At 41.1% G+C, this 202454-nt stretch overlaps 12 protein-coding genes across 13 annotated transcripts in view; 3 read left to right on the plus strand and 9 right to left on the minus strand.

Annotated features, from left to right (window-relative positions):
- Positions 1 to 943: 943 nt before the first annotated feature.
- nfil3-5 (nuclear factor, interleukin 3 regulated, member 5) lies at positions 944 to 9977 on the plus strand. Its single transcript, XM_080029135.1, has 2 exons — positions 944 to 1267; positions 6119 to 9977. Exon 2 carries the CDS (start codon positions 6658 to 6660, stop codon positions 8437 to 8439), a length of 1782 nt encoding a protein of 593 aa, XP_079885261.1. The 5' UTR covers positions 944 to 1267; positions 6119 to 6657; the 3' UTR covers positions 8440 to 9977.
- Positions 9978 to 25812: 15835 nt separating this feature from the next.
- Positions 25813 to 45266, minus strand: rgl3a (ral guanine nucleotide dissociation stimulator-like 3a). Its single transcript, XM_080030153.1, has 18 exons — positions 45138 to 45266; positions 44078 to 44333; positions 38825 to 39114; positions 36308 to 36340; positions 35941 to 36110; positions 35254 to 35429; positions 34526 to 34837; positions 34323 to 34426; positions 34146 to 34230; positions 33122 to 33196; positions 32152 to 32238; positions 31986 to 32018; positions 31739 to 31860; positions 31530 to 31625; positions 31137 to 31272; positions 28725 to 28982; positions 27957 to 28071; positions 25813 to 27786 (listed from the first exon to the last, which is right to left on the minus strand). Exons 2-18 carry the CDS (start codon positions 44255 to 44257, stop codon positions 27632 to 27634), a joined length of 2427 nt encoding a protein of 808 aa, XP_079886279.1. The 5' UTR covers positions 44258 to 44333; positions 45138 to 45266; the 3' UTR covers positions 25813 to 27631.
- A 6235-nt stretch (positions 45267 to 51501) lies between these two features.
- On the minus strand, positions 51502 to 57694 carry odad3 (outer dynein arm docking complex subunit 3; the record flags this gene model as incomplete). The annotated part of the gene is made up of 13 exons (XM_080028856.1): positions 51502 to 51626; positions 51712 to 51799; positions 53879 to 54031; positions 54180 to 54336; positions 54439 to 54599; positions 54730 to 54879; positions 55108 to 55230; positions 55666 to 55791; positions 55985 to 56086; positions 56238 to 56429; positions 57060 to 57137; positions 57282 to 57403; positions 57616 to 57694. The coding sequence occupies 13 exons, from the start codon at positions 57692 to 57694 to the stop codon at positions 51502 to 51504; spliced, it is 1656 nt and encodes a 551-aa protein (XP_079884982.1).
- A 1172-nt stretch (positions 57695 to 58866) lies between these two features.
- On the minus strand, positions 58867 to 75845 carry slc44a2 (solute carrier family 44 member 2 (CTL2 blood group)). Its single transcript, XM_080030147.1, has 22 exons — positions 75682 to 75845; positions 69837 to 69885; positions 69670 to 69743; positions 69046 to 69130; positions 68781 to 68865; positions 68547 to 68666; positions 68381 to 68441; positions 68156 to 68282; positions 67285 to 67368; positions 66845 to 66957; positions 66633 to 66764; positions 66446 to 66545; positions 65574 to 65666; positions 65224 to 65308; positions 64807 to 65069; positions 64557 to 64651; positions 63880 to 63983; positions 63722 to 63795; positions 63518 to 63588; positions 63323 to 63411; positions 63131 to 63215; positions 58867 to 59949 (listed from the first exon to the last, which is right to left on the minus strand). The coding sequence occupies exons 1-22, from the start codon at positions 75716 to 75718 to the stop codon at positions 59840 to 59842; spliced, it is 2136 nt and encodes a 711-aa protein (XP_079886273.1). The 5' UTR covers positions 75719 to 75845; the 3' UTR covers positions 58867 to 59839.
- Positions 75846 to 81336: 5491 nt separating this feature from the next.
- LOC307251389 (glutaryl-CoA dehydrogenase, mitochondrial-like) lies at positions 81337 to 85529 on the plus strand. Its single transcript, XM_080028754.1, has 12 exons — positions 81337 to 81387; positions 81884 to 81993; positions 82196 to 82228; positions 82334 to 82474; positions 82724 to 82786; positions 83026 to 83196; positions 83299 to 83428; positions 84097 to 84313; positions 84413 to 84516; positions 84717 to 84842; positions 84956 to 85116; positions 85412 to 85529. Exons 2-12 carry the CDS (start codon positions 81891 to 81893, stop codon positions 85483 to 85485), a joined length of 1323 nt encoding a protein of 440 aa, XP_079884880.1. The 5' UTR covers positions 81337 to 81387; positions 81884 to 81890; the 3' UTR covers positions 85486 to 85529.
- Positions 85530 to 95528: 9999 nt separating this feature from the next.
- acp5a (acid phosphatase 5a, tartrate resistant) lies at positions 95529 to 98387 on the minus strand. Its single transcript, XM_080028702.1, has 5 exons — positions 98230 to 98387; positions 97924 to 98123; positions 97685 to 97809; positions 97016 to 97361; positions 95529 to 96925 (listed from the first exon to the last, which is right to left on the minus strand). Exons 1-5 carry the CDS (start codon positions 98318 to 98320, stop codon positions 96686 to 96688), a joined length of 1002 nt encoding a protein of 333 aa, XP_079884828.1. The 5' UTR covers positions 98321 to 98387; the 3' UTR covers positions 95529 to 96685.
- Positions 98388 to 100791: 2404 nt separating this feature from the next.
- Positions 100792 to 112254, minus strand: LOC307252052 (interleukin enhancer-binding factor 3-like). The gene is made up of 20 exons (XM_080029601.1): positions 112162 to 112254; positions 111574 to 111717; positions 110516 to 110636; positions 109859 to 110052; positions 109602 to 109776; positions 109340 to 109493; positions 107134 to 107228; positions 106621 to 106716; positions 106401 to 106512; positions 106214 to 106311; positions 106021 to 106129; positions 105787 to 105927; positions 105045 to 105236; positions 104641 to 104759; positions 104321 to 104452; positions 103928 to 104089; positions 102480 to 102606; positions 102301 to 102339; positions 101451 to 101786; positions 100792 to 101326 (listed from the first exon to the last, which is right to left on the minus strand). Exons 2-20 carry the CDS (start codon positions 111684 to 111686, stop codon positions 101220 to 101222), a joined length of 2622 nt encoding a protein of 873 aa, XP_079885727.1. The 5' UTR covers positions 111687 to 111717; positions 112162 to 112254; the 3' UTR covers positions 100792 to 101219.
- A 1649-nt stretch (positions 112255 to 113903) lies between these two features.
- ptger1a (prostaglandin E receptor 1a (subtype EP1)) lies at positions 113904 to 117614 on the minus strand (the record flags this gene model as incomplete). The annotated part of the gene is made up of 3 exons (XM_080028857.1): positions 117363 to 117614; positions 115052 to 115968; positions 113904 to 114173 (listed from the first exon to the last, which is right to left on the minus strand). Exons 2-3 carry the CDS (start codon positions 115925 to 115927, stop codon positions 113904 to 113906), a joined length of 1146 nt encoding a protein of 381 aa, XP_079884983.1. The 5' UTR covers positions 115928 to 115968; positions 117363 to 117614.
- A 33276-nt stretch (positions 117615 to 150890) lies between these two features.
- Positions 150891 to 157782, minus strand: LOC307252427 (protein Wiz-like). The gene is made up of 9 exons (XM_080030092.1): positions 157737 to 157782; positions 157158 to 157204; positions 156418 to 156849; positions 155454 to 156251; positions 154538 to 154900; positions 153654 to 153868; positions 153340 to 153535; positions 152657 to 152816; positions 150891 to 151942 (listed from the first exon to the last, which is right to left on the minus strand). The coding sequence occupies exons 2-9, from the start codon at positions 157168 to 157170 to the stop codon at positions 151777 to 151779; spliced, it is 2343 nt and encodes a 780-aa protein (XP_079886218.1). The 5' UTR covers positions 157171 to 157204; positions 157737 to 157782; the 3' UTR covers positions 150891 to 151776.
- Positions 157783 to 162698: 4916 nt separating this feature from the next.
- On the plus strand, positions 162699 to 167027 carry prdx2 (peroxiredoxin 2). The gene is made up of 6 exons (XM_080029097.1): positions 162699 to 162793; positions 164203 to 164316; positions 164512 to 164665; positions 165531 to 165653; positions 165870 to 166000; positions 166640 to 167027. The coding sequence occupies exons 2-6, from the start codon at positions 164214 to 164216 to the stop codon at positions 166720 to 166722; spliced, it is 594 nt and encodes a 197-aa protein (XP_079885223.1). The 5' UTR covers positions 162699 to 162793; positions 164203 to 164213; the 3' UTR covers positions 166723 to 167027.
- Positions 167028 to 168739: 1712 nt separating this feature from the next.
- LOC307251712 (transcription factor JunB-like) lies at positions 168740 to 170400 on the minus strand. 2 transcript variants are annotated; one of them, XM_080029115.1, is made up of 2 exons: positions 170270 to 170400; positions 168740 to 169999 (listed from the first exon to the last, which is right to left on the minus strand). In XM_080029115.1, exon 2 carries the CDS (start codon positions 169959 to 169961, stop codon positions 169086 to 169088), a length of 876 nt encoding a protein of 291 aa, XP_079885241.1. In that variant the 5' UTR covers positions 169962 to 169999; positions 170270 to 170400; the 3' UTR covers positions 168740 to 169085. The 2 variants fall into 2 exon arrangements, with proteins under 2 accessions (XP_079885241.1, XP_079885240.1); XM_080029114.1 differs by having other exon boundaries at positions 168740 to 170399.
- Positions 170401 to 202136: 31736 nt separating this feature from the next.
- LOC307251491 (bestrophin-2a-like) overlaps positions 202137 to 202454 on the minus strand; it is a gene marked incomplete at both ends in the record, with an annotated part of 5349 nt that continues 5031 nt past the window's right edge. Inside the window, one exon of the mRNA XM_080028858.1 lies at positions 202137 to 202454. This exon is cut by the window's right edge and continues 466 nt beyond it. Within this exon, the coding sequence (XP_079884984.1) occupies positions 202137 to 202454 (318 nt within the window).

Consider the following 202454-nt stretch of genomic DNA (forward strand, 5'->3'; position numbering starts at 1 on the left):
TGTATAACCAATGCAAAGATGATTTATAATCCCAAATACCCAAATGATGTTAGTATCCAATATCCATCGTAATGCTTGTTTTCAAGGCTGTCTCCAAACTCCCAAGAAGATTGCCAACATGCAGTTACCATACTATCAGGTATACATACATTTTAACATGTAATAGAAGCATTCTGATGCATTCTGGTGAAGGGAATACAGGAAAAAGTCAACATTTATTTCAGTTCATGTAAAATTAGCAAAACAACATAACTTGTTAGCAGCCAGATAATTATCAACTGGACTGAGGGATGGATTACCACTAGCTTTTGCTAATGTTTTTGGAGCTACAAACCAAATATCTTGCTTTAAAAAATAAACCTTTATTTATGAAATTCTGTGATTACAAAGAACATGTTACACTTAAAATTTAGATAATTGAAATGAGCCTATACACACACAAAAAAAAAAATAATTTAAATTCAGATTTCGAAAATCTGGTGGGACACGTGCCCATGCACCTGCATGGGTGGCACGCTCGCACCCACACTTGTGCCATTTTCAAGACCTTTGCTAACCAGAGACCAGTTCTAGTGGCCACAGTCAATTACAATCAGTCCTATATATGTGGATTAGCAGTCATCATTGATTGATCAGTGTTTTCCGGGATGAACATGGCCAACCTATCGAAAAAAAAGTAAGAAAGAAAAAAAAATCTGATCTGGGGCCAGTAAGATTTAGGGGGGGCATGGCCCCCGTGGCCCCCCACTTTATTCACCAGTGATTGTTGGACCTCACAGTGTCTGTGCAAACGTATTTGTGCAGTTGTTATTAACCTAAACACTTGTTATTAAACGAACCAATCGTGGGGGAGAGGGAGAAAAAGGAGAGGGAGGGAGGGAGAGAGAGAGAGATAGATAAACTCTCGCGCGGAGGGATAGAGGACAAGAACGTGACTAGGCAGCCGAAGAGCTGTTATGCAACCGCTGACCTACTAACACATATTTCTAGATAGGGAGTCGGAGAAACTGGAGTAAAGTCGCACCGGCATCGCACAGCAAACAGACAGCCCGAGTCAAAGGACAAGAAGCAGCATCCAGTCTACCCACTGACTCCAAGGCAACCGACCCGACCACCGAAAGACAGGAAAAAGGGGAAAAAAAACTTTTCGTTATTTTGGGGAGGTTTCTTCTATAGACACAAGGAAAGGAGGAAACGGGAGCGAGACAGCTTTTGTGTCGGGGAAGCCGGAATCTCTTTTTCCCCTCCTCCTCCAGGACATGAAAAGGTATGTTGTGACTGAGATTTTCGGATTTTGTCTTTGTCTATGTGTATGTCTAAATGTTCTTTATTCAGTGTTGTGTAACAAATATGTGTTTCAACTGCGAGTGTTGAGAGCAGACCGTGATGCTTATGGCCGGTTATTGTTCACATGGCGACTCGCTGCGCATCCGCGCGCCCGTGACTTTGAGACGTTTGTGCTATTTTTGTCTCATTAAACACGGTACACAAGAGCCGAATATGATACATTGTTGCCGGTATTGTTAAGCTTTTTAGTTTGATCTGAATATGAATCATGTAGTGGGACTGGGAAGACGTGGTTGGTCGTATTCCGCACAATGTGCTCAATGTCAAGGCGAGGTTATCTCCCTCATGGTTGTGTTTTCCATGGAATGGGGGCAGCTGTGATGTCTGGATTACGCAGTCAGACACACGGTGTAGGCTACTATAATAGCTCCTGCACGTGGCGTCCTGAGGTCTTTATGATGCATTTATGTTGGTCAGTAGATCACTAAGGTTGCTTACCTACATGATTAGTTACTCTTTTTGGCTTTCCAGCTGATGAAATCATTAGACTGGAATAAAGCGTAATTTATTTTGGGTGACTGATTCATAAAGGGCATTGTTTATGCCACATCTTCATTAAAATCGAAATTGACGTCAGAGTAAAGGTTATGGTAAAATTAAAATAAGATAAAACATTTTCAGGATATTTATCCTGTGTTAATATAGGCCTAGTTTTTAAAAAAGTGTGGAAGTATTAGAAATACAAATATCTTAGCTACTGCAGGTTATTAAAAAAAAAAAAAAAAAAAAAAAAATCAACAATAATCTGCCATAAAAAATAATATCTTTCTATAAAACTGCCCTTTCTCCAGATGTGCAGAGTATTTGCTTCTGTTTCGAGATTACATCACTAACACATGTATAGATGTTCAGGGTTCAAGGGATGTAACAAAATGTCTGATCTGCATTCAAAGTGAGTCACCGGGTGAATTTTCTGTACAAGGTGCGTTAAGTATAGCACAGAGCTGTGGGCTCTGAGGGAGATGGAGGGTATGACATAACCAGAACACAGCAGGGAGAAGCAATAAACAGCAGCTCTCTCCCGGGACGGAAAAGCCTGTAATTGATTCCTATTCACATCCTTTGCTTTCGTCCCATCATTCATTAGTAGGATTAACACCAAATCCTTATTTCTAAAGCTGATAGTTAATTTGACAGTCTGAATGGATGGAAATTTTAGGATTTTAGAAATGCTTTCATCCATGATGTAAGGCAGCTGCTCAATGTCTGTGAGCTATATTTAACTTGCTCAGTCTTTCTGGACTAATAAAGAGCATGGCATAGAAAGGATAGGAGTGAGTGAAGTCGAATCAGATGTTACAAACTTTTCCGAGGTCCCGAGGAGGCCTTGGTGTGACATTGTTGTGAAATTAGAATAACAAGTGAACAACCAGGATGTGATGCAATGTGTGGAAAGCCCTGTCTGGCGAAGGCAGGCAGAGTTCTGGTGAGCTCTTAGTCCGCCTGCTGCCAGCTGGTCTGCTTTCAGAGGCCACTGCATTGCTCAGTCTCAGCCAATTCCCTGAATATAGGTCAGACCTGTATCTGGGTGAGGACTCGCATGAGGTATAAAGGGCAAGCCGTGGACTACTTTGACCACTCTGTCTTTACTCTGAGGAATACGAGGCCACACATTCATGTCGGGCTATGAACTACGACTAGATTTTTTCTCTCTTAGGGATTCTAATTTTGGAATCTGTTGACTGTAAGTACAGAAGCTAAAACTCTTGACTTGTTACAGGAAATCGGATTGAATTTAAGAATATTACGCAAATCTCATACTCAGTATTTAAATACTTCTACAAATATTAGTATAACTAACAAATAACTTTGATTGTATAGTACTGTTTAAGACAAAGTAATAAAGTGCCAAGGCCATGGTTATTATAATTTGGACACTTGTGTTTAATTCACCCTTTGGCAAATTTGTTACCTTTTCATAAAAAAAATTGCATTTATCTGCAAGATTATTCTGGGGTTTCCCTAATCACTGGTACAGGTAGAAGTGATTTCAGTCATGTGTTAATGAGAGGAAGTGTTCTAATTGACCCTCAGCCACGGGTCTCGCAAACTGACCTGGAATGTCTGGATTCCTGCCTCCTAGTGCTGTTGTTTTGACACAAAGCCTTAGGGCAATATGGAGGCTCCTAGCTATAGCCGGCGCCCCTCCGCGTGTGTGGTGCTAAGAATCCTTGAAAGATGGAGGAGGGGAAAAGGATGTCATGGGGTTTACTCACACTTGCCTCAGAAGTAGGTCAGAGTTGAAGAATTCCTCCCCGAGCGGCAAGTGCCTAGGAACTACTTCAGGGCTGAAAAATACTGAAAACAAAGTGCCCACGGTGGCTGCGGTGAATCGTTATGTTTTGTTTTATGGGAAATGAACGTCCCTTCACAAAGAGGCTATTGCACTACGTAACATGATCATTGATCAGTATCGCTTTATTATTAGATTTTATTCAAAGCACACGCCGTTCACAGAGAGAGAGAGACAGAGAGAGAAAGAGGGGACAGTGAAAGGGGAGATTGCAGGTCATTCGCAGCCATTAACCTGTGGCTTGTCCTGCTATGTTATATGCATGGGTTACACAAGCTTTGCTCCGCAAGAAGAGAAATTCAGAGCACGTAGGTTGTGAGCAACAACAGCAGCCCCTCCCCATGCAGCCCTTAGAGAGAGAGAGGGAGTGAGAGAGCCTGTTATTTTGCGAATATGGCTGCAGAGAAGGGTGTGCGCTCTGACGTCAATGCCCATCAACCCAATCTCTCACCATCGTCCTTCGTCTGCCATCGATGCATATGTTTATGTGCGGCATTTGGTGTTTTTTTTGTAGAGCGAACAGGAATTAATGTTGCGTGAAAATCACCGGAGCTTTTTATAATCCGATGACGTATTGAAGTTGGTCTCTTTTATTCCCACCGCTGTGAAGCCTTTAAAAATCCTCTAATTTCCCCCAAACTGGATTCCTCCTGTTACCCCATCCCTCTCCCTCCCTCCCTCCCACCCTCCCTCGTCTCTCTCTGTCGCTCTATTTTTAGAGTGCACTCAAATACTCTCTCTCTCTCCCGCTCACTCCCTCCCTCGCCGTCCCACTGACCTATTTTATGGCGCACCGTCAAAGGCAGGAGGAGTGTTTACTGCTTAGCTTCATTTCTAGGTCAGTGGGACAGCGCAGACGTATTTGTGCTTCCTTCCCGCCAGCCTCCTTTGTTCAGTGCACACCCCTCCTCCTCCTCATGGAAGTCTTTATGAAGATTATTCAAGGTTTGGAGGGTTTGGGGGGGGGGCAGACCCTAAATTTTTCCACATCTGTTAGTAGTTGTGTTGAAATCCCTTTCCTGTTCAGCATAGCTTTGCTCTAGTTTCGGCAAAAGAGACAAACAAGAGAGGGTATAATCCTTGTTTTTGAAGCCTAAAGCCTATCTACAGTAGACCTAAGCCCTGAGTTACACCAGAGCAGACATGGGTGAATATGTTTAATTGTTCAGAGCAGTGGTCAGGCTATATCAAGGTCCAAATGTGTTTTTTCAACTGAATTCGAGATTGTGTAAGAGCGAGGGTCATTGACTTTGGGGGTAGCACAGAAATATTCTACAGGTTTTCATCCTTTGCTTACGAATAGCATAACTTTTAACTTTTATCATTAATCCAGTACCAAGTGCTTCACTAAACTTAAGTTTCCAATATTTACCATGAAATAATAGTGGGAACAGAGAACAGATGAGGCTTATAAAAGCAAGCAAGTGATGAGTTCATTGCTATGTTAAATTCCAGTGTAGCGAGACAAAGAAAAAAAAACACACCAGAGGAGTCTTTGTAACCCAGAGGCACGGTGACCTAGATTATAACATTCCTTTTGCGTGTGTCATAAATAGACATTTTCATGTTTTTACTGGACCTCAGGGCTCAGTTTAATGATGTGTTAATCATTTCTATACGTAACTGTGATGCGGTGCAGTGATATAACTAAACAAATCAGGCATTAAAAAAGAGCAGATGTAGTTATTACGTAACACTGTGGATTACCGTCAACATCCGTTCGTGCTGCATTCAGCATTGTTGTTAAGTTTATGATGCAAGACATGTTGGGTGGGCATGGCTTCCTGTTAAGCGTAGGGAAGTTAAGTAGTTTTTGTGTGACAGCAAACAGAGGTATTATTCATAACCCTCATTTGATTACCTCATGATAACGTCTAATATATATTAATAAAAAGCAGAAATTATAATTACACTTACTTAATTTGTTCAAGCAATTTACATTGAGTGTGATGATGCATCAAATGTCTCTCCGTCTATTCCCTCAGCCCTTTATGTGTCAGTCTCTGCAGAGCTGGCACTAGGTCAGCCTGATCGGTCCTTGTTATGTGACTATGGCAGGGGCCCGTCTTACGCAAGAGCTTTGCAGTAGCAGCAGCGGCACATACAGTTCTTTTTAGTGGCAGCCACAGCCCTGTGTGCTCATGTCATGTAAGTGCTGCTATTTATTCAGACTCTGCATTCAGACTCTGCAGTCACTCTCCTTTTCTTAAGGGAACAAAGACACGAAAGACAAACATTGTTTAACATTGGTTATGAGTTATGTCATAGATGTTTTGGCATTGGTTCAATTGCCAGAATGTGTATTGACCTCAAGCTTTAGAGATAGCGCTCAAGGGAACCACATGAAAGCTTTTTTACTCCAGGTCATTAATCCACTTTGACCTGACTGAATTTTAATGTCACCATAACCATCACTTGTTTTAAAGATAGTCTAACCCCGTCTCTCTCCCCTTCCCTCTCTCTCTCTCCATAATCCAGATAGTGATCAGCAAACAGCAGCACTGAATCTGGATCCTCAGGGAGCCCAGAAGTAGACAGACTGACCTACATCCTCCGCAAAACACTGACAAAGCAGTGCAGTCACCTGGCATCACAGCTCTGCTAAAGATTGAGGACGAAGCATATAAACTCCAAATCAACTCCAGTGGACTGCAGAGACTGCTTTGAACTTTTGGCCAAGAGACCTGAGAAGAGTCATTGCACCAATACAAATTTGCTTCTTTTCATCGGTTCCCTGTTCGGAACTCCGGTTCAATGTCTGAGGTTTTCGTGGAGTTCCACCTCTTTTTAATCTTCTTGGCTTATATGGACACTTGAACGTACATAAAATCAAGTATCCGAAATCAATGAGGCGATACCTTCGAGGAGCACAAATACCTCATCAGGAAGTTTTCGCTGATCCTGCAACATAGGTCAAAATCCTCAACCAAGCAGAAGGCTCATATCGCTTTACATCTTCTCCCTTTCCCCCCTTTGCCCTTTGCTAGAGTTACACTCTGGCCCCCAGCTTGGAAAAAATGGAAAGCCTAAGTCTACACCTCCCTTCCAACAGCAACAAAAATGCCATGGAGATTGACAATTTATCTTACGATGGGAGCCTCCCATCCCCTAATCCTGAAGGCGAATCACGGAACAGCCGCCAGGGTAAAGGTTCCAAGTCAAGTTTGAGCTGCCGTCGCAAGCGAGAGTTTATTTCTGATGAGAAGAAAGATGCTTGTTATTGGGAAAAACGGAGGAAGAACAACGAAGCAGCCAAGCGCTCAAGGGAAAAGCGTCGCCTCAATGATATGGTGCTGGAGAACCGGGTCATGGCACTGAACGATGAGAATGTTCGTCTGAAGACGGAGCTCCTTCAGCTCAAGTTGCGCTTTGGCCTCATCAGCACGGCATCCTACATGGAGAAAAGTCAGCAGATCACCAACTGCGCTGCTGCTACTGCCAACGCTTGCCTCCAAGGGATCAGCTCCAACGGCACCCCGAATAGCAACTCTTACCTCTCAAGCAGTGGCTACTCCAGTGCATCCCAGGTGATGCAGAATTCTGACTCATCTGAAACAGAGCAGTCGAGCCGTGGCAACCAGCACGCCATGCTCCACAGTTACTCTCCACGGGGCTCCATCTCTGACATGTCAGACGACTCCAGGGATAGCCCCGAGCCCATGGGCTACAACATCAAGAAGGAGCCCACAAGTATGGAGATGGCTAGACTGGAAATCAACGAGATGTCCAATGCTATGCCAAGTGGGGCTTACCATGGCAACCATACCGCTCTGGTCTCTACACACCAGAACACCCAATTGGCTGAAAGTACCATGGACTACCACCAGCAGCAGCAGCCGAGCCAAATGGAGGCCTCCAGCCCAGCGCCCCAGTCTGCACAAAGGAGTGTCATCTTGTACCGCTCCAGCAGTGGGTGTTACCCCATCGAGAGCCAGAGGCCAGAAGACCAGCAGTCCCAGCCCAGCAGAGTGCTGCAGAAGTTCTCTCAAGACTGCTCAGTGACCATCACAGAGGTCGCCGAGAAGCTAGAGAGGACAAAGACCATTGACTCTCCTCAGTATGAATACACTGACGATGATGCTGAGTCCATAGAGGAGCTGCAACAAAGGTACAACGCCCAACAACAGCGTGAGAGCCATAATGGACACTACAGCTACCCGGGTCAAGAGAGCAATCTTCATCACGCAGGAAGCCACCAGAACCCCTTCGCCCCAGACCTGATCCACAACACTGAAGAGGGCAAGACCTCCTTCCCACAGCATAACGGCTACCTCAACACACTTGACGAAGAGCCCCCGGTGCTCACCTACGAGGGAGGCCCCCAAGTGGATGGTTTCTTCCAGGAGAACTCCTCTGCTAAAGACACCTCGTCCAGCGATGGGGACCCACGGAGCTCAGACAAGGAAGGCTCCACAGACGACGAGTCCCCCTCCTCGTCCTCTTCAGATATCAGCAGCTACCACCAGACGGCAGCCCAAGCTTCCAGTTCGCACGGCGAGTGCCAAGCCGAGGTCAAAGGCACCGCCCTGCCCCACAAGCTCCGCCTAAAGAACAGAGCCATGTCCAATAATGGGGCGGTGGGATTGCAGGTGGAGGGAGCGGTCCACAACTCTGTGTCCCCCTCCCCAACTTGGCCTCAGCACCCATACCTAGCTCTGCCTAATAACCCTCACAGCACCCAGGCCAACGGGGAGAGCAAAGAGGTGGACAATGACGAGTATGCAGTAGAGGTGGCTAAAAAGGATGGAGGGAAGAAGGGTTCCAGCAGAAGGGGTGGGTTCGGGAAGAGGCGAGATTAAGGACAAATAGAACGGACACTTGTTTTTGTTGTCTGCACAGCAGACAGACAAGCAGAACTATGACTCACATCGCCACCTTACAAGACAGAGAAGAAGCCAGGGATCTTTGCAAGGTGTATTTACAGTAGGATGTGATTTCAGCATCAAGTTTCACTGTGTCACCTGTTCCCCCTTCCTTTACTCCGGCCTACCTCCCACCTGTCCCTCCAATTCAAACGAGATCACTTAACAAGGGAGGGGACAGAATAAAACTGCAGAGCTGAAGTCTGGGATATTTCCCTTGGGGGACATTCTAACATTACTCAATTATTCATTGTTGTAAACTGCCCTGGTGGCTGGTCAGCATTTATTGTGGCATTATGGGAACATTCCTTTGACCAAAGAATACATATCCTTCCTTTACCGTCTCCCTTCTTGGCAAAGAGTTAGATTCTTCCTCCCTCTGAACAATCTGCACCAATTGATCCTCAACCCTCACTAACCATCTGCACATAAGTCCTCTTCACTTCTGAAACACTTAGATTGTATATTACTGTGACATATACATTTGCATAAATGGAATATATATTTTAAGAAGAAAAATGTGGCAAAAACAGCAAAAATAAAACAGTGGGATGCAATGGTCGTAGACTTAAAAGTGATCAATTGTTCCTGTTGAGACACCTTGTACAGCACCTCTTTGTCTAGAAAATGCCTCAAAGATTTTTTTTTTACAAAAAAATAAAAAATAATGGTACACTTTTTTATATTTATGGATCAGATCAGGGGCCTAAATCAAGTGATCTGAGCTCTATGACACAAAGCTGTCAAACACTTAAGGCCAGTTATTTGCATATCAGTGAAATGCTTTGCAGTCACACATTGCTGTCGGCAAGACCTGACAAGCACAAAGCAAGCATTGTTTGCCAGACCTTAAACACAAATCAGCACATCCTCATTTCCAGACAAAAAATGGTCTGGCTAATAAATATAATGTCTCTCTAGTTGCAAACCAGCAAAGCTGCTCTCTCTTCATAAGGTGCCTCTTTTATTGTGTTGTCCCTTGTCCCCACTTTGGCCAATGTCTTAATGATCCCACTCACTTCCGCACTGAGTTATTTTAGCTACAGTAGATCACACAGTCTGTACAAGTTTTTACTGTTTCACTTCCTGGTGCCTGCCTCTGGCCACTATGTATAAATGTAAAGTCTCTCTATCTCTTGTATACTGCTGTCATTATTTTATTGTTATTTTATTAATATTGTTATTTTTTATTATATTTCGTTATTATTATGTGTATTTTTATGTCATACCGTTGTGTCATTTTGCTCTATGCTCTTCCTGGTTGTGCTGTGTATTTACCCATGTTGCCCTTTTACCCAATTACCATTTGTACTCTGTGTTAACGTATAACCTTTGTTGTTTGTCGAAAGGCTTTCCAAAAAAAAAGAAAGAAAAAAAAAAGATTTTGAATACAACATGTTGGAGGTTATTATGTATTGTTATATACTTCTTGTGGATATAAGAAAATGGTTGAAATAAAAGGATGTTGAATTAAAGTATGTCTCTTTTGAACTATTTTGAGTGAAATCTGAAATGCTCAAGGAAAGTGATACAAGCAAGCACGCACACACATACACACGCATACACACACATACACACGCATACACACACACACACACACGCACACACATCCAGAGCAGCTCACACAGACGGCAACTTCACAGTCTGCCAGTACAGCTCATACAGAACAACTTCACTGGTTCAACACGTCATCACTAAATGCTGCCTACTGGCAAAGATTCACACTGAACCGAAAACATAGACATAGATACATCAGTATAGGGGGGAATCTGAGTCACAAAATAAGGGCTCCCCTCATAAAGACAGCTCACTTAGTCTATTCATTTAATACAATAACATTTCCTGAAAACTCAAGGTTAAAGATAACTTAATTCCTGTTTTATGTGAGGCAACTTTAGATTTCATTTGTATTTAAAAGTGTGCTATATAAATAAAATCCATTATTGAGGCAGACAAAGTTAGTTAGACTACGTTAGACTATCTTGAATCTATTTAGTATTTAGGAACTTAAAAGCTTGTCTATTCTTTGCTGGTCGGCACCAAAACACAGCAAAAAGGAGAATGAATGTTTGACTTTAATTTGACAAGTGGCCAAAAACATGTAGACAACCAATGTAGATAAGCGACTGTTTGCTTACACCTGGGAAACGGCTTTACTAGGTCAGTGTTATTTACGCCTTGCTTAACTGTTCCGAAATGGAAAAACCCCCATTAGATTCACAGAGGCAAAAGAAATCAGGACATTATTTCATTCATGCTAAAGTTTGGGTGTATTTAAGATCATCAGGGACATGATTGAACCATTCTCACATAAAAGCAGGAGCAAACTGGCTCATTGAACTCAGTTGAAAGGAATCCTTTTGCACTTGTTGGTGTTACATCAAGTAGCAGATAAGCCAAGTGATACATTTGGCTTTTCGGTTCCGATACAGTCCAGTGTTGCACAATGCCATACACTTAACAGATGTGCTTTAGCCTGACCAAAAGAGGAGGAGAGAACCCCCAAGAGAATGAGTGCAAAAAGCAAAAACAAGTTACGCAATGAGCTTGAGAGTAAACTGCGTCAGACTGTGAACATAAGAGTGTGGCAGCCTCCTACTGACCCTGCCGTTAATGGAGCAATAGCTGAAGGGAACACCAAGTTGGCATAGGCAGAGCATACCACTGTCAAAGGGGGTTGTTGCATAACAGCCATTACAGAAACCAGAGCCTATCAGATACAGAGAGGTGTTGCAACTTCAAGGAAACGGCCAAGTTTCTTAGAATCCCAGGATGACAGATCTGGTTTGGTAGTGTCAACAGAGACGGGAATACCAAAAAATGAAATAAACATATGTGAATAGTGCTTCACATTTGTATCCACAGCGCTTCTGGTGTACAGTAACAGTAGCCTGTTACTGCATCTCAGTTTCATGTTGACGATGAGGAAGGACAAACAGTACAGTACATGTGTGGAAGCGGCTGACCACAAATAGACCCCGCTGAGTTTCCCCAGAAATATGAAACTAACTTATGGGTTTTTCAGTTCCGCCCTCCGCGCAACCCTCCAGCCAGCCATAACAAGGTGACATTCCAAGAAAAAACCGCAGTGCTTTGTAGTGCACTATCCTTTCCTCATGCTCTCTCCTTCCTACCCCCTTCGCCTCTCCCACAACCCCTTTCACAGTATCCCATGTTCTCTCTCTCTCTCTCTCTCTCTCTCTCTCTCTCTCTCTCTCTCTCTCTCTCTCTCTCTCTCACACACACTCATCCCCCCTTTTTTCCCAACCCATTTTTGAGCTGTAAAAGCTGCTTTGTGTTGTGTGCAGGCTTGTGAAAACAGGCCAGCAGGAGAGTAAAAGTAGGTCAGCGAGGAGGGATAGGAAAGGGCGAAGGAGGGGGTGAGGAAGGAGAGAGAGAGAGAGAGAGAGAGAAGGTTACGTAACATGCCTCTACAGTGTAAACTTGAGCAAACTACTCAGAAAGAAGCTCTCTCTTGTTGGTGCCTGAGGGAACAGGTCGGTAGCACACAGCCAAACACGCACTTGGGCTACAGTATTGTATGTATCAATTGCATCAAGCTGACATTAAAAAACAACAACTTATAGATAAACTTATTGATACATCAGATCTAACAGGAATCATGTATTGGAAATCCCCATGACATTTTCACATGATAGTAATATACCCTTATTGTTAGCATAATCTTTAGTTGTTTATCAATTTAAATAAAGGTTTAGTGATGTATTATCCATTAATTTCCTGGAAGTTGTTTTCATGTGGATTTTTTTTACAATGACTTATGACCTAACCTGCTGCCAGCTTTACTTTAGATGCAAATCTGCAGACATTTCAGTTTGACCTCATTTGAATGTTTGGTCTCAGAGTTTGCCCTGCCCTCCCACACCATTTAAATTCATCTTTCACTGTGTGCACAGCATGTGGAGATATCAAACCAAATCAAACTTTATTCATAGCTATAGCCTTTCATACACAGCATATGTAACACAAAGTGCTTCATAGAATAACAAGAAAAGAAAAAGAGCAATCCCACCACCCGCCTCCTTTCCCCCCAATCCACGGACAGAGGGGAGAACGGGGTAATGTGAGGCATTTCTTAAATTTGCTCCCCTAAGGAAGCTAAAATGATTTATCAAATTTGTCAAATTTACACATCTCCCATTCATTCAGGATGTTTCCTAGAAAAGGGCATTAGCAGAATTTATTCATGACAAAGGGCAGTGAAAATATGATTGTTTTAAAAAAAGTTGTCTTGTGTCTCAGTTTACCCCTGCTGTGGGGTAAACTGAGACAGACCAGAGAGTTCAAGGGGGTAAACTGATCCACTTACTTTTTCTACTCTGAAACTACTATAACAACACATGTTGCAACAGCTAGAATCCTGACAGCTAGATTGAAGACCAAATATTCCAAAACTAATGTCGGACTAGTAACAGAATCATGGGGTTTGGTCAATTAAGGAAAACATTTTCTAAACACTTGAAAGTAACTCTGATGAAATGATAAACATATAATTCATATTCAATAATTAACATTCAAATGACAGATAGAACCAGTTAGATTAAAACACAGTCTGGGGGTCAGAACACAGGACCTTAGAGCCAGCTAGTGTCTGGGGGTCAGAGCAAAGAACAATCAGAACCAGCTAGAACAGCCTGGGACTAAGAACACAGGACTAGACCCAGCTGTCATTTTCCATCTTTTGAGTCTTTGATTAATATTTTTCTGCATTTGTTTTATTGGGATCATTCATTAAATAAAGACATATTACTTAGAGTCTATTGATGTTAAAGGTCACTCTCCTGTCCCCCACATACATGCGTGCCAAACCATGCCCTTGCTGACACCCCTATAACCATTCAACCCCCACCTCCAGCCCACGTTGTCTTTTGTCTTATTCAAACTAGTCACCTTGCTACCTCAAATATAATGGATTCTTTAAAAGAGGGCACAACCACTGTCTCACTTTACCCCACAGCATTTGTCTCACTTTACCCCACTGCCACAATTTGAGAAAAAACTAACTCTCTCAGCAAATCAGGCTAATCTTCAGTTATCATCATCATCACATGGTTTCATATGTTGGCAGTGCATCAACATGTGTGATAGAAGTGTTTCTACCTGAATCAATTTGCTTTGGCACAACAGTCGATTAAGTTGACAGCAAGAAAATGTACTTTTACATGCAAAAAAGTGAGGTGAAAAATGAGGTCCTCTCTTTCATGGCCAAGGGGAAATAAGAAGGGCTTGAAAACATATATCTCACATGACCAAAAATGTGTTCCATTGCCTAGATACAGGGGGTGTCTCACATTACCTGATGGCTCACATTCCTCCGTTCTCCCCTACTACTTTCAGAAGTTGAAAACACTTCAGAGAACAGAACTCAATAAACATGGACTGAATAAAATAAGACAAAGCAAAAGCATGAATCAGTAGAACAATAAAACATGACCCTGTATTACTCCGCAATTTAACTTCATACATTGTGTGTGTGTGTGTGTGTGTGTGTGTGTGTGTGTGTGTGTGTGTGTGTGTGTGTGTGTGTGTGTGTGTGTGTGTGTGTGTGTGTGTGTGTGTGTGTGTGTGCATCAGCTTTGGCTGGTTATGTAACTGGAATGCTGCAGTATGTAGGTCAGCAGCACAGGGAGAGGCAGCGATGGGGTAATGAGGATAAGGCTATAAGGAGGGTGTTACACTGTACGAATTAGTGTGTTTGTGTGTGTGTGTGTGTGTGTGTGTGTGTGTGTGTGTGTGTGTGTGTGTGTGTGTGTGTGTGTGTGTGTGTGTGTGTGTGTGTGTGTGTGTGGTGAGTGTGTGTGTCTGTGTGTTGTATTCACACTCCTGTATTTCAGGTTTGAGTAATAATAATAAGGTAAAATTGAGGATTGTATAATGCCATCACAGGCTGCAAAATCTCTGCAGAGGGAGACTACAGTTCACACAGGCTAAGAGGAAGAAATCTTTAGAGGCTCGAAGCCGTGGCAACTCATTGTGCAATGGAGCTTAAACTGACCAAGCTCTAAACAATAACTTAATGGATGTTTTTTTCTCACAATCCAACCCACATAAAGTTTAAATGTCAAGGTTTTGCATCTTCTAATGGGTAACTAAATACATTTTCAAGCGTCATTATATCAAATAAAATAACATTATGAGCTTGTTAGCACCTTGTTGTGCTGTGGTTGCTGAACACATCCAATAAAACCATCAAAACAATGCCAATCGTGGTGAGAAAAAAGTCTGATATGATCCTAATGATATGCACAGGTTTTAGATAGATGACTAACGGACGCTGAGAGGTTCTCCAGTTAAAGGATAAATACCTCTGGAATGCAGTTAATCAATTATTAAAGACTTTGCAGTATGACCGGACACGCTGCTCTTGGAGAGGCTCCAGTTCCCTCAGTGAGGTTTATCTGAGCTATTTATACTACGCCATGGTATCTTTTGACTTTCATCCCCTGTTTTCTGCAATGATTAATGGAATAAGTTGGACAGGGGATCCTTTCTAATTTGAGGGCTGCAAGTTCTGCTATTTTGTTTTACATTTTTCACTTACAACATCTTTATATATTTTTCCAGCACACGTTAAGGGCACATTTCCATATGTCTAGCCAGTGCCCCACTTTCCTGTGATAAAAGGAAAGTAGATGCAAAGCCACTGGCCAGGGTGATTTCAGGACAAACAATAAAAGCTTTGTATTTTATTCCCTCCACCAGAAATGGGGCTTTGATTGAGTGCAGCCAGATTGAGTGCGGCCACAGGAAAACTGAAAGGGGAAAACAGGGCGAGGGAGAAAAACGACTCCTCAGTTGAACATGCTTCCTTGGCAGCGGTTCAGGAGAGTGTTATGTTGCTGCCACGACCAAGTCAGTCCCTGCTGCTGCCTCTGTCCTACGCAGCAAAGTAAAATAGGTCAGTGAATGCCCATGTGTGTGTGTGTGTGTGTGTGTGTGTATGTATGTGTGTGAGCACTGCCGTAAGTTACATGTGTGTGCTGCAATGAGTTAAGGACTGCTAACTTCAGTGACACACACTCATATACAATGATTCTTTTACATCACAACACAAAAATAGGTCGTATTAAAGTCGTGCACTAATGAAATGAAAGTAGGCCACCAGGAACAGCTATGTGTGTGCGCTCGCCTGAGCGTGCGAGAGAGATGAATCAGCTCATGTTATGCAATGGCTAACCACCCTTGTGCCCTTTCGCTACAGGAAGTAGCCTGATGGCTTATGTTTGTGTGCGTGTAAAGCCTGCTGAACCTTCATTTGTTTACTAACTGTTTCTGAAAAGATTAGAAAGTTTTTCATATTCCCTATCAAGTTTTTTTAGTTGTGATTTATTTATTTTAAAGGTTTCAAGATTTAGGTTTTCAAGGATTTAAAATGAACTAAAACAAAAAAAAAATGTAGTCAAATTTCGGTAAGGGAGTCGATCATTTTTATAGCAATTCAATGTTTTCTAACACAATTCGGCACTTTTCCCATCCAAGTCGCTATAAAAAGAGTGGTAAAAGAAGTGGCCTCAACCTTAAGGCATGGGTAGGCCTACGCATGAACTGTTCAGGATAGGCCTATGTCTAAATATAAGTAGTAACTTATCATATTGAACACAGCACCTTTTTTTCACAATCTAGACCTCAGGTCTCTGAAATTGTTTTAAAAGGATTGTTAAATATTTTGGAAAATGCACTTATATACCTTTTAGCTGAGATTCAGATAAGAAGTTATTATCATACTGTATCATACTGTATGAAGCTAAAGCCCGGCTCTGTTGTTGGAGTCTCCACTGGTTGCCTGACAACATGATGGTGACAACTGGACTCAAACCAGCTAATAAGTTAAAATGAATTTAAAAATATTGAAGAATCAGTATTCACAAAATCAAATAGAATGTATTTCGAGGCAATCACATCTGTGTATGTTTGGACTGAAGTCTCTTTCCCCAAATTCAATCCCATTCTCCGACACTAAATGGATCTATAGCCTGCGATGTGCCATTACTAAGCCTTTTCTGTTAAAAATTAAATAAAAATTATTTCAAGTCAACTGTCTGCACTATATTTTTGAGTTTTGAGGCTTTGACTAAAAACTTGTACGTATAAAGGAAAACTGCCAATATTCGAACCAAATAATAATGTTTTGATTCCGTTAAATTAGAAGGATTTTGTGGATTTGGGTTTAAAGCTGCTTTAAATGTCAGAATTAAAGTGGGTCAGTGCCTGTAATACGCAGCATGTGCTGTTAAATGTTGATTTGTTTCACCAAACAAACTTTAGTCAGGTCCGCTCGGCTTCTTCCAAATGTAAAAAGGATTAAAAAAAACAATGCAATATTTGTTTTGTTTTTGTTTTTAATAATTAAGTTATTATTATTTTGTTTTTTTAGATTATTTTTAGACATGTTTATGCTTTATTAGACAGGTTGGAGAGACAGAGAGGAAATGGGGCAGAGAGGGGAATGACATGCAGAAAACGACCACGGGCCGGATTCGAACCCGTGGTCTGCTGCTTCTGCTGCTGTCTGTGTAGAAGCACAGAGAAGAACAAGTAAAAAAATAGAATCCAGAAATGAACAAATATGATACATTTCTAATTTCATTATGAAATGTATACAGATGAATTTGCAGGTAAATGTGTAAAAACCTCTCATTGTAACTTTTATTAGAACTTTTTTTAGCCAATACGGGTTATTTACTTCCTAATTGAATTGAATTCAATTATACTTTATTGTCCCCTTCGGGAAACTTTTATTGGACACGGGCGCTTAATAATTTGCACTTACACTAATGATCAATTAATAAAAACAATAAGCATACAATAATGCTCATAGAGAAGACATTTGATTATGTAGTGGCCATTGCTCGGTAATATATCTCAATTTAAGTCCCAAAATAAATTACATTTTTTAATCATTCAAAACAATAATTATTCAAAACAAGTGGAGGAGGAGCTCAGATTAATTTTGAACAGCTTTGCCCTGGAAATAAATTCAAGTATATGTAAGTCCACAGTGACCTCAGTCAATGGTGTGTGTGTGTGTGTGTGTGTGTTTCCCTCCTGATTTCATTTAAAAATGTCATATATCACTGATTCTTGAGAAGTGGGACAAAACAGGGTACAATGTGGAACAAATTCAAACCTTATGTTTCGGCAAATTAAATTACATGTATGTATCCAACATATTGACTTAACTTGACTTCATTTGCCTAGCAGAAACCTGGCACCAGCCAGAGGTTTCCTCTGCCCTAAACGATGCCTGTCCCCCAGGATACAGGTACTTGGAGGCAGCCCCCAGAACTGGTCGCGGTGGTGGCCTAGCTGTCATCCACAAACAGGACCTGGAGTTGTCCCCCATGTCGCTGCCTACAACTTCCTCCTGCGAGTGTCTTGCATTCACATGTAAGCCCCCCCATCCCATGACTGTTCTCTTCATATACAGGCCCCCAAAACCCAACTCTGCTTTCATCCCGGAAATGTCTGATCTCCTCACAACACTCCGTACTACCTCTGCCAATACCATCATTCTGGGTGATTTAAATATTCATGTTGACACCCCCTCATGCCAGCCCGCTGCTGATTTTCTTCTGCTGCTAGACTCCCTCAACCTACAACAACATGTTAATGCCCCCACACACTCCAGAGGACACACACTTGACCTGGTTATAACTAACTCCGCCCCCATCAGCAACCTACAGGTTTATGATCTCGGCGTCTCGGATCACAGAGTTGTGTCAATGGAGCTCCATTTTCCTTCCCCCTCACCAAACCAAAGCGGCAGATCCACTTCAGGAATGTGAAAAATATCAACATGGACGCACTGGCCCTGGACCTTCAACATCTCTCCTCTGGCTCAACTGACTCCCTCTCTGTTGCTGACTCGTAGTGGACTTAAACAACCAGTCCCTGAGCAGTCTCCTGGATCTCCACGCCCCCTTAACATCGAGGTCAGTCTCCTTCTCGCGCTCCGCACCCTGGTACACCAGTGAGCTACGTACAATGAAGGCGGCTGGGCGTGTCCTTGAGCAGCGACTCAAGACCTCTGGTCTGACTGTCTACAAACAGGCATACAGGGAACACAGGAGGGCATATGCTGAAGCCCTGAAGAATGCACGGTCCAGGTTCTATTCCACAATCATCAACAATAGCCCGGGTAACTCCAAACAACTCTTTTCAACAATCAATCACCTTCTCAAACCCCCTTTACCATCCCAATCTGAGGCCACCGCGGAGAGGTGCAACATGCACATCAACTTTTTTAAACAAAAAGTGAATAACATCCGCTCAAACCTCTCCACCACTGCTGTCCTGCCCCTTCCAACTGCTGACCCACCGATTGACTCTGTCCAGACCCTCTGCTCCTTCTCCAGCATCACACAGGAAGAGGTGGAGGACGTCATCAGGAAAATGAAGCCATCCACCTGTGCACTAGACCCCTTCCCTACAGCTCTGCTGAAGGCCAACATCTCTGCCGTCTCTCCGCTCATCACCATCATAAACCACTCCCTCCTGGCCAGCCATATACCATCTGCGTTAAAAACTGCTGTCATCAGACCAACATTGAAAAAACCTACCCTTGATCCAGAAGTCCTCTCCAACTACAGGCCCATCTCAAAACAGTTGCAGCACAACTCCAGGATCACCTCATACAACATCACCTGTTTGAAAAATTCCAGTCTGGTTTCCGCCATGGCCACAGTACAGAAACAGCCTTGGTCAGGGTCACAAACGACCTCCTGATGGCAGCAGACACCGGCTCCCCATCTCTCCTCATCCTCCTGGACAGCTGCTTTTGATACGGTTGACTACAATATTCACACAAAATCACACACCAACAACGTCACCTGCGGTGTCCCCCAGGGCTCTGTGTTGGGCCCCACCCTTTTCTCACTTTACATGCTCCCCCTGGGCAGTGTCATTAGCAGGCATGGGTTATCATACCACTGCTATGCCGATGACACACAGCTCTACATCAGGACAACCCCCACTTCTTCTGCCCCTCTGCCAACATCCACACTGACCACCTGCCTGGAGGAGATAGAGACGTGGATGAAGCTCAACTTCCTACAACTAAACGGCTCCAAAACAGAAGCCATCCTTGTTGGCACGCCACATCAGCTCCGCTCCCCCACCATCACCAATATCACCTTCTCTGGCCAAAACATCCCCCTTTCCGCATCCGTCACCAACCTTGGTGTTACAATGGACCCTCAACTAAATTTTGACACCCACATCAAACACCTCTGTAAGACAGCATTCTACCACCTCAGGAACATCGCCAAACTCCGTCAAACACTCACCCTGGCAGATGCAGAGAAGCTCGTCCATGCCTTTGTCTCCTCCAGGTTGGACTACTGCAATGCACTCCTCATCGGGATCCCTGGCAAGGACATCCAGAGGCTCCAGTACATTCAAAACAGTACTGCCAGGATCCTGATGAGGGTGCACAAGCACGACCACATCACCCCCATCCTGAAATCACTGCTCTGGCTCCCCGTCTCACTCAGAATTGAGTACAAGTCTCCCTCCTCACCCACCAGTGCCTTCACGGACATGCCCCCCTTTACCTTCAGGAACTCCTCACCCCCCTGACAACCTCACGTACACTCCGTTCAGGATCCACTCACACCCTCTAAACCCGACATACGAAGCTGTGCACCATGGGTGATCGGGCCTTTTCTGCTGCTGCCCCTAGACTATGGAACGCCCTCCCTGACCACCTGAGGGCCCCACAGACTACAGCTCTTTTTAAACGGAACCTCAAAACGCATCTCTTTAAAAGAGCATTTAGCTAAACCTTTTAATATTTTTTTTCTCTGAAGCAGTTTGAGATTCTTGAATATAAAGTGCATTATAAATAAAATGTATTATTATTATTATTATTATTATTATTATTATTATTATTATTATTATTATTATTATTATTATTATTATTATTATTATTATTATATACTAAGCTAAGCTTTGACCACAACCTCCCAGCTTTTGTTTTTGTTACCGTCATTGGCCTATCACCACCGTCAGATGTCAACTCTGTCAGATTTCATGTCTGACGGTGTTGACATATTTAACGTTTCTTAAACATAAAAAATTTAATTTATCTAGTAGCCATTTGGTTTTTCTGTTGATGTTAGGTGCTAGTATGAACTACTCCAGGAAAATAAAATGATCAAAACATTTCAAATAACTTCTTCAGAAATTGTAAATCGGTGTTGACATATCATGGTTGTGACACAGTTACATATGCAAGATAGCCTTTTGTCCCGGTTCTCAAGAATCACTGATATGTACAGGTAGTAATGTCAGCCAATGTTTACATCATCTTTATATGAGAAAAAACAACAAAAAGTAATATTAAGTACTTTTTTATTAGCAAATTTAGTTGAGTTGCGGGAATACATATTGGCCTATACCTCACTTGTTTGTTTAGTTAATGCAAATGCATAAAATATAAAAAAAAAATGCAAACGATTTGTCTCTTGTAGCTACACTTAGCTTTTTACTAAGAATTAACAAACAAGTTATAATGTGTTAACTATACTTTAAAGGTTCCCGTGAGAGGATTTAGTTTTTCGGATAGTCAGGCTAGCTGTTTCCAGGCAAGCTAAGCTAAACGGCTGCTTATTCAATCAAGCAACTTATTCACCTCAGAGATACTAAGTTAGCATTGATATTTTCATCCCTTGCAAACAAAGCAGATAATTATTTCCAAACATGTCTGTTTGTGTTGAAGCCATCTGATTGATCCTTTTTGTTAAAAATCTAAATGTATGCAAAGAATCTTAATATCAACAGTAATCAGACGGGGAGTTTTTGCACATGGTCTTTTGCACATTTTAAATGGAGCAGTACAGAAACAAAGAACACTGCATGATGCAATCATGAACACTGATTCAGTCCAGAGTCAGACCCACACGTTTCCCATGAAGCTTCAGGACAACTCTGACTCAGGAGTTAGCGTCTCTCCCTTACGCCCACGAAAAAAAAAATCAAATGTTTAACCTGTAAGTGCACGCTACAAATAATTTAATGACATCAGAGGAACACTAATGGCCCTTAAACACACAACCCCAAGTGCACAGTTAACTGGAATATCACAGGAGTTAATTGAACACAGAGGTAGACTACCTAAGTTTATAGGACACCCTGGGAATACTTTACGGGAAGGCAGTAAGGGTTTATCTTTCTATTAAAACCTTGTTCATAATTAATAAAGAATTTGTTGAACTTTAACGATGAGCATTAAGACTATTGATGTTGTAAACCATCACGTATTTCAAGAATGTTTTCCCTGAATGTGACGCTGAACTGTGACCAGCCAGTGCTCTGAAATGTGTCAGATTGCTGAAACATATAAAGCTTGTTAATCTGGGGCTGTGAGCTGCTGAACAAAACAATCCTCACAATGGTTACATTTAAAGATGAATTGCTCATTAAAGCTGGGGTATGTGATTTCTGATTGGTCAAAATTAACATGAGCTGTACACTTTGACCAATCAGAGCGAGGCTCCGATTCTCTGTTCTTATTGGCTATTGGGACTGTCCATTCACTTTGGCACAACTTTGTTGGTGTAGAGCGTGTCAGGGAGGGACTATGGGAGGGACCAAAGAGAACAAGTGGAGCGGTTGAGGTATTTGGATTCGAATCTCTATCCCAACTGCCATTTTCTCCCCAAATCCTCCACCCCAGCTTTAACTATACCTCCTTTTGTCACTGTCTCCATAGATATCCCTCTCTTGCCAACTCCATTGTAAAAGATCAGGAACAACTTCCACATTCCACCTTCTAGCTAAGCTATTATGAGGCTTTAGTAGTCGGGTTTGGCAAGTCAAGTGGACATCTACAAAAAGTCAGGCTCTTTCTGAGAAATACATTTTTCTTTTCTGTTTCGATCCCTCCACCTTGCTGATGTTCACAGCATAACAATAAAGGAAACACTATGGCAGGATTTTGTAAATTTGGAAGATACACACTTGTTTTGGCTAGATTTGGCATGAGAACTCTGGAAAAGTTGGGCGTAGTTCTTCATAAGGTCAGTCAAGGGTCTGTGGAAAGGAGGTGCCATGTTGCTGTAGAGATTGTAAAGCCCACTGGGGAAAATTGTTATTTGTTACATTGGTATGAATATGAATGGATTTATAAATGTATAAATGTAATTGTTTTGATTTTATATGAATTTGTCGCCCATAATTTTGATTGAAATCTTGTCAGAAAGGGATCTTTGAGGGCCAATGTGGAGAGGAAAACTTATTACAGTGCTGTACAAGTGGTCATGTGAGTATTCTATTCTATGACAGAAATGTTTTACTTGATCTGAATTCACCCTTCAACATGCAAATCTATCTCAAATTGATGATGGTGTCCTGCTCATACGGTACACACATCTGATGCTTTAAAGTTTCATCAGGAATAACTCACTGTCTGCATTTTACACTTAACAAGCCAACATTAATTGAGCCCCTGCAGCCTGACAAACAACATTTCGGAGCTGTGGTGATTGAGGTAACCTGCAGTCCTCTGTGGTGTTTATTAAGTGGATTAACCTCCTTAGATTAGTCTCAGCCATTCCTCCCATCTGTCTACTGTTACAACACACTGTACAATCACCACAGGACACACACGCACACACTAACACAACAAAAGAAGGCCTTTAAAAGATGTATACATGTGCATGTGAGCTAATGTTCTCCCTCTGACCTACTGCACTGAATATCTTTGCTTGACTTGATCAGGCACACAGCAGAGACACACTGACTTAACCAGGGCTTGCACACATGGCATGCTATTATTTGACTGCACACACGCACACGCACACTCACACTAAATTGTGATTAGTCGTTGGTTATTATTCTCAGTTGGGTGAACAGGAGACATGCAGACCTTACTGTACTGCCTCGAGTTGGAGTCAAAAGCAGGTGTCTTTGGACAAAGCTATCTGTATGGAAGGATTTAAACTAAATGTGTGTGTGTGTCACTGAACACTTGTTGGACTTGGGAACTTGATCACACTTAAAAAAAAAGGAGTGGCACAGTTGTAAAATGTGCAAAAATGTGTTTAGACATACATACCGGGCCCTGGATATGGAATGAATACATGCGAAATAAACAACTTTAAATATTTCAATATGAACCTGTATCTGTAACTGCAAATCTGTTTTGTATTCAGGATTTGGATCTCTTCGTGGTCTCTATCTATGTGGACATTTTGCATCTCACTCTTCATGTTTGCGTCTATTTTGTCATTGACTGCTTTACTTTTCAACTTTTCTTTTATCATGTGCAGTTTCTCTTTTCCCCTTTTTATTTATCTAGGTCAATTTCTTTTATCATGGGCAATTTCCTTCAATTTATTTTAACATGAGCATTCCTCTATCAAGTGCAATTCCTTTTATTATGTGTCATTTATTTTATAACAGGGCACAATATTCTCCTATCATATCAATATTCACCTGTCCTCTCAACCAGGGCCGGACGGTTTATGTTTTTTTATTTTGCCTGTACTAAAGTTGTTATGTACCTCATATGTTGTTATGCACCGTATTGATAATTAATGTTTTGTTTGTATGCAGCTGTTGTTGTCAGCACATTTGTCCTTCGGGACAATACATTTTGTCTTATCTTATCAAAAAATTTAAACAGTCACTTCATATACCAGACGAACAAGCTGTGTGACTTAGAGCATCACATTCACCAAACATTTCTGATTATACGGGATGTTTCTTAAGTTTGGATCCCAAACAAACCTTTTTTTTTTTAAATCACAGTCTGAGCTACTCCTAACAAACTACTGACGATTTTGTTTTTACTGCAAGCCTAATTTCTTCCATTAATTCAAAGAATTCTTTGACACCCCAAATCATGTAAAACTTATTTTTTGGAGGCTCAGAGTAAATTCCCTGTGAGACGACCTGTAGTGAGCTGAGATTATCGGGCCGGTGTGTCCTGGTCTTAATTAGTCTTGGTCTGTCATATGATACCAGTAGACTGAATGTTACCCAGCCTGGCCAAGGACAGAACAGTGTGTAGCTTTAAGGAAAGGATGATGGACTGATCTTCTGGCCACAAATACACTGGATGTCATTCAGTCTAAATTAGCAACGCCCAGGGCAGAGCGCGACAACAAGAAAACCACAACCACAAGTAAAGAAAATGAGGAACGCTCTATACTCACAACCTGTTAGTTTCTTAATTTAGCTTTAAGCTCACACACACACACACACACACACACACACACACACACCTTAATGTAATATAAGCGGTCAGTTGAAAGGAGCATGTGACTATAGTTTCACTGCAACATCTTGCTGCAGGTAGTCACAGTGTATCAGTCAAAATCATGAAAAACTAATCAGCGCAAACCATTACTCAACACCACATACAGCACACATTGTTAAACAGAGGCAAGATAAGAGCTACTCGACTTAGGACTTCTATAAAGGGGAGTGAGCAGTTGAAAAAAAAATCAAATACATGCTTAAAAATGAAAAGCAAAAATAAAAGAGGAAGTATATTTTTGTGTTTCTCAATCGAGACACACACACACACACACACACACACACACACATACACACACACACACACACACACAGATCTGAGCTCAAAAGAGTCAAAGTTCAAAGAGTGGAAATAAGTGTGTTGAAAAGATGGAAATGAGAGCCCAGACAAAATGCAACAGACATGTCCAGACAGGTCACAACCTCTGACTACCCCCCACACACCCATCTGTCACTGTGAACTCTGACCTCCCACATTGTTGAGCGCTGAGTGAGAGAGCAGGGGCTGGAGGACGACCCCGTTGACCCAACTCCTCTCTCCTCATTGGCTTTCAGCGGCTTCCTGTGCTCTTTAGCTCATGGTGATTTGTTTCTAACCGCGTTTCATTCTCGTCTCAATCTAATCGTTTGTCTTGAGAGGTTTTACGGCCAGAATGTAGGTCACACCTGAAAATGTCGTTTGTTTTGATTGACTGGATAAACCAGTTGTTTGTCTTTGAATGGAACCAGAATGAGCAAAAAAACAACCGACCAAGTATTTGTGTTTAGCCCCACCTAGTGGTGGCTTACAACCATAGCTAGTGGTGGCCTACAACCATTATGTTTATCCAGAGTTTCAGATGTGTGCTTTCAGTGATAGTCAGTCCCTATATAGTCGACCTTCAAAGCCAGAGTTCATATACATTGAACAAATAATTCATATGAACGATAGTCTAAATTTAATATCAGACAAAACATTGTTTTTATGTTGACAACAGCCCCCAAATTCCCCTTTTTTATGGACTAAAGAAATACACAATAAACCTGGTGTCACGTTTGGCACTATAATAAATAGTAAATAGGCTTTATTAGTGGACATTTATCACTAATTATGAACTGAAAGTGCTTAGCTTAAACTTTAAAAAATAAAGAATCTATTGAAATAAAACATTAGAACAAAAACACATAGGCTTAAATTACAACTTGCATACAGACAACTTCACTTACATTTTTGAACACACAATTGAAGGAGAGAATTGGAACAAAGTCCCGCTGAAGTCTTTCATATCATACATTGTGGCTGTCGGACATTTGTTAACAACCTCTCGCCTCACTCTTAACAAACCACAAACCAGTGATGCAAAACCCTGCACAAAACTGAGGAGAAACTTCACCAGTGTGTAAGTGTTTTTTCCCATTTAAAATAGGTATTTAAACCTCTCAATGTGATCACAAGAAATCTAATTTGACTTTTACCTTTTAACCAATATTCCTTTAAATCCTTGCAGAAAGCTGCCTTGGGGTTTTGTGGGGGATTTCACATCACTGACATCTTGTCAAAACAAATGCACATACTTGGACTCATTTTCACATTCACATACACCTACTGCATAGCCTGAACCGCAGCCTTTCTCATCAGCGAGGAAAAGACAACAGAGATCAATCCGTGTCAGCTACTCAACTCCTCTTTAAACCGTTGGGTATGAATGCCACTGTCCGGGCAGGGACCTACACTCCGTGTACATTTTGAACACGTGCACATTTCACTCGCATCCATTATGCTCCTTCATTTAATAACAGCAGACAGTCTGAAGTCAGCCGTCTTCTTTGAAAATAATGCAAACTCGACCTACTGAGCTTATGAGACACAAAAGCAATTTAGGTAGTGTACATTTATGTCTGAGAACAGTTCAGTATTAAAGACTGAAGAGAGGATCCAAAAAGGACCAAAGAAAAACAAAAACATATTTGCATCATGCCACTTTTGCCCTAAAAGCTGAATACTGAAACGCATTAAATAATTTAAGTTGATAGAAATTACATTAACTTGCATTAAAACATTTAAATCCTCAACTAGAAGATGAGTGAATACTTATTATTATCGACTCTCCGGATAAATAAAAATCATCAGACTTGGAAGCAAACAGTGTTTCAAACACTATTGGTGTGAGGGGGGAGTCTCGTCATTCTTCAGTGCGCTCGGCACAGCTGAAGTCACAACCACTTCACATGTTTACCCAAACCTGTGTGGGCATGCTTGCTCACACACTGACAGAGAGCATCCCTACTTTGTCCCTTCGCTGTGCTCTGATTTTCATGGTTAAAAAACAGTCACTTATAAGGAAAAGGCCCGAGGCTGAAACCACTGCCTGACTCTGGACCACCATGACCACCATGATACACAGACGTTTTCCCACACCAGCTGCTCCTAATGTTTGTGTTTGGATGCATTCAAACATGAAGTGCTTCTCAGTGTATGATGCACTATAATCCACGTTAATGTGCATTTGTCCACAAAGTGTTTATATCTGAGGGAAAAAAGGTCCAGGGGTGAATTGTGGATAATTTCTCCAAAGATGTTGATGTTTCAAATGATGGTGAAACAATAATTTAGTAATCTCCTATTGGTCTCTGTTACTACTAAGTGCTTCTCTCTTCTGTGTACTTGGACATTTCTCTCTTTTTGTGTTGTTCTTTAAGCACACTATTTCTTGGTGTACCACATTAAAGTGTTGAGTCTCCATATCAGCCTCACAGTGTCTCGTGGTGCCGAGTAGAAACGACTGTCCACAGATGTGCTGTTGTTGCAGATGAGCAGCTCCTCTGTATTTTAGATGTACTCCAAACATTCAGCCAGGACAGATGTTTTTCACTTGGCCTTGCGGCTCTTGGGTTGAGCTCCAGGACTGGAAGAACAGCCCAGGTGTCTCCCGTGAGTCCGCCAGCGCTGATGCAGCACAAAGTCATAGTTGGCGCTGGTGCTCATTGCATAAAACACGTTGGCTTTGTCAGGAATCTGGAGCTCTGAGGCAGAACGAGGAACAAAGTGCAACAATTTACTTTCCATTAGCTCATGTACTCGCTTCGGTTTCAATTGGGAATGTTGACATTTTGACTCTATTTTTTACTTTCAGTTATACCAATTAGTAAAATATCGGCATCAATCCTGTTCTGAGTGTGGAGAGGGTATTTACCTTTTCCATTGTTGAGCATCTGGCAGAGGCTGTAATTTCGGCAGCTGACTGCCTCCATGTTGTGTTTCTCAAGAGCTCTTTGAATCACCTGAGGTGTGTGGTCCTGACTGGTCAGCTGGGGAACAAAAAAGACAGCCAGATGTCAAAATACAACAATACCATACAAGTCAATTCTCCAAGTCACATTTTGACTTGGTGTTGCACAAATGATGAAACGATCTGTCTATTAGTAGAAGATTTAAGACACATGATACACCCCACACACAGATATAAACGAGTCCTGTAACTTTAAGGTGAGGTGCCACGCGGCTCTCAGCCCGCTGCTATCATGCTCAATGAAATCCTCTATGTCTGATGGAAATCTCTGAAATAAACCTGAAACTGATGAACTGTCCAGTCTACAGTCCTTTGTCTTGGTCAAGTCACGGGGAAATGATTCGGCTACTACAATAGTGAATAAACTTTGTCTCAAAACATCAATAATTTTTGTAGATTTTCATGACATAGCCTATAAAAATAAATACGCTTATGAAAACGATGTAAGTTGATAGCAGTTTATTTGCGAATGCTACTGAATAATTCACAAGCTTTTCCATGTCTTATTGCGCTCAAGTGTTTAAGTTATTTTTAAATACTCTTGAGTCAGTTTTCTTTAAAATAATGAAAATGAGACAGATGATTAAGCAAAAGCAACTCCTTACTCGTCTGCTTTCTCTACCAACCAATAACAGGCTGACATCAGTCAGATTACAAAACCCTTGTCCTCACCAGTATGCTCTTGTAGACGTTTCCATTGCTGACACAGTCCACACTGACCCTGATGATACAGGAGTCAGCGATCTGTTTGTTGTAGATGGGCTGTGTGGGCTGAGGAGAGCTGCTGGGGGAAGACTCCGCGTTGAGAAGCAGAGAAGAAGAGCTGAGGTCTGGGTGAGAGGAGCTGCAGGAGGAGCTGGACAGGCTGGGAGAGGAGCAGGAGCGCGAGCAGAAGTCCTCGGTCACGTTGTGAAGAGAGCCCGAGAGAGACTGACGGGGCAAAATATCAAGATCATCTTCCAATTTGAAACCAGTTTCACTAGTTTTTAGCCAAACTAAAGCCTTGTTTCCACTGAGTGGTGCTGTTCAGTACAGTCCCTTTGGGTACCCAAAATAAGCGAGCCTTGCAGCACATATTTTTGTCACAGTTTGGGTTGGGGTACCAAGCTATCCCAGTGGGTCCCAAAAGGGAGGAGTGACATATAGCAGTCCGTTGATTGGTCATCAGAATCATGGAATAAACCGCCATGTGTAGTCGCCTGCGTGATACCATAGTATACGCCATACAATAAATAATATTGTATGGCATATACCATAGTATACACACCATACAATAAATAATAGTTAAGTAGCTTCTGTGGCCAGCGCCGTTCAACAGCTCTGTACAGTGCCTTGAAAAAGTATTCATACTCCTTGAACTTTTCCACATTTTGTCACATAACAATATATAATAATAAATAAACATAATTATGGCGCATAATTGTGAATTGGAATGAAAATTAAACATGGTTTTCAATTTTTTTTACAAATAAAAAACAGAAAAATGTGGCGTGCAAAAGTATTCAGCCCCCCTGAGTCAATACGTTGTAGAACCACCTCTCGCTGCAATTACAGCTCCAAGTCTATTGGGGTTTGTCTCTACCAGCTTTGTACATCTACAGACTAACATTTATGCCCATTATTCTATGCAAAATAGCTTGAGCTTCAGATTCAGCGTCAGATTGGATCTAAAGTGTCTGTGAACAGCAATTTTCAAGTCTTTCCAGATATTCTCAATTGTATTTAGTTCTGGACTTTGACTGGGCCATTCTAACACATGACTATGCTTTGATCTAAACCATTCCATTGTAGATATGGCTGTATGTTTAGGGTAGTTGTCCTGCTGTAAGGTGAACTTTCACCCCACTCTCAAGTCAGTTGCAGACTCTAACAGGTTTTATGCCCTGTATTCGGCTCCATCCACCCTGCTGAAGAACAGGACCCCCACAGATTGTTTCACGGTGGGAATGGTGTGTGTAGGGTGATGTGCAGTGTGAGTTTTCCACCACACGTTGCATTTTGCATTATGGCCAAAAACTTCAATTTTTTTCTCATCTGACTATAGCACCTTCCTCCAACCCTTGCCACAAACCATTCGGGGGACGAAGCATATGCAGATAAGACCAAACTTGAAGTCTCTGGCCTAAATACAAAATGCAATGTGTGGCGTGAAACTCACACTGCACATCACCCTGAAAACACCATCCCTACCGTGAAACATGGCGGTGGCAGCATCATGCTGTGGGGGTCCTGTTCTTCAGCAGGGACAGGGAAGCTGGTTAGAGTTGATGGTAAGATGGATTGAGCCAAATACAGGGCAGAAAAACCTGTTAGAGTCTGCAAAAGACTAGAGACTGGGTGGAGGTTCACCTTCAAGGAGGACTACTACCCTAAACATACTGTACAGCCATATCTACAATGGAATGGTTTAGATCAAAGCATAGCCATGTGTTAGAATGGCCCAGTCAAAGTCCAGACCTAAATCCAATTGAGAATATCTGGAAAGACTTGAAAATTGCTGTTCACAGACACTCTGCATCCAATCTGACGCCGAATCTGAAGCTTGAGCTATTTTGCAAAGATGAACGGGCAAAAACGTCAGTCTGTAGATGTACAAAGCTGGTAGAGGCATACCCAAATAGACTTGGAGCTGTAATTGCAGCGATAGGTGGTTCCACAACATATTCACTCAGGGGGGCTGAATACTTTTTTTTGTACGCCACACTTTTCAGTTTTTTATTTATAAAAAAAAATTGTTAATCATATTTGACAATTATGCGCCACTTTGTGTTGGTCTATCACATGAAATCCCAATAAAATAAATGTACGTGTGTGGTTGTTACGTGACAAAATGTGGAAAAGTTCAAGGGGTATGAATACTTTTTCAAGCCACTGTATATACTCTGACCGTGGCTATCGCTGTCTGGCATAAACCCTTTATTCCAAGTAAGGGTACTGTCGGCTGTGACGACGCAAGCAAGATCTAGGGTTACCGTGCCCTGCCGATCTGAACTGTGCTGCTCAGTGGAAACGAGGCAGTACAGAGTTCCTGTGAAATTGTCTAAGACCCCTGACTGAACTACAGATAACTGTTGGTGCTCATACCTTGAGTTTGAGTCTGAGGGGAGAGGGCTGAGGGACGCACATGTCCTCCATGTCTGAACTGCTGGAGCCAGAAGACGTCACACTGATCTGGTCAGCGTGGGTCTTCCTAAGGGAGCTGTCACTGGTTGACCTCAACCTGCAAACCCACAAAAAAACACACAGTTTATTTGCAGAGCCTTGTGCGAAGGAGCATCTTAAATCCATTTTAAATGCCCAAGTGTCTCATGACTGTCACTGTCTACTTCCACACAGATTCCCAAAAATGTCTGCCATTGCAGTACAAAAGTGTGGGTCTGACATGTCTTGCATATAATTAACATCTCGGCAGTCAGAATATTAACAGGTGAGCATTGGCTATACGTTATAGGGTAGAGCTAGTTTTTCCAGACTTACGTTGCCAGTTTCTTAGTGAGCAGACCCCTGCTCCATGCGTTGGGAGAGCTGGGGCAGGGGTCCACTGGAGGCTCCAGGTCACGGGACAGCTCATAGCTTCAGGAGACAAGAAATTACTATTAAGAAACGATGCAAGGCCTTTGGTAAAAGTCTGGAATCCACCCGAGTGTCATGGTATTGTACTGTAGGGGCTTCATCGTGTGTCTCACCTCTCCTGGTCTGTGAGCAGTGTGTGTGCCTGCAGCCAGGTGGTGATGCCATAGTTTACTGGGAGGCTGTAGTGGGAACAGGAAGCCTGTAGCAGTCGAATCTGGTAGAGAATCTCAAACTCCTACACCAGAGCAAAATCAAAGCACGGATTAATTTGCAGAGCATAAAATATAGACTATATATAGGCTATTCAAAACTGAGAACTGGTGTCTTTTATGAAAGACGCCACTAGGAGGCGACACGTACCCGCCTGCGCTTCTCAAAGTTGATGAGTCCCCCCTGCAGAAGGAAAAAACACAACCCAGTGTTATAATTGTGGCAGCATAAATCCTCTCAAAAGGTTTTCCTTTGAAAACGAGCAAAACTAAAACAAGAGGTAGGTTTGTGGGTTCGTTCGATGTGTTCTTCTTACCTCCACAGTGTCAGTCAGTGCCGTGTCCAGCATGGTGAGTACGGTCAGGTAAGTGCCCAGGTATGGCACAACACCACTGCTGAAGCTCTGAGGACAAAAATCAAACAATATTTGCACACTTTGATTCTCGGTTTTTGACATTTTTACAAACCTGCAAGAATCTGAAAATGTTTACTATAGTGGGGAATTAGCCTAGCCTCATTAAAGCTGGGGTATATGATTTCTGATTGGTCAAAGTTAACATGAGCTGACACTTTGACCAATCAGAGCGAGGCTCCGATTCTCTGTTCTTATTGGCTGTTGGGACTGTCCATTCACTTTGGCACAACTTTGTTGGTGTAGAGCATGTCAGGGAGGGACCAAAGAGAACAAGTGGAGCGGTTGAGGTATTTGGATTCAAATCTCTATCCCAACTGCCATTTTCTCCCCAAATCCTCCACCCCAGCTTTAACTAGGAGCAAAAACAATCACACTCAAGTGTATTGCCTAGTATGTTTTCTAGCACGTTTCCTAGTACGGGTAAAGTCAGTGTCAACAAAATAATATTATGTCACTGAAGTAGAAATATATACACGGAAAACCAACAGCATTGCTATTCAAACATAGTGAATATGGGGGTATAAAACCTTTTACACACAGCCCAACCCGGGCTAAGTAAACTGCCATGCTGTGGGAAACACTGCATGCACGTCAGCTTTTATATCCTTCCCCATGCCAGGGCCAAAACTTAGTCATGTGAGTTTTTAAGTGTGTAAACTTGTTTCCATCGAATAAACAGAACAAAAAATAGAAAAGAAGAGGGAACTGGAACTTGTTTATATTTTATTCTGCTTGGCAACAAGACATTTAGGGAAGCAGAATTGATGATCCAGGCAAAGAACGGACATCTGCCTTTCAGTTTTTACACAGCTGACATATTCCTGATAACAAGGTTATTTCCAGACAAAACTGCTGCTATTTTCTTTTTTACCGTGTGTCTGGACGCTGGGCAGAGCTGAGGTGATTTGGAGGCCTGGTTGGCACTGCCATCTGAGTGACCACCATCCTGCAGAAAAATAGAAACTCAGTTACAGCCTATTGGGCTCTCTGTGTGTTTACGTGGAGAATAAGAGACTGTATGTACTCAATAAGAGTAATAATCGCTGATTATTACTTGGGCCCAACTGCACATAAAAGCAATATCACTAAATAAACATTCATATCAACTGTTTTTCACAGGGAACAAATGACACAGGTGAACTGGAGACTGAACCTTTAGTCAGTCAAAAGATTTGAAAAAGGGGTCTAGGATTTGACCATTAATATGAGAACTAATTAACCAACAATTAGAGACCATGTTTACACAATACATTCAGTAAGTAGATTGATCTTATTGGATACATAAGAGAATAACCTTTGAGCAGTCAGGTTGACACGTGTGTTTAACGATTTTCTTAAACTACTATTGCCTCGTTTTCCTCTGAGCAGTGTAGCACGGTTTGGTACAGTATTGTTTGGTATGGAAAGGTAACCCTAGATCTGGCTGACGGTACCCTTTTTGGTAGGGTGGGGTATATTTTGGCTGGCAATAGCACTGACTGCTACAGCTACACAACTATGGTGAAATCATAGAAGCGAGACACAGTGTAGCCCGCCAATTTATTCAGTGAAGAAGAAGAACGCGTCACAGTAAACAAAGAAAAACTGATTTCTCAAAACTTAAAGATGTTTCACTCTTACCGAGGTGATTACACAATACTAGACTTGTGTACCCATCTCAACTATTTACAGTGCAAACAGAAGTAAATGCATGCCATACCGAACTGTACCGCTCAGTGGAAATGGGGCTTAAGGCTTTAAAAAACTATTTTCCAACAAGTTTAATTTTTACTCCGGCTTTAGATTCTCTCTTTTATGAATGGTTAACAAGCCAGTGCAGTTGAACCCAAATCACTCAAATGTGTGTGTGTGTGTGTGTGTGTGTGTGTGCACACAGTATATCACAATGTAGTTACCTCCACCAGGATCTCCCTGCATGCTAGCACACAGTTCTCATCGGGGAAAGTTTCGCACAAGTTGTCAAAGGCAGCCATGCTCTCCCTGAAAGCAGACAAATTCAAATCAATGATCAATGAAGATGAATGACGAAGGGCAGGTAAAGTAGGTCTAGTGTCTTATCATTGTTGGCTGACCTGCTTACAGCTGCCCAGGTCTTCTTGAGGCGATACACAGCGTTGGACTGCAGGGCTGAAAGGATGGCCTTTAGAGACGAGAAATTCTTCAGCTGTCTGCACTCCTGCAGAGAGGAAATACAAGAACATGCTGTTTTAGTTATGCCTTTTGTGGGAAAAAAAAATCATGTTTATTTATGCCAATTGACTTGTTGGATCCTGACCTGAGCAATAGAGATCCACCACTCGATGATGCGTGCTCTATGTGCAGGGCTGGTGTAGGTGCAGCGGGGGGAGCTTGGGGCAGTGGAGGGGTACAGGAAGTTGGAGGAGAGTCCGGGTGATGACATAGGAGAGGAAGTGTTAGGGCTGGGTGAGGCCGGGCAGAGCAGAGAGGTGATGACTCGGTTGGTGACGGCGTTGAACTGGCAGATGGTGGCCCGGACCGTGGGTGCCAGGTTTCGGTTTTCCTTCTTGTCTCGCTGGGACCAGACGCAGCCCAGGCAGTGGAAAGGCACCGCTCTGACAAAGAGAGCCTAACAAAGGAAGAGATGCAATGAGAACAAGTGAGTCACAGATACCCACGAGGCAGTGTGTGTCCCGGTTCGGAGCAAGTGCCCAATCGGAAAACAGTTTTTTGGTTTTCCACGTGAGAGAAAAACTGTTGCCAGAGCGGCACCAACTCTTTGCTGGTTATGGAACTTGGAACTGCTTATGTCTGCCGCCAGGGGCAGGATTATCATGACCAACCAGACCAACGGAAACTTTGAGACCGCCATATTTAAAAACACAGCTAATACAAAAAGCGAAAATCTGCTGGATAAGTTGTGTTGGTAACAAAGCAAAACCAGAGGCAAAACTTCAAAGTCAGAGTCAAAAAACAATATATCCGCTGCGTTGGTGGAAAGAGACACAGAAATGAGCTTTGAGGCTTTTTGTCAGTGAAACTTACAGCGTCCAGTCTGGTCAGCTGCTCCGCAACTTCTCTCACAGTGAAGTTCATGAAGTGTTTTTTGTCTTCCTCTTTAGTATACGTCTCTCCTCCATCCTCCTCCTCCTCCTCCTCCTCTCTGTGCTCCTGCTGCAACCCATTACTGTTGTGCTCCTCTGACACAGTCTGGCCACAATCTGTCAGACACAACAAATCATAAATGAAAAGTCAACAGTCTGCTCAAAGGATTTAGTACAACAATACAACAGTTTAGCCAGTTCATGATGCTACAGAAGTCTATGGCCGCTTATAAAGCTAAATGATGTTTCTATATAGTTATTAGCTCACTGTCCATCTGCTGCCATTCATTATTTTTTTTTATGGATAACCATCCAATTCTAAATCTGCGATTACTGTAGCATTGTTTTATCTTTGACTAAAGGTTGTAGATAATCTGGAGCAGTGGATCTGTTGTGACTAAAATGATTGATAGCCGATTATATAAGATGTTGAGTACAACAGATGGATTAGTCTGCAAACATTACAAATGATTCATTCTTATTATATAATCTACTTAATACACTGTGTATTTACAGTACACATGCACACTAATGGCACCGTGGCAGCAGCGTGGCCCGCGTACATGCTTTTTGGTGGAATGACACAAACAAGTCTGACATAATCGTTTCCCCCTGTCCTCCTGTGTACCTTGTTCCTGGAGCCTTTTGAGGAGGGTCTCAGCGGTCTGGCCCAGGCGTCTGTAGCAGAGGTGACGGCGCAGGTGGAGACACAGCAGGCGGAGGGACTGGTAATGCTGAGGCTCACGCAGGTCTTCACTGTACTCCTCCAACCACAGCCGCACCACGGGGGCTAAAGCACTGACGGGATGAACAGACACAAAATATGACTTCATGATTTGCCCATGTTAACAATGGTTAAGATGAAGGGAGGGTTGGATAACATTGGCAGAATTTGTGATGAAAACGGATACAAATATAACATTTGTTCCTTTGTGGGATAATGTTACACTTTGGCAAATTTGAACTGATTTTAAAAGAGGAGTGGGCACACTCACCCTCTTGGGCACACAGTGTTATCCAGGTCATCTCTGTAGAAAAGTAAACAACAATTATTTATCATCCATTAACTGAAGTATAACGATAACAACCAGCACGTGAAGGGAAAACGTGCAGGGTGGACAAAATGTCCCTGGGTTTATCCTGGGGAAATGTCCTGCAACGCTCTTGAACCCCTGCAGAGACACTTGGGTGGAGTGTAAACAGACAAATGACTTCATCAGGAATCACTAATGGCATCATAAAATGATATATGCACTATAACTGAAGTGTATAGCCGTATAGTCAAAATCAAAACCTGACACAAGAGAGTCAAAAATATAAAAGAAGACATCACTATTAGAGAACAATAATATGTCACATTTAGGAAGGGGAAGGTTGTGTTTAATCAGATTTGTTTTAAATGTATACAGCACCAATCTATTAACAGTGCAGGTGGTTTACAAGTTAATGGAGTCAATAAAAGTTACATCCTGTACCAAATCGTTGAGGCCAAGGTTGTCCAATGGCTGACCCTTACGTAATGATCACAGGAAACCTGTTGCCACCAGCATCACGGATATGAGGGCGAGTGTTTGACAAATATTATGTGGAGTGAACAGCACTAATGTCCGCAGTTTTAAACAAGCAGCCATGTGCAGTGCATTCAGCAAAGGTGAGCTGTACTGATCCGAGGAAGACAAAAGACCAGCAGGCCACTGAGGAAAGTTTTGAGGAAATTGCTCCCTATGGTTCAGAGAGCGCCTTGCATGGCAGCTACTGCCATCGGTGTATGAGTGTGTGTATGAATGGGTGAATGTGGTAAGATATGTAAAGCGCTTTGGGGCTGAGAAAATCGGCTAGAAGGCGCTAAGTCAAGTCCATTTACCATTTACCATTTGTGGACTGGATCTGAGCCTGTTTTAGCTTCAATGATGTCACGTGTATTAAACCTGTTTATTGGTGAACAAAAACTAATGGTTTCTTTGGGAGCATCAAAATTCAAATCAAAAAATCAAAATTAAATGTACGTTGTCTACGCAGTCAAATTAAATCTCAGCACACTGTTGATTGAGCTACAGGTAGTTGGAGTAGCAGCTCCTCAGGGTGTGGAGGGCGTAGCCATGACCTAAATGGAATGGCACAATGCTCCCTACTGCCTTGTTTTGTTCATGACAACGATACCAGTCATATAAACTTGCCCAGCGTCAATAGAGATTTGCTTCATGAATGGCAAAGGTGACATGCAGAGAGTGCTCAATAGCAGTCTACTTTAGGTTTGGATTGCATCTAACACGTAGCAAAACCAGGTTACGTATATATGCTCCATTTACATTTGCACAAAGCGATGAACTATTTAAAAGTAGCACACACTGAAAAGCACAAATCAGTGTTGATTAAGTTAGGAAAATATAAAGGTTCTCAAATCTGAGACCAATATAGGTTGCAGTAAGGTCACCCGTCTAAAATAGAGTTCTACATGTGGGGTGTTTTCTTGCCAAGAGTATTGATAACACCGAAAGGTATCTCCATTAAATATGAAACTACAGCTCGCAGCGTGTGGAACACTGTCCAAGTCTTTAAGCTTAGCTTAGCATAAGGAAAGGTGAAAACACCTACAGTGGTTTCGTCCAAAGAAACAATATCCACATACAAGCACTTCTAAAGATCACTGACACTCTTATGTTATATTCTGGCATTTACCCTCAAGTAACACTTCAACTTGTAGTTTTGACACTCTTGAGCTTTGGAGGTACTGGTAGGAAAATGTGTATTTTGGGATCATCTAGTGGTAAAAGTTCGAGACTACAACGCTCTGTGTCTACCTCTCTCATTCGGAGAATATACAGATGGTACGGTGGACTAGACAATTAGCTAGTAACTAAAGATGGCATTATCCACCCATGCCTCAAGTCCTTCCACAATATCAAGTGATGAGGTGAAAATGCATTTAGTTATTTATTCATTTTATTGTACTTATTCCTCGTCTTCCAACAGGTGCATTTCTGGTGGACACCCACTATTAAAAAAAACCCAGTTAGGGGTTTAGTTTGTCTGATCTGTGCTGCTGTAGAAACTAGCGTAGACATTGAGGGCGCGCCCCACTCCTACTCGCTCAATCTAAGGTAATAAAATAAACTACTATCATTTTCTAGTGATTATACACTAATTAAAACAAACTTGTGAATTTCATTTTTACCAAGTCTTTTCTAAAAAAAAAACGCTATTCCCTTTACAAACTGCAACGTTAAAGACTTTTAAGAAATGTTTTTCCCTATTTACAGTCTTTAAGCTAAAAGCTGGATTTTCATAGTAAACGGACAGATAAGACAATGTATCAATCTTCTCATCACTCAAAATGTCCTTTCCATCAGGATAAATCTTTAGTGATGAACCGAGTTGAACCCTCTATCCTCCAAACAGCAACAATGATCTCCTATGTGGGCTGGCGAACCAGCTGACTGAGCCCTAAGGAATTGTTTTTGTTAACACTTCTCAGTATGGAAAAGGTCTGCATAGCTTGTGTGTTTTCTTACTTTTGAAAGAGCAGCTGGATGAGGGTGCTGGTGGAGGTGAAGGCCCTGTATGTGGAGAGGAAGATGGGGATGAAGTCTGGCTCCTGGCCCTTGGGCTCCAGCAGGTGTGTGACCAGGCGCTCCAGGGTGCCAGCCTTCAGCCTGCGGACCTTCACTGTGCGGTACTGAGCACAGCCCAGGGCTGTGGAGAGCTCTGCTGCCTCTGAGCCAGGCAGCACAGGCTCCCTGCGCAGTGTGATGCCAAACACCGCCCCGTCCTCCTCCTCCTCCCCCCACTCCTGAACCGGGTCCTGCATGGGACAACGCAAGGTCATCAAGATACACCAGATGCACGTTTATGGATAAGACAGACTTCAATGTGATTGAAAACAGACACGTATACAATAGTTTACTGTACTGTTCTGCCCTACAAAGCCAAAGTGCAGTATCTGCAAAAATGCCAAAACTGAGAAAACTATTGCGTTTTTCTTTCGTCAATTGTAAGCATTAAATTATATTTGACCACCAAGTGTATGCGGGTTTAGATGAGAGTTCAGGGAATTTCAAGCGATTTGTATATTAACTCTCAGGTGGACTTACAGCTAAAACTGCAGTTGTTTGCAGTATATTTATGTAGGCAAACAGTGCTACACTGCAGTCACTGCACTAATATCTTAGTTTTTAACGTATAAGTGGACAATAAAGATGTCTTTTCTATAATATGCTATTATAATGAAGTGCCATCTTTAAGATTCTTCATTCAAAGATTTCCTATTTTTGACAATCAACTTGTTCAGGATGTCAACTAGTAACTAGCAGCAAGGTTGTGCAGTATCTGACATTCTCTGTAGTGAAACAAAGGCAAACTGCACAGTATCTGACATTCTAAATGCCAGTTAGTGAAGTTACTGCAAAACCAAAAACTTCAATATCTCCATGAAACTGAATAATAGAACAACGAAACACTGACGGATTGTAGAGCAGATAATGCACTTTGGATTGATGCAAAAAACGTAGCTACTGCACTTTGCAATTGCAGGGCAATGTGTACACCTGTTGTTTTTTCCTCATGCCCAACAGTCACGGACCGGCTGCTAAACTTCATTTGAAAGGGTTAAAAATGAGCGTGAATCAACCCCATTCTTGAGATTCTGTCTGTGACCCAGCCTTGAACTCTGACGCAGACAAACACCTGGTGACTGGACGGACCATTAGACGCAGGACAATTCACTGGCAGGTTGGTGTACGTGCACAAACACGGGAGACAATGACTTGAACCATGACAGTTTTCTCTTAAATTTAATGCTAACTTTGTAGCCGATTAGAACAGCGACAGCAGTGCGTTTCCCCTCACGCTACTAGTAGCACCTACAATGTGTGTCACACAACTGTAGAAAAATAATAGAATGTGGCCAGGAGAGATCAGGCTCTTTCTCTGACCTAGACAGGTTTGTTATGGAACAAGTGAAGACATGATTCACTGTCATGTTTCACTGAAACTGACAAGAATATCACAAAATAATTAGCAGGGCATAAGCTCTACATCAAAGTCTATTATTTTATTGAATCCTTCTGTATTTTATTGAACAAAACTGTATAACTTTGAAATTAATAACCTAAATAAACAAATTAATATATTCCCTGGTGAAAATACATTCACACATGCACTGAGAAAACACCTTCAGATGAGAAAAGTTATATTGAATGCAGTTGGCTTTCACATTATGCTGTTGCAAGTGTTTTAGTAGCACAAACACCACTTAAAATGCTACAGGCAGAATTTTTCATTATAAAAATGAAAACACGTTATTGCATTGAAATATTATGTCAGTCACCGTTTATGAGCAAGATTTAAATTGCCCCAATTTTGACTCTAATGTAATGTATAGGCCTATATAGCCTACCACAACCCAGACTGAGGAAAAACAAGGACTGCTGGCAAAATGAAGCATGGTTCTGACCACAACACAACCTTCATCAACTAGTCAGTGCTCAGTGAATGTACTGGTGTGAACCAGGCTATAGTATAGGTGATCATAATGTTATTTGGCACATACGATATGACTAAACAGAAGTAGCCTACAGCACGCTTGAAAACACCCGATAGCCTACCACATGACAGAAACTCAGACAAACACTATTGTGCTCGCTGACAGAAACAATGAGACACTGGTGGATGTGTTTTACACACCATGACCTGAATGCAACCATTATATCAAGTGTTTTTCCTGAGGGTCAACGAGGGAAAAAAGTCCACACGAAGCTGACAACATATGTAGCATACACTAGCGAAAATGTAAGCAAGCAAGTAAAAAAAAATTAAATTTAAATAGGACTTAATAAAATAGACAAAATTACATCGTAGCCTACCTAATACTTCAAAACTTACTTTTCTTTTAACCTACCATCGATAAGTGCCATTTTCCCATGTTCGTCCTCCTCTTGGAGAGAAGAAATTCCCAAAACCTTTATAATACGAACAAAAACCCTCCTTCTTGTACAGGTGATTAAACCGCAGCGAAGGCAGGGAGTTGAGGATTTAACTCCGTCCTCCGACAACTAACTTCAGCCTGATTAATATAAGAAACCGTCATTTTTGACCATTAATGTAGCAGGATAAGTTAAGAAGTGGTGTAAAGTTCTACTGTATGCAGACTTCACTGCCCAAGTGCCCCTGACTACAGCTCGCAGTCGGACAGAAGGGAGCGGTATCTCACTGGGCGGGGCTAAGGACTCCGTAACTGCAGGTATGGGCGCGACCAATGAGCGAATATAGGCATATATTATTAAGCAGATTCTAAATTGGAGAGAATGCTGTTGATAATGTAATATTGTTACTGCGTTATCATTTAAAAAAAAGAAAAGAGTATGAAACATGTTATTTGAATTAGAAATAACTAAGTAAAATAACTATAGGCTATATTTCCTTTTGTATATGGCCCTAAGATTGAATTCAGTGTCTTTTGAATGAGTAAATACAGGTTGTTCTTTAAGATGCTGCAAAATAAAAATGTTCAACCACTAGATACGGGTTGATTGTGAATAATATCATTTATATGAATTTTGTAGGCTACCTGTGAGTAATATTTCATGGTTACATTTAACAGAAGAAATATAGCCTATACTTTATCTGTACACATTTATTTTTAATGCATATAATTTATTTAGGCTACTATTACTATTTCCACTCTAGGTAGTGGTAGTAGTAAATTATATTGGGGTCAACCTATGTGCTCAAACACTAGATATTATATTTATGTTTTAGGCCATCCATGTGATGTTAGGTCTGACTTCAGTTGGTGGTTTAAAGTACAATTTATTGTTTGTTTGTTTTGTATGTCCCGAGGGGATCTAACTGACAGTAACTGATAAAAGGTGCTGTAAATCATCAGGAACTGTTTATTTATTTTTATTTAAGATATTTTTTTGGCATTTTTATTTTATGCTTTATTGATAGTGTAGAGAGAGTTGAAATGGGCCAGAGAGGGGAGTGACACGCAGAGAACGCGGGTCCGCTGCTGGCCGAGGCCCATGGTGGGGACGCCCTACCAACTGAGCTAAGGGCGCCCACAGGAACTGTTTATTTTAAATAGTAGTTTTTACGGGAAGAGATTAAATTCGATATGTGACTCATGCTGGGATCAGTGTGTTGCAGTGCAGTGCCATTGAAGAATCCAGTCCGGACAGTTTTTCATGACAGCCTCAGGCTCAAGTCCCTGCCTATGGTGTGAGGGGCGTGGTGGGGGAAAATACAGCAAGACAACAGGTGTATTGCTAACTTCAGCCATGTGACTTCAAGAAAGCACAAAATCAGGCATGGGTACAAATGAAGAGCCTTCTGCACTAGTAAAAACACACTGCATTTATACAATCGATTCAGGAGGAAAACTGATGCACGAGGTGACATGCACAGGTCAGCACATGGGAAGTCTTTAATCAGGCCCTCCGCTGCTCTACCAACTCAAAGACAAGAATGAGCTTTTTGTTTCTCTAATGAGTCTTCTCTGAACTCAAAATCTACCATCATTCTTTCATGTTTGCCCATTCAACCCAGTTTTTCTGCCGAGGCTGAACAAAAGAGCGTGGAAATAGTGCCACAAGGGACCTCAATTAGTACCCATCACACACATGAGTGGGTGATGAGGTGCCAGGGAAGCAACAAGCGGAAGGAAGTGGTCATTCAAGGTGCTGGCTGAATTTTTTTCCGTTTTTCTTCCTGTTTTGTCATAACCTCACGATAAAAGAAAGGCTTCTTTTACCTGGAAATACACACACTCACACTTCCTGGAGTGTCAGCTGTAGTTCCTTCTCAGTGTCACTAAATGTCTGCCAGCGTGGCTGACGTCCCCAGTGCAAAAATGTTGAACTGCATGGGAACAACAGCGGAAGTTCCCGGGGAGAAAAATGACGTTAACAATGACTGAATATATGACGGCTATTCTGTCAAAGATGGTGCGTAGGATTACACCAGTCATCCCTAATAATTCACTAAATAATGATTTATATATCAGAGGACACTGAATAGAAAGGGAAACCTGATCCCGGAAAGAGAACACTCCAAGATAGCCTATTTAAAAGACACCATGGCTATATTCAAAAGGTTCATGGGAGATTGAACACTGCAAAGAGGTCCAAACACACCCAGCCTCGTTATACAACCATGAGTGTTGGGGCAATTTGTTATTCAAGTTATTACTGAGCCGGCCAGGAAATTTATCAAAGACCATTAAGCCTGGTATGATGTAGAGCAGAAACAATAAGGTGATTAAATGATCAGAAGAAATGAAGTTTCAAGCTATTTTGATGATGCAGTGATCATATTTCTTGATTAATTTAATCAAAAATGGCAAAAAAAAATACTGATTCCTGCTTCTCAAATGTAAACACTTTCTGGTTTTCTCAGTCTGTCATAGTCCCCTGCGATAGTAAAATATATATTCTTTGAATTTGGACCCTTTATCAACTTCAACATGAACATGGGAACTTTTGTTTTACATTTTTCTAATAATAATAGACAGATGAAATAACAACAAAATAATAATTATTCGCAACCCAGATAGGTGTGATTTAGGCTGACCTAGATTTCAAAAATGATAAAGATCTCACAACCCCTGAAATTGGTTCAGATATGGAGACAGGTGTCAGGTGAGAGTCAGTGAGTCAAAGTGTGACTTCAGGACACCAAGGCACAGGAGCCGTTACAGCAAACTGTACCACAACAGGCAAACCCCTTATTCCCCTATGATACAACTTATGTGTAGGGTACCAGCTCACCTCATACTGTCCATCAGTGTCTAAAGACTGGAAGCTGGTCAGCCACACGCCGGGCTCAGTGTCCATATGGACGTCCACGCTCTGACTGGACCTGAGCCACTGCAGCCTCTTCATCCTACTGCAGAGGCCGCGGGACTCCCCTCCACCACCGCCTCCACGCATGGGAAGAATAGTCCTCATCTCTCTCTCCGCGCGCTGTGTGTCACGCTAAGGGCCCACACACCTCGTCAAATCTCCCCCACAACTGCTGATTCATCTGTGTCAAGGAGGAGAGCGTGAAAATGTGAAAACGTGAAAAAGGCTTAATATGAAGTCGTATTATTTTCCAGATATTCTATACCCTCGAAGACAAAGATTAATGTCCAGGTGAGCACCAAGATGCAACAAGTTACACATTTAACCTCATGCTTCCAGATCCTTCGAATTTCATCAAACAAAGATCCGTGCTTAAACTGGGTCAGAAGTTGCTGAGTTTAAGCATACAGTACAACTGCTGATTAGATTGACAGTGTCAGGACTGGATTAGGTTAATGTCTCAGCATAATTCAATTCATCAAGAGCAGCACAGCACCATGATGTGAATATGTAAGGAAAAGAACAACTAAACTGACACATATATTCAGTTGGTTTGTCTATAGAGATATAGGAATCTAAAAAAAAATCCATATCTGGCAAAAATCTGTGTGTAGTAGACAGGACTGTCATTGTTGGTTTGACCAAAATCACAATACTGGTAAAGTGTATAGGCTAATGTACACTGTACATTATATTAAGTTTAGTAGTATGATGGTTAATACAGACAAAATGGCCACATTATGAAAACAGTCAAATTAAATATGAAGACTATTATATGATACACAGTATGTGACTTTATGGTCAATGCTCTATAAAATCATCAAATATTTCACATAAGAAAAAAGAAAAATCGACCACACACAATTTTACAAACAGCCACAGCCAATGAGAACAATATTACTTCTACAACATTCCCTGGGAAAATCAGGACAAATGTTATAAAAAAAACACAGAATACAATCAAAAACCTTAATGGTTACTTAACTGTTCTCTTGCTTCTCCTGAATCCTGATGGAAACCATGTTCAGCGCTGAATTTGTCCAGGCAGTATTGTCGAAGAGACAGTGTGAAACCTGGATGGAAGAGCTATGGTATCATGAGGACTGGGTGTTCTTTGTGTTTGTGGGTGGATGATGCTCTGCGCGCATTTTTAAGCAAGTGAGTGTGTGTGTTGGAATGGCATCCTCCCTGTTTCGGCTGTGAACTAATAAATAGGCTAATGGGTGGCCTCATTAGAATAAAGCTCAACCTCTCTGAGCCTCATTTGAACCTGGACCATAGATTAATACACTGCAGCAATCATGTGGATAATGGTCAGATTATGCTTAAAGAAGAAATGCATAGGGCCTACATTCATTAATTTGGTGTTAAAATGAACTCATTTGAGGGCGAGTGGCTGGTGATGTCAAGAGAGTTTGATAATAAGCTGTCAAGGGCTGACATGTTCTTACCTGTGAGTGGGTTACAGTTCAATTTTGTGAGAGGGCAACATCGTGACAAACGTACAATGTAAACCCTCTCCAGACTGCTGATAGTGATAGTACATGTTTGATTGCCAAAAGATGTCGAGTAAAGTCGCTATCGCTGCTGGCAGCGATTCAAAACCTGCAGCAGGAAGCGCGGGCCCGCCCCCTTTTTCGAGAGGCACCTATTTGCAGACACATCGGGAAACCTTTATAGAGTTTTTTCTTTTTCTGATTGGTTGATCAGCTGAAAAGAAAACGCCAATAAAATGAATGGTGAACACTTACTGCGGGGAAGCACAGATGTAATGATTGATTGGTGTTTTTTTTCTCTTTGCCCTGTAGGCTGAATGAGGTTCATGTTTCATGATATTTAAATAAGTGCTTTAATTTGTAATACATATTTCTGTCCTTTTTCCGATGGTGGATTGGGGCAGTGTTTTGTTTGTTCGTTTTTTGTGTGTGTTTGTTTAAGTAGCCTACGTCATAGCCTATGTTGTTTATGAATTTTTTTTAATTTATCCTTGTCTTTCTTTAGGTGATCACATTAATGGAGGCTTGCTGTATATGTGTTCTTCAATACAAGGCCTAGGTTGACAGGCATATCTGAGAGAAGTTCCTAATTTTTAATTGAATAAAGGGTCTGATAATGGTTAAAATAAGTAACTATCTATCTATCTATCTATCTATCTATCTATCTATCTATCTATCTATCTATCTATCTATCTATCTATCTATCTATCTATCTATCTATCCATCCATCCATCCATCCATCCATCCATCCATCCATCCATCCATCCATCCATCCATCCATCCATCCATCCATCCATCCATCCATCCATCCATCCATCCATCCATCCATCCATCCATCCATCCATCCATCCATCCATCCATCCATCCATCTATCCATCCATCTATCTATCTATCTATCTATCTATCTATCTATCTATCTATCTATCTATCTATCTATCTATCTATCTATCTATCTATCTATCTATCTATCTATCTATCTATCTATCTATCTATCTATCTATCTATCTATCTATCTATCTATCCATCCGAATATCTATCTAACTGCTATTTACCTTTAACTCACATGCACACTAATGCAATAACGAGTGATGTGAGCTTGGAAGTTGAGAAACAACTTCATAAGAGCTGGTCACAAGCCACATAATTGTTGGGAACCAGTGATCTAAGTATTGTTTCAGTGGCTTTAATTTATCCACACATAGGCCTAATAAGTCAACTTAATTAATATCGCCAAAACATCTGCTTCATAATATTATACGTAAAAGTAAAATCCTAGGGGCTTCTATTAACTTATTAAAGGTACTGAAGCTAAAAAAATTAAAGGTTTTAGACAGCAATGGATACATCAGACACGAACCATGAGTCAATAACAACTATGAAAAAGATAATTGTGACATTGATCCTGTTCACACCCCATCTACTTATTTGAAACTTCCCTGGAACTTACTGCTCACACACACACACACACACACACACACACCCACAAACTCAGACACACACGCACACAAAATAACCCTTGACGCTTGTGATTGGATCTTTTGACAGCCAGAAGTTGTCAGGTAACATTTTGTACGTCAACACATGGGTGAATTGTCAGGTACACTATTAGAGACAGAACATCTCAGAGCTTGCAATCCGACATGTTCTTCCAATTACTCAGGCATTTAACAACATAGTTCACCTAAAATCTGTAGACCGGCTCCATCAACCACAAAACGTGCGAACAAAGACGCAGTTAGGACAGCTTTTTGACACGCTGAACATGTCAGAGATAGCTCACGTGTTAGCGCTGACATGCACAAGTGGGGAACTCTATCACGTTCTGCTGGGACAAAACATGTGCATGTTTAATGTTGATGTTATTCAGCAATTAAATGCAGTGCATTATTAGGTAAGATAAAAAGAAAAAACTACATGCACAATGAAAAGGCCTCGATCAGCAGCGCAATGAAGGAAAAAACCTTTGAAAAAAAGTTACCCATTTTGCACAAATACAGCCTTCCATGGCCATAATACAAATACACATGATAAAAAGTGAAAGCAATGTTTTGATTGCTTTTATTGGCTTCCAGTGAAGTGTTGGTGCAACAGTAACACCTGACAGAGAACATGACTGTTGTCAAAACAAACACATCTATACAACAAATGATCAGTTGCAAAGACACAATTACGTATATATGTATATATGCATATATCTAAGAACTATTTAAATCTTTGAACATCTTTAAAAATATTTTAATTTGTATTTATAGTCAAAAATGTACCGGTACTTAAAATCAAAGATTCTTTGTAGCAATTGCTAGGACACATAATAACTGTAGAGGTGAAACATTCAATGGCTATGACAGAAATTGGAGATCTTGGACGTTCCTGACAGGTGTTTGGTGTTTTATGCCCCCAACAGAGCCTTCAAGGCAGTGCTGGTTAAGGTTAGGGTTAGGGCTAAGGTGAGGGGATAGGGCCTTCCAGGCAGCGCTGCCTTTAGGGCTCCGTTGACGGCAAAAAACACCATCGAGCTTCTGACAAGTTGTTCGTCCTTCAGAGCATGTCTTTTTCTTCAGTCGTGGGCAGTGGCGTGCACAGACATTTTGGGGGGCAGGTGCTCAGTGCAAAAAAAGGGCACAATGTATATTCTATCGATGAATGACCAAATCATTTTAAGGGTACTTGTACAAAATCCCCCCCAGGCCTAATGACTTTTAATACCCGGCCACACATAGAGTGTTTCTCAAAGGAATTTGGGAGACTGTGTGTGGGACACTGGACCTTCCCCCGAAAGAAAAATTTTAACCTTTTAAAGTAAAATTCATCAATCTGGTAGCCTGGCATTCCCAGACCTGCCACTTTAAATTAAATTTGCTGCGCCTGTTGGTCTGGCCACGCTCCGTTGAAGCTTTCTCAAGAAGACCAGAAATCTGGGTCTCACGTTTCAATTGGTTCTATCTAATGCCTCGTTTCCACCGAGTAGAGCGGGTCGGATCGGAGCGGTTTGGTCCGGGTAGTTTGGCTTTTCATTTGCCAAAAGTTGGGTAGGGTACGGTTTAAGCGCACCTAACCGCTCTGAGCCGCTCCAAATCTCAGTACTCCTCCGTAGGGGTACTAGCCGCCTGAATGGGTGCCGAAAATGCGGAGCTACACACTGCCGTCATTTGATTGGCTGAAAGAATCATTTCCGCCATGTGTAGTCACCTCGGCAAGAGTCTTGTGTTTTGGCGAAAATGTGAGCACAGCACTGTTTATTGTGTGGTGTTTTTCCTCGTCAATAAATTAATCAGTTGGTTACACTGTGTCCCACTGCGTAGCTGCCGCAGCCAGCACTGTTCGCTCACTGTCTCTATGAGTTGCACCGAGCCGTCTCTGTGTGTTTACGCCATAGCCTAGATAGTAGTAAATACACGCTCACAACAACACTGGGGGAATAAATAAAAAAGCGGCTGGTTTGACCGAGCAAAAACGAGAGACCGCTGGCTTGACCACAGTTGGTCGAAAGAATCATTTCCGCCTTGTGTAGTCACCTCGGCTAGAGTGAAGAGAGTCAGTGTGTTTTGGCGAAAATGTGAGCGCGGCACTGTTTATTGTGTGGTGTTTTTCCTCGTCATTAAATGAATCAGTTGGCTACACTGTGTCCCACTGCTACGATGTCACGAAGCTGCCGCAGCCAGCGCTGTTCGCACACTGTCTCTATCAGTTGCACCGAGCCGTCTCTGTGCTCTCAACAACACGGGGGGAATAAATAAAGAAGCGGCTGGTTTGACCATGCAAAAACAAGAGACCACTGGCTTGACCACAGTTGTTCCACAGCCCGATAGTTTGACCCACATTCTGGCGGCGGCTATCGCAGTCCAGCCTAAACCCCGCCCCACCAGTAAGGGTAGGGTCATAAACCCCGCCCTACCAGTAAGGGTAGGGTCGGCGGTGGAAACTACACGAGATTCTTAAAAGTGAGCTGTCCCGCTCTGAGCCGCTCCGACCCGCTCTACTCGGTGGAAACGAGGCATAATATAGGCGCGCCAGAGCCCTTTATATGGTACTCTGGGGAGGACGTAACCGGATGACGACAGTGACGTGCATGCGACGTCGAAGCCGTGATAGTAAACATCAAAGATGGCTGCGGATATGTTGTGTGAGTTTGAGACTGCTTTGGCCTCGACCCTTAACGATTTGGAAGACGGAACTCAAATCTTTCATTAGCAAGTAAGTGGAATGTTCTGTTTTGCCGACCGACAACGGCAAACGTTTAATTTAACAGTTTAACAGCTGTTCGCTAAACGAACGGGGCTTACGTCACCTTGTGCATCGCTCTGATTGGTTGTAGTGCTATCCAACTGCGTGCAGTGGCATTTGAAATGTACGAGTAGGAGCCGCCCCTTGAGTTGGAAATTACTATTGATCATGGCCAGACCCTCTATCGTTCAAGATATCAGGGTCTGGATTTCCAGGCTATCAATCTGGTGCACTTTGAGAAGAAAGCTATGGCTAAATCACCTGTGTCAATGTGGGCTATTTAGTACTATTTTCTGGAATAATTTGGAGACACAGAATTACCAAAAAGCAGAAAGAAAAAATGTGCATGTTTGAAAAGAAAAACAGTCAGTTCAGATTTTTTTAAATAATCCCTTATCCCGAATTCTCTCTCTGAAGTCTTCGTTAGGCTCCTGATCTCCGTACTAACAATATCCTATTAAGGTAAATACAAGATTACTGCAAGTCTTGTAACATAGAAATAACTTATGGTTGGGACAAAATAATATAATTAGCTTATATAGCTTCATGACTGATTTAGTACCACCAACCCACTTTGCGTAGTTAAAATAAAATGTGTGGACAGCTTTTAAGATATTTCAATAACATTTGAGGAACAGTTCAACATTAAAATCTGAGCTTTGAACAGTTAACATGACTCTGGTCTTGACTCTGACCCTTCATCTTCATCTTCCTCCTTGCTGCTGGTGGATGCTTTCATCCAGGAGAGCAGAGAGCTGCTCCCCTGGGCTGCCTGCGGTAGCTTCCTTTCTTTTTCATTTTAACCTCTCCTTTCTAGGCATTATACTGCGATTTGTAAATAAAAAGAGACCAACCATATAAAATAAGACTGCTTGGTTACATACAACAAGGCACAAGGCTACTGCAATTGGGAATTGCCTGTTTGTCATTTAGCAAATAAATTACTGCATGTGTTAATTATATAGCCTAAAGTAAACCTAAACAACACTAAATATTCAGCATACTGATAGATTCACATGCTGCACCAATGACAAACTCCGCCGACATTAGTTGTGTTCATCACGTCATGTCTATTATTTTTTTTGGGGCTAGCTTGTTAAGCAGGACAGTCGGCTAATTTATGCTCAGCTGTGTGGCGCTGCATGATAGAGGCTACTTTATAACAGAGACAAATAAATGCAAGTTATAGCTTGGCAACTGAGGCTTAGGGGGCAAACAATACACCCTCGACTCCATTCATGTATGTGTTACCTCGCTGGTGGGGCAGGGCAGGGCAGGGCAGGCCGGGGAGTAGGTGTGTGTGTGCAGCAGCTGTGAACTGCTGCGGCAACGCACCTCCGTTTGTGTCCACTCTGCGCATTCACGTTGACAAAGGAAGTGTGTGCGGAGGAGGAGGAGGGGGGCATATTTATTGGGGCATTATTGTCAAACGTTTTTAATCGTTGAGCATTTATAGATGATAATGTCGGAATGGGCCACATACACTGCAAAAAAAAAACGAACTTTCAGATTTTATTTTTATTTTTTTTCAAAAGGGCACTTGATTGGGCCAGGGGAAAAGGGCAGGTGCTTCAGCACCACTTCAGGTCTACCTGTGCACGCCACTGGTCGTGGGACTAAGCTGTTGGATCAGAACTTGCCCTTCTTCTTCTTCCACGGCTTCTTCTTGGACTTGGAGTCAATGATGAGCTGAGACTGACGCTTCAGCGCCTCCCGTGAGATGAGGTCAGCCTCGTCCTCTTCACTCTCGTCCTCTGAGGCACAAACAGGGACAAAGACAGATTTATACACCGCGCTTGTATTTGTGTGTGTGTGGGGGGGGGGGGGCTCCCAACTCACCGTCATTAAAGTGGTCTAGTCTTTGGTCCTCAGGCAGTTTAACTCGAGTGTTGTAAGCTGGTAGCTTCCCCTCAATCCTTACGTAGAACTGCTCAGAGCAAAGAAAAAGACAAAAAGTCAATGACACCCATCAGTAAAACATTTAATTTACATATTTATTCAGGCATTTTATATTAACCCTCAAAATAGTCCATTCCATTTAAATCTTTATGTATCCGTATCTGGTAATTCTTACAACTGAATAAAATGTGATTCTGAAGTCTGACAACTGTTAAACTGTCTTTGTCAGTGTTTAAAGCTATTATTAAGCTAGTTTATTTTCCATGTATGGGCTATTGATCCTATTTTTGAGCCTTTTATAATATAAACTGAATTTTAAATGTATGTTAAATGATTCTATTCATGAGGAAATTGAATTATGGTTAGGCCACTTAAGAAAAAAAAGCTTTTGTTGTATAAGCCATAACCATTGTTTTATTATTTTTAGATTCCTGTTAATGTTGATTTACATAGGCCTCTTGGTGTTCACCTGTGTATAATAAGTTTTAACACTAGCGTGATGTCTGTGTGGCTATGTGTTCCTATCATGGCACAGGTAAGATGACCAGTTAGTCAGCCTTTCCCAGACCTGATGGAAGCAGTTTTCTCACAGCACAAGTCGAACAAACAAGACTGGACTGATTTTGAAATAATCAGCTCAGAGTTACGTCAATTACAAAGATTATGCCTTTTCCAAATAGACCAGAGTGAAAAAGCCAATGTCATTAGCAAATGGCCAACAGACTGTTACGTGCTACCAATGGTTCACGCTGATATCCTATGTTCTCAAACAGAGAAGGTGCTGCAGAGCGTTAATAATCAAGGACAAACACTTCATGTGGGCTCTAATGGTTGCATTTCAGTTCAGATAAGCTATGCAAGCACAGCAGCATGCATGCATACATGCTCAGCCATGCTGTGTTCATTTTTCACACTGTACAATGTAGGTTTGAATAAGAGGCCTAATATCACCTTTGCCAAAACTAAATGTATCAATTATAACAGTCCTAACAGAAGGGAGTAAGTCAATACCAAAAATCATAGCTTTTTTCGTGTTTTCTTGATGTTCACAAACTTTTTTCCTTTTTACTATTAACAGACAATGTTGTTCACATGACCTTCATCAGGGACACCTGAGGACAGTATGTACAATGTGGTTCATAGTACAATTATCTTTGTGCTTTCCCCACACCACTGTCAATCAAACTGTTAACTAACACTCCGCAGTAGTTCACTTGGACTACCTCTGCACATGCAAAAAAATGGTTTACAATCTCCTTTCCAGAACCACAACCTATATATCAAACCACTGTGATGCTGAATAATATATATAATATAATTATATTATAAGTAGGGCTGTCAAATTAACGCGTTAATTTCGATTAATTAATCACAGAAAAATTAACGCGTTTAAAAAAATGAACGCAGATTAATCGCACTTCTATATTGCCCTTTGACCCGGTGCAAAAGAGGTGAGACAATAGCGGAGCTGCACCTGTAGCTTGCGCGGACACTGCCCGCACAGGATTAAAGAGTAAATAAAGGAGCAGGGGAAAGGGGCCGAGGGCTCTATGGATGTGTTATGAGCTGCTCCGGGCAAATAAGCATGAAGGTAGGAATACGTCTTATGTTATTCTCCGCAGTGTCTGTGCATTATTGATTTAGTGGGTGCCTAATTAACAATGTAGGTTCAAAACAGTAGGCCTATCTCTCAATCTTCCTCCGTGTCTCACTTTTGTTCGATCGTCTCCTGCAAACGGACACCCGCCCCCTCTCATTCTTCCTAGCATATGCCTGTCTTTTTTCCTCCTTTGTGTGTGTGTGTGTGTGCGTCATTTAGCCTGCCTGTTTTTTTGTGTTTTTTTCGGCGCTAGTAGTTCCTAAATGTAGGCTATTTCATGCAGAAACTTGGCTGAGGGGAGGAGACAGAAGTTACGAGAGACGGGGGGAGGGAGAGAGAGAGAGAGACTAACGGTAGCCCATAGGCCTACAGTTGTTTATAAACAGGCATAAAAGTGTCATATAAGTATGCGATTAATTTAGATTAATTAATCACAGAGCCTGTAATTAATTAGATAATTTTTTTTAATTGCTTGACAGCCCTAATTATAAGAGTTATGCGACTTACCTCTTCCTCCTCCATCTGTTTCATGACAGCGGCCAGATCCTTGCCCTGAAGGTCCTCTTGCAGCATCCGCAACTTCAGCTCACACTGGGTCATCAGCTCCACCACAAACTCATCTGAGTCTGGAGACACATCCTCAGCCACTATGTCCTCACTCTGGGGAGACATGGAAGACGGGTCAACACAGATACGCTTGATTTGTAGTCAAAAGTTTTGAAAGAAAAGGAGTTGGAAAAACTAAAGATGGATGTGTTGATATGTGAGGAGAAAATAAACAAGTCATGACTTTTAAGGCCGTATTCACCAGTGTGATGTACTGAAGTTTGTCTGCGAGGTGCTCCACTCCTGCTCGGACAGTAGTGAGAGTTTTAACCAGCCAGTCCAGGCGCTCTTCACCTGCCTCACAGCTCTGCTGGTTGGCCTGCAGTTGCTGCTCACACTCTTCTAGCATCTGTTGGTCACTAATAAAAGCACAAAGAAAGGGGCAGCGCTTTGAGATTGAGCATACCAAAGTTACACACATTCAATGCCTTTGTTCAACCACTACTGTCAAAAGATCTCACCTGGAGAGGTTAGCCTCTCCGGAAAATTTTATATCCTGGAACTGTTGGTTCAAGAGCTCCTTCTGCTCCTTCAGCTGCTGCAGCACATTCTCATTCTCTTCTTTCAGCTTCTCCAGATGTTGGTGGGTCTCCTTCTGTGAGATGAAGCGCTCCACTATCTCCTGCACACATAAATGAAAGAAAATACATCCATTTATAGTGTGTGTGTGTGTGTGTGTACATGTACACGTGCACCCCTATTTCTCTCACAGATAGCAGGTGCTTCAAATCCTCCTTTTTCCACATCTGCACCTGTATATCTGTGACTCCGGTGGTCTCCTTGATGCGTTGGAAGGCCTCCTTAAAGGTGGAGATGACCTTCTCCTCTTCCCCTGCCATCCTGGGGGTGCTGCGCTGGGCCTCACTGCTCAGCTCATCCGGCTGCATAGCTGTTCTCTGAGCCTAAAGGTGGTAGACGATAGAATCCCTCAAATGATAAATTGATCATTTCACTCTACAGGTAATCTCTTCTTTGTAGATTAATGAAATTAAGATAGATATAGGCATGTTTTGATGCATGTCCAGTAAACAAAGCTAAGTGATCAAAAGAGATATTAACATCAAAATGAAACCCTACACTTTGATAAAATTCATGAAGTGAACATACAAATACCACCATGTGTATCTCACCCTTCTGTCGACCTTTTCTGCCAAGGCCTTGCGTTCCTCAACCTTTTTCCTGTAGCTGGCTATAATGCGCTCTCTCTCCTTGCGCTCTTTGTACAGCGTTTCCTCTTGCTGTGACAACTCAGCCTGGGAAGGGAAGACAGGAAGGGAGTGAGGCAGGTTATGTTCTTATGTCGCTATGTATGTAGTATGACAGCAGTGGAATTGTAATGTAATGTTAGAATTCAGAGACAAGAAGGAGTTTTATTGAGGCCGGTGTGGACGAACACTGCACCTTCACCTCCTGTCATGCTTTCTGGCTGTATGTTTATTTTGGAAGAAAGAAAATGACAGAGAAAAGCAATGCTGATTTGGGGGCAATATACAAGCTGTTTGCCCAATAGTGATAAGATAGGCAAAATAAAATGAATCTAAATGAAAAGGGCACAGGTGAATAAACACTGGAAAAGCATTGGTAGCTGTTTCTTGGTGACTCGTAAAACTCGCGTGTGAATAATCCCTCTGACCCTTCACTATAAACATGCATATTGTAAAGTCATATCAGCAGAGGTGGCAGGTCACCTTAGCAGCTTCTTTAGAGAGCTGGGCGTCGTTGTTCATTGCCTGCATGCTGTGGAGCTCCTCTCTGTGCTTCAGGATTTCTGCTTCCAGACTATCCAACCGACCCTGGAAAGTCAGACTATCCTCCTGGTGCGGAAAAGTCAGGGTTAGAAAGATAGAGGACAGGAAATAATATGGATGTCAAAAGCAAGAGCAGCTGCTTGGGTGAAGGTTAAGTGTTTGCCCGGGACACAGAGTACTCTACCACTGTGAAAGTCTCACTCCATGTTTACACATCCAAGACACGTGTAAATCGAAGAAACGTGTATGTTGGACTAACCTGTAGGTGACTTTTGAGTTTATGATAGTTTGTCATGATGTTCTCAGCCTCCTTGCACTTAAACTGGGTCTTCTCTAGACTGTTCTCCAGCGCCCGCAGTTTCTAAATACACACACACACACACACACACACACACACACACACACACACACACACACACACACAACATTACTTACAGAGAGTGTGCATGAGCTGACACTAAGATTTTGTTTTTGTTTTTCATGCTTTCCACATCTCAACTTGAGGTATCCACCATTGCGTCTTCCTCTTTTTTCCGTGTGCGAGAGTCCGCACACTGGGCTCCGCTGCTGCCCTCTGGTTTCACGGTCTGGTATTCCACCTTCAGAGCTTCCAGGCGCTGCTGGTGGGTCTGCGTGGTGTGTTTCAGGGCATTGACACGCTTCACCTTGGACAGCACCTTCTCGTCGAGCACTGTCAGGGCTGTCTGAGAAAAGGGCAACGACAGGGAGGGAGAAAGAGAGACGGACATACAGACAGACAGTAAGCGGGAAGCAGAGAAAGTCATGTTATTGAAAGCAACCTCAAACTATTATTTAGGATAATAGACTGAGAATGTTTTCCATCTCAAACCAAGTAGATGAGGTGTTAAGAATAGGGAAGGTGAAGCCACAACAATTGTCCAGCAATACCACATTAGTCAATGATGAACCTTAAGCTTATTATACGGTAGTATTACAACCAAACATGCCAGACAAAAACATTTTTTTAAGCACTTGTCAATTTTTGGCTTCCAGAATTTGCTTCTTTCATACTTGTATAAATAAAAGTTCCAAAATGTATAGGTGTTTATTTGACTCAACCTTGTCTGTTTGCGTCTGTATATGTCGCCTATACAGCCATCTTTCAAGGCCATTATCTCAACATTAGTTTGTTTTCAATACTCTGAACCAAAAATGTCAACTTATATTCTAAAGCACTTATATCAACTACATTTAGCACACTCAATCCAAGCACTATTCTGAAGTATATTGCAGAAGGTTTTGTGTCCATTTGTAATTGCAAGTTTGATTATTATTATATATTCACACACAGCATTTACGTTCCTTCCTCTCACCTTCCCTTTCAGGTTGCGGTAGGCATCCTTCTCCAAGCCTCTGTTATGAAAGGCCACTTTGATCGCACTTTGATCACCCTGGGAGACACCAGAAGGACCATGATTGTAATTGCACCGTAAGACAGGTTTGATATGTTTGACAGATCATTTAACTGAGATAAATAAAGTCAACTACGAAGCATAAGATCTCGGGAAGGTGCATCTCATTGCTCTGGGACTTACAGCATTAATTTCTGCCAGCTTCCTGTAGAGCCTCTTGTTTTCCTGCCTCAGCTGGCAGATGGACTCTCTGTTCCTCTTGATGGTGGACTGAGAGATATCATAGAATGCAGTTCTGCTGCCCTCTGGTGGACATAATGATTAATTACACCAATAATACACGGAGAAAGTCGTTTAATTCAGGCCTACATTAAAAGCCAACTGCTGCTCTCTGTTTGCAGTAGATAATGGTTTTAAAGTGGCTAGTCTTATAGTTACCCCCAACATGGAAGCTAGCTTGTAACAGCAAAGGGAACTTCCTTCAGCATGAGCTCAGACTACTATGAAACAAACTTACCCAGAAGCTGTATTTTACGCTGCATCTCTGCTATCTGGTCGTTCAACGAAGGCCTCATCGAGTCGGCACTGAACGGCATTTTAACGTCGTGTTTTCGCCCAACTAAGTTAAGTAATGCCCACAGTCGGTGTTAGCTTGTCCTCGACGGAGACCTCGGGCTCCAGTGTTGCCTAGCAACCCGTACACACCAAAGCGAGGCACGCACGAGCTCACATTTAACCTGTAGTGGCCGCGCGTGTTATGAGGAAAAATCAAAAATACCATTCCATAGATATGAATACATATTTAGCATATTTATATCTAGTATGCATGACTTCAGTATCACTAACTGTTGCTATAGTGACCGTGAGCAGTTTCCATGAAAACGGTGTAGACTCTGTTCTCAGAACCTTGGGAGCCATGTTTTTTTTTATTGTGTGACCAGATGCATGTTTTTTCTTAAATTAGCCTACTCAATTCAAAAACGTCTGCTCCTGCAAATGCTTCAATAAAGATATGAAGCATACAGCACAGTACATTCAATTTGTAAGCGTTGTGTGGCAACTAGGCCTGTATTAACCATATATGCCTAAGCCGAACACAAAAATGTCATCATAGTTTCAGGTATGATGACTCATCATACCTGAAACTATTATGTGACAATACACAAACAGTCACACATGGTAGCTAAACTGCATGCTTCTGATACAACATATTGAATGCCCTTGACTGTATTTAAATGTTTAATTTTCTGTAGGCCTACACCTTTTCTTCACATAGGACAGTAGCCTATGTCAACATTATCAATCAATATCAATTCTTCTCTCAAATAGCCTATATGACACGTGCTCTTAAACCTGCAATGTGTAGAATTTTGGGTTTTATTTCCTAGCAGATTTTGTAGAAAGTAATTATAATATCCACAAGTACATTTAATTTAGTGCATAATAGATGAAAAAAAAGTTTTGAATTATAATTTTTTCCCTTAGAAAGGGTCTCATATATGTCCATATTTCTGCATATTTTGGACCAAGGCCTAGTGCCGCCATCTTGAAAGTGTCATAGTTGGAATGTCATCAGGTGCATTGTTTAAAATTTAGAATCGTTCTTGTCCTTGAAGGCCACTGTAGCTTCTGTTATTATTCAAAAGGGGTGGGGTTACCCAGGGAGTGTTGCATTCTAGAACTTTGTAGAACTTTCTTGATGATGTCATATTACACACTGCACCTTTAACAAACAATAATCTGCACATACTTTAGCCAAATTAAGAGCAAATGGCCTGATGGTTTTTATTATTTTGAACACTGATATGGCGACTTTATTTTGAATAAGTTTACAAAAAAAATAAAAGGAAATGCAAAACTTAACACAACAATGTGTTTTATAGGCTCTTCAGTGGAGTGTACGTACAAATAAAAATACATTAGGCCTATTAAAAAACAAATAAAGACTGCAGGTCAAAGTTAAACCACTTGGGTCACTTGTAATCTCTAAAGGCTTTGAGTAGGCTATCATACTAAGCTTTTATTCGCCAGCAGTTTAGCAACTTTGCTTTGGTCAGCTCATTTTATACAGTGCAATATGCTTAGTTAAACTGATAAAGCACATCTTTACTCATGTGTCAACAGGCTTCATCTGCCATTCAGTGGCCTTTCAAAGCTTTCATGTAGACTGCATAACATAATCCACTCAAAAAAGTAATAAAAAAGACCAAAATGTACAATGAAAAAGAAAAACATTAGTTTTTAAGGCAAGCTGTTCTTTAAATTAACTGCATTCATCAACTGTAAGTCAAGCTCCAATTAAGTTTCTCTAATAAAGTAAAGGGAGACAATGGGCATAATACCTTGTGTCAATATACAAAAGGATCACAGATATGGTACGGACAACGTTAATGAAACAGCATTAAACCACAAGAAACAAACATATAGTACAATCATGTAGCAAGGAATATGGCACTGTAATTCATCCTTATGTTCTGATTTTCACTCAAAACACACACACACACACACACACACACACACACACACACACACACACACACACACACACACACACACACACACACACACACACACACACACACACACACACACACACACACACACACACACACACACACACACACACACACACACACACACACACACACACACACACACACACACACACACACACACACACACACACACACACACACACACACACACACACACACACACACAAACAATGCTAATGCTGTGACCTAATCTACAGATTTGGACTGTTCATTGGACTTCTTCAAGAGTTCGAGCAGGTTCTGCGACATGAAATACGGCCTCTCTGGTGATCCATCGTTGCGCTCCAGATCCTCCACTATGACATGGATAAAGGCAGTTGAGAAACAACATTTTTCCGACAGCATGCAAACACTGAATAGTAATTTCACAGTTTTTGTATTTATGCAATGTCTGTCTATTATCTGTTTTGTCGTTTAGTTGAAAAAGAATTAAAGAGGCACTCCAGCAATTACTTATTGCAATTGCAGTTACACCACACTTTAAGCAGTGTTTTGCTGTTTTCCCTGGTGAAATACTAAGTTTGTTGGGGGTGGTCAGAGGTGTGCTCTGTTGTACCTGTAACCACAACCTACAATGATGTCACAGGGTCCTGGAGTACACATGTACACCACAGCAGCAAGTTGAGAAGGTAAACCACCACAGGTTACCAAAAGAATATTTTCAGATGTTGTAAAGTTACCCTAAAGAAAATAAAAGAATGCTCCAAATCTGTGGTTCCCAACCTGGGGGTCGGGATCCCTTAATGGGAATTATTGATTTTTTCAGACTTTTCTCTAATGCTATGTTTTGTCTCGTAATATTTAGGATACTTCCTCTTCAGGTATCAACAATCCTTTGGTTTAACTCTTCACAAGACATTATTTAATTTAAAGGGGTCACAAGGTAAAACAATTGGGACTTGCTACTCAAAATCAATGTATCAAAGGGAGAAATATCAAATTTTTTCCTCCTAACATGGGTTAATTTACAAAAACTCACTGAACTACCCTTCCCATAATGCATCTCAATCTGCTCCTAAGCGAATGCCTCCACCTTCCCAACTCCAGGGCCCTCACAGGCTTTATGTCAATAAGTTGTACTATAGTCCCCATACTAATCTGCAATCAATCAAGTTATGTCAAGAGAGTAATTACCTCGGGTAATTTAGTAAAGTGAATGAGGTGACTTTTAACATATACAATTGTTGGAGTGCCCCCCAAAAAATCAAAGTTCAGGCTGACGTTGTGGGACATGAATAAACTCACCTGCTTCCAAAAGGTAAACCACTTTGAAACTCATGTGTGCTGTGCACCCATAACAGAACTACTCATGATTAAATACAATCACCTTTAATCGAGACTCACACCCAATAAATATGGAATGTCATCAGTAATTTCAGTGGGAAATCAACACACATCTTTCACAAGGTGACGAACAAGAGAAAAAAGGTACAAAAGCATCCAGAGACATGTTAGTTGCGAGCATTCAGAAGGCCATGTTACATCATGCAGCACTTTAGAGATTGAGAGAGAGAAACAAGGGATAGGGACAGAGCAAGGCAGGTGGGATCAGTTATCAACTGCATGTGTATCTGTGTGTGTGCGCGTGTTTTTTTGTGTGTGATGATTGTGTGGGGGAGGGGGAGGGGGTGTTCTGTAGAAAGGTCACAATGGTTGCGTCCTGGCGACACAATCACAGCACTTATGCCAGTTTTGAAATACCAAGGCAAGTAGGTGGCAAAACTATACATGGGATCTCATCTTGGAGAGGATCTCTACAAGACCGAAGCCAAACAATACATCATAGACACACACTGCTGTATATACACAAGTACCATAGGAAAAAAGAAAAGATCCAATATTCAATAGTCCGTAACATTTTGGCGTCAGCTGGTATTATTGTAAACAGTGAAGAGATTCACCATCGATTGAAGCATTTGTTCTAACTGTAAACGCTGTACTTGGTTGTTCTGTAGTGCATTGGTTAACGTGATTAAGACAGAGAAAAACATCAGTAACAGTAATCAGGCACAGGTTCAGCAACTCAATGTTCTACAGATCGCCACAATATGGAAACCAACACTGTTCTAAAACCAACACGGAATATATATATTTTTTTTTCGTGCTACAGAGATGCACTGGGCTTTCTGACCTCTTTCCACATTTACACATCGGCCCACATCTGCAGCCGGACGCCATGTTTCTCACATAGCAGAGCGATTGGAAATTTGTAGTATACTGTACATTTAAAGGTGGAGTCAGCGATTCTGGAGAAAGCTTATTGTCAAAATCACATTTTGTCGACAATCAGTGAATACCTCCTCACAATCCGTTACCTGTCCGTACTGTGTGTGTGCGTGCTGAAGAAAAAAAACTGGTGTTAATAAAGAGCCTAGGATAGGTAAAGACAGTGCAGACAGGTATTCTGTATCAGTTCAAAAAAAGGAGGTTGCGCTTCAACAATGGAGATTCTCAGTGCAGTGCTAAACCCAATATCCAAAAGGCATGTTCAAAAAAGTAACAAAAGAATGGCACATGTCAAGTGCTCAAGTTAAGGAGGAAAAAATACTGTAATTTCAAGTGTTCTCTATATTCACTGATTTTGACAAAAAGTGATTTGGACAACAAGCGTTCTCCAAAATTGCTGACTCCGCCTTTAACAGGTCCCTGTTCATGAGGTTGTAAGGTACAGTTGTTTCATTCGTTATGCCTTAAGAGGTTTACAAAGCCTTTTTTTTGTAATTGCTGTTTACATCTACTCCTGTGGGGTGGAAGGAGGCTTGTTTTCATGGTCATCCTCTTTCTCCTCTTTCTTCTCTTCTTTCTCAGGCTCCGCAGATGAAGGTGACGCCTCCTTCATTTTGCCTTCCTTCTGCTCTGTGGCCTCTTTCACCTCTTGGTCGTCTTTCTTTTCAGCCTCTTCTTCCTGACAGACTTTTGCTTCCTGGTCCCTCTCCTCGCTCGGCTCTTCGGCGGCCATCTTGGCCTTGAGTGGCTCCTCCTCCTGGTGGTCCTGCCTGAGCTCCACCTGCTGTTTCAGCTGGATCTCTCCATCTTGTTGCTGCTGAAGAGGGGTCTCCTCCTCCAGTCTCACCTGGTCCACTGGCTTGGCAGAATCCGCCTGCTCAACGCCATCACCTCCATCGTCCTCCAGCTTGCTCACCTTGGAGAGGATGTCGTGCAGCTCGGGGGACATGAAGTAAGGCTTTTCAGACGAGCCGTCGTTTCTCTCCAAGTCCTCACCTTTTGCGTGTGAGTGTGTGTGAGTGGAAGGAGGCGTATTTTGTGTTTTTTGATTTGGGTTAATGGATAATGAAGGGAGGAAATTAAAGCAGGAAATACAGGGAATATGTGAAAAGAAAGTAAAAGGGAAAATGAGAAAAAGAGAAGAAGAGTTAGAAGCATTGCAGGACGAAGAAACCAGTGTCTCAGATTGAGTTGTTTGAAAACAGGTAGAAGAAAGGAAATCTACATCTGGCTGAACTCAAAGTTACTTACAGAAGCAGAGGAACAGTGTGTCCACACACATGGCGTACACACTGAAGAAGCCATGGGCGATGAGGTAGGATCCCACCACCAGCGTCTGGGCGAAATAAAATCACATACAGCACGTTAAACTTCTGCTGTGGCACTAAAGCCCACAGCTGAGCTCAAAAGTATGGAAGTCATACAAATGGAATTGTATCTCACCAGTATTGGCACCCAATAGTAGTTCAGAGAAGGAGCAGCCTCCTCAACCGCTTTGATTCTGCCAGAGAAGAAGAAGAAAGAGAAGATCCCTGTAAGGAAAAAAACAAGAGATTAAGTTGATTTGAACGTTAAAAAAACAGACAGATCTCTCTAGAAAAAAGGACATTTTTGGTGGGAAAATAAAGGCTCTCTTACCAACAATTCCAACAATGAGGAGCTTCCCAAGGAACAGCAGGAAGTCTGTAACTTTATCCAAGACAGCCACCCTGCGTTGAAATAAATTCAGAGTAAATCAAATCAAGCAAGGCTAAGACTAATTGAAATATTGAATACAAATGATAATCTGATGCTCATAGAATTACAAGATGTGGATATTAATAAACAAAAAAAAAATCCAACCTGACAATGTTCCTCATGAGAAGGAAAAAGGCATTTTTAGCGGAGGGACAAAAACTTTTTCCGTAGATGGCAATCTACAGGGAAAACAAACAAAACATGTACCACTTTAAAACCAGACCACGGCCAAATTGTCTCATGTTAATGTCACAAGAATTTACCATGATGTAGGCGTTTCTGTTCAGGAACTTGATACATTTCTCCAGGCACCAGAAGCAGCACTTCATGCAGCTCAAGCAGAATTTGGCACACTTGTTCTGAGCACCTGAGAGAGAGAGAGAGTGTTACATGTTATAATGAATATCAGTGTGTCCAGGAATGTTAACCAGCTCTTTGATCTGTATCAGATAACCTGCATTATGAAACATTTGGCATAATACATCATATATAAAAAATCCCAAAACCAGATGTGTCTACATCTCCTGTCCGGAAATTTAAAGAAGCTAGAGTGGCCTTCAAGGACAAGAAGTTAGTTACTAAAGATGGCATCATCCACCACTGCCACAGTGCAAAAACTATTATTTTCAAGAAATTATAGCAATCGATTCTCTCTTGAAAAAGAGATTTTAATCTCAATGAGACTAACCTGGTTAAATAAAGGTTATTATAATAATAAATCATAAATGATACACTAGTTAAAACAATTTCCATGAATATTATTTTCCTTTTCTCCCAAGTCTGTTCTGAAAAACGCCAATTCCCTTTTCACACTGGACCTTTAACAACGTCCTATACACAGGTTAAACACAGCCACAGATACGATTATGATGTAGTTACACAGTCGACTAGAAATAAAATAATAGGTCAGTTATTATGTTCTGTATTTAAGTCTTCTGACCTTTCAACTTGTGATCCAGGTACTCCAGAAGGACCCTGATGACCTGGACCAGAGACAGGATCAGAGAGCCAAAAGCCAGAGAGCCTGTGTGGTAGCTGGACATAGAGGAGGGAGCATAAGCAGAAGTATCAAACACTGTCGCACAGCTTACCCACCTACTGACGTAATCATATGCCTTAGACAAGATTGAAAAATATACATAGAGGTGGACATATTCCACACACAAAAAAAACAAATTCAGCCTTCTAACCGGAGGGCCCGTCCCAGCGAGGAGAAGATGGGGAAGGCGGGGATATCTTCAGGCTTCTTGAAGGCCCAGTAATAGGAGGCAAAGGCCCCCGACAGAGTGACCTGGCCCAGGGCCGTCACAAAGTTGGCGCACCAGAAGAAGAGGAAGACGTTGTAGAACTGGAACAGGATGAGGTACTTATGGTAGAGGGTCTCCCCACCATAGAAGGCAAACAGACACTCTGCGTCCGCACACTGAGCCGAGGCGTTGGAGGTGTTGAATGTCTGGACAGAGGGAGAGAGAGAGAGAGAGAGAGAGAGAGAGAGAGAGAGAGAGAAGTGTGATTTTTTATACAATTAAATACTGTAACCGTGACATTATAAAACTATTTCTTCCTGAAATCCCATGATATTGAGGCAGTGACATTTGACAGCGTACCTTGGGGTTGCAGGTGTCTCGTGAGTACTCGCACTCAGTGGTGTTGAACACTTTGTACACCTGCTCGTTAGAGGTGGACAAGAAACTGTTCAGATCGGTCAAGGAGATCATGTCAACAAAGGGAGGTTACCTCTTAAAAAGTCACTATCAAGAGCCATGTGCAACTATTTATAACTGAGTGGAAAACGTCCCAAACATTTTATTTAGTAGGAAAGAATTTAAAAATGAACTAAATTGCATGGAAGGTATCAGTTGAATTGTGGAGATGAGGTAATTGCATTGAAAAAGAAAATCGCATTTAATTATGTTTTGACCCTCGTTGATCATTATGTGGACAAATGAAAGGATACACAGCAGTGATGGCCCAGTAAGCAATGACCAGAGCCAGGAGGGCAAAGGTCAGCAGTGGGTAGAACAGCGATGACATTACGTTCCCCACAGCCCTGAAAAAAGAAACAACAATAGGGACGTTATGTCTACACATTCAGCTATAACAATCTCCAGAAGGACGGGGAAAGTTCCCAAAAGAAACACAGCTTAGAGCTCTCTCATGGTGAAGTTTGAGAGTAGGAACTACAGGTCGGTTCCCACTGTCACAATAACAAATTAAAGCAGCAATAATTGATCTTTTATCGCCTTTGAGAGCAGCAAAATATGCTGTAAATACAACAGTGGCAACCCTATGTTGTTGTGCTAAACCTTATTTATTAGTCTTGTTAGTCTAGTGTGCACCCGTCCAATAGACACAGAGCATTGTTAGCATTGTTTTTAAGAGTCATGTTTGCTTCCATCTGATGAATTGAAGTCCAATTTTCACCCTAGTGTTAGCTCTGTTTTGGTCCTCATCAAATCTTGTGGGAATTATTTGACTCTTTAGCTTCTGAATGCTTCACACGCTACTTGCTGACTGTGTCTGTCTTCTGTTTGGTGCTGAACAGGCAGACTAGAGTGGGGGCCATAAAACAGAAACACTGAGCTGAAACAAGCTAAGCTAAAATGCTTTCTAGAGCTGAGGGGACCTGCGAAGTAAAATGATCATTCTCTTTGGGTCTTATCACTATGAGTGAAACAAGTAACATTATACACAGTCATTTAATCCATTGTCATTCTAAAAATATTAGACTTGCACATTTTTAAAATATATGAGAAGGTTTGGCAACTTTTTGTTTCTCTGCTCATAATACAAACTGGAAAGTTTGTCTCACAACCAACTCAGACTGACCTGCTGGCCTCTTTGATGAGGGCGATTGCAATCATGATTCTCTTCCTGAGGAAGATGAGTAGCAGGATGATGATGACTTCCACAATAGCCAGAATGATCACTGCAAAAAGGCAAAGGCATTAGATAAACAGGATTCAAAGACACTTCACTGAGATTTATTTAAGAATGAAAGTGTGTTTGAACGTACTGAAGGCCAGCCAGGTCTGTCTGATCTGCAGGTAGACAGAGAAGTCGGTCTGAATGCCCAGGTCACGGATGGTGACGTCAGCGCCCGGCTCTCCCTTCAGACTCGCAAACTCCATGTAACAGTGGAAAATCCCTAAACAAATGAATAGAATAGAATACTTAGAAGTTGTTCATTTCAATAAACTGATAAGAACTTGATGGCTGAAGACTTACCATATCCGATGACTAGAATAACCAAAACTATCATGACCCAGATCATGATGCCAGCCAGGAATCTCAGCAAGACGATGAAAATCAAGCTGACGACCATGGCAATGACCAGACCCCTGGAGAGGGAGGACATAATGCTTTAACATATTGACAGTGAACAACAGCGTCTTTCAGCCTTTTAGCCTATGGACCTGGTAGTCGTGGTGATATATATTTTCTGGTTTTCAATGATCAATAAGTTAATAAGTTGATCTTGAAAACAAGCTTTGATATACCAAGTGAAAACATTTAACATCAACGATAACTGGATGTTTGGACGGCAGGCGGTCTCTTTAGTGGCTTCAAAATATGTGTATGTGTAACCTCAGTAACCTGTAATATAAATAAAAATGGTCCTAGAGTTGTACTCTTGTACACTGTATCTATAAAGTGAACTGACTTACAGCAATATCCAGTGCCAGGACTGAGTGTAGTCCTCAAAGATTCTCATGGCCACCTGGCGAGCTTCAACAACCACATTTGACTTCCTGTAAAAAGAAAAGTAATATAAAGTAAAGAAATGTATTAAAAATAAATCATCGCTATACAAATCTAACATTGTAGACATCCCACCTGACAACATTTATTGAAAGGTGAAAAGTGACACCAATTAAAACAATGAATCAATAAATAATACTGGTTAATAATCACAATGGATTGTAAAAGACATATTGAGCTTACGCTGGTCCTTTAACCTCCAATCAAATTCGTAAAAAGAGTTTTGCGTGTGTGTGCGATCGTGTGTCTGTGTGGAAGATTTGAGAGGACTGTGTGGCTAGCTCGAGCAGCTTAAAACAATGGTAGCTAAACACACGGAGCACCGGCCTTTTCAGCTGAGCGAAGAAGGCGAACACTTTAGTAAAACACACCTCAGTGTACAGGGTAAATAAGAGCATAACGATGTTTGAATAGGCCATAAAATCACTGCAGTGAGATATGAAGGGAATGTGATGTGTCAGCTGACACAGCATAGCAAGATGTGTGTCAAAGCTGTCAAGACTGAACTGGTTGATTAAACCACATTAAAGAATATCTCTGTGGCATTAATAATAATCTAAGCATATTTTGGATTATTAAGTAATCATTTTATTTCATGACCATTTGTTGATTTCAGACCCTGTCTACTACAGCTAATAATGTGAATAATAACATTGAGTTTAACAATAATGAATAATGTGTCATCACAGGTTTATAAGGGCCTGCTTGTCAAACTTTTGCAACAAGAGACATATGTTGTGTGTACATGTGCGTTGCCATATAGTGAAAAGGACTCACTTGGATGCCTCCAGCACATCTGAGGCATTTACATTGACACCCTCTCCGTCGTCAAAATTGGTCTGATTGCCCACCACTACCACCCCGTTTTTCATGGTTCCCAAGGCAGGGAGGCAGCGACGAGTGACTGTGGAGGGAGGAGATGATGCATTAATTTTACATGCCAGGCACAATAGCATGAGTGTGGGCGAAAAAATTATCAAGAAGAACTGGCTTCTCACTCACAGGGTTTACTGGGCATCAGCATGGCAGGACACAAGTTATCCCTCAGGATCTCAGGAGCACTCTTGAAACATGTCAAACAGCCTTAAATGTACTTTTTGTCATACTGCAATGTACATGTCACTAAGCAAGAATACAATGAGAATATTCTAATCATTTAAATACTCACCAATTTCTCAAAATCCACTCCACCCTTACAGAATTGTTTGTAGTATTCCCAGCCTTCCCCTTTCATCAGCTTGGATTTCACCAATGTCATATGGTTGTCGGGACATTTTTCCACACATAACTGGATACAAAATGACAACGTTCGATCATTTACCATCAACTTTTTAGATTCTTGGAGAAGAAGAAAATGTTGTAGTGAACACACAGTATATGATCAGTAGATATGGTTTCTGACCTGTGTGGTGGGACACTGGAACTCCAGCAGCACCAGGGGACTGGCACATTTCAGGATGTTGAAGTAGAACAGAAGAGGCTTCTTCCTGTCGAGTGAAAACAGGAAAACAAAAAACATTATTCAGCCTGTATGGTAAATACATGTCTCTAAGTCCCAAATAGGTTTTGATATTACAGTAATACCTATCATTATCTGAAATACACAAGACAATCGGCATGGGAAACACTATACTGCAGACATCACGCTCATATTGTCAGTGACTCACTCCAGAGGTGTTCCTGCTTGTCCACAGAACTGTCCCCTGCTGTCCGTGGGATAGATCACTTTCCTGGGGTCACCCTGAGACCAAGCTGTTCGGAGGACAAAAGTTAACATTACATCAAATCACAACCAATATTGAAAATGGAAAGTCACATATGAGACTAAATGAAATTAACCTAAATATGCAATATTTAGGTTAATTTGGATTTGTATCTTTGCTGGCAACACATGCTATGTACATAGAGTTCCAGTCAGTTAGGACAGACTCTGTTTTACACGGTGAAAATAATGGAAACATTATTTAAGGTTGAGAACCCACACAGTAAAGTGCAAAGCATTGATCACCATATATATCATAAGTACAATACAATTATTATGATTTACAAGTTCTACAAAATGGTAATTTATATTTATGTCAACTAAAATTGAGTCGCTGTAACTTACGAATCTGATAGAGAATAAATTAGTGTGTGACTGTATGTTAATACTTTAGTCCTAAACATATTCAAAATACATCCAAATAAAGTATATACAATTTTAAAAGTACCCAGTTATAAAAGCCAGTTTCCTCCAAAATCATGTGTCTAAGCTTCAAAGCAATGACGCAGTAACTGAGGCTCAGTCTTACCGATTATACCGACGGCAAAGTAGCCCAACAAGGCAATGATGAAGAGAATGCAGCAGAGGACATCTGTGCAGCCCCTGAACCAGACGAGAGGAGAGACATGGTTACTGGTGTCCTGTGTGCTACAGAGAGAAAAGAATGATGGCAAGTGATTGAAACAGAGGTCTCACCTGTTGTGAATCGGCCCTTTGAAGTTTGGGTCAAACTTCCTGGTCTCCCCTGGGGATGAAAAGAGAAAATGGGCTTATAATAATCTCCTCTCATTAATTCAATTTGAGACTTAAAACTACAATCTGACGAGACTCTTAACAGTAGTTAAACAAAAACTACTGGTTTCACCTCAGGGATTCTTTTAGCATGCCAACAAGTCAACAATATCAACATCCCTTGGTTGTTGATACTGATATTGAAATATATCTGGGGGTATGGCACCAAACACCAAAACATTTAAACGTAATATAATTTGTTGGTTTTCTGATTAAAATTAGCTTGTAATGACTCATTTTGTAAAATAATACAAATATATGATTGTAACATCATGATATGATTCTTGTGCAGCTCTATAGTTGGTGGTGTTTCCTGTTAAAGTTTGTCCTCATCAGCAATATATATATATATATATATATATATATATATATATATTCAGGCAAAACTAACATAACACTAAAATGTTAAGGAAACTCTGTGCACTGTACATGTCACTGCTGCATTATTTGCGCCGGTTGGCACAGCCACTGTGCCTGTGTAGAAATGATCATTTTCACGTTCACCGTATGTGTGCACATAAAGAGCAGGGAGATAAACAAGTGTGACGTATACAGTACGTAAGTGTACGCCTATGTATTGACAAAGAAGACAGAACATTATCCAGTGCAAAAGGTTTCTTCTGCATGACTGCCTTGCCTGGCAACACACAACATGGCTCCCTAGTGACGGAGAGCTCCCCGTGGACAATCGCCATGCAGCCGCCATGGAAACACCTCAGACACGGCACCGGAGAGAAACATCAGCCGTGCCCACTCTGCCTAGGGTGACCTTACACTGAGTTCAGTGAGTTGCAACATTTTGTCAGAGAACGATGAGTGTGAACGTGTTCGCCAGTCATTTGCCACACTTCTGAATTGAAAGAGGTTTGACAAGCTTCAGTAAACAACATTGCCTCGACCGACATCCTGTAGCTAGGCTCTGGCACATCCTGTCACATTACTCAAAGTGTCTGATTGAAATTCAGATGCAGATTCAGACAACTTTAATTTCCATTCAATTGTAGCCTTTTCCAGCAATACACCCATCATAAAACAGTCAACTAATAGTTACATCAGAGGAAACGTATGAAGGACATAGGACAAAAGGTATACTTTAAATTAAAAATCAGCAAATAAGAATACATAATTAACAGTCATGTAAAATGAGTGAAGTCTGTGTTCAGCAGTCTAATAGCGTAAGAAATCAAAGACTTTGCTGCAGCTTTCATGACAGTTCACAGTAAACTGCTATTCAAAGGCTCGGTCACGGATGCACAGTGAGAGCTAGAAGCCAGAACTGCTACCCGTTGTTTACAAAACAGATATGTCTGCTTCAACACACACTTGCTAAAACACATGCACACACATACACAGGGTATACACACACAGACACACACACACACCATGCCCACATTTTGCAGAGACACAACTGACGAGGTTGTCGCTGGACTTTGTATTTTAAATGTCTGCTGTTGGTAATATGTGACTTAAAGCAGGTCATTAACCATGCATGAGTCAGTGTTTTCAGCGGACCAACAGACACACACGCAGACATTTAGCTAAAAATTAACCTCCATCTCATCATAAATCCATAAATGGGCTATAAGGGGGGACCTGTTACAGTACCTTGCCCGTCGTATTTTGTCATTCCGTCGTTGTTTTTCTCTCTGTTTATGTCATAGACACTTTCATAGCTCTCTCTCAGTGTGCTGCTGAGTATGGCTTCTCCTTCCTGTTCGAGGTTCTGTGAACTCCTCACTTCCTTGTTATTTCAGTTGATTCAAAGCTCTGCCCTTCACCTCCCAGTCCCTCTCTCTCTATCTCTTTTTGTCAAGGGAATTGCATGAATGGGGAATTGAGAGAGGAGCAGCGGGAGCAACAGAGAATTGTGGCGCCTGTGAAACTGCTCCTGCCAAAATTGTCTGAAGACATCTGACTACAGGGGGATGCTCTAAAATCAAAACAAACAGCCTTTCACACCGGCATAGGGACAATCATTTAAGCCACTGTAACTCAAAATCCACAAAGTCCTTTTAACTAAGTCGATTTTTTTAATTTAAATTTGACTATTTTAGACCAGGTTCCCAGATGCTTTAATGGCCTCAATTCAACCCATTGAATTGACATGAATATACTGTTCTCTCTGTTTCCCCCGTAACAGCTGTATAACACAGTGCAACAGCTGCACACACAGCAGCTGTGCATATGACTACAAAAATATCACTCTCACATCCAAGCACTTGACATGGGCCTTGATAATGATTAAAAAAAAACATTGTTCTACAGTACAAATACCTGGTGCTAGTCTAGACAGTTTCTCCCTTTAAGACTTTACCAATTAGAACTTCCTGTTTCAACTTTAGGGTGTGAATTTCAGCTTGTGACAGCATTTCGACCACATCCTCCATCTGAGCGCTTTTAGTCAAATTCTACAACACCAACTTCCAAAACAATGCACAAAGATCATCCAGTTTGGAGCATTGTGAGGACAATGATTTGGTCATTGTTATGGCCTTGTGTGCGTCTGACACATTGTGTACATCAGAGATAAGACCATCCTACATGCTCTCTGGAGGCTCACAAGCGTGATCTGGTCTGCCCACTTCCGCTACCATGTGACTGTGTGACAGCATGCAGGAAATATAATGTAACTATTGACCTCATGCACGCGCCTTTCAGGGTGCCGTGTCTTTGCAAACAAAACTTCGACCTAGTTCTTGGGAATTTCAGTTTCATATAAGGAGACATGAGAACAATATCCATCTTCTTGGCCAACTTTTTCGTCAAAGCATATGGATCGGTGTATTTGATACACTTGCACAACACAAACAATTAGTTTTGATGGAGATCCAATAAATGTCATTATAAAATAATGGTGAAATCAGTACGGACCCTGAAAAAAAATATATGAAACTTCTTGTTGCTCATCGACCAACACATGTTTGATAATAGTTTTTTTTAAAGTCATGGAATATTGGGTTTTAAGATATTAGTGTTAGCAATAATTATTCTGGCAAAGATGATGCCACTACACAATTGACAGTAGATATGTTATTTTGTGTCCTAGCTGCGCAGTTATTACTAATTAGATAAAAAGGTCTGCAAGATTTTCTGTCAGTGTTTTGTCTTGCTCCTGCTTCCTGACATTACTTTGTGTGTATACATTTCCTCTTTGTATTTACTGAAGAGGGTAAACATTGAAAGTCATGTTTCCATCAGCCTTTCATTGGCAGGACCATCTGTGAACGTGAAAGACGGAGCTCCATTAGAGCTGGAAAAAAACAGACAGCTCTTTGCCTGCTTTGTGCCATTAAACAGTCTCTGATTGTGTTGAAAAATACTGAAGCAGACTTGCTTCAATATGTCTTGTATAGAGTCGTGTTTGTTTATTTATTTGCTAAAATTAATATGATAATGGATTACCCATGTGACGTCTAAGTAAACAAAGGTAGCAAATTTAAGAAGAGATTTCATAAAATATATAAATATGTTAATGAGGATGGGTTTGTTCTCAACTTGGTAGCTGGGCTCCTCAGCTAGTTGATCATATGCAGTCTATGTTCATTATGGAGTTGTGAACATCTGCAAAAACCTCGCCTAAACCTTATTGATCTTATTACATTTTAGTGAAATCTTTAACTGTTTTTTTAACTGAAGGAGAAAAAAAAATGTGTGTGTGTGTGTGTGTGTGTGTGTGTGTGTTAAACGAAGCAATGATGTCATGACTGATGTGATTCACTAATGGGCCCGCAGGGGTTATCAGATGAACCCATTCCTGGCTACCTTAATGGGTTTGTGGGCACTGTGGTTGTGGGTGTGTCTGTGCATGTGTGTGTGTGTGTGTGTGTGTGTGTGTGTGTGTGTGTGTGTGTGTGTGTGTGTGTATGTGTGTGAGTACATTTTTTCTCCTTTTCTCAGATTTTACCTTGGCCTTTACGAATTTAGATAAAGAGGATTCATATATGGGACTTCCTGATGAGTCGTGTCATTAGCCCACATACTAAAGCAAAAATTAAATAAAAATTGAATTACATTGAAGCATCTTTTTGCGATAAATACATTAAAACTGACAACCTGTGGATCAGACGACTGCTCTCTGTTTTCTCCTTACAGTAACGGCTCTGATGAAACAGCAACAGTTTGTCTAATTTTCCAGAAACCCACAGCCGAAGGCCAAATGACAAGCATTCATTGTGTAACATAAAGCAGTGGTGTCTCTGTCTCAGCACATACAATGTGTTGGGTAATTCAGCAGAGTGTTTGTCAGCCTCATATTGACTGGAAGCCTCTTGACTGTGTGGATTGAGTAAGTAGAGCAGGCAAGGTGGAAGACAGTGCAGGCTGCAGCCTGCCTGCATGCACATCGGCCTAGACACAGGGAAGATAAAGCACTACTAACAGTAGTAGGTAACCGGGGAGCGCTCAGGGGTCAATCTATGCTGATAAAAGCAGCTGTTTGAAAATACTTGTGAGCTGGAATTTGTAATGTGTGTTTGCATCGTATTATATAGCTTTATCTCCGGTTTAAAGGCTGTGTCCTGTCTTTTCAGCCTCATGGGGGGAGGGGGGTGGGGTGCTGTTTTTATGGTAAAAAGGAAAGCAACAGGGAAATTCTCCACAGTGGCAGCTCCATAGATTGACTGCTGTGAATGTGCACTTTCCAGCATGGGTGTGGGCTGTGGTGGGGAGCTTCTCACATTGTGAAAGAAGGAATGATCAACAGTCAGACAGCACTAGTGTTGTCTGTCCCAATGAAAGGCAGCAGTAGTAGTTTGCTTTTGGGCCCTCCATGGCCATGCCCTCTCATGTAACAACACTGACACGGGGTATTAAAGCTAGAATAACACGGGTTAAGAAAACGTCCTGACTCAACAGTCCATACGAGACCACAGCCCTACAGCTCAGACAGGAGAAGACCACGCCAGGCTGCTGTGGTGTGGTCCGTTAAGAGCTGCTGGAGAGAATGCATGAGTGACACATCACACAATGAACAGCAATGAGTCATCGCGTCTTGGGCTGGTACAGGGGATACATTTTCTATAATATAATGATGTGCATGCAAAATCAGTGTGAACAAATTCAACTAAAATATCTGTGAGAAGCGCATTTGTTTGTGCGTTTGTGAGTGTCTGTGGATGAGATGACCATATGTCAAGCTCCAAAACACCAAATGGTTTTCTAGCACTGATAGACCACACACAATATCTCCACCTCCTCGGCCTGTTTGTGTGTGCTCCTACCGTTGGCTACAGAATAACCTGAAAATGAAGCCAATTCAACAGAAGCCTATTAAAACAGACCTTGTTTGAATGTATGGCACTGGAAATTACTTTACTTCTTCAACCTATTTTATTAGTAGTCTAACATTAAGCCATGCACACACCATCAATAACTAGGGTTGAGCAACAGTTATCTTGAGTAGCCTAGCCATATAGTATTTGGTTCTAACAGAGGATGTAAAATTAGGGAAAAATAACAACAACCTCATTGTAACCACCCATTATTTTTTTTAAATGTAGGCTATTAGCTACATTTCTGGCTCTTACATTCATTGTCACATTATTTTAAATAATAGCCTACAAGCCCTTTCTTTAACCATTTATGAGAACCCCATTACAAAAATCCGCGGATGATGAGGATGACCGGATCTGCATGAGACACATGAGGTCCACACCCTTCCATCCCTAGTCATTGTTTCCATTTCTTCGCCCGGTTAGACAGAAGAAGACAAATACATTCTAAGATCGAGGAAAATAAAAGCTGCTCTAACCGTATTTGGGGTCCGGGTTTTTCTCCTCAAGCTCCATTCTCACACACGACTCGGCTGCTTGCTTCTGATCAGACCTTAGACAGGACAGTTACCATGGAAATGTCGAGGAAAAAAACACCAATAACACTTAAGTGGCCGACTGACTGCTACAGCAGAGAAACCGAGAGAGACCATCCCGAACCAAACTGAAACAGGGCGCATTCCAGGCTAACGGAGAGGAGGAGCGGCCAATGAGAGACGAGCGCCTGCAAACCGACAGCTGCCGCGGCCAATCATAGAGCGCCTGAGCGGGACAAAAACATTAGTCTCTCCGCTACCTCTATGGAATGTGTAGTGTGCGAGTCTCTGAAGACCTAGTCTGGCATGACCACTTCCGCCAGCGTCTATTCGCTTGCGTCGAAAAGCTACGCAGCCCCCGGTTGCTGGCTTTCCCCTATTGTGATCCCCCTCAAATTCGGAAACAATTCGCTCAGTCAACCCGTGTGCTTATGTGCAGCGCTCTCTCTCTCACACACACACACACACACACACACACACACACACACACACACACACACACAGGGTGTGAGAAGTCACATTACTGTAGACAGATATAAAGTGTGGCGATACTTCGGGATAATAATATTGGCGGCGGCGGTCCGGGATGCATCCTAGCTTAGCCTAGCTGTCCAACTTCATTGTACAACTACCCCCGGGCAGAAATACCCTCATAAACTCTGGAAAATGAAGCGTGGGGGTTTGAATTGAGCACCGGACCTTATAACCAGCTAGATTAAGATCCGCCGTTCCCTTTCTTTGGTGAATTAGGGACTATGCAGCGGTGTTTTAGCGACGGGGAAAGATTCCAACGGCTTCCACTATCACCTAGCAACTCTTACGGCTACTTGCTGCAGTTGGTGTAGCGCTCACAACGTCAAAACCCTGTTCTGCCTGTAAACAGACGGACTACGGCTCTGACTACAGCGATAGGAGGTGGTGACATAAGTTCTCGATTGCTAAAAATTCTACTCGACCGCCGTAGCCGTCCTCTCAACCGCCGATGATAATGTTACCAGAGATAACACTACGTGGGTGGCTAGTTAACTCCGGTTAAGTTATCCCGTGAGCTCCTCGGGGGCTAAAGTGTATGGTGTCTTGACATGCTGGTTAGAAAGCAACACACTATGTATATTCCTTTTGTCTTTAATAGTTTTTGTGTGGCGTTTGCGGGTTTAGCCATTTCTCTGACAGTCTCTGGACGTAGACGTTCCATCAAAATAAGTCCCCCCCCGGCACTATTTTGCAGGACACCGCTGCTGCTTCCCGGGGTTAGCCCCGCCCTAGATGATTGTGATTGGTTTAAACAAATACAAACAGGCTAGCCCAGTTTCCCCGGTTTCCCCACCCGAATAGACGGCTCTAAACAGAGTGCTTCCAGACCCTACTACTTGCTGTAGTTTGGTCTGGCTTTGCGAGACTACTGAAGACCTAATGCGATAAAGGCTACGATGCAATAAGAAAGACCGGCGTCATTTTCACAATTTAGATCAAATCACAAAGCGGTAGTCTACTTCCATTTAAAGCTAGGCTACTTGTAAATTGAAGGCCTACTTTACTTTTGTATTTTCATGCGAATTTATACGCTGGCTACTAAAATCTAAAATCGAGAGGGAAACATTGTTTACTACTCTACTGGCTTAGGCTAGCCTATATTGACAGCTTTAGTGACTTTGCAGATTAAGGTTTTTCCAAACAAAGGATAGGCTATGATCTGCGTATAAATTATGATTGATTATTGTAGATTCAACTGATCTAAACTATTTAAAATTGGCTCAACACTCGCCAAATAGGCTACACCATTCAAATGCTGATCACAAGTCACATGAGTAGCCTAGGCCTTTATTATACTATCTATGGGCCTAATACAAATCTAATTATGCATAATTATATTGTCAACATTTGCATGCCAGTACTTTTCTTTTTCAGTGCATTCAGCTGATTATACTAAGTAGCCCATAACCACAATACAATTTGACATTAATGCAACGACCCATCACTGCAGCAAAGTCTTCATTACTCTGGGTAAAAAACTAGGCCCTATGTGTTTTACTATAAAACTAATGGCATAAGAGACAATTTCATAAGCATAATTTCAGATTCAATATTGTTTGTCATTCAGATTTGCTTTAATAAAGACAGCACACAGTTATTAGGCCTAGTCATAGCACAGAAATTACTGGCCTGAACTACGATGTTTTTGTGTTGCCTCACTCAGGTCTTCAAGACACCAAAACAGCTCTGTGATGGGCAAAGACAAAATGAAAACCAAACCCATAACATTCCTACAAAGATTAAACATTCTTCTGAAAGACAAACATTTAGCTGGGACAATCAAATGTTTTTTTCCTAACTCAATTGACCTAGAGGTAAGCCTTGACATGCTCTACATTTATGGTGGACGATCACATGTTTTTTTCCTAATTCAATTAACCAAGAGGCAACACTTAACATGCTCTGCCCCACCTTGGTCACAAAATAAGTTGTGCAGATGTCTTTAAAACTATGAAAAGTTTAAAGGAATGAAATGTTTTAAGTTTTTTTTCCCAGAAAATGATCAGAGCATATAACACAACTTAAATAACAGTCAATCAGTGAAACTGTCAGCTTTATGGTAAAATTGTTCCTACTGGATTGAATTATAATAGGCTAATTGATTGATTTTAATCAGTTTATTTTTTTATCAAGAGAAAATTGTAACAAATGATGAAAGATCATTCACTGTTTCCTTTTATAATGAGAGGGGTATTCGGCACTTGGCATTTGGTCTCTGTTAGCTGCTAAAGTGGACATTTTCCAGCATGAATATTTTTAAAATGTTATAGACAAAATGTCAGATATTTTGGAAATGATTTGCTAACATTGCTTCAGATGTGTGACAAAACAAATTTTGATAAACAAATACATGTTTCCATAGTGATCTGCATGGTGCAATTATAGCATCCAATCATGCTCTGTCGCATGTCTACAGTACAAATGATGAGCATGCCCAGTTGAGTCTGATGTTGTATCAAAATGACAATTGGATAAGATCTACTTGACTTTGAAATAGCTGTTCATTGTTAAGACAAGGATGGCAGGACAGTCACAAAGAAGATTTCTCTACTGTCCAGTGTTTCCATAGGAACATTGAGTGACATCTGATCTATGGTTGGTGTCAACTTGTCCCCTCAGATAGGGTTACATAGAAGAATCACTAAAGAATATTTAGACAATGCGTTCCACCACCACCATCAATACACCAAATATGAAGGAGGATGAATTGTAGAGAAGCATGGTACTCCAGTAGAGTTCAGAGACTCAAATAATCAAAGGAGCATCTGGTGCCGCGTGATGGCCCAACACCTTATTTAGACACTTTATGTGTGTGCATTGTATACCTATACTTCTGGAGGTAGGCCATCTTACTGCTAGAGTGCTTGAATTTAGGCTGAATACTTTCTTTAAATAGGCTTCGTGACTGCTACTATATCTGCTATGGGGAGGGGGGGGGGGTATATTGCATTTAAGCCTACATGTTGCACTTATGTAGCACTTTTTAGCTTATTTGAGAATAATATTCCTATAGGCTACATCAGGGCTATTCAATTAGTTTTGAATGGGGGCCGGTTGGTGGAAATGATCCAAAATGAGGGGCCAGAAAAAAAATCCCTATTTGATTAACATAGGCTGCCTGTTGTTTAACAATGTGTTTAACAATCTTATCAGTTCAGGAAAACACAATAGGTTAACTCTTCAAAAGCTTATCAAAATACATAGAAATAAATGTACTCTAAGTGCAACAGCTTATCAAAATACAGGTAGGCCTAGGTTTACTAAGAGTGCAACAGCTTATCAAAAAACAGAAATAAATGTAGGCTACTCTAAGTGCAACACCTTACAGTGTTTCCCCCCTCAAATATGTTTGTCAAGGGGTCACTGTCCAGGGTCATGGGAGGCGCGGCGCAGCGCGCCGTGGCGAAAATTTTGGCTGTATTTTGCTCAAAGATGCCAATGCACAGTACAGAAATAAACAACTGCTTATTTGAATACAAAAAAACTCAATAGTATCCAGTTGCATCCCCGGAGAACAATACTGAGGCGGGGCGAGAGTACTGAGTCGGGGCGGATGAAAATACAAATAAATTTCGAACGTTATTTAGACAAATTATATTGTTTTGGCGATTAAGTTCAGGCATCACAGCTGGGTGGTTAGGGTTAGGGCAAGGGGATAGGGAGAGGTTAGAATATATATATATAGAACATTAGATTATGTTCAGGCATCACAGCTGGGTGGTTAGGGTTAGGGCAAGGGGACAGGGAGAGGTTAGAATATAGATAGAACATTAGATTAGCCACGGCGCTAGCTCCACTCGGCTAACGGAACACCGCGGCGGCCATCTTGAGAAGGTCACGTCAAACAATAAAAAAGACTGCAGACCGATAGGCTACTAGCCCCGCTACAGTACTCCCGCCCCGCCTCAGTATTGTTCTCCGGGGCTGCAGCTAGACTCTACTAAAAAAACTACAGACACTGACTTTACAGTTGTGCAATTTTGTTTGCTATGTGAAGGTACACATTTTGTGCAAACATGCAAAGTTCTACTGGTGCAATATTATGCAGACACACTAAATACAAATAATGGACCATACACAATACACTGCGGTACAATCGCGCCGCAAAGCTGCACACACAGAGCAGCTGATAGAGAAACGCTTGGAGACACATTTATTTACTGTAGATCGCGGCCTTTCGCGCAGTTATGACCATGCAAAAGCACACATCGCACATGCTAGTACATTAATTGTTTTTTTTTGGGGTCGGTCGGCAGTCAAGGTGGGGGCCAGTAAATATTCCTTCGCGGGCCGGACCCGGCCCGCATATTGAATAGCCCTGGGCTACATGATTATTGCTGTTGTGGCTCTGTATCCTCAAGGTTGAATGCACTTATTGAAAGTGTCAGCTGTTTGTTAGTTTTTCCTTTCATTTATCACCCTTCTTTTTATCTACAACATATTCCCGTGTCCATATCAGCAATGTTGGGGTAAATACACAAACACAAGCCTACCCCATTATTTACAATATATATATATATGATTATTGTTTATGTGGTGCTGCTGTCAGCTGACTCCACTGTCAGCTGCAGTGATACTTACATAAGTTGCGAGCAGGTCCCCTCAAGTTCTGCACATGGCTCCTTATTTTACCAGCCAATGAGCATGATAGGCGTGGGTCGACACCCTCCCCAGACCCCGGTCACACAGCAATCCCGAAACGCCATGTTGAGTGTGGAAGTGTGATGCAGATTTAATTCACACACTTCTACTGCAGATGAAATCAGTTACCAATTGTGCACGGTAGCCTACAAGGAGCAGCACCAAACAGACAAACTCCACAAGTGTGTTTAATAAAATTGTTTTCATAGCCAACTGCTGAAGGCACTCCAAGGTTAGTTATATAACTTTCATGCATTCAACAGTGTTCAACATGCAACACTGTTGCACAACTGTCTATAGGTCGCGCATTGCTCCGGTTGCCTCGCCTGTCATGGAAGAAAAGAGCTCCCACGTTTTACGTTACGTATCCCTGTGACGTAGCACCGGTGGATGTGTTATTTAAGAATTTTTTTAGCGCTCAGACCAGAAAGGAAAAGTCATCGAATCATCGGATTACCCACTGAAAGGGAAAAGGTACCGTGCAGCTGGATGTTTTAACCAAAGTTTCTTAAATTAAATTAGCCTAAAGTTGATAAAATATGTTTTAACTGTTCATCTGATAGCCTAACTAACATTATGAAAATACTATAATAGCCTATGTTGTCTTTTAGTGCATCAAGATGTATATGCAATTTTAATTTGGTGAATAGGCTAATCAATTGTTAATTCCATATTTATTTTCAGTCCAGCATGGATAGATAACAATAGAACAATGACAAAATCAAAAGGTGTTTATCTGAGTGTAATAAAAGCCACCGTAGCCCTACCTAAGGAAACTGCAGGGCTAATGTGTATTATATTTCGACAAACTTACCTAAAGTTCACCTGTCTGGCAACTAAACTTTAAACCAAACCATTTTTAACATCTTCATATTTCATGCACTGACAATTATGTGTAGCCTTCACTCTGTTCATATAAAACATATTTCAACTTTAATATGTGTTTCGTCTCCTTTTTCTATTTTTTCAGTAGAAACATGGCTCTCAGAGGTGCTATCACCCGTCTGCTCTCCAACAGCCACAAATGTGCTGCTGTCACTGTTTCCAGAGCCCAGGGAACAGCTGCTGCATCTCCCAAAGGTAGCCTAACATTGAAGTTCTGTATAAATGTATTAAATAAACTGAGAGAATGGGAAGATAAAGTTTGCAGTTACAGACAGTATGTAGACACTTTGACTGCAATCGTTGACACTGTCTTTCATTTTTCAATAAGTTGTTTCAAATTGGTCACAACAATGATGATGACTAATCCTCTGGACGTTTTATTTTTCTTCCTTCTTAGATGTCGAAGAAACCAAAAAGCCGGCAAAGGCACGTAAGTGAAGAGTAGAGCCTGGTCTGTCCAGATTTCTTGCACATGTTGTTAGCATATGCGACAGACAGTGACATAACCACTGCGTGTACATTTTATGTCCCTCAGCCAAGGTGTCATTTGACTGGCGGGACGCTCTGGATCTGGAGGGTCAGCTGACAGAGGAGGAGATCATGATCCGGGACTCCTTCAGAGACTACTGTCAGGAGAAACTCATGCCCCGCATCGTCATGGCCAACAGACACGAACGTAAGCAAAGCACACGACACACCCACCATCGACTATGAATGTGTTTGACTTTATGGACTAAGCTCAAAGAACTTGAACCTGAAGTTTATGTTGACAATTTGTAGTCTATGGTCATTTGTGTGTGCTTCCAATATCCTATACTTCTGAATATTGAGAAAAGTATCACCATAGCACAGATTTAGTTTATTTTTTCTGATTTAAATATTAGATTATTTTTCTTTATTTTTCCCAACATGCACCGTGCTACAGATTTCCACCGTGAAATTGTGTCTGAGATGGGAGAGATGGGTGTCCTAGGACCAACTATTAAAGGTAAATAAAAAAGCAAAAACACATAATTAACATTGTTATTATTGTCTTTGACATAATGCAGGAGTAACTGAAAGAAAACTATCTTTGTTTTGCATTATTTCAAAGATGCTTATGTGCCTTTTATAGATGTGTTTTCTCATGTATTTTTGCTTTGCCAGATCCTTTATTAAGATCCTACTTGCAATGTTTGGATAACATTGACTTGTGGAATTGAACACTGTGTTTAATGCCCCCTGCAGGGTACGGCTGTGCGGGCACCAGTTATGTAGCATATGGCTTGATTGCCAGAGAGGTTGAGAGAGTGGACAGTGGCTATAGGTCAGTCATGAGTGTCCAGTCTTCTCTGGTCATGCACCCCATCAATGCTTACGGCACTGAGGCCCAGAAGGAGAAGTACCTGCCCCGGCTTGGTGAGGAGGATTTTTTTTAACACAACGGTCCTACACAACATTGTATGAAGGGGACAAAGGACAATTTCATGATTGTCCCTCGCGTTTTCATTTGTCCTGCAGCGCGTGGAGAAATCCTGGGCTGCTTTGGCCTGACAGAGCCAAACCATGGCAGCGATCCCAGCAGTATGGAGACCAAGGCCATATACAACCCATCCAGCGGTACCTTCAGCGTCAGTGGAGCCAAGACCTGGTAGGTAGAAAAACACATACAAGTAGCATTCCTGCTGGGAATGTGTTTCGTAAGGTCTTGTTTTGACTATGGAATGGGATGAACATGAAGATACGGACGGCAGTACTTGAAAACTGATATACTGAGGACAATCAATAATTACTTAAGTTTGTGGCAACATGCAATTGTAACAAGCCCGTTGACAATGCCAGCTCCTTGGGGTAGCCTAGTGATAGAAAAGCATTTAAGGCCAGTAAACTGCAACCTTGAAAAGGTTGAGTTTGCGATTCTGGAGACTGCTTGTTGTCAAAATCACTTTTTGTCAAAATCAGTGAATTTATCCTCACGCTCCACTATCTGTCCGTACTGTGTGTGCACTGAAAAAAAATAGTTCTCATACACAGTCTAGGCTCTGTAAACTAGTGTGTAAACAAAGAGTATATAAACAAACTGGGCCTACCGTTGCTAGCAACATGCCCATTAACAGAGCCTAGGCTGTGTATTAACACTGGATTTCTATAGCTATCTCACACAGTACGGACAGGTAGCAGAACGTGAGAAGATAGTAACTTTTTTTGACATAAAATCATTTTGACAACATGCAAGCTCCAGAATCGCTGAATTCACCTTTAAGTGCGTCAATGAATGCTTAAATTCCTTCGTATTAGTCACTCTCTTCCCTCTGCTAGGATCACAAATTCCCCCGTGGCGGACATCGCAGTGGTGTGGGCCAAGTGTGAGGATGGCCGGGTGCGGGGTTTCATCTTGGAGCGTGGAATGAAGGGTTTCGTTACCCCCAAGATTGAGGGCAAGTTCTCGCTGAGGGCGTCTGCCACTGGCATGATCCTGATGGATGAAGTTGAAGTTCCCCAGGAGAACATGCTGCCCAACGTCTCTGGTCTAGCCGTAAGTGTCTGCTCTCTCAGCTATCAATGTAAACTCAGACAAAATCCAAATCAATTTGACTTTAATTTTACAACAATATCTTACATATTTCATGATCAGGGTCCCTTTGGCTGTCTGAACAACGCCCGCTATGGCATTGCATGGGGAGCTCTGGGAGCTGCTGAATTCTGCTTCCATGCTGCCCGACAGTACACCATGGACAGGTACATGATGTTCTTTTGACAGCATCTGTCACTAAAGTCAAGGGCAGAGGACCATGCATACAAATCAGAAGCAAAATCAAGTAAAGAAAGTGTAACATTAGCATTTCTATACTGTATGCAATTCATCCAGATCTCGTGTTATGCCAGCCTCAGCTTTTTGAGGTGGATTGCTTTTCATATCTTTTCTACCCTCCAATCAGAATCCAGTTTGGGGTGCCACTGGCCAGGAATCAGCTGATGCAGAAGAAAATGGCCGACATGCTGACAGAGATCACCCTTGGGCTGCAGTCATGTCTGGTCCTTGGAAGACTTATTGATGAAAAGAAGTGAGTCTCCTCTTTGTGTTTTTTAAATGTCTTTCAAGCTTAGTCCAGAGAGCCACTGTTCCTCCCTTCTAGAAGAGAGTTTTCCTTAAACGCACGTGTTCTTCCGCTAATAGAGCAGCACCAGAGATGATCTCCCTGCTAAAGAGGAATAGCTGTGGCAAAGCTTTGGATGTTGCCAGACAGGCCAGAGACATGCTGGGAGGAAATGGCATCTCAGACGAATACCACATAATTCGCCACGTCATGAACCTGGAGGCTGTCAACACATACGAGGGTAGGTAAACACCAGTGGATACATGCAGTCAAAAGTCACATAAAAAGGCGTTCAAACTTTAGCTGAAATCTCATGCATCCACCACCAGAGGTCAGCAGCAGTGCACAGATTATTCTCTGTTGACAGCAAATTGATCAAGATTTATTCTGAATTTTTAGTCCACTTTTCGATCGTGGCCATTGAAGTGAATATAAATGAGTTCAAATGTAGCCTTGTTACTGCAAATTTAAAATTAATACCAATTTCTTTATGGGTAAACAACTTGTTTATAATGTGTTTTCATTGTTTTCCATAGGAACTCATGACATTCATGCTTTGATCCTGGGCAGAGCCATCACTGGACTGCAGTCATTCACCGTTGAAAAGTAACGGTTCTTCAACATCTTCTTAAATGACTTGATGTGAATTACCGGTAGTACTGTTCCACCGCTCAATCTGACATGAGGTGGACTCTGTCTCAAATTCGCTTTGCATGGTGGAATAAATCTTCAAAACATTTATATTTTTTTAATCTTACTGATGGGAGCTGTTTTCTACTGCCTCTGTTTGGTATCTATGTTAAATATGTTAGGTCAACCTGACAACACAATGGGTCCAACTGTTTGTATATATAGGCACTGACTGGGTACGGTGCTTTGAGGGAGTGAGAAGATATCAGTGTTGTAGCAAAGATTCTGTGTACTCCATTCAAATGTTGTCATTTTACACTGTTATCTTATGTAAGTTACTGTAGGTTTGAAGAACTGCATGTCTGTTTTGACGCTTTTTAGTTTTAGTGCAAAACAAAAGTACCTAAGGCATAATAGGGTGTGACAAAACATAACAAATATAAAACGTTTATTTGTTTGATTTTGTTCTCGTTTTATTTATTGAACAACAGATACTGAGCATAAATAAAAAACATAAATAAATAAAGCATGGGGTCAATTCTCGCATTTGTTTTCAATTTAAAATCATGAGTTGTAACCTGAACTGCTGTTATAAATAAAAAGACATAGTCAACCGTGTATCTTTAGAAAAAAGAAGAAGAGGAAACCAAAAGTAAGAAACTAAACGCAACTATTCTGAACACTCAATATATTAATAAACCAAAGAACACCATCACTGAATAATGACTGGTTAATCAGGGTTCAGATGTCTGGCTAATGGACAGGCCTGCTCTGAGCCCTGACAGCGCCCGGCTGGCCTCTACCAGCTCCTTGTTGAGTTTAGTGCAGCTCTCCAGCACCTCTGACAATGCCTGCAGTTTCACCTGCATCTCACCACTGTTCTCTTCATAGACCGTGTACATCTGCTGCTTCATGCGCTGGCACATCTCTCCCACCTAATAGTAAAATTGTGGTGTGAAAAAAAAATCACACCATTGACCAAATGAGTGTGTTTGTGGACAGGGATGGCACAAGATAGCCAGTGACCAACAATGTATATGTATAAATCTACAATTAAAAAAAGGAAGTGCATTCATGCCAAAATGAGGGGAATATTGTGTTAGCTCTGGACTAAATAGCCATACAGAATAGGGCCAGAAGCATGAAAAAATAAATTGGTACCTTCTCCACTAACTTCTCCTGAAAGCCGTCCATCACTTTCTGGTCACTTGTGCGGCTGTCGTTAATCTTTTCTACCAGATCCTGCACTCTTCGGCTAATGTCATCGATGCCTGAGCTTCAATGGATATTGACACACACTCAGGTTGAATATGGCTTTAACCTAAATTGTCTTATTCAGTGAGGAGTGTACCTACACATTACATATAATAGCTATGTTTCCCCAGGATGAAATTATTACTTCAGTGTCCTTTACCTGGTATGTTGCTGCTCTTGAATCTCAGTCATGCTCACGTTCGAGGACTTCTCTCTTGATGAATCAAAGTCTGTCTCTTCTGTCTGTATTGCCAAGGACAATGGGAAAAAAAGAGCTATAAACTCTTCCATAATCTCCAGGTTTGCGAAGACATTTCACACATTTTAGCCTTAACAGTCCCGATAACTTTTATTTTATTGTATGTTGAGATAACAAAACGTTATCATGGGGAAACATAATGAGAATAAGAGTCCATGTATTCATCATGAGATCCAGTTGTGGTTGGAACCAAACATAGCCGACCAGAGTAGCCTACCAATGAAGTTGCTACATCTGGTTCTTAGAAGATACTGACTTGTTTACACTAACTAACTTGTTCTTAGCTTTCGTCAGGAGTATTTAAAAACTATATCTATAAATTACGGTACGTCTTCATGATGACATGTTACCATTTGTGAATCCTCGTTCCCGCTGCTCTTCGGAGTGGACTGTGAGGTGGACGGGAGGTCTTCAAAGAAAAAGTCCATTGTTGTCTCTTTGACTCTGCAGGGCTTTAATTAAACTGAATAAAAATAAGAAACAAGTGTTAATTTTTTTAAATAAAATAAAACTTCGTGTAGCACTACTGTTTCTCGGTATAATGTAACGTTCTACTCACTGCTAGCTACAGACATGTTAAGCTTTAGCTATCTCCACTCGGTGAAACCTATGGGTGAAACGTTGGCTTTATCTTCCCACTTTCAAACCACAAAATGAAGACAGTTGTTTAAAGTTACAGTAGCCTTTAAACTATGTTATAAACTAACACATGCTCATTATTTTACTTCCAGAACTATAGTTACTTGGGGCATTAGCTGTGTGTGTAGGAATTAATGTTATCATACCGGCTAGCCGTAGGTGCGAATGCTAGCTAAATTAGCTAACGTTGTGACCTAGCTAGCTAGTCCTGTGTTCGTCGGGATTAAAAACTCACGCGACCGGTTTTATAATGTTGCAGTTAGAACTACATTCTATAGTATAGGCCCATTAAAAGTAATATTCAATGATTGGTCGATATCATGTGATGGAAGAATGTAGAAAATAATAATACTTATGCCTAGCATAGGCCTACATGCAAAAATCGAAACAATATAAATCATACAGCCCCAAAATATTTCATTTTTTAATGTAATTTTAAACATAAATAATAATTTATATAATTGAATTACGTAGCCTATATTTAGATGCAAATTAGCAGCACAAAATTACCGTCATAGACATTCTTTATTATGTGTAGGCTATATAATTACCTAGGCCTAATACATTTTGTAATCCCAAAAATCTCCAACAGTTCTACCAGAGCAGCAAGGTGAAGGAGTGGTGTCATGCTAATTGATAAATAGGGTGGTAAACGTGGATTTGAAATGAAAAATACATTGATTAATGATAATTTGCTAATTTCACTCCACTTTTCACTTTACATGATAATTTATCACTCCATTTTCTCTTCACGTGTTATTTTTCACCACATTTTTTAAAATCACATCCATTTTAATAAATTATTTTTTGTTGTTGATACATGGTTGAATGTAAATAAAAACATGGCTCTAAATTAATCATCAAGACTGTTAATCAAATCGACTTTAAATTAATCGTATCACTTTTAAAGCTCTATTTATCAATTCACATGCAATTTTATCACATCCATTTTTATCACTTGATTTTTGTTATTACCTCCCCTCATACCCATTAAATTTAAAGAAGGCATATTCACCCAAAAAAAATAAAAAATCTGAGCAATGAGGAATTACGACATTTTTATTACTGTGCCAATTAAATGTGTAGTCAGTGATTCTGAAGTGTGAGGAGTAAACACTCACTCAGATTGTCACGTTGTTTGGTGGATTAAGTGCGATGGTATGAGGGACTGATTGATTGCTGCTGGTGGCATAATCTCTCTCTATCTCTGCCTCTCTCCCTTTCTGTGTGTGTGTGTGTGTGTGTGTGTTTGTCACCGCCCACAATCTGGATTATTTCTCCAGTGAGGACACAGCACTTTGCAGAGAGCCCCGCAGACTGCTGTCTGACATGCACTAGTGTCTTGTGGAGGATAAATGGATGCTGCTGTTTATAAAAAGTAAAATAACAGCTGTGCAGAAACATGTTGGTGGACCGGTACTGCAGAGACCCAGTTGTGTTTAACCCTGAAGCTGCAAAGCCTTGGCCTTGAGAGGTGGGTGGATTTATTCACTAACTTTTTTTCTCGTTGGTCAAGTGGCTTGAATTTAAAAAGTATATTAGCTAAATAAAAAAGTAAATTTGAATAGCGATTGAATCAAATTGGATCACACATTCATCTGTTTTAAACTGTCAAATGTGAAGATCTAAAAAAATGTGATTCGCTTTAATGCTTTGATTCTGCATTATAGGGAGTGACATCTGAGCGAGTCGATCAATCAAATTGGAAAAAAAATTCACTTTGAATATACTGGACTAACTGCTGCTCACTGGAGGAAGTTGGGGCTTCTACTCTGGGAATATGGCCAATTTTAACATCACGGGTAAGGGCCAGCCGTACTTGGTCAATGTTGTGGAGCCACTTTACAAGGAGTACAAGCCTCCTCCCAGGGACCTCATCCAGCTACCTAAATCTGTAATCTACCTACTGGTGGCCGCTCTGGTCGTGGTTGCCGTGGCTTATGCTATCGTGGGTCACCTCATCAAAGACCTCATGCTGGACATAACAGGTATAAATTTGTAGCCTAGCAGAACTCTTATCAACCTATGCATACGTTTATCATTTGTGTACTTTGTGACATCTAGCCTTATGCATCAGTTTAAAATTTTGATAATATAGCAAATCTGTTAATACAGGCTGCAACTATAGAAGGTAAAATATTAACTTGTTGGATTGTGGTGTGTGTAAATGTGATTATGTGTTTTATTATAACATTGTTAGAATTATTTACTTGCTGAAAGCCTGTTGTAGGTGGAAATGCTTAGATAAAGTGGACATGCACTGTATTTGTCACCACACTTGGTTCGTTTTCACTTGTGTTTTGTGTCATATGCTACCCAAAATCTGTAAATTAGTAGAGCTTAATGGTATGTGGTTTCACTGTGATGTCTTGAAATATTATAATTTGATAAAGTATGATGAATGGAGAGGTTATCAGGCATTTTGCTATAGTGAATGGGTCGAATTAAAAAAAAAATCTAGACTACATGTGAATTTTGAGAACAAGATTAGCGTCATATACATTCTTATGTCTCCAAATGCCTCACTGGAATCTTAAATAGCTAGAAACACAGAAAATTCTTTTTTGGGATTTTTTTTATGACGACTAACCCTTTCTGTATATTAAAAAGTCATGTTTAAAAGGTTGTGGTGTCGGGGATGGTGGGGATACATTGCTGTGTTCTCATCCCTCTCCTGTTATCTGCCCGCAGATTGTTTGCTGGGCCCATTGGATGAGGATATGAAGGTAGAGGGTGAGGTAAAGGGAGCGGATCCCCTGCATGGACCAGTCTGCCTCAGCCACTCCCACCCCAACGCCTTCCACGTGTGGGACCAGGACGACGTCATGATCCCCATGCCTCCCCTGAGTGGCGGCAGCCCGCTGGCCAGCCCTCTGATGACCGTCATACCCTACATACCCTCCTTCTTTCCCACCTCCCTCAGCCTCAACAGCCCGTCCTACAACCACCCAATCCCCAAGGAGAGTGATGCATGAAGCAGACCAAAGGACAAGTTTTAATTTCTTCTTTTTTTTAATCAATTCATTTTGTTTAGTTCAGCATCTTTAACCTCTTGTGTTCACGTCTGAAACACATTTGACCCCAATCTACGGTCTTTAAAGGAAAAAGTTGAGACATTTCTGGATTGCTCTCGAGAAAATCAATGACATTCACAAATCAAGCAAGATCGTATGACCTGCAGTGACTTTCCACATCTGACAGTCATCACACACAAGCAGTGACTAATGCCAACCTGGATGTATTAACTGTTGTGTCTACTTGACCGAGATGATAAACAAACAACATGTTTTCTGAGGATTAGAGCCTGGGACACTCAATGGGACGGCCTTTACTTTTTAATTTTCCCTGTGGATTTGTGCCAAGTCAGCATCACGACTACCCTCTCCTGCCAGATTGCCCCATCAGCTCATGCTGTTGCATTCGTTTTGATCCCAACATATTTCAACAGACATCAGATGGAATTCAGTTATGAGAAATCCTGCTACCATAGTGAACATAAATAATCCAAATTTAACTTAAACTCCACACAACCAGTCAAAATCATGTCTTAATGCTTCACTGTTTCACTGAATAATTATATAATAATGTATCCTGTTATATTAATACCTGAATAGAAGTGACAAAGATCAGTGTATAAATTTAAAGGGGGGCCACACATCTTTTATGTTGAGTTCAAATAAAGGTGAAATACCACGGTATGGTTTGCTAACACGTGTCTTAATCTCTTTCACATGCTAAATATATTTCTAGTCGTTAGGAGGATCAGCTTAATTTACCAACTAAGAGGGTGAGGTCAATTCAATTAGCTGAGGTGACGACGTTCAGGTGACTCGACTGTAAAATCTATTTACGCGTATGTAGAGTGAACTTTCCCACGGGTTTTGCCTAAATAATAATTAACAATAAAGTCAAATTTTTATTTTAATCTGGGTTTTTGTGGTAAATAGTGTTACATTGGTAAAATACAAAGTAGCTGAGGTGTGAAAAAAAATGTCTCTACATGACTTCCTCAATAATAGTGTATGATTCGCCCAATATATCTGCTAAATTGTTTAAATATGATAATGTTTGTTTACAATGTGACTATTTTTACTGGGCATCTGAAAACACACGCACTGTTACGCAACTCAAAAAGACAGATATCACGGTCTCTTTTAAGAGGATTTTGGCTAAAATGCAGAAATCCTTTAGATATTAAAAGCACACAAAAGGCTTGGAAATAGTACACACAGTACAGTTGTAGGCTACAGTATCAGCACTTTCATTCATTTCTCAAAAAGGAGATTTTTCCGACTTTGTTGTCTCTGTTGAAGTATTAACATTGTCTTTTTTTTCTATATCAGATGATATTGTAGAGCTTTCATTGAGTTGATTATTCCACTTGTGAAACATTGAGTTTCTGTATTTAGTGAAGGGTAGAGATTAGGGAGAGAAGATTAGATAAGCAGCTTAGCCCTTAATACAACATCCCTTTTTATTACTTTTAAACCGTTGAATTAGATAATCGGGCAGCAGCAGCCAAAACTGTGTGGACAAACCTTGGGCGCTTTTATTTCTTAAATTCTATTCGCACAATAGGACTCACTTGATCCAGGCTGGGGTTTTTAGAGACAGATAGAGTTTCAGCAGGAAAAAAGAGTGTTGAGTCAGAATGAAGAGTATAAAGGCCTGGTGAAGCAGAGTTGGTCTGATATAAGTCCAAAACAGTGTGACCGACTGATGGGCAAGAGATTGGTTTTGCAAATAGCATTGGCAGCAGAATGCAGCAAGCTGTGGGGTGCAAAGATGCAGCATCATGATGGAGTATAAAAAGATAAAAAGAGCAGGTGGAGAAGGGTAGGCCTATATAGTGAAAGTTAAAGCCCCATTGGAAAGATGTTCATGAGAAATTTAAGCAACGGGTTTAGTCAGAAAGGGGTGTACACTTTAAAGCAGGGGTGCCCACTAGGTCGATCGCGAAAAAAAATAAAAAATGTAATTTAATTTAATTTTATTTTTTTACTATGAAAGAGCGAACGAGCTGTGCGAGCATGCGCTGACGTTCGGTGGAGGGAGAGAGGACACCACTTTCTATTTTGACATACAGTACATATCAGTTTGTTAGCCATTGAGCTAACCAAAGCTAATCCAAGTCAAGGAAGTGGAGAGGCTTCTGCACTGTGACAAATTCTACTATGTAAAATACAGCCAGAGAGAGGAAGACTGTTCAGACAAACAGACCACCACATATTCTAGTGGGACAGAAGTGATCATTGAGAAGGATTTTTTTTGTATGACTATAATTCTGCCTTTAAGATAAACCTATATGCATTTGTGTATATTTCTTGCTCTTTTAAATTAGAATTGCTTAAGCCTTCCTAGCCTAATACATAACATCACCACCAACAATTTTTTATAACAATTATGATATTGTATCGGACAGTATCGGTATCGACCGATATCCAAAACCCAGATATCGGAATCGGACCGGAACTAAAAATAGTGGATCGGTGCATCCCTAGGTTCATGCAGTTATGCAAGGTACACCAACTTATATTGTACATTCATTTTCAATATGTTTAAATAAATATGTACAGGCTTGTTTGGTTTGCGGTGCAGAACTTTCACTTTTATTTAAGAAGTATTTATTTATTGGAGACTTTGGTTGTATGCAGCAGTTTTTTATTTTCTATACTGGAAAATACCTTTAGGCTGCAATTCTGCACACATTTTTCCTCTTAACTGAGAACCGTACCGTACAGAACAGAACCGTGACTTAAAAACCGAGGTACGTACCGAACCGTGACTTTTGACCCCTAATAGTAGGTGGTAGCTCACTTTGACTTGGTCATTTTCAAAGTAGCTCACAAGCTGAAAAACAGTGGGCACCCCTGCTTTAAAGGATCAGGATTATAAAAAGGAACAGCATTTTGAAACAACCAGGCTGCTTTAAGATTAAGATTAATACTTTTCATTCCAGGACAAGCAGATTTATTCCAAAAGTAATATTCTTAGACTTTCATTCCAAAACTTGTACTTACTTAGTGTTTACTGGAACTAAACCCTGCATTCTATACTTCTATACTATTAAGTATGCCAGAAAAAATATTTAGGATGTCCCAATAGATGCATGTCAAATGCAGTATACAAAAAATACCCAGATGCCGTAATGCATCCTAATGCACTTTTTTTCTTCAAATCAGCATGCTTTAGTGTAGTTTAGTATAAAGATGTGATTCGGAACGCAGGGACATTATCAACACAAATTTCAGTTTTTCTCTGTGATCTTCCTGGTTAGAAGTGGGTGAAGCCATTCGAACCAATAAGGATTTAGCAACAATTGACAGATGCAGGCTTTTTTGCTCATGTTGCCAGGCAACTATCGGTCCAATCTGATCAAGCATCAACCACACACACCTTGCTAAAAACCACCTGACGACATTTTTTCCTCTTTTTGATTTTAAATTTTTTTTTTTTTTTTTTTTTACATTTGATCATTCAATCAAGATGCGTGGGGCTTTAAATAACAATATTATTATTTGTTAAAGTGTTCTCCCCCATCGTTCTGCATCCATTCTCTCTTAATATCCAATAAGATTTATTGTTATACTTCCTATCAGTTCTTACTACTCAACACCTGCATGGTTATTTGAGATGACCATTAATTTAAAAGTTACTAATTTAAATTAAAAAAACATTTTAAAGAGTGAAGACAGAAGGCTTGGTAATCCTATTTAACCAGGCATGAGATCTGACCCTAAAGGAGGATGCACTGGTGGCAGGAGCTCTGAAACTGACTCAGAGGTTAATGCTCAAAGGTGAAGACTATAAAAAGAAGGACACTGTTGCCGCTGTTGGGGGATAAGGTGAGGGCATGATATGGAAGTTTCCCGAACAAAAGTTTATTTTTTTCTGGGTTATTCCAAATATTCTTGCACGTTAATACACCTTCTTTCCGAAAAATTATGTGACAATGCCTTTCAAGGGGTTAAGGGAAGAGTTTAGAAGTAGGTTATGTTAAGGTTAAGGGATTAAGCGAAGATCCTGTTTTGTGCCTGTGTTGGTAGGCCTATGATACAAACGTTTCAAAGCTGTCTATATCCAACACTACTTTACTGTAAGAACTCCACGCAGTGTGTAAGCAGAATAAGCTGTTTGATCAACAAACAGACTAAACTGCTTGTGAAATAATCCTTTCACTCTGCTCACAGACAGTTATCAAAATAAATTTGACAGAAGTGGAACATTTGAGGGTAGGATTACTGAACTGTAGTTTAGTACATTTAGTGGCAGTCGTAAAAAACATAAAAACATGGAGCTACACATTAACTGAATATCGGAAAACTGAGGGATTTTTGGTATCTGCCAAATAGGGAAGATAGGGAGCTATAAAACCTGTTAGCTGCTAAATGATCCACTATGTAGCCAGGTAGTGGCTAACTTTATCAGTCTGCTTTTTGAGCACCCACTGAGGACACAATGACACATACATGCATAGTGTCGAATCACCAGTCTGTGTGACCTGGTTTGCAACCTGGCTTTTACGTTAGTCAGGGTTTGTGCTCATTACTTGTCCTTTATCCTCAGGTGACGGTCTATCCCCTATTGGCATTGAATTATTTCTGTCAATCCAGCTCTAAGTCTAATGCTGCATAAAACCAGCAGACTAACTCATCCTAATTGGACAAGTACAACACACACACACATAACACTAAGCAGGAATAGAAAAAGCTAATGCTTACCCTTAAAAAAAAAAAACACTATGGCATATCATTACACAATAAAATAAGACATTATGGCATTGTCCTGGGTTTTTAAATCTTTCATCCAAAATAATATTATGCACAAATTGTACATTTATTTTTTCAATGTAGAATACAATGATCCCAAAATCCGTCTAGAGACAGCAAAGACAACTAAGCTGCACAGTTCAACAGGAAGGACACAACATAGAAAATCTATCTGCTCAACCTCAGGTTAATCATTAGTTGGTAATGAATCTTGTTAGATTCATTACCAATCCGCTGTCATTCAGCATAATCCCTTTTTTTGGCAGGGCAGACGTTTCTCTGTTAAAGACAAAAAGCGCTGACTGCAAGGGCAAGTTTTGACCTCTCCCGTCCTTCAGCAGCAAAGAAACAAGTCAGTATCAAACACTGCACATGTGGGAGCATAATGTCTCATATTTTTGATTGCTCAGTGATATGATCCAACTAACCTATTACCGTTCTTTCATTAGAGACATTTGTAAATTGGAACTTTACAAAATGATAGCAATGCCAATGTGTACATTTCAAACATAAGCCTATAAGGCAAACCATTATGCCTTTGTAACCCCCTGAAACTTCATTTTCACAAATTCTGAATAAAAATGGGGGAAAGCCAAAAAATAAAAAGAGTAATTTTCTAGGCTCCGACTGGCATCTACTGAACTCGTCTGAAAAGCTAAATGTGTTGTCATGCAAATCTGTGAATTCTCAAGTCAATTATCAAACAAGCTTTGAGGGGGGGTTACCAAAATACAAGGAATTTGTCTAGATTTGCATACATGCAGGTGCAAAGGAACCAATTCCATTGAAACTTGTAGACAAGTGCAGCTATTGTGTTCATGGCTGTTGAATGAATATTTCAATTGCTTATGGCACACATACCAGACATGACCAGTGAATGCAAATGTTCTTACTGCATTAGGACCAGATGTCTCATTTCTTTACTGAAAGTCAAAGTATTTATTTTCTATTGTGTTTGCAGAGATGCAGGGGATTTTACCACTTCAACAAAGCAAAAAGAGAACAGAAGTCTGTGGTTGAAACTTCCGCGACAAGTCACAACTAAATAAGCTATTCTTCACAACGCATTTATTCCTTTACAATACAAAACCATTTATTTTATAATATAATACATTTACAGGTAAAACCAGCTAATTCCCTTTAAAACTTGTAATGTGAATTGCTTTTTGAAATTTTAACGACAATGTTTAAAAACACAGGCAGACTTATTGCTGTATGGCATGCAATTGAAAACTTGAACGCTGTTGTGGTTAACTATTCTACTGCAAGTTCCTCGCGGAGAGGACAGTGCGATAGAGAGACGTGCCTTTAGCCTGCAGGAAGGTCAGGATCATCTTGTTGTTGGTCACTTCTACATGGACAAAGCCTCCCAGCGTTGAAGCTTGGCCGGTAAAGAACTTCACAGAACCTTTGGGAACATGTTTCCAGTGACGGACATCAGGATCCAGGAAGTTCCCAGCCCCGCTCACCACGTAGCCCACACCCTTCTCTTCAATGTACTGTAGGGGAAGATAAGATATGATTAAAAAGGGCAAAGTGGGCATGGAGATTTAAAAAAAAAAATGTGTGCAATTTCTTTATAAACCTACCTGCAGATTGTGGTCATGGCCACAGAAGTAAGCAGTGGCGTTGTATTTGTTGAGCAGAGGGTAAAGCCTCTGCAGCAGACACTCTGTTGGGCCGTGTTCAGACACAGACCACACAGGGTAGTGACCAGCCACCAACAGGAAGTCAGCCTTGTTGCCAGCCAGTCTCTCCTTCAGCCAAATCAGCTGACGGTTTGCGTCCACGGCACGCAGAGGGCCCCTGGGCTTCTCATCCAAGAAGTCGTCAGAGTTGCCGCACAGCATAATAGTGTCCAGCATGATGATGGTTAAAGTCTTGCCCGTGTTGGGGATGTGAAAGTTCAGCTCGTAATAGTAAGAGGGGAAATTCCTACGAAAAGGTGGAAACAAATAGCAAATTTCCAAATTTAGATTCTTGTCACTGTGTCGGCACTGAAATATTTAATAAACAATGTTAATACACAGCCTATCCTCTGTAAATGGCCATGTTGTTACAGTGGGCATCCTTTGGAAACGTCCCGTTTACAGCACCTATAGTTGTGCATTAACGCCAGATTTCTTTTTAAGTGCACAGTAGGCTACAGGTAGCTATTTTGAGGAGGTATTCACAGAGTTTGACAACAGGCAGTCTCTCAGAATCACTGACTCCACCTTTAAAATCGTTTAATGAAACATCTTTAAGCATTTCCTTACCATCTGTCAGATTTTTGACTGTACTCGATCTGGGCTTTGACGTTCCCTGCATGGTCATGATTGCCAGCGAGCACATACCAGGGGATGTGGAGAGACTTTGCAGTGTACACTGTCTCAAAAGTGCTCTGATGGAAGATTCAGACAAAACACGCTTGTTTTACGCCCACAATGTTTTCACGTCAGGTTTTGTATGTTAATTTAGGTATTATTTCACAATACATCAACTTCTCCCATCTGACCTTAAACCGAGGGGAATCCACACTGTCAACACCTCTGAAGTAGAAGTTATCGCCAAGGGTCAGAACAAAGTCAGCTCCCATCTGCTCTGCCACTGTGGCCATTTCTCGAGCAGTAGCCTTCTGCACAGGGGTGATAAAGGGTGGAAAAGGCACTCCACCCCAGTCTCCCACAGCCAGGAACTTAATGGAGGTTCTGTTTTCTGTAAAAGGGAACATCAAACAAAAATATTTAATAAACATAAAAGGAACGAGGCCTTGCATGATCTTACAGTTCACAAGAAGATCCTGTGTAAAGCGATAACTTACTGCCATTGTCTTGCAGCTCTTGGAAGGTGGTGGGAAAGCAGTAGGTCACAGGGATGGCAGCAATTAAGATGGAGACCAGCGCAAGGGCCATCTTTAAAGAAAGAAGAAACGATCAGTGAACTTCAGGACTAAACGCAGCACGAATACAGAACAAGACATTGAACCACATTCAAAAGTGAAAGTAAACACACCGGAAAAACTAGAAAAGGAACCTGAAAACAAACCACCCCAACTGCTTCCCATGCATGCCTAAACTTGCCACCCCTTTCTTCCTAGCACACTGAACAACAACAACTTGCTTTTATGCCTTCAGGTGACTTGTGATTGGCTATGCCCTGAAGCAGACATGTCACAGCTGGAACCAATCGAAGCAAATCAATGCAGCCATGTCTGTGAAAGCATGTCTTTATCACCTCCTCTGCTTCTTTTAAAGCTATAGTGCGTAACTTTTTAATTTAATTAAATGTTGGTTGCATGCAAGCCATCGCTTAACGAGTTGACACAAAGTTGATTAAGCATATCAGCTCTACAAAACTCCTCTCTTTGTATTTCTCATTATGGCAGCGTTCACAAACTGGTGTCGCCACTGGCGTAGGACGTCAGGAAAATCCCAAGAAGCACCCAAGAAATGTTTCAGTCGTGGATTCTACTGGTAGAAAAACCCTCGACGTACAGCAAAATAAATCAAATCCATGCTCGATCACCGAAGGCTACATCGTCTAGATGCACAGACAGTGTTGTTGTAATCACTCAAAATTCCTCATGGGGGGGCGACAGAAGTTACGGACTATAGCTTTAAATAAGAAACTCTTCTATTCATGAAACACAGGGCAAATGTTCCCCATCAGCTTCTGTAGACAAACCATAAGAGTAGAGCAGTGCATAAGGTATCAATCCCCTCCAAATCAAAAAGAAAACAGAGCTGGCAGACAGGAAAAACAACTAAGTAAGACTGTGAGAGAAGGTGCCAGTGTACAGAGATAATAATGTCAGAGTCCAAAGATAAAAAGCACTCACAGCTGTTAAAGTGAAGTGTGTTGACTGGAGAACTCTTCATCCTCGATTCCCTCTTCCTGCCCTCCTTTTATCACAACTCCCAGAGGAGAGGACGGCCCGGGACACGCAGCAAGGCATGATCATTGCTCACAGACTGCAGGGGTCATCTGTGCCACATGTGACCGTGGTTATTATAGCTGGTGTCCAGACTCCACTTTTTTTCCCCTTCAGTGTCACATCAACTATTTCCCTTAGTCATTTTTACCCCCCTCCCCCATCACTGTGCTTCCATCTTGGTGGATAAGTTGGGGAATAAGACATTAAGCCCAATAAGGTTATTTCAGTGGCTTAATACTCAACATAAAGAACCATAAATGTAAAGGGTTGGTCGAATTGTTAAAGGTGGAGTCAGCAAACACTTGTCAAAATCCCTCTTTGTCAAAATCTGTGAACAAGTCCTCAATATCCGCTACATGTGCGTACTGTGTGTGCGATAAAAAAGTGGTGTTAATACACAGCCTAGGCTCTGTAAAGAAATATGTAAACTATATACAAAGGGGCCCACCATAGCTAACAACATGCCTGTTTACAGAGCCAAGGCGGTGTATCACTTTTTTCTTTTTTTCAGCGCACACACAGTACAGACAGGAAGCGGATCATGAGGAGATATTTACTGATAATGAAATCACACTATAATTGTGAAGGGGTGGCCGAATCTTTTGTGCTTTTTTGTCTTCTTAAAATAGGTTTGTTCTTTAAATGTAACTTGAACTAAAAAAACAGGCCTCACTGCCTTCTTCTTGATGCAAACACATAATTGTCAGAAGAAGGCCAGTGTCCCATAAACCAAGCTTTGAATCAGAGCCACATGACAGCAGCATTTACATTTTATACTGCTTTCAAATGAGAAGGCCTGATTAAAGGAGAACGCCACATTTCTTTTTTTAGTTGTCTAAAGGAATACTATAAATACAGAGGTATAATGTCCGGTGTCTGTGAAGGAATCCTTCAAGCCCGAAATGTACCCCTGAGGATCTCAGTGCATGGTTTCACGGTAAATGTAGGATCCCGTGTTTTTTAACCACAAAAACATTTTAACCTGTTGCTTCAATTTTGACTATGCACATATTTTTATTCCCTTATTTCTCTTTCAGGAAAGCAAATGTCTTCGCAACTAGTGACCTAATTTCCTCAAATGGGTTATCTTATCTTCTGCTAGCAACAAAGCTGTGTGTGCAGGACTGGCTGATACTCATCTGCAGAAGCCACTTGCACCCCCAGTGAGTGTTGCAAAGCATTCCTCCCAGTAACAAGTATGTGATGATTCTTCTTTATTTCAAGAAGCCCAATTGCTTAATGGACTTATAGCTTTGAAGCCAAAATTCATAACTCTGACCTGAATTAGCTCATTCAACCTGAATTGGCTCATTCAACATCCCGGCTTCAATCTCTCTCATTATCTGAAAAGGTAAGTTCTACAATAGTGTAGTGAATGAGTAAACTGATGTTCTGAAACTTTGCTCCAAAAAAAGTAATTTATTTATTTTTTACAAGAAAGGTTAGAGCTTTTTACGTGACAGAAATGAACAAATGTTCAGCTCAAAACTACAAGCAGTTTTAAAAAACTAAAACATACTGATCTTGAACCAGTACACTAGTTTAAAAAACAGCAACCCTAAAATCATGACATGATGACAAAACAGGTATGTTGTTTTTACACTCATGTCAACAAAGACACGTTCACAGATGTTGCACTTAAGGAAAACAGGGATACATTTATTCAAAGGATAAGCTTGTGTCTGTCACCTACATTTGTTTTACCACATGTCTAAGAACCATGAAATAAGGTGAAAACAAAAAATATGCAAAAGTCCAGAGACAACACAAGCACTTTTTCTTTCTGTCCAAAAATGGTATCCCAGGATCGTCATTGATGAACAGAGTCAAAGTCAAAAGATGGCATGGTAAGGAACAACCGTACACGACTTGACGTATTAATAATTCACGTTGCCGTATCCAGTGCCCTGGTTCTGTTCTGCTGCAGAGGCCTGGTAGACACCGGGTGCCTGCTGACTCCCCCAGGACGACTGGTTTCCCCAGCCTGTGGAAGGGCAGAGCAGAAGGCCTTACTTTCCCAATCTGATGCTTCTCATTTGTATGACGATAACAAAAAAAGCATTGGAGGAAGTGATGATAATTTTGAGTTCAGGAGTGGATTTACTCACCATAACTATTATACATTTGGCCCCCTGTCACCGAGCTGGGGTAAGCTGTGCTGTACATGGAGAAGTCTCCTCCCTGGCCCTGTGTCTGGCCCACACTCTGACTCTGGGTCAGCATCTTCTTCTTCTCATCTCCATAGCCGTAGCTGTAAGGGCTGGCCTGGTCGGCAGGAGGAGGCATTGACTGGTAGCTTTCAACCTTTATTACACTGGTGTCACCAGCAGCAACGGGTGGGGAGGAGTAGGTGTTGCTCTCCGGGTAAAAGGTGCCATAGCCTGATTCAGTGGAGTCAGTGCCTTTGGCTGTGGTGCTGGTCTCATTAGTAGCATACAGTTTATCTAAAAGAATAGATGTATATATATATATATATAACTTATATATTATGTATTAGCAATGTTACTGCTATGTAAAAGCATTTGTTTCTAACATTTTATTTAATGGTGAACACCAAACTAAAAACATATAAAACAAACTAATAACATGCTGGGTACTAACTGAAATGAGAACGTTAATCAAGAGGAATCTGGGGGGAGTATAACTTGAGATAAGCAAGATAGTATGCACTGCATACACATGTTTACTTCTATTTATACTTATAGTATATTAGAGTGACTACAGACGGACAAAGCTAATCTGCATTGTATAAAGAATTTCAGCACCAGTCAAATAAGCTTCATGACTTCATGTAAAGTAAGGTAGATTCCATTGGAAATTACTTTATTTTGACTTCTTTAAAATAAAAGAGGAATAATGTATTTGTAGAATGATGAATCTTATTTTGTGTCATTCAGTGTCATAACAAAAACAGAACAACAAAGCAATCTAAAGTCAGACTACACAGAGTATACTTACGGTAGCCTGTACCAGTGTTGCCCTCATAACTGTAGTTGGCTTTTAAAATAAAGACAAGGAATTCATATTTAGGTGATTTACTCACAGGTGTGTGTAGTATTTTTTTTTTTTTTTTTGAAAGGTGCCTATATCATCGTTGTAAGAGTAAGACAGCAGCCAATGAGTGTAAAATTCCTTACTGCTGTTATAGCTGGTCCCTGTAGCAAACGATTTGCCTCGGCCCCTGCCTCTTCCTCTGTTGGGGCCCCAGCCACGAGAGTTGGTGTCTGAAGGAATCCCACGGATAGTGCCGAACCCTGGGATGTGCTGAGAAACGGCAGAGGCTTTTTATGTTGACAGCAAATCTATGAGTACAGCTTTACCGACATGCACATAGTAGTATTGTGATCTAAATTCCCCAAGTATTTCTGAATCGTATTCCAGTTCCTATATCAAATCAGTGTTTAGGCTCAATACATGATGTAGTGATTTGAAGGAGGTGCTTACATAAAAAGAAAAAAAATAGGTCTGCAAGTGAAATAGCTACCAGCCAGAATAATAAATAAAAGAACCATTCATCTAAAATGGCCCACATTCAAATACAGAGCATGTAGGGGAGAACGGGGTAATTTGTCACATGGGTTGGATGTCACATTCGTTATATCTCGCCACCAGAGCGCGCTAGCTCTGAAATGTTGATATAAAAAAGGTCCAGAATTGGGATCAGAGGTCACATACATAGACTTCCTTGGAGGAAGACAGCTGCATTTCAGGTGAGAGGATGTTTTGTGTTTTTCATGTCAAATTCCAAATATTTTGCTTCTCAGTATTTTTCTTCTAGGCTTTTACACAATGGGTTTATAACAAAACACTTGTTACCCTCAGAAAGTGTGAAGGGTAATCTATAGTTTAGATTGTGGTTAGCAAGCTAATTAGTTGTCAGATGGTTGTTGGCCTTGATGCTAGCAAGAAATTCAAGTTGGGGTTGGTCGTCAAATTTTTTGGGGGGTTGGTTGTCACATGTTATCTCAAGGCTGCAGCCAGAAAAGGAACCCAATAACGAAAGAAATTGTCAAGCTGTATCCTCACTGACACCCCAGAGAAGGAAAGAATAGAGCAGGAAAAGGCAGCTAGCAAGCAAAAGAAAAAAGGGCAACAAAATCAAAACAACCCAGTGCATCCCAAACTAGACCAGCTGCCAAGGCTACAGAACGTTATGTAGGCCTATTTGTCAACTTGACAATGCAATTAAACATTCAAATTTGGTTCTGCCTCCTTGCCTTCTTTTTAAGATTTTTCCCATTAAGATAACATTGTGACAAACAACCCCATAGTGTGTGACAACCGACCCCTTGATGGGGTTGGTTGTCACAATGTGTCAGAGTGTCTTTGATGGTAAATTACTTCTTCATTACAATAAGTTGGAAAAAAAGAGAGACACACATTTCTAGCCAACACCTTAAGCTTCAATTTAATGTAGGAATGGCTATTGACAGATGTTTTGGTGATGAGCAATTCTCACTAGAGTAAAAAGTGTGCCTACTTACCCCGTTCTCCCCTACTCTCTAATAGAAATGTACCCTCGCTCATTTGGGACTTGAAAAGTAAGTGATATTAACTACAGAAATCATAGATCTGTATAAATTACCATGTCTGTGTAGGTGACCTTCTTCTTTAGAGGATTTCTATTGATGTTTGACATTCCGCAGGATTCTGGGAACAACTTCTCCAGAGCAGCGAGGGCAGCGTAGGCCTTGGCTTCCTTCTTGTTAGAGCCTCTCCCTTTGAACTTCTGCCCATCAACCTCCACCTGATACACAGGGCAAAGACGCCACAGTTTAAGTTTGAAAACATTTACAGCCGACATGCACTACAATCTATCACAGTGTTTATTCTAATTTCATTGTGGGACGAGTTGGAAAGACGAGACGGACTGCAAGCCGGACTGCAAGCCGGACACCAAAGACTGAAGAACAACTCAACAGAAAGTTATTTGATTATGGTTTTAGTCCTGTTCCTGTATGTGAAACTCCGGACTCACCTCCATCACAAAGCACTTTTCATGTGAGCCCCCTGTCTCTGCAGACAGCTCGTACTTCAGGCTGCGGCGCTTCTCATTCAGCTCCATCACAGGGTTCTTGCCATGTTTGGTCAAGATGGGACCCTGACCACTCTGTTCACAGCAAATGGACAACAATGGCGGTTATACACACGACTACAGAACCTTTATTAGAGAACAACTCACAAATCACTTTTTTGTCTCTGAGGGAAGTAAATGTTCAGACTTCTTAACTGTACATTTTCATCTCTAAAGAGGCTACTAAATACACCCCATGCAGAGTGAGGAGCTGAGGTACATACGTCTTCTGATGTAGTGACGGCTTTGGAAGCATCTTTGACAGGTTCCTGGGGGTCTTCAATGTCACAAAGGGATTCTGTTTTAGTTTCTGAGCCAGTCGGAAGTCCGAGATCTTGCAGGACCTGCAAATGACGTAGTGAAGACCAAAATTTAAAACATTTACTCACAGGACTTGAAAACGGCAACAATTCAATTCACAACTCACATGCCCAGTGTGGGCTATGATAACTAGCTGCTTAGTCTAAATCTTTTTATTTTATGCAACGTGACTGGGAGCTAATCAGTAAAGTCGAACATAAATTTCGACCAACAAAGAAGACTTAAATGTGTTTTGTCATTTTAACTGATATGTGAGCTCCCATGCAGGTTTCTCAGGTTGTATAATAAAGCAATTGAAAGAGTCTTTCCTTAGTGGCTACATTTAGCTTGGCAGCTCGTTTGGAGGGCCCTGTTGACTCGTAGGTCTTTCCACTAAGGTCCACAGCCATGGTGAAAACCGGCTCGTGGACCGGACCAGTCTGAGATGTAAGTTTGTACTCCAGTCCAGGTCTGTACTGGTTCAGACGCATCACGGCATTCATGCTAAAATCATCTGTGACTAAAAAAGCAGAAAAATAAATATGAGAGATCGAATTAATGGAATTCAATACAATATCCCCCAAAACAAGGACACCTTGAATAATTATTAGACGCAGACTTCTGTATCTACTCGAAAAATATACAAAAATATTAAATACTGCAGCTCAGTAGTCAGTTTTCGCAGCAAATTAGTTGGAAATGAATCAGGTACAGGTATTTTGTCATAGAGTTGGAGGTAAAGACTTCGATAACATTGATATTCATGGGACATTTAACAAGAGTGTCTGCCAGGCCTCATCTCAACAGTTAAAGTAGTTAATGTAACAGTAAATTAAAAGGCTCAGTCTACACTAATGCTGCGTCCACACCAAACGCGTTTGGGGCGGTCAGTTTGCATACAAAGTCAATGTACAGACGCGAATAGACGCAAATTCTTCTTGTGCGGCGCGAATGATGCGTTTGGTGTGGATCTCACGTTTGGTGTGATTATCACGCGGTTCGTGCGGAGCAATGCGAGGTTTCGCGTTTGGTGTGGACGCAGCATAAGGCCTCTGCTATTCATTACTAACATGATTTCCTCTGGAAGCGCTTCTGGAACTTGAGAGACTTTCTCTGTTTGCTGTTGAGTTGGGGCTCATCCTCTCCCTTCTCCACGTCTCTGTACGGTCTCTTAGCGGGCAGACTGAAGCGTCCAGCGGGCGGTATCTGGGCTGTATTGAATAACAGGAGCAAGACCATGTGAGTACGGATAAGTCAACAGTAAGTTGCACAGAAAATGGGAAAGGACACACATCATTACGTACCTGAGCCACCTCTGCTGCCAGATCCCAAATATCTCCGCGGCTTTGTCGGTTTGAAGTCCATTCCCAACACCTTGTGCATCTGTCCAAATGCGCACAGCCTCAGGGCAAGCTAAGGAAGACAGAAACATTAGGACCTATTTCCAGGTTACAAAAATATAAGTATGCTTGCATGCGTTTCCCAGCTTCCTCTTACCTGAGCACTCTGCGTGATATCTTCACGTTGCTGCACAGTCAGATTTGCCGTGGCGTCGACCATTTCCTTTTCACATGGATCTTTCATTCCAGGGCCGTCTTTGCACAGATACAGTTTAATTGATTTATTGATGCTAACTCCAGTGTAGAAACAGCCATTCTGGTTAGAAGACTCAATCAAAGCTCACCTTCTAAGAGGATTCCCGATGCAACGCACTCCAAAACCCTGCGCAATGACTCGCCTGCCCCCATTGGCCTCTCAGATGTACTTATAGCCTTCTCCACCAGCAGCTCAAGAGTCTAGTGTGGAGATGAGAGCATAAACTTCTTATCAAGATGCTTTGAAAAAGTCAATACATAGCTAGATTTTAGCAACCGTTATAAAATGTGTGAAATTGATTTCCTCACCCATCCTGAGAGTGGCGTCCAGGTAGGAACACGGTTACACAAGTCTCTCATGATGCGGATCACAACGATGGCAGAGCTCAGGTCGTTGACTTTGGCCTGGAGACACAAACACAAGCCAGCACAGTCAGAAGAGCTGCGGCCTTTTGACGCTGCCTCCACCCTGTGCTCTCTGAGGTTCCACAAAACCACTCCAAAAACCAAGCAGACAAATGGTCAGAAATGAGCATGTCTCCAAATCCCCAACCGTTACAACTTCTACATATTATAACACATGACAGAGGACATTTGGATAAATCAAATGATATGCTGGTGTCCATACCAATGTTCTATCCACAACGGCCATTGGTATGGACCAGCAGATCAGCCTTTCATAAGACAATGGACAACATCTAAAGCAACTGAGAGCACAGGTTAAAAAGTGTTACTGTCTCTAAATTGGAGAGGAGATAATAAAAAGAGACCATTAAAAGAAACAGTTCAACCTTATGTACAAATAAGGACGAGAATGCAAACCTGGAACCACTTGGCGTGGCGGAGAGACGCCAAGGCAGTTAGGCATTTCTGCCTGTCCAGAACGTCTGGCGGATCGTTGACTGTTCGCGTTTCTACTGACGAGGTGGGGTAAGAAGAAAAGGTACAGTTTGACCAAGGGGGTCGGCTCTGTCTGGCAGCTCAGGGAGTAGCAGCTTTCCCCAAACCAGCAGCAGCAGGGAAAGGGGGTCCCCAAAGTACCTAATGTGTACCAAATAAGCGGCCTCAACAAACATAATATCTTTACAGATCCCAGATAACTTTCCCACAGCTGTCATAAAGACACAGCAGTATTTACACTGCAAAGCACGTTGTTTACGTATGCACTGGGTAAACTACAATAAATACCCCCTTCCCCCAGCTCTTCGGCTTGGGTTTGCTGCTTTCCCCCCATCCTGAGACAGGGTTTCCAGTTGGTCAAAGGTCCAGCGTCCCTAAAAAACTTCACAAACTAAAAAGGGAATCAGTTGCAAATCACAAGCATTTAGAGAATTTACACGTCTGCCCCACGCTGCAGCAAAACTGATGGAGTCCCTGGTCCGAAAGTGGCTTACACAGGCTTTATAAAAGATCGTAAACTACAATGGCCATACCAACTTTGTGCGAGTGTTAGCACATTTTTCTAGACTACAATTCAACAATTCAATGTCTCCAGCAAGGTTTAGTCTTCTGCAAGTTGGATTTCCATACTGAATGGCTACATGATAGGACTGACTAAAGACTGAAAACAGATGACCAGATGTAACGTATACCAGTTGCAACAGGGCTGCACGATAATAGGCAAAATTACAACCAAAACAATATTTTACAAATAACAATAATTGGTAATATGCATCCTTATTTAGGAAACAACTTTCATATCTTTCATTAAAAGTAGATATTCACACACAATTCTATTTTTCTTAAAGCTCAACATACCAGTATATCCTATAGTGATTCCCACCCGATACTTAAAAGGAGAAGTAAGCGACTGCAGTTAGCAGTCCTCTCCCTCGTCCCTACGTCACCACCACATAAACGCACAGCCGTCTTCCTCAGATAGTGCCGCGATGGAGAGCAGCGAATTATCGTTCACAGGCAAAGAGACCCGCCTCTTTATAACTCTCCGTCTCCTGATTGGATGAAAACAAGCGGGATACTCAATTTTATCTGGCAAGTTCCAGCAGCCTCTTTCTATTTTCTCTCCGCTGTGGCATTTTGTTTACCATTGCACATCATTTTATTCATTAAAAAAAGGGTTAACTGAGCAAGCAATATGAAGCTATTCACACTGTTTATTCTAAACAAACTACTGTGCTATTTCCGTCTCCAAACCATTGGTCTTTTCTGAAACATTACTCATACTCATGACAAACCCCTGACTGTCAGACAGTCAACATGTGAATAGGGACTGTTGATAATTTTCCAACACCACAAAAAGCCTTTCAAAAACACAGTGTCGGTACTATACCTGATCACATCTGAATGGTTGTGGAAGCTAAAATCAATACCACAATTACGACATAATGTGAATTGTGTAGTATGCAGTGTAGCAAAAGGACTAAAACTGCACATAGAGCGGTATGGTTCTGTATGGGGGGCTTCTACAAAATGAGACTCCCATGTAAATTCAGCTCATACTGATCAACACAAAAGCTAAACAACCACTGGCCAACACATTCAATATATATTAGGATTTAGTTGGTACTGCTAATTTCATTTCCAAGATAAGCCACAGATATGTCCTCATTCATGATCAGTTTTGCTGCAGCCGGTGCCCAATGTACATGTTCAGCATAAAGTACATGCAATGCGCGCTTTCACTTGTTTTTCTTGAAAAGTTCTTCTATTTAAACCATGAAAACAATTCAACAAGAATGAACAAAGTTGGTTTTATGACTGACATTGTTATCAACAACATGTGCAAAATGCATCAGCGACTACAGAGGAAATGTAGTAGAGCTGGCAAACGCCAATGTCACAATACGACGACAGGACTCTTGAGCGAGTGAAGAGCCAACACTGATTGGTTGTTCACTGGCATCGGTCTGGGACAGACACTGTACAAGCTCCACTGAGGTTCAATGAGATTAAGATAGACAGCGTGTGTTTGTGGCATTTCGATCGTCAGTGGAGCAGTACAGTGTGTGCATACTTACAACACACAGATCAGGCCTGTGGTTGCTGATTTCTAGTCTGAAATACGTACCTTCTTCTTCTGCGAGTGGGCTCTCCTTCTCCGCCCTGACGAGAGGGGATGTCAGGTGGATGGTGAGAGACCGGACCGACTCTTTGATGCTTGTCACAACAATGGCTGCGTCTCCCGGACACTGGCTTACTGCGTATGTCCCCGCTGAACTCTCCTGTTAAAAAGAGGAACATGATGCTGGGAATTGCAAATAGGAAACAACTTAATTCTAAATTGGTGAAATAGTTCAATGGAGAATGGCGTAAAACACCAGCAGATCTACCTCTAACTGTGCAATTAACTTTTCAGCCACTTGTTTAAGCAGGCTGATGGTAGGCTTGTTGGAGCAAAGCAGCACCAGCTCCAGGTCCTTGTCTCCCTTCAGCAGGAGTCCCTTGGCCACCAGACCAACCCTCATGACCCCACGGAGTACACGCTCTGCTGAACCCCCACTTGCATTGTGAAAAGGAAAAAAGAATAATGTTCATATTCATATAACATTGCTATAATAAACTTAAATCACTTGGACACATTGCTTACCTCCCCGCCTCTGTATTGGTATTGTTGTCGTTGGGAGTATCCATCTGGTCGGACACAGTCTTAAGGGCACACTCAACATGGGAGACGATTGTCTGCACTGCCTCAAGCTCCTCTGGCGAGGGATACACTTCAGAGTGTTTGGACATCACATAACGATCGTATGGTCCAGTGTACATCTTGGGGGCTGCAACATCCTTCATTGGGAAATCAGGACATCAGAATAAAACTAAAGGTTTATGTTGGCTGAAAGACAACATGGTGTAGTTTAGTATAACTGTTATCATATAATAGAGTACGCTTTTTATGTTCTATTATGTAGCATCTTCTGCATATTGTAAGAGATTGCTATGTATACTCCATTGTAAAGTATAGCATTAGAAAGTATACTCTTAGCAGGAATGGTTAGGAAGTGCATGATTCGAAAAAAAAATAAAAACACTTGGAAAAAGAAACTTCCACATGTACCAGACGCAGCCTTTGTGCAAGCGGAAGAACAATCTTTTTAAAGCACAAAAGAAACAACATGGTGTTGGAAAAAATTAGATGGCAGGTCTCAATGTGGAGACTTGAAGGAGCAGGTTAAATGATTCAAATTCAAACTGCCTGGATAAACCATCCAGTGTTTGGCTGAAAGACGTAGCATGTGAAACCTGAAACCTCATGATGTCGTTTATCGGTCTCAATCTCAATCTCATCGATGGCAGCCACGTAGTCATGGTATTGTCGCAGCTCCTCCTCGTAGCACAAGCAGTCATACCAGTAACGCAGATCCTCGTATCTGGAGGGACGAAAGGACACAATGAGGACAAGCTCCCGGTTTCCAGTCAAAAGCAGGTGCCGCCACAAGGCTTTAAAGGTGCAGTGTGTAGAATCTGTAGAACAGATTTGGTAGAAATGGGATAGAATATTCATGAGTGTGTCTTAAATAATGTGTAATCGCTTAAAAATAAAAGTAGTTTTTTCTTTTATTTCCTTAGAATGAGCCTATATCTACATAAGAGCCGGGCTTGCCACCATAGAGGCCGCCATTTGTAGCACAGAACACTTAATGGCCATATGCATTTTTAAAGTGGGTGTCCTGGGGAAATGCACCTGTTGGAAGATGAAGAAGAAGTACTATAGAAAATATAACTAAATACATCTTCACTTGAAATTGTGGAAAAACTTGAGGCAGTGGTGGATGATACCATCTTTAGTAACAAGCTACCCAAGTTACCCAGGGAGCATTGCATTTTAGAACTTTCACCACTAGAAGCCACTAAACATTCAGATATTACACACTGCACCTTTAAAGTGTAAACTGGAGTGCAGAGTTACATGACCATCAATGCTTTTCATTATACAATTATTTAACTGGCTAAGGAAATAATAGTGATTCAGCACAAAAAGGAACATGCATGCACCATTATCCGTCGCAAAGTTGGAATTAATAAATCAATTAATTTCTGTGCCTATGGTGTCATTTGAGTTTTATTTTCCTTCATTTAATTATTTGTAATAAGGGAATAAAACATAGTATATCAGTTATAATGTACTGTAAGTTGTACAAGGTGATTTTGTATGCATTGTAATGTTAGTCACATGACTTTAATTCATTATCTGAATTAAATGAAATATTGCGTTGCTTGTATCTCAGTAAACACATGCTGTGTGTTATTATTGATATCATATAGGACTGTGTGGAGAAGCACACACTGCATGCTGTGTGGATGCACCTGTCGAAGTCCTGCGGGAGGAGGCGGTGGCCCTCCTGGATGAGGCTGTCCCAGTACAGCAGCTCCTCGTAGGCCTGGTGCTCGTCCCACATTCCTGCTGCGGCGGACGCCATGATGTCACGACTTTCACAGAGAAGCTACCACCTGTTTCACAAGTAAAAACCTCTGTAAGTCAGCGTATAAACGGAAGTCTAAGCCCGCTCATATCAAACGCACTTAATGACAACAATTTATCCCTATCAACCCTCTGCTAGCATCTGTTAACTGCTAACTATACGCAGGAAACTTGCCCAGAAGGACGACGCGGCTCCTCTGCACCAAAATAGGCAATGTGTGCTTTAATAGTTTATCTAGGAATAAACTTAACATATAAATTATCTAACACATGATGAACTGGGGTACTCACTACTCGGGTAAACTGTGATAGCTAGCTGAAGCTATTTTTTTGATAGCAGCGAATGTAAGGGAGCTAGGCTAGCCAACGTTGAACAGCGTTTCAGCGCCATTTCCGTCACTTTACCATAAGAAACGTTGAGTTTCCGCAACAAAACACAACTTTGGAGTTTGGCTGTTGCAGTCAGGGCTTACCTTTGTCAACGTGCGAAGGTGCGCGTGGAGACTATTTAGCACTAACGTTGCTAGCGTTACGCTGTTGTGTGTGTCAGGTGTCAACCTGCGGAGGGTCGCCTGGAGATGACGTCATCAGACGACCTTTAAAATGAGGAAAAAAACAAACCTACAGTCTGTGAAAAACTGATTTAAAAAAAGAAAATTTCCAAGAGGAGGGATTGTGTTATGACTGTAAAGTGAGGCTATAGTATAAGTATTTGTTAATTTGATTGACTATCAGTACACTGTATTGGGTCAAGTAAATAAGAGTGGTGAAAACACATCAAACTTGTCCATCTAGACATCACTGGCTGTTTCTATCCAATGTCGTTAGCTGCATTTGGCAGACAGGATTTCCTGGCAAGCCTCTGGAATAAAAAGGAAAAAAGTTGCAGCTGGATGTGGTTTGAAAGAGATCATGCATGGTCGGAAACATATATCTGGAACCTGGTAATAAAAATATTTCATTGTCTCAAGCCCATCAATGCCACACTACCTGCCTAGACACTTGCCATTGTAAGGATGCAGAAAAGTGCAGACTTTTATAATTTACACTATAAGACAAGCCGACTGCTTTGAGAGAACAGCATCACAAAACACTGACTGGAATCTGACTTTGAAACTAATCCCATTAATATGGTCAGTGTTTACAGGGGTTCAATCTGTACTTAAAGCACAGTTTACTTACAAGAATAATTTAATATACTGATATGTAGGCCTAATATATAAAGTAGTTTGCCAACGCCAATTGCACACAGTTTAGGGTTTTTGTTAACCACACAACTATCCTCCTTCCCAACACAGGTCTGTTTATTGGGGAACTCACTAAAAAGACAGATCAATAATGAATGCAAAAGTTCATAGTAGGGTCACATTGCATTGTTTTATTTACATTCAGTTTAATGTTATTTACATATCCTCAGCCTCAGTCAATTGAGGGTACAATTCAAGTATTAACTTGTCAAATCTTACATTATCGTTTCACATGAAGCACAGTATGAACACATGAAAAGCATATTCAAGCTGAAACGCACATAGACTCCACAGTTTTTGACCATTAACATTTCTTTGTGAAATACATTCTGCAGAAGAATTAACATTACAAGTACAGTCTAAATTGTCTAGGTGTAACTCTGGAGCTCCCTCTGATGGTTGTACCAATACAGCAACATTTCTTTAAAGTTAAAATTTAAAATTTGGTTTTTACTTTCAAAGCCGGTAAAAATTAGGTTGAGAAATAAAACCAAATAATCCTCAGTCCCTCTGTAAATCTCATTCCTGCAAATGAGGTTAGTACTGCGCTCATACACTGTGGCTGTGAGTTTTATAATTAATAATAATAATAATAATAATAATAATAATAATAATAATAATAATAATAATAATAATAATAATAATACATAATAATAATAATAATAATAATACATAATGTTTACTTATTGTAAGTAAACAGTAGAAATGTTGTGATATTTTGTGCAAAATAATAGCATTAGCTAGCTTCCATTTGTATGGTCAGACAATGAACTCTCTGGTAAACTCCATTAAAACATTTCCAACGTGGACCAGCCGAGAAATGTCACTGCATGTCTTATATGATCGGCTCCACCGTCACAGGGAAAAAACAGATAGTTCCTTCCACATGCATCCATAGGAGTTCTTGGTATCTTCAATGAACTGGTGATTATGTACATCCTCAAAGTACTGCCGACCATTCCCTCAGCTTAAAATTGGCTGACGTCCTTCTTCTCTGAGCTGGGGAAAGAGGTGGGCTCCCAGCGGCCTAAAATGTTCCCCCTTAGGCCTACTTGGCACTTTGCGATGAGGTAGATCTTGCGGAGGACTGTGCGGCGCAGCAGGATGTAGACCCACGGGTCCAGGATCTGGTTCCATGTGGCCAGCCTCACGCCCATCACCATCAGGGTTTTATAGTTGGACAGGTCCTCCCCAATGGATCCGGTGTAGGAGCGGATCACAGACATCAGGCCAAAGATCTGCAGGCATGTAACATGAGCTTTTACTTACTACACGAGGACAAAGCACTGCATTGATAGTGTAGCCAAAAAACAAGATAACAGCTTTGCAGTTATAACAAAAACAAGCTATACTTCTAAAAATGATATTTTGTAAAAACTCAACAAATTAATGTTCTGGATCAGTACTTTTCTTTGTGACATGGATACATTTATATTTTTAATATCAAAGGACAGATATTGATTTTAGTAAGAGGGGTGTAACATGTTGCACACTCATAGTTAACAGTCATAGTCTAACCAGATAAAATCCCTGGCTAAGTTCAGGCTCTCTGCGATAACACATTGTTTTAGTCGACAGTGGCTCGGCCAAAATACCAGCTATTACCTCATTTCTATTTCTAAGTAAAAAAAAATCAAAATCACCAATATTAAAACAACTAATTTTTAATTATCAAAGCACTCAGACACACAAATAAACAATGCTGCATAGGCAAAGAGTGAGATGTTAATGTGAGAAGGATCGACTGTGTGTGAAACTGATGAGAGAGAGGTGAAAACATTCCCGCACCTACAGGTGCAACACAACTGGCCACACAGTGAGGGAGCTGTCAAATGAACACAGTCTGCATACATACAGTCCTGAGGACAGATCTAATCAACCAACATGAGTATAAAAAAATACCCTGTGTGAGTGAACTCTTGGTAATACTTATATTTAGCTGATGTGGCTTTCTAAGGCTGTCCCTATACCTATGACTGGGCTCTACTAACATGTTCTACCTATGCAAAGTGCATGAGTGCCCTCAGAGTGCCTTTGTGTACATAAAAGAAAGATGTTTGCCTTCCCATTTTGACCTGCCTGTGTGCTCCCTCTCATTGCACTTCCTAACACTCACCAGCAGAGGGCTCCAACAGATGCATGAAGTGACCATGATGCCTACGAGCTGCACCATCATCTCTATGTCGTGTGACTTTGCTGAGTGATGGGAGCCGGGCTTCCTCCTGAGGCGAGCCAGCACCAGTGTCAGCCCGCTGATGGTGTTGCACACCAGAGCCACAGCCAGCGAGGTCAGACCCAGTCCAGAGAACAACACCACAAAGGCCACATCCACCTCCTCAGTGTCACTGAGCACATTGATAAAACACCACGTCCCCGGGTCCTGATAGGTGTAAGAGCCCAGCTGAAAGCAGGGCAGCATTGCCACGCACAGAGCTGCCAGCCAGATGAAGGACAGGCAGACCTTGGTTCGGGTTTTGGTGACAAGAGACGAGTGCAGCAGAGGCTTGGTGACGCCCAGGCAACGCTCAGCAGCCATGGCACTGCCCATGAAGAGAGGGCACAGGCCGAAGAACACCATGCTGCCACCCAGGAACTGACACATCCTATCAGAGGCATCGAAGTCCTCTGGGTGCACACCTCCAGAGAGGTAGAGTCTGAGAACAAGGGCTCCAGGAATCACGTGACCCACAAAATCCGTGACCACCAGCGAAGTGGCAAACAGAAGGAAGGTGGCTTTGGTGCGTCTGCGCTGGAGAGAGTATGCGTTTGCCAGGATAAAGAGGGCCACAATGTTCGAGATGATGCCCAGCGTCATGGACAGCACCACGACTATGACGCCAGTGGTGGTGGGATGGACTGAGGTGTGGTTCCCCCACTGCTGTGACAGCCCCTCCACAGCCACCCTGATGGTCTCCACCTTCCCTGTGCTGTCATTGGAGAACTGAGGCAGGAGCGGGGAGGCTGAGGAGTTGTAGTGGCTCAAAGCTAACATCGCTGTAGCCTGAAGATCGTGAGGTCCATCGTTAGAAGAGGCTGCAAGAGAAAGAAGATCAAGTTTGAGAAAATTAGCTGTGAAACAACACGAGTAAAATACTGTTGAAGTGATTATTCCTGGGGAAGAATAATCTTTTATAAAATGTAAAAGTTGCAAATAGATGGAAATGAAAGGACAACCTAAATAAATTAGTAAAGCAACCTACAGTAACATATGCAGACGTTACAGGGCACAAGGGGTCACTGAATGGTTTAATGTGATATGAATCCTATGCTATCTATGGCCACAGTTACCAGATTTTTAACCTACACGACATCTATAGTAAAACCAGTTCAGATCCTCCGTCCATTCCAAGGGACATAACTTTTCCAGGATGCTTGGTTAAAGGAGAAGAAGGAAATTCGAGAGGTTGAGAGAAATGCAATTAGATATTAAACCATTAAATCCAAAGGGGAAATGTTGTGGACCTTAAACAGAGTTTAAAGTGTTTACTGCTGTGATGAAGGCAAACAATTGAATTAAAAAATAATAATAGTAGAAACGACTGTACCTGTTTATTCTTTGAAGGATTACAGGCATTCTTTGAGCTATAATAATGTTTTCTGTTTAAATAAATACAAATATTGGGTTATGTTTATATTAGGGTTAGAGAATATTGACTGGAAGTTTCACATCTGGTCATCACAGAGTCCAACATGTGATACATCAACTATAACACCCTAAATCAGATTTTCTGTGTAGATAAAAAATAAATATATATTATATGATATATTAAATATATAGATATTATGTTGTGCCTGTATAATGTCTTCAGTGCAATAACTGAACTTTACACATCACTCATTATTATGACAGTGCTGTTTTTAATATTATTGATATTATTCTATATTTATACATAACACTTTCTGACATAATATTTCTCATGTGCTCTAGTTATTTCCAGCACCTTTCTGATGTCCATATTTGTATACAACACATATACTCAAGTTATTTCCAGTACTTACATTGTGTACATATTTCAGAATAAGGTTCTTACTTATTTACTTCTTATTCTTATATTGTTATTGTTGGTTTAAAAACGTATAAAGCACATCTTTTTTATAAACTTGTTTCTCTCTTAATTGGAGCAACTGTCACGAGACGAATTTCCCTCCGGGGATGAATAAAGCATTTCTGGTTCTGATTCTGATTCTTACTGATCAGGTTGTCAATGGTCTCAATCAATTGTCAATCATTGGTTTGTGAAGAAAGTAGAACAGGAAAATATTGCTCACAGTTATAAAACAATATATTTATCAAATCATGATAAGATATAACAAAGATTGCAACCTAACCATCCATTCTTAATCACTTAGGCTTTTGCTGCCTTAGGTGAAAACTATAGCCTACTTAAAACATTTATTTATGTTTCGAATTCAAATAAACGGCTCACCTCTACATAGTAAAGATATCCTTCTCAGTCCCGCCTGAACGTCTGAAATTAGTTTTCCTTGTCAAAAAGATATCCTCCAGAAACTATAAAACAATGTCGGCAAAGTCCACTGATGAAAGTATGTATTTTTGTTCTGATCAGAAATCCTGTTCCCTTTTGGTTAACTCGGCACCGGTGTCCTTTACATGGCCGAATGCGTCTGGCTGTTTCATGGTGGTTCGCAGGTTGTACGGGATCCTCACTGACAGTCAGACGAATACCCAAGGCTTTATAGCGCGTCTGCATGCTTTCAGCCCGCGCGCGCGTGTGTTTGTGTGTTTGTGTGGGTGGGCGTCTCTGCTGCTGTGCGCCCCCTGAGTCAAATTCATGTCTCGTCTGTCGCTTCTCTCAGTTTACAATGACATTTGAGCCAGGAAGAAGAACACTTTCGTGTTGATACGCACCTTATAGTATATAGTCACCTACACACTTCTTATGAACTATTAGTCATAGGTCTTTTTGTCTTTATTAAAGAAATGTTTTCGGGGGTCACCAAACCTGCTCTGATCTACAGGCGGCAGACAGCTGCTGTGTCACCTTCTAAACGTCACCAAAGCTTTAAGTGCACTTTTTGCACATTTCACAAGGTCATGGCTGGAGTTTACTTGTGGTGGTGGTAGTGGTATGGAGACATTTGTTGAGTGTCTTGTTTTCTGGAGCCTGGATCAATGCGAACAGATTCAGTTACATAGCCTAAATTCATACATTTATTTATTCTGCTGTTTTAATTGGAAAGCCTGCGCTCAAAATAACCTCTGAGGCATGGGCTATCGGTTATCCAGAGGGATCCAGTTCATGGTGGATCTGCAGTTAATCAGTCTGCTATTAGGAGGGGGTTTTCTATTTCACTTTGCTGGATAAGTCGGCTCGGTGCAAAGGAGATAGGTCTGTAATTTAGAGTTGAAACAAAAAGATGAGACGCGGTTAAATCACAAAGTATTTGTTCTGCATTTCGCTTGTGTTTTGGATCCAAATACCTAGATGTTGTGGAACCTCATAGGAACAGTATGGAAAAGTCATCTTCACCCTCATGGAGGATCCAGATGTTGCCCGAGGACTCTGGTGTTAGGCCTGAGGGGTTTTGCAGCTGCGTAAAGTAAAAAACATGTTGATTCTCTTTCCCTTCTTATTGATTGACACTTGGAAAACCACAAGGAGGCATGATGTAGCTCTGATTGGGGCCTTCCCACTGCGTACTAGGGACAGGTGGCTATTCATGTTGTGTCTGATTTGTGCATGGACCTGGCAGCCCCAGCTGGACACATACTTAGGAAAAGGTTGTGGTTTGGAAACGGGGTGAAAGCAACATCTCTAACTGGCTGCTGGGGAGGGAGCGGAGGTGGCCACTGACACATACATTGGATGTTTTTCTTTTTTTGAAGAGAGGAGGAAGAACAGTTGTGATACATCTGTGAACCAAGAGTTGTCTTTTGAAGACCCTGTGCAAAGTGACTACACCTTAAACTGACAAAATATCAAAAATGTGCATTGGGAATTAAGACCCAAATCCACAACATCCTTCTCACTAGGTCATTTGGGGAGTTAGTGCATGATAGTTAACATCTGAAAAGAGCTGGATTTATAAATCCAAATTTGCAGAAATTCAGTTTAGATGAGGCGGGCTATGCTCTGCTTCTTATTACATAATAAGTATTTCGAACCAATCACGGCAGTTCTCTGCCCTAACATTTTACGAAACAAGGACTCTTGCCCTGAAGATGTTTCATATGGCCACGCCCACACAGTCCTGTCAAACGGTCTAGACAGTAAAAAAAGCTTTTCTAAAACTAGGTTTTATATTATTTATGAGCATTTATTTTCAAGTTTACTCAGACACCCAACTTTGATATGATATTCGTAATACTATTTTAGACCAGGTTTCCAGAGGACTCAAGGGTTGTTGTTTGGAAATAAAATGACTTCTCTGATCTTCAGATTGACTTGACAGTCCACAGCTGTGCAAGCTGCTCTGTGAGGCTGCACTTCTACAGCACTGCTTTGAGCTTGTGAGTCTATCTGTGCAACATGAATGTCTGTGCAAAACTTTAGGACCATCTGTCAAGCAGTCAAATAATTTAACTCAAAAGCCAAACTTTGCTGCATGTTGTTCCCCCATGTCTCCCTTCCCTCATTTTGCTGTCAAAGGAAGAAGAAACATAAAGAATAATTACATAGTGGCACTACAGGAATGTCAAAGTCATTAAGATTCCTCCTCTGGGGGCCATGAATGTGTACATTTCAAGGCAATCCAACCAATAGTTGACATATTTTAGTCAGGAGCTAAGTAGACTGACGCACCATCACTGAAAATGGCCGTTTTAATAACATAACTAAGAGAATGGGCTTAGGTTTCATTTGAACTTTGGGGGGGGGGGGGGGGGGACAAAAAAAATTATGTGCTTAAAACACTTAATTTCCTGCCTTATTGTGACATTCTATGTAACAATTTGTGAATTTTCTACATTAATTTATGCTGGAAATGTCTTTATTTCTGTAAAGGAAAAGAGACAACCTTCAAGTAAGCTACCCTGTGATAGAAAATTCAGCTGCTCCTTGAGAAGGCCTATAATGCAGTAAGGCACCCTGGCATTCTGATAAATATGTATCCTCCTGTATTGTTCAAATCTTTCTGCACATTCAAAATATAGGCTATCACACATTTTCTGAACATTTTATATATGTTTTAGGAATCAAGAAACCTTGTCGACGAGGTTAGGATGGGATGGCACACTTCTGAAATTGTCTGAAATTGTTAGTTGAAATAGAAATATATAGTTGGTAACAAGGATATATAAATGTTTCAACCCCCTGAACTGTTAATTTGACCTCTTTTTGGGGAAGGGTTATCTTTAATGTTTTTTGAGGGGGACAAATTGACCTCTTCTAAATATTGGGGAGGACATATCCTCTTCATATCCCCGAAATTACACCTATAACAGGAAACTATTTCCAAATTAATTTTGCTTATATTTGTCTAAAATCATATTACAGTTAAAATACATTCTGTTCTGACCAGACCTATGTTGATTTCAAACCCTTACAGAAGGTATTCAGATATAATACACACGGCATACTGGGGAGTCAACGCCAAATTAGATATGGTTTCTATTATATTGGCTTCATATATCCTATTAGCGCATTCTGAATGGGCATGTTTCAGTGTGTGCTGGTCTTGGACTGAAGAGACAGTAATTTATGTCTGATTGTCTTCCTCTCCCTGGTGCCCATTTAGACTCTAAGTGCAACAATCAAGCACTTGGCCGACATGTGTGTTTTCCCTCCGGCTCTGAAAGGAGACCCTGTTGCCCCCATTTTCCTCATCAATTGCTGTTACAAATGGTGCCATTTGGCCTCTCCAGCCCACTGGCTCTTCCAATACTAAGTCTGGGGTTTATTGGTTTGAGGCTCCTTCTACACCCTTTCCACTGACCAGAACCAGAACAAACCCTCAGGCTGCATACCTGATGATCTTTGAAACACCCGGAGGGGCTCTTTGCATTTGAAACATTAATATCTCTATCTTTTCTTGAAATTTGAAGTATAGTGTGGAAGAAAAAGCAGCAAATTGTCTTGTTGCATGTGCACACAAGTATTCCTTCTTGGCTTCGAGACTCAAAACTCCTTCACCGCAACTGTTCAACGTTTCCTCTCATTGCGCATTTTGCCAAAAACATTCCGCTGAGCACATGCATGTCGGAGAGATTGAGCATTTATGACCATTTGTGTAGCTTTGAAGATGACATGAATTTGGTTAGCCGGTAATTGTGCTCTCTAATATTTGAAAAGTGGATTTTTATTTATTACACCAAAGATGTTCAGGGCCAGTGTGAGAGTCATTTTCACGATTGCATTGTGCTAGCTTCAATCAAACAATGTGACATCATGTAAATGCATTCTTTGTGGAAAAGGTGACCACTGGGTCATGTGTTTGTGCATTCCTGATAGACATTTTAAGGAGATGCTGGCTATTATGAGAGGAAAGCCACACACTATCTGTCTGGGCGCCTCAGAAACTACAGGCCAAAAAACAAAACAGTGGAATGTTTGCATGAGAATATTCAGCCGAGGACCGAAGATACAAACACGCGGTGAGAGATGGAGACAAGGTCAGCTACTTTCCTCTGAAGAAATGCTCCCACACATAGTGCAGATTGTTTAAAACACTGCTGTCCGACTGTCTGGCATGAACCTAGCTGTAATTTGTATTATTCAGTTACTGTTTTGCCTTCTGTGTGTCTCAAACGGTCTCAAACCCTGCAAAGATGGGCGGGGGCAGTCACAGAGCCAACAGAAATAGCAAAATCTGAACATGGTGAAATCTACAAATACTCACAGTCCGTTCTGGACGATGCAAAACATTTAGGTTCCTCACAGCTGACTTTCCTGTTTCCAGCAGGAAAAACATTAAAAAGTACTCACTTTGCATAATAAGAATACATGCTGTATGTCGAGTGATGCAATGCAGATTTCAAGTCAAAGGTTGATGTCAACATTTTGGGGAGAACAGTGCAATCGTGCTGTTTTTCATTGGAGGTAGGAAAAAGTGTCATTAGTCATTCGTTAATGACAATTCATATTGTACAACAGCTAGAAAAGTCAGGGTTTTCTTCATGGAGGGTCTTGTCAGTGTTTTCTACACTAATCCAAAATATATTTCAATACTTTATTTTTGGAGACACTAAAACCAAAGGCTTGAAGTTTCAAATGGATGAATCGAGGTCAAGGTCCTGGAGTACCTTACACTTATTCACTTATACACTTATGAGGTGTTTCATTTAGACTTTGCTGAAGCTTTTCCAGCCCAAATATTTTCTCCTGCAGTCCTACAACAGTCGCCTTTGTTCCCCTTTGGCCTTGATTTGTTGTGCTTTCTTTAAACACCCACACTTAGCAAGATATTCAGAGATGTCATTCTTAGTGAATCTAGAACTATATCCAGAAGTCCTATTCCTAAAGTAATTTAAACAAAGAACATTATAATGGTCATTTATGCAACATTAAGAGATGGTATAGGTAATGAAATGAAAGGCACACACACACACACACACACACACACACACACACCCATACACACCTTTTAGAATTGGCAAGGCCGTGTCCGAAAATTGTCTCCGAAAGCGTCAATCTGACATTCACGCCGGCTTCATACATAAGTGGCCAGGACCAAGGTCGTGAGAAAGCCGGCAGAGTTTAAACTTCTCTCTTGTTCTGTCTTTTTCATGAATGTTTTCCATGGGAGACTGTCTAACAGTGTGGACGGTTGTCTCCGTTTTTACAGTAAAGGATTAACCATAGCCTGGCATCCCTACCCTCTCTGTGACAGCCAGCCTTTGAGTTTGACTATTTGAAACTATAAGCTATGAGCACTTTCGACATGGTTCGAACTTGGATGGTATACATGATGAACATTACTTGACAAACATCTAAATTTAGGGTTACCCTAACCCTACTTCTTTCTGTGTAAGAAAAATAATGCTAGCATTAAGCTCAGATTTTTAGAAGTTTTCTTCTTTAGAGCAGTATGAAAATGGTGTGTACAAGGTATACACATTAGATTGACACCACCAAGGCAATATAGAAATGATGATGTTTCTTTCTTGGGTTACTTACGTTATGCCTCTCTGTTTATAGTTGTGGTCAGATCTTGTTACAGTCATGTAAAATGTAAATGGAGAATAGCTCACTATACACAAATGTTGGATTATTCCTTGCAACAAATAAATGTAATTCTTCTTCCGTTAACAGTGTCAAATGAGGCTTTCAGTGTGAGGACAAATGACATTTCCAGACTGTTCTGGAGGAAGTCTATTATTCCCTCTAGTATAAATGATTACACCATGTGGGGTCTACTGCATGTCCTTGAAGGTTTTCTGCAAGATTAGGAATCATGAATGTTCTTCTATATCACAGTTTTATTTCACCTTGTGAATGGTTCCACTCTCTAGCTGGTGAAGTTAAACAGGACAGCAAAGACAATGACTTAAAGGTGCAGTGTGTAATATTTAGTTGCATCTATGTTGAGATTCCAGATTGCAACTCTCCCTTGGTAACCCCTCCCCTATTGAATAATTACATGAGCTACAGTGGCCTTCAAGGACAAGAAGCTAGTAACTAAAGATGGCATCATCCACCGTTGCCTCAATTAATTCCACAATATTTCCCCATGGACACCGTCTATAAACACCTATGACCATTAAGTTTGTCCATTCTGTGCTAGTGCTACTGTAGACACATGGCGTTGCAACAGGGAGACCTGCTCATTCGAGGGTAATAAAAGAAACAACAACTTTCATTTTCACGCGATTATACACTAATCAAACATACTCATGCATATTATATTTCATTCCTAACAAGTCTGTTATGAAATATGTACATTTATTCTACATACTGCAACTTAAACACATGGGCATGTAACTAATAAAAAGGCGTTCTGAAAGAAAACAGCATTTCACTGTCACTGTAAACTATAGCAAAGCCTACACTGTGACATGAGCCTGTTTTGTAAAAATGTGTGATCTGTGTCAATAATTTAAATAGTTTGGTTTTAGGCAGATGGAGGCAAAGGATTGGTCCAATAAGTTAGGACAGTAGTGGTGTCGTCATGAAATCAACAAGTTAAAAATGAGATTGGAAAATACAGGACTTTGATTGGGACACCAGCCTCTGCGGCCACACAAATGTTTGCTGTTTTAGCACAAGTACAAGTACAGGCAGAGTCTCTATAATGCTTGGCTTGCTTCAGACATTCATTTTGTCATGCACAATTTTCCCATTCACTTTTCCTGCCACAACTTATCTTCAAAATTGTCCACCACTTTTTCCCACAACAACTCTTTGTAAGAGGCTGGTCTCCCAATCACAGTCATGTTTTTTTTGTTGCCTTTGTGAAAATAAAAAAATAAAAAATTACACCAAAGCAGTTTTCCTACGAGCATTCTTGGCTACGGTATAGTCGTTCATTTCATAACTTCGGAATTGACGCGGATTTAAGTGCTAAAGCTCAAGAGAATATCAAGCATCAGCCTTTAAAACATTCTTAGTGATACTTATCGCACAGAACAGTCTGACCTCTCTAGATTCCAGTTTGGGGAAATGTTTATGGAATGAATTCTGAGCACGGGATCTTTGGAATTTTTTCACAGCAAATTTTCCTAAAAGACAGATTCCTTCAACAGTTCACCTTCAATCCAACGTTTTGATATAAATCAGCTAAGAGTAGTGTGTGTGTTGGTGCCAGGAAATACATCCATTACCGGATCTCCTGACAGTTTCTCAACCTAATGTACGTTTGAAAAGAGACAGTTTCTCAAAACGTTCTTCCTGTTGTCTTTGCAAACACTTAAACCATAAGATTTCTGTGGCTTTTTCTCTCTCTCATAAATCACTTTTTCATTTCATGGGTTTTCGAAAGCCAATGACAGTTTTCCATATCGGTGTTTAATGGTCTACATCAGATCAAATTCCCCCTGTCTCGGCCAGATTAAACCTTTGTTTAGTCAATATCTAAATAAATCTATAAGGGGCCGCAGCTGTCTCCACTTGTGTTGGCTGACAGACGTGCTTGGCTTGTGGGATGATTTAAATTGCGTCGTTATTTCGCCTAGGCTAAAATTTAAATGTCTGGAATTCAAAGGGGAATCACTGGAACGGACATTTTTCATTTTGCGCCGCTTGATAAATCAGACTCCCACATTCCCGTTCCGGAACCTTTAAAATAAAGAGCAGTTAAAACAAATAAAAGCTCAGTCTTACTTAGCCAGATTAGCAGAGAAAAAGAGAAAAAAATAGTCAGGGGAGACTAAACAAAAGTGAGAATGTTGAAGGATCTGATCCATTAGAACGCCCATGGTCATTTGTGTGGGCCATGCGTTTTGCTGAGGTCAGCTGTAATAAAACTTAAGGGCTGTCCCAGCTCTGTGCATTGATTAATCAGAGGTTCTGTCAGCGAGAATAAAAGAGGGCGAGTAGTAATTAAATGGGGTCCACGGTAGAGCAAGATTTAAGTAGCACTGCCTGCTATACTCGAATCAGCAGATCGTGTTATGAATAGTCAACAGGGCGATTCAAGACCCCAACCACCCAACCAAACATCTATAAACTCCATCTCATAACCTTCTAAGCCTTCCATCCAGAAACAATTTGATCGTTAATTTTTAACAAAAATTGTATTTTAATCACAACTGATGCTGTTAGGAATAGCATTATAGACTTTGTGTTGGTAGGCCTATTTTATATTTGCAAAGTCAACATTGTTAGTTTGGTCAATATGCATGTTTATCTTAATACATTTAAGGAACAGCTCGGCATTTGGGGGAAAAGCTTCTTTTGCTATTTTGAACGAGAGTTATTTGAGAAGATTGATAGGCTATCACTCGAGTGTGTGCAGTGAATATAAAGCTGGAGCCGGGAAACTGTTAGCTTAGCTTAGCACAAAGACTGGAGATGGGACAGTTAGCCTGTGTCTGTCCCTGTTCCAACAGAGATAACTCCCATGCGAATTGTTATATTTACACAATAGTGTTTAGGAATAAAACAAACAATATAACATGTTAATTAATGACCTCTAATGGGGATTTAGGTTGAATTTTTCACCTTTGGAATGATTCAGGCCAGCTGTGTTCCCCCTGTTTTTCCCCCAGGCGTTTTGCTGAGCTAACCAGCTGCTGCTCAACATTCATAATAAACATAAGAGTGCAAGAAAGGTAATACTAATGCACATGGTTTGGAAATGTAAAGCTATTCATTTACTGTAGACTAAATGTAGGATTCTTTGCATATATGCAATTTGCTCAGTGACGGCTGTTATTGATTCCAGACTGAATATGTATCAGTTAAGGGCTCAAAGACGCTGGATCAACACAGATAATCACCCAGGGATGAAATAAAACACCACCAAATTCAGTCAGATTGAATCCAGCCTGAAAAGATGAAACCATTAGTCGATCCCCACAGCTGCACATTGGTGAGCACTGCCAGGAAATCAGCCTCTGTTTTCTATTTCTGACCTATGCCACTGAAGATAGTGAGAAACATTTCACTCCCATCAACCTTGTGATAAAATGCTGGGTGGTATTAAATAGGCAATTCACACTCTCACACGTCAAGGCTGTCGAAACCAACACGTGGAAAAACTGTGACCAGGCTGAAGACCATATTTATTTGGGAGTTACACTGTGGTCGTTTACCCCACAAATGTTTCCATTTAATTCCAATTTTCTAAATATAAACTCTGCTGTCATTCTTTGGTTGTAAGTTAGAGGCGCACTATGCAGTTTCCGGGAGGGGGATTTGTTTACAATTGCAGAACCTGCAGTTAGTTTACAAAACATATTTGCACTACATGTCATTCTTATTTTATCATTCTATTAATCATAAATACAAAACAGAACTTATTTTGAGGCACCTGGAATCAAACAAATAGATGTTGTTTGTAGAAGAATATGTGGGCCATGCTGCTGTTAACGACAATAGTAAAATAGTAACTTTTCAGGTAGCTTTCTAACTTCAAACAGTGTTCCAGGAAACCAATTTTCTGTGGGAAAGTCTGTTTATTCAGTAATGAAAATATACATTAGACAATATTTACTTCTCTGACACAGCCCTAAATGACATAGTGCACCTTTAAGTTGACTGATAGTGTAATGGAAATGTCTCTGACTACACATGCATCAAAAGAGAATTTTACATGATGCCATTAACGATGAGGCATTCATTGCACATACTTTTATAAACCTCTTTAGCACAGGTACGATGTTTTATTGAACTGTGGAAATATAAGTGACCAATTTAGAGAAAGGGAAATGGTTATGGATCAGGTTGAGTGACCAAAGACCACATTTGTATTTCTTTAAAATGCTCTGCACTTAAAGATATTTACAGCACCAACAATAATAGGAGCATTTACAGCAGTTGGTGGTTGGGATTTTGAAGCCATCTATCTCTTTAGTCCAGCTCCCTCCCTCCATTTCATTTCCATTTCATCATCAGTCTCACAGATGAAATGTCAGCGGCAGCTACACTGTGGTTTGAGGGCCGAAATCAATGGGATACATCTGGACTCCAGTGTTATGGCGGTAGCCCTCATCATAGATCAACATGTCCTTTCTCACATAAAGTAAATGTCAAGTAACAATTTTAAAATGTTTCGACATGTTCAGTCATGAATGGCCCAGGAAGTTTCCCAAATTGGGAGAAGGCTTGGATACTGTATATGAAGTGAGACACTTGCCTCCAGTTTCTTCCTCTGCGTTTGTCTTCAACCTGAACGGTTACACAGGGATGACTGTACAGTGTACAGTACTGTATGATAGCTTTAGTGCAGAAGACAGCGTATGCAGGCGGACAGATGACTCATAACATATTGAGGTCAAAACTTCTGCTGCGTTCTCGACACTGAACTTGCTCAGCATAGTTCTCCCCTCAAGGTACAAAGTGTACTGTAGTGCCACAGCCAAAGTAAAGTGTCAGCTCATTGATTTCGGTAATGCTGCTGATAGTTATCATGCTGTGTGTACCTCCAGTCTGATTAATTCTTGTCTATTCACAGATTAAAAAAATTAAAATGTCTAGGAGGGAGGAATGTCAAAATGTGTCCTTTAAATTTTGCATTTTTTTCATAATCAGTTGTATAATCCCCAGAAAGTGAGACATTTATTGTTTTTGTTTTTTTTAAGATTTTTTTTTGGCATTGTTATGCTTTATTGATAGTGTAGAGACAGAGTTGAAATGGGGCAGAGAGGGGAGTGACATGCAGAGAACGACCGCGGGCTGGAATCGAACCCGGGTCCGCTGCTGGCCGAGGCCCATGGGGGGGGACGCCCTACCAACTGAGCTAAGGGCGCCCCCTAGACATTTATTGTTGATAGAATATAAAACCTTTAACACTCATTATTAGCACAAATATTACATTATAACATTATAATAAATTCAAAGAAAATTCACTTTGATAAGGTTTGCATTCAGATATATGAATATGAATTTGTGAACAATTCTAACTTCTCTGAACCAGTATGATTACATAAATAAACACTTCATGTAAATATATTATAAAGATATATTTTAAAAACACCAAATCCAACATTGATCTTCAGTGATTCATCATATGTTTATAGCCTACACAAGTCATGGATGCTTCATAGGGGTTGTTGGTGACAAATGCATGAAAACTTCTATGTGGTCACATATGCTTGAAACCACGTTATAATGTGTTATACACCAGATATCAGGTGATATGCTGCTTGTAAATGCTAACAGTGTGTGGTGTTTATATGGAGCACTACCAAGGCTGCTGTTCATTAAGAAATATACAAAATGGAAACACAAAACGTGAATAATAAAGTCCTTACAACTGCATTGAGCAAATGACCACAAACCCCTTGACCGGCAATAAACCAGGACATTTCATGGGCCCCTGATCTGTCCTGGGGGCCCATGTACTTTGCCTTTTTTAAGCAATCCAGCCTGAGTAAGACCCGAAAATCAAGCCACATTACTCTGACTCATCAGGAGATCTCAGCTACTCTTGTACATGACGAATGAAATCATGCAAAGATTCATGCAAATCTGCCAATAAAACATTACATTTTTATTGAGTCTCACAGTTTATTCATTTTACAGACATGGCGGTAGTACAGTTAATCCAGATCACCTGGAGTGCGAATGCAGGACATTACCTCACAAACTGAACCAATTCCAAACTCAGACTGGAATTTGAACAGAGGGGTGCTGAAACCGTTTCCACAATATTGCTGGTGCCCTACAACACAGCTGGACGGAGGACAAGAGCGAGGCTGTGTGGAGGCTTCATAAATGGATCAAAGGATCATCGCTGAGCCCTGTTCTTGTTCCTACAGCATCTGTAGGCTCTGGCTGACGTGATGGCATCTGGGCCTCTCTGTCGGGTGAATGTAACAAAGATAACTATGGTCTGAAGTGTGATTGGAGGAACACTGCTGAACCACCACACATTTGTTTCCAGAAACCGCAAAGCTTTTTATAGATTGCTGTCTCACTCCCATCATGTTTCTAGGGTGCTGTAAGTGAAAACAGTCCAGTCCCCATATAGCCCTATTTGATGGAGAACAGACTAAAACCTAATATTTCTGTAAGATTGTATTTACTTAGAAAATTAGATGCAAATTATTTTATCCCTCTTTTGTTTGTGGTACTATGTGAATAAACTCACATGTTAATGTTGTTCACTCTATATTCAGAATTGGCCCATATTTTATTTGTATATTACATATCGCCATATACTTTTTAGTTTATTGTTTTGTTTTATTTCTCACAAAAATTAACACAATTGGAAAAATTACAAGAATTATGGCAGTTGTGGGGATATTTGTCTTCCAGTTTTTAATAATGTGTCGGCCTTCGGTATTTAGACTTTAGTTTGTTTCTGCAGCGTTATAAAATAAATGGATACAAAAAATAAGATTTTTGTGAAAAATTAGAGCCTTAATGACACACATTAGCTGATGATAAACAGTGTGGTCAGACGTTCCTATAAAAGATTTTACGGCACAGAGTATTTCAGTAGTCATTCAGGGAATGAGGAATGATGAGACGTAACACTAATATTGAACCTGTAAATAGACGTATAGGCGTTCTAAAAACTGTTAATGCCAATATAAATCTTATTGCGTTTTCCCATTATTCTGTTTTATTGCCCTCTGTTCTTTATGCAATGTCAAAAGGCCAAATATCATTTAGGACCTCCTTAATTCAAAGAACCTAAATGTGTTGTCTTGTTGGCACCATCTCTAATAGACACATACACATGCATACAAACACACACACACGCACGCACACACACATGCACACACACACACACACACACACACACACATAAACACACAGTTATATAGCCCTGTCCCCATATAGCCCTATTTGATGGAGAACAGACTAAAACCTAATATTTCTGTAAGATTGTATTTACTTAGAAAATTAGATGCAAATTATTTTATCCCTCTTTTTTTTGTGGTAGGGGAGAACGGGGTAATCTGAGCCACTTTTTACATTTGCTCCCCTCTAAGCGAGCTAAAATTATTTATCACTAAAATTTACACATTTCCCATTAATTCAGGATGTTTCCTAGAAATGGGCATTAGCAGAATTTTTTCAAGACAAAGGGCAGTGAAAATAGAATTGTTTAAAAAAAAGTTGTCATGTGGCTCACTTTACCCCAGCTGTGGGGTAAACTGAGACAGACCAGAAAAATCAAGGGGGTAAACTGATCCACTTACTTTTTCCACACTGAAACTACCATAACAACACATATTGTAACAGTTAGAATCCTGAAAGCTAGCCACACATTCCAGAACTAATGTCGGACTAGTAAAAGAATGATGGGGTTTGGTCAATTAAGCAAAGCAAATTTTCTAAACACTTGAAAGTAACTCTGAACAAAATCAAATACAACATATTATAATTCAAAAGGTTTTAATGAGATTCAAATGAAAGATAGAACCAGTTAGATTAGAACACAGACGGGTCAGAACACAGGACCCTTAGAGCCAGCTTGTGTCTGGGGGTCAAAGCATAGGAAAATCAGAACCAGCGAGAACAGCCTGGGACTCAGAACACAGGAGAAGACCCAACTGGATTATAACATCAGCCTGTCATACTCTACAACTAGGCCTACTCTACATTCCAGCCCTGAAGGTTACAGGGAAAGATGAGAAGATGCTCTTTCCGTGTGGTTGTCCCAGGTCGTCTTCCTGGTGTATTTCCTTGGCATGATGGCTTTTCTACAATGTGTGTGACATTAAAATAAAACATATGTTATGTAATATTACTTAAAAATATGTTTAAGACTAAACTTAACTTGTGCCTCATGGTGGGGGAAAGTGAGAAAGTGTCTCACTTTCCCCCACAGCATTTGGCTCACTTTCCCCCACCACCACAATTTGAGAAAAACTACCTCTCTTAGCATTTCAGGCTAATCTTTGGCTAATATCATCACATGGTTTTTATATGTTGGTAGTTCATCAACACGTATGATAGAAGTTTTTCTACGTGAATACCTTTGCTTTGGCACAACAGTTGATTAAGTTGACAGCAAGAAAATTTACTTTTACATGTAAAATACCTATTTTGGTGAAAAAAACATGCTTACCACAGCACCATGAGGTCCTCTCTTTCAGGGCCATTGGGAAATGAGAGGGGCTTGAAATCATATATCTCACATGACCACAAATGTTTTCCGTTGCCTAGATACAGGGGGTGGCTCACATTACCCGATGCCTCAGATTCCCCCATTCTCCCCTACTATGTGAATAAACTCACATGTTAATGTTGTTCACTCTATATTCAGAATTGGCCCATGTTTTATTTGTGTATTACATATCGCCATATACTTTTTAGTTTATTGTTTTGTTTTATTTCTCACAAAAAAATAACACTATTGGAAAAATTACAAGAATTATGGCAGTTGTGGGGATATTTGTCTTCCAGTTTTTAATAATGTGTCGGCCTTCGGTATTTAGACTTTAGTTTGTTTCTGCAGGGTCATAAAATGAAAGGATACAAAAAATAAGATTTTTGTGAAAAAGAGAGCCATTATGACACACATTAGCTGATGATAAACAGTGTGGTCAGACGTTCCTATAAAAGATTTTACGGCACAGAGCATTAGTCATTCAGGGAATGAGGAATGATGAGACGTAACACTAATATTGAACCTGTAAATAGATGGATAGGCGTTATAAAAACTGTTAATGCCAATATAAATCTTATTGCGTTTTCCCATTATTCTGTTTTATTGCCCTCTGTTCTTTATGCAATGTCAAAAGGCCAAATATCATTTAGGACCTCCTTAATTCAAAGAACCTAAATGTGTTGTCTTGTTGGCACCCTCTCTAAAAGACACATACACATGCATACAAACACACACACACGCACGCGCACACACACACATAAACACACAGTTATATTCATTTACACAAACACACATACAGCCTCACACACCCTTAAAATGATCTTTGGCATGACTCAAAGTAACATTTGTTCCATTCCTCCGTCTGATGGAGACAACTTGGTAAATTTGCAGCAGTTTGTAATGTTCACGCCAGCCCTTTGAGGTGCTGGCAGGTGGAGTTTGGACAGAGCCAAGCTAGCTGTTTCCAGTACTAATGCTAACATTGCTGGTGGTATCTATGTTCACATTTACCTTTCAGCTAGAATGCAAAGAAGTGCCTTTCCCAAAATGTTGAAACTATTTCTTGAAATAAATTGAACGTGAGTACTTTAAAATATCTGTTTTATATTATCAATAAAATCACATCCAATGGACAATGAAAAGATTATTGCATCTTCTCTTGCAACAGTAACTCAACAGCTGTGATCTGACAGCTGTAACTCTGGCAATAGAAAATCAGTCAGCGTAGAAGAGAGAAGCGATTTGACTTTGTGCGATTTATTTTGTAATTTCCACTTAATCCATCTGAAACACTCAAGTTTGATTTCTGTCTTCCTGACATTGGCGACTCAAAACAGCAAACTCCACTCAATAAAATATAAGTGAGGTATTTGGAGCATTTTAGCAGTCCACAACTACTGGTCGTGTAGGTCTGTGTTACCACTAAGTTACAGGATGTCGGTTTGCCCTGGCAACCTCACACAATAAATCTAAAACATGTTTGGCACAGGCTGCTGCTCACCACAACCAGACTCTGAGCCAATCACAGCTACATCCTTGTGATACAATCCCCAACACTACCGTACTTAGAAACAATTTTATTCTACAATTCGTCAAATACCCTTTTCCATTGGTCAGGCTAAATACAGTATTGAAGTGGACAACAGGTGTTTTTTTGTTTTGTTTGTTTATTTTAAAACACACAAAAGGTTCAGGTCCGGGTTTTTCAAAAGCAGAAAGTGTGGATCCAGACCTCAAAACATCTGGAGCAAATAATACGTGCGTGTTCCTACAAGATCTGGACAATATCTGAGATTTTTCGCATTTCTCTCATACTGTGTGCAGGTGTGAGTGATAAATACATATTCTAACGGATAATGGCTCAAACAAACTCAAAAAGCACTTGAGTTTCGAAAAATCAAAACATGATTTTTGGCTGTTTTTTAAGTTCACAAACCCTGATGAAGATAAATGATGTATCGAGTGACTGTAGCAGTGCTACTCCAGCAGAGGTTGGCCTCCTTTCCCTCCTATCAGACTTCCCCCATGGTGTGCCCTCTCTTGTGTTCCATTTGGCAGTATTTAAGGAAAACACAGCAATGTATTTGAACTCAGTCTGAGGTCAACTGTCCTTCCCTTGGCTGTTTGGACTGGACCTGGACCCTTTTACTTTAGTGATATGAATGGTCTTTTAAGATTTTTATCCATTCACTTCTTCTATCCATTTTATTGCTTTTACCCATGTGTTTATGCAAGTTATATCCATGTGTATCCTTTTGGGTTTTAAGCATGGTCAGTAATGGCAGTCATCAATTCCATGTTGTTAATTTTATTGCTGACGTTTATGATAGTTTGATGGATATTACTATATCTTGCCTTTCAGATTATCGGAATGCCCAATGCATAGCTATTAAAGAAAGCCTTTAAAAAAAGAAGCAAACCAAAGAGTTCATGAGCCAACAGATGCAACACTTAGTACAGAGGAAACATAGAAATAACACCCAGGCCTGATTTTATTTGTATTTCATCAACAAAACAATGGAAATCCTTAGCCTAAAGCGAGCTACAAGTTCAAAACAACAAGAACAAAGGAAGAGAACAGATGTGAATTGCTAAATCAGACGTTGTAGTCCAAACCAGATACGACCAGTGACTTGACAGGCGCCAACTATCTGTCAGAATATGAGAATAAATGACCCTGTTATCATCTCCGCTATTGAGTTAGTACGTGTAATGAATCTGACCATGCTGAAAATGTGTTCAGGCTGGAGGCCAAATGTTTTTTTTTCCCAGGGAAAATATTGTCACAAACATGTCACAGAGAAAAGTTGCAGCCCAAGTTGTGGGTTCAAACGGAGAGGCTTACAAGGGACATGATTAAGAAATTATGTTGATTAATCACAGTTACAGTGACGGCCAGCAAGCTCAAAATAAACCTCTGATCCTAAATAGGGAGACAGATTTTCGATACGCCAGTTATTAACTTGGTATATAAGATAAATAGGAGTTATTCCAACTAACAGTGTGGTTTTGATGGTTACTTAAGCCACACAGTCTTCCTGGAGTAGCAGAGGACATGATCAGTCTCACAGTGACAGGCAGCTTACAAAGAAAAACTGGGAAATATTGAGTTTCTGTTTTTACCATTAGTGATATTACATTAAATTGCCATTTAGTTTGTAAAAGCACTGAGGTGAATGTTGGTGTTGCTATGTTTAATCGTTCCTGTGTGTTGGCTGTCCGCCTCTGTGTGATGTTCAAGCCAGTCCGAAGTAGGTCAACACTGACTTTTACTCCACACCATCCCAAGTTCCTGTTAAATGAACAATGTGTTGGCATGGACAGTCAACCAATGTGGCTGATCAAATGCTGCTGGATAAAGAATGGCTATTTGGAGGCTAGTGGTCAACATGCAATAAGAGCGGGGATATCTTTCTTTCATCTAAACTGCTCTCAACTCTGCCCCTTCTGCAGTTATGTATTTCTTTAAAATCTAGGTTAGTAACAAGCAGCTTTAAGATGTTAATGGTTGCTGTCAGGGCAATGTTGAAAGAAATACTCAAAATGACAAACAATAAAAAACTATTCTCAAGAACTTGAACTGAGCAATCCTGACTTTTAACATTTAGCATTTAAACAGACCATGGTCCCTTGGAAGAGGCTTGCGCTACTTTAAACATTTTTGCTCCATCATCCTCCTAGGAATCAGCTATTAGCAGGAATTGACCTGTACCCATAATGTCGCCTATTTTTGAATGTTCTTGTGCTTGTTTAAAAAAAAGAAGAAGCTTGCACCCAAACAAAGCTTATATTGCGAGATGAATGAACCAACTGCTTGACTTTGTCGTTCAAGCGAATCAGGAAATGGAGTTGGTTTTTGGCCCACGTTACTGGCTATCCAAACTATTGCAACAGCCATTTGAAACCCATTAGATATTCATTTGATGAGTCTATCAGATGCAAAGTCCCAGCCGATATATAGTAATTGTGAAGGTGTTGACAACCTTAAAAAGGCTGAACTAGAAGTTAAAGATCATAACAGATGGGTCCGTTACGCAACTGAAGTTTGTCCAATCATAATTTAGAGACTGTAGGGTAGGCTACTGAGCGTGACTGTCTTGCTAACAGACACCTTTGGATTTTTCCATAGAGCATTTAAATAGTTTGGGTGTTGGGGGGGTAACGCTTCATTTCAACATGCAACCTACAACATTTCAGCCTGATATCCATTCATTCCTATGTTATTTTCCAAGATATCTCATGTGTCTGCCAAACTCATCCCCTCTGTAATATGTTGGTCCAGAATGCGTGAGTAGGCTACGTAAAAAAATTATTCAACTTTTGCGGACGATTTTGGAGAGACTCTATGACAGTGTTCTAATGAGCAATCAGTTTAGATCTCAAACACTTCTCAAAACCTCCCAAACCTCAATTAAAATGACATGACATGACATGAAAATGTGCATCAGGTACAACAGGGATGGATCGTCCAGTTGTTTTTATCTGTTTGTCTTACTGGGAATTGTCATCGCTTTGTCATCACAAAAAAGAACATTGCAGCACCACTGCAATGTATTTCTCAACCACAATGAGGACTTTGCCCTAGACAGTCGGCTCTCCACCGGCGTTTGAAAATGCTTAAACCCATGAATCACTGATACCAGTACAGAGAATAAGAAGAGAGGGAAAAGAAGCATAGGGGTGAACGGGTTGAGGAAAAACTACATAGAGGGTTGATCCAATGGGTGTGAGGCAGAAAATCATAAAATTTCATGGATGGATGGAGTATATTACATTCATTTTGGCGCTTTGTCCGACATATTGGCAGCACGCACGCTCTATTCCATTTCTCACCAATCTACATGAGAACCAGAGTATCACAACTACAGATCATGTTTTCTCTCTTCTTCTGTGGGCTCGTGTTGAATAAGTCGAGGTGGGTCAGTTTAAAAAAAATCATTATTACAATCTTTTTTTAGTCTTTGCAAGTCGGGAGGTGCTGTCGGTCCTGAAGTCTTCATTGTGTGGTGTGGATTCAACGGAAATTTCACAGGCAAAAATTAGGATACACAAACAAACAAACTATTTACCTGAAGGCCAGGAAGGGCTAGGTTATACTTTTCAGCTCAAGGGTGATATATACCTTCCTCTCAGTATCAATGTGTTGACTGTCCTCTGTGTACTGTGGGTGGAGAGGACGCTGGATTACAGGACTGCTGTTATCCAGTCACAAAAGGGAGTGGGTGGTGTCTCCTGGCTACCGTCCACGACTGTCTATAAACAGTCCGTGAGAGATTTGAAGGGTAGCAGCTAAAGATGCATCACACCGAGATAGGCTACAGGCAAGGGAGAGTGACACTGACACAAGATGAGACCGACTGACTTGTTTGCCAACTTGTTTGTTTGTGAACACACTTGGCTGTCTTATTCCTTTCCCACACAGAGGCTATAAAGTCCTGCCTTAAATCCAATCAGATAGATCAGTGTCTTGCAAGCCTCCATTGGGACACAATGGTAGATCACTCCAACGGGTCTGCCAATATAACACTGCTGCTTTGACGTCAGGAAGTAAACACGATTCATCATGAAAAGGTCATTAGTGTCTCTCTGTAACCTCAGGGGGCTTCACAAACTATTTGTCTTGTTGTCGGTGGCAGTGAGTTATCTAGGAATTAGCATGTCCCTGTAAAACGGGTTCTACTTCCATATGGATTATCAATGGTGCACAGCTGGTTTGAATACTCTTTGTAAAAAGGTCAGTTTGGGAATATAAAGCTATTAATAGAATAATGAATGTGATTAAAAGCTTATTCAGACAATTTAATCTTATAATAAAACGTGCTCCTTGGTTTTAAAATGCTTCGATTTATCCAAGGTCGATCTCGGCATAGAGCAGAGGTGGAACACTGTGAGACGAATTGAAGAGGAGAGTGAACAATCCAATATGAAACAACATGAGTCAATGGCTGTTCGGGGGCCAACCCCTGCTTGTTCCTTCTGAAGGGATCAAGGCGAGGCTGGCAGCTACATTAGGCTGCGCTCACTGCCGTGCGAGGCATCAGTGTAAACACTGCAGAAATAAGATCATACAGCTTTTAGCTTTCAGCAGATTTGGTCGCTCCCCAATATTTTTTGGGTCCATATTTGGCATCGCAGCACTATGGAGGAGTTGTGTGTTTATGTGACATGATGAAGAGTCAGTGAGTGTTATGTACAAGCTCCAAATGTAGATTTTGACGGCTCCGTGCAGCAATGATGTGAGAATGACAAACAAGTCACACACAGCTTTTATCATTCATGTATGGCTAATGTTTGATTGTCCAGACGATGACTAATATACTATGAATACTATAGTGCTGGAATTTGGTGTTTTAGGCTTGTATAGAATATGGCTGTAACTCTGTGCTTATCGCTTTCATTATTAACTATTTATTCCTTTTTAACATGTCAATACGTGCATTTTGTTATATTTTCTTATGTGCAATACAATTGTTTTTACTCTGCATATTTTGACAGTTGTGTGTGAGATGCATGTGGTCTGTGATCATATTTTGAGCACGTTTCAGGCAGAGCACTGAATTTCCTAGTATGTTTCATGCAATGACAATAAAGGAGTCTTTATCTTTATTTTGAATTTCGTTATATTTGACTTGGGTAAAACTTTACAATAAGGATACATTAATTAAAGGTGAAGTAAGCGATTTATTTATGTTAATATAAGTGTTAAATCACTCTTTATTCATACAGTGATCACTTATATAGTGTGCACGTTTCATAAAGCCGATCTCTCAGTCACCCGCTCTGCATGTAATCGTCAAATAAACTTTTCGGGGATCCCACTACTGATAAACAATCAGAAGAGAGAACACTACAAACCGGCACCCGTCTCACTGCCGGTGCACTTGCAGAGCGACAGATGGGTGAATGTGTATGCGCCTACAATGGCGGAGCAGGTAAAAATCCTTCCCAATGTCTGTTTTGATGGTTTTTATCATGTTTTATCACACTTACGGATCTGAGATGATGCTAGATAACTCGCTTATGTGGTGACGACGAGTGAGGGGATTGCTAACTGCAGTCACTGACAGGAAGTTAGCTAAACTGACCATTCCGCTTACTGAAGCTTTAACTGTTAGTTAAGGCTTAATAAATGCTTAATAAACATTAAAGAAGCATTAACTAACTATTAATAACTGCTTTATAAGTATTAACTAAGCATGAACTAATCATTATGCTTAGTTAATGCATATAGGCATTAGTTAACTAAGCATAGTTCATTCCTAACCAAGCAATAACTAAGCATTGAAGCTGGGGTGGAGGATTTGGGGAGAAAATGGCAGTTGGGATAGAGATTCGAATCCAAATACCTCAACCGCTCCACTTGTTCTCTTTGGTCCCTCCCCTATGGTCCCTCCCTGACACACTCTTCACCAACAAAGTCGTGCCAAAGTGAATGGACAGGCCCAACAGCCAATAAGAACAGAGAATCGGAGCCTCGCTCTGATTGGTCAAAGTGTACAGCTCATGTTAACTTTGACCAATCAAAAATCACATACCCCAGCTTTAAACAGTTTTAACAGTTCATTAATGTAGCCTTATTGTAAAGTGTTACCGACTTAAATATATATTGTAGTTTATAGTTAAGTAGGAGTAGTAGTAGTAGTGGTCCATGACCTCAAAGACATAGTACAGATATGGTCAATCATTTTCGTTTAAAAGTAACAATGGCCGAAAAGGGTGTAGGAAGAAGCCGAGGCTTATTATGCCTACCCTCTGTACATATTGTAATATTATAAATATATTATGTATCACAAAAAAAACCTCAAAGCAATAGCCTGAATTTAAAAATGTACATGTTTACTGTCTGACTCCTCTGACTCCCTATTCAGAGACTTGTCTGTGTCTAGATTTCTCGACTGGCTGTACCTCTGCTGATTCTCAGTTCATCCATGATAAGTGTTGATGAGTGAAACTCAAATGGTTTGAACAGTCACAACTGTACTGTACTACAGGAATTTCCTGACATTTATTTACATTACTGGATTGAGTCAGACAGTGAGTAGAGCTCGCTTGTTCTGTGTAGTAAAAGAAGCTCAGCTTGCATCAGTTACAAGCAGAGACTTCCCAGCGCATAACACAGTCCTGTGGATTTTAATCTATAAAGTATAAATAGCAGCACGTCATGCTGAATGTCAACTCAGATATTAATACTCATGAGGAGGGTGGGTGAAGCGTGGTAAACACCTGGTAAAACAAGTCTGCTGAATAACAATAATAATAAAAACTGTGCTAATCTTTGTGTGTTGTTAGCTATCAAAAGTTTTGAATATTTTACTGAGACTGGAGAACTTTTGTCATACACTTTACACCCTTTTTTTAAAGGTGCACTAGGGCTTCAGGGTAGAGTACTTGTTTACATTAGCAGAGCCTGCTGTTAGTTTACAAAATATATTTTCCCTACATGCAATTCCTAGTATTGATAATAACAAATAACAATAACATCATAAATCATAACAAAATGTTTTTGAGGCACATGAAACCAAACGTTGGACAAGAATATGTGAACGAAACTGTGGGCCATGCTGCTGTTAAACAACAACAGTGAAAAAGTAACTTTTCAGGAAACTTGCTAACTTTAAACAGTGTTCCACACATCCAATTTTCCAAGTTTTTTTATTCATTATGAGAATATACATTAGAAAATATTCACTCCTCTGACACACCCAAAGTAACATAGTGCACCTTTGAGCTGCTTGAAATGCTCTGCAGACAGGAGGCTGTTTATCCACCATCTAATTTTGTTTTTCAACATTTTTTAAATGCATCATCACACTTTATTTGTGACTTTTATTGCCTCCCCCCCGAATCCCAAATTAATGATGTTATGGGAGTTCTAAGAGGTCTAACAGGGTTAGGCCTATTTAGGATTTAAATGACTGGAACTTATGCAGCACCACCACGATGTGGGTAGGGTAACATCCAGTACTTTTCTTTATCTGCGATTGGATTTTTAGCATACAAAAGGAAAATATATTTGTTCAACATCTTCCAATATGTAAACCTAGTTTGTAACAATGGGGTGACTGATTTGACATTTTTAGTGTTCAAGGCCATACTAAGGCTCGCACTGAACAGACAGTGAATTCCAGTTAAAATGTCCATTTTGCATGGCTTTCACCTGATAGTACACTGTTTTTCACATTACAGGAGCCACACTAGTTTATGAGAATACTTTATTTGGCCAAAGGCGCTCCTCAGTAATGAGCAGGACTAGAGCGTCTGCCTGTGTCCCGTCACAGTCTCTTACGTTATAAATGGTTCATGTAAGGCTATACGGTGTTGGGAGGGGAGGAGAGGTTTTTCATTGAACTATTGGAAATGAGTGGAAATTCAGGGACTTTGATGAATAGTTTCGAATTTCAAAGATCTCTCAGCTCATTCATATGAAATGCAGAATTCTCAACTGGGCCCGTTTACACTATTTATGTGGATAGTGTGGAGCGGTGCTGTCAGAGGAGGAAAACCATGACTCCATCTGGAGTCCATGATTCAGAGTTGGATAAGGAGTCTGGAACATTTTAAGGATTACACAGAAGATATTTATTGTGTCAAAGCTGCTGGGACCTGCTGTCGGGGGGCCCAAACTGACTGGCAACACCACTGTTTATATGGTCAACAACTCACTCAGAACAGTGGTTAGCAAGAACGCCTACAACAAGTGCCTATACTCAATCCACAAGACAGGTGGATTAGAATCTCTATATCCCCTTAAATAGAGAAAAAAAGAGGAGCTCCACAGAATCACCTGAAACAACCGACAGTATTGTAAATACAAATGACTTGCTGCTTTCCACTTCCTAAGGTATATGTTTATATAAGAATCTTTGTTGCCAAGTACCCGTTTCATGAAATAAGTTGGTTGTTGCACTAAACTTTTCTCTATTTTGTTTTGGTGTGTTTTCTTTATTAGACAGATTTGGAGAGACAGAGTTGAAATGGGGCAAAGAGGGGAAAACGCAGATAACTGACCCAGGTCAGATTCGAACCCCGGTCTGCTGCGAGGCCACTTTAACCACTGTGCCACCAGTGCCCACTACCTTTCTCTATTTTCCATATGAATATGAATATGAGCCATATTTTATCTGTCCATTTGCATTAACGCTGTGATGCCCTGGCAATCTGCCCTGGCTCTGCCTTCAGTTTAATGCCACAGAAGGTTTTCCTGCCTTTGCACAGCAGAAACAACATCAACCTTGGCCATGGAGGGGAAATATTATGTAAGGCCAATAATTTAACTGGCACCTACATTTGCCGGTACAGCACATGTTCATGTTCTAAACTCAAAGCAGGAAAGCAACCACAGGCGATTCAGGCATGGCAGCTCATTTGAGAAATTCTGTTTGGGTATCCTGTTGCTCAGTGTTATCCTCTCCTGTCTGAAAAACAAGCAAACTAAAGTCTTAGCTGTACACACAGGGATCCTTTAAAATGTCATAGAAACAGCTGCTATTGAATCCTAAATGAAAATGGGCAGAACGATTGGTTATGCTTGTTAAATTCCTCTCTGCATTTAACAGTGGTTGGACTATAGTCAATACAAATCCAACACAGTCGTAAAAAGAGAGAACAAAAAAGCTTGAGCTGTACTTCTGAGCCTGTTCGTCCGGTGGAAGCAAAAACCACTCCCTAAACCAAAAATGTAAATGGCCCAGTAATGAGAATGGCCTTCTATGGAATTGCCAAATTTTACAAATTTCATGTTGTGTGTTATGTGTCAAGATAATGCAAATTACAGCTCTGTCCTCCTCCTTCTCTCCTTACCTCAGTAGAAGACACACTAACTTCAGTAAAGATTCTAGTTACAGTAAAACGTTTAGACATTGTGTGGACAATCAATAGCATCATTTTACCGGACTCTGATCCAATGATCCGATGAAAATAGTGGTGGTGAGTCATTCTTTGCTGCAATGCAGTGCTCTCTCTCTCTCAGGTTTGCGATGCTCTTGAGCGGTTTAGTTCTGAGTTTATCATTGCTACCTAAAGTGAGGCCGACCAAAAGACCTATCATCTAGGTGATCAACAGCATTTCCCCAAATTATCCATACCTCACACGGGCCTCAAAATCTGAAATTTCCCCCTGGACTCGTATATCAACCCTGCAGCTGAACACAGGGCTTTCCTCAGAAAAAAGCTGTTTGGGAAATCTTTTTAACCTTCAGCCTGATTGGTTCTCATTTAGCACTCATACATGTGAGTCATTTCTTACCGGAAAAAAGGGGGACAACACTTCCAGCATATTTCCCTACAAAGTTATTTTTCCCAACATAGTTTGGTTTGATCACCGGGGTTCAACGTCGAAAGATGTGATGTGTTGAAATGTCACAGGACTGATTTTCAGTTAAACTGTGAGGGAAAACTCTGGGTCCCCTCTTATCAATGTTATAACAGAGAAGATATTTTCCTTTTATTCTTAAAGTGGCTATGATTAAAATGTTGACATTATCAATTTATTAAAGCTGGATTTGGGGAGAAAATGGCAGTTGGGATAGAGATTTGAATCCAAATACCCCAACCGCTCCACTTGTTCTCTTTGGTCCCTCCCCTATGGTCCCTCCCTGACACGCTCTACACCAACAAAGTCGTGCCAAAGTGAATGGACAGTTCCAACAGCCAATAAGAACAGAGAATCGGAGCCTCGCTCTGATTGGTCAAAGTGTACAGCTCATGTTAATTTTGACCAATCAGAAATCACATAAGTTAAGTTACTTTAAGTGTATGTGTCAGTGAAAGAGGCTGCTTGCAGGGACATATCCCACATTTATAACCAACTCTGCAGTTCAGATGAGATAAGATATTCCTTTATTCATCCGACAATGGGGAAATTAATTGTATTTATTTATTTTATTACAGCAACACCAGGGACAGCGCAGCAGAGTAAAAGGCATACAAAATAAGTAAACAAATGTATTGTAGAATAGTAAGAAAAACAAAGAGTTTGGTGTACTTCAGCTATTTGTTCTTTTTCTAGCGAGCAATTTAACAGTTGTGATTCACTTGCACTGCTCTGCTAAAAAAAATTTCGGCTCTAGCAAACAGCTGTTTTCAGGACAGAGAGATAAAGTTGGCCTCTGAACATAGTGGAACATTTAGCAGAAGAGCCAGACATATCCTTTGGGAGTTGGTGGAGATCAGAATCAAATCAACAAAACAAAAGATTTGACATAAATTTTCCTTGTGGTCAGAAGCATAACTCAAAGTGAACGATGACTTTTCTCTTTGCCTAGAGCGAGGATGTATTTATTTTACAAGATGCCGAACATGGATGTGAAAGAGCTTGTTTTTGCCTTCTCCCAAAAATATAATTTTTCGGGGGATTTTTAGAACTCCATAGGCCTATGTTAATTGCTTTGTCTTAATTCAATTATCAAGTGAAACCACACGATTACAAAAGATTGATAGAACCCATAATTAAATACATTACATTGTTGTCTGATCTCTACTCTCTTCTAATCTCTCACACAGTGTATAAGCCTACTATCCAGTTATGGTCAGCTTTTTGTGTATTTTTAATTTGAAGAAAAAAAAAACACACATAGATGCTCTGATAACCAAACACAAACATGTTTTCTTTAATATCTCCAATAGCTGTATAGAGTGCAGCTCCAAAAGTGACTTAATCCCTCTTCCACTGCAGCTAAAGTGTGCTAAATGTTCCCTCCCCGCCCCACCATCATGACGTGTTTGTTTGGCTTGGCGTCCCTGCAGTGGTCTGTTCCTTCATCCACACACTCTGTCCTCATTTTATGGGGCAGATCACTTCAAGGGTTATTACACTTTGTGTGACCCGCACACACACAGAACGTACAGTCACACACATACACTCACACAGGTTACTGCTTCCAACACCTGCACATATACAGTCCAGATAGGAGCTTTTACTCTGTATCCAACCAGACACACACAGGGCTCAAAGCTGTTGATAGTAATCCTTATGTAATGTGACGGCAATCTGCTTTGAATCTCTACAGTGGTCATATTTTAATGGTCAGGTCTGTCTTTGGGGTGAAATAATCATCTAACATACTGAAAAAATCATCATCACACATGACAATCTGTTTAAAATGATAAGTGCACGGGGTTGAAATAAAGAAGAGAGATGCATACTCAATCTGACCTTGTGACAATAAAAAAGCGGTTGTCTAATAAACGTTATTGTGTAAAGACAAATGTTACATTACCATGTAAACATCTGGTCAATGATCAAATTCCTTCGTGATTTTCTCTACTTATGACATCTATTGCAGTATGTCCGTCCTGGAGAGGGATCCCTTACTTTGTCGACTGAGATTTCTTCAACATTTTTAATCCCGGTAAAGGGTTTTTTGCTGGGAGTTTTTTCTCAGCCGAGCTAAGGGTGTAAGGGCAGGGTGTCATATTGTATCATATTGTATGGAATGTAAAGCCCACTGAGGCAAATGTCTATTTGTGATTTTGGGCTATACAAATAAAACTGATTTGATTTGATTTGAATGGTCGTCACAGATGCTTAACATATTATTTCCTTTCTTGAATTAAATTAATCAATTAAGATTGATAGTTTTAACAACGAAAAATGAATAAATAAACATAACGTAAAAAGGGTAGGTGCAATAAGCGAAGGTTCAGCCTACACCTTTTCGATTAATACTATTTATAAGAAATCAATGTATAAATTAAGATGACAACTTTGTGTTTTTTTGTGTTTTTAATTTTATTTACTTATGTATGTAATGTTGTGAATCTGTGTGATCGAAATAAACTGAAACTGAACTGAACTGAACTGAATGAGGTTGTTAAAGCAACGCTCAACATCTCAGTTATAATTGCAATTGCATGCAATGTTTTTTGCCCTTTTCTGAGGGTCAGAGTGGCAGCCTGTCTGACAAACATCTGGTCCATGTGGCAACTGAATAATCCCTGAGCCTGAGTCTTGCTCTTGTTCTCCAGCCTTGCACAGCTTTGGCTTGTTAACGTCTTGTTTGGCTGAATTTCCAAAGAGCATCTTGGCAGTAGGACATGCATTTGTTCCCCTGTAAATGGCTGGAGTGATTGGCTGCTAGTGAAAAATAAAAAGGTTTCAGATTTAGTGTGACTGATCCAGGATCTGTAGTGACCCCACCACAGGGGTTGTGTGAGGTCATTGGAGTAGTCTCAAGAACCATGGCACTATGACACTAGCAGCAGCAGCAAACACGCCCCCCGGGGAAAGGCCCTGTGCTCATCTCTGGTGTCCAGTGTTAGTGGAATCTGAACATTTCGAAACTGGCAACCTGAGCCGCCGACTGCAGTCTGAATCATAACTACGTTGCCTGAAAATGACAGCGCAGTAAATGCTGAACCCCTGTGTTATCCAAAGGCATGGTCTTTTTTTTGCATGTGATCATTGTTGCATTTATCTGTTGCACAATTTTACCTTGACACACACAGTGCAGAACATGTGTACAAACATGTGTACAAAAATAAAATAAAGAACGGATAATTTCAGATACACAGGCAGAGTTGCACAGTCTGTCTCCTCTGAGGCATGATTGCGAAGCCACAAGTTGTGTGATGAAACTCTATCTCCTGCCAAGTCCCCAAAAACATTCTATAAATCATATTGGAGATGCTGGAAGGATTTACAGCCAGACACTGAGTCATGGACAGACTTGAGAGGCAGGGGAGAGAACCTTACTCCCTCTTGATCCCCTTTAGAACTAGAGTGTGTGTGTGTGTGTATGTGTGTGTGTGGGGGGGCAGGGGGCGTAAGATTTGATACGGCGTTACACTAGATAACTTGATGTCAGTGGCAAATATATTCTTAATACATTTGCTTAAAATAGCTGAGACTTATCAGTTGATTCCTCATATTGCTATCAGTCTTACTGTATCCTCAGCAGACTTTCTGATATTCCAACGAGGGGCGACGACAGATGATCTGGTTAATGCACAGCAGCACTGCGGCCATCTTTCACTGTTATCATCAAAGCAGACTTCAAAAGAGATTTGATCGAAGTGCTGTAAACATGTTTTGAGAGCTTGTTGGATGGGGTAATGTGTACCAGACAGTTATGTACAATTACCAACATTGACTACTGTACTACTGTAGTTACAAAGTTTAGATAAAAACTATTTTAAAGTATGCTTTGACTGGTGTATTATATGTTGCTGAATGAATATTTTGTTAGATAATAGGCTGGTTTGCTTTGCTTGGTTTAGGAATATTCTTTTAATTCATGTTTTAGATTAGCCTGGAAATCCAGGCCCTGATATCTTGAACGATAGAGGGTCTGGCCATGATCAATAGTAATTTCCAACTGAAGGGGCGGCTCCTACTCGTGCATTTCAAATGCCACTGCACGCAGTTTGATAGCACTACAACCAATCAGAGCGATGCATAAGGTGACGTAAACCCCGTTCGTTTAGCGAACAGCTGTTAAACTGTTAAATTAAACATTTGCGTGGTCGGTCGGCAAAACAGAACATTCCACTTACTTGCTAATGAAAGATTTGAGTGCCGTCTTCCAAATCGTAAAGGGTCGAGGCCAAAGCAGTCTCAAACTCACACAACATATCCGCAGCCATCTTTGATGTTTACTATCACGGCTTCGACGTCGCATGCACGTCACTGTCGTCATCTGGTTACCTCCGCCCCAGAGTACCATATACGCTGGCGCGCCCAATTGAAACGTGAGCCCAGATTTCTGGTCTTTTTGAAAAAGCTTCAACGGAGAGTGTCCAGACCAACAGGCGCAGCAAATTTAATTTGCCAGCACCTAGTGGCAGGTCTGGGAATGCCAGGCTAGTTTTAGATGTGACTGGCTTAAAACCTTGAAGTCACAGTGAAAAGGGTCTTTGTCTTGTTCATAAATGTGGTAGTTTTCGTTGTAATATTTCATGTTTGACTCTCCTATGCGAGGGGGGGGGGGGGGGGGGGGTGACAATTTTAAGTTCTGTTTTGGTATAACATCAGGTTCTCTAGGCTTGTAGATATTCAATGTCCTACACCTATAGTCACAAATGTATGCTTTTCCAATACCGGCCTGACTCTACCAGCCTGCTGTTAGGTGCTGTGCTTGCAGGTTGGGTACGGCTCTGCTGCTGCTGTAAACAGGGTTGATTAGAGTAATAACATTAAAACATGGACTCCTAAATGGTCTGTGTTCTTTCCCCCTTTTTTCCTTAACCTTATTGTTTCCAAACCACAGACTTTTTCAACAGAAGACATATTTAACTTGTCATGGATGGCGGGAAATGCACAGCTGGTACCACTAACATTAACGAGGCCTCTGCTACAGCAATTAAGAATGTTATCACTAACACCTGTGTCAGACCAGTCTTAATGATTGCAGTGCTATTCCACCTCACTTATCCACGTTTTCCCCCACCCCTGAAATGTCTGACTAATTGAAGGATTAACTTTTTAATGTGAACATATGGAGATATAAAAAGGGGGGGGATTTTATGGAGTTCTTCCACACGATGAATGGGAAAATTAACAATATGTTTAGGTTACAAAAAAATAAGGTACATCAGTTTCCTTTTGTAGGGTCATGTTAGAGTGGCAGGGGCTATCCATGTTTCTTATAAATAAATAAAAGTATAGTTCAAGCACTTATTTGCCAAATAGTGTCATGCTATTCATAAAAGGCTTTAATATAAACAAAACAAGGAACCATATATTTAACTTTGTTTAGACACAAGTCTACCTCAAAGTAGGCTTCCTCTGCTTTTTGAGTGTGCATGCATGTTGTGATGACCAGGCAACAGGGACATCACAACGTGGGAGGGTTCTTCACACCAAGCTTGTGCCTCTGCAGGAGGGAGGGAGAGCGGAAGGGTGGAGGGAGCACCAATGTCCCCACATTGATTCATCAATAAATCTGTTTGGCAAGGCACTCTTTCTGCACAAACAGGAATCTATATATTTATTGAAGACAGAAAAAAGGGCCCTTTCTCCTAGTAGACCACCATGAGGTCAATTTCTGTGTGTGCCAGACTCTTAGAACTCCTCGTATTCATATCACAGTCATGTCCAAAGCAGTCCAATATGGATTGTACTGTAATGTTTACTACTTGCATTAAATGACTGTCCACCTTCTAGTTTTAAAACCTCTGGACCACAGTCAGAAAATCAAGCTTTTTAAACCAGAGTTTCCCAACCCAACAGCCTTGGAACACAGATTTGCTCCTAACTTAGGCTTTTGCTTCAAAGGAGTGTGTGGTAAGGGCTGCTCTAAGCTGAGCTTGTGCATGCGTTTTAGACCATCAGGTGTTGAAAGCGGGGAGCAATAGCCCCCTCACATTCTGTCAGGCGGGATCAGTCCCTCACTCTGTAAATGCCTGTAGGTTGGCACAGCAGCAAGAGGAGCAGACATCCCATTTATCCATCTGTGGTTTGAAGGATGAGCGTTTGAGACCACAGGGAATCAAATGGTGAATATGGTTTTTCGCTGCGTGGAAAGTTATCATAGATCATTCTCTCAGCGTCTGCCGGTTCCATCCATCAGCTCTTCAATACACCAAGGACCACAAATGCAAAAAGATGTCCCTCTTTTAAAACGCAAAACACATTTCCTACTTTTCTGAACAAGAGAAGGAGATACTGGACTGTGAGACACTTCAGCTATCTTATAATACAATCTGAAAATCAGTATTTATTGCTACACGACACGCATTTTTCAATAATGGGTTTTCCAGCATATTTCCGAACTTTTGGCGATGTAAGAACTATAATTCCTTTTTGACAGAATCTGAGCAGACACAAGAGGAAAATTAACCTGTGGCTATGTGCAGACTGAGTTTACTAATTTACACCTTTCCCCTGCCTCACACTCCATCTCAGGGCAATAAAGAAAATGAAGGACCCAGTGCAGATGAATTATAGCTATAGATTAATGACCCCCTTGACAGCACATTGACGGCTTTGGCCAACACACACACACACACACACACACACACATACACACCCACCCACCCACCCACACACACACACACACACACACACACACACACACACACACACACACACACACACACACACACACACACACACACACACACACACACACAATGAATATTCCAGAGACAGGGAACAGCAGCTCCCAGATGTTTCGCTCTGAAGTCATACATTAAGTATCAGAACAAAATGAACAGAATTTTAAAAGTCACTGCTGGCATCCAGTCAAGCTCATGACATCAACATCATGATGTCTAGAAAATTGGAAACACTTTCAGGACTGAAGATTGCATAATAAAACATATAGTTGTGTTAGTGAGGTCCTGGTTTACAAGAACAACGTGAAAAGCATGAAGAGAGAATCTACACACTCGTGAGTCAGATGCTGAATGTGCAGCATGATTACAACTCTTAAAAGCCCAGTTCTTTGTGAAAATGCAATCTTATCTATGACTGAAATAAAGAGAGATGCCGTTACAATACAAAATGGCAGGGAGGGAACACTTAGCTCTGATAGTTGAAGGAATGTTTAAACAATGAACTACTGCCGCCATCACAAAGTTATGTGATTGCAGAGAATCAAGTCAAGTAGATACAATATATACCGTTTTAAAGTTATTAAAACAGCGCTGTTCACACAACAAGAGAATAAATTACATCACGTGTGGGCAAAAGCATGAAATATTAAATGAGACATGACAGTAACATGAAGTTTTGGATGAGAACTAGAGAATGGAATGATGGACAGTGTTTACCCATAATTAGCGGCCATGGTTGTGTAACTGGACATTCTGATAGAGAAGGAATGTTGAGAGGAAAAATAATGAAGTATTTATTTAGATTTTACTGCGCATGAAAAATGATACGACTAAAGAAGCAACTTCATCCATTTTTCCTAAATTCTTATTAGGATACATTACATGCATGCGCACATCCCATGGTGAGTGAAGGGTGTCACACCTGTGTGGCAAGTCATTCCCCATCTCTGTCTGTACCGCAACATTTCCTGTCATTTCTCGACTGTGTGCAAATAATATCCCAAAAAAGAAAAACATGATCATAACATCAAAGCCTGATGTAAATAAGACACAGGCAATATGTGAGATATTTGGGACAAACTGCTGATTTAAAAGAACATATTGTTTTGTAATAGAAACTGCCAAGACGTGTACTTATTGTGAATGTGGACAAACTGTGTGATCATGAGTCTCACAGTGAGTACTATGGTTGTTGTGGTAGAAACCTTTAAATTGGCACACTAGTTAAAGCAATGAAGACCAGAGATGAGTGTCATTCATGTTTTTATTGTGATTTCAAAGGATATCCACATTTACACCCAGGTAGTTGACCGACACAAATATGATTTAATGGCTAGAAGGCAAGTTGAGACAATAGACAGTAAACAGTAGTTCTTTAATAAATCATGATGATCAAAAAAAGCACTCATTCAAATATCACAACACCTATCTAACTTACTAAATAATTTGTCCATTTATTTATTTAAATTGTTTAAAAAAACAAACAAAAATCATACACTACATTGCTATATATATATAAGAAATCATTGTATTTACATAAGTATTAAAAAAGACCAGAAAAACAGTACATGATCAGCAGTTAAACCTGAAGACATTTTTAAAAACTAAACACAGTGTCTCTGTGGTCAAGACAGTTGAGGCTTTGATTTTTTAGAGCATTCATTTACAGATTCACTTTTTTTTAAACAAAATTGATACATATTCTGTGTCTAATTTACTGACATCATTATTGGAAAACATTTCCTTGTGAGGGGGAAATATAAATCCTTTTTATTTACAGTAAAACACTACGAAAAAAATAATGTATAAAAGAAGGCTCAATTCAAGGGCATTACAAAGAAGTTAAAGTATATCAGTGACATGGTGAGATGTGCCATCATTGAATCACAGTCAAACACATTCACCATATGTACACCAACACAAGACATTATGAGCAGGAGGAGGAAAGCAGTGAGCATGAAAAAAAGAGGTGTAAACCGTCCAAAAACATCCATTGATCAGTACAGTGATATATCGTGTCTAGTGGATTTAACCTGAGTGGAATATACATTCTGCTGCTTTCCTCATGTGGCTCATGGATGCCCTCTTTAGGACAAAACGGGGAAAAACATTTCATTTTCACATTAAAATAGACACAAAGACGACACTGCTTCCTGACTCCTTGACGTGACATTTGAACATGACAGCCTTGTTTAATGTGACTTAGAGAAAGCTTTGGCAGAACTAGACGGCCACGGGTTGGAGGAGTGCTGGAGCCGCTGTTGCAGCAGGAGGAGCAGGAGGAGGACACGCTTTGCCTTTGTAGCCCAGTGACAGGATGTGTTTCTGCAGATGTCTGATCCACTTCTCTTGAACAGACGGAGGTCCGTGGAACACCTCTTCACAGAACCTGAACAGCAGCACAGAGAGGGGAGTGGGATCTTAACTGCATTCACGGAGGTATAATCATTTTGGTGATTAATGTATATAAACAGTGGACCTTGTGTACGTCTGGGTAACATAAGACTCCTTGCATGTCATCCAATCTCTTTTCCAATTATTTACATATTATATATACAAAGCTGCTTATACTGTAGGTCCAGTCCAAATTGATTAAAGATCCAGTGTGTAATAAATGTGCATTTTGTTGTCATCTAGTGCTAACCCTCCCATTTGGAGAATTTAAAAGAAAGCTACGGTTGCCTTCAAGGGCTAGAAGCAAGTAACTAAAGATGGCATCATCCACTACTGGCTAAAGCTTGTCAACTGTTGTGTCTATTCTGTGCTACTGTAGAAACCTGGCGGTGAAACATTGAGGCCTACACTCCTTTGTAGTTATTTAATGCTCATTCTAATGAAATAAAAAAAGGAAGGACAAACAAGCAATTACACATTCACACATACACATGAATATTATAATCCATTTCTACCAAGTCTGTTCTGAAAAACACCAATTCCCTCATCACTTAATATGCTCTATCATAAAGGACATTACTTGATTTGATTTCTTTTTTTATAATGTTTTTTTCTAAACACATAATCCCTCCTGATATTTTATAAACGTGGACCCCTAGTATTCATTAAATATAAGGTCAATGCGATTATTTATGTTTTAAAGACAGACCTGCATTTGAGGGAGTAGACTTTGCCCATCAGTTTGACTAGCGGTGTTAGCGGCGGCTTCGGCAGCATGGCGGGGATGCTGCCTGACCGTGATGGCTGCTGGGAATTGGTGTTCCGATTTTCTTCCCGTGCAGACGCTGCATGCTTAGGTGGATGGACCCCTGAAAAAGCACATGGAAAGGCATTGGAGTAACATGCAGGGGAATTTTGATTTAATCGATTCCAGTTTATCTATGGCTGTATTCATGTGTGCCTCGGATAGTCAGAGTTTCCGAGTTGAAAAGTGTTTCTTCTGATTTGGGTGTGTTCACAAGCTCTCATGTCGGATAGTTGAAATGTTGTAAAAACAACAACAACAACAACAACATGCATCATGGATGCTACTAAGTGTGGACTGTTACTGGTCAGAGAGTTTAAACTTATTTTCGAGAGCAAAGTGAACTTCAACTTTTGCCCACCATCTTGACACATATGAAGTCAAGCAAGCAATCAGGCACCAACATCTTTCCAGAGTTTTTTTTTTCAGACTTGAGCAAGCTTTCAGGTGCATTTTCATCTAATTTTACCTTTAAAAAAAATCCATAAATAAAGTATTAAAAAAAATATATAGTTTTTACGATGTGTCTGACACCACATTATTGCAGCACGTGTCCAGTTATATTTTTAGAGTATTTCATCTCTCACCCCTTGGGGAGCGCACGCTGGGTTCGCTGTGGGTTGCAGAGTTGCGTGTGGGGCCCTGTGAGTGTCTGGATGAGCCGGCAGACCCAGCCAGCTCCTCTCTGCTTCTCTTGTGTTCATGGTGGAGCAGCAAATGCCTCTGGCTGCTGCCGGGCTCAGAGTCCGTGGACAGGGAAGACGAAGCAGCAACTCTCCCCGACTGAAGAAAAATGAATGTTCAGTCAATTTAAATGTTTTACTTTTCTTAATGAATTGTTTTTGTGTGTGTCTGAATCTGAACAGGAATGATTTTAAACGCATCATGGAGCACAGCCCACCTTCTTGATGTAAAGGTCTCCTCTACGATAGCGCTGGGTTATTGCCGTCACCTTGGCTGGGTCCCTCCGGATCAGCTCACTGAGGAGTTCGATGGGAGACCTCGTTCCGTCCGACTTCCACTCTACGACTCCCAGCTGTCGGAGGTGGGCCCGTGCGTGACTGGCCAGGGCCTTGCGGTTTTCAAATTCAAACCCACAGAGCTCACAGGATATGTCTGGCACAAAGAAGAGACATTTTGAAACAGGAACCGCTATCTACATTACTAACCGACATATCGGACATGCACAACCAGTCTACTGAGTTCCAGTAATCGTTCTGTAATGTTATAGTTGCATAAAAACATTGAAATTGGTCATCATCTTCATCATGGTCAATCATCTTTTAAATCTAATTCAACATTTTTTTTTCACAACCTGTCATGAAAAGTACATGTGTGAATATCAGTTCATACAGGTAGAATGAGCAAGATAGTTAAAGTGACAGCAGATTAATGGTAAGAGTGCAATTTTCTTGCCGAGATAAAAGTGAAATGTTTGCCTTACTCAAAAAGCAGAAAGTGTTGAGGCAGATTTGATCGCATCCTGGCTGGATGTGAGTCAAGAATAGAGATTATGAGGCAATCTTTAAATCCAGTGAGAAATGTGTTCTCTGTCTTTCAGAAATTCCCAACAACAGCTGGTCATTGTCTTTTTTTAAATAAACGCTACTCCAACAAAAAGGTAACAACAAGTGCTTTTGTTGAGGACTCTTTATAGCTGCAGACCTACACACGTAAACATGAACATTTATGGCATTATGACTGTGTCTGTAGGGTTGAAACAACTGTGGTTCTGCTGCGACATAACTCAGCTAACTATTGCTTCACAGTGGTATTAAGTCTTACCAGTGTGTGAGGCCACAGTCTTGCCAGGCGGGGATTTCTCTTTCATGGAATAATCAACAGGCGTGGTGCAGGCTTTGGGGGCTGGTTCTTCTGAATGGAGGCTGTCCACAGACTTTCTTGAGCCTTGAGGGGCCCACGTGGGCTTGCCAGACGAGCCACTGGGCGCAGACTCTTTCCTGGCTTCCTCACCATATGTCATGACCTCTCTGAGGAGATCGATGGGAGATGTTTTGATGGACCAGCTCATGCCCAGTTGGCGCAGGTGGGCGCGGGCATGGCACGACAGGGCTTTGCGGGTCTCAAACAGCTGGCCACAGTAATCGCAAAGGACTGTGGGCGGCGATTGGAAATGAGTGGAGGACACTGGGAAATGAAGGATGGTGGAAATGGGAGGCAGAACTTTAGTGTACATACCAAAACAAAATGCTGAGTAAATAATAAAACATTAAAAAGGTGCAGTGTGTCATAATGTGTATTTTGGCGTCATCTAGTGGAGAAGTCTAAGTTCAAGATTGCAACGCACAATATCACAATATAGTTATTTATTCCACAGTACTTCTTCATCTTCTAAAAAGGTGCATTTCGGTTTGAAACCAACTTTATACAATAACGCATAAGGCCATTTGGTTTTTTCCGTTCTGTACTACTGTAGAAACTTGGCGGTGCAACATGGGGGCATGCCCTGCTCCTATGTGAATATAAGACGATCATTCTCAGGTAATTTTAAGAAAAACTTTTTTTTTTCAAGTGATCATACACAAATTAAAACATATTTATGAATATAATGGTCCATTTCTACCAAATCTGTTCTGAAAAACGAAGACACTGCGCCTTTAATTGAATTGGAGCATGTATTAATAATATGACAACCAGCACTTGCCAAGAACTAATTTAGATGAATGGCTCTCTGCTTTACCTGCGTTGACAGGCTTTGAAGCAACAGCAGCAGAGGGCTTTGGCATGGGAGAGTCAATGTTAGTGCTGGATCCCTTGGGCTGATCAGACACCTCAAACTCCTCTGGCTCAGGCTTGGGCTTCCTGTGAAGGGGGTCCACTGCTAGCCGAAAGCCTTTCTTAGCCTTTGGGGCCTTGTTAGCAGGAATCTGTGAAGTGCACTTTAAAGTGGTTGGGGAGAGGGACGTGGAGAGGAACAAAGTCCGCGATTGGCCCGTGGCTGGAGACAGAGCTGGGGATGCCGGAGCCGGAGATGACACTGTGGATGAGTTTTTTTTCCTGTTGCCTTTGGTGAAGTGTGCGGGGTCTATCATGCCACTGCTGATCAGTTCCTGGAGGGTTTCAATTGCAGAGCTTTTCCCCATCAGGTCAAACACTCCCATCTGACGCAGGTGGCAGCGTGCGTGGCAGGCCAGGCCTTTACGATTCTCAAACTCCTCCCCACAGAGGATGCAGGTGCAGTCCCCTTTAGGCCGTTTGATGGGAGTAGAGGCGACTGGAGAGGACAGACTGTGGGTCCGTTTCGAGGACGGCCTAGGGGGGCTGTTTGGAGTGGGCTTCTCCTGTTGCTCCCTGCCGATGGGCTCCAGGTCCTCCTCCTCCATGATCTTGTAAAGCAGATCAATAGGGCTGCCCTTGATCTCACTGTCAGGGAGTCCTATGTGGCGCAGATGGGCTCGAGCATGACTGGTCAGGCCTTTGCGTGACGCGTACCAGCAGCCGCAGAGCTGGCACACATGGACCTCATCTTTGGTGGTGTCTGAAGGAAATGACGAGTGAAAGGAGACAATGCAGTAATGTTAACTTCACAAAAACACCAATTCAAACATACTTATGAATATTAGAACTATTTATCCCAAGTCTGTTCTGAAAAAACCCTTTACACAATGCACCTTCAAAAAGGTCTAATCAGAATTAAGCCACACCTAAAGTGATGGGGGCGTCGGTTTCCAGCGGAGCCCACAGTGGCTTGGTTGGGGTTCGGTGCCCCAAGGAGGATGATGTACTGCCTTCACTTGCTCTAGATTCAACCAGCCGAAGAGCAGAGGGGGACGAGGAGAGGAGAGAGGTCGCTGGCTCTTTCAGTCTGGCTGAAGAAGACCCCTGATGATGCATCTTTTGCGGCGTGGAGGTTTTCTTGAGCGGGGTTAGCCCGAGTGCAGAGGAGCCTGCTTTGAAGTCGGGGAGGGCGCCGTCTCTCTCCTGGATGAGCTGGTAGAGGAGTTCAATGGGAGCTCCGCTGCTCTCCGACAGAGTCACGCCCAGCTGCCGTAGGTGGAGGCGGGCGTGGCTGGAGAGCCCTCGTCGTGTCTCAAAGTACATCCCGCAGACCTCGCACATGACAGCCAGCGGGCTCGCTATATGGAGACATGCAGATGGGAGTTTGTCAAATGAGAACTTCAGTCAATGTCTGTAGTCAAGTAAAAGAACAAGCCTGACAATTGTCGAGCCAATACACACTGACTAAGTCCATGACATTTGCTTTCAAGACATGACAACTTTACCTATGTTATGACAGAGTAGACAACAATGAACACAAATCAACAGGGATGCACCTCTCACATTGTCTTCTGATACAGAGTATCCAACACCAAGCTCTTGTAACAATAACACACAAAAAGAGAAATTAAATCTTAATTGCTAAGTAATAGGCCTAATCTCTTACCTTGTGATTCCATGGCTTCTTATGGGAAAGTTGACTTATTGTGTGCCCTAGGGAAGAGGATGAAAACATCAGTTAAAAACATTAAAAACATCAGTCCAGCTTAAAAATAATAATAATTGTATTGCTAGTGTTGACAATTCAAAGATCAAAGATTGTTAGTTGTAATAGCTTCCAAAATAGACAAAGCGATGAGACAGACTCATTGACAGACTCACAAACTTGAGAGAACTTGACACAGTTGTAACCTCGCGACAAAAGGCAGCCCGTTAAGACATAGGCTATCTTTATAAGCGTGCATTAGAACTTGTAACGCTATTCACACTTGCATTGTGGGCATCTCTCCGAGCGAAATTAAACGGACTATTGATACATGTGTAAGTGGCTGAAGCGTCTGTAAATTAAAGCTAGTTTAGGACACCTCAGTTGCGCCCTTTGTTATGCTCTGGAAGCATGCTAACGTTAGCTGCATGCTAGCTCAAATAAAAGATAATTTTAGCGAAATGGCGACAGCCCACATATCGTAAACCTAGGGCTGGAAAGCAAACTACCACTATCAATTAAAGATGAAAGTTAAATTACCTCAGAACGTGAACAGACTGACTCAATATTTCAGTTTCACTTACACTGACAAGATTAGCGGAAGCAATCGTCTACAAGTTTCCCGGTGCTGTGTTTTTTCAAAACAAAAGTCCCAGGCTATACCAGATGTGCCCCCAAGTGATCATCTTCAAATACATCATCTCTAGGCCTAGCTAGGCTATAAGCATTATAGTCCTAATGTTCCCGAATGAAATATAGGCCTACAGGTGTAATGTGGCATGAAATAAAAACAATCAAGTAAAGTGCAAATCTCTCAAAATTGTTCTTAAGTTTAATGTTTAACTTTCAGCCCATCCAAAAACATGCAAAGCAATTGGTTTCAGCCCAATGTTGGAAATTATTTATATGTGTAATGGTAACCATAATTTTTTCAAACATTGCATGCATTACAGTATATCACATTATATTATACACACAGTATTTCATGTTGTGTTTTTCACATATCGAACATGATGTAGGCCTGAGGAGTTCCATTCCAAAGCCTGTGGACAGAATGTGATACAGAACACAGTGATGTCACAGAATCACAGAGAGACAGATCAGATCATTCCTGAAAACCACGCGAGAAACTTTTCGGACATCTGCATTTCAACCTTCACTACTTTGCTTCAGAAATATCCATAGAATTGAGAAACATGTTCGGTAAGCTGAATATAATACAACAGAAGAGTCAGATACAGTATTCTAAATGTAAACTACTGACAAACACAGAAAACACATCAGGTATGCATGTGAACACACCTCAAATGAAGGTGGTTATAAGATCAGGTTTGGGATTATCTATTTTTTTATCAAAAAGAAAAACTTTATGGTAAAACGTATAGTTTAAAAAAAATGAACATAAAATAGTTTAAATTTAGCCATGTATGATGAGATCAAAAAATGAAATGTAATATACTGTGCTTTGAATTAAGTATTTTTCATTGTTCAATACTTGAATTTTGCTTATTTATTTCACCAGTACAGAAACGTTTATGGATGTAGCTTGTGCGATCAGTGTGATTTTGCACAAGTTTGGATGTAGTCATGCACCCAACAAAAACAATGGCGCAAGAATCAGTGACAACACTGATTTCTTTGCATGTTGACTGTAACATGCTCCATGTGACAACATGTCATGTGGCTTCATATTTTCCCATTTCGACCTCTCTGCTCTTCTCTTCCTCCACAGAAAACTTCCCCATCTATGAAGGCACCGTGCTGGCCTCCTGCTACCAGGTGCAGGCCTTCCTCGGGGAGGGCTGCTTTGGAAGGGTGGCAAAGTGTTTGGACGTTGTAACCGACACAAAGATGGCCATCAAAATAACCAAAGACGAACCATTTTTCACTGAGCGAGCTCTAGAAGAGGTAGAGCACAAACTGCTGAATAATCCAAACTGATGCTTGAATATGCATGTTAAAAAATGCTTAAATCTCTACCACATTACGTTTTAGTTTATTTGAAGGTGACAGTAGGCTAAATGGTAAAAACCTTCCGCAGATTAAAATTCTCAAACAGCTGTGGACTCTGGATTCAGACAGATGTAACCTCGTAAAATGGAACGGCTCATTCTTCCATAAAGGGTTCATTTGTCTGAAGTTTGAGCTTCTGGACCTGAATCTGAATGCTTACATGCTGCAGAGACGTTGCCGGACTCTGTCCATGGGAGAGATCCGCCCAGTTCTACACCAGGTATGTTGAATTATCTTATTTACCAATCTAAGGATTATCTGATGTATTTTACTGCATACTCTTTAGTGGTAAGTCATTCCGTAATGCTTATTGTTGTGACCTAATAACTATGAATATGTGTTTCTTCAGCTGACCACAGCACTGCTACACCTGGAGTGCCTGGGAATCATTCATGCTGATTTAAAGCCTGACAATATAATGGTGGTGGACCGCAGGCAGCAGCCGCTGCAGGTCAAGCTCATAGACTTTGGCCTGGCTTGTCACGTGTCCAAAGCTGTTCTAGGGTCATGTGTGCAGAGTCTCTGGTACAGGTGAGGACAGAAACTGATGCTGTGAGACACCGAGTCACAACAAAAACAGCCAGAGTCAACGTCCTCAATAAAGTGTCCCTGAAAATATACCAATATTATTAACATTCTTTTCCTCTTTGCTCAGGGCGCCGGAGGTCATGCTGGGTCTGTACTTCATGGAGTCAATAGACATGTGGTCCCTGGGTGTGGTTGCTGCTGAACTTGCTCTGGGCCGCCCACTTTTTCCTGGGAACCGAGAATATGACATGGTAAGTGTCTTCTTCACAGACGGCAAAAAGGCTCTAAATCTCTATGGAGTACTCACAAGAGAGACGTGTGTGTGTGTGTGTGTGTGTGTGTGTGTGTGTGTGTGTGTGTGTGTGTGTGTGTGTGTGTGTGTGTGTGTGTGTGTGTGTGTGTGCTGTCTGCAGATCAAATTTATTGTGGACACCGTGGGTCAGCCTCCAGATTATTTGCTGCAGTGTGGACAAAAAAGCAGCCGATTCTTTCACAGTGAGGGCAGCTCTAATCAGCAAACCTGGAGACTTAAGGTATGTATCTATCTATCTATCTATCTATCTATCTATCTATCTATCTATCTATCTATCTATCTATCTATCTATCTATCTATCTATCTATCTATCTATCTATCTATCTATCTATCTATCTATCTATATCTATCATCCATCCATCCATCCATCCATCCATCCATCCATCCATCCATCCATCCATCCATCCATCCATCCATCTACAACATTAACTTCAACATTGTCTCTTTGCAGTCACCTGAGGAGTTTGCCAGACGAACTGGGCATCATTTCAGAGACACACGGTTTTTCCCCCTCAACTCTCTGGATGCCTTGGAGGAGGTACAGTGGTGTGTAAAGTACTGACATGCTACTTGAGTAAAAGTAATGATATCTTAGGGGGAAATTTACTCTGGTAAAAGTTAAAGTCACCCGTAAGAAAATCACTTGAGTAAAAGTCCTAAAGTAGCTTACATTAAATGTACTTGAGTATCAAAGGTATACAGTCACTTGTACTTAAGTACTTTACACCAATGAGGAGGTAGTTGCCCTCTTTTGATAAGTCATTAATGTAAGGTTTTGACAAGAATATATTTGATTACAGTGTATGTCTTTGGAGCCTTATTCATTGACAGCACTGCTATGAACCAATAAGGTTTAATATCTCCTTTTGATAAACATGTCTTCCTCTTGTTCCAGGTGATGTGTTTTTGGAACCAGGCAGAGAAGAACGAGCTGCATAACTTTATGGACCTCCTAAAAAAGATGCTGCTGGTGGACAAGAATGAGAGAATAACACCTTTTAAAGTGCTGGAGCATCCATTCTTCTGTGTGGAGCAGCACTCTGACAGCAGCCAAGACAAAGACATTAACCCGAAGGCTGTAACTCAGCAGCTTTCCTCACGGGAGAAGAGTGTACACGGCTTAGAACTTCACAGTGTTGGATCAGAGGCCACCAGTCGTCAGGTGGACATACTTTTAACTCTTCAAGAAAAGGTCTGTGCTGTGCTGGAGGATGAGGAAGAGGAAGCATCACACATCCAGCCTGGTCAGTCACATCATGTCCAAAGCCCTCGCCGCCTCCTCGGCTTTATCGTTCTGATCAAACTAACGTCTTCTTCTTCTTTGTGGGGTTTCAGAGGTTGCCGTGAAGACGAGTGTGGGCTGTGTCAAGATGTTCTTTGAGAGGATCAGAAAAGTTTTCTCCGGCTGGTTTTACAACAATGACAGAACGTCATGAATCAGCCAAACATGTGTCCTACAGGATCAGCCATCATTTATTATTTCTCATGTATTATTCTTATTCACTGTGTTATTTTTCACTTTTCATTGTCATATGTCAATAAAACTAATGACGGATTTCAAGAATGTGTTCAGGATTTGTGGAGAAAAAAGTGGAACAGAAATTATAATGTGACAGCAAACAAATTTCAATGCACCAAGTTCAATGGGCATGATCTGACATATATTAAAGGTGCAGTGGGTAGTATTGGTGTATTTTGGCATTATCTCTGCAATGTGCAGTATCAGTGTATTTTGGCATCATTGAGTGGTGTTCTAGATTGCAACGTGCCCTTGCTAACCCCTCCCATGTGGAGAATAGACTCAATGGTGGCCTTCAAGGACAAGAAGGAAGAAGCCATAGGCTAATTAGCCAACTAAAGATGGCATCATCCACCACTGCTTTAAGTCTTTTCACAATATCAATTGATGAGGTGAAGCTGTATACTGTAGGCTATATTCTACAGTAGGCCTACCTTTTTGTCTTCTAACAGGTGCATTCCCGGTGGACACCAATACATGTAAGGCTGTTAAGTTTGTCTGTTTTTTGCTATTGTAGAAACATGGCGGTGCAACATGGTTCTCCTATATAAAGTGCTAATTCTAATGTAATAGAAAAAACACTTTTAATTGCATTAGGCCTGTGATGTACTACCAGTTAAAACACATTCATGAATATCATATTCCATTTCTACCAAGTCTGAAAAACGCCAATTCCCTTTACACACTGCACCTTTAATGTTTTCACAACGGCAACCTTGTTTCAGAAAATGTTCTCTGTGAATAACTGGCTGGACTAGCTTGTATCCCATTGGGTAGTCAAACTCGTGGCATCACAACTAATCATCAGCTAATCTGTGTTAGGTTAATGGACCTAATAAAAAATGGGTTAAACATTGACCTGAAGGAGGCAGGGCCAGCTGTGGCTTCCGGAATCGAACATGATCTCCTTTAAAGTAAAAGTAGGACAAATTGTGTCGTAGACCTATCTATCTGAAGAAAAAAGTTGAACCTTTTGTCCAAGAAAAATATCGGACAGTATTTCCTTCCTTCAGATAGCTACAACCATAGATAGGCTACAACACGTACTTTGTCATACCTTTACTTTGAAGGACATTATGTTAGCTTTCGGAAGTCACCGCTGGCCCTGCCTCCTCCTCCTCCTCCTGCACGCAGCCGTCCCTCCTCTCTGAGTGCTTTTCTCCTGCCAGCAGCAGACCTCCGTAAGAACTCTGCCAGCTTCTTCCTGTCGTTACGTCCACACCGGTGAGTTATATATATGTTAAAAAAAGGGTTTCTCTTGTGTGCTTCTCTTTCTATCAGAAATACACATAATAAGTGCACGCCTCGGCCTGGAGTAGTTAGCTAAACATACCGGTCTACTACATTAAGCTAACGTTAAGCTAGCCCGGCGGTGCGGGTCACTTTTACTCCCCTCCTTCTCTTCAACTCTTTGGGCCTTTCTGTGGCTCCCTCTTTGTCCCTGTGACTCATCTTGCAGGACACCCTGGCTAAATGCCTCCCAGTTGTCGCTTTGTTCGCTCGGTCTGACAAGCGACAATTTTACGTAAAGCCTTGAGCTGCACCGCTGCACTTTGACCGAGCAATGTCTGCTCCGTGCTTCCAACGCCTCATGGAAACCATCAAAGACGACAAAGGATTGTTACATTTGGTCTGATTTTGAATGACGAAATTCTTTTTTTGTGGCTTTTCTTTCTACGCACTCCTTGTTTATTGTGAGGCCAAACCTGTAACTCTTTGTAAAAGGAATAAAGGCTTCATGGCTTGGCTGGATCAACACTTTATCTAATGTTAAAAGGAAAAAATCCTGTTTTTCTGTAGCCTATAATTGAACAGGTTAAAACTGTAAACTTGATTGTAAACTAACACGTATTTTCTTCTTATAAAAGCATATGTCTGTATAATAATCTAATAAATTAACCCTTAATGGTCATTGCTTATCATGGTTATATAAGCATCCTAATAGGCTATTGTTCCCTAGCTGCAGGCTGAACATGACTTGCATGTGACTTAAAGTGGTTTGCCCAACTGAACAAGCTTTTCTAACAGTGCTCCAATTATCCGGGGCGCTGCAGAAACCTTGGTGAGCAGTAAAGCCTCAACCACTTTGGTCTTTTGTAGTGTGAATATTTGTCATATTTGTTCATGAGCTCGTGTTAGCCCAGAGCTCCAGGTAGTGCCTCCCTCAGGTTCCACCAAGCTCAACATTTGTTCTGGTAACTAGGGGTGTAATGTAATGTTACACAAAAGTCATGGTTTGGTTCTGTGCGGTTAAATATGTAGAAAGAATACTGCTGCATGTTATCCAATACATAAAATTACTCTCAAAAAAATTGCCAGTGCAGCATTATATACAATTGCAGCTTATAGGTCTCTTTCAGTATGAAAAGAAAATGCTGCTGGAAACAACAAAGTTCTCCTTTAAAGAAAATACTTCTCAAATAAATTCTGCACCTTAAACAAAACCGGCCTGTACATTCGGCATATTTAAGTACATTTTAATGCTATTTAGACCCATAATTAAGTATTGTGGTTTGCCTCTTGAACCGCGGTACGGTATGTGTCTGTATTTGTGACGGTTCGGTACGAATATGTGTTTTGTTGTTACACCCCTACTGGTAACTAATACACATGGTTCTGTATCTCCCTCCCAGTCACCGCCACCATGTCTTCTGGAATTGCCAAGATTGGCAAGCCTGCCCCAGAATTCTCAGCCACAGCAGTAGTGGACGGACAGTTCAAGGACATCAAGTTGTCAGACTACAAAGGTAATAGTGTTATTCTCACAATAGCCTTTGTGCAACATTAGAAGTATTTGCGATCACTATTTCTTCCTTTTTAATATTCTCTATCCAACGTACAGTCTAGTAGACTAACCCTTCTTGAATCACTTTTGTGTTGGTTCATATCTAATGTAGTTTGTCGACTGCTTTCTTCATTGTTCTTCCTTCTGTGCTCTCCAGGAAAGTATGTGGTCTTCTTCTTCTACCCGCTGGACTTCACCTTTGTGTGTCCCACTGAGATCATTGCTTTCAGCGACCGGGCAGAGGAGTTCCGCAGTATCGGCTGCGAGGTGATTGGCTGCTCCGTAGACTCTCACTTCAGTCACTTGGCATGGTGAGAATGTCTGCTGAGTGGAAAGAAATAGCCCTTGAGGTTTCCCTCTAATGAGTGTGTCTGTATGCGTTGGTAAATTTGATGGCTTGGGCATTCCTGGGTCAACTGCTTCTAATAACATGATCCCAGCAGCCCAAATGCGTCAAGCAAGTTGAGTGAGCAAGAGGGGCTGTAACTTTGCCACTGCTGTTACTGTGTCTGTCTAGTGCTACTGTTTTTGTTGCTTTTTTGAACCATTTTATTATTAAATGACTCTGATCAGGGCTCCCCTGGTTGGCAGGATATAATTGTGAAGAGTTGATAATGAGGTGTTTTGGCAGATCTGAAGCAACCCGCCCCAGTCTATGGGTTTGTCTCCCGCCACTGTGTGCTTCTTCTGCTTAGTCTTGATAAGTTCTGAGTCCTGATAAGACAGAGAAGATTTAACGGTCTCATAATCAACCTGCACTTTGTAGAAGCAATAAAGAGCAGAGAGGAATTTGAATGAGATAAATGGCTTACCCAGCAAAGTAAAGGGTGCACTTTATTGTTTAAGAGTGTGAATATTAAGCATGACACTTTTTTTGGACCATGTTCTGTAGTCAATGTTGATTTAAATTAGGTTTTTATGGATTTATTCACTTTTTTTAAAAATATTAGCTTCCAGACAGTGTTTTTTCTATTAGCAGCATGGGTAAAATGATTTAGGCCATCCCAACCATATTAATACATTGTTTTAAAGGGGCTGCTCTGTGTGTACTTCTGAAATTCTTTCATAAACAAAACACATTGATCCATATAATACCACTACTACATGAAGATTTAAATTTGAAATAAATAGCTCCAGTACATCACATCAAAAATAAGTCTTGTTTTTATCCTACAGGATCAACACACCAAGGAAGCAAGGCGGTCTGGGTAATATGAAAATCCCACTTGTGGCAGATCTCACCAAGAAGATTTCCACAGACTACGGTGTGTTGAAGGAGGACGACGGCATTGCCTACAGGTCAGCCAGACTGCTTATTACCTTTTAAACACTAGGTTTCATCTGATGGACCAGTTAGTCACTGTCTAGTGGGTGCTGGGTAGAATGTAATGCTCACCCTGCTCTATAATTACCACTATAATGACTACGTGAGCATAACGTATGTGTATATGAAGAGATTAAAGGATGTAGAGGTAAGTTTTGTTCAATACTATAACCTGTATGTGTGTCTCTCAGGGGGCTGTTTGTGGTTGACGACAAAGGCATCCTGAGGCAGATCACCATCAATGACTTGCCAGTGGGTCGCTCTGTGGATGAGACTCTGCGCCTGATCCAGGCCTTCCAGCACACTGACAAATATGGAGAGGGTGAGTACAATCCCTTTTTAAAGTGCCTAACATTCCGATATTGCATGAAAATGCTTATTTTGTTTTAATTTTATATGGCTTTTTAGATTTTACAGGAAATCCTGAATTTATTACTAAATGCATCATGGCTTTCATCGTTAACTGTTGTTTACTTACATTTGGCTTTGAATAGTTGTGAAATGTGTTGTGGGATATTAAATACAGATTACTGAGCTTATCTTTCCTTTTGATATGTAATTGGCTGGCCATGGATCAGCCAGTCAAAGCTGAGAAAATGGCCATTTATTGTTTTGTCGTGGTGATTACAATTTCAGACGTTAAGTGTAGGAACATTAATGTATTATGTGGGGATTGATTATTTATTTTTAAAATTTCATCTGTGACTTATTGAACTCGCATCCATCAAATACAAACACCCACATACAAACAGCACCTGTCACACATAGTATGTTTGTATTTCGGGTGGGGAAAAAACAGTTTAAATGAGCTTACCTTTAGCTGTAAACTGACTTTGCAACTTTAGTTAGTTTGTGGACATAGCCTTGCATTATTTGTTTACCCTCCAGGGTATTTTTTTCTCAGGCTATGCAAAGTTCAATGTCTCGTTTCAAACTTTGTCCCTTCTCCCTGTCCACACAGTGTGCCCCGCTGGCTGGAAACCTGGTAGCGACACCATCGTCCCCGACGTTGAGAAGAGCAAAAACTACTTCTCCAAGCAGTAAACGGGAAGGTCTTGTAGCTAGAATTCCTAATCCTAGCACTTACCTTCAGATGAGAGGTGTCCCTGTGAAGCAGTATCTCATGGCGTCCAATCTAATGTATTAAAACCAACAACTTCAGAGCTCGTTAGATAAATCCTTTGTTGAAAATCATATCTTTGTACGTCCAGTGTAAAATTGGTGGGGCGACCTCATAGTCTCAAGCACTGAAAGTATTAGTTTTGTTCCTTTTTCAGAAAAGTGATATTTTTCCTTGCTGTCATTAATAATTTGCTACCATCTTTATTAAAACACTGGGAAAATTGTGACTAAGTGTGGTTTATCTGACAAACATAAGACTGCTGTATGTATTATGGGTCATTGAATGAATGACACAGTGAAAAATAACAAATCAAATCAAATGCATGCTTAAACCTCTCTACAACACCATGACAATAACATGAAATGCCACCATCTAGCGGTCATAAATGGAAAGACATTCATTCCATTTATGACCACTAGGTGGTGCCATAACCCTTTCTGAATCTGCTCTGTAACTACAACTTTGAAGTTTTAGATGAAAAGATCTATTTGTTATGTGTGTCTTGGGCCCTGTGGCTGGCAGAGGATCTCAGGACGTCACAAAGCTGCAAAGTCTTTGTTAATGTTGGAGTTATTGTGGTGTTTGATTCAACATAACCTAGTCTTGCTAAATTGCCCTGCAGCTCATTGGGAAAGGTTCAAATGTTGGACATGATTAAAAACCATCTGCCTGTCCCAACTACAGATACGTGTCACTGTTTTGAGAATAACAGTATGTATTCCACTGCCTTTTTATTAGTGCTATGCCAATACTATGGAGTAGTAGACTGCAGTGGCGTGCAGACTTATAAGGGGCAGCGGTGAAAAATGAACGAGGGGCACCTTCTCCATATGAACAAATGTGGGGCCCAACTGAGTTTGGAAGCACCTAGATATTCAATATTAGTATATATATATATATATATATATATATATATATATATATATATTAGTTTAGGCTGAATTAATTGACACACACACACACACAATCCTCTAATGTGAACTTGGGCCCTAAATGGAATGTGGCAGTGTCCCATCAAAGTGGCACTTAAGATGAAAAAATAATATAAAAAACAGTGAAGGGTTCTTACAGGAAGCCCATATGGTAGAAAATAAGCTTAATTTTTGCTCGAAGGTCACACCAGAGGACCATCTGAACAACTGGCATGTCCCTTTACTTTAGGGCAAGTGGAAGTCCCAATTGTTTGAAAAAAGTTTTAAAAATGGGGAACTTTGGCACTCCGAACAAAAAGGGCAGGGGCAGTTTACCCCCTTTTCCCACCACTTAATCACAGCCCATCTTGTTTATTTTTACTGGGGTAAGAAAGTGCTTATATCACCACTCTTCATATAGCCTAATAATACTGATTTTGTGGCCAAAGTTAATACAAGTAATTGGGTTATTTTTGTTAAGTGTTGATCCCACATTTAATGTGTCACCTCTAAACCCCAAGATTAATTATAACTTTCTATTGTTTTGTTTCACATAGGCTACTTATTGAAAACAGGCTCCCTTACGACTATTCTGTATGTTTGTCTGGAACTTTCAACCATATTTCCTGAGCTAGTGTTCTCTCGACTTGTTTTGGGAAACTGAAAGCAGAACGGGGAAACTCCCTAACTCGAATAAACCACTCATTGATAAAGCTCATGTGAATACACACGCACTGTGGTGCGAAGGGGAGAGCGCAGCTTTTCTGACGGGCAATGTAGGAGGGAGTTCCCGGAAACCTTTCGTGATGTGACGTTTGCCAGCAAAAGTGACCATATATGGATCGACGTACGTACGTCAGTAGGGAAACAATCCTACGCTGGGACGTCTCAAACGTCAAGCTGCTGCTGTAGACTTAACTGCTGACCAGAGAAATCATCTTACCGTGCGGTTATGATTACTGTAATAAAACCAGAGGGCTGACATTTCCAAATATACATTACCTCAATAAGAAACAACACCACGTAGTTCTTAGTTTCATAATTTCATTTACTTAAATATATACTGTACAAGTACAAAAAAATACATTGTGTGTTTATCAGGCTCAACCTGACAAACACAAATAACTTACATAAGAACGAATCACAAATGGCAAATGAAGTAAAATGTAAACAGGCAAAGCCAAAGACGACATTTTTAAAAACGTATTCAAAAATGCCCGAAGTGTTTTAGTCTTGTGGGATTTCTGTGTGTAGGCTACTTTTCTTTCAGCCATAGACACCATAATGATCCAGTCCTTTCAACGTATAAATACATTGTTCATTGTATTGTCAGTGCAGTTCTTGTCCAGTGTTATTAAAAGTGCATCGTTTCTTCAATAGGACTTCACTTTGGGCGCTAACATGAGCTGGCAGCCACTGCTCACGTGTGTCATGACTTTCTGTTTGAGTTGGGCCACCTGGTCTCGCAGTAGAGACGCCGTGTTCGACAGTCCTGCGTTGTCTGTTTTCAGGACCTTCACCTTGTCCTCCAGCCGAGAGATGCGCTCCAGCTTGCGCCTCCGACATTTGGAGGCGGCGAGCCGGTTTCTCAGCCGCTTTCGCTCCGCTTTTACGCGCTCTTGGTTTTCCATGTCGATGGGGGACATCGGAGGAGACCCGCTGTCGCTGCTCAGCATGTCGGGCACCGTCTGAGGCTCCTCTTTCAAGCCGGGGTACCGGTGGATGCCCGCGCTGGCCAGTGAGTGCTGGAAATGGTGAGAGCCGTGCGCAACGGCCTGTGGGTGCTGGTGGTGGTACTGGTGATGCGGCAGGTAGCTGATAGTGGTGGATGGATAGCTGGCAGCAGAGGACAGACTGGGGTTCGTGTTGCAGCTGTTTAGCGTAGTGTACTCGAGGTGTTCAGGCTGCATGGACGAGCCATACACCGAGGTAGGAGCACAGCCGCCGATGGACACGTTTGGAGGCGCCATCTGGTTCATCTTGTGCAGGTCGTCCAGCGCTTTGACAAAGCCGTCAGCGAAGCCCTCCTGCTCCTCTGTGATGCTGCGGTTGTACAAGAAGTGGCCAGGTGTCGGCGTGGTAGTGATGACCCCGTTGCTGTTCTGGATGATCAGTCGCTCCAGTTCAGGTGAGGCGAGCTTCAGGGAGCCCACGTCCGCCGCGCCGGCCGAATAGAAATCGCTTTCGGCGCGCAGGTGCTGCGACTTGAAGTTTGAGTTCCGATATGAGTCGGTGAAGTTCAAGTTCATATTCTGCTTTAGCAGCTTGTAGTCTGGCAGCGCTGCTCCTGGATGGCCATAAGCAGAGAGAAACGAGTCGTCATAAAAAGGCTGTTCCATTATTGCTGACATATTTTCAAAATCAGACAGTCAAATACAAGAAGAGTGCGCTCTGCAGAGATGCTGCTTTGACACCGAGGCGTCAAGTGTCCCAATTGATTCAATCTCCGGCACAAAGTCCCGCTGTAGTAATATTTTACTGAAGATCAAATCTATCGAACATAGAGGAAAACTTCCAAAATAGTGGAACTGTACTGTACCAAGTCTTCGTTTTGTACCTTTAGTCGGATTCAAAGCGGAGTCCAGTGACTAATTCAGATGTGTTCAATCCACTCGTGAGTAGGCGAGTCTTTTTTCTGGTCTGAATATGAGCTCCACTTGTGTTTCCTGTGTAATGACATGCGCCCGTTGCGCTCTGCTCTATTTATATGCTCCTTCTGTAGACGCGCTCCAAGAAGCCTTCTGATTGGTCGTTTCCTGGGTCCCCGCCTCCGGGATGTCAGATAGGCTATGACGTTGTTGCCGGGAACAAGGGCCGTAAACAAGACGAGGCCTATTCGGCGTGGGGGCTGGAAACTCTACTACACAGGTAAACAAATCAAGTACCTCAATAAGTGGCACATACACGCACACACAATCCTTCTCAATATTGAAACAAGTAAGTTGAGTGTGTCTCTCGGCTCAAAGCCATTCCAAAAACACAATGAGCCATAACCTTTCCCTGTCTGGGACAGCCAAAACACTCCAAACTAATTTACTACTCTGACTTTCAACCTGTACAACAATTCCAGCAGTAAGGATATATAGTCTGATGCTGAGTCATGCGATCTGAACTGATATCGGACAGTCCATATTTGGGTATCCTGGCGCACCAGTTCCTCCCTGACAGGAGCGGGAAGCCAATCCCATTCTGGCGCGCGTCCAGCTCCCCGCGGGATGTGGGAGGCGGAGGAGGCGCAGTGCCGCCCTCCTTCACCCGGCAGGCAGGGAGAGGATGGGTGGGTGGCGTCAACCTCTTGGGCGTGAATGTCTTCGGTAATGCATGAAGCATAATAGGTGTCTGGTAAAGGTAGACATAGTGTAGGCCTATTTGACAGATTATAAGAGAGCGAATGAACAGGAAAACAACTATAGGTGACTATGTGTCTGAGATAATCAGATAGGCCTTGTGGTGGTAGAAATAAACTTTGATAGGAGAAGACTTCAGATATTTTATTTGAACCCTTTAATGGTGTTCGGGTCAAATTGACCCGTTTTATCTTTTTACTTGAAGAAAAACTATACAAGAAAATATATTTTTTTAAACCCGAAACTCCATTGCCTTAGCTTATTTTCTGTGAAGAATGTGTTAAAGAAAAAAAAATATTTAGTATACATGCTACAGTACCACCCCACATCCATGTCCCTCATAAGGTGTTAGGGTCAATTTGAACCGAATATAGTCAAATACACACACCAACACAGAAACATGCCTGCACAAACAAAAACACACACACACACTCACTCACTCACAGAACTCCAACAACCAACACCAGTACCAAAAATTGTTCCTAAATGTATGCCAACAAAATCTCAATTAGGCTTATAATAGTGTATTTAGATACACATATTATAACCTCATCAAAAAAATAAATGACACTTCCATTGTTAAATGCAATAGCAAAGATGAATTGCAAACATTAATCCCAATTGTTATCTATATTGTTTGGAATTGAGATAAAGGGTCATATGTAGAGGGTTTTGATATTTGTTTTTTTCAAATTCATGTTGTGCTTTTTAGACACCAATAATGTCCCAGGTCAATTTGACCTGAACAGTTCAAGTGAGTCTAACAAGTGAACATAATACAAGGGTTAAGACAAATGAGCAAATCTCTGACATGTAAAACTCCTAAATTCAACTCCTTACTCAGATGAACGACAGAAATATTGCCATCAACAAAGTAAAAGTAGGCAGGCCTACTCGGTCTGCTAAATGGCCCATTTCAGAATAATATCAGGTTTGATTATAATTGTTGACACATTAATATGTCAGCATCATAAAAGTTGTCGCTGGTGAAGGTGGAGATTATTTGAACCATTTACAGCCAGGAAGTTTAATCTACAATAAGACACCAACAGTTATTAGTGGATTGTTGTGGAATATAAATTCTAGTTTAGTATTTATCTGAATCCGTAAAAAATCCAATAACCCAAACTGTCAAAAAATGTAGTGGAGTAAAAAGTCCAAACTTCCCCTCTGAAACCTAGTGGGATAGAAGTATAAAGCAGCATAAAAGTTAAGCACAAGTACCTTAACATTGTGATAAGTAATAGTACAGTACTGGCGTAAATTTGTTTAGCTGAGTATGATGGAATGTAAAAAAGTATTACATTCCATCATACTCAGCGAAACAAGTTCAGTGTTGCTCAGTGTTTGCATTTGACTTAACATGTCCCTAGAAATAACAGGAGCGTAAACAGATGACGGAGCCTTAAAGGTATGCAAGTGCAAAGACCTCCCCCTGAATTGAACACCTGTTTGTTAGAAGGCCGTCTTTGTCTTCTATGTATGGTAACGACCTCTGATTCACTACCCAGAGGGCCATACTCCTACGCACGTACATTTTGTCTGGTTGGACTTCTAAACTCTCTGCTTATACATTTCCTCAGGTCAAGTGTGTGCTTGTGTTTTTTTGCCATTATGGCAGCAAATAATAAAAAAAAAAAAAGTTTTAATCTAGCACACATTTTCAAATGCTAGCAATTTGATTGATGTGATACATTTATTCCTAAATCCCTATATATTAAGAGATCAAATTAAAGGAATAGTTCACCTAACATTGAAAGTCATTACCATCTGTAACATTGAACGGATTGGTATTAACAATACAGACTCTCCCATACCATTGGAGATAATGGCTATAATACACAATTGCACTATGGGTAAAACAGTCCAGTTTTAACTACATCATCTCCTTTTTTTTTTCAACAGCAGTGTCTTGTGTCTGCGGTCGTGTGCACACATGACCAAAGAAGATATCAGAGAGGAAATGAGGTAACTGCTGAATTTTTTGGACACACAGTGGGATCGAGTGGGGGTTTCCCTCATATGACAAGACCAGGTTGACATCACCTTTGCACCAACACCACCTCCACATGAAGATACATTATGTGTAGCTATTGCAGTAGTCAAGTTTTTATCTAAATGAACATCAACCCTTATTTTGAGCACTTCCTCAGTTGGTGGAAGTCAAAGGTTGCAGTGCGGGCAGCTGTCAATCATTGGTCACTTTGGGGCTAAGCTCCTCCCACTGAAGCGGTGGCCTGATGTGCTGGTCAGTTCTCCTGTCAGTGAGAAGAAAGGCTCCAGGGGAAATAGAGAAAGAGAAGTAGTTTTGGGGAAACAGGACAAAGTGTCACTCAGTGGCCAGTTCCAGTTTCAGAGTGATCTCATTTACTCACTAAAGGTCACTTCTTTTTGAGATATCACAAAACAATACCCTCTGTTTGCATGTGTTTTGATTGTGATAAACGTTTGCTTATGATAAGATATATGGCTCTCAGGAAGACAATAGGAATATTTACTAATATTTAATTGTCTGGTCTGATTATGTGACTGCAAATCTCTTGTTAAACCTGATTGAGTGAGGAGAGTAGGCCTACATGAGCCTTCAGCGCCTTGTCAAACTCCACTATGGAATGTTTACATGTGAGTTTTTCTATTTGACACTGACAGCACTAATTGGCTCTGAGGCTCTGAAAAATGTCTTGCTCATGTGCACATGGCTATGTGCGGCTATGCACCGAAGCAAGAGTTCAGACGCCTCATACATGCAATTGTGTCACTGTCTTTGTACCCTGGTGTGATCGGGGTTGACAGATGGGACAGCAAAGAACAAAAGGCGGCAGCAGAAATTTTAAGAAGAAAAAACCTGAAAGCAACAGAGGTGTGTGTAGCTGCAGACATTCAGGAACAGCTGTATAGACAGCTACTTTGGCTGAACCCACATGAAGACATGCTTTCTGTTCTTCATTGGCTATAAGTGCTTCACTATACGGCGACTGCTTGCACTGTCTAATAGAGAGACTTAGGCCGGGAGAACTGTGGGAGAGAGGAAATAATAGAATCAGTCACATTGTACCGTAAGTAGTAAGTAGTACATTTACAAGAAAGGTTTTAATGTCAACGACCAAACACCTGTACTCCACTAATTGTGAATCATTATTTCTTTCTTTTATTTATTTACAGAGAAATCAATGATCTGGAACCAGCCAGGAGTGCAGAAGTAACTATCCGAGTCAGGAGGAGTTAACAGGAAATGAAGGCGATGCACTGCAGGTGAATTGGGTAAAATCGTTAACTTATAGATATCATCATGGAACTTTTGCCAGTTGATAACTTACATTAAACCAATTTAAAAAAATGGTATCGCAATTTTTTCAGAAATGTTTGAATAAATATGTAAATTTGGAAATATCGAACGAATTTCGTATAGTTTAGCATATCTTTAATAAATGAAAATCTAGATGTTGGATCAAGCCAGAGTTCAAATATTGATTTCAATTTTACATCATATTTGTGTACAAAGTTTTTACTTAATTTTAAATGATACATTTTAAAAATATACAGGAATTGAAAATGCATTTTCTGGATGTTTTTTTAGAACAAAATGTATCCTCAATCGGACAATGAAAAACATATGAACAAATCAATAGTGTAATATCCATCAGCATAGTGCTAAGAATGATAATGGAAAGTTCAGTTAATCTAAGTGGTTTAGAAGTTCAAGATATTAGGTTCAGAATATATAGTTGTTTACCTTAATATACATTTTGGACCTTTTATCTATGAAACAATTTTATATCAGCAACATTTCCAAAAATCTCAAAATGTATCATTGCTTGAAAAATTGTTTTGCCTCTATTGTCTGCCTTGAGGTTAAAACAATTCAAGGTTGTCTGTAGAAGAATCGTGATGTTTTAAATACATTTCGCTGGCATGACTATGTAATTATTCCACTCCAAATACAAAACTTTTGTCAGAAAAAGGACGTAACCCAAAGAAAGCCCCGAAAGCCGCTGATGTTCATTTGGCCTTCATCACAACTTTAACTCCCTCCGTTCCTTCTATAGCCTCCCACCACAACCTCTGCAGCTCATTCACTTAAACACTGGTCGGCCCTGTTAAATGAACCAGAAGTAAGACCTCTCCCTGTGCTTTGGCAAGGTCTTCCACGCTGCAAGCTCGCTGACCTGGAAGCGGCCTGTAGGTGTAGTGAGTCAGGTAGGGGGTGTTTGCCAGGGCAAGAAGCAGGCTGTCCCCGCGAGGAGAGAACAGCTCACTCCGTCACACAGAACATTAAGTCAAAGGACTGTTTGTCAGTCCTTTTAAGAGTGTGTGGGTCATTTAAATTACTGCTAACAAGCAATCCCTCCTTTTCCTCCATCAACCCCATCCCTGCACCAAAAGCCCTTTTTTTCCTTCGTTTTACCCATCATCGTTATTTGGCTGCCCGTGGGAAATTGAACCGCCTTGTGCGTATAATCGCTTTAATGAAGGCATGTTTAATCAGCATATTTCTTGGTCTGTAGCTCCCAGATAGTGCTAAGGAGCCTTGTAGCGACGAGAGACCTTTAGAATAAGACAGGATGATTGCCGGGGCCAAATGAGTGTGGCAGGAAAAGACAGTCGGACCCAGCTGTCGCCTCGGGCTGACTAAACACATATGGAGCTGTCCTTCCCACTTCTCCTCCATCTACATGGATGCCTCAACTCCCTGTCACTCTGCCAGTCTGTTTAAAGAAAGGCAAACAGCAGGGAGTGGGGGGCTTTAATTAGCACTAATCTGATTTTACATGCTCATTTGGTTTATTAATTGAGCTTGCTCATTGCTGCCATTTTGTTGAAAACCACAGAAATGTGAGGTTAATAATGAGTGGGGGATGAAACTCTAGGCACAATGGTGTTAACTATGAGGGTAGCTATTGTTTCCATATATTTAAGTCAACGCTGTTGGAGAATGTGGCGTGCTTTGTCTTGTTCTTGGGATGATCCCCCCGAGGGTTGATGGAATGCCATTAGTTTTGTAGGCATCCTGTATTAAAAGTAGTGATCTTCTAAAAAATTTGACCTGCTAGTGGCGAAAGATGAAAAGTCAGGGGGTTACCAAACTCACCATGCCATGTCCATCCATCTAAGAGATGTTGAGGTATTTCAGTCAAGGACTGACCGGCACTGTCAACCCTAGAGCCGTGACGCAAGTGTGGCAAAAAATGTACCCTGTTCTATTTTATTGTGTCTATTAAATCTGTGTCAAATCATTTATTAGTCTAATGCAGTCATTAAAAAGAAACAGCTTACTGTTAAAAACGAGAAGAAACATACTCTTTATTGCTCTTATGTGAGAAGTGTCGGAAGTGGATATGAGGTAGGCTACCATTAAATAAAATAAAACACACAAAAGGTCATAGACTGGTTGCAAATGAGCATAAGAATTAAGAGACAGAGGTGAGTAAGAACCCAAACAATCCCTTTCCCACACATGCACCAAAACAGGAAAACGTCATGTGTGCTGGTAAGTGACTAACATGTTGTTTGCCGTTCTGTGACATAGTCTAACTTAGTTTAACCTTACTGTATAGTACCATATCGTTCTAAATACTCATATAAAACCATTCATATCATATGTGGCTGGGTAGCATAGTACCCTGAGCTGGTGGTTTAGGGAGGGGAGGTGGGATGTGATACAAATGTTGGACTCTTCTGTCTGACGCTGGCCAAGAGTTCCTCTTAGTGTGACAATAGGAGAAGTGAATGTGAGGTGGCAGGAGGCTAGGGTGTGGAGGACTTGGGTACACCGCGTTTTCATTTCCTCAATAAGTTGCGGTGATGGGCCATGATGCGGGTGCCTGTGTGGCAACGGCAGAACTGAGAAGGCTCTGTTCAGGAATAATGCTAAAGGACAGATAGGCTATTTAGGAGCAAACATGCACCCAAATCATTCCAAATATGCACTCGGATCTCTTATGAGGGACTACAGGTGTTTTTTGTAAACGCCCTGGTCTTAGTGGGTAGTAGTACTTCTTTGGTGAATAACATTGTATAAGTTCTGCTCCTCAAGTGATGTCACCTGAGTCACAGCCGTCATCTCTTGCTTGAGGCTAGCAGGTTGAGGCTAAATTACTAGCATAACACACCCTGGAATCTCCAATGAACTGAATGAAGTGGTGCAACGCTAATCGTTAAAAGTACTTCTTTAAGTGTTGTGTCCTTTTTTTCATTATCACTCGATCCTGAGATGATGACGGATGGCCATGGAATGATCTCTGTACAGTCTGACCTCGTTGAAATGTCCTTGTTGAAATGTGTTCTGCCACTTTCTTCTACTACAGTAAACCCATTCGCACCTTTGTGAACATATAGAAAGGCAGCGAATGAAAAGGTGTATTGGCCCGTGAGAGAGAGAGAGAACTCATTCACACATGATTGTAACATTAATCACAGTAGCTGGTAAATGACTTGGCTTGTTTACCCTCGACTCGTGGAATGAGAAGCTGTGGTATTGGTTTGAGGTTAAGAGAGCCTCACTCTGGCCTACACAATTTCCCAGCAGGTCATTTAAATAATAGGTAGGTTGCTATGTTTATCTTTCAATACAGACACAGTGTACTTCATGGTAGATTATCTTGCTAAATTACAAGAACGATTCTTATTTATCTCTTTTATCTCTATCTCTACATCTATTCAGACAGATATTAATATAAAGGTCATGTATCAGAATGCTAGTCTGCAACATAAGCTTGTGTACCTTATGTGTTTGAATGACTTCTTTGTCGTTGCTGTTTTTTTTTGTCTGCATGCGTGCTGCTTGCATCCGAGAGGCCCTGCATTATGAGAAGTGTTATCGAAGAGACACTGGGTAGTTTACAAGGAAAGGACAGTGTGATCGTGTGGTTACCGAGTGAGATGGATGGTGCGAGTTTGGCTGAAACTGTGTGGGCGTCCGAGGTGCATTCTGATGCTCTCTCACTGTCGCTGGTGATCATCCAGACTCAGCACTTCTACACTGGGCTACGCTTCCTGGAAATAAAGCAGCGAGAGATGCGAGCAGAAGTGGATGCCATGATACAGCTGCCCGAAAAACACATATCTTTATCGTCAGTGTCCGCGCCTTGTATAGCTGGAGCAACGACAAACGGAAGGGGAAAGAATATAGAGCACTTATGTTGGTGAACTGTGTCAGTCGACCATGTTTGACTTGACCACAAAGGCGCCCAAACCTCAGAGGATTTCTTCAAATCAGCTTCCCACCCATTCATTCATTCATTCATTCATTCATTCATTCATTCATTCATTCATTCATTCATTCATTCATTCATTCATTCATTCATTCATTCATTCATTCATTCATTCATTCATTCAGACTGATAAAGCCCACAGTCCCTAATGTGACTGCATCATAATAACACATCATTACTAAGCACATAGCACAACACTAACATAATATACATCTCACAATCAAATTGCCTTCAGTGAGCGGGATTACAGTCATAATACATGCTAACTTAATCTCCTAATTACTCATTCAAGCCCCTCAAACTTTCGCCCGAATTCAGCAGTCAGAGGCGTTTCACTCGACCTCATTATTTACTACCTGTTTCACAGCAACCAGATGAGACCAGCGAGCAAAGCCCACTGCTATTTAACTTACCAGAAGTGGTTCACCAGCTTGGGTTTTCACACACACTCTTATACATCTGCACACACAAACACACACACACGCAAGCAGGCACACACACACACACACACACACACACACACACACACACACACACACAGGAACATTCCTGTCAAAGGACAGTCGTTACTCTTACTAAGAAAGTCAAGTGAGTGAGTACAAAGGCAATCAATGTTGATTGTTTTTCATATCTGTGTGCATTGAATGCCTTGGCTCAAAGCAATGAGTGGGCTCATACATGCTGATAATTTATATCAGCATGTATACAAATATCAGACTGTTAAGAGAGGCGTTCCAGTACAAACTGCTTGCTGCGCTACCTTCTCATCATTTACTGTATCTGTTGTTTTTTTCTTCCACTGACGTGCGTGTATGTTTGATAACTCGGTGAGAACTTTTTTTGTGCTCTATGATGCAATGATGAAAATTTCCTGATAAGTTAGTCATCATCATATTACAGCCTACAGAACTGGAGTGCCTTACTTGCCTTCTGTCACTGACTGAATACTAATGTGTTCAGACGTCACGGCCCATCAAAATGGAAAAAGAAAGTGCTTTCTGTATCTCTTTTGTTTCTAAATGTAGCACTTGATGCAGATCGGCACATTTCATTGAGGGGGTGTACTTTGGGCCCTGCCTACGCGGTTGAATGCACAAATTGTTTGTCACTTTGGATAAAAGCGTGAGCTAAATCAATGTAATGTAATGTAAAGGTAAGCTGTATGGGTGGTGGTGTTGGTGTGCTATCTATGGAACATATAGGGAATGATATGCTTACTGCCTAATTAACAATTGCACACATAAGCAAACATCGTTAAGATTTAAACCTTAAACACTGCATCCTATAAAATCCAAACACAAACACTTGTTTTTGTAAACATTTGTGTCAGATGTAAGATCTTTTACCCAAATCTTAAATCTTTGATCAACAGGCAACTGCTGATGAAGGTATAACTGAACTGAGGATTTACCTCTGAAAGTTCATCAAATTCAATCTGTTTTGATATGAACAGTTTGTTTAAAGCAAGACTAAAATGTCCATTTAAATCAATCAAATAGTATTCATGCAAATAATTCATATGTAACAAAATGCACCTTATCTCAAGTCAGAACACTCAGGGGCTTTTGGTGCTACGGACTCCTTTGGGTATGACCACTAGCTAATATGATATTATTGAGCACATTTGCTGACTGATCTTCTCTACTTGTGCTATTGTTACACTATGTTTAAACACTTGGCTTTATTTAAAAAATTCTCATTGTGTAGCCACAGTGTCAGCTTTTTCAGCTAAAAACATAGCCTCTTGGTTTAAAACAGTGAAACAAATAACACACAATATGCTTTCTTCACATTTTGTTTTTCAGATTCAAGACAAACGTATTACTTTGTTCATACTCATCTGCTTCTCATCACCTAACTTTTATGAGTGGCACTCCTCAAATTAACTCCGTTTACATATTCCCATGAGAGCGAAGGGGAAAGAGAAGCACAGCGGAGGGGGAAATGCAGAGTCATTTGTAGTCATAAGTTCTACACAGAAACATTCCCTCTGCACGAGCGCCCAAAATCCAGAAGTGGTGAGCACTTGACTTTTAGCATTTTGAAATGATCAGGTGAACATATCATATGACAGAACATTTTGCTTTCATTTCAGGACAGTGCAGAATATATACAGATACACACTATCCATTAGTAATCAGAAGTTATACTTGAAGATGCCTCCTCTTAGTTTGCAGTATGTCTTTCAGGTAGCTGCACAGACAGGCGTGACTGGGAGAGGTCTAGTGACACTTTCATCAATACTCATTGACTTGAAACCACTAATACATAGAGACTGAGAGGGAGAGCTTTTAGTCAGACAACCACAAGCCACTCAATTCTGTCTGGCAGTGAAACGGTTAAACTGCACTTTTGATTTTTTTTTTCTTCTGCCTCCCAGCTGTCTGGTATTACTGGTGGAGTGTGGTGCCCAGAAAGGAGGTGGAGAGGGCGTTATCACTCAATCAGATGTTGTATGATAGTAACCATAAGGCGACGTGTAGAAAGATCTCTGCTCGACTTTGAGATTTTCTCTGCAAAACAGCCTCCTTTTGTTCTCCTCTCCTTATCTATCGGTCTATCTTTCTGTCTATCAGTCTGACTCGTGCTCACTCCCGGTGTAGGCCTACATGCATGCATTATGTGTGCTTTGCTGAGCATGTTGTTTGCCCCTGGGGTGTTATTCATGCAGACATTCTTAGCACAAGCAGTGTATTTACAATTCTGCCCAGCGGCACCACTTGACCCTTGTTTACACTGCAGGACCACATAGGTGCCGCACGCATAATGAGGACTCAAAGTCTTCTTTTCACGTAGTTGCTTGATGGAACCAAAGACACACACAAGTGTGCACATGCTGACCCTGTTGTTCTGCAGATACTTTGCTAATTGACCCTTTGCCCTGTTGTTCTCCCCCCTCTAGCCATGTTGGGTGAAGACACAGTTTTTACAGTTATTTTAATAATGAGTCTTTCATTTTAGATTTAGGGAGGGAAAAAAGCAGGATTTATTTGTAACCCACGACAGTCAATTGTGTCAGCTGAAATGATGACTGCGGCTATAGCTAGCGGATTTTGTCATTTGTAGCAAACTGGGAAATGTACACTTATTTGTGAATTTGTTGAAAACTTTATCCCAAGATGACTTTTTAATAATTCAGCTGACTTGTTTCAAAATGGACATTCTTTTAAAGGTACTTTAATGTTTGTCAATGCTGCAAACATGATATAATCCTAAAAAACTGAGGTTAAAGCTTCATGTATCAGCATAACAGTCAGTTGTAAATGCTGTCCTTATCCATAAAGAAGACATTGTATATGAAGACGGGTAAAGCTTGTTAACTAGAAGATCTACATGATACAATGCTTTTTTTGTCCTAGCATAACTTGTTTTTAATGCCTTTTACGAAAACATAGCAAGCAAAATGGAGGTTAGAACGTTCTTTATTGTTTCAAAAAGTTTCAAATTTACAAAAGAAAACAATAGAAAGGTATTATGCTGGTTAGATGTTGCTAATGTTGGCTGTTTACATGCGTTAGAGCAGATACACACCAACATCTTTCATCTATTTGTAACAATGTGCCTCTTGTGATTTGGGGTTATGAAAGAGCAAACAAAAAGAAGGGAAACATATCAGTGTTCATTTTGACCACACTGACAAATCCCATAATAAAATGTGTTAATTAGCCTAATAAGGCCGTAATGAGCAGCGGTGTAATGGATCCATTATAATCAGTCTAATGACCTGGCTGCCGTCTGCTGGAGTCCATCAGACCCTGTCCGTCAAACACAGACCCTGCAGTTATGGGCAGAATTCAACTTTAAATTATTTTTGATGGTGTAAAGGCCTTATGGTTTCATGCTAAAGGCTTATGACAGCTCCATTAATATACACTCAACAAAAATATAAACGCAACACTTTTGTTTTTGCTCCCATTTTTCATGAGATGGATTTAAAGATCTAAAATTCATTCCAGATACACAATTGTACCATTTCTCTCAAACATTGTTCACAAATCTGTCTAAATGTGTGATAGTGAGCACTTCTGCTTTGCTGAGATAATCCATCCCACCTCACAGGTGTGCCACATCAAGATGCTGATCTGACATCATGATTAGTGCACAGGTGTGCCTTAGACTGTCCACAATAAAAGGCCACTCTGAAATGTGCATTTTTTTGCTTTATTGGGGGTCTGGGGACTCAGAACCAGTCAGTATCTGGTGTGACCACCATTTGCCTCATGCAGTGCAACACATCTTCTTCGCATAGAGTTTATCAGATTGTCAATTGTGGCCTGTGGAATGTTGGTCCACTCCTCTTCAATGGCTGTGCGAAGTTGCTGGATATTAGTGGGAAGTGGTGCACGCTGTCGTATACGCCGGTCAAGCACATCCCAAACATGCTCAATGGGTGACATGTCCGGTGAGTATGCTGGCCATGCAAGAACTGGGACATTTTCAGCTTCCAAGAATTGTGTACAGATCCTTGCAACATGGGGCCGTGCATTATCTTGCTGAAACGTGAGGTGATGTTCATGGATGTATGGCACAACAATGGGCCTCAGGATCTCATCACGGTATCTCTGTGCATTCAAAATGCCATCAATAAAATGCACCTGTGTTCTTCGTCCATAACAGATGCCTGCCCATACCATAACCCCACCACCACCATGGGCCACTCGATCCACAACATTGACATCAGCAAAGCGCTCACCCATACGACGCCACACACGCTGTCTGCCATCTGCCCTGAACAATGTAAACCGAGATTCATCCGTGAAGAGAACACCTCTCCAACGTGCCAGACGCCATCGAATGTGAGCATTTGCCCACTCAAGTCTGTTACGGCGACAAGCTGGAGTCAGGTCAAGACCCCGATGAGGACGACGAGCATGCAGTTGAGCTTCCCTGAGACGGTTTCTGACAGTTTGTGCAGAAATTGTTTGGTTATGCAAACCAATTGTTTCAGCAGCTGTCTCAGTGGCTGGTCTCAGACGATTTTGGAGGTGAACCTGCTGGATGTGGAGGTCCCGGGCTGGTGTGGTTACACGTGGTCTGCGGTTGTGAGGCCGGTTGGATGTACTGCCATATTCTCTGAAACGCCTTTGGAGACGGCTTATGGTGGAGAAATGAACATTCAATGCACGAGCAACAGATCTGGTTGACATTCCTGCTGAGTGTGCCAATTGCACGCTCCCTCAATGCTTGTGGCATCTGTGGCATTTTGCTGTGAGACAAAACTGCACATTTCAGAGTGGCCTTTTATTGTGGACAGTCTAAGGCACACCTGTGCACTAATCATGATGTCAGATCAGCATCTTGATGTGGCACACCTGTGAGGTGGGATGGATTATCTCAGCAAAGCAGAAGTGCTCACTATCACACATTTAGACAGATTTGTGAACAATGTTTGAGAGAAATGGTAATATTGTGTATCTGGAATGAATTTTAGATCTTTAAGTCCATCTCATGAAAAATGGGAGCAAAAACAAAAGTGTTGCGTTTATATTTTTGTTGAGTGTATGTATTGATTGATCAATTGAGGATGATCAACTTTGGCATCATTCATTTGGCACTTTCGTCCCGAATTACTTTTCCTAGCTTCATACAAACACAGAAGGAGCAATATAGGGGTTTAATTAGAAGTGGGGGTTCTGCATTAACAAAGGACAAACAAAATGAGCTCATTGGGAATTTAGAAGCCCTGGGAAGTATTGTTTTTTTCCTTATCTTTGAGAATAGCCTATCAAATCTCTCAGCATGCATCCTTTTTGCAATTTAACATCGTATGGTTTTTATAGTCATTTAAGTACACATTTGTGCCATGGAGGCCTCTTTTGAAATGCAGATGGGAGCGGATCATCTCATATAAATATGATTACCGCTGATTGTAGAACTTCAAAAGTGCTGCGAGTGCGACTGTGGTCCACAGTGAGAGTGGCTCTCATTCATAATACGCTGAAACACGCTGAGTTACTAACCTCACATCCTGTGCCAAATGCAGCAGGAAATGTTCGATTTCCTGTAGTGAAGCGTAGGTGGGGGCCATTGTGTATTTTTTGTGTCTGCGGGTGTATCTGACACAGTTGGGGGTGTGCGTGTGTATATATATATTTTATCTGATGAAGATGTATCAAACAGGGTACACTTTCCTCAGAAGCATCATCTGAGATCAGCCTTAATTAAATAAATAAATAAGAATATTTATTAAAATATAACAGAAAACAATATAGGAAACAACACCAATTAAGTTGCTGTATATAAGTATCTGGGTCATTTCAAAGAAGTGTGAATTTCCTTCTTATCAGCAAATCTAACGCAGCCAGCCATCAAACAGTAAAGGAAGTGTTATTGATAACGTTGAATCCATGCAGATTTGCCGTTAGTTCGCTGTCTCTGTCCCTAAATGACGTCAATGACTTTCTATGCAATAAGGGGAATATTCTTTTGAAGAGGTTTCACATACTGGCAACATTAAGTAACTGTATTGCAAAACAAATTCAGATATCTCCTGGGCCTTTGCTCTTGTCTCTCCCTTATCTAACAGTGTGCTCTGATGGCACATTGTTTGAAGACGCTTTATCAAGTGGGATGACTTATTCTGGACTGTGTTAAGAAATTAGTTCCTCTGTGAGTGACGCAAAACAGTCAAATTCATCAGAATAAATGACATTGTATTTGCGGTTTTTGGCCTCATCCCTCTTGACTTACACACAATAGCTGTGTCCAGCATACAGACACATGCTCGGATAATACACACGCACACACACTCACACACACACACACACACACACACACACACACACACACACACACTCACACTCACACACTCACACACTCACAACTTCCACCTCTCGTTCCCAAAAATACTATTGTCAAAGATGGAGCCAAGGCCTATCAATGTGTGTGTGTGTGTGTGTGTGTGTGTGTGTGTGTGTGTGTGTGTGTGTGTGTGTGTGTGTGTGTGTGTGTGTGTGTGTGTGTGTGTGTGTGTGTGTGTGTGTGTGTGTGTGTGAGAGAGAGAGAGAGACACACAGGGAGATAGAGAGCATTTGTGCATCTTGGAATAGCTTTAGTGACGCATGCATTTGCTCGCAAACACCATGCCAGCTAACCGCCCTCTTTCACCTCCCCAGTCTCTGTTACACCATCCATCCATCCATCCATCTGTGCTCTAATTTTTCCTTTTCTTTCTTTTCTTTTTTTGGTTGTACTCCCCTTCCTTCAACTCTTCTTGTCTTCTCTCCTTTCCTGCCTGTGCATGTATTGTCAGGGACTTGTTCCTGCCTCTTTATGGAAAATATGAAGCTCCCCACACGTTCAGACAGTTCCCCATAGCCCACTGCTTGATTCCTGTAGTTTCCAATATCCATATTCAATTCAATTTGATAAAAAAGTTTTTTGTAGCCTTTTTTTTCCAAACACAATTTCACCCAGAACAGAATAAATAGACCATGAGGGCTGCCAAAGCTTGTCAGTTGGTGTTATCAGTGTAAGCTACTCTGCTTATGAGCCATGGAATTTTTTCTTTTTTTACTGGCAGTTAAATCCCACGAGGGGAGCGATGACTTCATATTGTCTCTGATTAATGGTTCTACATGACGATGGAGGGGGGTGGATGGAAAACTCAGCCAAAATCCTCCGTCCCTTCAAGGCATCTACAGCCTACATTTATACAACGTTACGTTCATGCTCTGGTGGCAACCCTATTAATTCATCTTTATATATGGCTGTTTACCTGCCACTCTTCATGAGGTGTGTGGACCTTATTATTGTGGAACTTGTGATTATCCCTCACAAATCACTGAAAGATGTCAGCTGCATTTAAATTCTGGCATGTCACTCCTCCTGGCGTGTTTTAGGCTGCATCTCCAAATATAGATTCAATTTGACATGACATTCAACAATATTTAAGTACTAATCCCTAATCCACCATCAAAGAGAGATTTGGCTCTGCTACCCTTCAGTGCTGGTAAATATAAACTTTAGCTTGAATGTTGTCATTGTCACTTTTATGGCTCCTGATCACAGTATCGGTTCTTTGATACATTTTTACAAGAATACAATAAAAGCCATTTGACCACATGTCACCAGATCCCCCAGTTTTCTGTATGAAGTGAGGTCAGAAAGCTGTGATTTTTCCAGCCTATTTAACACTCCCACAAATACAACAACACTCATCCCGCTCATAGGACTGCTACCAATCACATATGCTGTTGCAGTTTGGCATTATAGCAAGTGATCGCGTGTATGGGAGAGTTTGTGTGTGTGTGTGTGTGTGTGTGTGTGTGTGTGTGTGTGTGTGTGTGTGTGTGTGTGTGTGTGTGTGTGTGTGTGTGTGTGTGTGTGTGTGTGTGTGTGTGTGTGTGTGTGTGAGTGTGTGTGTGTGTGTGTGTGTGTGTGTGTGTGTGTATGTGTGTGTGTGTGTGTGTGTGTGTGTGTGTGTGTGTTGTGTGTGACTCGTTCTGAGTCACTGTCCCCCTGGGTGCACGGCTAGGGCAATGAAGTAGTGCTTATGTCTGAGTGTGTGTTTGGAGAAAGTAAAGAGTATGCATATGTCTGTAGGCATGTTGTGTATGCATATTAACATCCATACGTGTGTGTGTGTGTGTGTGTGTGTGTGTGTGTGTGTGTGTGTGTTATCCATTGAGCTGCCAGGATATGAACAAACTCCTCTGATGACTCAAGACCAAAACTGAGTCTTTCAGAATTCAGTTCTGTAGTCGTTTTAGCAACTGATCATAGTTTTTACATCTTTAAGAACACAATGGTCAGCAACCACCTTTTAAGGTGAAGTTCTATATTTTTCTTATCGACAAAAAATCCCACATGAAAGCCCAAAAATATTATTTATCTTATTTTTCTGTGCCATAGACCTACACTGTTATCCAGAAACGCATCAGGGAGCCACTCCATTGCACACCATGTGACATCTTGACAGCCTATCAGTTCCTGCTGAATATAAAGTCCATTAATATAATGCAGGGCCTATGCTATTTAAATATATTTCTGGGCCTTTCATGAAAATCAGACTTCATATTTGTGCCCCCTTCTAGGACATTTTGGCTGGGTATTTGTTAGAAAGTAACTACACACTTAACCAAACCTTAGCCTTTAAAGTAATAATAGAAGGGAGATCCCCTGTGAATGCTTCCTCTAAGAAATTCTTGCGATCTTATCTCAAGATAAGACAAGATGACAAGAACTAGGAGACTCAGCGAACAACAACAGCAATAACGAAAAGCCTTGAACCAGCTGGTCTAAACCGTGCGATCTGCTTTTAATCAGGGCCGCCTGTGGAGTGTGAACAGATTCTACTGATACTTCTCCACCTGAACTTCAGCGCGTGAGTCGGCCCCACCAGCAGCAGCAGGGGGGGGTTAGTTATAGAGAACAGATAGCATGGGGCTCTTCAACAGCAGAGTCAGTTAAGCTCTCAGTGTGTGTTTGTGTGTGTGTGGGGTGGGGGGGAGGGACAGGGGGGACTGGAGCGACACCCGCTGCGTCGTGACTCAGGATGCCGCCTGTGTGAACCGAATGGAAAAACCAGCATAATTTCAGGGGCTTCAGTCTGTTTTTTATTTTTTTGGGGAGGGGGGGGGGGGGGCGGTGCTCTGTCCGGACTTCGACAGGGAGAAGGCAGAGAGATGAAAAGGATAGACAGAAGGGGGGTTTATTCCCACAATCATGGTGTTTTGCTCATTTTTTTTTTCCGGGCATCATTATGGTGTGGTGTGGTGGGGAGGGGAGGCAGCAGGATAGAGGTCTATTACAAACACTCAGCCACTTAATGTGTGGCTTTCTAAATGGTAGTGTACTTTATGTGTGATCATGTGTCTCACTTTGTGGTTGCACGTGTGTGTTAAATGTTTTTAAATATGTCGATGATTAACAACAATTAAAATATACATTGAGCCAAATGGGTCAGTCAATAAAAGAATCACTTAAAGAATATTAATGAAATTTAAAATCATCATTTCCAGGACATGAAGGACCTATAGGCCTACTATGACCTGTGGTTGAACTTAGAAGAAAGTTACGTTTGCTGTCAGACGGGCTGTGATGTCAACAAGTTGTCTTTGTAGCGACTGGGACAAATCCCTGGGTGGTTGGGATGAAGGAGTGAGAGCGGCACCATCAATAAGACTTGACTGAGAGGGACTCATAGAGGTTAATAGCTCCACGTGTAGACGTCCATAGGCGGCCCTGTCTGAAACTAAAAAGAGCCCGTTTCAAACTGCTCCAGTGACTCACTGCTCCTTCTCCCGGTATTACGGGAAGTGGAATGTGTTTTCAATTCTTCAGTTTTTTCCCCCACCCTTCCTCCTCCTCCTTTTCTCAGTGAAGGAGGGTCAATGTTTGTCTGTCTGTGTGAATGTTGTGGTGCGTCTGTTTGTTCATGTGCCCGCCTTGAGGGCAGATAGCCCAAATTATCTCAACGTCGCTATAGAGAGTTGGCCAAAGCCTCTCAGACTTAAAAGTGTGGCTCTGCTGAGTCCAAAACATTGATAGTAAGCTAATATTGTAGCCGATCTGATCACTGATTAACTTTAGAATCAACATTGAAATACAAGGACATTTCAGAGCAAGAGAGTTGGATGGGAAAATCGATATCACTGACTTGTGTCCTTTTAAATATATAAGGCTACAGCCGCCAGACGGTTAGCTTAATTTAGCATAAGTAATCGAAACTGCTAGCCTGGCTCCATCGAAAGGTAACAGAAATCGCCTACCAGCACCTGTATAGCTCACTATTTAATATTTTATATCTCGATCGATTAATCCATACAAAAATTTAAGTGTTAAAAATGACAATTTGCAGTTTTTACATGGGGTGTTTCTGTTTCGGCCTATTCCTCTTGTTCTGGAGCAGGGACTTCCTCATGCGGTTGCTGGTAGCACAATCAATTATAAACGTATGGTCTCTCTTTTTTCCTATTAAGCCTTTAAGTTGCGGGTCAAACACTTCCAGTTATCTGCCTCTCAAAGGCCCACAGTAAAATACGGATTAATATAATAGTCTATGGATAGTTGTCTGTTTCAAACCAAGTAAGGATAGAAATGTTTGACGTGAACGGTTCCATTGAAAAGTATGAAAATATGTAAAGTAGTTTGGCCTTGAAAATGTCTAATACATTAATACAAAATGCTTTTTTCCAAACAATAATCCAGTTTTTGTGAAATCTAAGGCTTCACAGACGCTTCATACTAATAGATAAAATAAAAACAACAACAGACATTTACTCAAAATAACTTCACTCGAGTCAAGCCATGTCACTTACCTTCCAGACTTTTAAAGGGGCCAACACCTAGAATGTAACGTATGTCCTCTGCCACCCTTATCATTATAATAATTTATAGTTTGGATTATCAGCCTTTTGTAAAGATCATCTGGCATTGCCAGTAAGAGTCACATAAAATAATGGGATGCCATAAAAAAAGAAACATAGTATGATTACTGTCAATCAAATACATCAGTCCTCCATTAACTACTACTTTTCTAAAGGTCAAATTGGTCTGTTTTTCTCACTTGTATTCCACTGTACAGGTGTTGCAGCTCATGTGCCCGACCCCCCCTGTATTTCTATTGTTTTTCTGCTGCTCATGAATAATAAGATATTTTAATATATTTTCTCCTAACCTTCACCTTGCAGCGGTGAAGGCAAAACCTTGTTCTGTTTACCCAGTGGCTGTTGTCAGTCAAAAGCATCACCTCCGGCCCAGACTGGCTTCCTTGGAAACTCTGGGTCTATTTCGGCTTGCCTTGACTAGGGTTTTTCCAGCCTGAGGTGGCTATTTTGGTCAGACAAATACACAGTTGTTTTTTGGGAGCGGGGGTTGAGGATTGGAGGTGCGGATGAGATCACCTCTCCAAGGCTCCTGAGCTGCAAAACAACAGGCAGCAAGACAAGACAAGAACTGCCACGAAAACGGAGGCGGAAAAAAAATAAAGGCTTGGGAAATTATTGACATCCCGTTCCTACATTCAGGTCGGCCCCAGGCGAGGAATCCAGAGGCAACCTGTTCCAACGTCTCTCCGCAACATGGAGAGAGAGAGAGAGAGATTTAGAAACATTTGGAAAAAAGAAAATCAGTGAAGAAATATTTATGATCATAGGACATATTGTGTTTGTGCAGCTGAGAAGTAATTAACAGCGTTGTTTCAAAAGCTGCTTTGTGTATTTTCAGGCCTTCGATACAGGCCAGACCAAACACATCTGTATTTTGTTAGATGATTTGTTTTGTCTGAGGCTGTGAAAGCTTTGGGAAAATGCAGCTCACGACTTCAGAGTTTGTTTGTGTTTTCAGGGGACGGAGGGAGAGTGCGCTACAGTAGATTTCATATTTGCTCGGTGAGAGCGTCTGTCCCTCTCACTGCCTCACCGTCTGTCTGTCTGTCTGCCTGTCTGCCTGTCTGCCTGTCTGCTGTGTCTGTGTTTTGACAATGGGAATGACTTTGGCTGCAGTTATCGTCTGATCAGTGGCTGCAAGTGAGTGTGTAGTGGCGTGTGGGTGTGTGTTGCCATGTACACTCATGTCTGTGTGTGTGTGTGTTTATGTGTGTGTGTGTGAGGGAGAGTTTATTGCTGTGAGCTTGTCTGCGGTTCCAGCCAGGTGTGGTGGTTGTCGGACAGGTGATTGGCTTGGCTGCCAGGTACAATTCCCGCATTACCTGCCAGACAACAACAGCTGAAAACAGCGTGTGTGAGCAATGTGTACAGTGGTGGAAAGATTACAAGTGGGTACAAGTACTTACTACTTTAAGGTACTTGTAATTGAATATTGATTTATTTTTTATTCTTACTACTTATTACTTTGCATTTTAATTTTTTACATGAAAACAAAGAAGAAAATTAATTGTATTTTCTATAGTTTAATATTAAAGCAGGGAATACCCACTTTTTAGGCTTGTCACACATTTATAAAAAAAGCAGTGTGTTGTTGTGCCCCCTGTCAAAAAATATTTTGTCTTTATCATGCCCCATTAATCATCTCACGACCTCTTAGACTTATCTTGTGACCTTTTGTTAGGGGTTTGCCCTACTGCTGCTAAACTGCTCTTTAAACTACCTTACTGTAAAGCTATTCAAACTAGATATATCTCTACCAGCTGCAAATGGTACAATGTCACTTACACTGCACAGCTTTGCATCCCTATCAACAACACAAGAGTTTACATTCATTCCCTACATTTATTTTACAGGGGGGCTGCCCCGATGCTGAATTGTGTTCTTCAACATCACATGCCTCATCAATTTGGATTAATGAGGCAGGTGATGTGGAGGAGGTAAGGTCATTTGGATTAAGCTATAAGGAAACTAGGTGAGAGGTTACAGCAGGATACTCTGTAACATCAATGTTTTGGAAGGAGGGCAATTTAAGAACATATTATCTACAGTTTTTATAAGGTTATAGGTGGTTTTACATGTTACACAATTTTACACACTGACCACGCTAATGTAATATCTGACAATCCATAAGTCAAGGAAGGTTTTTTTCCAGGGTTTTTAATTTTACTTTTAATACTTACCATAAGTTTGGATGAAAATACTTCTGTTCTTTTTCAAAAGTTAAAAATGTTAAGAAATAAAAACACAATATGCCAAAACCACCAGCACCTCTAAAGCCAACTAATGAACACATTTGATTCATAACATCATGCTTAAAACTTTTAAAAAGTGTAAAAATGTCCAGTTGTAATTTTATGGGGGTATTTCTTGGCTGGGCCTTTCCAGTCTTGAACATAGCCCCAATTGTCGATATTTTCTTCAGCTTTTGGACGGATCCATGCCAACTGTTTCCCCCTGTTGTCCCCCTTTGTACAAAGCTAAGCCAACCAGATGCTGGCTGTGGAGAGCATCTGGTGTCTTTTCCTTACAGAAAAGACACCAGAGTGGTGTCAATGTTTTCATCTAACTCTGGTCAGGATACCAAATAATTGTTTTTCCCAAACTGTTGCATGTATTTACAAGACGGTGTATTCCTACTTTGTTGTACTGGTACTTTTATTTGTGGAAAGGATTAGAGCGCTCTTCCACTTGACTAGTTTTGCAAGTGTGTGTGTGTGTGTGTGTGTGTGTGTGTGTGTGTGTGTGTGTGTGTGTGTGTGTGTGTGTGTGTGTGTGTGTGTGTGTGTGTGTGTGTGTGGGAGAGAGCGAGGCAAAGATTACTGCAATGTTTTTCTAGACTTAAAAAGTATAAAGGGACACTCCCTGCTATTAACATGCATTATCTTAATTGTTACATTGTTTATTCTGATTACACACAGTGAAAAGAATCAGAAGATGAAAAATTCAGTGCAGTGTTTTCAAGGTGTGTGTGTGTGTGTGTGTGTGTGTGTGTGTGTGTGTGTGTGTGTGTGTGTGTGTGTGTGTGTGTGTGTGTGTGTGTGTGTGTGTGTGCGCGCGTGTGTGTGCAAACTCTCGTGCATCTGGAGCTCCTTAAAGAGTGTGGGCGGAGGGAGTTGTGCGGTAAAATGAGGTCATCATCACTGTTGATTTATCTGACACACACTATTACTTACACTGCTTTGACTTCACCAACGTTCGGCACTGACAGCATGAATAATGCATGTCTCCACCGAAACATGACATCCTCCACTTTCTCCCCTCTCGCCTGCTGTTTTACAAAGTGTACTTCATCATTACTGACCCATGTCAGCGTGGAGTGTGTGTATGTGTATGTGTGTGTGTGTGAGTGAGCGTGTGCTCTCGCGCGCATGTGTTTGTGTGTTCAAGTTTGTCCCACGTTTATGTCCATGTGGGGCTTCTGTGCTGATTACCTGCCATGTTCCATCCAGTTCAACAAGTTCAGCCTTCACGTCGGTAGTTTAAGATGACATTGCACAACAGGAAGTGGGAAGGAGTGTGTGTGTGTGTGTGTATTTTTGCGCGTGTGTGTGTGTGTGTGTGTGTTTCAGACAATGCCACACCCTGGTTTGCAAGAAACTGATTGGCATGCGGTGTGATGAATGTACTTGTGATACATTACTGTTGTCTCAACGCAGGTGTCAAACTGACTCATCAAAAAAGAAAAAAATACTTAATATAGGTTGAGTCATGAGACAAGGTATTGATACATAGGCCTAGTTGCAGGAAATCTCCATCTGGCCGTCCTTTCATAGACATGCAGTGGATTTGCCTGTAGGCTTGAGAAACACAAGTGTCCAACCAGAGGCTAATAGTCATGGATGGGTGGCAGATCAACGTCCTGGATGTGCTTTTGACAGCCAGGCTCGGACACTTCGCCCCCCCATACAGAGAAGCTTTGAGCCGGGCCGCAGGACAGCAACTTCCAAAGCGAGGTCACCGTGGTCAGCGCTGAATGGGCAAGAGCGTGAGGGCAGAAAGTGAAGGAGAGAGGAGGAGGAGGAGGAGGAGGAGAGGGTGGGGGGGGGGGGGGTGTATGGATGGGGTGATGGTTTTGCGGGACATAGGACAGCAGCTACTGTCACCATCCATCAGGGAGCCCAGGGCTGATATGGGAGCAGGCAAGACGGGAGGAAAGAAAGGGAGGAGGAGGAGGTCAGGGTGGGGAGTCGGCCCTTAACTAGTCACCCCTCAGCCCTCCAGTACACTTGTTTGCTGTCCCTCACCCTTCCATCTGTTCTCCATGCAGATGTGTAACCCTGCAGCTGCTGGATTTCTCAACATGTTCCTTTTTTTTTCTTTTTTTCTTCAGGGCCACGCCAGTAGTTTTTGTGTGTTTACTGCTTTAACTATAAATGAAAGCAACTTTAAAATACACAGACTGTAAGAAAAACACTAAATAAATGAGTAGAGAAACAGAAATAATACGGATGCTTTCATACAGGGCATGGAAGGCCACTGAATGGTTTGACGAGTAGATAAGGTAAATATTTAACTAGAACCGGGAGCCAGATAGCTTAGCTTAACATGACCGAAAACAGCATACCATAGGCTCTGTTTAAAGGTAACAAAAGATCAATCTCCCAGCACCTAAAGCTCAATGATTAACAAACTAGTTCTAATTAGTCTCCTCTGATACTGATATATGACCAAAGGTCATTTTAAAATGTCTGAATTTGACTAAATTATATATATCATGTTGTTAGTCATTGATTTCCTGTCCCTATTTAATGAAAAAATCAATGCTCTAAAATGAATCTCAGTGAGAGTCAGGGCTACTTTGAAAAGAGGAAGAACGTGTTAATATCTAGAGGAGGAATTTGTTTAAGCTTATATTCAGATTGAACTGCCTTTTTCTTTACCTTCTTTACATAAAATCAGAGAAGTGGGCGTTTAACTGAAACCAACATTTAAATATTAAAGGCGTGTACAGCAGTATTGTTGATAACTGTTAACAATACTGTAGGCTAAACATTAAAGGTGGAGTCAGCAATTCTGGAGAACGATTGTTTTAGAAAATCACTTTTTGTCAAAATCAGTGAATATCTCCTCACTCCACGCTCTGTTTGTGTGTTTATACACAGCCTAGGCTCTGTAAACTGGTATGTACACAAAGGGTATCCAAACAAAGGGGGCCCACCTTAGCTGGCAACATGCCTATTTATAGAGCCTATGCTGTTAACATGTTTTCAGTATGTAGGCTACATACAGGTAATCATGAGTGGATATTCACTCAACAGGCATGACTCCACCTTTAAGATGACTGAAAAAACAAAAAGTGAAAAGGTCCTTTAAAATGAGAAATTATTTTATTATAACACTAATTTGATGCTTTTTGAAGTGTAGTCTCCTCACTGTGTGGTAGAAATCACTTCCATCCTTAAAGTGTGCTCCACCTTACACCTCAGAAATAATAATATCTTCAGGTCGACTTGGATAATAACCTACAGTCTGGCCGCGGGGACCTTGTCTGGCCAGGTTTTCAGCTCCTATAGAGAGAAAAACATGTTTTGCTGCCGCTGGCCACCGCTGAGGGCTACAGCAGCCCAGACATAAACAGTGGTGCGGCCGGGCAGAGGAAGCTGGGAGGCTGCTGCTGTAGCAGGTGGCAGCTGGCTGACAAACAGACAGTGGCCAACGTGTACACTGCACTTTGACACTCAGGTGAAAACTGTCTGACGGCTCATTTTGTAACACACTCAAATACACTCAGACACCTGTTAGGGATCCAGCATTTATTTGACAATTCAGAACTCAAAGTGAGTAACTGTGTGTGTGTGTGTGTGTGTGTGTGTGTGTGTGTGTGCATTAAAGGGTTTTTAAGTATTTCCAAATATCAAAGACTCCTCCACCTCCACCCCCATGTTCACCCCCTGCCAAAAGAAATATCTCCGCATTAGACCGTGGACCCCGTTTAATTAGATTTGAGAATGTTATCCTTTGGAACCACATCTGAGAGGGCTGTTGTTAAATATAACTTGGTTTAGAATTATATAACTGAGTTGATGCCAGCAGAGAGAAGAAAAAAAACGACGAGCAGAAAAGTCCATATGCACATAATGTGCAGATGATTAGGGAGTTAATCTGAGTTACTTTTGAATCTGGTTCCCTGATATTCAACCCCTTGGGGTACAAGTATAACCAGTATAACCAGAAAATACATAGGCCTAGATATGTGCACAAAGGGACCTCACTTACTGTTCATGTTTTAAAGTAACTCATATTTGAATGTGAAAGAAGAAACAATGTATAGGAGGGAAAAGACAATTAAAGGAATAGTAAGGCGTTTAAAAAAATTCCATTTTATTTGTTTCCTTATTCAGAGTTACATGAGAAAATCAAAAACAAGTGTCATATCTGTCCTTTCAATATGAAGTGGGAGCCAGACAACTGTAAATTTAGCATAGCATTGAGACTGGAAAGAGTTAGCCTGGCTGTGTCTAAATGTAATACAAATCTGTGTACCAGCACCTCTAAAGCTCACTGATAAACCAGCTACATATATTTTTTTAATCAGTGCAAAATGAAAGTGTAGAAATTGGTGGTTTTATGATGGTTGTGCAATGGACTGTGCCTTGGTGACGACAAGACTGCCAGGAAATAACCCGCCTTGTTTTTATACTATGGATTACACAAACAAGATATGATGTGGTAAGAAGTGAGATTTGGACGTGCTGTTTGGCAAGTTTTTTTGTTTTGTTTTTTTTAACCTTTGGACGGAGCCTGGCTAGCTGCTTTCAGTCTTTTGTGCTAAGCTAACCACCTGCTAGGGGTAGTTTCATATTAACCGTATGAGAGTTGTATCGATCTTACCAAGCAAAATTTGTCTATTTCCCTATATGTCCAACTTCATATAGATAAAGATTACAAAAGTACAGTATGGAAATATGTTGGGTGGTTTAAAATCACAGTTATGATCATTGTAGACACGCACACATAAACACACACACACACACACACACACACACACACACACACACACACACACACACACACACACACACACACACACACACACACACACACTTAACAGGCCCTCACAAACAACTTCTTTTTACTGCCATCTATCTTGATAACATTGTACTGTCTGACAGACCATTAACAAACAGTCGATTCATTCTAGGTCAGACAAAACTGATAAAGTTGTCTTGTTTAAACAAAGTCAGTACAGCCCACGGCCAAAATTATACTGTATGTGTGTGTGACAGAACCAACTTGTAAAAGACAGGGCTGATAGACAGACAGATATATACACACACACACACACACACACACACACACACACACACACACACACACACACACAAACACATGCGACAAACAGAAAACCAGACAGACAGGTCCTTATACAGAGAGTACTTCTTCTAAAAAAACAGGGTGTGAGACAGGGAGTGCCTGAAAGACACACAAACATGCGCGTGCATTCATACACACACCAGACAAAAACAAATGTGAAAGTACAGGGTTAGAATTGCTGCACTGTGGAGTCAGATGTGTGTTTACTCAGTTGAGAGAGCATGTTAGGTCCAGTTTCTGTATAAAGCTATATGCTGTAGGTTGTTAACTATGTGTGTGTGTGTGTGTGGGGGGGGGGGGGGGGGGGGGGTCAGTAACAAATCAATGATAATACTGTGGCAATCATATCAGTGCTTGTTTTCATGTGTGAGATAATGTATACTGACATGACTGTGAGTGAGACATGGGTGATGGGTGGACATGTTTTCTGCAGGGGAAATTTCTTTAACTTTTGAGAGAACGTAAAAAGCAACACTACACCGTCTTTGTTTTTCTCATAGTATTTAAAAGAGATTAGAGTAAATTATTCTATTTTTATTCTATCTATATTCAACCATTCAGTATATCTATTTTCTGTTTATCTTGACTTTTCATCGTTTTGACCACCATTGTTTGCAGTGGTTATAATAACCATGTCAGTCACTAAGGTCATTGCTGATGATATGACAAACAGCACACACACACACACACACACACACACACACACACACACACACACACACACACACACACACACACACACACAGGACCAACTGCTCAGGGTTTTTTCCCCGTTTGACTTTGCTTTGTTCTGCAGTTACTTTTGAGAAAACAATGTTATCAGAAGAGATAAAAAAGGGTGTTAAGCTTCAAAAATAACACCTAAGGTGTAAATAACCATAATATTCCTGTTAGTTGATGAGCTGATGTGAGGAAAGTGATTGCGTTGGAGCAGAAATCTGTGCATCTGCAGCTCAGAAACTGCAGCAGTAGGAAGCTTTCACAGCAGATGTTCAGGCCCTGCTATAGCTAACAGGAATCTGCGGTGCTGTAGTGGCCTTGTGATCTGCGTCTCTTTCATAACAGAGTAAACATTTGTCAGGTTTCATATGAGGCTGATTCCAAGAAGCTTGTCTTGGTTTCTTTTCTTCCCACTATTTGTTTCTGTTTTTTTTTTCACTTTTTTTCCGTTTCAGGAGCGCATCCCTTTCATAAGTACCACTAGCTGAAAGCACACATGGGCAAATACTCACTGTTTAATAAGTCAAATGTGCAAGCGCACGTTCACAGCCTTTCAAACACATAGCATCATGTGGTAAATATGGTTAGATCATTTGTGGAGGATCTGCAGAGCAGATTTGAGTCTTAAATTAGATTGTTTCGGTAAGCCTGCCTGCTGACCTCAGTCCTCCTCGTTCCAGGGAAAATTGCACACAAACACAGTTCTTTGAAATCCTCCCCCACACTTGTGTTTTCACACTTAATGACAAAAACATAAACCATTTCCCCAGAAGCCGGCGCAAAGACTGGAATGGGTTGACCTTTGAACAAACTGACACATGGAGACAGGAAATAGAGAGCTCCCGACAGTTAGCCACGAGTGGCCACACACCTTCTCTGTTGCTTTCATGATGTGCTGATACTGCTGGCCTTTGATGCTGGTCAGGTGTTAATTAGGGGAACCACTGTGTTTCTGGGACTCTGAAGCTGGAAATGACTCAGTTAAACAGACAAACAAACATGAACACTAACTCACAGATCTTTGTGGAGACATCAGGGTCTGATATGACGTGACCGAAGAATGAGAAGAATTTCATATGTATTTTATGGTTAAAGGCGGAGTCAGCAATTCTGGAGGATGTTTGTTGTCAAAATCACTTTTTGTCGAAATCAGTAAATATCTCCTCAGGATCTGCTACCTGCCCGTAGGCCTACTGTGTGTGCGCTGAAATAAATCTGGTATTAATACACAGCCTAGGCTCTGTAAACTGGTAAGCTATTTTGTCCCCTTTTTTCTGACAAATAAATGTGCTGGAGCCACAAAACATATTTGATATCACACGTTTAATATATAGTTATAGTGTTTCCTACAGGTTTGTGAGACTGTGTGTGGTGGGGGTGGGGGGGTCCCTTGACCTTCAAGGCTGTGTTTTACACTGGTTGTTTTCAGCTCACAGTTTGGACAGGTAGGGGAGTGTGAAGAATTTATTTTGGCCAAGCATTTTCCAGAATCGCTAAATCGACTTCCAATGCTATTATTGCATCTTTGTGTCTTCATCATTTCATGATTTCTATGCTATCACGACTTTAAGTAGGCCTACTACATTTCAACACGTGTCATATCTATTGTCAGGCTAATTTGCATTGTGTTTTTGCGATTACCTACTAATCCCTAGCCCAGTGAAACACTGCCCGACAGCGAATGTGCCAGAGTCAGCAGGATGGCATCTTTGACTGTGGCGAGGAGCCAGAGCGCCTAAGCCTGCAGCACCTCTCTATATTGTTCTGTCTGCCACACAACAAAACCGGGGCCTCTGCTGCAAAACACAGCCAAGAGCAAGTGCTGGGCTGCAGGCACACAGCGCAGGTCAGCGGGCCTGTGGTGTGCAAGTCGGTCAGTCACGCAAACATCTCTTTGGTTGTAAACTACTTGGAATTGCTTTGTTTCCGTGCTATAGCTGGAATAATGACCACCAGCAACAAAGACGCCAGACCGTTTGATACCATGACAACAGCTGCTCCAGAGGTGAGTTAGGTGTGTCCAAACTACTCTGCAGCTATTCTGAAGCACCTTAACATTGTCTCTGGCTTTAGCTCCCATTGTTTTGAAGTGTCTCGGTTAAATAGTTGATTACTTTTCAAATCATGACTGTGACAGGACACACAGGGTGATCTCACTAGCTCCAGACAGGAACAAGAGGAGAAGTTGATCCTGACTGCCTGGCAGAGCATGGTGAGTACATGAGGAAAGAAAATCCTTATGACTATGTCCCTAAAAGCTTTCAATCCATTTAGTTAAAGTCCTCTTTAGCAGTACAGTGATGCAATCCAAATACTAGAAGCTCACATTTTCTCCAGTGTCTAATTGTTTTAGTGGTGTATCTGTAAACATGTTGCCTTCTTTGGTTTTGTCTCATTCTCATCAGTCTGGAAGTCATTTACTTTTGGACACTTTTCCTTACGAGTGGATTTTTGTTGACTTTTTGCACACCTTCCCCCCCGCCCCCTGATTTGTCGCGTTTTGACCAACTCCCCTGTACTGCAGTCTTTGTCACTGGTAGAGCTTCACCAGGGGGGGATTGTACATAGAGGTTCAAGTTATCCCTCACTGGGTTTCCACCACCAAGCCACTTACATGGATTGGGCCCTGGTCTTGTTTTAACCATGCATTCCTTACAATGACATTTTATCAGGTGTTGGGAGATGGTATTTGTTTACTCATGGTGTGTTAGACACTATATAACTTTATGCCATGTTGTGCTTTAATAGTAAAGAAAAAGTATTAGCAGTTGTACTTATTTTCATAATTGGTGATAGCAGCTATAGTTCCACTAACGGCTAACAGTTGTTCTTGCCTCTTGCAGTCCTCAGCGCTGCAGCAGCACAGTCTACAGTGTGAGGACCCCATGGCTCCAGGACCTGCTCAGTCTTTCCTGTCCAAGCAGAGGCAGTCCACCCAGGCCAGGAGGGCTCTCTCCCCCCGGCTGCAGCCCAGGTAGGAGCCTCCATCGGCAGGGAGAAATGGAGGAAGGAGTCCCCCCCCCAACCAGGGCAGGATGGAGAGCAAGATTGTGGATGAGTGTGGGAATTTTTTTTCATTGACTTTGTCAGTGTTCTGTTTGGTTTGCTGCTATCACCCTCTGCTGGTCAATGTTGGTACTAGCAAATGTAAAAACTAAACAATTTGTATCTGTAGCATAACCAAATGTGTACTTGTCAACAACCACATTATCTTCTCCATTCCTCATTGTATAATATCCATGCATTTATTTCTGCAGGTAAGATACATGTTTCATTAGCAAAACAATGACCATTCATTTGTCATATTGTAAATGCTTTCATCTCGTCTAATTTGTTTAAATAAAGTTTTTCGACACATACATGATAATGCATTAGAAATTATTATATTTACAAGGATATTTTACTAATCAATTAAAATAAAGTGAACATAGAAAACACCAATTTCGTCTTACTTTCAGAGCCCCTTTCCAATTTGGTTCATGCTAATACACCAGTGCAGACTTTAGCAATAACAGCCAAAATGTTAATATTTTACAACATTATGTGCTGCTAACTGCGAAACCTTGACATGTAAACTTTGACATGTTTTGCCCAGCTTGGCACAAAGACCAGGCACCTAGCAGCAAATCCAAAGCTCGCTCTCTCTTTCTTTCTTTCTTTCTTTCTTTCTTTCTTTCTTTCTTTCTTTCTTTCTTTCTTTCTTTCTTTCTTTCTTTCTTTCTTTCTTTCTTTCTTTCTTTCTTTCTCTCTCTCTCTCTCTTTCTCTCTCTCTCTCTCTTTCTCTCTCTCTCTCTCTCTCTCTCTCTCTCTCTCTCTCTCTCTCATTATGTTGTATTTTCTGTATTTATCAAACAAAAAACTGAAGGAAAGGCTTACATTTTGGTTTAAGGAGAAATTAGCTTATTTACGCTAGCTTATATACTGTACGAAGCTGCTCTAGCAAGTCATGAATTCTCCAAAGTCCTGTCTCATGGTGAAGTTTAACTAGTTTTCTACCTACTATGATGGAACATGATGATGTAACGTAAATCAGACTTGTGGAGTCGCTTCCTCTTTTTATGATATAGGCCCAACTCTCAAATCTTCACTTGAGGAACTTCTTTAGCCTACCCCAGCAAAAACAAACCACGATTAAATTCATATATATATATTTTTCTCATTCACTTACCAATCTTCCAAAATGTCACAGTATCCCTTTAAGCTTCCAATGATGCCTTCAAACACCAACCTTTCCTAGTAGGTCCTAACATCATCATCAGTGAAGTGGGATATTTTGGAAATATGGTGAGCTACTGCTGCCTTGAACCCTCCTTACCTTTTCTTTGAGAATAGGCTACATCTTTAAAAAACAAAAACAATAATCATTTCCATGTTTGCTGCAGAGTCAACGTAAAAGTGAAAGCACAGTTCCATATGAGTAATTTCAAAACGTGCACTGAATCAAGCATTATGGTGTCATGTCGTCAAAAGTTCATGGGGAAACATTGCGGCCCATTGTCCACCTAAGGCCCAGCGAGCTCCGATCCCATGCTCATGCTGCGGAAACGCTGAGGTTCGTCATAAGACGGCACAGACAGTAAGGACATTTTAATGCTACCGTAGGGAGGTCTAGGAATGGCTGACACGGGCCTGTTCTGGTTAATGGCTGGCTGGGAGCTGCAGTGCTCCAGACTGGAGTGGGCGGCTGGGTGAAAGAGGATGGCAGACGGGTCAGGGGAGGTGATTGGAATGGTGGAGACTGGTCGAGGGGACCTCTCTCTTGAGGGCTGGGGGGGAGGAGGGAGCAGTGACACAACTTGACTCTCCAGCGTTGTTCTCTC

This window comes from Ammodytes marinus (assembly GCF_949987685.1).
Source record: "Ammodytes marinus genome assembly, chromosome: 6".
NCBI classification, from domain to species: domain Eukaryota; kingdom Metazoa; phylum Chordata; class Actinopteri; order Uranoscopiformes; family Ammodytidae; genus Ammodytes; species Ammodytes marinus.

Coding starts and splice junctions, on each gene's coding strand:
- nfil3-5 (XM_080029135.1), top strand. CDS start 6,658: ATGGAAAGCCTAAGTCTACACCTCCCTTCCAACAGCAACAAAAATGCC.
- rgl3a (XM_080030153.1), bottom strand. CDS start 44,257: ATGAGGACTATTCTTCCCATGCGTGGAGGCGGTGGTGGAGGGGAGTCC. Junction 35,430..35,940: donor CAAAAGGCTCCAGGAACAAG/GTACACAGGAGG, acceptor TGTGTCTGACAG/ATTGTGGCCAGACTGTGTCA. Junction 34,838..35,253: donor AGCTGACCAGACTGGACGCT/GTAAGTTTCACT, acceptor TTCCTTTGTTAG/GCTCTCTTTGTCAGAGCGGT.
- slc44a2 (XM_080030147.1), bottom strand. CDS start 75,718: ATGGAGCTTGAGGAGAAAAACCCGGACCCCAAATACG. Junction 66,546..66,632: donor ACAGACCTGGCTGGCCTTCA/GTACGTTCAAAC, acceptor GCCTTTTTGCAG/TGATCATTCTGGCTATTGTG. Junction 65,667..66,445: donor CTCATCAAAGAGGCCAGCAG/GTCAGTCTGAGT, acceptor TTCTTTTTTCAG/GGCTGTGGGGAACGTAATGT.
- LOC307251389 (XM_080028754.1), top strand. CDS start 81,891: ATGGCTCTCAGAGGTGCTATCACCCGTCTGCTCTCCAACAGCCACAAA. Junction 82,229..82,333: donor CAAAAAGCCGGCAAAGGCAC/GTAAGTGAAGAG, acceptor TATGTCCCTCAG/CCAAGGTGTCATTTGACTGG. Junction 83,197..83,298: donor GAAGTACCTGCCCCGGCTTG/GTGAGGAGGATT, acceptor TTTGTCCTGCAG/CGCGTGGAGAAATCCTGGGC.
- acp5a (XM_080028702.1), bottom strand. CDS start 98,320: ATGGCCCTTGCGCTGGTCTCCATCTTAATTGCTGCCATCCCTGTGACC. Junction 97,810..97,923: donor TGGATTCCCCTCGGTTTAAG/GTCAGATGGGAG, acceptor ATCTTCCATCAG/AGCACTTTTGAGACAGTGTA. Junction 96,926..97,015: donor GCCATGACCACAATCTGCAG/GTAGGTTTATAA, acceptor CTTCCCCTACAG/TACATTGAAGAGAAGGGTGT.
- LOC307252052 (XM_080029601.1), bottom strand. CDS start 111,686: ATGGCGTCCGCCGCAGCAGGAATGTGGGACGAGCACCAGGCCTACGAG. Junction 109,777..109,858: donor ACCAATACAGAGGCGGGGAG/GTAAGCAATGTG, acceptor TCCTTTTCACAA/TGCAAGTGGGGGTTCAGCAG. Junction 102,607..103,927: donor AGGTCACCTACACAGACATG/GTAATTTATACA, acceptor GCCGTTTCTCAG/CACATCCCAGGGTTCGGCAC.
- LOC307252427 (XM_080030092.1), bottom strand. Junction 153,869..154,537: donor GACTGTGGCCTCACACACTG/GTAAGACTTAAT, acceptor TCTTTGTGCCAG/ACATATCCTGTGAGCTCTGT. Junction 152,817..153,339: donor CAGCGTGCGCTCCCCAAGGG/GTGAGAGATGAA, acceptor GTGCTTTTTCAG/GGGTCCATCCACCTAAGCAT.
- prdx2 (XM_080029097.1), top strand. CDS start 164,214: ATGTCTTCTGGAATTGCCAAGATTGGCAAGCCTGCCCCAGAATTCTCA. Junction 164,666..165,530: donor CACTTCAGTCACTTGGCATG/GTGAGAATGTCT, acceptor TTTATCCTACAG/GATCAACACACCAAGGAAGC. Junction 165,654..165,869: donor GACGACGGCATTGCCTACAG/GTCAGCCAGACT, acceptor TGTGTCTCTCAG/GGGGCTGTTTGTGGTTGACG.
- LOC307251712 (XM_080029114.1), bottom strand. CDS start 170,063: ATGTCAGCAATAATGGAACAGCCTTTTTATGACGACTCGTTTCTCTCT.